General features: G+C 42.2%; 1 protein-coding gene and 1 pseudogene across 6 annotated transcripts; both read right to left on the reverse strand.

Annotated features, from left to right (window-relative positions):
- Positions 1 to 56060: 56060 nt before the first annotated feature.
- Positions 56061 to 202000, reverse strand: PRKCQ (protein kinase C theta). 6 transcript variants are annotated; one of them, XM_012443410.2, is made up of 18 exons: positions 201983 to 202000; positions 141671 to 141797; positions 137659 to 137858; positions 133965 to 134025; positions 125501 to 125663; positions 124338 to 124369; positions 124156 to 124241; positions 120433 to 120562; positions 117228 to 117337; positions 116341 to 116458; positions 114599 to 114759; positions 109880 to 110053; positions 91155 to 91246; positions 88160 to 88222; positions 83988 to 84126; positions 69619 to 69807; positions 60703 to 60831; positions 56061 to 57272 (listed from the first exon to the last, which is right to left on the reverse strand). In XM_012443410.2, the coding sequence occupies exons 2-18, from the start codon at positions 141786 to 141788 to the stop codon at positions 57117 to 57119; spliced, it is 2121 nt and encodes a 706-aa protein (XP_012298833.2). In that variant the 5' UTR covers positions 141789 to 141797; positions 201983 to 202000; the 3' UTR covers positions 56061 to 57116. The 6 variants fall into 6 exon arrangements, with proteins under 6 accessions (XP_012298833.2, XP_064225142.1, XP_021526275.2 ...); XM_064369072.1 differs by lacking the exon at positions 201983 to 202000 and adding an exon at positions 201712 to 201856; XM_021670600.2 differs by lacking the exon at positions 201983 to 202000 and adding an exon at positions 201465 to 201526.
- A 1964-nt stretch (positions 202001 to 203964) lies between these two features.
- LOC105710845 (F-box and leucine-rich repeat protein 13-like) lies at positions 203965 to 226263 on the reverse strand (annotated as a pseudogene).
- Between the last annotated feature and the right edge of the window lie 62095 nt (positions 226264 to 288358).

Consider the following 288358-nt stretch of genomic DNA (forward strand, 5'->3'; position numbering starts at 1 on the left):
ATCTCAAATAGTGGATAAGAGGACATCATCAGAGTGGCAAATCCTAATGAAATGGCCAAATAGAAATGGACCTCGTTAGATTGTGGCTTTTTATAGCAATTCAAATATATTCACCTTTCAAATCATGTCTTTTCCAGGTATTATAACCATTTAGGGGAAAGCCAGGTTAGCCCATGTTTTCGAGGATGGTCCTTTTCTGGATACCCAGGCTATGAATTTGTCCTACGGCAGAGGTTAGTGTATACACTCTTGGCCCTTCAAAGGATGTGGTGTTTTGGTGTTGACCTTCAAATCAACCCTGATGTTCCATAATACGTAGTTATTTTAAATTTTGCAGAGGTACAAACTCAAGGGCCATCTGGGATGAGATATTTAGCTCATGAGAAGGCGAGGGGGTTAACAAACCCTGTAAAGCTCTTCAGGGATGAAACATTGTTAAAAGTATAGATAGCAATTTGGTAAGAGACAAAAACTTAATGAAATTTGAAAAGACAATTACCTTGTGGGATGGAGATATTTATAGGAATGGCGACCCCATGGGCAGAGGCTAGTGGGGAAAGCCAGGAACCTGTAGAATCCTTAGGATCCAGTCATTCGGAGCTCCCTCCAGGTCTGGGAAGACATTATTTCCCAGTTCCCAAGGGCCGTTGCACTCTGATTTGGAAAAAAATAATTTAGGACGAGTATAAAAATGATAAAACTTGTGTTCGCTTCAGCAGCACATACACTAAAAAGTGATGAAATTTGCTCATCAACGTGACATTTTAGGCATATCTAAATATTACCACGTACCATATTATACTGTCATAATTTCCCACCACTTTTTGTTCCTTGGAATAAGGCAACATATAAATATTCTATATTATGTTTTTTTGTTTTTGTTTTTGTTTTTTGAGACAGGGTCTCGCTGTCACCCAGGCTGGAATGCAGTGGTGCAATCATGGCTCACTGCAGCCTTGACCTCCTGGGCTCAAGTGATCCTCCCACCTCAGCCTTCCAAGTAGCTGGGACTACAGGCATGCACCACCATGCCCAGCTAATTTTAAAAATTATTCTGTAGAGACAGGATCTTGCTATGTTGCCCAGACTTGTTTCCAACTCCTAGCCTCAAGTGATCCTCCCCCATCAGCCTCCCAAGGCATGGGTTACTGGCATGAGCCACTGCACCGGCCTATATTGTGTATTTTTTGCTGCTTCTGTTGGGGAAGAATTTGGCGTTTTATCTGAGAGAGGTGACAGGAACCTTGGCCAGATGCCACCCCCAGAAGTCGGTGTCCTGTTGGTGCCTGCTTGCCTTGTAGCTGCCTATATTAGAGCAGAGTTGCTCATTTGCTTCTCTAGGCACATCTTGTGTGGAATCTCAGGCCCCAGACAGCAGGGCTGCAAATTACACAGTCAGCTGCAAGGCAGCAGTGATCTATGGAAGAGATTCAAATCCAGAGAAAAAAACGGGAGCTTCTAACTGCATCTGAAAATCAGCGAGGAAGAACCAGAGTCCTGTGAAACAGTGCAGCGGTCCCTTCAGCATTGGCTCTTTTTGCTCAAACCTGTCACCACTCACACGGGAGTGGTCATTGAAACGAGGGATTTCTCCTCAGGTGAATGACAAAGAAACAGACTTGGATTTGCCCAGGTGTCTGGAGAGGAGGGTGCCCTCCCCGCTTTTATTTTTTGAGATGGAGATTTGCTCTTGTTGCCCAGGCTGGAGTGCAATAGCGCTATCTTGGCCCACTGCAACCTCTGCCTCCAGGGTTCAAGTGATTCTCCTGCCTCATACTCCTGAGTAGCTCGGATTACAGGTGCGTGCCACCATGCCCAGCTAATTTTGTGATTTTAGTAGAGACAGAGTTTCTCCATGTTGGTCAGACTGGTCTTGAACTCCTGACCTCAGGTGATCTGCCTGCCTCGGCCTCCCAAAGTGCTGGGATTACAGGCGTGAGCCACTGAGCTCGGCCGGAGGGTGCACCTTGATTCCGCCCTCCACTGTGCAGAAAGGGGGTGCCTGGAACATTGTCACCACAGCAAGAGTCTTCACCTACCATCCCCCAGCCCCATCCTTTTCTGCCACCTCTGCAACTTTTCCAGTTAAATTTAAAAAAAAGTAAAAGTGGGGACAAGAATGATCTGCCTGCCTGTGTTTGGCCCTTTTTCCGAGTTTTTGTGTTCTGTTTGAAATCAAACTTATGTTTTCTTCTGAAATGAATGACAGGGAGAGGAAAAAGCAAAAGCCACCCAGGCTTGAAAAGTGGTAGCTTCATGCCGCCGACTTCCTGCCGGTGCCAAGCCAGGGGGAGCTCCGCATGTCCTCAGCTCACCCTCGCCGGGCCACGCTGCATGCAAATAAGAAGCTGTTTCAGTGTCTGCCCATCTGAGACGCTGACATGAAAAAGGAAGAAAGAAAGGAAAAAACCACCATCACCACCAATAAAAAACCCCAAGCCTGATGAATTCTCTTAGATTGCAGCAAAGCAGGGGGCCTGGTGGAGACACATCCTGTTTTGCTATTTAGGTTGCCCCCAAGCCAATAAGCTCCCTTGTGAACGGCACCAGCTGTGAGGGGTGACAAAGAATTCAAAGCACTCACAGGACAATTTTCCTAACCCTGGGTCTCTCGGAATGCTATTTTTTAGGCTAATTGGTTTTGATGGGAAAACTATGCCTGCTAGGCCTATTTTTAAGCTGGATTTGAAGTCAGTGCAGTTGGTATTTGATCTTGCACAAACTATGATGTCACCAGCAGCTTTGCCATTTAAGAGCTGTGGGTTGGTGGGATGTTGACCTGCAGCCAGGGCTCCAGCACAACAAGTATCTCTGTTGTTATTTGTGTCTGTTGTTTTGTTTTTTTGAGACAGAGTCTTGCTCTGTTGCCCAGGCTGGAGTGCAGTGGTGTGATCTCAGCTCATGCAACCTCCGACTCCCAGGTTCAAGTGATTCTCCTGCCTCAGGCTTCCGAGTAGCTGGGATGACAGGTGCCTGCCACCACGCCCAGCTAATTTTTGTATGTTTAGTAGAGATGGGGTTTCACCATGTTGGCCAGGGTGGTCTCAATCTCTTGACCTCATGATCCGCCTACATTGGCCTCCCAAAGGGCTGGGATTACAGGCATAAGCCACTGTGCCCCAGCAGGGGTTGGCTTGGGCAATGAGAAAATGGTGTTGCTTTTGTGCCCACTCTGTCCTGGGCACAAATTCACCACATTTACCAATCCTCAGTGCTCTGAGACAACATAGGATTCCCTAGCAGGATGTCCAGTCTTTTCCTGGAACCGCCATCCATTTACCTCCTTGAGTCGTCTGGGCAGTGAAAGGTGGCCTCCTGCGCAGTCACTGCAGAGTTATCCCCCTGCTGTGTCATGCATGGCTTCTGCCCTCTTCCCTGGCACCTCCGCCACCCCAGGTTATGCCTGTGCTGCTGCCCCTTCTATGCCCACCTGGAAAGCCTGAAACCTTCTCGTGCCTTCTACTCCAGCTGGGGAGCTTCTTACCATGTCTCATAGCCAGCTTCTCCAGAGGGGACTCTCAGAGCTGACTGTACTTTCCTACCCCAGCCTCTTCTTCCTGGGATGGGGTCAAAATATGAACAGTCACAGCTTCATGCTTTCAGGAAACCACCTTCTCTTCCATCTTCTCCTTTGGCCTGCTCAGACAGCCAGACTTCTTAAAAATATTTTCCTACAGGCTCATGCAAATAGGGGATGTGGCTGAGCATCTGTTTCCAAGTCCTAAAACAGATTATGAAAGCCCAGAATCATGCTGCCCTGGTAGAAGATTCGTTTAGCCAGAACACACCGAGAGGAACTTCTCATGATGGTGTGGCTGAATTCCACATGCTTCTAACAATGTCTTGCCCTGACCCGACTCAAGTACTGATTCCCAGGGAGGGCATAATAGAGAGCCCATCTTGGGGGCGGATGATGACTTGTGCAAACGAGTCAAATTCAGATTGTGTGTTGTGGGTATAGAAATGGCAATGCCCAGTCGTCTGTTAGGTATACAGGTCTGCTGTACAGGAGAAAAATCAGAACAGAATTTCTATTTGGAGTATTTCTTTTAGAGGCTGGGGAACTGAAACCGCTGGCAAGTAGGAATGTATAAGGAACCAGACATTCTTCATGAAACAGCTGCTCCAGATTGGTGTCAGGAGCTGTACAAGGGGATCCAAGAATGTCTTGTCATATAAGCGATTGTCATATAAACAAAAAGCCATGGTGTACTGGCCCTCATGGAGTTTTGATTCTAGCAGATATAGACATTAATCAAATAATTCCCAGAGCAAAAATGTCAACTATGGTAAGTATAGAGAAGGGAAAAATATACAGAACTTTTAACAGCTAAGATCTGAGAAAGCTGATCAGTCTGCAAAAAGGGACAGCTTGCCTAGGGAAGTGACTTTGGAGCTGTGATGATGGATGACTCAGAGTTAACCAAGTTATGGGAGGAGGGAGGAGACGGGGAAGACTTGTTGGGCAGAAGCCAGAGCATGTGCAAAGATCCGGTGGCAAGAAGCAGCCTGGTGCAGGGGAGGAACGGAGAGACACACAGGCTGACTGGAGTGCAGAGAGGGAGATGGGCAGGGAGGTGGTTGGACAGGGAAGCAGGGATCAGATCATGAGGCCTTGGAGAAGCAGGAAGGCATCATGGTGACTAATGTCAGAGGCAGGGGAGGACAAGCAGGGATAGACAGGGACGCAGAGCTGGGAAGATGCTAAAATGCAACAGTTCGTGCTTGGAAAGATCGTGGCCTGGTTCTTCCACTGCAGTGATTGGTTGTTTCTCTCTCCTATTGTTTTTCTAGTTTGTCTTGACTAATGGGGAAGATCAGGAGCTCAAAAGATAGAGGTTGTTTACAGCACTCAGTTTGGCTGCTGTAGGTTAATGGGTTTAGACTCTTTAAGGGGATTAGGCTTTTCTCAGAGACCAGTGGAGTATTCTAGACAGCCTATCTTGTGAAGGTGGTACATAAAAAAGTAGGTTTGTCTGACTTATCAAATTAAAATGTGGTACATCAAGTTAAATTTGAATTTCAGATAAATAACAACTAATTTTAGATGTGTCAGATAAAGAATGAATATGTTTTTAGTACAATATGGGATTATAATATTTTCAGATAAATAGATGCCCTGTATTCTGTGTAGCAAGCATAACTAGAGAATCAGTGTTAGTGCTCAAACTAAGAAGACTTTTGAAAAATTATCAGCGGTAAATACAAATATACATTTCTATCCATCCATCCATCCATCCATCCATCCATCCATCCCTGTTGAGATCCAACTATGTGTCAGACACTTTTTGGGGTTTGAGGGTATCGTAATCAATAAGACAGACAAACTCCCTGCCCTCATAGTGTTTACATTCTAGGAGAAAAATGTTCATCTTAGAGAGATTATAACAAACAAATCTTCAGAAATAACTGTTACATCCAAAATAGAGGAATGTATAAATAAATAATAATATGATGGACTAAGTCGCAGCCATTATAAAAATCCTGTTTTGAAGGCTATTAAATGTTACGGTGAATTGATTCCAATATAAAACCAAATAAAATCAAAGCTGTGCAAAACTACGCATCAGGTATCATGTAAATTTTATAAACCACAATTACAAGACCGCCTCAATATCTAGAAAAATATACCAATGGTGGCTGTATCTGAGTGCTAGAATTATTCATAACATTTTATTATTTACATTTATATTTTCTTTTTCACACTTTCTATAAGGAATTATGAATGATTTTTATATTTAGAAAACCTTTTTTATTCTCTTCTTCTTTTTCTGAGACAGAGTCTTGCTCTGTGCCCCAGGCTGGAGTGCAGTGGTGCAATCTTAGCTCACTGCAACCTTCACTTCCCGGGTTCAAGCAATTCTCCTGCCTCAGCCTCCTGAGTAGCTAGGATTATAGGCGTGCGCCACCAGGCCCAGCTAATTTTTGTATTTTTAGTAGAGATGGGGTTTCCTCATGTTGGCCAGGCTGATCTCGAACTCTTGACCTTGTGATCCACCTGCCTCGGTATCCTAAACTGCTAGGATTACAGAATGTGAGCCACTGTGCCTGGCTGAAAACCTTTTTATATTTGTAGACATGTATTACCTGTGGGCTCCACAGCAGCATGGAAAAGACTAAAGATTTGTGTCAGCTTTGACTTTGCCATTAATTATCAGGACTAATCTACAGCAAGTCATGTCACTTACCTGGGCCTCACTTTCTTTGGATTTAATTATGGACTAAGCCGTGATTTTTTGTGTAATTAAGAACCAAACTAAATTGAAAAAAAAAATATGCCTTTGTTTTATAGAAGAGTCCAGAGACAACATCATTATACTCTGTGTATCTTTGTAAAACCCATATACCATATTCTTTTGTTTTATCTAACTGTTATATTATCTATAACTTACTTTTAAATATTTTAGTATAGACAGTGTGTGTGTGTTCTTAATCCTCTATAAGGTTGTAGCTAAAATTTAAAATACCTTAATTGGACACACATCTTTTAGGATGGTTGGTAGGATCTGAAGGACTACTATAAGGCTTTAATTTCTTGAGAGTTCTAGAGGGTTCCCTAATTAACCTAATAAATATAAGAAGTTATTTTGTGCTGGGAAATTAAGGAGTGTTGAAGATATGTGAGTTGGGTAGAGCTATTTAAAGACACCCCTGTCCTTGCATGAATAGGGTTTAGAAATCTAGTAATCCTGGATTAGAAACTTAGTTTGGAGTGATGCCTAAACCAGGTATGCCAATCTGTCTTGTGTCCAAATACTAACAGAGGGTTCTAGCAACTTGATTCCATTAGCGTGTCAGCTGAAGACTACTGCTAGAATGCTGTTATGTTTGTTTTGAGTTAATATTTCATGGAAATTTCTGAGACCTGGTACTGTATTTAAACTCACAGAAATGGCTGTGTGCCTGTTTGCTAATAAATATTTCTCCGTGTGGTAGAATTTGGTCTGGGGTTTGCTGTCTAGCTGTCTAAATCACACATCTCTTAGTATCACAGTAATGAGTGAGGAGATACGTAGTTCTTCTCACCTTTAATTGTTGGATGTGTGAAGAACCTGGTAATTTTGAATGACTGAATGGATTGAGGTCATTTGGCATATTAACAATAAACTTTATTTTACAGAAATATTTTACTTGAGCTTTTAAAATTGTTATAAAACTAAAAACATATAAATTATCTCCCCAAACCAACACAGATTCCTACTACTTAGATGTATTATGTCTCCATGACGTATCTTTGATTTTTAGAATAGAGCTCTGTTACACAACCTCTCATTTTGGGGTTATAGGTGCAATAATTCATTAAAAATGAATGCTGGGTTTGAAAAGTATCACCTGAATGCTAAATATTCAACAGGCAGCCTAGTTCTGGCTCTCTGGAGAGAGTAAAGGGAGGCTTTGGCAAAAAGTCTTGGAAATAACCAGCTGATCTTACTGCCTTCATTTTGATGAGATGATTTGTGTTTATGCACATATTGAATTATGCTTAAATACATGGAAATTTTAAAACGCCAAAGGAAGGGGAAAAATGCTACATAGCACACATTTTTAAGTGTTTTTGTTTTTTCTGCTAAACTCAAACCACTTGAAAGCTAGGAAGAGTCACTGCTGGAAGATCCAGTGCTGAAATTGACAATAGATGCTTGTAGTCATTATGGGAGCTAAGCTCTATAATTGTATCCAGCCCTGGACCTGTGCATAAACTGGCTCCTACAAAGGTGGTGATGTGAAGTGAATGCTTGGGAGCTGGGACTGGGATTTAATTCCCCGTTTGCCAGGGGCCAGCTCTGGGACCTCAGGTGAATGCAACCTCTCTGGGTAGCCAAGTCATCACCTACAGAATGCAGGGTGTGTCAAACGACTTCAGCTGATGCACAATAAGCGAAAAAGCAGCAAACTCTTTCAGGGGACTTTGTAAAAACACAGGTAATTTGGGGAGGTAATGTGGCAGAGTGAGCATTTGGTAAGAACGAGTGTGACCTTGGGCAAGTCATTTACTTTCTAAGCCTTCGAACTCAGTAGAACTGAACTAAGAAAGAATGAATTACTTGGCAAGGTTGCTGTGAACATTGTAAGTATACAATCAATTCACTCATTTATTCAGGGTGATAATTCTGAGCAGAGTAGACCTGGAGATGCATGAGACACGATTTCTATCTTTGAGGAGTTTATAGCAGAAAATGTAAATAAGCAAACACAATAAAATGTGATAAGTCCTCCCCTAGTCAGCCTAGAAAAGAGGAGGTGAAGCAGGAGCTGACTCTTTTTTTTTTTTTTTTTTTTTTTTTTTTTTGAGACAGAGTTTTGCTCCTGTTACCCAGGCTGCAGTGCAGTGGCGCGATCTCGGCTCACCGCAACCTCCGCGTCCTGGGTTCAAGAGGAGCTGATTCTTGAAGGTTCCGTGTCCGGTGGACAACAGGGCAAGGAAAACGCAGGTGTGAGGGTATGTATGCATGCGTATTACAGAACTCCTCGGCAGTATTATTGTTATTACTGTTGGTGCTATTGTTCTTGCCTTTGAGGGCTTATAACACCATTGGGAAAATGTGATGATTAAATCTAGAAAATGCCACAGAAACAGCAACAACTCCGAGCTGTGCACTTGAGGGCTAGGGGCCTGTTAGAGAAATAATAACGAAACAACAGATAACGTTTTCTGAACATTTACTGTGTGTGGTGGAATATAATATCTTCAACAGATTTTTTTGAGGAGTGTTTTTATAGGTAAGCTGATTCCTCAGCCTGAACCTTATTTGCAATTAAGGCTACCCCGTGCAATTAAGGCTACCCCGTGCAGTAGAGTTGGGAAGGTGGGGAATTAGATGCAGGTGAAATCTTAGTCCTAAAGAAAGGGGAGGTAAAAGAGAAAAGCTGGACTTTTTCTGTGCCTGGATATATTATAGTATCAGGAGTAGGATAGGATGAAGGCAGAGTGAGCAGGTAAGAGATATTTAATTCATTTATATTTAGTGAGCTAATATTTAGTTCTACCATCCAATTTTATGCTCTTTAATTGTCCTGAAATTTCTATATCTTTTTTGTTATTTTTAAGGGGAAGGATTAGTTTTTCTTCTCATTCTACTTTTTTCTCTTCCAGTAGTTAAAAAGTTATATATTTCTATTCACTTACTGCTTACACTAGAAATTATAATACACTGAATATATCAAAGTCTAACAGTTAATCAATGTCTTTGTTCTCTGGTGTACCAGATTATTATTATTATTATTTGTAATTCTTAGGATTTGTCAGACATACTGAATCTGTAGATTTCTATCATCATGACAAAAGATTCAGAGACAGTCTTTTTAAATGCCTGTGTGATATTTTCTCTCTTTCTCCGGTTGACTCTGTTCAATTCTTTTCGAACTGTGATTAAATTAATGCTTTATTTTTTTTATTTGACACTTACTCTCTTTTTTTCCCCACTATCCAGTAATGGCTATAAGCAAATTTACTCTCTTTTTCACATTTTTATCCCCTTTAATTCTCTGGGTTATCTTCTGCATAATTTCTTCAGATAAACTCTCCAATTTATTCTCTTTTTAGCAGCTGTGTCCAACTTGCTATTAAAACTTGTTTATTCACTTTGCTTTAAAATATTTTAGTTTTTGTTTGTAGAAATTTCTTCCCCCATAGGTTCATGTTGGTTTTGTGTCCTGCAACTTTACTGAATTCATTTATTAATTAGTTCTAATAGTTTTTTGGTGGCGTCTCTAGGGTTTTCTATATATAAGCTCATGCTGTTCTGAAAATAGGGGCAATTTAACTTCTTTTCCAAATTGCATAACTTTTATTTTTTTCTCTTACATAATTGCTCTGGCTAGGACTTTCAATGCTGTGTTGAACAGAACAGGGCTTGCTCTTGACTTGTTCTAGATCTTATAGGAAAAGTTTTCAACTTTCCCCCATTGGGTGTGATGTTAGCTGTGGGTTTTTCATATATGGACTTGATTGTGTACATTCCTTCTATGACTAATTTGTTGAACATTTATATTATTACAGAATGTTGAATTTTGTCAATTTTTTGTGCATCTATTGAAATGATTAATTTCATTGATTAATTAGCTTATGTTGAACCATCCTTACACATATGCAATGAATCTCATTTGATCATAGTGAATGATTTTAATTTGCTGTTGAATTTGATTTTGTTGAGAATTTTTATATGTATGTTTAGAGATATTGGCCTATAGTTTTAAATATTTGGTAGTGTCTTTGTCTGGCTCTGGTATTGGGATAATGCTGCCCTTGTAAAATGAGTTTGGAAGTATGCCCTCCTCTTCAATTTTTGGAGGAGTTTGAGAAAAATTGATATCCTTCTTTAAAAGTTTGGTAGAATTCAGCAGTGAAGCCAGTAGGTCCTGGGTCTTTTTTCCTAAGTTATTCAATTTGTTAGTATATCATTGTTCATAGTAGTCTCTTGTGATCTTTTGTGTTTCTATTACGTCTGTTGTAATGTTTTCTTTTTTTTCTGATTTTGTTTTTTCTCTTTTTTTCTTAGTCGAACTAAAGGTTTGTTGATTTGTGTTTATCTTTTGAAAAAGCCAGCTCATAGTTTCATTGATCTTATTCCTGCTCTGATATTTGTATCTGTTTCTGTTTTTTTAGTTTATTGAGGCGAGTTGTTTGTTTGAGATCTGTTTTGACAGAGACCTTTATTGCTATAAATTTCCCTCTTAGAATTGCTTTTGTTGTATTACATAAGTTTTGGTATATTGTATTTCAATTTTCATTTGTCTCAAAAAAACTTTTAAATTTTTTTTCATTGTTCCATTTGTTCTTCAGGAGCATGTTGTTTAATTTCCATGTATTTGTGAATTTTCCAAAGTTCCTCCTGTTATTGATTTCTAGTTCTATACCACTGTGGTCATAAGAGATACTGGATATAATTTCAGTCTTCTTAAATTTGTTAAGACTTGTTTTGTGGCCTAACATATAATCTCTCCTGGAGAATGTTCCATGTGTAGTTGAGAAGAATGTGTATTATGTAGCTGTTTAATGGAATGTTTTCTATATGTCTGTTACGTCCAATTGATCTAGAGTATACTTTAAATTCAGTATTTCGTCATTAATTTTCTTTCTTTCCATTGCTGACAGTGGGGTGTTGTCCTCTAATATTATTGCATTGAAATTTATCAAAATGAGTTTGTAAGTATTGTCTTCTATTCTTCTTTAAAGGTTTCTTAGAAGTCAGCAGTGAAGCCAGTAGGTCCTGGGCCTGGCCTATTGGGCGCAGTGGCTCATGCCTGTAATCCCATCACTTTGGGAGGCCACTGAGGGCAGTCTGGATCACAGGGCCACCGAAGTTGGCTTGCCATGTGTCCTGCCTGGTGCCTGGGTGGGTATAAAGGCTCAGTCTGCAGGTACCAGTCTAGGATCTGGGGCTAATTCTGAGTTTTATTGTGGCAGGCCCAGTGTTGGGGACCAAGGCAAAGTCCTATACTCACTTTTCTCTCTTTTTACCAAATGAATGACATCTCTCTCCATACTGTGCTGCCTGAGTTTGGGGACGGAATGATGTGGGAAATGTAAAGCTCTCCTTCCTACCCCCTTTAGTACTTTTTTTTTCTTATTATTGTGCTACGCCAGGTGTTGCAATCTCTCACCTGGTTTCCTCAGCTCTTGTAAAATTATTTTTGTGTGTGAATAGTTTTCAAATTGATGTTTCTGCAGAGAGATAATCACTGGAGAGTTTTCTTCCACCATCTGGCTCTGTCTCTCTCTTCTTAACAGAGATATTTCTAATGGAAGCTTTTAGGAAATTTATAACAAGGAACACAAAACTGATGTTCCAGAGGAAATCAGGCTTAATTGCCTCCAGGGTAAATGGATCAATATCCTACTCTAGGCCTAGAGTCTGGAAGTACAAACCAGAGGAACATTAGTCTTTTTACAATATCTACACTTTCTTGGATTTTCCCAGAGTATTAACTTTAGAAAGTTTATACTCAAGAGAAAATAGGCTGACTCCAGGAAACTCCAGGCTAGACCACTACTTGAATAAGGCTTTGTCTCCCTTAATGGGCTAAATAAGTTCAAGTGTGCACATCCATCCCAACCTTCAGAGACTGCCTGTCTCTGACTGTGTAGTGAGAGGAATAAGAGAGAATGGAAGAACCTTTTATAAGACATAGAGGCCATTTTAGAAAATAAGCATTTTGGATGGCAGAGAATCAAATCAGACAAATTAGAAATGAAGTAAGAGGACATAGAGTACTAGGCTAATATTTGTATGAGCTTAAGATGATAATAGTTCAGGTCCTCTTAGTACAACATTTTACCTCTTCCCTCCTTATGATACTTTGACTTTCTACTTGTATCATAATTTTATATCAATTTTTCTCTCTCATTAGGTTCTAAGTACCTCAGAGGTAAAATAAACATAATTACAGTGTTAAATTCAAATGGACATTCATGCTACCGTTTATTAACACACACAAAATATATAGCCAACAGGTTTACTTGTTAATATTCGTGGTCTGGTAACTGCTGTTGAGGACTCAGTAATTTAAAAAAAGGGCTTAAGGACCAAACTCTTATGAAAATGTCTGAAATGATTCCCGTGGAGAAGGAATTGAAGTGGATAAGGGTTATTTTGGGGCAAACCGACCAATGAAATTCAATTGATTTCAATTTAACAATCATATTATGTACAAAGAAACACAGTGTAAAAACATATGTCCAGCAGTGTTGGAAGATAGTTTTAAAGGACTACTTTTGGCACACAGTTGGTGTTCTTAAGAAATCATGCCAGGGGAGCAACAACAGAGTAGCACCTCAACTCTTCTTGGGTTGTGCAGCTGATTCCAGGAGACTTCAGGCCGTTGGCAGCTGTTCTACTTCCTGTTTGAGGTCACTCTGAACTCTAGAAGGGTCTTGGTCTTAAACTTTCTCACTTCAAGCACTGTTTTCACCTTTCATTCAAAGTGATACTATCAGGGGAATATGTAGCAGCCAGTTAAAATTAATTTATCCATGTTAAAAGGATATTTGTTTGGAAGAAAGCTACGGACTAATTTTCTGCCAGTTGCATCTTATCCGTTGCTGAAACAAACCAGAAATCTTCACACTCTCCTCAAAAACATCCATCTTTTTTCTTTTTTTTGACTGTCAACTTTATTTGCAAAATGCCTGTCATGTCTGTGTCCACGTATCTGTTTTTTGCTGCCACTATTTATTTCAAACCTTTGTCATCCCTTACATGGACTCTTGCAGAAAACATCTGCAGGCTATCCCTTCCTTTAATTCATGTGCTGCGCTTAACCATAGCTTGTGTCAGATCACAACCCCAAGGAATACCTTCAACGGTTGCCCAGAGGATCAAGCCTAAGTGTCTTACTATGATTTTCAAGGCCTTGAGCAATATGAGACCAATGTACTTTGCTGACTTCTCCTCCTGGGAGGCCCGAATGACCTGATGTCCTGGTCACACTTGATATTGTACCAATTCCTTCCTATTTCACGTACATTCATGCTTCTGTGACTTTGTTCAACCTGTTTCCTCCACCCAGATTATTGTTCTCATTCTCCACGCCTGGTGGAAGTCCATTCATCCTTTAAGACCCGGCCAGGTGGAATGGAACTTGCACAAGCTCCCTTATCTAACATGGTAGACACCAGCAATCAGCTGATTAATCAAAAGTCAGTCAGTTAAAGAAGGAAATAAAAAATTAAATAAAACCAACAGAGTAAAATGTTCTCACTTAAAACATAAGAATATCCATTTGTTGACTTTTTGGTGGAAGACTTTTTGACTGTGGTTTTTCTGATTGAAGTTCTTCATTGACTTTCTTCATAGAGTGCAGCCAGAATGTTTATTTCCTTTTCCAGTTTGGGTTCCTTATAAAGGAGTGAGAATTTAAAGGTGCTTGAAAAGCAATCCAAATGCCGAGTTTTAGGCTTTTATGATTTCATCCTTCATCTTTTACAATGGTCTCATTTACCTCTAATTAAACAGCATTAAAAAATCAATTTTGCACACCAGTGAAAGTACTTACTACCTTGAACTGCATACTTAAACATCGTTAAGATGGTGTCTTGGTCAGCTCTGGCTGCCATAACAAAATAGCACAGACTGGGTGACCTTAAACAATAGACATTTATTTTCTCACAGTCCTGGAGGCTAGAAGTCACACATTGAGGGGCAGCTCAAGTCAAATTCAGGTGAGGCCTCTTTTTGGCTTGCAGATAGTTCCTTCTCTCTGTGTTCTCACATGGCAGTGTGGAGTTGGGAGTGCTCTCAGATGTCACTTCTCATAAGGACACTAATCCGATTGGATCAGGGCCCCACCCTTAGGACCTCATTGAACCTTAATTACTTCCTTAGAGGTCCCAGCTTTAAATACAGGGCTTTTGGAAGAACACAAACATGCAGTTCATAACAGATGATAAATTTTATATTATATGTATTTTACCACCATTAAAAAAAAATGAAGCTGCCAATTGTTTCCAAAATAAAAAAATATATATCACTTTACCTAATTGGGTTGTTTCAAAGCACTCAGCTTAGTTTTCATGGAAATAACCCTCTTTTGTGCCCATATTTCATTCATCATGGAATGTTTTGCTAAAATAGCCTGCATAGGTTGGAGAACCACTGTCATTGACTCTGGTAGGGATAGCACCCCAGTGTGTACCTCTGAAGATGAGCTTCTTGGCAGTGAACTGCCAGCATGCTTTGGGCACGACTGAGTCTATTTTACAGAGGCCATGGAGAGCTGTTATTAATCTGTGAGTCCATGAAGCGGAGGCCACTTGACGGTTTCTGTTGAGACGCTTCCAATGCCCTCAGCATGTGCCTGATCCACAAATGCCTGCAGTCAGTGCTTTCCCGACGAGGGATGACTTTGCATTGCAGTCTCATGTGCGTGTGCTTGACATCCTTAAGATACTGTGACTTCTTGGAGGAAAGTCTAATTTTAAAGGTTGTGTTAGGTTTTGGCTGTATTGATGTTACACAACAAATGACTGACATCTCAGAGGCTTTTAATATTAGTCATTTATTTCACACTCGTCGGTCAGCTGCTCATTACTTCGCTGCCCATGGAACCAGAACAAAGCCGAATGGGTGCTCTCCAGGGGTGCTCTTTTTAGGCCACAGTGGGAGCTCAGCCAATGTGCTTCAGCGATTGGAAGAAATTCCTCCCCTAGATCCCATGCTGTTCTATCCTGAACAGCTTTGGATGTTTATTCTCTGATTCTAATCTCTATTAGCTCTCTTCTGTTGACACATTCCTAACATGAAGACATTATAGCCCTGGCAGGGAGAGCAAACATTTTCCATTCCACACTCTGAGGTTCAGTGACTTGGGCCCAAGACTCAAACTGATAAAAGGCAGATAAACAAGAGGAAAAAAATTTTTAAATTATGCATGTGTACACAGGAGCTTACCAAGAAAAACAGGGCTCAAGGAGGCGGCCAGTTGATTGAGGCTTATGTATCATCTCAGGATAAACACAGTAAAAAGGAATCTTCTGGGTGGGGAGGCAAGTTATGAGACGGGAAGGGGAGGAGATGTATGAGAAATAAGTTGGTCTTGTTATGCAGGTAAGACTCTCGGGTGATAAGAGTTGTTGTCTTGGAGAGTAGCTCTCTTCCTGATGTGGGGACATCTTTACAAGTGGAAATTTCCATTACATATGTAAATTTCCTTTACAGAAGGGGACATTTGTATACTCCAGTTTTAGGAAGTAAGGGGAGAGGTAAAGACCTTGTCTTGGAATTGATATGGCTGTTTTAGCTCAAAACAATCCATATGCCCTGTTAAAGCAAACTAAATATGACCTGAGAAGGATTCCATACCTCTATACTTGAGTCCTTGTGGATGAACTGTAACCTAGCTTAATAGACAAAATGGAAAACCTAACAGTATGCACCTGTAATAATGGCTGAGTGTTGGCCAATCCCAGCGGCCATGCTTCAACCACTCAGATTGCTCAATGTTCAAACTGTGTTCAAATCAGGCAAACGCTGAGCTGTAACCAATCTCACTGTTTCTGTACCTCACTTCTGATTCCTGTACATCTCTTTCCCTCTTTTGTCTATAAATTTGTTTTGACCACGAGGCACCCGTGGAGTCTCTGTGAATCTGCTGTGATTCTGGGGGCTGCTCAATCCTCGAATTGTTCATTCATCAATTGAACTCCTTTAAATTTAATTCGGCTGAAGTTTTCCTTTTATCGTGCCAAAGAGGCCTAATTTCCCATGGCATTTCCCGTGCCCTTCTCCTTCTGCATAAGGTGCAATGTGATGTGCACAAGGCTGACAGAATTCCTTCTTTCTTGAGTGCTGTCTCTGCCAATGCATCATGTGCTTCTTATGTCTGTAGCATAGAGTGAGGGGCTGCTCATCGGTCTCTGCAGTGATGCACCGAAAAAGGCACATCTCATAGAAAAAAGAGTTAAGCTGGGCGCGGTGGCTCACACTTGTAATCCCAGCACTTCAGGAGGCCGAGGCGGGTGGATCACGAGGTCAAGAGATCGAGACCATCCTGGTCAACATGGTGAAACCCCGTCTCTACTAAAAATACAAAAAATTAGCTGGGCATGGTGGCGTGTGCCTGTAATCCCAGCTACTCAGGAGGCTGAGGCAGGAGAATTGCCTGAACCCAGGAGGCGGAGGTTGCGGTGAGCCGAGATCGCTCCATTGCACTCCAGCCTGGGTAACAAGAGCAAAACTCCATCTCAAAGAAAAAGAAAAACAAGAGTTAAATAAGAGAGAGAAGTAATTCTTTACCACGCCCCTACAACCTGTCTAAAATGAACACCTCCCTTTTCATACATGTGACTAAATGTAAATGCCTTAGGAGAGGTTACACACTGATTTAAATTCACTCTAAAATATAAGTAATATGTTTCAGATTTTCATTTTGATGAGTGTGTTAGTGCATTCTCACATTGCTATTAAAAACAAATCTGAGACCGGGTAATTTATAAGAAAAGAAGTTTAATTGGCTCACGGTTCTGCAGGCTATGTTTCCTGTATAGCCTGCAGCAGCACCAGCATCTGCTCGGCTTCTGGGGAGGCCTCAGGAAGCTACAATCCTGGCAGAAGGCAAAGGGAAGCAGGCACATCACATAAAGCAGGAGCAGGAGAGAGGGTGAAGGTGCCACACACCTTTAACAACCAGGTCTTTTGAGAACTCACTATCACGAGAATAGCACCAAGAGGGTGGTGCTAGACCGTTCCTGAGAAATCCACCCTCATGGTCCAATCACCTTTCACCAGGCCCCACCTTCAGCATTGGGGGTTACATTTTGACATGAGATTTTGGCGGGGAGAACATCTAAACTATCTCAATCAGTAACTGTGATTGGAGAATGACCTGTTAGGACACTCAAAGATGAAAAGGAGTAACTTGTTGGAAGTGGCACACTGGCCACTGAGCTCTTACTAAGTGCAGGCATGGGCGGGGGTCCCATAAGAGAAGGTGGGCCGTAAGGGAGAAGAGCAGGGTGCAGGATTGAGCAGCTGTGGCTCCTAAATTGCCATCATCATTTTCATAGCTGTGGTAATGACCAACCCTGTTGAATAAAAGCCATCTTGTCCAAGAGGTATATAGTCCAAGCAATACAAAGAACCCGAGACAGTGAGCATTATGGTCTTCACTAATTTCAAGTGCTCCATTCCCCAACCATACCCCACTTCTTCAGGTCAGTTCAGTAAATAGTTATTGATCACTTATTCAGCAGAAAAGCACGTACCGGATACTGTGTGTACAGAGAGAAGACAGCCCAGCATTCTTTCTCTACAGAACATTATACTTCGGCAGGAAGACAAGTGACACAGTTAAGCCCCAGTCAGTTCATTAAGTGTTTATTATCGCAACAAAACTTTCACAACTCCCAAAATGGCCACGTGCGGCAAAAAAATCAGGTGTCTGGAAACATATTAGGCCAGAAATAAGCTGTAGCTGTCTGTGTAGTTTATGAGACACTTCTCGGAAGTGCAGCTGAAAATGATGTGTGTGTGTGTTTTAAATCCGAAGGCCCTTGGGAATAGTATGTACACAAATGTCGGTGTTTGTGGGCGTGAAAGGGAAGGAAACCAGACATGGGGCCGGGGGAGAAGGCTAAACAGCTGCAGCTGGTGTGCTCCTGCCTTGTCTTTGATCCTTTCGATTCCTATTTGGCTTTGGTTCCATGTTTTGGGCTGTGACTAAGGTGGTCACAGCCCAAAGACATAGGTCTTTGGGGACTAAGTAGACTTCAAAAGATGAAGATGCTGCTCACCGTGCAGATGGCTTTGTCCGCAGTGCCACTGAAGAAGACAGGCTGGCATCGGGTTGGTGCTTCTCTGCTTCCATTTAAACAGGAGAGGATTTGCTCAAACTTGGGACAAGGGGCTGTTTTGGACAAATGGTTTACGGAAGGTGAGGCTGTGCATTCTAAGAAGGGAGGTGAGAAGTGAGAGACCTGGAATCTGGTCCTTGTAATCAGTCATCGTGCAACATGGACTTGACTGTCATGGAAATGGTCTGCACCTCGGTTTCCTTTTTGCCACAAGCCCCTTCCCTCCATCTCTGTTGACACATTTCTCTCCTCTTGCTCCAGTCTCTGCTTGTTTCAGTAGCTCAGTTTTCTCAGGATGGCCCCATGAAACTTCCTTGCCGCAGAACCCTTCTCTGGATGATGTGTCAATCATCTACATGTTAGTATGAATTTAGCTAATATGCTACCTCCATACGTGACTCTACACTCAAAGTATCCAAGCAGGGGCACTCTCCCAGGTGCAGCAAGATGAAACAGCCAGTTTCGGGGTCTCTTATCATATCCCTATGTAAACACAGTTGTGGGAGGGAAATATTTTGAGATGACCGCATGGAACTCTATATTCCTTTTCCATATAATGAGTCTATTATTCTCCAACTTCTCTCCATTGCTCAAAAACACTAATATCTCCTCTCTTGAAAAATTGACAGTGTGAGGACTGGGAAGCTGAAATTTTAGCTCTGAAGTCTACAACTAGAACCAAGTTTCTAAAAATGTGCCATGTTATATAATCCAGGAGGAGGCAATGGAAAAGTAGCAGCTGGTGTGGGACGGGAGGCTTTCCTGCCTCTGACTCACTCAGGCGAAAGGTCTTGAATTAAGATGCATCTCAGAAAAGCCAAACAAAACCCATTCATTCTTCAAGGCTTCACATTCATTGTGGGAGAGTCGAAATGTAACCATGGGACTGAGACGGCCTGGGCACAGTTGGGAAGGTTCACAGAGTTTGTTCTTGTGCCTCTCGAGGCCAGCTTCCAGGGCCTCCCCACTCCCTTCCAGATGCCCGATGCCATCCTGCTGTATCTATGGCACCACAGACAGAGCTATCGGGAAGACGGCCACCAATGTCCCAAATGGCTTTTCCCGTTAATACTTGACTTCTCTGTCCTGTGGCCTCAGACCCTGCTCTGGGTTGAAAAGTATTGTTCTTAATTAAACAGTTAGATGGATCCTTGCTGCGGCATTGGCTAACTGAATAGAGCACCTTTGAAAAAATAATATCACAGGCCAACCACGGTGGCTCACGTCTATAATCCTAGCACCTTGGGAAGCTGATGGGGGAGGGCAGTTTGAGCCCAGGAGTTTAAGACCAGCATGGGCAACATAGCAAGCCCTTGTCTCTACAAAAAATTTCTAAAAATTAGCCATGTATGGTGGTGCCTGCCTGAGGTCCCAGCTACTCAGGAGGCTGAGGTGGGAGGATTGCTTAAGCCCAGGGGTTTGAGGTTATAGTGAGCTGTGTTTGCACCACTGCACTCCAGCCTGGGTGACAGTGAGACCCTGCCTCAAAAACAAAACAAAAAACAAAACATAATGTCTTAACTTAAAAGAGAGCATGGCCACTTGTACAGTGACAAAATTGGCTGGCACATCAGGAATGATGACCCTGGCCGGGAAAGATGTTTGGGACAGATGGAGCCTTTGGATATGGAGTCCCTGGAATCACACTAGAATCCGGCTGCCTTCTCCACGAGGAGATTTCTCTGTGGGAAGGTCCTGGCGTCTGTATTTTGCAGCTCCCCAGAAGGTTTCGAGGCCTGTGGGGAATGACGGGGAACTGCAGCCCATCTGTGCCATGAGGTTGGGAGAACAGCCAGTGTTCCCGCAGGACAGATGCTTTATGGACTTGCAGATGACTACTCATTCCTAGGCTTTATCTCCTCTCGTTTCTCTCTTCATTTTGGGTCTTTTTGGCCACAGTTGACATCTGTGTGCTGTCGTCTTCAGGACCCCAACACTCCACAACGCTCTTGCGTGGCAGGAAAAAGGAGACGAGTCCTTAGGAGTTGTGTGTGGCGAAGTGTGCTGTAAAGGTTTCTGCACCTGAGTCGCGGCTGCTCCCCAGCACGTGCTCAGGTAGTAACTTGTTTTCCGTCCAGTCACCCACACTGTTTTTATGACATCATTACTTTATTGAAAGATTCAGAAAATGACATTTCCTGAGCCGACTAGATGAATGGGTTCCCTGAATCAGTGCACGTTTATTTTAGGAGGTGTATTGTCCTCAGGGTTCATCAGACCCTGTGACGAATTGTTGCTAAATGTTGCCTTTGCCGATATTTGTCCAGAGAGGGGCAGGTAGTCTTATAGAATAGAATCTCAGAGCTGGAAGGGAGTGAGGAGGTCGTGTGGTGGAATGCCTTCTTTTTCATACAAGGAAACGGGTTTGGAGAAGAGAATCAATGGCTAAGGTTGTACACAGAGTAAGTGGCAGAGACCAGACTCCAACCCAGGTCTTCTGGTTTGCAGGCGATGCTATTTGTGCTACAGTAAGTAGCATTCTGCTTTTCAGTTAACCATCCTGCCCAATCCCCTCACACACCCTGCCACTGTGATTCCTGACTAAGCCAGGCATATTTTCTGGCCCCAAAGACACCCACAACTTCTGGCCTTTACTTCCTGTTCCTTTCTTCACTTGCGCTAATCATGACAAGCATATGAGTGAAGGATTTAGAATCCTGCTCATTACAAATGAAATGTAATGTGCTCAGACAGTGCATACAGTTAAGAATCATCTATCCATTGTAAGACGCTGTACATAGAACAAATGTGCTATAGTTAAGAAAAATTGGCCGAATGCCATGGCTCATGCCTGTAATTTCAGCAATTTGGGAGGCCAAGGTAGGCGTATCATCTGAGGTCAGGAGTTCGAGACTAGCTTGCACAATATGGTGAAACCCTGTCTCTACAAAAAATACAAAAATTAGCCAGGCATGATGGCACATGCCTGTAATCCCAGCTACTTGGAAGTCTGAGGCAGAAGAATCGCTTGAACCCATGAGGTAGAAGTTGCAGTGAGCTGAGATCGTGCTACTGCACTTCAGCCTGGGTGGCAGAGTGAGACTCTGTCTCAGAAAACAAACAGCCGGGCGTGGTGGCTCACATCTAATACCAGCACTTTGGGAGCTTGAGGCAGGTGACAAGGTCAAGAGATCAAGAGCATCCTGGCCAACATGGTGAAATGCAGTCTCTACTAAAAATACAAAAGTTAGCCGGATGTGGTGGCACACACCTGTAATCCCAGCTCCACAGGGGCTAAGACAGGAGAATCGCTTGAACCCAGGAGGAAGAGGTTATAATGAGCAGAGATCATGCCATTGCACTCCGTCCTGGGTGACAGAGCAAGACTCCATCTAAAAAAAAGAAAAAAAGAAAAAAAGAAACGAAGTGGTGAGCACCACACCTCTCAGTTTTGAACTTGAAGGGCTCTAGATTTTTGAAAGTCGGAGTAATGACCTTTGAAAGTAAAGAGATTTCTTCTGCTTAGTGGCAGTGAAATAGAATCACAGGAAGCCAGCATTGTGGGGTTCTAATCCAACACCCTTGTTTTACAGAGGGACACTGAGAACTCTGAGCGGGGGGCTGGTACACCCCACGTCACTTGAGGTTAGTGTCTGAGCAGGGACTAGGAGCCAACAATCCTGACTTCTGGTCTACATTCCCCCCAGTACCACAGCCTCCCTAATATCCAAATCCTTATGTAACTTTGTACAGTAAAGCATATCGAACTTTACATAGCATTGCCCAGGCTGTGCACATTGAGGTATTTCAAAGCAAAAAGCATTATAAAGTCTTGTGACCATCCCTCAACAAGAATGTCAGGGCTTTGGGAACAGGGTAGGAACCAGTTACCGTGGCATACCTTAGTGCTGTGACCATTGCAATCATACTTTGTAAAGCTGCACATAGAAAGCTATGCACATGCTTCACCTGGTTTCTTTTGACATGGTGATGGGATATGTGAATACTGTGGTTTTCTTTATCTTTTAAATGACCCAACTCTGCCACCATGGTAGAAGCAGCCATAGACCAACCATACCTAAGTGCATGACCGTGGCTGTTTTCCAATAAAACTTTATTTATGAAAACGGGCAGCAGGCTGGATTGGTGTACATGGGCTGTAGTTTGCAAACTCCTGACTTAGAAGGTCCTTCATAGAAGATCAATCCATTAATCTGAAAATGCAGGAGGAAATGTATGTTTTTAGTCAATTGTCTTAGAGACATTTCACAGAATCTGAGGTCTGAAAGTTTTGGTGGGGGGAGTGGCTTATTGTCCCACAGTTTGACCACAGTGTATTTTAAATTGTAATGCACACTGCATCTTACTATGTGTATTTGTGTTCATGTCTGCCTCCATCTTCGATTGTAAAATCTTAGGTCTATGGTAGGGTCTGAGCTTTACTTATGCTTGTAACTTTCTTGGCACACTCTCTGTCATGGGATAGGTAATCAATGCATGTGAAGTCAGTACATGAAGAGGCAGGAAGAAATGATTTCTTAGAATACATGTGAAAAGGAAGCTGCCGCTGCCATTTGTGTATGATGTTAAATACTGGTTAGTTTACCTATGATATCTATGTCTTTTCATTCATTATCTTTGGCGATAAGCAGGGTGTGGCACTGGCCTTGTGATTGTGACTTTGACACACTCTGGGTCCTTCCCCATCTGCCTTTATTGTCTGATCTCCAGAGACAGGACACCTGGCATCTCCGCAGTCTGCTTGGGTATTCACAGCGCACACAGCACCCCACCAATGGTTGGGTTCTTGAACGAGGTCCGTCATTTTTCCAATCTGCCGCTTGTCTCTTGGAGTAGAAGGGGGAAGAAATAAAACAGAAACATCTGTAATCCCAGCACTTTGGGAGGCCGAGGCGGGTGGATCACGAGGTCAAGAAATCGAGACCATCCTGGTCAACATGGTGAAACCCCGTCTCTACTAAAAATACAAAAAATTAGCTGGGCATGGTGGCGCGTGCCTGTAATCCCAGCTACTCAGGAGACTGAGGCAGGAGAATTGCCTGAATCCAGGAGGCGGAGGTTGCGGTGAGCCGAGATTGCACCATTGCCCTCCAGCCTGGGTAACAAGAGCGAAACTCCGTCTCAAAAAAACAAAAACAGAAACATCTAAAATTGTAAGAGAGACCAAAAAACAAAACAAAAAACAGCTTTCTGACTGTCAGCTTCACTGAGCAGCGCCATTGCTTTTTCTGACCTTAAGCACCATTTGGGAATGGATAGTGTTAGGTGCCAGGGGCACCGGCTTTCTCAGATACGTGTTGTAAGTACATATGCCAAATTGTTAGACCTGCAGTCCGCGCTGGGCAAGCTGTTGAATCGATGGATTCAACCCCAGCAGCCGACTGGGAAAAGAGCAAGTTACAGTTGGAAACCCAGGAGGAGAAAGAAAGTCCACGCTGCTCCCAAGAAGCAGGGCAATTTTATGATCTGTTTTCTCAAAAACAAACAGTGATTGTGTCAAATAAGAAAGGCTGAGAGGAAGAGCTTGAGATTTTTTTTTCCAGACGTACATTGTTCATGCCTTCTCTTCATGACTCTTTCCTGAAGGTCTTCCTTGTGGTAGAACAGGGCTACCCTTGCTGTTACTGTAACCACCCAATGGGTTCACCTTACCTGCTGCCTAGATAGAGCCAATTTATCAAAACAGGGAAATTGCAATAGAGAAAAATTGATTTACATAGAGCCAGCTGTGCAGGAGACTGGAATTTTATTATTACTCAAACCGGTCTCCCTGAGCATTTGGGGATCAGAGTTTTTAAGGATAATTTCGTAAGTCGAGGAAGGCTAGTGAGACAACAGTGTGGATTGGTTGGATCAGAGATGAAATCACAGGGAGAAAGAGCTGTCCTCTTGCAGTTAGCCAGTTTCTGGGAGGGGCCATAAGATCAGATGAGCCAGTTTATCCATCTGGGTGGTGCCACCTGATCCATCAGGTACAGGGTCTGTAAAATATCTCAAGCACGGATCTTGGGAGCAGTTTAGGGAGGGTCAGAATCTTGTAGCCTCCAACTACATGACTCCTAAGCCATAATTTCTCATCTTGTGGCTGATTTCTTAGTTCTGCAAAGGCAGTCTAGTCCGCAGGCAAGAAGGAGGTTTGTTTTAGGAAAGGGCTATTACCCTCTTTATTTTAAACTATAACCTATAAACTAAGTTACTCCCAAAGTTAGTTCAGCCAGCGAATGAACAAAGTTTGGAAGTTAGAAGCAAGATGAAGTTGGTTAGGTTAACTCTCTTTCACTGTCTCAGTCATTATTTTGCAATGGTGGTTTCATTATCAACATCACTGAGGTCCTGACCGTCAGTGCCTGGTACCGAGTACGTTTTTCAGAGGTCAGCCTTTTCCTTCACTGCTCCCACTCTATCTAGCTCTCATGACAGGTCTGAAGAAACCATTGTAGTGTTTCCTCAATTTCCCCATCAGTCAGCTGCAGGTGGACTTAATGGAATCCTCAAGAGGTGAGACCGACTAGCTTCAGGGACCAAAAAACATGAGTAGATATTAATACTTCCCAGTAGCAAATGGCTATTGATAAGGATATCATCTCTGTCCTGAGAACTTAGATGCTACTATTATCATAGTCAAATGGATAATAAATGTAAAAAGTCACCTCTAAGCACTAGACTCCAGCATTTAATTCCCCTTGTCATTAGCTAGACATTAGAAACTTGGCTAAAACTAAGCCTTTTTTTGCCCTCAAGAATTAATTTTTTTCTAAAACGAGTTTTATTGAGATACAATACAATTCACATAGCTAAACATTTACCCTTTTAAAATATACAATTCAGTGCTTCTCATGTATTTATAGAGTTGTGTAACTACCATCACAATCAGATTTCAAGACATTTTCATTACTCCCCAAAGAGGCTCTGTATCCTTAGATGGTCACCCCTCAGTCTCCCCATGCCAACCCCAAGGCAACCACTAATTTACTATCTGTCTCAACAGATTTGCTTCCATTAGCTATTTCATATGAGTGGAATCATATACTACGTGGTTCTTTGAGACTTGCTTCTTCCATTTAGCTTAATGTTCTTGAGGCTGTTTTTTTTTTTTTTTTTTTTTTTTTTTTTGAGGTAGAATCTCACTCCATCACCAGGCTGGAGTGCAGTGGTGCGATCTTGGCTCATTGCAACCTCTGCCTCCTGGGTTCAAGCAATTCTGCTGCCTCAACCTCCTGAGTAGCTGGGACTACAGGTACATGCTGCCACACCCGGCTAAGTTATACATTTTTAGTAGAGATGAGGTTTTACCATATTGGCCAGGCTGGTCTCGAACCCCTGACCTTGTGATTTGCCCACCTCGGCCTCCCAAAGTGCTGGGATTACCAGCGTGAGCCACCACGGCTGGCTGAGGCCGATTTATATTGTACCTCTTCATTCCTTTTTACTGCTGAATAACATTCTGTTGTGTGAGTATGGCACCACGTTTGTCTATCCATTTGTCAGTTGAGGCACATTTGGGTTGCTCATACTTTTTGGCTATTACAAATTATGTTGCAGCGAAGCTTGGTGCACACGTCTTTGACTAGGACATCTGTTTTCACTTCTCTTGGATATACAACTAGGAGAGGAACTGCTAGGTCATATGGTAACGATGTGTTGAAAATTTAACTGCCAAACCATTTTTCAAACTCATTGCAACATTTTACATTCCCAGCAGCACTGTATGTTGGTTAATTTCCCCACATCCTTGTCAACACATGCAATTGCCCATCTTGTTGATTGTAGCCATCCTAGGGAGTGAAGTGACAACTCATTGTGGTTTTATTTGCATTTCTCTAATGATTAATGATATTGAACAACGTTATGTGTGTTTAATGGCCATTTGCATATGTTCTTCAGAGAAATGTCTATTCAAATTCTTTGCCTATTTTTTTTTTTTTGAGTCTCGCTTTGTTGCCCAGGCTGGAGTGCCGTGGCTCAGTCTCGTCTCACTACTTCTGCCTCCCGGGTCCAAGCGATTCTCTTGCCTCAGTCTCCTGAGTAGCTGGGATTACAGGCGTGTGCCAGCTCGCCCAGCTAATTTTGTATTTTTAGTAGAGACAGGGTTTCACTATGTTGGTCAGGCTGGTCTCGAACTCCTGACCTCAGGAAATCCACCCTCCTCGGCCTCCCAAAGCGGTGGGATTATAGGCCTGAGCCATCGTGTCTGACCCCTTTGCCTATTTTTAAATTGAGTTTTTGTCATTTTATTGTAAAGTCGTATTATTTACATATTTTGTATACTATCACCTTATCAGGTATATTATTTGCAAATATTTCCTCCTACTCCCTGGGCTGTCTCTTCACTTTCTTGATGGTGCTGTTTGAAGCGCAAACATTGTTTGTTTTGATGAGGTATGGTTTATCAACTTTTACTTTTAGCTTCTACATTTGTGATATTGCATCCAAGATATCCTTGCTGGCCAGGCGCTGGCTCATGCCTGTAATCCCAGCACTTTGGGAGGGCAAGGCGGGTGGATGACCTGAGGTCAGGAGTTCAAGACCAGCCTGGCCAACATGGTGAACCCTCGTCTCTACTAAAAGCACAAAAAATTGGCCAGATATGGTGGCAGGCACCTGTAATCCCAGCTACTCAGGAGGCTTAGGCAGGAGAATCGCTTGAACCTGGGAGGCGGAGGTTGCGGTGAGCTGAGATCATGCTATTGCACTGCAGCCTGGGCAACAAGAGCGAGACTCCATCTAAAAAAAAAAAAAGAAATCCTTGCCTAACCCAAAGTCAAGAAGATTTATCCCTATATTTTATTTTAAGAGTTTCATAAGTGTTACTTCTTACATTTAAGTCTATAATCCATTTTGAGCTGATTTCTGTGTATGGTGTGAGATTGGGGTTCAAGTTCATTATTTTGAATGTAGATATTCAGTTGTTCTTAGCATCATTTGTTGAAAAGCCTGTTTTTTCTCCTTTGCACCTTTGTTGAAAGTCAATGGCCATAAATGTACAGGCTTATTTATGTATGAACTCTGTATTCTATTCCGTTGATTTTCATGTCTGGTGTTATGCCAGTACCACAATGTCTTGATTGCTGTCACTGTGTAGTAAGTTTTGAAATTAAGAACTATAAGTCCTCCAACTTAGTTCTTCAAAAGATGATGCTTATTTTAAAATAAAGGCTTGCTTGTCATATAATTTGATTGTGTGTTGGAAAATAGTTTTAGATTTTGGGAGGTTTGCATAAGTTAGTCAATATTCTTTCATGGAGGGCGAAAGCTTTATGTGCCCAGCTGTTCAACAACTATATATATATATACACATACACAAATAAATATATTTGTATATATATATTCTCTATATAAATTCTATATATGAATATATATATTTATATATACAAATATATGTATAAAATTTCCTGAAAGCCTAAATTATATATAAACATATATATGTAAATACATGTATACAAATTCTATAATAAGTCTTCTCATTCATTTGGAGTGGGCATGTGAGTCAGCCTTTGGCTGGTTGTTGAACCTTCTTGAAGAGCCTTATTTCAGAAGTTTGATTTGCTCAATGGGTTTGCCCATCACTTCCTTCATGTCATGGCCTGTGCTAGCTGCTGGGAGAGAGAGATAAAGGAGATAGAATTGCTTTCAGGACGCTCACTATAGAGCAAGGAATGAGTCACAAAGTTAGAGCTGAATTTTTCTTTGTTTTTCTTTTTTGAGACAGGGTCTGGCTCTGTCGTTTAGGCTGGAGTGCAGTGGCGTGATTACAACTCACTGCAACCTCCACCTCCTGGGCTCAAGCCATCCTCCCACCTCAGCCTCTCGAGTAGCTAGGACCACAGGCACATGCTATCACACCCAGCTAATTAAAAAAAAAAATTTTTATAGAGTTTTCAGTAGGATTTCACCATGTTGTCCAGGCTGGTCTTGAACTCCTGAGCTCAAGCAATCTGCCTACTTCAGCCTCCCAAAGTGCTGGAATTACAGGTGTATCAGTACAATGATACAGTGGCTGAACCACTGCACCCAGCCATTAGAGCTGAATTTCTGGAGACTGTCAATGTAAACTCCCTTGCTTTGTAGATATAAAAAGGAAGCCTAGAGAAGGACAGCTTTGGGTGAAAGCCATAGTGTCCACACAAGTAAATAATGGTGAGCATAGTGCCTTGCATATAGTAGGTCCTCAATAAATATTCAGCATGATTTACTTACTAGATGGTGTGTAGGCAAGTGGCTGGAATATTTAACCATGAACACACAGACTCAGAATGTTGAGAATGTGCTCAGTTCCTTTCTGCAGTGAGTTTTAAAGATTCCTTTGTGCTCCCTGCCTAGCCTGGGGCTATTGCTGGGCTCTTGGCAACATCCACCTGGCTCAGCCCAGCAGCCCTTGCCCTGGAGACAGAAATTGCCCTTTTTTCCCCTTCTTTTTTTAATTTTTGGCACAGGGTGTCTTGAGACAGGTTGAATAGCCACCCTGGAGTTTTGCCAGAGTCACAAGATGAGGAAGGTCAAGAGGCAGAAGCGAGCAGGGTGAGGAGATGGGGAGGAAGTTTGACATCATGTGGTTTGAATGGCTCAAAATGCTGAAATGCCAGCTTTAGTTCAAGAAATTTAGACTTTCAGGAAGTCTGGCGTTTCCCCCTAGAGTCATTTGTTTAGTCCTGTCTGGTGGGCTTGGCTGGCCGATTCCACAGACTCGTGATCAAAACGTCCTCTAGGCAGAACAGAGACGTGGCCTCCATGCCTGCTGGGTAGACAAGCAATTCTAGGGCCTCAGTGTCTCCTGTGAACCCAGCGTCGCCCAGATCAAGTCCCCAGGGTGGCAGATGTCTGGCATCAATCGTGGGTGGGACGCGGCGGCAGGATGCTGAGTTCAGTTCAAGGAAGTATTGCCAGGTTTTGTGTGCTCTTCTGCGCCACTAACAGAAAATGAATTTGAATATGGAGCATGGTTCGGTGCACATCAGACCTGAAAGAGAAGGTAGAGTCCAGGTGAAAAGCAGGAATGGGGCCACATTGCCTGAGTTAGAATGGGGCTCTGCTACTAGCCAGCTGGAGATGTCAGCTGCTGACATGGTATTCTCTACCTGAGTTTCCTCATTCAACACTGAATCCCCCAGCTCTGCCCTTCTTTCATCTGTAGCCCCAGTACCTTTCAGCAAATTGTGTAATGTACTTATCTGTTATGTTTGTGACTTACTGTCTTCCTCATCTCCTGCTCTGAAAGGACAGACATCTTGCTTTTTGTGTTTCGATGCATTCCAAGATTCTGGAAGACTTGGAAGACAGCAGGTGGTCCATACACATTTGTTGAATATGAGTAGTCACAGTGCCAATTTCACTGTGTTGTTATTTGGACAAAATGACTTTCTATTGTCGTATGCTTGGGGCAGTGCCAGCCCTGAGCAGCGTGCCCTGAACCGCATTTCAGCACACAGAGAGGGCTGGATCTGTCGAGCAATCCCACGTCCTGTGTCTGGGCAGGCCCAGGACAGCTCTGCCTTTAACCTGTTTACTGGAATAATTGCTAACAGTGCTTTCTTTCAGTTAAAAAAAAAAATTGCTCATTTTAGCTAGTAAATTATATGGTTTTGCTACATGTAAGTGTTTTTACTCATTCATTTAAGAAACTAAAAAAAAAATCTGCCATGTGGCGTGCACCTGTAATCCCTGCTGCTCGGCAGGCTGAGGTGGGATGATGCTTGAGCCCGGGAGTTCAAATCCAGCCTGGGCAACGTAGAAAGACCCTAACTCTACAAAAAGCAGAAAAAAGAAGAAGAAAAAAATATACTGATTAGGTATCATGCTAAGAGCAACGGCCATAGTGCCTTTCCTTTTAGAGCTTGCTGTCTTCAGACTTTCTCACTGGAGAACTTGCAAAATTAAATAATTTAAATTTAAAACTGTCGGAACTTTAAATTATCTGAGCCTTGAGAGAAATGTGGCTATCTGGGTTAAGTCACATAGCATGCAGTTACAACTTCTGCTTTTTTTCCTGTAAATGATTGCGAATGACTGAATGACACCAGAAATAAACCCCCCTGCATGGCGACCCCTCAGAACGTTATTCTTGTACTCACAGAATGTTAAAGCCGTCTTCCATGGAAGGGAGCAAGCCGCCCTGATCAAATCGCTGTAACATGTACACCAGTCTTGTATGGAAAATGTTGCAACCTTGCTAAAACTGTCTGCCTGCGGTAAGCACAACCTTAGCTTCTCCGCTTTAGAGCAGGGACCCTGTCCTTTTCGGGTCTGTGTTTTCCTGGTGACCGTTCTCAAGCTCTGTACTCAAATAAATAAACCCGATACTTCATCATATTTTCTGTTTCACCTTATTTAAGGTCAACAAACTTTAAGAACATAATTAAGTAGACAACCTCATGACCTGCACACACGATTAATAATAATAATTGTATTGACATCCATATGGTTCCCCACTGTTTTAGGAGAGGTTTTTTTTTTTTATTTTTTAAAATATTGATCCATTTTCATGCTTTGTATAGTAATGCAATGAGGTAAAGTGACGACCGTCACCCTTTTACTGATTGCAACAGCTGGGGTCTAAGCGCCAGCCACTTGGTGAGGGTTGCGGAGCCAGGGCGCTCTGGTCCCAAAGCCCGGATTCCCGAGGGCTTTCCTGCTGAGTCACACTGTCTGCTGGGAGCTGTTGACCCGCCGTCTCTTTCTCTGACTTCTACCCAATAATTCTACATTGCTCAGGAATAAGCAGCTTTTTTCTTATTATTTCCTACACATACATAGGTTACACTCCAATTAAAGGCAGGATACACACCTTGAATTAAGGGGAAGGCTGAAGCCTAGACCTTCCGATCTCTAGTCCTGCCTGGTCAATGAAGTTCCTGAGTCCTCAGTTCAGGTCTGAGTCAGCCCTGCAGAGCAGGGACAAAAATGGCAGCTTTTTCACGTTCCTCTGCCTCCCTCTAGTGACTCAAGTCCAAAATAGTGCGGCTGGGAACTATTGCAAGAACAGGGCCCCTGCAAAATGCTGAGCTTCCTCTATTCCTTCTGCCCTTTCCTCCCTCACGCCTACCATGTGTGAAGCACTGTACCCCACGTGAAGGACGCATAAAGAAAAGCCTGACTCGGCATCTCCCTGCTCGGGTTGCCTTGGCAACTTCTCCGTGTACCCAAAGAAGCAAAGAGGACTTAACAGTTTCAAAGAAGAGTGGCAGTAACTGCTTTTTCTTTTCTGAGCTTTCTTGTGTGAAGTGCAGCACTGTGTGGCCTTTAAGAGTTCCATTAAGGGCCGTGCACGGCGGCTGACACCAGCAAATCTCAGCAATTTGGGAGGCTGAAGTGCGTGGATCTCTTGAGGTCAGGTGTTCGAGACCAGCCTGGCCAACATGGTGAAACCTTGTCTCTACTAAAAATGCCAAAATTATCCAAGTGTGGTGGTAGGCACCTGTAGTCCCAGCTACTTGGGAGGCTGATACAGGAGAATCACTTGAACCTGGGAGGCGGAGGTTGCAGTGAGCTGAGACTGTGCCACTGCACTCCAGCCTGGGTGACAGAATGAGACTCTGTCTCAAAACCAAAAAGAGTTCCATTAAGGGAAGCAGGACCACTTTGAAATGCAGTGTCAGCGCACACCCTCCTGACTTCCTGGCTGCTGCTTTTCCTCCCTACTTCCTGTCCTCCCTTCCTCTCTCCCTTCCTCTCTCCCTTGCTCTACTCTTTCCCTGGTGCTCTTTTTGTGTGTTTTTCTCCTCTGCCGATCAACATGCAGGGTAATGAAACCAGGCCTAGCAGCAGGCACTGCCCACCCTGCTGGTCGCTCTCACACCTGAAGAGCTTGTTTACCTCTGTGCTGAAACATGTAGTTTCCAGCAATGCGTAGATGGTGAACACTCAGAGTCAGGCTTCTCAAGGACACCGTAGTCCCACAAACACTAAGGAGTTCGCTGCCAGCGTCTTAGTCAGAGCGAGGCAAGGCTATGGAGTAGGGTCCCTTCGCCGGCGTCTTAGAACAAGGCAAGGCTATGGTATAGGGTCCATTCTACTTGGAATGGAGAAAAGGGCTTCTGATGTTCTTTTATTTATTTATGTTTTGAAATAGAGTCTTGCTCTTGTTGCCCAGGCTGGAGTGCGATGGCACGATCTTGGCTCATCACAACCTCCGCCTCCTGGGTTTAATCGATTCTGCTACCTCAGCCTCCCAAGTACAGGCACGGGCCACCACGCCCAACTCATTTTTGTATTTCTAGTAGAGATGGGGTTTTGCCATGTTGGCCAGGCTGGTCTCAAATTCCTGACCTTGCGGTCTGCCCACCTTGGCTTCCCAAAGTGCTGGGATTACAGGCGTGAGCCACCGCATCCGGCCTGATGTTCTTTTTCTACAAGGATCCAAGCACCTTGGTTTGGCCATCAAAACCTGCAGAGCCTAGCTCAGCATTCGTGTCTTCATTCCCCTCTGCTGTCCCTGGGGCATATCCAGGGTCCCTGGACCATGAGTTCCCAGCTCACTCTCAGGTTCCTGCCAACTTCGGTGGACCTCAGATGAGACCTCTGCTAACCACAGAAACAAAGCTTCTCCCATGCTCATGGCCTGAGGAAACTCCAGAAAGGTGTTAGATGGATGCTTCATACACTGTGTCAGACCATTTTCATCTATGCACCTCGTATTACTGTGTCTGAGCACAGCGGATTGCAGTCCAGTGTCTATCTCTCCTACTGAAATGGAGACAGCTAGAGGGTCGGCATGACGCGAGTTGATTTTTGTATTCCCAGTGTCTGAGACATGGTTGGTGCTCAATAATTGCTTGTTTCAGGGATAAATGAATGAAAAAAAAAAAACTTGAATGAGTGATCATTAGCCTCAGCGAAACCTTGTTCCCAAAGTCACACACACACTCATTTATTTCCTCCGAAGGACAGACGCTAGGCCAACATGTCTTCATGATTTTATAATCTCCATGGCGACAGATAAGACATTAGGGTGCATGTGAAGAAAAGATAGAAGATAGCAGGCTACAAAGGCCAAAAAGAGCGGGAGAGGAAACTGATAGAAAGTGCCTACTGATTCTAATCACTGAGAGACGGTTTTCAGGATTATGGTCATAGTTTTAGTAGCAAGAATAAAAAAATGCACAGAATTCTGCCCTTTCCTTGCCAAGGTTAGATAAGGGCAAAAATCCTTTAATGGCATAAAAGAGAAAGAGAGAGAAAAGAAAAAACAGAGAGAGAGAATGAGAGCATAGAAACTGTGGCCAGAGGACTAACTCGAATACTTGCAATATTCAGATAAAAAGCCCTCTTTCATGCCGGACTCTGACAATTGGTTCTTTTTTCTTTTCTTTTCTCTTTTCTTTCTTTTCTTTTCCTTTCTTCCTTCCTTTCTTTCTTTTTCTTTCTTTCTTTCTCTCTCTCTCCCTCCTTCCCTTCCTTCTCCCTCCCTCCCTCCCTCCCTCCCTCCTTCCTTCCTTCCTTCCTTCCTTCCTTCTTTCCCTTTCTTTCTTTTTGAGATGTGGTCTCACTCTGTTGCCTAGGCTGAAGTGCCATGGCGCAATCTTGGCTCACTGCAACCTCCACCTCCCAGGTTCAAGTGATCATTGTACCTCAGCCTCCCAAATAGCTGGATCCATAGGTGGGTGCCACCACACTCAGCTATTTTTTGTAGTTTTGGTAGAGACAGGGTTTTACCATGTTGGCCAGGCTGGTCTCAAATTCCCGAGCTCAAGCAATCTGCCCACTCAGCTCCCAGAGTGTCAGGATTACAGGCATGAGCCACCACTCCCAGCTGGATTCTGTGTTTCCTAGTGAGAGCTTTGTAACAAACAGATGTGCTTTTCTGGGCAGCAGTGTTCCTTCAGGCAGATCTGTGCATTGGGCAGCTCTCTGTTTGCCATCCTCTCACCTTGACTTCCGTAACCTCTCTCCTTTTGTGCTCCAGACCCCACCCAGGGCACTGCCTGCTGCCTTGCTGGCAGTTTTACAAATCACATATGACAGTAACTTATGTGTTTATTACCCAGTGCTATTGGCATTTTCACTGGGGAACCCCAGAGCCCCGCAAGTCTTTCTGAACTCAAGAATAAGATTTTTTTTTTTTTTTTTTTCAGATGGAGTCTCACTCTGTCGCCCAGACTGGAGTGTGGTGATGGTATCTCAGCTCACTCCAACCTCTGCCTCCTGGGTTCCGGCGATTCTCCTGCCTCACCCTCCTGAGTAGCTGGGACCACAGGTGCACGCCACCATGCCCAGCTAATTTTTGTATTTTTAGGAGAGATGGGGTTTCACCATGTTGGCCAGGATGGTCTCACTCTCTTGACCTCATGATCTGCCCACCTCAGCCTCCCAAAGTGCTGAAAGAATAAGATTTCTAATAGCAAGGGTTAAGTGCGGTGGAGTGGGGAGGTGGATCTTTTGAAGAGGGAATTAGCCTCACGTCTTCCCAACAGTGAGCCAGGGCCCACTAGATGGCCCAAGTTCTTTATCCTGCTCTGTCCAAATGGGCTGTCACATGATTCTAGGTCTAGAGGATGCTAATTGCTGCTGCTGGAAGTGTCAGGCTTTGAAGGACAAGTGCGGGAGTGCTGGCTACTTTATGGGGCTGTATCACTGGTGCATGCCTGTGCCCATGGGGGACAATGACAGCTCCAAAATCTCACAGGTTGGCACCTATTACCACTGTTGTCCTGTTTCCATGCAGCTGGGAGACCTCGGTGGGAATGATGATTTCTTCTTGGTTTAATCTCAAGTCAGCCATGTTGCTACCAAGAGCTTGTACATTCAGAGGGCCCATCCTGGGGGACATTTGGGCCACTTGTTTTGGGCCATTGTTGCAACTAATACTTTTCATATTTTACCAACATGGAGAAAAAGCATTATGATAATGATGCCCTTTGGAATTGCGATAGTTTATAAGGAGCAAAATCTAAAGCATTGTGTAGATTTAAAATGTACAACATTTGGCTGGGCACGGTGGCCCATGCCTATAATCCTAGCACTTTGGGAGGCCGAGGCAGGCGGATCTCCTGAGGTCAGGAGTTCGAGACCAGCTTGACCAACATGGAGAAACCCTGTCTCTACTAAAAATACAAAATTAGCTGGGTATGGTGGCACATGCCTGTAATCCCAGATACTCAGGAGGCTGAGGCAGGAGAATCGCTTGAACCCTGGAGGCGGAGATTGCAGTGAGCCAAGATCGCACCATTGCGCTCCAGCCTGAGCAACAAGAGTGAAACTCTGTCTCAGTATATATAGGGTATGTGTGTATATAGCATATATATATATACACACACACTATATATATATAGCTTATATATATACATTCTATATATGTATATATATATACACATCATATACTGTATATATAGTGTGTGTGTATATGTATATATATATAAAAGAAATATCCTTGGGTTAGAGTTAACTTATGTTCACTGGAGATGACTTAGAGTGCCTATATCATCCTAAAATTGTTCTTTTAAAATTCAGAACTGTGTTCCAGGACCAACTAGCCAAGCTACTTTTATTTTTTCATGACTAAAAGGAAAAATTTGCACAATGGGGCCCGTGTTCTTTTGAGCTCTAACCTGTGGTTCCAGAACTTGGCTGTAAAATATTGTTAGCTGAAGTCGCTCCCCAGTGGCTAAAATGGTGATTGCAGGTTATACCAATGCAGAATTTGTAGTATGGTACTGAGTAATTTTAAATTATAATTTTAAAATTAATTTCCCAGTTTATTTTAATGTTTCAATAAAGTTTTTTTTTTTTTTTGAAAAAGGAGAGAGTCACTTTCTAGTCAATGTGTCATGTTTAAGCAGAAGGCTTTTATCATTTTTATAGTCACAAAACAGTTAAGAATAATGCTATGAGACGAATATGTCTTCGTGCAGGTCTTAGGATAACATGTTCATTCTGAAATAAGACGTGCCTCCTGATGCACTCAAAGAATGGGTCATCGTGGGCTGGGCGCGGTGGCTGATGCTTGTAATCCCAGCACTTTGGGAGGCCAAGGTGGGTGGATCACCTGAGGTCAGAAGTTCGAGACCAGCCTGGCCAACATGGCGAAACCCCGTCTCTACTAAAAATACAAAAATTAGCTGGGTGTGGTGGCGCATGCCTGTAATCCTAGCTACTCAGGAGACTGAGGCAGGAGAATTGCTTGAACCCAGGAGGCAGAGATTGCAGTGAGCTGAGATGGTGACACTCACTCCAGGCTGGGCGACGAGAGCGATACTCTGTCTTAAAAAGAAAAGAGGCATCTGGAGGGGGTGATATTGGAGCAGAAATCAGGAGGAGGCGTGTGGGAAGTAGAAAAGTTCCTCTTTAAAGTTTCCTTTCTTGTTAAAGAATAAATCGTAAGTGTGCTAATAACTTTGTTAAGCCCTATCCTACGTAGCTGTTACACATGCCATGGTTACAGGCACGTACTACACTCTGTGTCCTTGTACTTTAACCGAGATATCTGTGCTGAATGTGCTCGCAGGTGTGTCCCAGCTAGCCATTGCTTTTACCTGTTTAGAAAAGTTTTAAGTTGTTAGCCTATCTGGTTTCAGTTTAGATTGTGAGGTTTGGCTCCAACCAATGGAGATTAGACACAGCAGTAAGGATGACCCCAAATGCATAAGGAATAACTATGTCTGCTTTTCCTTTGTTTATTGTACCCTCCTGGCAAGATAGCTAATGAGAGTGCCCTTCCTGCAGTCCAGGAAGCAAAAAAGTAAGAATTGCTTTTCTGAGAGATCCGTTGTCTCAGTGCTAATTTTTCTTTGCAGTACCGAGCATCTGTTTCCAGCAAGGGCGCTGAGGTGAGGGGAATGACTTCCAGGCAGTGGCTTGTATTGAGCCCAGAAGAAAGCATGTGGTGTGTTTGGAAAGCTACACGAGTGTGCACGTGTGTGTGTGTGTGTGCTGTGCATGTATGGTGTGCATAAGTGTGTGCATGGTGTGTGTATGATGTGTGTGTGGTTTATGCGTGTATGGTGTTTGTGTCATGTGTATGGTGTGTTCGTGTGTGTATGGCATATTTATATGTGTGTATGGTGTTACGTGTATGCTGTGTTCGTGTGTGTATGGTGTGTTCATATGTGTGCATGGTGTTTGTGTCATGTGTATGGTGTATTCATGTGTGTGTATGGTGTGTTCGTGTGTGTGGTGTGTGAATGTGCTTGCATATGTGTATTGTGTATATGTGTGGCATTGTGTGTATGATGTGTGTATGGCATGTGTATAGGGTGTGTGCATGTGTGATTACATGTGTGCGCTATGAGCATGGGATATGCACGTGTGGTGTTTGTGTATATGGAGTGTATGTGAATACATGTGATATGTGCATGTGACATGTACAAGTATGTGGTGTGTGTGTGTTTACATAGCAGACAGAATAGTGTAATGAATCTCTGTGAACTCATTATCTAGATTCAATTCATGACCAATCTTATTTCACTCGTATTCCCACTAACTCATTCTCCCTAGTATTATGTTCAAGCAAATTCCATATATCGTATCATTTTCTCTGTAAAAACCTTATATGTATTTGTAAAAAGTATAAAATGATATATCTATATTGAAACACCTCTAAAAATGTTTTTTTTTTTTAACATAACCACAATACCATCATTACACCAAGAAAATTAACATTAATGTTTAGTATCATCAAGTCCTTAGTCAGTTGTTCAAATTTCCAGTGGTCTTGTGCCAGTTTTTTTTTTTTTTAATCAGGATCCAGATAAGGGCCATACACTGAGATTCGTTGATATCTTTTAAGTTGTCTTAGATCTATAGTTTTATGTTTCCCCACTTTTCCTTGCAATTTATTTATTGACACTTACAGAATTGCCCAGTTCAGATTTTGCTGATTACATCTCCAGGGTGTACTTTGACACATTATTCTGTGTTCTGTATTTCTTATAAATTAGTACTTGCACATAGACGTTTGACCAAACTCAGATTGATGGATTTAGTTTTTTGGCGAGACTATTTTTATTTATTTATTTATTTATTTTGAGATGGAGTCTCACTCTTGTTGCCCAGGCTGGAATGCAGTGGCTAGATCTCAGCTCACTACAACCTCCGCCTCCTGGCATCAAGTGATTCTCCCACCTCAACCTCCCATGTAGTTGGGATTACAGGTGCCCACTGTCACACCCAGCTAATTTTTGTATTTTTAGTAGAGATGGGGTTTCACCATGTTGGCCAGGTTGGTCTCGAACTCCTGACCTCAGGTGATCTGCCTGCCTCAGCCTCCCAAAGTGCTGGGATTCCAGGCGTGCGCCATTGTGCCTGACCTTGGCAAGACTACCTTAGAGAAAGTATTCTGTTTTTCATGAGATAAACATTTCTTGATATCCAGTTGTCTTTCTTTTGGAGATGTTAATAGCTGTTTATGAACTCATTAGGTGATACTATTTATTCAAACATTTATGGGATTTAGGTTGTTTATAGGTTTTTGCTATTATGAGCAATGCTGCTCTACATATTCTTACGCTGCCTCCTGGTAATAGCTTGAATGTGAACTTCCTCAGAAGTGGAACAGTGGTCGTAGAGTATGTTGAGATTCAGTTTTACTAGTCAATGCCAAATTGTTTTCCAAAGTGATTGTTGTAGTTTACACGCTCATCAGCAGGGGATTCATGAAGTGAATCTTGTGACCATGAAGTTTGCTTCCTGGTCTCACTTTTCAAGTTTTGCCAATCTTATGAATATGTAATGGTTTTCATTTTCACCATGAGAGAGAGGGGAAAGGAAATTACTGTAAAGGTTTTAAGTGACCAAGGATGTTTGTCACCATCCACTACTAGTGGCCCAAAGAGGACAGTGGAAGAAAGAATGAAACCTGGATGTATGCTGCTTGTGACCTCATAGAACAGGCATTAATATGAGTGTTCACCTTAGCCAGAAGTTGAAGTATCTATTTCTTTTCCTTTTTTTCTTTTTTCTTTCTTTTTTTTGAGATGGAGTCTTGCTCTCTCTCCCAGGCTGGAGTGCAGTGGCACAATCTTGGCTCACTAAAACCTCTGCCTCCCAGGTTCAAGCAATTATCCTGCCTCAGCCTCCAGAGTAGCTGGGACTATAGGCATGCACCACCACGCCCAGCTAACTTTTCTATTTTTAGTTGAGATGGGGTTTCACTATGTTGACCAGGCTGGTCTGGAACTCCTGACCTCAAGTGATCCTCCTTTCTTGGCCTCCCAAAGTGCTGGAATTACAGGCGTGAGCCACCACGCCCGACCTCTTTTTCATTTCCCATACACTTTCTGGAATTTCCAATTGGAATTTCATTTCAGCTAATCCTGAAAGAACTTTCAAATGACACAGTTTTGCTAATATGTTTTATTACATTTAGATTAAATGTAGGTAACTCTACAGAAGGTTTTTTTTAATAGCTTGGAGGAGATAATGTATCATAAATATCAATATATTGGAAAGCTATCATTTTCATGGAATGGGGAAAATTAAGATAGCAAACTGAGATGAAGTCTCTCTGTTCATGCAGTTACTCCAATGGCAAAATTACAAGTCTTGTAATGTGGGAAGGTCAGTTCATCATGCCTTGGTGAAATTGTTAAAAAGCTGTTTGATGCCACGACAAACACAAAGTTTAAGAGCCCTGCTCAACTTCTCCACTGGAAGAAGACGGGTGGAAGCTCATACACTATGAGAGGAAAGGGGTACAAGTCAGCCTTTTACACCTGGGCTACTCACTGCTCAATCAGCGTCTCCATGCTCCTCCTGTTGCGTTCAACAGCCATTACTTATCACGAACAAGAAATACTAGACTTCCTTGGATGAGGTGAAACGCTGTTACCCAGCTGTTCTCAGACCTTTCTTATTTCCTGCTTTGGTCTGATGATCTGTTGTTTCATTTTGAGATGATTTGCAATTTGCTCTTCTTAAGGGACATTTGTGGGATCATTTCAAGTGTTACTTACTTGACAAGATGTGTGCTTTTAAAGTGATGTAAATCCTTAAGTGAACAAAGCTCCTTAATTGGAATTGGAAGTGCCAGAGATCACAGTTGGTTTTCTGTTTGGAACACTCCATCATACTGAGTGAAGCTGCTGCCTTCTGGGGAGGAAATTTAGGGCAGAAGGTGGGGCTTTATTTCTAGGTCAGCAGCTGTTGAGGTTGACCCAAAACAATGACATCACCCAGGGCTCTAAGTAGCAGTGGTGTTTGGAAATGCATAGGGGTATTTTAAATAGCCTGGGGGAGTTGGTGGTGGGAATGATTGGCATTTAGTGCTTGGGAGCCAGGTAGGCAAAATGTCTTACAATGAGTTGAGCAATTCCACCCAGCAAACAGTCCTGCCTCCTGGTAGGGTGCAGTGGCTTATGCCCGGAATCCCAGCACTTTGGGAGGCCAAGGCGGGTGGATCACTTGAGGTCAGGAGTTTCAGACCAGCCTGGCCAACATAGTGAAATCCTGTCTCTACTAAAAATACAAAAATTAGCCAGATGTGGTGGTGCACATCTGTTATCCTAACTACTCAGGAGGCTGAGGCAGGAGAATTGCTTAAACCCAGAAGATAAAGGTTTCAGTGAGCTGAGATTGTGCCATTGCACTCCAGCCTGGGTGACAGAGTGAGATCCCCTCTCAAAAAAAAAAAAAAAAAAAAGAATAGTCCTGTCCAATATGTCAGTCATTCCTGTTGAGAAACATGGCAGACTATTAGAGCTACCACACTGATCTTTGAGTTTTATGGAAAATTCAGTGGTTCTTAGGCAATTTGTATATTTTTCAGCTTCTAGCTTATAATGAGAGAGGAGTCTACATAGTTCATAGACCAACTCAATTATCTGATAGGACTTAGGCTTTCCATTCTTTAAGCTCTTTGTCAGTTAGGTGAGGACAATCATAGCCCCTATATTTTATAGTCATGATGGAGATTAAATGAGTTAATGTATTTAAAGCACTTAGAAAGTTCCCTGGCACATAGTAGGCCCTCAGAAAATATTAGTTATGTTTATTTTTTCATCATGCCCCTGTGGAAAACTTGGAATTGCTTGACAGTTTCCAGAAACATCACTCTAGCCTTGGAAATCTCCAAAAGGGTGATATTTTCCATAGGAGGAGACAGATTCCTATGATGGCAAGTGATTGAAAAGAGGGATCATAATAACGCAATAGAAGGACATCAAAAGCAAATGTAAACGACTTCCTGATTTTGTCTAGAGATAGGCAAATTTAGCCCTGTTTTGTAAGTAAAGTTTTATTGGAACACTCATTTGTTTCTGTATTGGCTACGACTGTTTTTCTACAGCAGAGTTGAATAGTTGCAACACAGACTGTATGGCCATCAAAACCTAAAATATTTGCTAAATTGTTCTTTACGGAAATGTTTGCTGACCCTGGTACGTAGTTTACATTATGAGCTGGCTACTCATCACTGCCACCCGAGGGCCACATCTTATCAAAGCTCAGAAAGATAAACACGAAGGGTTTAGGATGGAGCGTTTTACAGTGATAGGAATACTGTACAATGATGATGATGGATAACACTTGTTTACTAAGGTTACACACAGTTCTAAGTACTTTGTAGATAATAAGTCTTTTTAATAAACACAAAAATGCCCTGCATCTCAGTACTCCCTCAAGTTTATTTAGTCACTGGCAAAATTAGCCTATGAACCCAGATAATAGCTGAAAGTTCAGGAGAGACTTAGTTTTTTAAGAGATGGTGTCTTGCTCTGTTGCCCAGGTTGGAGTGAAGTGGCTCCATCATAGCTCACTGCAGCTTCAAACTACTCCACTCAAGAGATTCTTCCACCTCAGCCTCTGAGTAGCTAGGACTACAGGCATGTGCCATCATGCTTGGTAAAAGAGGAGTGACTTTTAAATGTGATGGATTTATGGTAAGAAGACTTACCCAAATATAACTTTAAAGTTATTTTTGGGCAAAGGAATGTTTAGTTATCTTGGAATTTGCTTTAAGATGTAAAATAAAGTTATTATCCTCAAATTAGTTTGGAGATTCAATGCAATTCCAGGAAAAATATCAAAAGGGAGTTTTAAAAGTGAAATTGAAGCTAACTTTAAAGTTCATTTGTAATAGCACATGTATATATATATATAAGAAAAAATTTGAAAGAATTGCCTAGCAAAGATATCAAAACATGCTATAAAGCGATAATAACCAAAACAGTTGGTTCTTGATGGAAGAATAGCTAAACAGCTCAATAGATTCTAATAGATAATATCCGAAGATATGAAAATAAATGTATGATAAAATAATTCACAACAAAGATAGATTTTTAAATCAGTGGGGGAAGGACAGAGCCATTCAGAAAACAGCATTGGGTCACTTCATTATCCATTTGGAAAATCAATCAGGTTAGATCCCTATCTCACATATATATTAAAGAAATTCATGATGGATTAGATCAGAACTTCCTGACCAATGTGCACCCTGGTATAGCATAAGTGGGTTACAAGTGACTTGAGTTATTGTTCCATCAACGGGTGTCTAGGTACAGCCTGGTATTGTCAGAACTCGTAGGCTGGTTGCTGTCTTCCACAATCATTTATGACCACAGTTGCTCATGTACTCTAGTTTTCTGTACAAATGTTGCAATTTTCTATGTGCTCAACCTCTCTAAAAAGGTTAGGGTTAGTTTAAACAGCAAAAACAAATGAAATATAAATATTAAAACTTCTCATCAATGTCACCAACAAAAACAGTATCTCCCTACATTGTTGCTCTTCTGCAACAATTTATTCTTCAATACAAATATTTTTAATCCTTAGTTAGATGTAGACCTGAGAAGACAAAAATTATGCCACATATACATACACACTTTAGGAAGCACTGGATTAAATAGCTAAAAGAAAAATATTTGAGCTTTCCACTGCTGGAAGAGTTCCCTGAATTGTGTAGGTAGAACAGAGAATCCAGAGGGCTCACAGGGCAGCAACTGGAGAAAGAGAACTCCGATGTCTGCAGGGGATCTCAAGCAGTGGGAAAAACTACCCTTAAACATTTTGTTGATGTTTTCCAATAAAATTCAAAGCAAGATCTGAAAGAACCAAACAATTTCCAAGTAACTATCACATCACAGAACAAAGCTCAAAACTGTTTTTAAGAATACAGAAATGTCCAGGTGTCTCCAAGGAAAAAGTGACAACATTCAGCATTAATAACAGATGACCAGACACACACAGAAGCAGAAAAATAAATCAGGAGGGGACAAATCAACAAATCAAACTGACCCTAAAATGACACAGATAATGAAATTAATAGACGAGGACATGCAATGTATTTTTATAACTGCACTCTACTTTCAAAAACTAGAAGTATTGAACACATTAAGTATAGACGTAAAACATATTTTAAAAACTGACATTCTAGAGGTGAAAACGGTAATGTCTGAGATAATCAATACATTGATTAGGATTAATGGGAGACTAGATATTACAGAAGAAAATATTGGTACAGAAGTAAAGATTTGTACATCTGAAAACATAGCAATGTGTTTGTTTCCAAGACCCTGAGATAAAAGTGATAAAGAAGACAAAAAAAAAAAAGAAAAAAAGAAAAAAAGAAAGAAAACCCCTAGCGAACTATGAGATAACTTCAAGTGGCCACATATATATGCACTTGGAGACCCAAAGAAGGGGGAGACAGAAAATATATTAAAGAAATAATAGCCTCCAACTTTCCAAGCGTGATGAATACTTAATTTTTTGAATTTTAATTAATTTTTTTTTTTGAGACAGAGTCTCACTCTGTTGCCCAGGCTGGAGTGCAGTAGTGCAGTCTCTGCTCATTGCAACCTCTTTCTCCTGGGTTCAAGCAATTCTCCAGCTTCAGCTTCCCAAGTAGCTGGGACTACAGTTGTGAGCCACCGTGCCCAGCTAATTTTTGTATATTTTAGTAGAGATGGGGTTTTGCCATGTTGACCAGGCTGGTCTCAAACTCCTGAGTGCAAGTGATTCACCTGTCTTGGCCTCCCAAAGTGCTGGAATTACAGGCATGAGCCACTGTGCCCAGCCTGATGAAGACTTTAAATCCACAGACCCAATAAGCTGAATGAACTCCAAGCACAAGAAACACGAAGAAAACTGCACCAACACATATTTTAATCAAATTTCTTAAACCTAGTGATAAAGAGAAAATATTAATCCCAAGAAAATACATATATACACACCTCAAAAAAAATTTTTTCCCCTCTCACCCTCCCCCTACACCTCAAAATTTACAGGAAATTTCAGCTCATTCATGAACCTCAGGCTGAGAACCTTCTAATTTAGCTTATGGAGGTGAAGGCAATGAGAACAAGCTTGTGTGTGGTAACAGGGAGGGACCAAGTCATACTGCACACCAGTGGTTAAAGTTTGGTCACTGCTATTGTGGAATTCCTTCTGTGCTGAGAACCCCAGAACTGTATGTTTCTGTCTTCTATTCTGGGATTGTTGGGGTCAAGTTACAAATGCAGCCCCGTTGTTGACAGTTGCTTCTAATGTTTTTCTCTGTCTCTCTCTCTTTTTTTTCTTTTTTTTGAAACAGAGTCTCTCGCTGTGTCACCCAGGTTGGTGTGTGGCTGGTCTTGAATTCCTGACCTCAGGTGATCCGCCCGCCTTGACCTCCCAAAGTGTTGGGATTACAGGCATGAGCCACCATGTCTGGCCTGTTTTTCTCTTTTGAGAAATGACTGGACCAGTTTATAGAATACTTGGCAAATAAGCCGGTGAGAATCAAATATTTATTAGGGTATAGCCATGTGAATTCTTGATATGATTGACCAGATATACAATAAGTGCAAAATACAAAGAGTCCTCTTTTTTTAAAATTTAATTTTTTATTTCAGTAGGTTTTTGGGGTTACAGGTGGTTTTTGGTTACATGGATAAGCTCTTTAGTGGTGATTTCTGAGACTGTGTGCCCCCATCACCGAGAAGTGTACATTGCACTCATTGTGTGGTCTTCCGTTTCTCACGCCCCCCCACCCTTCCCCTTGAGTCCCTAAAGTCCATTATATCATTCTTTTTTTTTGAGACAGAGTCTTGTGCTCTGTCACCCATGCTGGACTGCAGTGGTACGATCTCAGCTCACTGCAACCTCCACCTCCTGGGTTCAAGCGATTCTCCTGCCTCAACCTCTGGAGTAGTTGGGACTACAGGCACGTGCCACCATGCCCGGCTAATTTTTTGTATTTTTAGTAGAGATGTGGTTTCACCGTGTTAACCAAGATGGTCTAGATGTCCTGACCTCGTGATCCACCTGCCTCAGCACCCCAAAGTGCTGTGATTACAGGTGTGAGGCACTGCACTGGCCCACTATATCATTCTTACGCCTTCGCATCCTCATAGCTTAGCTCCCACTTATAAGTGCAAACATATGATGTTTGGTTTTCCATTCCTGAGTTACCTCACTTATAATAATGGCCTCCAGCTCCATCTAAGTTGCTGTGAAAGACATTATTTAATTCCTTTTTATGGCTGAGTAGTGTGCCATGGTGTATACACACCACATTTTCTTTATCCACTCGCTGGGTGATGGGCACTTAGGTTGGTTTCATATTTTTGCAGTTGTGAATTGTGCTGCTATAAGCAGCATGTGCATGTGTCTTTTTCATATAATGACTTTTTTTCCCTTTGGGTAGATACCCAGTAGTGGGATTGCTGGATTGAATGGTGGTTCTGCTTTTGGCTCTTCAAGGAATCTGCACACTGTTTTCCATAGTGGTTGTACTAGTTTACCTTCTCCCCACCAGCAGTGTAAAAGCGTTGTCTTTTCATGACATCTGTGCCAACATCTATTCTTTTTTGACTTTTAAATTATCATTCTTGCAGGAATAAGGTGGTAAGATGATTCTTCTTAGTTTGCTCTGGGATTTGGTTATTTTGCAGCCCAACCTGGTCAGCAGGTTCAGATTTCCTCTTGATAAATTCACTATCACAGACACCACCGCTGTAACATATTCTTAAAGGAAATACAAGGTTGGGACACTAGAGGTCTCCCCCTTACCATATAACAAATGTTATCCAAGGAACTGTTAAAAGCACAATTTCCATGGCAACGTGAAATGGGTGTGTTGTCTTTAAGTGGGAGGAGGAGAGGGTTAAAGAGGAAAACTGAGTAACAGCAGGGGCAGTTAAAAGTGGGCAGTTTCCCGTTTCTGTTAGTTGGATGTCACTGGTTGTTATTTGAAATACAGACTGAAATTTGAGTAGGCTTTGCCAGAGTTAGATTTTCCACTTGTTTTTCAGATTTGTGTCTTTGGTTGGACACCCAAAGTTTCTTAAAGCCTGCAGCACTGGAAAAAAAACAAAACATACCAAAACCAAAAAGACAGTAACTGTGGTGCACATGCACCTGCAGAGAAATTCTCCTCTTCTCTAGATTTTACTTTGAAAATCCACATTCAAGTTGAATTTCAGTCAAACCCCAAGTTAGAATTGAAGTAACTGTTCTGATGTCCAGAATGCATGCAATCTAAAACGATGCTAGTGTGATGCTCAGCGTCTGCTGACCTATCCATGCTTGTGCTGGCATCTTCCCCGACGGTGGATGCCTTAGACGCTGAGCTCCCAACGTTGTCTCAGTTGGACGATAGAGTGGGCACGTGCACATTCAGGTGAGAATCCAGGTGTGCAGCCAGGTGAGCGGACAGGACATGTGCTGGGAGGAGGGAAGCAGTGAGTTCTGTTAGTTGGAGTCCTTCCTCTCACTCCGTGGCCCTTGGATCTCCAGTGGCTGAAGTAACTTTAGATTTTTAATGTCATTCCTACGTCTCCGGCTTCTCTACACTGCTTGCTCCTAGCAAAAGTCCCTTCACTTCCACCATCTCCCAGATGCTCATCTCCTTCCACCATCTCCCAGATGCGTGCCTTTTTCCAACTCCCAGACTCTTGCCTTCTTCCACCCTCTCCCAGAGGCAAGTCTTCTGTCACCATCTCCCAGGTGCGCATCATCTTGTCTTATGAGCCTCCCCAGGTGCCTCCAAAACTCGTTTCTTCTGAAAGCATATTCGACAGCAAGAGTTCTGACTGACTTTTTCCAAATAACAACATCCTTGTTTTAAAATTCAGTACATGTTGCTGTTTGTATTTTAAAATATCACCTGTGAAGTTACAGAAACTTTGAATTTATTGAAAGGAAAAGAGGCATCTCTAAAACCTGAGGCTTGGAGAAAGTTCTTAGGTCACTAAACTTTCTTGACATTCGTCTCTTGCCAGAGGATGCTGACGAATGACAAAGAGCTGACAGGGAAGGCTGAGGACACTGGTGAGAATGGGTGCTCCTTCATGGCAGAGGTCAGCCTGGGCCAGCTCTGATGTCCCCAGGAGGCAGGAAGCAAGGCAAAATCTGGTTCCTTCTTTGTTTCCATCCTTTCTTTTCTTCCTTTCTTCCCCGTCATGTGTTACTACAGGAAAGGGGGAGGAAAACCTGCCCACCATGGCTTTAGAGACTTTCCCAATTCTCACCTGACCTCTGGCATTCAGCTCAGGAGCCCTCAATGCTCGCTCCTCTGTCCACCCAACCTCCTGTGGCTAATTACAGGACCATAGAGTCAGAGGGAGGCCTGGCGACTGATCTATCATAACTGAAACCTCAGCTTCAAAAACCCTTTAACTGTGTCTGATAAAGTTTTATTTCCTATGCTTTTCCAGTCCCAGCTCAAGGAACTGTCAGCCTTCCAGGGAGGCAGCCGGTCTGTCTCTGTCTATCAATCATCTATCTGTCTATCTACCTACCTATCAATCAATCATCCATCTATCTACCTATATATCATCTATGTATTCTGTCAATCATCTGTCTCCATATTATCTGTGTATCCATCATTCATCCATCCATCTATCTGTCCATCCATTTATCCCATCTCTATATCTATCTTATCTAGCACCTATCTGTCATCTACCTATCAATCTATCATCCATCTATCTATATCTATGTATCATCTATTCTATCAATCATCTATCTCTGTATGATTTTTCTACCTATCTATATTTATCTCTTATATCTTCTCTATATCTTATTATCTATCTGTCTATTTCTGTCTTTATATTTACCATCAAATCTATTTATATGTGTGTGTACATTTGTGTATATGTATGTGTACCTACATATTGTTTGTGTATTTGAAGTAATAAATACACATAATTAAAAAACCCTTTAGCTGTTTCTCCTTACTATATCTTAGGTAGATTTGGGTATTGCTCTTTCCTCACGTTTAAATTTCTTTTTCTTTTTGTGTCGTGTTTCCTCATGTTTAAATTTTGAGCTGATGTTTGGACTTCCTGTTGAGGAAGATGACAGTTTATTTAATCAATTCCCTATACACATACCCTTCATGCTCCCTCGTTCTCTCAGTCAGGTTATAACTCTCAGTTTGATTAATTTGGCATTTATATCATCATTACTCACAGTGGATCCATTTAATGTATGATAATTATCTTTGCATTTTTGAACAAATTATTTTATATAGAATTAATAAAATAGTTATTAATATGCTTGGGATTCTGTTTATCACCCACTCTCAAATCTCTGACAGAACCAAAATTTCCTTTTTTTTTTTTTTTTCTGAAATGGAGTTTTGTTCTGTCACCCAGCCTGGAGTGCAGTGGTACCACCTTGGCTCATTGCAACCTCTGCCTCCTGAGTTCAAGTGATTCTCCTCTATCATCCTCCTGAGTGGCTGCGATTACAGGTGCACACCACCATGCGCAGTTAATTTTTGTATTTTTAGTAGAGATGGGGTTTCACCACGTTGGCTGGGCTGGTCTTGAACTCCTAATCTCAGGTGATCTGGCCTCTGAAAGTGATGGGATCACAGGTTTGAGCCACTGTGTCCAGTTGAAATCTCCTTTTGCTACACTAAAACATACCACACCTTTGAATCTGTGAGTTGGGTTTCTTCCCTGAGGGAGTATTATGTGGACCCTGGAGGCAGGGTCTCACTTTGTTACCCAGGCTGGTCTCAAATTCTTGGGCTCAAGGGATCCTCGCACCTTAGCCTCCCAAAGTGCTGGGATTACAGGCATGAGCTACCATTCCCAGGCTACAATTATTATCTTCAGAAACACTAAGGAAGTATTATATTCACATTACATCCACGAACTAGTCCAGATGCTCTAAAAACTCAGCACCTGACTGGCTTGCTGTCTGACTGGTTTTTCTCTAGACTTTACCACCATGGCATGGCTGCTGGCATTAACTTCTTCTCATAATCATTGCATAAACTTCCTTTGTTTCAGTCACTCTTCCATGGGTCCTTGGTCCCCAGGTTCCCATGTCTTTGTCTCCCTTGCTTTGGTTCCCTCCCCTGAGATGACCTATTTCCTCACTCCCACATTTTTTGGTGAAATACATCCTCTCAATAACAGTTACATGGAGGATAATTTTGAGAACTTGGTTGTCTGAAAATGTCTCTATTATATTCTAACATTTGAATCATAGATTCAATCATGGATTGAATTGATCATAAATCTAGTTATAGAATTGTGTGTTCAAATTTATTTTCTATTGGCATTTCGAAGATGTTGTTCCAGTGTCTTGTAACTTCTGTGTTACTGTGAGTAGTCCAATACCATTCCAATTCCTGATCCACTGTGTGTGGCCTCTCTTGTTTTTTTATGGGAGGTTTTTGGATCAACTTCTCTCTCTCTCATCACTAGTGTTCTGACATTTTTTTAAAATTATGTGCTTTGGGGTAGATCTTTTCTTCATTTGTTTTATTGGACACCAAAATAGCCTGTTCACACTGAAAAACCTATGTATTTCAGTTCTGGGAAGTTTTCTTGTACTATGTCTTTCATGACTTCCTCCCCTCTGATCTGTTTTTTTCTCCATAATTATTATTATTTAGACATGGACCTTGGAATTGAAACTTATTTATCTATTTTCCCACCATTTTTAAGCTCTCCTTTTGGTTCTATTTTTTGGGAAGTTTCTTTAATGTTCTAAGTTCTTACAGCACCTGGTCTGGTTCATGGATGTAATGTGAGTGTAATACTTCCTTAATGTTTCTGAAGATAATAATTGCTGTAGCCTGGGCATGGCAGCTCATGCCTATAATCCCAGCACTTTGGGAGGCTGAGGAAGGAGGATCCCTTGAGCCCAAGAATTTGAGACCAGCCTGGGTAACAAAGTGAGACCCTGTCTCCACAAAAACTCAAAAGAGTAATCAGGCATGGTGGTGCACACCTGTGGTCCCAGCTACTTGGGAGGCTGAGGTGGGAGGATCACCTGAGCCCAGGAGGTGCAGGCTGCACTGAGCTCTATTTGTTACCCTACACTCCATCCTGGTGACGGAGTGAGATCCTGTCTCAAAAAAGAAAAAAATTCAATGTTTTAGTCTCAGCTACCTTTCAAGCCCGCAATAGCCCCATGTGGCTACCATACTGCGCAGTGCAGATGTGGTACATTTTCATCACAGCAGAAAGTTCTGTTAGATCGTGTCAGAATTCAGAGTTTGTGGTGCATTTTGTTCATGACTTTATTTCCACCAATGCTATTAATTTGTCACGTGTCATAAGGAAAAACCTAGGTGCACTTAAGCGTTTTTGACAAATGAAGGCTGAATGACATAGGAAATGCTGCACAGTTGGTTCTTCCTTGATCGTTCCAGTAGAGGAACGTGCATAGATCGAGTCACCGTACCGTGTGTGCTCATCCAGCCATGCTAAAGTCAGAAGAAACCGCACCATGGTAGTTAAGACACATTGACGTGGAAGGTCTATTGTCAGCCTCATAATGTCATCATCACATAAAATCAATCTTGTTGAGTCAGTGTTATTACTTTTGTAGTTTTCTTTGTATTAACTTTGTATCTTGCTTTTATAGCTGTATAAGAACAATAAAGTAGAACTTTATATTTTTTACTTCTTCATATTTACGTTCGATACATCCTCCCTTTGTGATCAATCGGATACAATTACTTTTCCTATGAAGGAGGTCTCTAAATGATTTATGTTGGGATCCGTCAGTAAAATAGCAATACTGACATGTTAGCGGGTGCCTGTTCCACATTAGGCACTTCCACGTGCTTCACACAGATGATGTCACTCACTTCTTGTATGGCCGGCGAGGCCAGCACTATCACTTTCCTCATTTTATTTTATTTTTTGTCTTTTTTTTGTCCTCATTTTAGAAAGGAGGAGACTGAGGCTCAGAGTGTTTAAGTGACTTGTCCAAGGTTATGTACCGAGGGGGTGAAGCTGGGTGTGACCTGAGCAGTCGGACTCCAGAATCCACTTGCTCTCCCTCCCCTTATGGCGATAGAGGACATGAGCTTTGTTATCAAACGGGCTTGGGTTCTAGTTCCAGCTCTTCTCTATGATTCTGGGCAAGATATGTAGCCTTTCCAAACCTCAGTGTCCTAACTGATAAAATGGGGACAATGATGCCATCCTCACAGATTGTTTGCTGGGGGTTAAGTGAGATAATATACATAAAGCACCTCACCCAGTACCGGGTCGTTGCAAGAGTTTTCCAGAAGGAAAATGGAACTCTCCTCCTGCCATCTGGGAGTAGGGCAGTTGGTGCATTTCAACAGTGTATTTTATAGTTAAAGCTTCATCTGCAGTAGAGTGAAGAAATAACATGGAAGGCAGAAGCCTGGGGGCAGAAAGCAGGTCCCCTGGCTGGGCATTTCCTCCTTCTCCTCATGGTGAGACATCATTGATCACTGTGGTCACTGTGCCTCTCAGATGACCCCTGTGGGAGTTGCTGCCAACCTCTGGGGGTCCCTCTCAGACAATGAGTTGGGAGCTGCACAGAAACAACGTTGGTGGCGCCCACTTCATTTCCAAACATCTCTGGGCTCTGGGAATTTGGCCCAGCTCGTGACTATGGTTATTTTAGAGGACAGGTAGAGGTGAGGGGCATCGCTGGGCAGCAGCATCTGGTGTGGTCAGCAAAGGCCTTGTGCAGGAGGCTGGCACTGTGGCTGGGCCTGGGAGTGGGTCGGCTTTGGGGTTGTTTATGAGATGTGCTGGCCCTTTTAGGCTGGCAGGAGAGAATGAGTGAAAGTTCTAGAGCAGGAGCAGACATCAGGCACATAGGGAACATGAGTCAGCCAGCCTGGTGCTCACAGCGGTGTGGTATCTTGCTCTGATATACACATACGCTGGCACACACATGCCCCAGGGACACACTCAGTCTCTTTGGGTTCAGGACTTACATAGGACACAGGGAGAAACAAGGAAATGGGGGCTCCACCCTCAGACCCTCCAGGAGACTGAGCAGATAAGATTGAGGGACGAGGAGCAGCCAATCCTGCTGTCAGCTGGGGGCTGCTCCCCATCATGCTGGTTCCCTGAGTCAGAGAGAGGAACAACACAGGAGTGATTGGAGGGCTGCCGGCAAGACTCCCAGTGCCTTGGGAACCCCTCAGTAACTCCGAGAAGTGAGAGCAACTTACCAGAAGTTGCTGGTCTTAACCCTCCTTGAGTCGCCCATACTGGGGTGTCAGGGCAACCCTGTGTCTCTGCTGCTGTGACCGCCCCTCCCTCCTGGCTTCTGCTGCCCATCCCTTTGTCTGCCTTGTGGCCTTTACCAAATGCTGTTTCTCTTGGCCAATTGGTGTCTGCCTCTGTCTAAAATTCTTCAGGAGAGAGGCCCTGATACCCAAGTCCAGTTAATCCGATAGAGCCTGTAGGACGAAGCACTTTTCACCAGCCTTCTTGTGCGCCAGGCCCCACACAGACAGAGGATTGTAGAGAGGTGCTCACCCACATCCTATTCACCCACTCACTCAACAAATGCACATGATGGCAGAGTGCCTGCTGGGTGGTGGGCACGGTGGTAGAGAGCATGGTCCTCTACGTGCAAGGAATCTCCCACGTAGCTGTGGCACCAACAGCAACATCACTGTGGCTCTAGGGCTTGTCTGTAAACAAGTAAAATTCTCAGAGCAAAACCAAACCAAACCAACATCTTGATTATTTGCACCCAGCGTCCACTCATACCTGCTCTGTGGGGCTCATTCTTCCAAACTTTGACAGAAATCTCAGAGGTTCCATGACTTTTCTGGTGACATTAGACATGTCCTTCAGTTGCTCCCTCAAGGCTCATGCAACTTAAACGTGCAGTGCCATGAATCATCGAAAACCCATTTAAAGTTGACCCTGCCTTCTCATCTAGTTCAAGTGGGCAGTGCTGGTGGCTTACGGTGGGGAAGGCACGTGGTCAGCGTCTTCACATTTCCCACCCTCCCATGCTCAGTCCTCTCCTCCCACATCTGATGACCATGGTTTCTGCTCCATCTTCTCCCAGGTTGTGGGAGGACAGAGAAAGAGGATAGAGGTGGCGAGAGACGTCTTCCTTGGTTTGCACTGTTGTGAGTGGGTTCTGGGATGTTCTGGGTCTGTGGGTGTTTAAGGCTGATGCTTCCTGCCCTGGGCATCCTTGATGGGTCCATCAGAGATAGAGGCTCCGAGAGCTCAGACCCCACCTGCAGTTTTGTGATGTAACAAAGGCATTTCTTCTTCTCTGGCTGGTTTGTGACTTCTTCCTCTCTCCCCAAGCCTGGTCTTGCTGGATGGCATCTGAGAAGAGCCTGGTCAGTGCTCTCTCTGTGGCTGGCCTCTTGTGCACAGGGAGCTCTCAGGCCTCATTTGTCAGCATTTGCAGAAGTGGTAAAGGATCTATCTAAAGAGCCAAACTCTCAGTCCGTGTCTTCCAAAAAGAAGCACTGATCTCTCTTTTTCTAAAACCTCTTTTCTTTTCCCTTTTTTTTTTTTTTTTTTTTTGAGACAGAGTCTCGCCCTGTCACCCAGGCTGGAGTGCAGTGGCACGATCTCAGCTTACTGCAAACTTTGCCTCCCAGGTTCAAATGATACTCCTGCCTCAGCCTCCCGAGTAGCTGGGATTACAGGTGCTCACCACCATGCCCAGCTAATTTTTGTGCTTTTAGTAGAGATAGGTTTTCACCATGTTGGCCGGGCTGGTCTGAAACTCCTGACCTCATGATCTGCCTGCCTCGGCCTCCCAAAGTGCTGGGATTACAGACATGAGCCACCGTGCCCAGCCTTACCGAAACATTTAACTATGCCCCAAGGTGAAGTTCTCATTACTATTGGCAGGGTTGAGTCTAGGCTAAAGTACAATGTGGAAGGGAACTGGGAGTGGTGGTGAGAGACCGGCCTCAAAGAGACTGCCAGTTTCCCTAGAAGCGGAACAGGAAGTCAGGTGTGGCCCTGAACTAGGGGCATCCACTTAAGGCTCTAGTGAACAATCATTAGACACTGATGGACGGATGTCGCTGAAACCTTGCACTCTGGAATGAAGCAGGATCTGATGCTAAGAGTTCTGGGTTCAAGTCTCCGCTGTCACCTTCTAGTGTAACCTTCCTGGTCTCCCTGGGTCTCAGGTCTCTCCTATTAAATAGGGATCTTAATAAGCAATTTCAGAGGACTCCTGAAAGAATAGAAGGAAGTAGTACTTTGCACACTCAGAGATACGAAGCAGATAGTAACCTTCTTAGTCAGCTGACACATTCACACAGGTGACATTTATTAAAAGCAAATGATGAGGTCTGTAATCCCAGCACTCTGGGAGACTGAGGCAGGAGGATCACTTGAGTCCAGGAGTTCAAGACCAGCCTAGGAAATGTAGAGAGACCCTGTCTCTAATTAAAAAAATAATAGAGAACAAACAAAACCAAATGATGAATAGACATGATTTTGGTCTAGTGGAGGGGATAAAAGTTGGGTTGGTTCCTATTTCTAAGGGCCAACAGTCTTTGCTTGTTTCCTGGTGGGGGTCCCGTTGGGGTCTCTGAGTGTCAGGAGGATGCTGGGTGCTGGGGCAGGGGTATGTGGGAGCCCAGAGCGAGGAGAGGATGGCTGGAAGGAAAATGGGGTAGAGCTGCCCCCAGGCCTGCAGCGAGTGGAATCCATGAGTGTCTGTGGTGTGGAAAGTGTTGCTCACTGACCTTTCAGCTTAGCAGGATCTTGATTCAGATTAGAACCAGAAAGTGCTCTAGTGAGAAGGGACTTTAGATAGCATCTTCACCCACCCCATTACTTGGAGTCCCCCAAAGATGAAATGACTTGTTCAGGGCTTCCCAGCAAATGCAAAGCAGAGCAGCGATCAGAACAGAGCAGGGGGCTCCCTGCCCTCCACTGGCCCCTCCAGGACCTCGAAGGACCCTCTCCCTCCTTCAAGCAGGCAAATTTGATAAACATGTGTGAGCATTTTCATTTGGAGCAAGGCGGGGACAAGTACCGCCTTCCCACGTAACTAGAGGTCTATAGTCATGCTGCTGTTTTCAGAACAAAGGGCCCAGACACCTGAACGGATGCATCTGAAGATAGGTGTCCATCACCACCTCCTTAAATGAGGTTCTTTGTGTTCATTTTAGGGGAGTGTCTATTAAAAAAAATCACAAGAGCACTATATAGTTATGAAAATGTCCCAGCACACTTTCAGACTGTCCACAGTCTGCTTTTATTATTCTATTTTAAATATAATATCTAAAGGTATTTCCAGTCGTGTGATGAGCTAGGCTAGTGACTCTGAATATTATGCAGACTTGCTTTTCTTACAATTGCATGAAGGTCACCTGACTTCCTCACCCTTTGGCTTCCTGTACTCCTGACTCAGCCTCCTGAGTCGCTGGGATTACAGGCACCCGCCACCATGCCTGGCTAATTTTTATATTTTTAGTAGAGATGGGGTTTCACCATATTGGGCAGGCTGGTCTCGAACACCTGACCTCAGCTGATCTGCCTACCTTGGCCTCCCAAAGTGCTGGGATCATAGGCGTGAGCCACCGTGCCCGGCCAATCCCCCAGTTGTAAAACATCATCTCAGTGCTAGCTACATTTTGAGGATTGATATGGCAGAACCAAGTTCTTGTGGGGGACAAGCAGGGAAGTAAATGATTAACAGGATTCTGTTTTTTGATTTTTTTTTAATTCCATTTTTTACACATCCACCTCTTTGTCATGAAGTCACAACATTTTATCAAAATATACACACAGCACAAATACTTTTAAAATGTATGGTTGGAATTCTAATTAAACTCAATTGACTGCTGCAAACAGCATGCAATGGGTCACTGATCCTGAATGATGCCCCCGGAGGGGCTTATGAGTCATGAAATCACCAGTAATGGCAGGAGCAGGGGTTGAGGTTCTTTTCTCAGGAGAATTACGCACTTCATTTCTTTTCTGGTTATGTGAGGATGGCAGTGAATGACTGCACTGATACTGGAATCTGCTGAGAGTGGATGGATGGAAAGGTTTTATTGGCAAGGGCCAAATGATACTAACTTGTGGAGCTCTAAATATCATTTCTGTCTTGACAAGATAGCGAGTGCAGGTGTTCTAGCAAACCTTCCCTCTCACTTTCCACCTGTCCTCTTGCCCATGGATTTCATGGTGAATCAGAATGAATGAACTTGTAGATCTCAAGTTACAAGCTTGTTCATTGTAAAGAATTCCCATAAAAGCCTATGCAGGGCTGTCCCCCCAGCCATTTATATGTCCACAGATAGGAACAGGATAAAACGGGTTAGTAGTTACTTGTCTGCGGCTGAGTAAGATCCTCTACTAGACCAGGCAATGGGGCCATTTTGGTCTTGAGATGTCTGTACTCCATTTGCCCCCTGATTCAATGAGCATTTCACTGATCAGCAGTGAGTGAAGAGCCATCATTTATTGCAGTATCAAGCTTTGAAACCTTTCTCAGGGCAGAGACCCATCTTTCAAGTAAATAACTACGGTTAGTAATGACCTAACTTCAGGAGTGTCTGTGAGACACGTCAGGAGTCAAGACCCAGAGCATCGTCATTAGTGAAATAGACTTGGTTTCTGCTACAGATAAAAGTCACGTGGGGTAGAACGGGCCTCAGCCTTTATTGTTGAGTGTTTCTTTTCTTTTCCAAGTTGAAAAAGGAACCCAGGCAGTGTCGCTTGAACCAGTTCCCAGGGAGAGGGCAAATTCCTTCGTGTCTCTGGAGGGGCAAGATTCAGGATATCAGCCGCTCCATCCCGGGGTTAACGAAGGAAAAGTTCCTGAACATGTTCTGGTCCATGCTGTTGATGAGCGCTCTGTCGGCGAATGACAGCCGGGGCTTCTCGTTCAAGAATTCTTTGTCGAAATTGCTGCAGTCGTATGGGGATTTCTTGGTCAGAGTTTAAGGGAAGAAAGAAAGAGAAGAAAAATTAGCCGTTGAGGTCATTATCTTCATTTTTGTTATCTAGGCTGTAATCTCTGTCTGGCAAAGTTGGCGTTTGCAATACTCCAAATGGAGGCAATGCCTATCTATTATCACGCACAGCTTTCATTGAACATTGCTACAATCGTGGGTCCTCAGCTTAATAATAATATAATAATATAAATAATAATAATATAAATTCATAAATTCACAGAAGGACTACCATTGTAGAGATTCAAATGGGATCTAATGTTTCTAATTGATGGTTTACACGAAGCAGGGTTGCCAAACTTTGAAAAAGTGATCCACCCAAATTTGACCTCTGTCTGTTTAGTCTTCATGGAATAGAAGGTGGGATAAGGGAGGGTGGCGGGGAGAGGGAGCGAGGGGGTGCGAACAGAGAGATGGGAAGAGAGAAGGAATTTCATATTCCTGTTCTTTTATCCACATTCTTGGCTGTTGTCAGTCCCCTGCCCTTGTTAATTTTATTAGTAAATATCTTGGGCTGTCTTTCTTAGACAACACAGACTGGGACAGACTCCTTTCAGACGCCTTGGTCCACTGGTTTTCACGGCAAACAAAACGACAGAGAAAGGGAAAACAAACATCGATTTCATACATGCTATTCAGTATGGTGTTCAATCCAGTGTCCCAAGATTGAGAACAACTATTACCTGTCAACAGAAAGTCCTAGGAGCACAGAGCAGCGAAATGAAGAGTCAGGCCCCACCCACCCTCCAAGGGGCCCTGGGGCTGTGAGGTCAATGGCCTGTGGCGGCTCAGACCACAGGTCAGGGAACGTTTCCTACTGGCAGAACTGGGAATGTCCTTTAGGGCAAGCTTAGATCAAAGTTTTGATTTTTATGTGCAAAATATTAAGTAAATTTTAATCTGCAGTGGAAGGCGAGACATGCTTTAAGAGTTCTGATAGCTAAAAAGATGGTAAAATTTTTATTTTATCACAAATAATTAACCCATGCGTTAGATGTGGTACTGTCACAAATAGAGTGCTTGAGACCGACCCATTGGCCCCTCGGAAGGTCCCTGGAGCTTGGGACAGATGTTGAGAACAACTATTCTTGCCCTGGGAATGAGGTGCACCTGCTTCTTCCGGCCGTTCGCTATCACGACTAACAGCTTGTGTGTTCTCTGGGGTGGACTCTGTTGTGAAGTCTGTGAGCTGGCGCTCTTGGTCCATGTCCACCCAGGCAATCACTCTGGTACTGCCAGCAATCACAAGGAATTGTTAAGGCTGGCAAACCTACCATTTTGCTCTACTCTTTTAAAGATTATTATTTTTGCTGGGCGTGGTGGCTCAAGCCTGTAATCCCAGCACTTTGGAAGGCCAAGGTGGGTGGATCACAGGGTCAGGAGTTCAAGAACAGCCTGGCCAAGAAACCTACTCTCTACTAAAAATACAAAAATTAGCTGGGTGTGGTGGTACACACCTGTAGTCCCAGCTACTTGGGAGGCTGAAGCAGAAGAATCACTTGAACCTGGGAGGTAGAGGTTGCAGTGAGCCAAGGTCACACCACTGCACTCAGCCTGGGCAACAGAGTGAGACTCAATCTCAAAAAAAAGTATTATTTTTAAAAACTGTGTGGTGGCTCACGCCTGTAATTCCAGCACTTTGGGAGGCTGAGGCGGGTGGATCACGAGGTCAAGAGATTGAGACCATTCTGGTCAACATGGTGAAACCCCGTCTCTACTAAAGATACAAAAAATTAGCTGGGCATGGTGGCGCGTGCCTGTAATCCCAGCTACTCAGGAGGCTGAGGCAGGAGAATTGCCTGAACCTAGGAGGCGGAGGTTGCGGTGAGCTGAGATCGCGCCATTGCACTCCAGCCTGGGTAACAAGAGCGAAACTCCGTCTCAAAAAAAAAACAACAACAACAACAAAAACAGCAACAACAACAACAAAAACCTGTGATATACATAACACAAAATTTACTTTCTTAACAACGGTTTTTTCTTTTTAAATTTGATTTTTAGAGACAGCGTCTCACTCTGCCACCAGGCTGGAGTGCAGTGGTGTGATCACAGCTCACTGCATCCTCTGGGGCTCAAGTGATCCTGCTGTCGAGGCCTATTGAGTAGTCTGAACTGCAGGCATGCACCACTAAGCCCACTTAATTTTGTAGTTTTTGTAGAGGTGGGGTTTAACTGCATTGCCTGTGCTAGTCTCAAACTTTTGGGTTCAGGCAATCCTCCCACCTCAGCCTCCCGAGTAGCTGGGACTACAGGCGTGCACCACCAAAACCACCTAATTTTTGTATTTTTTTTTTGTAGAAATGGAGTCTCACTATGTTGCCCAGGCTAGTCTCAAACTCCTGGACTCAAGCAGTCCTCCCACTTCGGCCTCCTGAGTAGCTGGGACTACAGGTGTGCACTACAGTGCCTGGCCTTAACCACTTTTAAGCGTGCAGTTCAGTGGCAGGAGCACATTCGTGTTGTTGTACGACCATCTCTGCCATTCATCTCCAGAGCTCTCTTCATCTTGACCTGACTTTATTTTTATTTATTTATTTTTTTGAGATGAGGTTTTTGCTCTCTTGCCCAGGCTGGAGTACAATGCTGTGATCTTGGCTCACTGCAACTTCCACCTCCTGGGTTCAAATGATTCTCCTGCCTCCTGAGTAGCTGGGATTACAGGCACTTGCCACCATGCCCAGCTATTTTTTGTATTTTTAGTAGAGACAGGGTTTTACCATGTTGGTCAGACTGGTCTCAAACTCCTGACCTCAGATGATCCACCTGCCTCCACCTCCCAAAGTGCTGGGATTACAGGGGTGAGCCACCACACCTGGCCCAACCTTGCTTTATTTTTGCCTTCACTTTATGGGGGCCCATCTGGCAGGTGAGCCAGATCGTTCTGCCTTTGCCGATGTAGCTCAGTGACTTTTGCCAGTGAGGACATACACGGAAATGTACAGATCTATCTTTTTTAAGCACTGATTTACTTAGTTTTTCCCTTAAACCAAAGAACACCTAACAGTTGCCATTAGGAAATGTAGTTACGTGAGCACTTTACAGACACTTCAATAGACATCAGGAAAAAGCAGCTCCAAAATTCCTGATGGAGGATGCAGGGTTGACGTCCAAGTTTGGGTTACCCAGACTGGACCATTAAGTATGTATGTGTCATGTGCAAAACCTCCAGCTTGTTTAATAGTCACGCTCACAAATTCATATTCAGCCTAAGGCATGGGCTCACAGCAATGCATTCTTCATGCAGGTGCATCTTGACTACAGAGGTTAAATTTTGCAAACAGGTGGTAAAGAAGTGCATTCCTCTTGGGGAGTGGGGTGGGTGGGGAGTCGGGGCTCCGGCAGGGGTGAGCAGCTGCTGAGTGGAGGGAGAGGGGCTGACACCAACGGCCCCTGGGCGAGTCCTTACCACTTTCGGCCGGAACGGCGGGTCAATCTCCTTCCGTTCAAGTTCCTCCCAGTTGATCTCCCGAAACAAAGGGTGCTGGCGGATGTCTCCCCTCACACCTAGCCTCTTCTCTGGTTCTCGCACAAAGAGCTGAAAGGGAGCAGAGGGGGAGCGCTGAGGTCTCCAGGGATGAGCCTTTTGCATCAGGAGGGCGTGGTGCTTCCCAGTGCACCAGCCCCTTCTTTTCTAACCTCACTTTTCTACTCACCTTCATCAGGACTGACTAAAATCAACCTGGTCCTGAAACTCTCCCTTGAAGGACCCTTTCTAAATTTGCTGGAGTCTGACTCGCTATTTTCCGAGGCACACAGACCTGATTTGAAACTTTGTCCTGTGTTACTGATGGGACCTCAGGCAACTGACAGGCCTGAGTCAGTTTCCTCACCTGTAAACTGAGCCAAGTGCCCTCCTCACAAGGTGGATATGAAGATTAATGAGACAGCAACATACACATACACATGCACACACATGTACATATGTGAGCACAAATACACATGCACATACATGAACATGGACATATATGATGGCACACACACAGATATGAACACACACTGGCACATGCATATGGATACACATACACGTGCATACACATGTACATATGTGAGCACAAATACACATGCACATACATGAACAGACATGACGGCATACACAGAGATATGAACACACACTGGCACATGCACATAAATGTGAGCACATGCACACGGATACACATGCACACACACGTGCATACACATGCACACAGGTGTATATATATATACACACAGACATGAACACATACACACATGTGCACACACTGACATAAAAATGTGACACATGCAGGCAGGCATATGCATGCATATACACACGTACATGAACACATGCACACAGACACACATTTGTGCACTATAACTCCTGGTCTATTAAATCCAACAGTATAGAGTGAGGGATCAATTTGTTTGTCATTTGATCAATTATCCATCAATTAAGTCTGATTTCTTACAAAGCTGCATTCTTAGGATGATTCCAGCATTGTGGGGACTCAGGTATAACAGAAACTAGTCCCAGACAGTCAGCTTTGGACTCTACAAGGCATCTGAGTAAAGAGAATTACTCTCGACTCCTGCAAACCTGCTGGAGGAGTAATATTTAATTCAAGGTCCATCTAATAATTTCTGAGCTGGCACATATGTACGTTCTGCTTTGCACTGTTCCTTCTCCTGTTCTTTCCCCGTAAGAGGTCAAAATGAACACTGGCAAGACAGGAAAGGAACTTGGATATTTTTCAAACTTAAATAAAACCTGTCAAGGGCATTAAGAAACAGGAGAGTCTAAACATTAACTTAGAAACCTAACAGGTCCCCTGGGTGTCTGGAGTAGTTACCGGTTATTCTTACATCAGCTAGATGTTTATTTATGGAGCAACCATGAGTTATAGAGCGTTTTAAGGAGCCTAAAGTTCTTTAAAACAGAAAACGGTGGAATGCGGTGATTTTCCAGGAGGCTTTCACAGGGGCTCGACCTCCATTTGCACCTAAATTGCAAGGGTCTCTTGTTTTTACTGCTCATAAACATAGCCGGCCTGCATGTTCTGAAATAGCGAGATATATGTGTATCTCAACCAAACAACACACTATTGTAAAGTGGAGTTTTTTTCCCCCTTTTTAAAAAAAGTAGAAGAATCTCTTTGAAGTTCCAGGTGAAATGTTTGTGCAACCACCCAGTGTATTTGACTGGCAAATTCTTGGCACAGTCTCAACTTCCTCTCTCTCCCTTACCACAGGGGGGCCACCGAGGACTCTTTAGAGAAACTTGGGGTTCCAAAGTACCCAACTAGAAAGCCCCTGCATGGTGGAAAGAACATGACAGCCATCCAAGAGACTGGCTACCCATGTGGCCTCAGGTCAGTTTTCTGAGTCTCAGTTTCCTCATGTGTAAATGAAGGGCTAGACAAGGTGATCTCTAAGGCCTGGTGAGTTCTGACATCCTCAGGCCCTTGGCTGGCATTCCAGGCTCTCTGGAGTCTGATGCTGACTCACAGGGCCTTCCATTCCCATTAGAACCCCCTCCTGTACAAACGTTTCTGCTCACTGAAAACACCACCTGCCTTCCTGTCTCTGTCCCTCACTAATGGTATTTCTATCTTGCAGTGAGATACCCTCCCCCAGTCCACTCCCATTTCTTGCCTCCCATCTTTAAATTCCACCTTATCTTTCAGGGCTCAGCTTTCACCCCTGTTTCCTTGTGAAACTTTCTCTAATGACCTCCTCTGGCAGGGAGCCCTTTCTCCTCTGTTCAAGTCATATTCAGGACCTATCACACCATCATACGTCATACATCATTCATGATTCTTAGGATTGATACAGCATTCACTCCTACCAATGTTCTTTGAGAGCCAGGCACTGTGCTAGATGCCTCAGTGATTTTGAAACAAATTCTAAGAGTAAGTGTTATTATCCCCTTTGTCAGCTGAAGAAGCTGTGCCTCAGAGTAGCTATGCACTTTGATGACAAGTGGCCTCTTTCCCACTTGTCCTGATGGATAATCTCTCATCTGTGCACCACAAAACATCTTCCCTCTACTGGAGAATTAGTATATTGTATCTTTTTTCCAAGGTTGTCTTCTTTCCTACTAGACTGTAAGCTCTGAAGGCTGGGTCTATTCCTTTCAGAAGCTAGCATGGTGCCGGGCACAACACAGGTGCTCAGTAGATGCATGCTGAGTAAGTGAATAAGCTGTCTTTCCACTTTGTTTATCTGCAGATCACGCATTTTCTAGCCTCATTTTTTCTTGGTCACCTGTTTACAGCATAGAAAAGAAGCACCAAGTTCACAGTAAGACGTATTTTTCTGTAGGCTCAGAAAATGGAGTGGATACTAAAAGCCCTGCTTCACCACTGTGCAATCCATGCATGTAACAAAATTACACTTGCGCCCCATGCATTCATACAAACTATTAAACAGTAGGAGTCATCACATGGAAAAGCAGATTGGTGTTTTATAAGCAGAGATAGGCTGGGCATGGTGGCTCATGCCTGTAATCCCAGCATTTTGGGAGGCTGAGGTGGGCAGATCACTTGAGGTCAGGAGTTTGAGACCAGCCTGGCCAATATGGTGAAACCCCATCTCTACTAAACATATAAAAATTAGTTGGGTGTGGTGGTGGACACCTGTAATCCCAGAGACATGGGAGGCTGAGGTAGGGGAGTTGCTTAAACCTGGGAGGCAGAGGTTGCAGTGAGCTGAGATTGTACCACTGCACTCAAGCCTGGGCAACAGAGCAAGATTCCTTCTAAAAATAATAATAATAAAAAGCAAAAGGAGTAAGTGACTTGCCCTATGTCCCTTCTCTTGAAACAATGATACTAAATGATTGACCTCCACTTCTTAAGGACATTTGGATGAAACAAGATTAGATAGATGGTGTAAGTGTCTTAGGAATAGGTCAAAACCTAGCTCGTGTTCTAATGCGATGCTTCAGCAAATTAGGCCACAGGTAACTGCCCTGGGCCGTGTGTGCTGCATGCTTGGTTTTCTATTCTATTCCTTCCGGTGAACATGTGGCATTTGTACCAAGAGGATCATGCCAATGAACCTTCTGAGCTTGGATGTGTACCTGCAAAATGAAAAAATACATGAAAAATATAAAATGTGTAATGAGAAGAGCATATGGTTTCCAGCTCTGAGCTTCAATATTCTTTCCAGTTCTGCACAGAACAGAAAATTAGTGTATTTTCTGCCCTGCAGCCACTCAACCCGCTGAGGTCCTGAGGATGATGGGAGACCTCACGGGGGACCCAGGCTGGAAGCTCCACCCCTGGAAAGCTGCACGGATGGAATAAAATTCCTGAAGACTTGATTTTGTCTGTAAAAGCTGTCAGGATGGAGGTTTACATTGATGGGAAAAAGTAGGATGTAGTTGGAATTTGTTTAAGTTTATTGAACAGTCTGGGCAAGAAAGCAGCTCCGGGCTGTGGACAGCGAGCAGCAGTGCTGACAGATTGTACCTGGAGCCTGCCTTCCCTCTTCATCCCTCCTCAGATATGTCTTTCTATGAAAAGAAGAGGTATTTATGTTCTGGATCATTAATTTCCCATCATTTTCAAACAAATGGACAGGACATCCTGGATGGATAAACGAGGACGTAAAGGGTGTTTCTTTGGCAATCGTCAACTGGACAGCGGTGTCCCCACTGGAATTCTAGCCGGAGCACAGCCTCTTCCAGTGTCCACTTGCTCACTGCACAACACGCATCCATGCCCTGGGGGGCGACGGTGACAGGTCTGGTTCTGCTGCTGTCACAGATGCCACACAGCATTGCACTCCTCAGCTTTTCCAGAGGACCTATGACTTCTGGGTTTCATAACATTTTGTCAAATTCCCTTGAGGAAATTTCTGAGAAACAGCATTACCTTTTATTTTTGCAGCAAATGGGGCTCAAGAATGTGGGGGCTGTTGGATCCAAGCAAATGAGGAATAGAAATAAGGCTGGAAGCCAGTTTATGGGCAGCAGATTGCATAATGGAAATTAGTTTTATCAGCCCAACTGCAAGAATATGTGTGAGAGAAAGTTCATGGAATTTTTACTAACTCACATGGGAAATAACAAGTCCAAACGCTTCTATGTAAACTTACTTAGAACAGGGGTGTCCAATCTTTTAGCTTCCCTGGGCCACATTGGAAGAAGAATTGTCTTGGGCCACACATAAAATACATTAACACTAACAATAGCTGATGAGCTAAAAAAAATCACAAAAAAAGTCATAATGTCTTAAGAAAGTTTATGAATTTGTGTTGGGCTACTTTCAAAACCATCCTGGGCTATATATGCAGGGCATGGGTTGAACAAGCTTCATTTAGAACCTCTTGAATAGGAATGGTGACTCATGCCTATAATCCCAGCACTTTGGGAGGCTGAGGTGGGCAGATTGCTTTGAGCTCTGGAATTTGAGACCAGCTTGGGCAACATGGCAAAACCCCATCTCTACAAAAAATACAAAAATCAGCTGGGCGTTGGTGGCACACACCTGTAGTCCCAGCTTTATGGAAGGCTGGGGCTGGAGAATCACTTGAGCCTGGGAAGTGTAGGCTGCAGTGTGCCAAGATTGTGCCACCGCACTCCAGCCTGGGTGACAGAGCGAGACTCTGTCTTTAAAAAGAAAAGAAAAAAAATCACCCACCAGTCCTCTTGTCTTCTTTATCCCTTAGTATCTTAGTTTCTATTCTATTCAATCAAATTCATTTTCTTCCCTTGGGACAAATCTTTCTCTTGCCCCTGAAACTCTGCAGATGACTGTTATTTTGGTGTTTGCAAGGCATTTAGCCTTAGATTTAGTTATTTTATTTGAGACAGAGTCTCACCCTGTCACCAAGGCTGGAGTGCAGTGGCAGAATTGAACAGCAGTAGCTCTGACAGATTATTCACTGCAACTCCAACCTCCTGGGTTAAAATAATTCTCCTGCCTCAGCTTCCCGAGTAGCTGGGGTTAACAGATGCCTGCCACCATGCCCAGCTAATTATTGTAGTTTTAGTAGAGGTGGGGTTTCACTGTGTTGGCCAGGCTGGTCTCAAACTCCGCCCACCTCGGCCTCCCAAAGTGCTGGGATTACAGGTGTGAGCCACTGCGCCTGGCCCTAGTTTTGTTTTAAAACTTTATTTTGAAGTAATTATAGATTCACAGGATGTTGATAAGATAGTACAGAGATGTCCTGTGTGCCCTTCACCCTATTTCTCCCAATGATTCCATCTCACGTAATGACAGCATAAGGTAAGGAGCTGGTTCTCGTACCATGTGAATATACTACTTACGCCAGTTTATCACACGTGCAGATATGGGCAACTTCCACACCAAGCAAGATTTGAACCACAAAGATCTGCCTGTGCTGCACCCTGAGAGTCATGCCCATCCTCCTGTCCCCAGCACCCTAACCCCAGGCAACCACTAATCTGACTTCCATTTCTATGGTGTTGTCATTTCAATGAAGTGATATTAATGGGCTCAGAGAGTGTGAGCTTTTGAAATTGACCTTTTGCATTCAACATTAATGCCTTGCATTGTTTTATATGGATCAATAGTTTGTTCCTTTTCATTGCTGAGTAGGATTCCAGGACACGGCTTTTCACCTTTTCTCCTCCCAATCCTTTTCTCCCACCCAATCTTTCTCTCCTTGGAATCATCACTTCCAACTTCTCTCCATGGAGTTACTCCTGGTTACCTCTGCCCCTCCTTCACCCTCCACCCTGGCCTGAAGCATCGCAGATCCTCAGGGTGGGCTGGGTTTGGGAAGCACAGGGTGGAAAGCTGGCATTTATGAGGCATGATGGGTGTTGGGGGATTGCGACTCTCCCTCCAGGGCCTCCACCTTGGGACTCACTTGGAGATAGCCCCTGAGTCTGGAGATGCTCTCATGCCTCGGGTTGTACAGACCAAGCTTTGTGTTCATTTTTTTTTTCCAGTGGGTTTTGCTGGCCTAGGCTTCACAGTGCAGCCTCATGCTATGGACTGAATGGCGTCCCCTCAAAATGTTGATGCCCCAATCCACAATGTGACTGTAGGTAGGGCCTTTATGCAGATAATTAGGGTTAAATGTGGTCGTGGGGTAAGGTCCTGATCCAACAGGTGTACAGGTCGCATATGAGAGACCAGAATTTCTCTTTCTCTCTGCTGTGAAGACAACCAGAAGGTGGCTGTCTACCAGTCAGGAGGAGCGTCCTCATCAGGAACTGGCCCTGCTGGACCTTAATCTTGGACTTTCAGCCTCCAAAACTGTGAGAAAGAAATGTCTGTTGTTTAACTCACTCAGTCTGTGGTACCTTGTTAGGGAGCCCAAGCTGACACATTTCACAGGAGTTCATTGTTACAATTGCTACATTTATTGCTACAAATGTAGCAATTGTAGCAATGTGTGAGCTCGCCTTTACATAAAATAGAAACTATATATCCAGATCCCACTAACTTATTTTTACTGTTGTCATCCTTTTTTCTTTTTAAATTGGTTAATTTTGAAATTAGCTTTCATTTCATCTGTGTTTGGTCATTAAAAGTACCTCTAATTGGTTGTTGAGGGAATTTTCTAAGCAACTGCTTGTTTGGATCACAGTCAGAAAGTGAAAGCTGGATGGAACTGGCTCGCATTTTTAAACACCTTGTTTCTTTACCATTGGCTGGGGATCCTGTGAGGGCTTTGTCAGCACTTCTCAGATTCAAGGTCTTGACTTTCCAAAGGAGTGCTCTGGAGTTGCCTCCAAGTTTCTAATGCCCAAGACAGGTTGTCACTTTTTTAGAGAGGTGGAAGTGTATTCCCTTTACATTTAATTCTAACTACTTCAAGAGCAAGAAAGTAGATGAGTGAAAAAAGATGAGCCTGCTAATATTTTTCTAGTTTTAAATTAAAAACCCCTAGATAGCTTCCAATGTTGAAGGATCTTATCCTATTCCCATTTTCAATATAGCAAGCATAAGGCTAAAAATTATTTCCCTAAATGATGATTATTTTGTAACCAGCTGACATATGAGATGCCAGAAATCAAAACAATGTTTCTTCCAAAACACCTGCATTCTTGGTCCACTTCTTTTAGATTTGCTAGATTCTTTTTTTATTGGGGGTGGTGGTGGCAGAAACAGAGTCATGGCTCATTGCAACCTCTACCGTGTGGGCTCAAGCAATCCTCCAACCTCAGCTGCCTGAATAGCTGAGACTATAGGTGTTAGCCACCACAGCTGGCTAATTTTATATTTTTTGTAGAGATGGGGTCTCGCCATGTTGCCCAGGCTGGTCTCGAATTTCGGATTGCTCAAGCAATCCTCCCACCTTGGCCTTTCTTTCTTTCTTTTTTTAAAGACGGGGTTTCACCATGTTGGTCAGGCTGGTCTTGAACTCCCGACCTCAGGTGATCCGCCCGCCTTGGCCTCCAAAGTGCTTGGATTACAGGCATGAGCCACCGTGCCCGGCCCCACCTTGGCCTTTCAAAGTGCTAGGGTTATAGGTGTGACCTGAGGTAGGTGCATCACCTGAGGTCAGGAGTTCGAGACCAGCCTGGCCAACATGGTGAAACCCTGTCTCTACTAAAAAAACAAAAATTTAGTTGGGTGTGGTTGTGCACCTGTAATCCCAGCTACTTCGGAGGCTGAGGCAGGAGAATCACTTTAACCTGGGAAACGGAGGTTGCAATGAGCCAAGATTGTGCCACTGCACTGCAGCCTGGGTGAGGGAGTGAGATTCTGTCTCAAAACAAAAAAATGTGATGAATAATACCTTGGACTGGATGGTTTTAATTTTTCCACTGAGACAGTGTTTCATAGCTTCAGAGTGACAATAGGTTGTCTTTTATCTAAGAGCAGGCTGAAAAGTCATACATCCTGCACACATTTTCAACCAGAGGTAGGGGAGGATGAACTGGATTGAATATTTCTAAAAAAGAACTATGGGAAATGAGATCGAGTTAAAAAAAAAAACCTCTATATAACATAAATGCCCTTTTTCTCTTTATTGTTTTGGAGACAAGGGTCTCACTACATTGCCCAGACTGACCTCAAACTCCTAACTTCAAACAGTCCTCCTGCTTCAACCTCCCAAGTAGCTAGATTGAGTTTTAAGCCACACACTGTGCTTGCTGAAGACCAGCTACATCTCTGGGTGAGGGTATTCAAGGGTAATGGAACTGGTTCCCAGGCATTTATTTTGTAACAGGTGCACAGGAGGGTTTATCTTACACTCCTTTTGATATTTAATGCTTATAAGATTGGTGCCTCTATTAAAACACAGGTGGTGTGTATCCCATTTAAACCCAGTTCGATATAATCATTGTTTGCCATGTGCAAGTTGGAATCTAAGACAAACAGAAAACTGACCAGAAGACCTAATACTCTTCTTATGAGACGCTCTTGGCTTCGCTTCTTACCTTCACCAGCAGGTCCTTTGCCTCCTTCTCCAGCCACCGTGGGTAAAAGGGATTGTCCATGCGGATAGAGTGGAAGAGCTCCTCCTCATCCTGCCCGTGGAAAGGTGACTGACCGATCAGCATCTCATAAAGGAGAACCCCGAAGGACCACCAGTCTACAGAGTGGTTGTATTTCTGACCCAGCAAGATCTGCGCAACCAAAAGGCAGACACGAAATTAACAGGAATGAGGCTGAGGAGTGACAACTCTTCCTGAGCGTCTCAAGCCACTCAGTAAATGGTCAAGGGGAAAGATGTGTGAGGCTGCCCCAAAGATCACCCCGAAAACTATCTCTCGAGAAGCCGATCTCTAAACAATGCTGAAATGTTTGAGGTTGAGTCTGAGCAAACACTTGTCAGTTTCCATTTGTACTTCTCCTCTGGGTTTAAAGAAACAATGAAACTGTGCCATTAGTTTTTGTTTTCTCATCAGTGACATGAGAACTTAGGTGGCAGATATCGGACCTACGAAAGCTGGCATATGTCTAAGTTCTCCAGAAGCTCTGGTGTGAGCCTTGAAACCAAGCCCACATGCTTTGCTGACTTGTACTGTCCTGAGTCTTTGCATAAACTCTCTGTAGTAATAAAGCATCCAAAGAGGCCATCTGGACAATTCCCTTCCTTAAAGCCTCACTATCTACGGCTGTTTGTTCAGGAGGCACAACTGTAATCACTGATATGCAGACTCAAATTGTGTCCTGTGCCAGGAAACAGAGCCTAAGATAACAAAGACCTCAAATCTAGGCCAGGTGTGGTGGCTCAAGCCTGTAATCCCAGCACTTTGGGAGGCTGAGGTGGGTGGATCACCTGAGGTCAGGAGTTCGAGACCAGCCTGGCCAGCATGGTGAAACCCCATCTCTACTAAAAATACAAAAATTAGCCAGGTATGGTGGCAGGTGCTTATAATTCCAGCTACTTGCCAGGCTGAGGCAAGAGAATCGCTTGAACCTGGGAGGCAAAAATTGCAGTGAGCTAAGATCGCACCACTGCCCTCCAGCCTGGGCAACAAGAGAGAAACTCCATCTCAAAACCAAAAACACCCCAAAGTGCTCAAATCTAGAAATCAGAGATCTCTAAGAGCTACCTACAGCTGGTTGCAGAATCTGAGTTTATCTGCTAGGGAGGAGGATTCAAAGTCTGGAAGCCGACCTAACATTTTGAAAGATTCCTAGCCTTTCACCAACCCACTCTTAGCAAAAAAGCTTTGTATGTTGATCTTTCAATGAATTCCTTTTTGGATGTTGGAAGGTAGAGGGCACGTGCCACTCTGCTCAGTGTCTGACATCCCAAAAAACTGTGTCTGACCTTCTCTGAGATGGTACATGGTAGGACCCATCCATGGATGAAGAAATGAGGAAAATGTGCTGGTGGGTATATAACCAACGGAAATAAAATCAGTATGTTGAGACAGCTGGACTCGCTTGCTCATTGCAGCATCATTCACAATACCCAAGATATGGAATCTAAGTGTCCATCAGTGGATAAAGAAATTGTGCTATATATACACAGTGGGGTGTCAGCCCTGAAAAAGGAGAAACTCTCCATTTGCAATAACACGGATGAACCTGGAAAACATGTTGAGTGAAGCAAGCCAGGCACAGAGAAACAAATACTGCAAAATCTCACTTATATGTGAAATCTAAACACGTTGAACTCGTAGGTCAGAGTGGCGGTTGCCAGGGGCTGGTCAGAGGGTGGGGAGGAGGGATTGGGAAGGCATTGAAAAAATTGTGGTACATCCACACAGTGGAATATTATTCAGCCTTGAAGGTAAGAGAAACCTGTCACATGCTATGTGAGTGAACCTCGATAACATTATGCTAAGTGAAATAAGCCAGGCAGGGGAAGACAAATATTGAATGATTCTACTTACATATGGTACCTAAAGTATTAATTGAGGTTTTTGCCTTTATTTTCAGTGACAAAAACTGCAATTACTTTTGCAGCAACCTAATAGTTAAATTCTGGAGACAGGAAGTGGAATGGTGGCTGGCAGGGGCTGGGGGAGGGGGAATGGGGAGCTAGTGTTGAATGTGGATAGAGTTTTGGTTTTCTGAGATGAAAAACTTCTGGAGATTGGTTGTAAAACTGTACAATACACTTAATTTTATTTATTTATTTTTGAGATGGAATCTCACTCTGTCACCTAGTCTGGAGTGCAGTGGCACAATCTCAGCTCACCGCAACTTCTACTTCCTGGGTTCAAGCGATTCTCTTGCCTCAGCCTCCTGAGTAGCTGGGATTACAGGAGTGTGCCACCATGCCCAACTAATTTTTGTATTTTTAGTAGAGACAGGATTTCACCACGTTGGTCAGGATGGTCTCAAACTCTTGACCTCAAGTGATCCACCCACTTCAGCCTCCCAAAGTGCCCAGCACTATATTTAGCATTACTGAACTGTACGCAAAAGTAGTTCAGATGGTAAATTTCATGTTATGTGTATTTTCCCATAATTAAAAACAAAACCCTAGGACATAGCGGCACATAAAAATTTTTTAATGGAAAAGAGGGAAGAAATCTCCGTCAGTTCATGACTGCTGCTCCAAGGATGAGTTGCAGGCAAGTTGCTTTGTTACCCAAAACAAAATGAAGAAGGAATAACAGGATCGAGGCACTAAACTTAAAAGCAAGACAGTCGGAGTCTTTTGGGGATGAACATCTGTTCCATCTTGTGAGGTGTTCAGGCTTAGCTAGGTACATCTGTGAACACACACACAAATACACACTCACAAAAGGTATTTTGTTATTGGCACTACTCATATAAGATGGAATTTTCTCTTCCCTCTTTAATGCGTCTTTGGAATGAGTGACAGAATTGCAACACTGATGGCTTTGGGAAAGAAAATGACCAATTCCAGTCACCCTCCCAGCACTTTGGGAGGCCGAGGCGGGCAGATCACCTAAGGTCAGGAGTTTGAGACTGGCCTGGCCAATGTGGCGAAACCCTGTCTCTACTAAGAGCACAGAAATTAGCTGGGTATGTTGGCGCATGCCTCTAATCCCAGCTACTTGAGAGGCTGAGGCAGGAGAATCTCTTGAATCTGGGATGTGGAAGCTGTAGTGAGCAGAGACTGCACCTCTGTGTTCCAGCCTGGGTGACAGAGCAAGCCTCTGTCTCAAAAAAGAAGTCTAGAGATTCCAGTATTTTCTAGGAAAGCTGCATGTTTTGATGTTGGTGAGCTTTTTCAGATGGAGCAGACTGATGTGCATGGCAACCCCTCCCTGACCTTCTGCCACCTGGGCCCACTCCTGGGGGATGGATCGGCACTGAGTGAGGCCCAGGGGTACCATGAGGCATCTCTAACGTAGGCTTGCTAAACAAACAAAAGGACAATATCAACAGCAGCACAACAGTTTTTCTGGCCATATAAAATGTCACAGGCTCTACTTTTGGCTTAATCCCTTATTGCACAGTTTTGGGAGGACCTTTTAACCCTCCTCAACCTCCTTGTGAAAAACGGGAATCATATCTGGCCAGCTTTTTACAAGCTTCTTGTGAGGATCCAGTGAAAAGTGGCAAAGTCAAGGTGATTCGTCTTATGGGACGACTATGAATACTATGATAAATAACTGTTCTGATGACGAGCTTGTCCTCATTTCTGAAAATGAAGACCAAGTTGCAAACAATTTTGCAATCTGTTACTAACTTCCAATGTAAAAAAGCTACCCACTACTCTTACCTCAATATTTACATACTAACGTTTACGTTATAATTTAGAAAAAATAGGCCTTGCCTTGAGGAGTCATCTAAAAGTATATCTAGTGAGAATGATAAGGAAATTTAAGATGCACCCAGCACAATCTTGCCTCAATTTGTTGGGCCAGGGATAGATGCAATTTCTGAGATGTGCCACAAGGCGGTGCCAAAGCAACAAGAAAGGTCTCTGAGCCACCCATCTTTGTAAACAACTTCATTTTGGCAGGACAAACAAAAAGAAAATTTGGAAGGACAGGAGACAGCTGTGTGCAAATTAAGCCTTCTAAGCTTGGCGATGTTAGTAAAAAATTTGTTTTACTTTAGGGGGAAGAAGCAAAATGCAAACTCACAACAGAATGTCTGCTTCAGGAACACTGACACGTGTTAGGAGTTCGACAAACGTTTTGTCTTATTGATAAGAATCCACTTGAGCTAGGCACGCACAGGTCTCTGTCTCCTATAGCAGGTGATGATTGGGCTTAGAAAGGCGAAAGGTCTTATTTAAAGTCTCCTAGTTAGTGAGCTGAAAGCAATGTTCTGAATTCTGGTCTTTTAGGATTTTACTATGTGATTTTCCTTCCATATCATAATGTGCCTCTTGTTTTTTTTTTTTTTTTTTAATACTGCATTTTAGGTTTTGGGGTACATGCAAAGAACATGCAAGATTGTTGCAGAGGTATATACATGGCAATGTGGTTTGCTGCCTTCCTCCCCATCTCCTATATCTGGCATTTCTCCCCATGTTATCCCTTCCCAACCTCCCGACCTCCTGCTGTCCCTCCCCTAGTTCTCCCACCACAGACCCCAGTATGTGATGCTCCCCTCCCTGTGTCCATGTGTTCTCATTGTTCAACACCTGCCTATGAGTGAGAACATGTGGTGTTTTTCTGTTCTTCTGTCAGTTTGCTGAGAATGGTTTCCAGATTCATCCATGTCCCTGCAAAGGACACAAACTCATCGTTTTTTAGGGCTGCATAGTATTCCATTGTGTATATGTGCCGCATTTTCCCTGTCCAGTCTACCATCAATGGGCATTTGGGTTGGTTCCAAGTCTTTGCTATTGTAAACAGTGCCACAATGAACATCCGTGTGCATGTGACCTTATAACAGAACGATTTATAATCCTTTGGATATATACCTAGTAATGGGATTCCTGGGTCAAATGGAATTTCTATTTCTAGGTCCTTGAGGAATCGCCACACTGTCTTCCACAATGGTTGAACTAATTTACACTCCCACCAACAGTGTAAAAGTGTTCTTATTTCTCCACATCCTCTCCAGCATCTGTTGTCTCCAGATTTTTTAATGATCGCCATTCTAACTGGCGTGAGATGGTATCTCAATGTAGTTTTGATTTGCATTTCTCTAATGACCAGTGATGAGCATTTTTTCATATGTTTGTTGGCTTCATATATGTCTTCTTTTGCAAAGTGTCTGTTCATATCCTTTGCCAACTTTTGAATACGCTTTTTTTCTTGTAAATCTGTTTTAGTTCTTTGTAGATTCTGGATATTAGCCCCTTGTCAGATGGGTAGATTGCAAAAACTTTTTCCCATTCTCTTGGTTGCTGATTCACTCTAATGATTGTTTTAGGTCCCATTTGTCTATTTTGGCTTTTGTTGCTAATGCTTTTGGTGTTTTAGTTATGAAGTCCTTGCCTATGCCTATGTCCTGAATGGTTTTGCCTAGGTTTTCTTCTAGGGTTTTTATGGTGTTAGGTCTTATGTTTAAGTCTTTAATCCATCTGGAGTTAATTTTAGTGTAAGGTATCAGGAAGGGGTCCAGTTTCTGCTTTCTGCACATGGCTAGCCAGTTTTCCCAACACTATTTATTAAACAGGGAATCCTTTCCCCATTGCTTGTTTTTGTGAGGTTTGTCAAAGATCAGATGGTTGTAGATGTGTGGCATTGCCTCCAAGGCCTCTGTTCTGTTCCATTGGTCAATATCTCTGTTTTGGTACCAGTACCATGCTGTTATGATTACTGTAGCCTTGTAGTATAGTTTGAAGTCAGGTAGTGTGATGCCTCCAGCTTTGTTCTTTTTGCTTAGAATTGACTTGGCTACACGGGCTTTCTTTTGGTTCCATATGAAGTTTAAGGTAGTTTTTTCCAGTTTTGTGAAGAAGGTCAGTAGCTTGATGGGATACTGTTAAACCTGTAAATTACTTTGGGCAGTATGGCCATTTTCATGATATTGATTCTTCCTAACCATGAACATGGAATGTTTCTCCATCTGTTTGTGTCCTCTCTTATTTCGTTGAGCAGTGGTTTGTAGTTCTCCTTGAAGAGGTCCTTTACGTTCCTTGTTAGTTGTATTCCTAGGTATTTTATTCTCTTTGTAGCAATTGTGAATGACAGTTTGTTCTTGATTTGGCTCTCTTTAAGTCTGTTATTAGTGTATAGGAATGCTTGTGACTTTTGCACATCGATTTTGTATCCTGAGACTTTGCTGAAGTTGCTTATCAGTTTCAGGAGATTTTAGGCTGAGACAATGGGGTCTTCTAAATATACAATCATGTCTTCTGCAAATAGAGACAATTTGACTTCCTCCTTTCCTAACTGAATACACTTTCTTTTTCTTGCCTGATTGCTCTGGCTAGAACTTCCAATACTATACTGAATAGGAGTGGTGAGAGGGGGCATCCTTGTCTAGTGCCCGATTTCAAAGGGAATGCTTCCAGTTTTTGCCCATTCAGTATTATATTGGCTGTGGGTTTGTCATAAATAGCTTTTATTATTTTGAGATAGGTTCCATCAATACCTAGTTTATTCAGAATTTTTAGCATAAAGGACAGTTGAATTTTGTCAAAGGCCTTCTCTGCATCTATCGAGATAATCATGTGGTTTCTGTCTTTGGTTCTGTTTATGTGGTGGATTATGTTTATAGACTTGCTTATGTTGAACCAGCCTTGCATCTCTGGGATGAAGCCTGCTTGATCATGATGGATAAGCTTTTTGATGTGCTGTTGCAATCGGCTTGCCAGTATTTTATTGAAGATTTCTGCATCTATGTTCATCACAGATATTGGCCTGAAGTTTTCTTTTCTTGTTGAGTCTCTGCCGGGTTTTGGTATCAGGATTATGTTGGTCTCATAAAATGATTTGGGAAAGATTCCCTCTTTTTGGATTGTTTAGAATAGTTTCAGAAGGAGTGGTACCAGCTCCTCTTTGTATGTCTGGTAGAATTCAGCTGTGAACCCATCTGGACCTGGGCTTTTTTTTGGTTGGTAGGCTATTAATTGCTGCCTCAACTTCAGCCCTTGTTATTGGTCTATTCAGGGTTTTGACTTCTTCCTGGTTTAGGCTTGGGAGGATGCAAGTGTCCAGGAATTTATCCATTTCTTCCAGGTTTACTGGTTAGAGTCGTTTGTAGTAATCTCTGATGATGGTATTTCTGTGGAATCTGTGGTGATATCCCCTTGATCGTTTTTTATTGCATCTATTTGATTATTTTTTCTTTTTTATTAATCTGATTAGTGGTCTATTTTGTTGATCTTTTCAGAAAACCAGCTCCTGGATTTATTGATTTTTTGAAGGTTTTTTTTTGTGTCTCTATCTCCTTCAGTTCTGCTCTGATCTTAGTTATTTCTTGTCTTCTGCTAGGTTTTGAGTTTTTTTTGATCTTGCTCCTCTAGCTCTTTCAATTTTGACAATAGGGTGTTGATTTTAGATCTTTCCTTGCTTCTCATATGGACATTTATTGCTATAAATTTCCCTCTAGACACTGCTTTAAATTTGTCCCAGAGATTCTGGTATGTTGTGTCTTTGTTCTTGTTGGTTTCAAAGAACATCTTTATTTCTGCCTTCATTTCATTGTTTATCCAGTCAACATTCAAGAGCTAGTTGTTCAGTTTCTATGAAGCTGTGTGGTTCTGAGCTAGTTCCTGAATTCTAACTTGATTGCACTGTGGTCTGAGAGACTGTTATGATTTCCGTTCTTTTGCATTTGCTGAGGAGTGATTTACTTCCAATTATGTGGTCAATTTTAGAGTAGGTGTGATGTGGTGCTGAGAAGAATGTATATTCTGTGGATTTGGGGTGGAGAGTTCTGTAAATGTCTATTAGGTTTGCTTGATCCAGGTCTGAGTTCAAGTTCTGGATATCCTTGTTAATTTTCTGTCTCGTTGATCTGTCTAATATTGGGATGCCCTGCCCAGTGAGGAAGCAGCCTAGTCAGTCTGCCAGCAGAGGCTTTGCTGAGCTGTTGTGGGCTCCACCCAGCACTGTGTGAACTTCCCTGCAGTCATGTTTATAGGCATGTAGTTAGAACTGCCTCGGCAATGGTGGACTCTCTCTGTAATGGCGGGCCACCTCAGTAATGGCAGACCGCCTCAGCAATGCTGGACTGCCTCAGTAATGGTGGATGCCCCTCCCCGACAGAGCTGGACCATCCTGGGTTCAGCTGTGCTTGCTGTGAAACTCTCAGTCCAGAGCGTTTCAGATTGCTGGTCTTTGTGGCGTGGAACTGGCCATGCCTGATCACCTAGCTCCCTGCCTCAGACCCCTTTTTCTTCAATTGAACAGGCGACTCTGTGGCTCAGGCATTCCAGTCACCAGTTGAAATGGCACCCAGACTGCACTAGGGGCTTGTGGCACTTTTTCACCGGGGAATCTCCTGGCCTGGCTCCCTGTTTCAGTCCCCTTTTTTTCAGTTGAACAGGCACCCGGATTTGTGTGAGATTTTGTGTGTAGACTCGCTGCTCTGGCTGAAACAGCCGTGCTACAGACTCGTGCTTTTTCACCCCAGAATCTCCTGGCCTGGCTCCCTGTTTCAGTCCCCTTTTTATCAGTTGAACGAGTGACTCTGTCTCCCAGGTGCACCAGTCACCGGCTGAAATGGCGCCTGGACCCGTGTGAGTTTTTGTGCGGAGAGCACAAAGGCCAAAACAGTCCGCTGGAGACCCGTGGCACTCCTCCACCTGGGAATCTGGTCTGTGGGCAATAAACATCTGTCTGGAAATGCAGCAATCACTCACCCTCCATGCTCTTGCTGGGAGCTGCAATCCAGAGCTGCTCTTACTCAGCCATCTTGGATCCAGACCGCCTCTTGGTTTTAAACTTCAAGCTGACATGCTCACACCATGCTCAATTTTTTTTTTTTTTTTTTTGAGACAGACAGAGTCTCACTCTGTGGCCCAGGCTGGAGTGCAGTGGCATGATCTCAGCTCACTGCAACCTCCATCTCCTGGGTTCAAGCGATTCTCCTACTTCAGTCTCCTGAGGAGCTGGGATTAACAGGTGTGTACCACCACACCCAGCTAATTTTTGTATTTTTAGCTGGTTTCACCATGTTGGCCAGGCTGATCTCAAACTCCTGACCTCAGGTGATCCCCCCACTTGGCCTCCCACAGTGCTGGGATTACAGGCGTCAGCCACGGCACCCCGTCCATGCTTGCTTTTTAAAGAAACTGGTGGAGAAACACCAGCAAGCGTGGCCCGTTTCTCTCTCAGCACAGGGACCTTGCCTCACTATGGCCTCTTCTTCTTCCTTCCTCACTTTGACCCAAAGAATCGGAGGCACAGCTCAAAATGCACAATGAAACCTGAGAAAGCAGCAAGAGATAAATAGTGGTTTCACTATACGACGCCAGAGCGAGCCACATCTGTGCTCCTTCAGCCTCAGGAGCTGGGAAGTTGGGTCTGGACTGGCGAGGCTCTGCCACCTTGACGTGCAACTGGGCAAGTGCTGCCCCAGAACTCAGTGACCTTCTGGGGCCAATACCAGTTTGGTTTCCAGGGAACTCTGACTTTCTCCAGGGAGCTGCTTCCATGCATTGCAATCCCATCTGGATTTACTGAGTGTCTAGGGTGCTATAGAAAGTACAATGTTTCCAGCTAGGTGTGGTGGCTCACACCTGTAATGCCAGCACTTTGGGAAGATGAGGGGGGCGGATCAAGATCAAGAGGTAAGACCATCCTGGCCAACGTGGTGAAACCCTTTCTCCACTAAAATTACAAAAATTAGCTGGGCATGGTGGTGTGCACTTGTAGTCCCAGCTACTTGGGAGGCTGAGGCAGGAGAATTGCTTGAATTGAACCTGGGAGGTGGAGGTTGCAGTGAGCTGAGATTGCACCACTGTATTCTGGCCTGGCAATAGAGCAAGACCCCATCTCAAAAAAAAAAAAAAAAGAGAAAAGAAAAGAAAGTAAGTACGATGTTTCCCTGTTTAACTGCCTTCCTATTCTTTGTCAAAATGAGTTTGAACCTCCAAAGAGACATCAGCCTCTCTTTTCCCCTATTATAGGAAGACAGCAGGGGGAGGGGAGGCCAGGGGCTTTTGAGAGGCGCTTTAGGTCTCAGGAGGAGTGGCCTAGTGAGACGGTCCCCAGTCACTGGAGCACAGGTCTGTTTTTCCTCTGTGGCTCCTGACACTGCTCTGAAATGCATGCACTTCTGAGATTTGAGTTCTCCTGACAGGAACTATCAGTGCCTGCCAGATGGACTCTATGGCCTCTATCCCAGTTGTTGTGTGTTCCTGGGTTTTAATTTTTTGCCTCACCTAGTCGGCTTTCCCCCGGCCACAGAGTCCCCTCCTTGAAGGCGCTTACAGACATGTTCATAGGAGAGACAGCAATGGAACACGCATAAAGACCACGCAGGGCAGCATCAACTTCGAACCGCACAAGAGAGGTGGGCAGTTCCCTAAGGCGCAGAGGCAGGAGAACACAGCTCCAGTTTTGTTTGGATTTTGAGGGAAAAAGGGGCAATGGGGAACTGAGTGAGATGAGGGAAAACGTTACTAAGTGGATGGGGGACAGAAACCTCAGACCAGGGGCAGGATTTTTCCAGGCAGAGAAGGGGAAAGCTGGGGAGGGTTATTTAACAAAAGATACCCAGAGGTGAGGAATCCAGGACCCGTTTAGAGATGAACTTTTAGGGTGCTTGACTTAGTGTGGTCGTTTATTTGGAAAACAGCTGATGGCTGCTGCTCCAGCCTGTGGGTGGATGAGCCATGGTCCCTGATGGGGACAAGCTCAGTGGATTGGTCAGGTGGATGCGGAGGTTCTGTGGTCACACAGGGAAGGGAACAGCTGGCTATCCCTAAAGCCAGTGGCAACTTTAGGGAGAAGGTGACTGTGGTCCGGGGAGGACCGTAGACCAAGGATGTGCAGTGGCAGGAACAGTGTGGCCTGGCCAGGCAGGTAGCACTTTAACGTGGCAGCACATGTTCTTAGGGACCTACATTCAGGACAGCGACTGACACCCACTGGGAATGGGGACTCCTTGAGGATATTGACGCTGGGCTGGGGCAAGTCTGCACAGCACGGAGGAGAATGTGGATCAAGGTCCACATTGAGCAGTGGCCTCCGGGGGTGCAGTGACCCAGGGGTGGCCCCAATCATCCCAGACTCCACAAGAAAACCTGAATTTGCATTTGTAATACAGCCATTAAAAAAATCTAAAATGAGGAAGAATTGAGGCTTCATGACTACTTACCATCCAGAGTGACACATTGAGAATCTTAGGAAGTGAAGACTCCTCGGGGGAGGAGGGAAGCTGCATCTCAGAAGGAGCTTAGCGGAGACTCGGCCTATCCACTTATTTTCCATGTGTTGTAAGTTGTGCTATCATTTTGGGTTCTAGTTAATTTTTTTTTTTTTGAGAGAAAGGATCTTGCTCTGTCACCCAGGCTGGAGCACAGTGGTGCAACCTCTGCCTCGTGGGTTCAAACAGTTCTCATGCCTCAGTCTCCCATATAGCTGGGACTATAGGTATCCACCACCATGCCCAGCTAATTTTTGTATTTTTAGTAGAGACAAGGTTTCACCATGTTGGCCAGGCTGGTCTCGAACTCCTGACCTCAGTGATCCACCTGCTTCAGCCTCCCAAAGTGCTGGGATTACAGGTGCCTACCACCGCACCCGACTATTTTTTGTATTTTTAGTAGAGACAGCATTTTGCTGTCTTGTCCAAGCTGGTCTTGAACTCCTGGGCTCAAGTGATCCACCCGCCTCAGCCTCTCAAAGTGCTGGGATTACAGGTGTGAGCCATTGCACTTGCCTGAGTGCTGTAATTTTTTTTACCAAAAAATTAAGGTCTTAATCTGCAAAGAGGCTTGGGCTGAAGGTAACACTGCAATAGCAATGCAAACATAACATTTGGATGAAGATAATACTGCACTAAAATAATGCTTTCTTAAGAAGAACATAAGAAAATGGCAACACTGATGTTTTTATTTCTCCCAGGGCAAGCTCTCTGTCAACCAACAGAAGATTGGTTAAAAAATGAAATATATCAAAAACACTGCTTTTAATTATGGACTGAAATGTACTCTTGTCAGTGACGTGCCTTGCCTTAGTGCATGTCGTAAAGTCTGTTTATATTACACCTTTGGGAAGTATCTTTTCCAGCTATGACAGCCATGAAAACCCAGAATGGAAATAAGTAAATCAGACCTTTCTATCCTAGAGTCCTAAAGTGTGAAACCAAGATTTTAAAAAAGTTATTTAATCTCATTATTTTAATGAAGCATAGATATTTTTGTACTATTAGTAAATAGAATACAATTTCATTATTTTAAACTATGTATTATTGTTAGTTTAAGCTATATATTATTGTTAGTTTAGGCACATTTGATGACACACAGACTATCTTAGTTGGTGACAATGTATATGATTCATATTTAAATAGACAGATCTTGGGGATGCTTTTCTAACTGATCAAAAGCATGAAGATATGTAAAGAGCACGCCCTGGTGATGGATGATAAGAGGGAAATCCAGATGGAAGGGGGTCACCAAGAGCCAGGCAAGAGATGCTCATGTTCTTCCTAGGGTAACAGCAGCGAGGGCGGGAGGACGTGGAGAGTTGAGGGGAGCTGAATGAAGGGGATTTGTTTGACCTTGAAGAAGGAATCGAGGGAGAGTCTGAATTCAGTCACAAGTTTAAAGGAGTGAATGGACATGAGAGGTCCAATTTTAGAAGGTCTTGGTGTTTGGGTGGATTTGAGGGGTAAGAAAGAAGGTGGAAATTTGGCTAATTCCTAGTTTTTCTCTCTAGAAGACTGGATGGATGACACGTAATTCACCAAGGAAGAAAAAGAAGGAAAGAGGGAAGTAGGAAGCAAGTTCAACAGAGAGTTTTGGACCTGCTCTCTTTGAAGGACGCATGCATTTACTTGGAGGTCTCAAGCAGGAAAGTGGACATATGGTCTGTGGCAGGAGGAAGTGCACGGGGGCCATATTCACTCCAGAGTGAAAACTGCAGGAGTCAATACAGTCACCCGTGGAGGATGTGGAGTAAGAAGAGAAGAGCCCCAAGCACTGAATCACGTGGAGACAAGCACACGTGAGAGATCAGAGGGAGTGAAGCAAGCTGTGGAAGCCGGATTCTGCAAGAAGCAGACAGAAATCAGGAAGGAAGGTTCACTGTGGAAAGGGCCCGGCAGCCAACATCCGTAGACAGAAATGCATCAGAGTAAGGCAGCCACCCCAAGGTGCTGTGAGGTGAAGAGGAAAGAAATTGAGGTGGCTCACGGAGTGACAAGGAGACCATTGCTGGGGATGGCAGTGGGTGCTCTGAGCAGAGCGCATGTGGGCATATCTCAAAATTATGAGGAAGGGGAATTCAGTAATTGAGTTGTCTCTCCTCTCAGGTCCCCTTCACTCGTGCTTTGATGAGCTTTGGCTTCACTTCAAATGAAAAATGGTTTATGGCATCAATACCTGTATCTGTGCTAACCTGAATGAAACAGATTTCTATGATCAGAAAGTTACTTAGTCAATGAGCCTCACTGTGAGTTCAACAATGCCATGTAAGCTAAAAGCCAGCATTCCTCATGGAACAGAGGCCAGGTTAAATTAAAATTACATATCACCCCACCACAGGGCAAAGCTACATAGTTTTAGGACTCAGGTGGCTACAACTCCTTTGGCAACGACAGGAACTTGCTCTTAAGGAGCTTCCCGTCTACTGGTGCAGGGAAGCATTTACGAAATCAGAATGTGGTAAGAACAGCTGAAGACTATTAACTCATCCACATATAAAGAGCTCTTACAGACCAGGCGAGGTGGCTCATGGCTATAATCCCAGCACTTTGGGAGGCTGTGATGCACAGATCAGGAGGTCAAGAGATCGAGACCATCCTGGCCAACATGGTGAAACCCCGTCTCTGCTAAAAATACAAAAATTAGCTGGGCGTGGTGGCTCGCACCTGTAGTCCCAGCTACTTGGGAGGCTGAGGCAGAAGAATTGTTTGAACCCAGGAGGCCGAGGTTGCAGTGAGCTGAGATGGCACCACTGCAGCACTCCAGCCTGGCGACAGAGCAAGACTCCATCTCAAAAAAACACACACACACACACAAAAACAAAAAAAACCTCTTACAGGCTGGACTCAGTGGCTCACACTGTAATCTCAGCACTTTGGGAGGCTGAGGTGAGCAGATCACTTGAGGTCAGGAGTTCAAGACCAACCTGGCTGACATGGTAAAATCCCATTTCTACTAAAAATACAAAAAAATTAGCTGGATGTGGTGGTAGATACCTGTATTCCTGGCTACTCAGGAGGCTGAGGCAGGAGAATCTTTTGAACCTGGAAGGTGGAGGTCGCAGTGAGCCGAGATCAGGGCGGAAGAAGCAATGGTGTGTGGCCGCGGGCATGCCAAGGTGGGAGCAGCCTGCCACTGCGTTCCTACCTCCGGGGCGATGTAGTCGGGTGTCCCGCAGAAGGTATTCGTCTTGGCATCTCCTAGCATGTTCTCCTTGCACATTCCAAAATCCGCGATCTTGATATGTCCGTCTTTGTCTAACAGGATGTTATCTAGCTTCAGGTCCCTGAAAAACAAAAGCAAAGCAAATCTCATATGAATAAATATAATTTGGTTAACTTAAAATTCATGCCAACAAATTTCTCTTTCCTTGGAGAACAGTAGTCTCTTAAAAGATCCCATTCCATTCTTAGGGAAATGTAACTAATAACTTCCCCTTTTTCTTTTTTTTTTGAGACAAATTGTCACTCTGTTGCCAGGCTGGAGTGCAGTGATCTCAGTTCACTGCAACCTCTGCCTCCTGGGTTCAAGCAATTCTCTATCTCAGCCTCCCAAGTAGCTGGGATTACAGGAACCCACTACCATGCCCAGCTAATTTATATATTATATATTATATATATATTACATATAATTTATAATGTATAAATATATTTATATTTTATATAAATATATATTTATATATATAAATTATATTAATATATATATTTATATATATAAATTATATATTATATAAATAAAATAAATTTATATATAAATTATATATTATATATCATATATAAATAAAATATATAAAAATTATATATATTTATATATTAATATATAATTTATATATAATATATAAAATATATGATATATATTATATATATAAATATATATAATTTATATATATACATAAAAATACATACACATATATATATGTATTTTTTTTAGTAGAGACGGGGTTTTACCATCTTGGCCAGGCTGGTTTTGAACTCCTGACCTCTTGATCCACTTGCCTCAGCCTCCCAAAGTATTGGGATTACAGGCGTGAGCCACCTCACCCAGCCCTGATAACATTTTTTAAAAAACCACCAAACTTTGCTTCCCTGTGATGTCACCTATTGGTCTAAGGGAACTTTCTACTGTTATCATGTGTGATACCCTGAATATTTGAAAAAAAATGACATCAAGTTTTCTTTTCCCTCACCAAGTTCAGGGACTTTGCTCCTGACGATATGGTTTTCAGACCCTTTGACCTTGTACTACGGCTGAGGGAGACGTGGCCACTGGGGGAGACTGGAGGAAGGGCACACATTCTGGCCTCCACCTTCCAAGTATCTTGAATTCATCAGTTTTCATCTTGAAACATGGTGCTCAGAATGAAGCCAGCACCCTCCAGAGAGAATCCGATTGCTGCAGGTTATACCATCCTCTTGCCTTTTGCCACAGTGAACTAAGATCCTGCACCATATTTTTTCATAGCTTCATCACAATAATGCCTAATATGGAGTTTATTGTAAATTAAAACCTTCAGGTGTTTTTTTTTTTTTTTTTTTTTTTTTCCCCAAAGAAACCCCAGAAAGTGGCTTATCAGGTTTCTGGGGGTTGAGACTTCTATATATTTAGTACCCACTGCCGTGCTTGACAAAGACCTGCACATCTAGAGCACACGTGGTCTGTGACACCAGCTGCTGTGGGTGGAATGGTGGCCCTGGAAGATATGGCCATGTATGTTCATGTCCTAACCCCCAGAACTTTGTGGATATGCCCTTATTTGGAAAAAGCGCCTTTGCATATGTAATTAAGTTAAAGTTATCAAGGTGAGATTATCCTTGATTATCCAGGTGGGCCCCAAATCCATCAAGTGTTCTTAGAAAAGACAGATGGGCCAAGAGTGGGCCATGGAAAGACAGAGGCAGAGACTGGGTGGTGCAGCCACAGAGGCTGGCAGAGCTGGGGCTTGGTGGGGGCGCGGCCCTGCCCACATCTTGCTTCCAAATGTCTGGCCTCCAGAATGTGATAGAATAAATTTCTATTTTTTTAAGCCACCAAATTTGGGATAATTTCTTATGGCAGCCCTTCAAAACTAATACAACAGTTTTATGAACAAATTTAGAAAATTATCCTATGAGGTCAAAAGAAAGAAATGAATTGAATCCTTTTGTTAATTCAGTTGCCAAATTAAAAGTTAAGTCAAATTACACAATTGAATAATTTCTTACTATTCAACTTATAATAAGTAACAATAATTTCTTACTATTCAACTTATTTCTTATTATGCAGCAGGCCAATCTTAAAGCCAACATACTTGTCTGGTGACCTATCCTCAGTTTCAACTCTCTGATGATGACTTTCAAGGGTCTCCTGCAATCTAATAAGCACAAAAGATAAACCCACGTTTTTTTCTTGTTGGTGCATAAGAAGACTTAAAGAACATAACTTCCATGCATGGGCAGGGTAAGACTCAAAAATGGGTATAATTTGTTGTGATAGTAAAGCTACTTATGGACACCTATTGCTTTTTTTGTTCTGAGTGTAATTTACATGGTGACATGATAGGAAGAAGCATTGTGACACAGGGTGGGTTTAGGGTTCACGGGGTCCCTTCCGGTCTAAGATCTCTGTCTCTCTCTCTCAAGCCCTTCCTAATTTTTATTCCTCCTTTCCATTTTATTTTTAAAAAATTTTTGAGATGGATTGTTGCTCTATTGCCCAGGCCGAAGTGCAGTGGCGTGATCTCAGATCACTGCAATCGCCACCTCCCGGGTTCAAGCCATTCTCTTGCCTCAGCCTCCAGAGTAGCTGGGACTACAGGCATGCACCACCACACCCAGCTAATTTTTGTATTTTTAGTAGAGACTGGATTTTGTCATGTTGACCAGGCTGGTCTCCGACTTCTAACCTCAGGTGATCCACCAGCCTTGGCTTCCCAAAGTGCTGGGATTTACAGGCATGAGCCACCACACCCAGCCCCTTTCATTTATTTATCTGCCCATCCATCACCATTCATACATCTATCCCATCCAACTATCTGTTCATTTACCCATCATCTATCCATCCACACCCATCCACCCATCCATCCACACCCATCCACCCATCCATCTGTTCATCCATTGTCTATCCAGCCATCCACCCATGCATCCATCCATCTGTATATCCAAACACCTGTTTATCCATTCATCAATCATCCATCATTTGCCCACCCATCCAACCATCTGTACCCATCCATCCATCTATCCATCCATCCCATACAATTTAGTCAGTGCCTAGGTACAGAAATATTTTAGATATATTGCAGGCCTTACATATATAAAATTTCTTTAAAATAAAATTCTGATAAGGGTTTTAAAACAATATTCTGGTATTTCTCAATTTCCTGAAGATTAAAAAAGATATAAAACAGCTTCTTAATCTATGATTTTATAGATAGACCAAAAAATTATATTCAAAGAGGCTGCTTAAGAAGACTGACTTCCCAAACCTTTCTTAAGCCTTTAGTTCTGTGACTCTGAACAGGGCAACCCCCACTTGGCTCTCCTCAGAAAATGGAGAGATTCTTCCCCTCTAAGTGAATTCTGCACTCTGTAAGCACCAAAGCTTCAATACTAATCATCTGGTCTCCAGCAGCTCAGCCACCCTCCTCACTAGCTCCTTTCTTTTCTATTTTTCCTTCTAATCTGCAGTGAGTTGGAAGTCTGACAGCTAAGCTTGTAAAGGTTTGTGTGTTAAATAAGTGCCAACTATATTTTGAGAAAAGAAGTAGGGAGACTGAGGTACAATAGCTTTGGTCTAAGGGCTTGGAGAGAAGAAGGTGAAATGACGTCATACAGCAGAGTTCTGTATTCATGAAAGAGGACACAGGTGTTCTGTGCGCTTCTCCAAAGTGTGGAATCATGGGTTTTCACAAGTGTATGTCAGTGTTCAGGGAAGGGCTCTCCTGCCTCAAAAGGAGACAATTCCATAAGCATTTCTAGGTGGCCCAAAGCAAAGACAAGCAAACATAAGAGGTACAAAGGGGACAAAAGAGAAAGGTAGCATTAGACAAGGTAACAAAGAGAAAGCAGGGCAGTGACAATGGGGGAAGGAGGAGAAAGGAGGAATTCAAGTGAGAATCAGTGTAAGGCACAGAATGAGCTCAGCACTTTCCTGCTTTTGAGCCTAGAATGTCTTCTTTGGTTGTAAGTCACCATCCATGTAATCACTGTGGGCAGGAAGCCTATGTGTGGAGCTTCCTCCCAGGAAATCACATGGGCTGTCTCGCAGCACTTGGAGCAATGATTCAATTAACCGAGCCAGGAAAGCCAGTATGTCAGCATTTCTTTCCACAAAGCAAAATTTACCTGTAGACTATTCCTTTGGAATGAAGGAACTGCAGACCGAGAATTATTTCAGCAGCATAAAACCTGGGGGAAAGAGAACCAAGGCTCAACGTGAATGTAGTCACAGAACAAAATCCCCAAACCCAGACTGACCTTTTATGACATGCTGTGTGTGGCTAAATGGCATACACACATAACTCTTTAATCCTAACAAGGAAGATGTTGCCCATTCATTCTACACATAAGAAAGTGGAGGCTCAGACACCTTCAGACTCAGCCCTAACAGCAAACAGAGCTGACTTCTGAAGTGAGTCCTGCCTGTATCTAGTACTTGTTCTTATATTTTAAACAACAATGCTCACATTGTCATCTTTTGTTTTTGCTAATAAAACATACAGACATTAAAAGTAATAGTACAGGCCAGGCACAGTGGTTGTAATCCTAGCACTTTGGGAGGCACAGGCAGGTGGATCACTTGAGGTCAGGAGTTCGAGACCAGCCTGGCCAACATGGTGAAATCCCATATATACAAAAATTAGCAGGGCATGGTGGCAGGTGCCTGTAGTCCCAGCTACTTGGGAGGCTGAGGCTTGATAACCACTTGAACCTGGGAGGCAGAGATCGCAGTGAGCTGAGATCACACCACTGCACTCCAGCCAGGGTGATAGAGACTCTGACACCCCGTCCAAAGAAAAAGTAATAGTATAGATAATAGTCAAATAATTTTTCCCTTTATTTTGAACTCTGCTTGGCACCCATAGATCTGTATGCCCCATTTTAAATAGAAGTGGCTGGTTTATTTTTGTACTGAGAACCTTTAGCCTGAGCAACACTTACAGCCCCAGAGGTGGAAGAAAGGATATTAGCAGATGCAAGATGGTAAGTTACTCTTTATCTTCAACAGTGACAAGCTTAAAGAGAATGAGTTTACATGATCACTGGTGGGATTAGGTTGGACATGAGAGAGAGCTTCCTGGAGGGGAAGTTTGCTGGATCTTGTGGAAGAATGCAAACTTCTTCTTCCTGGAAGGCATTTAGGACAGGATGGATAGCATGGGTCCGAACTGGCTGGAGATGACAGTGGACTAAGTGAATCCTTTTCAGCATGAAAAATGCCCGATTATTTCTCTGCTACAAAAATCCAGTAAAATTACCTTTGGGTACATTGCTGAGGTTTCCCAGAGGCAGTGAGCTCAGCAGAGTGCTACCCACTAGATGTGATAAACAACCATTCCAGCCAGGGTTTTTTTTTTTTTTGAGATGGAGTTTCGTTCTTGTTACCCAGGCTGGAGTGCAATGGCGCGATCTCGGCTCACTGCAACCTTCGCCTCCTGGGTTCAGGCAATTCTCCTGCCTCAGCCTCCCGAGTAGCTGGGACTACAGGCACGCGCCACTGTGCCCAGCTATTTTTTTGTATTTTTAGTAGAGACGGGGTTTCACCATGTTGACCAGGATGGTCTCGATCTCTTGACCTCGTGATCCACCCTCCTCGGCCTCCCAAAGTGCTGGGATTACAGGCGTGAGCCACCGTGCCCGGCGCCAGCCAGGGATTTTATAGGAGCTGGCAGGCCAAATCCATTTCTCAACCCACTTCAACCTAAAGCACTCAAAGTGTTCATGCAGATGGGAGGGAGGGATGATTGAGCATTGAGCAAAGCAAGCTAGCCCACCCTCATCATCTTCTAAGGATCCCAGAGGCAGAGATTTCCTTTGCTTGCATGTCTCAGGGAGCAGGAAGTAGGACCCAAGGGGAACAGCATGGGCAGGAGGGCAGTCAGTGCTGTGGCCTCAGGGGCAATAAAATTCCCTCTGGGTGCCTTGCTGAGGTTTCCCAGAGGCCATGAGCTCAGCAGAGCGCTACCCACTAGATGTGACAAAGGGCCATTCCAGCCAGGGTTTTTACAGGAGAAAATTTTTACATTTTTCATGCTGGAAAGGATTCATCTAGTCCACTGTCATCTCCAGCCAGCTCGGACCCATCCTGTCCTAAATGCCTTCCAGGTAGACACAGCAACCAGGTACACACAGCCTGCCCATCTCCGTGTGTCTCAGGCTGCCTGGCACTAGGCAGGTGAAGCTTTATTCTCAGATAGAGTAAGTGCCTCTTCCTCTTCCTAAAGCTTTATGCCTCCACATCAGGCTTTCCATGAGGGCTTAGCTACAAGCTCCACCCTTGGGGACCACCCTTGAGGTCTGTGGTCCATTTCACTGCTTCCTTTTCAAAGGGCACATATTTGCTTCTGTGCTTAGTTAGTTAGAAGCATAATGAATTGGGATGGTCCTCTCAGAAACTAGGCTGGGTGTGGTGGCTCACACCTGTAATCCCAGCACTTTGGGAGGCTGAGGCTGGCAGATCACGAGATCAGGAGTTCAAGACCAGACTGGCCAAGATGGTGAAACCTCATCTCTAATAAAAATACAAAAATTAGCTGGGCGTGGTGGCAGGCATCTGTAATCCCAGCTACTCGGGCGGCTGAGGCAGGAGAATTGCTTGAACCCAGGATGCAGAGGTTGTAGTGAGCCGAAATTGCACCACTGCACTCCAGCTTGGACAACAGAGTATTTTTCAGTTTCTGGTTAGTATTTCTCAATTTCCTGAAGATTAAAAAACTAATATAAAACAGCTTCTTAATCTATGATTTTGTAGATAGACCAAAAAATTATATTCTAAGAGGCTGCTTACGAAGACTGACTTTCCAAACTTCCCCTAAGCCTTTAGTTCTGTGCCTTCCAAAGTGCTAGCATTACAGACATGAGCCACCGTGCCTGGTGTATGCTCCGCCTCAAAACAAATCAAATCAAAACAAAGAAGTTAGTTTCAAATCACAGAGAAATGAAACCAAACTGACATGAATTTCGGTTTTACAACCTGGGAAAACTGTTGCCTTGTTTGGTGTATTCCCCAGGGTTTACCTGGCCCTGGGAGTTAGGCATGCCAAGTGGCAAAGAAGAAAAAAAAATCATATGGGAACTGACAAGGACAATGGAAAACCCCCAAACCCTTAAAGGCTCTTACGTGGCTCTGGAAAGATCGAACTTGTGGCAGCTTTGGATGTGGTACATTAAGTCCCCTCCGTTGAGGTACTCCATCACAAAAAACAGGTTTTCCTGTGGGAAAACAAAACAATTCCAACAGTCATTCATTCATTCACTCACTCACTCTGAGACAGAGTCTCACTCTGTCTCCCCAGCTGGAGTTCTGTGGCTTGATCTTGGCTCACTGCAAGCTCTGCCTCCCGGCTTCAAGTGATTCTGCCCCCTCAGCCTCCCTAGTAGCTGGGACAACAGGGGTTCACCACCATGCCCAGCTAATTTTTGTATTTTTAGCAGAGACAGGGTTTTTCCATGTTGGCCAGGCTGGTCTCCAACTCCTGACCTCAGGTGAACGGTCCACCTCGGCCTCCCAAAGTGCTGGGATTATAGGCTTGAGCCACTGCACCCAGCCACAATTCCAACTTTTAGCTCCTTAGAGAAAATACAAGGAGGACTCCTTTTGAAATGGATTAGATCATTTCAGGGGAACCCATTCTGTCATGAAATCACTTATAAGAAGACCATCAAAACCACTTAGCCAATCTATAGTTTTGAGCCACAGGCAGCCTGGGGAGTCTAGGTGGGATGCCGTGTGACATCTGCTAGATGCTTGTGTGTTACAACTGGCAGAAGAGCTGGGGTGCAAGGGAGAGTCCAGTGGACCTGCCAGCCAGTGATGCCAGGCGCTTAGTGCATGCCAGTCACATGCTATGGAAACTGACAGTGTGCATGGTGATAAGGAGAATATGTCTTGGTCTCTGACTCCCAGAGCAGAGCTTGAAAACATCCATTCATTCAACACTCAGTAATTAGCTACTGAGCATGTTCTCTGGGCATGGCGTGGTGGGGATGGGCATGTCAGTCATTCCTGCCTGGAGCTTGCAATCAAGTTTAACCTTAGTTTTCTCCAGTCCTGTCTTAAGTCATGGCAGAGGCCAGCCACAGTATATGACAGAGTTCTTCTGGCAGAAGACACGATGCATGTTAGTGGAGCTGAAGCCCACGAGTGACCACAGTCAGAAGCAGGGCTGGGTGGTCTTCAGGCTGTGGTGGGCGTATCAGAGGCAGCCAGGATTGTAACCAGCCTCAGATCCTCAATAAGGTGAGATGATGGTTTTTTTTTTTTTTTTCAAGTAAACATATTCATAACACTTTAGGGCAACCTGATTTTTAAAGGGTTGTTATACATCACAGAATAAGTAATCCATAAAGAACTCTGGTGTGTCTGGGCATGAATTTGCACCTGGAATTCTCACCTGGGTGGTTTCTTAATAGAATTAACCTTTACATTTTGATGTGAACCTAACCGAGGCCATGGGGCATAGGAGGCAATGGTAGCAGCATGGATCTGGTCTGACAGTGACACTCTTTGCCTGGCTGCGACAGAATGGGGAAACCAAGTATTGTGGCGATTATCTCAAAAAACCAGGTCAAGGTAAGCGTCTGCCTGTTTTTAAAGTTAGTTTCTGATCTGATTTACTAATTCCAAATATCTTTTCTTTTTTTTTTTTTGAGACAAAGTCGCACTCTGCCACCAGGCTGGAGTGCAGTGTTGCAATCTCAGCTCACTGCAACCTCCACCTCCCAGGTTCAAGCAATTCCCCTGCCTCCACCTCCTGAGTAGCTAGAGCTACAGGCATGCACCACCACATCTGGCTTTTTTTTTTTTTTTTTTTTGTATTTTAGTAGAGATGGGGGTTTCACCATGTTGGTCAGGATGGTCTCGATCTCCGGACCTCATGATCCACCTGCTTTGGCCTCCCAAAGTGCCGGGGTTAAGGGCGTGAGCCACCACGCCCAAACTAATCTCACACGTCTTTAACTGGAGCCCACCTTTTTCTCTTCAAGACCCAAATTCTCAGCTGACATAAATCATGACAACACTGAGATTTCAAACCCAATTTGAGAGTTATCATTGGCCTCACCTGCACACAGCCTGCTTTCTCACGCTACCTCTTGCTCTCATCAGCAGCATATGAAGAGCTCCTGTTCTGACCTCACACTTTTGCTCAAAACTATAACGACCCCATCCAAGCCACTAGAATCTTCTCTTAAGTACTTCGGAGAGGGAAGGGTATGAAAGCGGAACAGCAGAACCATTTCTAACAGTGCTTGAGTAACGGTTTCTTCTGAGTGGCTGGATGGTTACAAATTCCTAGACAGGCTGACATTTCAGAATTTAACACTGTCGACTTAGACCTGGAGAAAGTGGTGGGAGGGGACCGGAGGCAAACGTTTAGCCCCACTCCCATGAATTCCGCACACCTTCCCACCTGTTCTCGGGTCCAAATCAGAGACCACACTGGTGGTGAGCACTGGGGGCTTGAATCGCTGTTCAAGTCTAAGAGCTCACAGGGCGCAGACAGTGTTTACTACCATGGGGGTGACAGGCAGACTACGCTGCTAGTGATTATTAAACAGCAATGGAGATTGATAGCATGTTGGATGCCCCACATTTACTCCTCCCAAGAGAGCTGCAGGCTCCACAATAAATCTATCAAAAATCTGTTCTGGTTCTCATCTTTATATTATGCCAGCAGCATGGGAAAATCACGCTGACTGCTTTTTGCCCTTTGTGATGGCATTTTGCATCAGTTTAACCCTCTGGTTTGGATGAATGCCTAGTCACATGTGAGTTTCTTGAAGGGGAGCAGGGGGCAGGACACAGCTGGAAGTCCAGCTTGGGCGATCCGGCCTGGAGGACCTGCTAGCTCTCTAGAGGAGGCCCCTCTGTTTGGAAAGCCTGGGAGTCAACTCACTGATGGTATCTTGGGCCCACTCTGGGCCACAGAGATGGCTCTGTGATAAAATGAGCACAAATGTATACACATACAAACCATACAGTCCTAAGGTTTGAATTTTGAGGATCATGTTTTGAGGGATGGATAATCCTTTTAAAAGCTGAATCCAAAATCATATCATAAAAGGTAAATACAAATACAGTGGGCTCAAACTTTCATAAACAGCTGGAGAAGGAGAGCTCAGAGTTGAAGGCGACCCCCAGCTGACTTGAACCTCTGCAGAACCACAAGCAAAAAGAAGCATCTCCCTGCTGGAAACACTGCGGACTGGCTTAGATAGAACCAAACCAAGAAGAATGAGACTCAGAGTAATCACAGAGAACATGGGCTTCATCCTTACTCAGCCCTGGGTTCGAATCTCCTCTATAACTCTGGAGACATGACTTAACCTCTCCCGAAGCTCATTTTATTCGTGAAATGGAGTAATAATACTCTTACCTCCTAGGGTTGCTGTGGGTATTCAACAAGATAGTGTGTCTGGAAGCTCTGCATTGGCCCTCAGCAGGCAATTGATAACCAAAGGCAGCTGTCCTTCCAGGAAGCAATTTAAAAGCCAGGAAAGACAAACCCAAAACCAAACCAAAAACCAGCAGATACTTCCCAGAAGCAGCAAATGAACGGTTCTCGGGCAACGGCTCTTGAAACAAACAAACAAACAAACAAACAAACAGAAACAGATTCTCTCCTGGGCTGCCCCTTAGGTTCTGGCCACCTGCTGAGAGAGAATACAAAGCAGGCTGGAGAAAGAGCGGGGGGAGAGAGAGAGAGGGGAGAGAGAGAGAGAGAGACAGAGAGAGGGGGAGAGAGAGAGAGAGGGGAGAGAAAGAGAGGGGGAGAGAGAGAGAGAGGGGAGAGAGAGAGGGGGGAGAGAGAGAGGGGGAGAGGGGGGGAGAGAGAGGGGGAGAGAGAGGGTAGAGAGAGAGAGAGGGAGAGAGAGGGGGAGAGAGAGAGGGGAGAGAGAGAGAGGTAGAGAGAGGGAGGGGAGAGGGGGGAGAGAGGGGGGAGAGGGGGGGAGAGAGAGGGGGAGAGAGAGAGGGGAGAGAGAGAGAGGGAGAGGGAGAGAGTGGGGAGAGAGAGAGAGGGGGGAGAGAGAGAGGTAGAGAGAGAGGGGAGAGAGAGGGGGGGAGAGAGGGGGAGAGAGAGAGGGGCAGGGGGGAGAGAGGGGGGAAGAGAGAGACAGAGAGAGGGGAGACAGAGGGAGAGAGAGAGAGAGGGGGGGAGAGAGAGGGGAGGGGGGAGAGAGAGGGGAGGGGGGAGAGAGAGAGACAGAGACAGAGAGAGGGGGGAGAGAGAGACAGGGAGAGAGAGAGGGGGTGGGAGGGGGAGAGAGAGAGAGAGCGAGTGAGCGAGCGAGCCAGTAAGAGTGAGAGCAAGAGAGATGGTGGAGAGAGAGGGAGGGAGAGAATGTGGCCTGTGTTGGGTTAATTTTAAATGGCACTTACTAGTCTAGACCTCATGTCTTTATGGCGGGTAATACATTAACCTACATTAACCGATGCAAATGATTCTTTCCGGTGGGTGAGAATTGAAGCTGTGATGGATTGGGGGATGGGACATGCCAAACACATCCCAGTCTTGGAGACTGTCAACAACTCCTGGCACAGCATCTGTCAAATGGAAATTCTAGGCTGTGAGAAATGAGACTGTCACTAATCAGCTGCGTGACAAGTAAATCCCACCATCCCAGGTTTCCTCCTCTGAAAAGCAAACCCGTACAGGAGACCCTTGGCTGCATTCCCCGTTACTGCCCTAAAGACCCCCTGAGCTACATCGTACTCTTCATGCTTTTTTCCCTCCTTTTTCTGGAGGAGTGGGAAATAAAATTAATAAACTGTGACTATTAAGCACATTACATCAAGACCCATGTGGTGCTTCCCAGGTAAAAAAGTAAACATTGGTGAGAGAGAGGATGCTATATTGCAAAATTCTAAGGGTGATTGTCCAGAAATAACGCATATTTGAAGAATCACTGGAGAATTGAGAGGAGCCTCTCTTTGAACCTTTCTCTAGGTAGGTAGTAAATACGGCCGGGTTCATGACAGTCAGCCATGAGCTCCCCCCAGAAGGTGACAGAACAAAGGTCACAGGGCTTCCTTACTGGTCCCGCTCCAGAGACAGGCTATGGGTGGGAGGCAAATCCCTGTGTCTCCACAGGTGTTTAAGGTCCCAGGGGTCTTGGGAGGCTTGAACATTTGAACTGGTTCCACTGTAGGGTAAAGGCTGAAAGCAGAATGGGTGAAAACAGAATTGACTCAGCATTGTTTTGAGTAGACAGCAGGGTGGCAGAAGAACTGCTTTTTTATTGGTCTTTGTATTTTGTTTCTTTTTCTTTTTTTTTTTTTTTTTTTGAGATGGAGTCTTGCTCTGTCACCCAGGCTGGAATGCAGTGGTGCGATCTCAGCTTACTGCAGCCTCCATCTCCTGGTTTCAAGTGATTCTTATGCCTTAGCGTCCAGAGTAGCTGGGATTACAGGCACTGCCACCACGCCGGCTAATTTTTGTATTTTTAGTAGAGACAGAGTTTTGCAATGTTGGCCAGGCTGATCTGGAACTCCTGACCTCAAGTGATCCACCTGCCTTAGCCTCCCAAAGTGCTGGGATTACAGGTGTGAGCCCCCATGCCCAGACTGTATTTTATTTCTGAAACCTGCATCTCATTCTCTTAGAAAGCAAGCAAGTCCACTGGAGAAGGGAATTATCACTGATTCTGGGAAAGAACAAAACAAGGAGAAGAACTTGATGATCTCTGGGATTCTCGCCTCAGCCCAAACGTCCCATGAGTTTTTTCACTTTGCTTGTTTAGGTGGCAAAAACAGCATTTTGTCAAGTGGTTCCTTGGAAAAGTACATTTTTTATATATTTTTTAAGGTGGAGTCTCACTCTGTTGCCCAGGCTGGAGTGCAGTGGCATGATCTCGGCTCACTGCAACCTCTGCCTCCTGGGTTCAAGCAATTCTTGTGCCTCAATCTCCCAAGTAACTGGGATTATAGGCATGCACCACCACGCTCAGCTAATTTTTGTATTTTTAGTAGAGACAGGGTTTTGCCATGTTGGCCAGACTGGTCTTGAACTCCTGACCTCAGGTGATCCACCCACCTTGGCCTCCCAAAGTGCTGTGATCACAGGTGTGAGCCATCACGTCTGGCAAGAAAAGTGAATTTTCTAACAGGAAGGTTGCCTTATGCCACCAGGCCCTGCAGGAGGAAACAGGCTAAGGTCCTTGGAACTTCTGTCTGTGGCAAGTCAGCCGACTGACTGGTAAAGTGAGCATTCCCAGAAGGGTTCCTCCCAGCACAGCTCACAGGGTCAGGAGTGCTCTGAGTCCTCCACAGGTTTGATGATGAGACAAGGACACCGAGCATGTCCATCCTGTTGATGAAGTCAGTTTCAGCTGGGATTGGACAGTTAACATCAGTCAGGGCCACGGGAAGAAGTGATTCATTGAATAGCTCTGAAGTGCCCCGGGTAACAGAGCATTTGAGGGCCATTCAATAGTATGTATTTATTTATCCACTTTCCGGATTACAAATATACCCATGGTGTGATGAGGCTCTGGATGCCAGGCCATGAAAATGATAGTCACTGTTACGTACAGCTTTGCTGTGATTTCCAGACAACAGAAGGCAATAAACAATGTTGACATTCTGTAGATAGGTGGGTAATCAAAGCTTTATGACTCTTTTATGTTTGTGTTATTGATGCTTTAAAAAAATGGTATTTAAGTTGGGTGCAGAGGTGCATGCCTGTAATCTCAGCTACTCATGAAGCTGTGGCAGGAGGATCACTTGAGCCTAGGAGTTCAAAGCCAGCCTGGATAACAGAGTGAGACCCCGTCTTTTAAAAAAAAACAAAAACAAGATCAAAGTGATAGATTTAACAAAATCAGTTGTATAATTTTCATAGGACTGCGTTTGCATACATGAATATCATTTGGAGGAGTTAAAGGTCCTAGAGCTGTCAAAATATATCACCATTTAAAACATAAGATAATTCTTTAGAGGGAGGCATAGGACATTTTGAGAATATTCTAGAATTAGTAAAGGGTGAATTATAAAAGTGGCCTCAAAAGTCATATAATACAACCTAGCTTCTACACTGCTTTCTTCTTACACTGATTACATTTATCAAATGAGAGAATGAGAATAAAGAGAATGGAAAGTGTTTGGTCGTGACGACTATTCAACACAGCTAGTCAAATATTGAGTAAATAAGGAAATGACTGCCAAATGTGCACGTATTATAGGATGAATGACAGGTTTATAGCATTAAAGAAATTAACTAATGACTTTTATCAAAATAATAACAGCTAATTTTGTAAATGCACTGATAACTTGGCAAATATCATGCAAATAAGCTCAGGAATACAGAATCTCTCTCCAGAAAAATAAGATGGGAAAAGAAGGAAAAGAATAATTATAGTCATTTTTTCGAGATATCTTTTTTCTCCAAAGGCTAGTAAACCAACGTAATAACTTTTACATAAAAGAATATTTGCAATCGCTGCAAAATAAGTAAAATTAAGATCAAAGTATTTATAACAACATGTCTAAGTTTCCCATCATAACTTTTAAAGTATCATATGCTAAGCACATTTAACACATGCTGTAACAGCGAAGACTGTAGTATAACAATATGGAAACCAGAGGCAGAAGTCAACTCTACTTTGAAACATCTCCTATGACAGCCAATAGAAAGAGTTGGGAGTTCTGCTCTGAAGAAGAAAGGGGAGCCATCGTTCATAGTCAAAATCAAATGAAAGAATCCATACAGAGAGTTTAGCCCTGTGCCCGGCATATAGCAAGAACTCCTTACGTATTAACTTTATCACATATATTGTTATTATTTTATCACACAGGGAAGAAAAGCATTAAGTTGCATTATAATCAGAACAAGGACAGTCCCACCCTTTGCAAGATTTGGAGTGAGATGCAAAGGGGAGCCCCACACCATGGGTTCCCAGGTTTAAATGTTATTAATCAAGCTCCCCAACAATTCAATTAAATATGCGCTACCTTCCTATACGTTCTCTTTGTCTCTTGGGAAATATAACTTCATAATGACCAAGAAGGCTAGTGACAAATTCAGGATCCCTCAAAATTCTGCATCAGTTAATTGGCCACGTGGCCACAGGGGAAAGTCCTCTCCTGCCCCTTCCAAGGACAGAAACTAGGGAGACGTCTACGCAGGATTGAGGCTGTTTAGGTACGGAATTGAGATCCTGGGGAGATGACTTCTTGGCTTCATAGGAAGGAGTGTGGTTTGAGAAAGGCCAAAGGGAAGATTCTAAGTCGGGGGCTGGGCAGAACCCCTCTTGCTTGGGTCTAAGGTTTAGGACATGGAATGTATAATTCTCTAGTTAAGTAAGTTGTGAGTTAGATTTGTATTTAGGTATCATGAAGTCTCAACTTTACTAATAATTTTGGACTGACAACAGAAAAGAGCACTCTACTGTGACCAGCTAGGCTTATCCTCTCTGGAGCTCCATTTCATTTACTGCAAAATGAGGGGATCTGACCTGATAACCTCTCCTACCCCTCCCTACTCTAAAATTCTTGATCTATGGAGTCTGTCATTGTAAGAAAAACAAAAGAACATAACAAATCATTAGTTGTTAGTTCTGAGCAACCAAGATGCATCTCAACAGGTGAATGGATAAATGATGGTACATCCATACAATGGAATATTACTCAGCAATGAAAAATGAGCTCTCAAGCCACAGAAAGAAAAGAACAACCCTGAAATGCATATTCCTAAGTGAAAGAAGCCTATCTGAAAAGGCTACAACTTGGATAGCCTCCCTCTTGTCTGGTTTCTTCATTTCTGGCTCAAGCATTTCCCATGATTCTCATCCCTTACACTCTGCAGTCATCACGAGCTTCCATCTTCTGAAAACTCTTTCTGGAAGGTTTCTGTATCCCCACTGAATCTGCCCACCAACCACTCACTCCTTCCCTTTTTATTGTCTGTTCCTCCTGAATGACACACTCCACACGCTTTTTTGATTGTCAACTCTTCAGCACATTAAATATATGATCCTATCTCTTCCTTGAAATTCTTTCTTATCTTCCAGTACTCCTAACTCCTCTGTTCCTCCTCTCACCAACCAGTGGGATCCTCCCTATCACTTCCCCCCTCCTCTTCCTCCTACTTCGTAAAAGCAGGCTTTTCTGTGGGTTGGCACTTGAATCTCTGCAACAGATTTATTCCAACTCTCATATATTCCCACAGTTTCCACGGAAGAGTCCCAGTGTGTCACCTCAGGATGGGAACTGTAATCACCTCAAATACAACGTAATGTTGGGTCTAATAAGGAACCTCAATTCTGCCCCATTTTAGGAAGAAATCATCGCTAGGAACAACACATATTAAACTGTTCTGTGCTATTTATCAGATATTTTCTCTAAGACTGGTAGAGGAGAAGAGGACCCTGAAGTGACAGAAGTTTTAAGAGGGACAGAAGTGACAGAAGTTTTAAGAGGGACAGACAAGGAGATGGGGAAGAATAATTTTTCTATCAAGGATCAAGGCAGAGGCCGGGCACAGTGGCTCACGCCTGTAATCCTAGCACTTTGGGAGGTGGAGGTGGGTGGATCACCTGAGGTCAGGAGTTCAAGACCAACCTGGCCAATATGATGAAATCCCATCTCTACTAAAAATACAAAAATTAGCTGGGCAAGATGGCACATGCCTGTAATCCCAGCTACTTGGGAGGCTGAGGCAGGAGAGTCGCTTGAATCCAGGAGGTGGAGGTTGCAGTGAGCTGCCTGGGCAACAGAGCAAGACTCTGTCTTGAAAATAGAAAAAAATGAAGAATCAAGGCATAGACCAGATAGCTACAGTGGGTACAAGATCATGTGAACTCTGGGATAAAGGGGAAAATAATAAAACAGAAGGTAAGAGATGACTGGGAAGACAGACGACCTCTCCTCTGCACTTCTATTCAGGACCAGCCTTCCTGACACCTGAGTCAGCCAGTGTCATCTACGGTCAGACCATTTGTCTTTCTTTTTCTCTCCCACCCCCGCCAAGCCCCAGCCCCTGAACATTATCTAGCATTCTACGGGCACATGAAACAAAAGAGAAGAGTGAAACATGCATATTGGTAACAAGGAATGTATTATTTAAGTAGAGAGGGTATTATTTAAACAGAACAAGTGCATATGAAAGAAGTCACAGAAGACACCCAGCAGTACAGGAGCAAAATCATCTTTGTGGGTCAAGTAAGCTGAGAAGCCTGCGGGTCTGAAAGACAAGCAGGATTTAGTGTACTTGATTGAGAGTGACTTATAGAGCAGGTAGTTTTTGAGCAAGATTTTGAAGGAGGGAGAGTAGGCCAGACGTGTGGGTCACGCCTATAATTCCAGCATTTTGGGAGGCTGAGGTGGGCGGACCACTTGAGGTCAGGAATTTGAGACCAGCCTGGCTAACATGGTGAAACCCCATCTCTACTAAAACAGAAAAAAAAAAAAACTAGCTGGGGATGGTGGTGCATAGCTGTAATCCCAGCTACTTGGGAGGCTGAGGCAGGAGAATCACTTGAACCCAGGAGATAGAGGTTGCAGTGAGCCAAGATCATTCCACTGCACTCCAGTCTGGGAGGCAGAATGAGACTCCTCCTCAACAAAAACAAAACACCAAACAAACAAAACAACAACAACGAAACCCAAAGGAGGAATAGTAGATTCCCAGAAGGCAGGCATTTTCCTGCAGCACTCTCTTGAAGGAGATACCAAATGCTCATGACTTCTGGGAAGCTGGTGACAACACTCTGGGGGCTTTGTGAGAACAGCTGACAAAGGAATGGAGAGACAATATGGACCATGAGCCTGGAAGAAATGTTAGAGTCACATAAAGATGAGAACGTATCTGTGAGTGTAAAAAGCGGGCGTGTAGGAAAGGCGCGCCATTTCAGATGCACCGAGTGTCTCGTTCTTTCAGTCCGAGAATTCCTGAATATGTGTTCACTCATTGCCTATTGTGTATTTGGATGAGAAAACCTTAAGCAAACGTTGTGAGTGCAACATTAATTTCCCATAAATGACTGTGTGAAAATAAATAACATTTAAAAGCTGTTGGAATTCCTAAAATGCATTTTACGCCTTGAGAGAGATGTGACTGTGATCTGTCACATATGGTTACAACTTCTGTTTCTCAGATTAGACATTAACTTGCTTTCTTATTTTTCTTGTTCTGTACAATGACTAGAGAGAATTAAACAATGTCAGGGACAAATACTTCCTTTTTTTTTTCTTTTCTGAGATGGAGTTTCACTCTTTTGCCTAGGCTGGAGTGTGCAGTGACGCAATCTTGGCTCACTGCAACCTACCCCCACCTTGGATTCAAGTGATTCTCCTGCCTCAGCCTCCTGAGTAGCTGGGATTATAGGCAACTGCCACCATGCCCAGCTAATTTTTTTTTTTTTTTGAGATGGAGACTCACTTTGTTGCCCAGGCTGGAATGCAGTGGCGCAACCTCAGCTCACCACAACCTCTGCCTGCCAGGTTCAAGCGATTCTCCTGCCTCAGCTTCCCAAGTAGCTGGAATTACAGGCACACACCACCACGCCCAGCTCATTTTTGTGCTTTTAGTAGTGATGAGGTTTCACCATGTTAGTCAGGCTGGTCTCAAACTCCTGACCTCAGGTGATCCACCCGCCTCAGCCTTCCAAAGTGCTGGGATTACAGGCATGAGCCACAGTGCCTGGCTGCCTCCTGCCTTCTTAATTAATGAACCTTGTTAAAGATTACCTTCCCTTTTTTTGCCCTATTTTCCTTAGACCAGATGACAGAAAACTCATGACTGTTGCACCCTCTGTAAAAGATGTTACATGTCCTTTTCCCTAAAATAAGCACTGCCTATAACCAAGTTCCTGGAACTATGCACCAATCTTGTATGGACAATGTAATCCTGCTAAAAACGCCTCTGTGTCTGCCTATGGAAATAAACGTCTAAACTTCCCTCCTTTGCAACTCTGACTCCATTCTTTTGGGATGTTTCCAGGTGGGCCATCCTGAAACTTTGAGTGTGAATAAATGCTCTTTAAATGAGATTCTGGCCTTTTTGATTATTTCAGCTTGACAACTGTAAATCGACTAATTTTGGTAAATTTGCTGTAAATCTAACATTTGCTGTATCAGTTTGATTGCGTAACAGGGGAATCTGTAGAATGTCTAAGTGACCCCCAGCTTCTGAAATAACAACTTGTAAGCATCTCAGGACGAGAACGCTGCCAGAGGACTTTAAAGAAAAGCGGCTTATCTGTCACTGAAGATGGGGGCAGCTATAAAAAGTTAATTCTTGTCTTAGAGCAGGGACACGTCTTTTGGAGGATGTGGTTATGTGGGTTTTCTTTTCCTTGCTACAGTTGTGATAATTTCCAGGGCTCCTAACTCAACTGAAGGTTCATGGATTGAAGCATTTTTGAGAGCTTCAGATGAAGCCATTTCTGAACAAAATGCTTGAAATTAAAAACTTTCTTAGATGCATTTTGCCTTAAAACTATGGAAATATCAGGATGACATACTTTTTAAAAACTATCAAGTTAAAGGAGTTTTTCTTTTTAATTTTAAATAGTATCTTGTAGTTAGTATGGTACTTTCTCCGAAAAAGATCCAAACTTCTCTGCAAGTGCTATTATTATTATTATTATTATTATTATTATTATTTTACATTATCCTTTGGGAAGCAAAAAAGGGGAACCAGTGTCACAAAGAAATGTTAGGTGCCCTGTTCAGAGTAACTCACAAACTCATGCCCTGAAGCCATAACCGGAAGTAGAGCTTTGTGTGTTCTATGAATAGAAAGTGAAACTCAGTTTCCTTTTTCATAAAACAAAAATTTCAGAGTAATACTGACCAAGAATGTTCACCTGGTGCAGACTGGGAGTGTGGGAGTCAAGGGCAGTGATTTGAATCCAGGAACACTAGCATTCTGCCTCCTGGCGTCACCCTGGGAGACCGCTCTTCAGAGACCTGCGAAACCACAGCTGCCTGCCCTCAGATCCAATCTGAGGAAGGACCTGGAGACAGAGATGTCCCCGCAGAATCTAGAGCTACTTAAGTGTGAAACAGTAACACTTCTTAAATGTCAGTTTTAGACTTGAATACAGATCGGCCTTTCAGAATTCAAAAGAGACACAAAGGAAGATAGACCTTAGTTCACTTTTAATTTCTAAGGGAAAATTATTTCCTTGAAATTAAAAACAAATGGCATCCTTACAGTGTTAGATGCATCTTTCCTTTCCAAACAAGTTTTCGAAGTAAAGCTTCTTATTGCTCCACCGTTTATCAGATATAGAGCACAGAAACTTTACATAATTGATTTATTAATCTTTCTTTTGCTGTAATATAATTAAAAAAGAAGGGAATTGTTTTTTCAGTGTTTATTTTTCCCTGTGAGTGTTTCAAAGTTTTATAGTTAATTTTCTTTTTTATATGGAGTCTTGCTCTGTTGCCCAGGCTGGAGTGCAATGGCTCAGTCTCGGTTCACTGCAAATTTCACCTCCTGGATTCAAGTGATTCCCCTGCCTCAGCCTCTCAAGTAGCTGGAATTGCAGGTGCCCCCCACCACGCCCGGCAATTTTTTGTATTTTTAGTAGAGGCGTGGTTTCACCATGTTGGCCAGGCTGGTCTTGAACTACTGACCTCGTGATCTGCCTGCTTCAACCTCCCAAAGTGCTGGCATTACAGGCATGGGCCACCGTGCCCAGTTGGTTAATTATTTTTGTCTAATTGTTTTAAATCTACTTGTAAGTGAATAAAGTTGTGAGACTTATGACAACTATTCTTGCAGACAAATTTTATTGTGGATTTTCCTATTTTTTTATTTTTATTTTTTTACTTTTAAAATGTAAGTAATGGAAAACAGTAAAAATCTAAGTTGGAAATCTGTAGTGCAGAAGTTGGCTGGCATCTGAACCAAATGGGGGACTGAGAAGGGATCGTGCAATTTCAAGCCCTGTAGATGTTCGTGTAAGACAGAAAATGTAAATATTAATAACAAAGAAATGTTAGAAAAAAAGTGAAAGAATAGCAAGCCCTTCTTTCCTCTTGCCAAGAGAGCAGCATCTTGGAATGCTGATCTGTGTTAGACCCTGAGCCAGTGATTTATGTCAGAGCCTGAATGATGTGCAAAGTCCTCTTGATCTAGCACACAGAAAATTAATTTTGAAGATTCTTTTGATTTGAGCTTCATTCAGATTCAGGTTCAGATTCCATGAATTATTCTGTACATCTGTGTCCCCAGACGGTGTCATCCCATTAGGACCCCTGGTTTTACATCTCCCAGCCCCTCTGCCTGTAACTCTAACTCTGTCCTGGGCAAGGGTGAAGTGGGTGCCTCAGAGCTCTGCAAATACATGGCAGAGCTGGGCTTGAACTTCAGAATCCAAATCCACAGGAATTTTCACAATTCTTAGCTTCCTAAATGGCCGTACCATATTTTCACCCTTCCATAGGTGATATATCCCTCATCTGTGCACTTTAAAAACTTTTAACCATTTAATCCAAATGCCCCTGATTTATAACAAGTGAATAGCTGTCCTCAGAATCTCCTGAACAATCTGATTTCAACAGGCACACTATTTGGAGGCAGAAAGCAGATGAATAACTTCCTTTAAAAAATAGCAATGTCCTGGAGAAGTACATAATTTATCTTATCTGATGCCTTCACTAGTATACACAAGTAACTGTCCTCTCAAGAGCGGTCATGCCCAACATGTTCCCAGAACAAAGCATCATCCATATCCCATATCGGTTGTTGCCTTTTGCATTCACTTATGGTATTTAATCAGTTACTTTGACATGTGAGGTTTGAATAATAAATTAAGACATACCAAAAACAACAACTCGGGGTGTTGGGAAAGGGTGATGCAAGCTTCTTCCTTTCTTTCCTCCCTCTCTTTCTAAAAGGACTCGGTTCCTTGAAATTTGAGTCCTGAGCCAGATTTACATTTCAGGTGCACATTCTCTCTCAAAGTTTTTTTTTCTCTCCTGGCACCGATGTTGTGGATGCACTTGTTGCTCAGGTCTTGGTAAAGCATCCCAGCTGCACAGAACTCATTTATGCCTAGTGTTCCATTATTGGAACGGTAAGCATATGGGAGTTGTTTATATCCTACTGTTCAAGGTCATTGCCAAGGTCCGATTTCAAAATTCAAAAAATTGCAACCTCAGGCATAAATGGGCTAAGGGGATCTCTCATAAGAGGGAAAGAAATTTTGCCTGAAGCTGTGATGGACAGGCAAGAGAAGGGAGCATACCTATCTTCTACAAAGTGGGATTCCCAACAGCCTTCCCCATAAGACATGAAAACTGTCATACATGCAAATCTAAAAAAAAGAAAAAAGCCGGGAGAAGGCACCAAGAGAAACACAACTGTCTAAGTGCCCAGAAGCCCAGTCTAAAGTGTGCTTCTAGTAACATACACAGAAAAATATAACAAAAATAAAATCATTTACAATCCTATTAGCAACTGTTAGTTTTTCATTTTTCATGCTTATACATGCGTATGTTCTTACTTAAAAGGAAATATTATATATTCCCACTTATGATTTCATAAACATCATTTCATATTAGTATTTAAGCATTTATACCATCATTTAAAACGGTTATATGGTATTATTTTCTCTGACCATATAATAATTTGTTCAATAAATCTATCATTGGGCATTTGTGTTTCCAATTTTTCACTATTATGAAAGTTTCAGAATAAAAATCTTTATTTATAGTAAAAAAATAATAAAGTGTGTTTAGCAGCTTGCTACAAGCCCCAAAATACCACAAGAGGAAAAGATTACAGGGAGCCCCAAGGTGTGGAGAAAATCTAGACAACAGCATGGAGAGGGTGGCAGAATTTGTCGCTTTGCCTGTAGGTGACATAACTTCACCCTCCCAGGCCAATGGGTATCTAGCATCTCCAGGAGGGAGTTTCTAGTACAAAATCTCTCTAGCCTTCAGCATGGGAAGTTCAGCCTGCTCCCTGCGGCAGGAAGTGGGCCTGCACTCTCCTCAACAGCTGATCAGGACACCCCAGTCCTTTCTACTTCCTCTCCTGAGGCCACATCATTCATGCCCAAGGTCCCTTCTGCCATTCAAACTCCCGTTTCTAGTTTCTCTCAGCTCTGGTACTTTGTGTCTGCCTTCTAATCTAATATTCCTCATACTGTTAGAAATGCTGTTATTTGAGTGTGAAGTTCTCGAGGTTGGGAGCTGTATTATATATTTCTGTGTCCTCCACAGAGCTTTGAGCACAGCATGTGCTCAATAAGTGATTTGCCATGATCTGATTTCTCTTTATCTTACGTAAGTTCATTTATTCATTGATTTGGTCACTGGACATTTGCTGAGAATCTACTGGGAACTGCAGAGGTGGTGATGGACGCCCCAGTTGCCATCCACTTTCTTCATTCATTCCCTGGTTCCCTCATTAATTCTCTCTTCATTCATTCTCTGGTTCCCTCATTAATTCTCTCTTCATTCATTCTCTGGTTCCCTCATTATTTCAAGTCACTTTAGAAGTTTTCTCTCATTCACTCTCCAGTCGTCATGACTTGAGATAGAAAACAGGAAAAGGGCCGGATGCAGTGGCTCATTCCTGGAATCTCAGCACTTTGGGAGGCCAAGGTGAGTGGATCACCTGAGGCCAGGAGTTCGAGACCAGCCTTCCCAACATGGTGAAACCCCATCTCTACTAAAAATACAAAAATTAGCTGAGTGTGGTGGTGCACACCTGTAATCTCAGCTACTTGGGAGGCTGAGGCAGAATAATTGCTTGAATCCAGGAGGCAGAGGTTGCAGTGAGCTGAGATTGTGCCACTACATTCCAGCCTGGTGACAGAGTGAGACTCCATCTCAAAAACAAAAAACAAAGCAAAACAAACAAAATAAAACAAACAAACGGAAAAGCCTCCACCCCTTGGGTTCTTTGGGCCTTTTTTTTTTTTTTTTTTTTTTTTTTTTTAAGAATTTGCTAATGTTTATTGAAGAGTCCAGGCAATTACCGCCAGGTATTCAAAGCTGAAATGATGGTACTAATTTGATTGAGAGTAGTTTTCATCATCTTAAAAAAAAAATTAAAAAACACAATTCCCATAGAACTAACCACTCTAGAACCCAGGAAATTAACTGGCATAGAAATGAGAAAGGTAGCCTAAAGCCTTTATAGTGTTTCCTGCACAGTATAATTATAATTCAACCTCACCTAGCTTTACTTTCCCTTTATAAATTAACATTTTCATCTCACTTGTCAATTCCCCTACTTACATCAACTAGAAAATCAAGAACTATTACTTATAAACACCTAATTTATTTAACATAAAAAATTAGCAAGTCAGGCACCAGCGGCTCCTCTTTTGAGAAGCTGGACCTGGAGGGCGAGGGGCCCTTGGGGGAGCCACAGCTGGACCCTGAGACTGAGCCCCTGGGGATTACCAAGTGGCCCTGGGAGCCCAGTACCCCTGAGAAGGGCAAGGAGTAACCTGTGGCCTGCACCCTCCTGCAGTGCCATTGCTGAGGAACTGAGCAGACTCTCCAGCCCTCTTCCTCCTTCCCCTGGGGGAGGAGGGGTTCCTGAGGGACCTGACCTCCCCTGCACCAGGCCTCTTGCTAAGCCTTCTCCTCACTGCTCTTTTGGCTCTCAGGGCCAAAAAAGTTAGGGACTGTTTTCTGCACCAGCCCCCAGGGCTGCCACCCCTGTTGTGTCTTTTTTTCAGACTCATATTGGGGCTTCCAGGACCCAGAATAAAGCCAATGATTTACTTGTTTCACCTAAAAAAAAAAAAAAACCTGGGGCTGCTAATTAGCGCAGGTGGTAGACAGCCGAGATGAGGTGGCGGAGAGGGGACAAACAAGGAGAGAAGAATCACAGTGTGTGTGCGTGAAAACTAATCTTCAAGGATGTCCACTTTAGTGTTATTTAAATCAGAACAAAAAATTAGAGATGTTCTAGCTAAATTACATTGTAGAATATCCAAAGATGTGAGAATACATATAACAGAATGTAACAAATGCAGATGACAGAATGGGAGGTTTTTACAGTGGGTTGCTATCTTTCTTTTTAAAAGTCCACTGTGGAGACAATCTATAGGAGAAACTTCGAAGTATTAACGGTGAGTGTATCTCAGTGCTGGGATTATACATGATTTTCTTCTTTGAGTTTACAAACATTTTCTGCAATGATCCTGAACTTCTGATTCAGGTAAGAAAAGGAGATATATATATATATATATATATGTGTGTGTGTGTGTGTGTGTGTATATACGTATATATATACACACACATATACATATATATACACACACACATATATATATACATATATATAAAGGAAAAAGGAGACCAGGATGCAAGTCCTCCTAGAACGGCAGAGCCTTCTGGCAAATTCAGCACAAGGAAAGGGTCCCAATGCTGAGTGGGAATGCAGACACATCCAATCTCCACCTCCCAGCTCAGGGGCTTGCTCACTGATGGAACCCTCTCTAAGGCTGCTTTTTCTCCCAGCCTTGAAGAGAAAAATAGTAGTGTATATACATTTTGATCTATTTTCCAATTTTTATCTCTTCAAATACATTCAGGATAGATGAACAAACAGTTGTCACGTTCTCCCCCAAGTCACAGTCTGCTGAGAAGCCTGGTTGTTATGCTAAATGAAACCAACTTCTAAAAACCAGGAAAACAGACAAACAAATCTAGGAGTAAAGATCTTTCCCAACTGACGACATTAAAACATTCTAAGTAATACTTCCACGGCGTGTAGAGGGACGAACCTTGTTTGGATGGATGGCAGGTACACCGAAATGTAAGATAAATATGGAGACTAATGACCCGCGTCTCCTAATGAGGGCACCATTGGAGGTACCACACTGAGACAGGTTAGAGGCGAGGTGGGGTTGCCGGAGCAGAAGCCATACCTTAGTCTGGAACGTACAAAACATGTGCGTCAGAAACGGATGCTCCCAGGCCAATGAAAGAACTCTCTTCTCTACCATCGTGCACTCGACATCATCGTCCATCAAGACCACATCTTTCTTTAAGGCCTTTATTGCGAAAAATTGATTGGTTTTCTTGAATTCTGCCAGGAAGACCTAGAAGGAAGGGGAAGAAGTAACTTTATTTTAGAATTTGGATTCTCACTTCTTAAAAAAGAGACAAAGTCTTGAGAGAGACCTGTGTTGGATGAGAAAAGGGGTTTCTTCTCCAACCCCATCCATCCTGGATAAGCTATTCCTGAGACAAAAGGGAGCACTTCACTGGCCTCAGATGTTACAGCACTGTTCATGCTATCTTTGTACTCTTTCTGAGGGTTTCACAAAATTATTAAGCAATCGAATGGGTTTTTAAAAGTGTGCCCTGCCTGCTCAGGGACCCGAGTGAGAGTATAATAAAAATCCAGAGAGACAAAATGCACAGTGAAGAAAGAAGAGTTGAGTAGCAGAGAGGAGATATCGTACTTGAAACATCACTGCAAGTGCACATGAAACCTAGCTTTATGTTTTACTGTTTTTCCAGGCCAAAAGAAGAATGGAGGGATATGGTTCTCCTTGTGGACTTCAAAAATCAACACCGGCCTGGTGTGGTGGCTCATGCCTGTACTCCCAGGATTTTAGGAGGCCAAGGTAGGTGGATCACCTGAGGTCAGGAGTTCGAGACCAGCCTGGTCAACATGGTAAAATCCTGTCTCTACTGAAAAAAAAAAAATACATAAATTAGCCAGGCATGGTGGTGGGTGCCTGTAGTCTCGGCTACTTGGGAGGCTGAGGCGGGGAATTGCTTGAACGTGGGAGGTGGAGGTTGTGGTGAGCTGAGATCGCACCATTGCGCTCCAGTCCAGGCGACAGAGAGAGACTCTGTCTCAAAAGGAAAAAAAAAAAAAAAAAAAACCCACCATTTTCTCTGACAGCATAGCAAAGAATTATTCGTAGCCAAATGTATGGCACAGAGTAGGTCCTAAAATGTGAATGACACCGGGTTCAAAGAATGACTTGCTCAGATTCTCAGAGCTACCAGGGAAGGATTTAACTCCAAAGTTTTCTTTTCCCACTTGATTCCATGGCCCTTATATCAAAGGACACCAAAATGTGAATGACATATTTTAGGATCTACTATGCATCATGCATTCTGCTACCTACTTTACATTTTCGACCTAATTTTATTATCTAATTGAATTCTTAGCTTGTCATGCTCTGCAGGACAGAAGTTAACAACAACAACAACAACAAAATACTGAGTTCAAAGAATAACGTGCTCAGATTCAGATTCTTGGAGCTACTAGGGGAAGATTTAACTCCAAAATTTACTTTTCCCGCTTGATTTCGTGGCTCGTATATCAAAGGACACCAGATGGCATATGATGGAGGGTTTCAACAATTTTAGTTTTTGCAAATGATACAGTAACACACTGTTGGCAATTGTAAGGGCATGGCATTTGGATACAGAAAATTCTAGCTCCAGTTTTACTTCACAGACATTTACTAGCTGTGGAAATGTGGGCAGACCGATGAGGCCCCCTGGGCTTCAGTTTCCAATTACTGCATTCTCTAACTGACGGGACTATTGTGAAAGTCAGATGAGATCAGATCTGGGAAAGTGAGCTCTAAAGTGATCTCTGAATCACAGTTGTTAAAATTCAGTCATTTGTCATTTGTTTCTTTTGTTGACTTTTGGGAAAGGCTGAAGTCAGTGATGCTACACCAGTCCTGGACATGTGAGTGTCTAAGTTTAAAACGCAGTAGTGCAGATTTGTGGATTGGTGGTAGCTGGCTTGATATAAGGGATGAAACGTAGATGAGAACTCAGGCAAATGAATGATGCTCACATCCCCAGAAAACACACAATTTGGGCCAGGCATGGTGGCTCATGCCTATAATCCCAGCACTTTGGGAGGCTGAGATGGGCGGATCACAAAGTCAGGAGTTCAAGACCAGCCTGGCCAACATGGTGAAACCCTGTCTCTACTAAAAATACAAAAAAATTAGTCAGGCATGGTGGCAGGTGCCTATAATCCCAGCTACTTGGGAGGCTGGGGCACAATCCTTTGAACCTGGGAGGCAGAGGTTGCAGTGAGCTGAGATAGCGCCACAGCATTCCAGCCTGAGCAACAGAGCAAGATTGCATCTAAAAAGAAAAAAAGAAAAAGGGAAAACACAAAGTTTGTTTTCCTGGGCTTAAAAGTAGATTGAGAACAAGGGTGTAGAGGCCTTGGTGAGGAAACATACTTTCCATATAAAGCCAGAAGAGAGAGAAAAGACAAGTTTTGGAGTGTTCTCAGTGTAGTGAGAAAGAGCAACATGGCTGTCCCATCTTGCTCTGATGCCTCGCCCCACTCCTCTCCTCTCCAAGGTCCATAGGGACCCAAGGTCCTGATGAAAAGGAGTGGATGGCTTTGGACATGGAGTAGGGAAACCTGGGGCTCCCAGCTGCGCCTTGGGATACTGACCAAGGCTTGAAGGTTTAACTAAATGTCTTTCTTATTAACCTTCTTCAAATGTAGAAATCCACATGGGAACAAAGAAAGATAAACATTTCATGAACAATTAAAAGTACTCTTTTAGTAATTGCTTCTTTCAGTAAAACATCCTAAAACCAGCCATAAACTAAGAAGCCGAAAAGACAATTTCCATCTATATAATGTGCTTTCAATTTTTGGTAACAGGTTATAATTACACATTAATTGATGCTAAATTACAATGAAGACTGGCTGTAAAATTGTCTATTATGCTCAGATTAGCACCAAATGAGCCTGCTGTGATTCATATTATTGTGGAAATGAACAAAAAGAATTCATGAATATCAGCTACCATGTGCAAGAGAGTAGATGTTGCTGAAAGGCAAGTCACCAGTGTTTAAATCCAAACCCCAACTGGAGCACAATATTATTCAGCTGTGGCGACTGCTCAGTTGCATTTTAGTTTGTTTAATATTAAATAAACTGGGTAAGATTTCCTGCCACAGTCTGGTGAGCAGGTGTGGTGCATAATGCTGCCTTTGGCTGCACAGATTCATGGAATAGTCGTCTCTGATTAAAATGTTCGTAGGGGTCCCATCCAAGAATTTAAAACAAATAGGAGCCCTGTTAATACATGAGATATCCTTAATATCAAAAATTACCTAAAAGCCTACATTCCATGTCATCCCTCCTTAAATCACTAGCTGGAAGATTTCCTGCAGTCACTGATAGTTGGTTATAATTTCTTAAATTGTCTCTTCTTCCTTCTCCTCACCTCCCTTTTCCTTCTTGTCCTCTTTTCCTCTTTCCTTTCTCTCTTTGTCATCTGTGAGTGACAGAGATAACCCTCCACCTGCATGCATGGCAGGAAGAATTTAGAGGAGGGACTTTCTCCACAAATTTTTTCCAGGATTCTCAAGCTACAATTTTGTTATGGGCTTAATTGTGTCTATGGTGAAGTCCCAATCCCCAGTACCTCGGAATGTGACCATATTTGGAGACAGGACCTTCAAAGAGGTAATTAAGGTTTAATGAGGTTATTAAGGAAGGTTCTAATCCAATATGACTGGTGTTTTCATAAGAAGAGAAAATTTAAGCCAGGTGTGGTGGCACAACTGTAATCCTAGCTACTAGGGAAGTTGAGACGGGAGGATCACTTGAGTTTGAGAGGTCAAGACCAGCCTGGGCAACGTAGTGAGACCTATCTCAAAAAAAGGAGGACATTTAGATGCAGACATTCACAGCAGGAAGATGGTATGAAGGCACAGAGAGAGGGTGACCATTACAAAGCAAGGAGAGGGGCCTGGGAAGAAACAACCCAGGTGACACCTTGATGGTGAACTTCCATCCTCCAGACCTGTGAGAACATGAATTTCTGTTAAGCCAGCCAGTATGTGAGATTTTGTTATAGCAGCCTGTATTAGTCTGTTCTCGCTCTGCTAATAAAGATATACTGGAGAGTGGATAATTTATAAGAGAAAGAGGTTTAATGGACTCACAGTTCCACATGGCTGGGGAGGCCTCACAATCATGGCGGAAGACACAGGAGGGGCAAAGGGATGTCTTACATGGCGGCAGGCAAGAAAGAGCATGTGCAGAGAACGCCCATTGGTAAAACCGTCAGCTCGCATGAGACTTATTCACTATCACAAGAACAGCATGGGAAAACCAGTCCCCATGATTCGATCACCTTCCACTGGGTCCCTCCCGTGACGTGGGGATTATTACAATTCAAGGTGAGATTTGGGTGGGGACACAGAGCCAAGCCCTGTCACAGTCTAAGCAAACTTATGCAAGTCTGAAGACATTTAATAGAGAGAGAAAAACAAAAAATCACGTATAAAGCAAAACAACACTGTAGGCTTGAGAAGGAAGCAAAAGAAGAAAAAACAAAACGAAACAATCACAAACACCGTGTGAAACAGGAAGTGGCTGAGGCATCTTTCTATTTCTTTGGTGCCCAAAGACATCAAGCTCATAGGCATGTGGGGTGTATACTTTACAAGTAAAGTAGCTTTGGAGACTACAATGGGCCTAGAGTCCTTGGGGGCTTCTATTTATTTAGAGATGTCTCAGGAAAGCTCCGACACTAACACACAGTCCTGGTGGCCCCACAAGTTTAGTCTCATTAACCAGAAGCTTGGCTCATCAGTTCCTGGAGCTGGTCTCCTGTGCAGTAGCTTACCTTGCCAAAACTTCCTTTCCCCAACATCTTGTGCAAGATAAAATCCTCGATTTTCAGTTTCATCTGCAGAGACGGTTTTTCTATGTTCAGTTCAGGTTCTGGAAGATGGCACATTTTATCCACTTCATCCAATGGAGACTCCCAGGAGATTCCCTGGGGCTCTGAAAATGGCAAGCTGGTGGTTAAAAATGAACGTGGAGTAATGGAGGTCATTCTAGTTACTTAGAGCACATGCTTTCTCTTCTGCTTCCCATGCTGAGGCTCCATCATAGTAATCGGAGGTGTTTAGAGGGTCTCCTGCAGTTCAGGCAGCTTTAATACTTCTCCATCTGTCTGTGAGGGCAGCACCCCCTGTCTGTGAACCCAGCACTTGGAATTTGGAGTGTGGACTGTGTATCTTTCTCCAATAGATTGGGAAATAGTTCAACTTAAGAAACACATTCCAATCAGCAAAAGACCGTATGTGCAAAATGCACAAGCACTGTTAATAATGTCAAATCAAGGACAACTAGGGATTTTGACCAAATTTCAGGAAAAAAAAAGATTTTCAATTGTTTGCATGGCTCACAAGCACAGTGGCATCAATTTCTACAAATTACAATGTGAGGACAAGGAAATGAAATCTAGCTGGTATTTAAAGATCTGAACCGCATCATTCATCACAGAATTCAAGTCAAGATGGCTGGGCATGGTGGCTCACGCTGTAATCCAATAACTTTGGGAGGCTAAGGCGGGCGGAGTGCCTGAGCTCAGGTGTTCAATACCAGTCTGGGTGACGTGGTGAAACCCCATCTCTACTAACATACAAAAAATTAGCTGGGTGTGGTTGTGCACACCTGTGATCCCAGCTACTCTGGAGGCTAAGGCAGGGGAATCCCTTGAACCCAGGAGGCAGAGGTTGCAGTGAGCTGAGATTGTGCCACTGCACTCCAGCCTGGGCCACAGAGTGAGACTCTGTCTTAAAACAAAACAAAACAAAACAAAACAAAAAAAGATACTGCCTATGTTGATGGTTGCTGAGATGGTCTCCTTTACTGCCTGGCAACCCCTCCTGGCAACCCCTCCTAAATGTAACCCAAACCTTTTTTTACATTTTTAAGTTGATTTTAAGTCAGAGAAAACAAAAGAAAACTGTTTTGGAATTTCTCCCTGCCCACAATATTCCCTTTATTTTTAGATCCCCAGGTTTATCTTTCACACTCTTGATTAAGTCCAAGGACAAAAGTAGTTTATAATGTATGCTGAAACTACTCAGGTCTCAGAAACACGGGGTCATATCCACTCAGGCTCTACCTTCAAACAGTAGGCTGGAAAACCTGCCATAATGTCATGAAGGTGGCCTTGAGTCCTCCTCTTTCCTACCCTTAAATCTGAGTCTCAACGGTGCGGAGTAAGAACGTCTTCTGTGGCCTTCCCACCGTCACGTTTTAAGATAGATTTATTTCTGTAAAACCATTTGACCTTGACAGAACGTAACACACTGAAATTCTAAGAAAACATTTGCAGTTGTTCCCTCCAGATCTATCCCAATTTTCTAACCCCCACCTTCTGCCCCTTACAAAGGTAGCTTAATGTGGCTTATTTTGGTTTCTTTTCTAAGAAGTGGGAGCCTCTTAGTTGGTAGCTGGAGGTGGATCACCTATCAGACTAGGTAAGCTGATAACGTAAATCCAAGGGCAGCAGGTTAGGGCCAATGGAGACTAATGACTGACATTGATTAGACTGCCAACCAGGACAGCTACCTCTTTTTCCCGGTGTTGGTAAACATGGCGGCCTTGCTTCATTTTTGATGGGGCACGGGAGACCAATTTCAACTGGACCTTCTCTGAAGATCTGTTCAGTATCTCTTAAGCAGCGAGCCTAGATGACAAATGGAGAATCAGACCACCCACTCATCGACCACTGATGGAACAGCTTAGCCTGCTAACCACAGGGACAAAAGCCATTTAAAATTCCTAAATGCATAGGGTCACCAAAGCTCTTCTTTTCCTCAACATTCTTTTAGAATCCCATATTCTGGGAGAGCCTATCTATTGTATTTTATGCATTGGTACAACACATTTGCCTCCTTTACACTTTTCTGGGGCTGACAGGATTCTCCCATGCTGTCTACGTCATTCCATCACAAATAAGGACAGTGGGTCAATGGATGGGAAAACAGCTGATTCGGGTAATGCCAAGTCTTACAGAGGGTTTATCCTTGGATGTGGGAATTCAGCAAATGCCAAGGCAGTAAATAGCAGGGCAAAAGTTGCCCTGGACTCAGTGTTCTGTGAGGATTCTGGGGATGATACTGGCACATAAGTGTTTTCCCCCAGGCTATTCTATAACCCAAATATATTCACATAAAGCTGTCAATGAATCCTCAATAATTTGAATGAATTTGTTTCTGCATTGCTCATGCTATGAAGAAGTTAAGATTTTATAAAGATCTGCATAATACAAATGCATTAAATAAATATCTCAAAGAGGTGGGTATGGGCATGGAGATGAAGGCCAAGGGCAAGGCTGGTACTGAGAAATACATCCCAGCATTTCCTGTAGCGCTGCTACAGGTGGAGGAGCGGGAGGGCATGGACATCCTTGTTGAGCAGCATGGTGGGAATGTGTTCACGGCTTGTGCTTCTACCTGTTGGGTGCTCTCAATCATGGCCAGCGCTTCAGCCATTAGCTTCTGGTTTATGCCACAAAGGTTGGCCACCTTCATCTGGCATCTGTGATGTACGTTCATGCCACATGCTGGAAAGAAGAAGGTGGATGGTGAGCAGGAGTGGAAGAACCCCCTGGTGCTGGGCAGTGACTCTCTCTAGAGCTAAGACAGAGCCTTGTGGATAGGGAGGGAAGTCTAAGATGCCATGGCTGGAGGCATTTGACCCTGACTCTCCCCGGTAATGATCCACATGTGGGAAGGGAAAGTGAGGTAGGAGGTGAGACTCAACTCTGGAGGAGCTGGGGTTCAGACACAGACCAAATTGAAGACTAGCTAAAACAGGGACAAGGCAGAAGCAGCTTTCCAGAAGATGCCCACCTGTGTGCCGTGTCAGTTTACTGTTGCCATGGCAACACCCAGAAGTTACCACCCTTTTTCTAGGAACTTAATGTGCATGTAGTTAAAAGTGGGTATAAATGTAATCGCTTAATTTTTCACAGAGATGGGGGGCTCACTTTGTCGCCCAGGCTGGTCTCAAACTCCTGGGCTCAAGCCATCCTTCCACACTGGCCTCCCAAAGTGCTGGGATTACAAGTATGTTATTGTGCCCGACCTCAAATCTTTACTATAGAAAGGAATTTTTTATGATTGTGCTCCAAATTCCACATTGTCAGCATGACTCACATTGGCCTTATTTAGAAGGTGTTAGGTTTTAACTTGGGTAGCCCAAGCTCCATTTTCTTACGCATCACTGTAACACGAAGTGATGTTGTCAGCCAGGATGGAACATATGGGGATGGGATTTTACTTTGCTCCTTAAAACTGTAGCCACATCTAGGCTTGTCTGTGACTTGCATAGCCGTGAACAAAGGCCACCATCATCTCCACGACAAGGTTGTAAGTCTTTGTTACTAACCTACCAGGCCGTAACTCAATTTCTGGGCGGGCAAACAGTCCCTTTGGATGACAATTTTCATGGGAATTATTGTGAGGAGAGAGAGAAGGCAGGGTAAAAGGCTAAAGGAGACCCTACTAAAGAAGACGGCTTGTAAGGAGGCAGAATGAGAGGGAGGCAGAGGGGGAAGGAAGAGAGCTGGAGAAGAGGGCGAGGAGAGTCCAGAGAGGAGAATGCGGGCATGCAGGGTGAGCAGAGTGGAGGGGCAGGGACTGGGGGTGTCAGAAGCAAAAATGGGAAACCAGGGCAGGGGAGGAAGGGGAGGAGAGAGGGAAGAGGAGAGGGGAGAAAAGAAAACGGCGAGGGGAACACTTGAAATGAAGGTGGTAGGAGAGAGCAGGGAAGAGAATGGAAGGGCAAGAATATTCAAGGAAAGAAATGAAAGCAGGCACGAGAGCCGTGAAACAACGCCCAGGAATCCCTGCAAGTTCTAAGCTGGGCAGCGGTGCTGCTGGGACCAGCTCTTGCACATGGGCGTTCAGGCTCCCAGGACATATAACCTGACCTGAGACCATCAGAGAACCAAGAGGTGAGAATTTCACTATTCCTGTTTCTGAGGATATGGCCAGGGTACTGGAACACTGTGTTTTGCCTCTGTACTCTTAATGAACTCTTAATGCCCTGCCTCTCCATGTCTTCTTCAACAAGGGTGTACAGAAAAATGTGTCAGCATCCTTTGGGGCCAGGAAGGGATTCTCAAGGCTAATGTTGGCTTCCTGTGATGTCTGCTTTAGGTAATGACTTGAAAACCCACCCCTCCTGCCTCCACTGAGAGATCGCTCTGGGTTCCACCAGACATGTGAGCATGATCGGGATGAAGAAGGAGAGAATGTGGAAGATGCTGTGTTGCCTTCCATCACGTACCTCATCACTCAAAAGAGAGGACATACATTAGTCAGTAGCACTGATCAAAACAGGGCTGCCAAGAAAAAATAAAGTGGCTTATGAATTTCATGGTTCATCATAAGAAAAGCTCTGTGCTCACCAGTCATGATGACTCACTCCTATAATCCCAGTACTTTTGGAGGCTGAGGAGACAGAGTTGCTTGATCCTAGGAGTTTGGGATCAGCCTGGGCAATATAGCAAGACCCTATCTCTAAAAAAAAAAAAAAAAAAAAAAAAAAAAGACAGACATGGTAGCACATGCCTGTGGTCCCAGCTAGTTGGGAGGCTGAGATGGGAGGATCGCTTGAGCTCAGGAATCAAGGCTGCAGTGAGCTGTAATCGAGCCACTGCATTTCAGCCTGGGCAACAAAGTCAGACCCTGTCTCAAAAAAAATAAAAAATAAAAAATAAAAAAAGGAGAAGAAAAGAAAAAAGTAAAAGAAGAAACAGTTTATACGCATCAAGTGGCTCTCCTTTAGCGGCACTGTTCTCTGGGCCCTGTCCCTGTCTCATCCCAACCAGAAAGCAGAGTGCTTTGTCGGTTCTTATGGGTTTTTCTTTTTCCTTCCCTGGTCCTTAATGCTAGTGTAACAGCATCTCAGCTTCTAAATGTTATTGCCTTAGCAACTTGGAGTTTCACAGCAAGAAAGCCTTGCCTTGTTTATTTTGATGATAGGTCTGAGAAACTCCATCAGTAATGAATGGCGGGTTAGACTCTGCTGTGATTCTGGCCTTTGAGGAAAGACCAGAAAACAGGCAATGGTGGTCAGAGCTGGGCCAGCCTCTTACTGGGCACTTGGAGTCCACAGCAATAGTTTAGGGATAGATGCCCAAGTGAATGTCACAGAATTTCTGTGCAGGACCATGCGTCAGCAAAATGAATGTGCTGGGCTTGCTCCTTGATGAGATGACAGAGAGAATCTTACTGGCAGGTGAAGAGGAGGAGGGTTGGGTACCACATGGCTACACCTGTTGAAATTAGGAAGGAGCAGCTCAGAACCCACTGAGGAAACTTGGTAGAAAGACCAGTGAGCGGAGAAATGCTGTCTTTGTTTCCTCCAGGGCTATGGTATGACAGAAGGTGATGATGGGCTAGGAGCTTTGACCTTGAACCTGAACTGCTGTGCACTTTTCTGGGATGCGAGGGTGAGGGCATTGCATGTGCAAGGAAAGGAACGTAGTGGCTTATTGCTGCAGAAGACTATACTTACAATCACGACTTTTCTGGGCTGGGTGTGGAAGTCTTCCCCCTCCATCCTCCCTCCGGTTCCCCAGAAAGCCTCACTCTATCCATCCTGCAGGGGGTCCAGGTCAGGCCATGCTCACCCCCCCACTGGACTCACCGTCACACTTGAGCCCTTGCCGTGCCAGTCCCCACAGCAGGGTCCCACAGTGCTCACAGAAGGTCGGGCTCTTGTAATTGTAGACTTTAAATCTATGTGGCATGTCAATTTTGAATCTCTCCTTGTGGAACTGAAAGAAAGGCAGAAGGTGAGACCGTATGTGTGTCCCCGGAGCCCCGACTTTTGGTGTCCTTGCAGATACCTTAGCAGAACTAACAGACATTGTAATGAAAACGCTGGCATCGTGTACGTTTTAAACCATCACTGTCACTTGTGAAGCCCTACAGTCATGCCTGAAGAAGGCAGGCAGCCCCCAGCAGCTGGAGGTGAGGGAGGGGCATGCTTGCCTTCTGCAAGTAGCAAGCACCCTGCAGACAGCTGAAGTCTGAGGCACCCGCACAGACAGGCCAACAGCTCAGGAAGAGGGCACAAGAGTTATTCAAATGAGTGCTAAGGAAGCACTGCTCCCACTTAAATAGATGAAGCTTCCCTTCCTGTTTTAATATAAAACTTCCTTTTCTCTTTCAGTCCAGAATGAGTGCTTTTAACCTCTGGAAGATGTAAAAAAAAAAAAAAAAAAACCACTTTTTTTTTTTTTTTTAAAAGATGGAGTCTCACTCTGTTGCCAGGCTGGAGTGCAGTGGCGAGATCTCAGCTCACTGCAATCTCTGCCTCCTGGGTTCAAGCAATTTTCCAGCCTCAACCTCCTGAGTAGCTGGGATTACAGGCGCACAGCACCACACCCAGCTAATTTCTGTATTTCAGTAGAGACAGGGTTTCACCATGTTGCCAGGATGGTCTCAATCTCCTGACCTCATGATCTACCCACCTTGGCTTCCCAAAGTTCTGGGATTACAGGCGTGAGCCACCATACCCGGCCAAAAAAATGCCTTCTTTAAAAGAAACATCTCTATGGGTATATTAGTATTATAGCCTAATGCGAGATGAATTTTCACACCTATTATTCATGAATTGAGGTGGTAAGAGGAGGGAGCAGTTCCTGCCAGGTGCGGTTAACAAATATGTCACATGTATCATCTATTACACAGGTGACATCTCACGTAATCTCAAAATACCCCATTTGAAGTAGCTTCTATTACTATCCTCCTTTGACAGATAAGGAGATGAAGCACAGAGAAGGTCAGAAACTTGCCCAGGTCACACAGCTCTAGTTGGGATATCTACAAGTTTGGCAATCAGAATCAGAGCCCAGCCATTCTCTTTTCTGTCTTAAAATAAATGTGAAGGCTTAGGGGGATGGGGAGAGGTGCGTGGGAGAGGCATGCTAGTGACAGATATATTACAGATTTTTTTTTTTGAGATGGAGTTTCGCTCTTGTTACCCAGGCTGGAGTGTAATAGCGCGATCTCGGCTCACCACAACCTCTGCCTCCTGGGTTCAGGCAATTCTCCTGCCTCAGCCTCCTGAGTAGCTGGGATTACAGGCACGCGCCACCATGCCCAGCTAATTTTTTGTATTTTTAGTAGAGAAGGGGTTTCACCATGTTGACCAGGATGGTCTCGATCTCTTGACCTCGTGATCCACCTGCCTCGGCCTCCCAAAGTGCTAGGATTACAGGCGTGAGCCACTGCGCCTGGCCTATAGAATTTTTTAAAAAGCAGTTTTCCAGGCCTGGCATGTTGGCTCATGCCTGAAATCTCAGCACTTTGAGAGGCTGAGGCAGGTGGATCACGAGGTCAGGAGATCGAGACCATCTTGGCCAACATGGTGAAACCCTGTCTCTCCTAAAAATACAAAAATTAGTCAGGTGTGATGGCATGCACCTGTAGTCTCAGCTACTTGGGAGGCTGAGGCAGGAGAATCCCTTGAACCCTGGAGTCAGAGGTTGCAGTGAGCCAAGATCACACCACTGCACTCCAGCCTGGCGATAGAGCGAGATTCTGTCTCAAACAAAAACAAAAAGTTTTCCAGAGTTCAAATGAAACTTACGGCATGAACAACAACAAAACACTTGGGTAGTTGGATTCCTGGTAAGAATGTCAATATTCTTGTGCAGGATAAAATGCTTTATTTTCTAAAGGCTTATCATCTCTGCAGAAGTTTCTAATTCAACCGCTCCTTTGGGAAGGTGTACAGCAAAGAAGCCTTACTCACCAGCACAGCAATAATCTAGCCTTCCCGCCAGGGGTACTGGTCAGCATTGATTCTTTAGAATGGCTGTTTAGAATTGATTAAAAAGTGCTCAGCACTTACGATAGCCATGTTCAAATGAGAACAAAATAATTTTCAGGACTCACTTATATTCCACAGTTTAAATATGAACAATTAATAGGTCAAGGTCTAGGCTGGAAGGTGACCACTTCAAATCGTGAATGCAGGCCCAAGTGGCTCAAGACACCATGGCTGATGAAGACTCTGTACACGCTTTCCAATACGAAAACCAATCAGCTACATGGGGCTGGCAAACACTTGAAAGGTGGTAAGTTAGAACTGAGATGTGCTGGATGTGTAAAATAATACACACTGGAGTTTGAAGACTTTTGTATAAAAAATTATGTAAGATACATGAATTTTCAAATGTTGATTATATATTGTGTTATGCAGTCATCAGAAGAGCACAGCATCTTCCATGAATCAGATACCCAGTGAGGATTTGTGGAATGAAGAAGGAAAGGGTGGGAAAGGAAGTCAAAAGATTTCATAACGACTTACAGAGTAACAGGTACTGGGGACTACAGGTGGGAGGATGGGAGGCAGCGAGGGTTGAAAATTACCTATCGGCTGTAATATTCACTCTGTGGGTGATGGGTTCACCAGAAGCCCAGACCTCCCTACTAGGTAACATATGCATATAAGAAATCTGCACTGGTTGGCCAGGAGCGGTGACTCACACCTGTAATCCCAGCACTAATCCCGGGAGGCTGAGGCCGGTGAATCACCTGAGGTCAGGAGTTTGAGATCAGCCTGGCCAACGTGGTGAAACCCTGTCGCCACTAAAAATGCAAAAATTAGCCGGGCATGGTGGCATATGCCTGTAATCCCAGCTACTCGGGAGGCTGAGGCAGGAGACTCTCTCGAACCCGGGAGGTGGAGGTTGCAGTAAACCAAGATCACACCACTGCACTCCAGCCTGGGTGACAGAGTGAGATTCTATCTCAAAAAAAACAAAAAACAAAAAACAAAAAGACAAAAAGAAATCTGCACTTGTACCTCCTATATACACACATTTTAAAAAATCTAAAATTCATGATAGGCTGCCCACACGCTAGCCCAGTTTCCCTCCTCCATTACATAAAATATAATTTGTCTTCAGATTATACCTCGAAGTTCATTCTAAAAGGAATATTTGCTTCTCAACATAACAATTGTCCCTGTTATTATCTCTAACCTTGTAAATGCCATGTTGCTGTATCTCATCATCATTTGCCTTTATTTGCTCTTTTGCTGCCACTTCTAGCTGGGGGTGTCACAAGGATTGCTCTCATATAATTAACCTAAACTATGCTCTCTGGCCACTTTGTATGGCATTTTTCTGGAAAAGCAGAGCCAGGAGAATTCTTCCTGGTGCTTTTCTAACTCATCCTCTGGTTTGGGTAGCTGGGTAAGAATCCTTATTGAAGATAAAAGAGTATTAGGGAGATGTATGTTCAGTGATAAATGGAAGGAGTCAAGTTCTGGTATTATTCAGAAGAGGTCATGGTCTGTAACATTCAACGTTCTGGTAAAAATCGCTGCACATCAAAGAGGACTGTAAATACGCACCATGGTTTCTCGGCTATTGATAGCTGATCCTGTGCACTTTGCTATAACTTTATCAATACACTTCTTGTGAATTGCTGCATTGCATTCTGAAAAGAAAAAAATTGCAGCTTAAGATTTTCATAACCTAAAATATAACTAAGTAAAAAGAATGATGGTAATACAACTGAAACCCTCTTACTTACGTCGGCACTGGTATCCCTGCTTGTTCAGGCCCCTGTAATAAAGCACACGCTGATTTATTTCCATGTTGGCATCAACATCAGCACCAACAGCTTTTAAGAGGTGAGTGAGATCTCATAACCCCCTAAGATCGCAGAGCAGTTTCTGATCAGCAGCCCCGGTGTATCATTTGCCAAGAGTGTTAACAGAGTGTTTTTCATTTTAAGGTGCTTTTTAAAAAGGTTGATAGCTAAATAAATGAGAAGCAGCTGATTTCCTTTTCATTGTTGTATTTTCCAAACAAACATATATTGAGAAAAAATGCATGAATGAAAATACATGCATCACGGATCTTTGTAGCACATTTCCCTGTGCTAGATTTAAAAATTCATGGCCGCACTGAGCTCACGACAGATGAACAAAGACATCTGTAGCATTTTATTTCCTCTTTCTGAGCATCTGAGAATATTTGCAACTGACAAAGTCTCACATGTAGGAGCGATTCCTGAGTGACATTTATGATTAGAGAGAAAGGAGGTTCAAGTGATTAGATGAAAGCAGGTTGATGAAAACCTGCCAAGTCTATTTGGCCTGTGGATACCCTGGTTAAGTGGGAGCTATGTATTACCAGATTCTGCAGAAGCCTAAAGGGAAGAGTATCCCTTGATAGGCCAGGATGCTGAGAGCCAGAAACAGGAGTCATTTCAAGTCTCCACTCCGTCATAGCCTTAGCCTTTGCTATGTGGTTACTGAGGCTTAAACCGATCTGTGTGATGGCTGTTAAGATACCCAAGAGCCTTATAAACATTTAAACCATTAGCTACAATGGCAAAGTGCTGTCTGTTGCAAAAAGTAGTACCAGCACAGTTGGGTCATTAGGTGGGGGAAGTTTTGACTATAAAACTGGAAAACTGTGCTTGTAACAAAGATACCTTCCACTTCTGTTCCTTCCGACTTACCCCCAGTCGCCTCCCATTGAGGCAGAAACTAAAATTCCATGGGCATTCTTCCTGACTAGACCTGGCTTCCTTATGAACCTTCTCAGTTCAGGCAAGGTTCCTGACGACGTTTAGGTAGCACTTACTCCAGCTCACCCCCCATGGTGGAGCATGCCAGCCTAGAGGATTAAGAAGATGCAACAAAATCCATAACCCGAAGTTTGGAGAGAGATGCCAAGTTACTGTACCAGACAAACTCGTGGCAAACAGAGCAAAACGTGGGCTGTGGGAAGAAGGTGGCAGTGAACTCGTGGCACTTGACATGGTGGACCTTTGCCTGCTTGATGGCACCCCGGCGCTGATGCAAAGCAAAGAAGCCTTCCGTCTCAAATTCACTCGTGTCCTTTGTGTCTACAGGAAGAGAATGGGGAAGAAAGTGAAGTTCTGCTACAGGACTATTCCTATTCCAGCTGGGTCAGGAGGGGAGGGAGATGGGCAAGGGACCCAGGAGGACCAGCACTGAGCACCTGCAGTAACATTCCAGGTACCCATATGGTGGGCACCACACTCAGCATCTTTCCTTAATTCTAAAACACAGATTTGTCATAGCGTATATTATTAGAGGATGAAAGCCATGAAGTTGGATTGCTGTCTCAATCCTTTGCTCCTCTCTGAGTGGGCTGAGCTATCATCTTCAAGTTTCAAAACCAGAGGTTAGAACTTTCAAGGTATCTATCAACCTCTCTTCATCATTGTCAATGATGACTCAGCCCGAAAAGGCAGGAAGTGGCAAAGGCTTTCCTGTCTGTAATTCTAAAGAATCACATAGTTATTGACAGCTTCTTGGGAACAGCATTTCAGAGGTGCCAGGATGCTTTACAGCTGGTTGTTGTAGACAGGCTGGGTAGACAGGAGGGAGCTAACCAGAATTTTGTGTGAGGGCAAAGGAACTTTGGGATGTCGTGTCCTGGTTCCTGATGTCCACAGTGATCAGACACACCAGCTACCAACCATATTTACCAATGTGGAAAAGGCCAGAAAATTAATAGCTCATTGAAGTTTTGTAGTGTCTAGCTAATCCTGTGCATTATCTAGTCATCAGCATCAAAGCATCAGATCCAATGATCACCCTGGGTTCGTGAATATTGGTGAAAGTGCTCTGGATAGTCACTGTTTACACTGCCCTATACCTGGATGACGTCCTTCCAAAAGGTTGAAAAACTAAGAAAGTCAAATTTTGAGAATACTCATGATGCCCTTGCTCAAGCCCAGGTCCTCAGGAAACATTAAATCACAAGGTAGTCATGGTTAAATAGCATGATGGACACTCCAGCAGGTGAGAGAGAATAACACAGGAAACAGTAAAGAAATAAAAATAACCATGCTATAGCAAAAATAATACACAAATAAATGTATGAATAAATAAACAAGGATAATGAATTAAAATCCTAGTTATGATTTTATAATAGCTTGCAGATTCTTGCATTATTTCTTCTATTTTGTTACAAATACAAAAAATTGAGGTTTAGTTTAAATAGCAGGCTCATTCTATTTCACAAAGAGTGAATAATATTCAAACTAAATTACTTCTCTTCTGGCTAAGCAGTGGGAGTAGCCTGACAATGCATTTGAGGAAAATTCTCTTCCAAGGTACCTTATTGTCCAATCCCTAACAGTGGCTAGGCTACAAACACTCTAAGTAGACAGAGGAGGAACCGTACAGGTAGAAACCTTCCCCAGGAATCCAGCCACATCCCAGGACACATTGTAGGACTCAAGCCTTCTCTACAGTGGTCCATAGATCTGTTTTATGGCAACCCCAGACAAAAAGAATTTCCAGAAACCGTCTAACAGTTCCACAGATGGGACATAGTACTTTGCCTAATACTTTAAGGGTAGGCAATTTAGGTCTTTTTACCTGGAACTAGGCTGGAAATAATAAATTATGCTTGGTAAATGAGGGGTTAAATTAAGGGTCACTGAGTTAATCACCTTCTTTCACAAGTTCTGGTATAAATGTGCAGATCTATTTACAACTCGTGACTGGTATAGTAGGTCATTTATTTATAACATGTGACTTGCTTCTATTTTGGTCCAGATGCAATAAAATAAAAATAAATATAAAAATACTTTTAAATGCAGGGAATGGAAGCGAATTATTCTGGGGACCCTACATAGTTTTTTTACTGTAAAAAATATATATGTTTATATGTATATTAAACATATTTTATGAACATATATCTAAACATATGTTTAGATGTATATTCAACATATTTTATACATATATAGCTAAACATGTATGCTTATAAACTATAAATATATAGCTTATACATATAATTTGTACATTAGACTATAATACTATATATTTTTTAAATATCAGGAATTTCCATCAATGAATTTATACGCTGCTCTTTTCTGTGACTTCCTTTATCCTCTGTTTCAATCGTTATACAAAAATAAATGTAAAAACATAGAATTCTTTAATTCTTTTGGTATTGACTTATTTATTTCTCTATTTACTGGTTTGAATGAGCTCATTGTTACAATTTTTTTTCTTTTATGCTAATGGATTCTCATATATTTATGTCATCTAACCTATCCTTTGTTTGTAGTCACTCAAATCACAAGTGACTACAAACAGCTTTGAGTAAACTGCTTTGCCGAATGTGCTAAAGAAACATGAGATGATTCCTCACCCTGCGTGGCTAACAGTCATGTTAGGGAGATGTGGACAGGCAACAGCTAACCTTAAAAGGCAACATATGATGGTGTGGAACAGACTCAGAGAGATGTGTACCCATATTTTTTAGGAGGTAGGAAAAGAAATGGCAAAGGAGACCAAGAAGAGGCAGCTGAAAAATTAAGATGAAACCTCGGACAATATCACATCAGGCAAGCCAAAAAAGAATGGGGTTTCCAGTATTGTCTGACAGAGAAGTATCAAGGAGATTGAAGACTAAGAAGCAGGAACTGCTTGTGAGAACTCATAATCTTGGAGAAAGCCATTTTAGCAGATTGGTTGAATTATAAGCCAGAGTCTTAGGGTCTAAGAATAGAAATAGAAGGGAAGAAACAGAAAGTGATAAATACAAAATGCTTTTTAAAGGACTATGTCAGGGAAAGGAAAAAAAACACTCATGGAGGTAAAAAGGTGAAGAAAAGAAGAGACGGTGTTCAAGATTGGGGAAGATGGATAATACAGCATGTCTTGGCAATGAGGAGGAAACTGCAGAGAGAAGGGAGAGTTGAGGATGTCAGAGGCAAAGTATATTGAAGAGCAGGACTGCTGGGATGAGAGGTGTGCAACCAAGAACGGGAGCAGCTGCCTCCGAGGCAGAGGAGCAGGAGGAGAAGGCTGGAGGAAGCAGCTGCATCCTGAAGCGCAGAGACGGGCAGAAGATGGGGTCTCCACCAATTGTATCGGAGGCAAGGTCAACCTCCCAGAATCAGAGGGGAATCAGGCACCCCCAGAAACCATGGAGGATGGGAATGGTAGTAACAGCCATTGTGTGGAAATCAAAAAGAAAAGAAGGAAATTTTTAAGTGCCAAGGTGAGTCCAGCTGAACAGTTCAACGAGCATTCGTTGCATACTTCCTGCATGCCTCATCCGAAACCTGGCGACGAAGTTAAAGGAATTAATGAGATGTGTTTTGACAGTGGCTGTCCTGCAAGGAGTTAAGAGTCAGAAGGAAAGACAATCGATGTGGCAAATGTCAGAACAGAGATATTCACAGGATGCTATGGGACCATGGAAATGAGGAAACTATACCAGCTAAGGCAGGTGGAGGTAGGTGAAGGTGAGAAAGAGGGAAGGTGGACAAGGAAGGTCCTGGCAGAGATGTTTCTGTGCTGAATTCTGAAGGATAGATAACTCCTACTACTGTGTGGAAGAAGGTATGGTTGGGAAAAGCCAAAGGTGCTCTCTCTGGGTGGAAGGGAATGAGCAAAGCTATGGAGCTAAGGTTCCTCAGGGTGTGTGTGTGTGCGGTGGGGGGTGGGGGTCCAGAACTAGCTGGGCATTGCCAGAGTGCAGAGGGTGAAGCAGAAAACGTCAGCAGTCACTTCCAGAAGATGTGTAGGTTTCAGATCAGTTTGAACATTTTCCTGCAGACGATTTGCCAATGCTGGAATGCTGCAGCAAGGGCAGAGGCTTGATGTGGTTGGATTGGAGCTTGGCATCATTCCTTCTAGGACCACCATAGGAGAATGGATGGGATATGGTAGGAGGTAGTAAGGATGTAATTAGATAATGAAATGGAAAAAAATATTCACTAGACAACATGAACACAAACGATTGACTGATGCATTCATGGAAGGTGAAGGAAAAGGAGACAATAAAAATTACTTCCAGGTTTTGTGGAGTAAGTTATTATATAATTAAGAGATAGTGAGTTACAAAATAAATAGGTTACTCCTAAACATGGTAAATGTAATTTTTGATACTTTTTAATTTGGCCCCTTCAAATGTGTAAGTACAGGAAATCTAGTTGGAGAGGTCTGCTAAGATGCCAGACATAGAGTCTGAACCATAGGAATGTCATCTAATAGCATCTGTTTGTAATGCACTCAGCTGAATGACTTTTTCTAGCAAAGCCATGGAGAATGAGAGGGGAGAATGCAAGGTTTGGAGATCAGAACATCCATGGCAAAGAGGGAACTAATGAGAGAAGGGTGCTGACAAAGGCTTATCATGGGAAGTGAGGTAGGGAGTTAATGCCAGAAATGGGCTAATAAATGGGGTAAAAGAGAAACTAGACTAAAGGCTAGTACTTACTGGTTGAGAAGAAGGGCAGAATTGACAAGGGAGGAGGATGAGCTCTGGGAAAGCAAGTTCTGAGTGTGAGCCCCTGGAGGTGGAGAATTCCAAGTGATGATATATGGGGTGAAGGTTGGTTACTGAATGGATAGAGAAGCGTAGGAAGGTATGAAATAGAAGTGGGGGCATGAGACAGCCATGGAGAATTCTGAAGCCACAAGAGTAATAATAGGAGAACAGAGGAAGAAGAGAAAAACTGATCCCTGCTCAAAAACCCAACACATGGGGATTTCAAAGAGAAAGAACAAAGTAGTCTCTTATGGGAAGCTGAGCCTTTACTTCCTGGTGAGAGAGAGGAGTTAAGGCTTCCATGGAAGAGAAACATGGGAGACATGATATTATCTTGTGTTTTCCAAATTTGAATTCCTGATCCCCCATTCATTTTCCTCTTCTTTCCATATCTGCCACCACTGCCACTCCTACCAAACTTCCCAGTCTAGCTATTTTAAGAGATTCTCAACATTTTTTTCCCTTCTTTCAACTTACATATTTAAGGAGTAATTACTATTATTATTATTATTTGGAGACAGGGTCTTGTTCCATTGCCTAGGCTGGAGCGCGGTGGCACTATCTTGGTTCACTATATCTGTGAAGTCATGGGCTCAAGTGATCCTCCTGTCTCAGCCTCCCAAGTAGCTGGGACTACAGGCATGTGTTACCACACACAGGTAATTTTAATTTTTTTTGTAGAGACAGGGTCACTCTACATTGCCCAGGCTGGTCTCAAACTCCTGGGCTCAAGTGATCCTCCTGCCTTGGCCTCCCAAAGTGCTGGGATTACAGACATTAGCCATTGCTCTAAGCCTCATTTTTAAAGAATTATAAAACATCTCAACTGTGTACATGTAACAGGCATTCTGTAGATGTTTCACCTGCACTACTGTGAAATCTTCCTATGGCTGTATTTTCTTATAGACCCTTCCTTTTATTTTATTCCTGTAGCCACGCCCCTAGACCATATTTTTATCACCTTTCCATAACATAAGTGAAATTTTGTAGACTAACACTGTGTAATTCCTTGAGTAAGAGAAAGCACATTCTTCCCATTAGTGCAAAGCACAACCTAAGACTACACACTCCTCTGGCCCTCCAACATCTGTCTCTGACTCTTCATTCTGGCTTCAGCAGGAGCCTGCTGGTCTACCTACGCTGTTCTCCCCAAGGCCCTCACCCATGGCATATTCTTGCTCAAGCCTTCACTATTTCCTCCTGCAAGGCCATCCCTCTTCTTTAGAAAACTCAACTCTCCTACCCTTTAATGCGTGCACTGTGGAACTTTCTGAAATGAAGGCAACACACACAGATCTCTGGATTAATCAGTATTTGTGTGGTTTAGGTTATAATTTTATCTAATGGTTTAATCTGTACCACCTCTTCAATCTGGGTTCATGCTCCCTGAGTAGAAGAACACGTTTTGCTTTTCTGAATCCTTCAGAAGATGATTTTTTTATACTAATAATAAGCATTTTTTTTTGAACGCATGACCCTAATTTTTATTTTTTATGATTTTATTTTTATTTTTATTTTTTATCACATTTTAGGTTTTGGGGTGCATGGGAAGAACACGCAAGACTGTTGATAAGCATTCTTAAAAGGAAGTGGCATCCTGTACTCCCCACTCGTCATCAACAAGACATTTTCTAGCTAGGTTATTCCGTAACTTTGATTTTTAAATTAGATTTTTTTAATATATATATAAAAATTTAGAGATGGAGTGTCAATTTGGATCCAGATATTGAAAGTATTAAATATTACAAAGTTTTATTTTTAAAATATTTCCTAGGCTTTTGTCATTATTGTTTGTGAAATATCATTGTTTTTGCCCAACTGAATTTGCTCTCTCATTCTAATAAAGTATTATTTAAGTTCCACAGGAATAGGAGGAACATCCATGGAATTGTTTTACAAAGCAGGGATCTTAAAATCATTTATCAAAAATACCTGCATTCTGATGAAGGACCCTTTTTCTTTTTTTTCTTTCCTTTTCTTTTCTCTCTCTCCCTCCTTCCCTCCCTTCCTCGCTTTTTCTCTCTTCTTCCTTCCTTCCCTCTCTCCCTCCCTCCTTCCCTCCCTTCCTCGCTTTTTCTCTCTCTTCTTCCTTCCTTCCCTCTCTCCCTCCCTTCCTCTTTGCTTTTTCTCTTTATTTTCTTCTTTCTGTCTTTTCCTCTTTCTCTCCTCCCTTCCTTCCCTTCTTTTTTGACAGAGTTTCACTCTATCATCCAGGCTGCAGTGCAAAATCACTGCTCACTGCAACCTCGACCCCCTGGGCTCAGGCGCTCCTTCCACCTCAGCCTCACAAGTAGCTGGGACTACAGGTATGCACCACCAACTCTGGCCAGTTTTTGAATTTTTTGTAGAGACTGGGTTTTGCCATGTTGCCTAGGCTGGTCTGGAACTCCTGAGCTCAAGTGATCTGTTTGCCTCGACGTCTGAAAGTACTGGGATTACAAGCATGAACTGCCATGACCAGACAGAACCCTTTTTTCAACTTAATATTGGGTCATGCTTTAAACTAATGGGAGGAATATATTTCTTTATTCAAGGAATTAAACATCACTGGCATTATTATTTAGGTCAGTACTTTCACTTTTTATGCAAATCTGGTTATTCAACTATCCTGCAATCATTCTATCTCAGCCAACTCAAAAGTTATACTGTATGTACTATATATCTACAACTTCCAAGAAGAAAAAGAAATAAAATTTCAGAGTACATTTTTCCATTCTCAGTAATTCTTTCTTTTTAAAAATTTTATTATAGAACATCTCAAATATATATAAAAGTTGAGCAAATACTATAATCAATTTTCAAGTATCAATCGTTGAGTTTCAGCAATTATTAATTGATGGCCATTCTCTTTCAATATACTCTGTCCATCTTACACCCCATGCCACTGGATTATTTTGAAGCAAAGCCATGGTATCATATTATTTTATCTAAAATATTTTAGTATACATCTGTAAAAGATTAGCACACCTTTTAAAAAATCACCACAATATTGTTATCACACCTAAAAGATGAATCACCACACCTCAGTATCATCAAGTATCTGGTGAGTGTTCAAGTTTTCCATGATTAGCTCATAATATTGTTTTCTCTGATGTATTTGTTTGAATTTAGACCCTGAGGAATTATATATGGTAAGCCAAAACTCAGAAAGCACCATACATGTATGAAGTCGAACTAACTTATTCTTGGTAATAACACTAATTTAGGAAAAAATGAAATCAGTTTACCATCAGTAAGTTTACACGTCCATACTGTGACTTAGGATTTTATAAGTAGGGGGATTTGATTCACACGCACCGCCCTGACAGCCTGTCTCAGCACAATGTACCAGGAAATTTAACTTCTGTGGCCAAAGTCCATATGTAACATGGAACCAAAAATCTTTAGTGATGTGTTTTCTCACCTTTTCTTGTTCCAAAAAGGACTTGAGGTGACTAACTTTAAGTACTAGCATTTTGTTACTAGTTTTATGGAACATATTTATCAACTTCTTACTTATTTTGTATTCTATTGATAGTACAGTAGCTTGTTATAGCACATCATTTAAACATAGGTAATGTGTACACACATCACCACACATGAACAGTCTTTTGTATTTAGACTGACTTTCCAAACTAAAATAAAGACAGATGCTAAGAGCATTGGGCATATGGATTCACATCACTTAAAAACAAGCGCTGTACATGTTTTATATTTCTATGTTTTTCTGGCCCAGATAGTGTCTTTTCAAGTCATGCCTGAGCACCTCTGAGAATTTTAAGACAATTCCGCGCTTCTCTTCTCTCCTGATTCTTTTCTACAATAATTGCAAAAGTAAAATAAGCTGCATTTGAGGAGAAGGCCATCCCCTCCTCAACCCCAAACAGAAAGAAGAAATGTCACTTGCCACTCATTTCCAGAAAGTATCTTGCATTCATTAGCATTCGGCCTTGAGGTTTCAGCTCTAACTGGTTGGGAGAAGGAGAGAAACATCAGTCAGAATGTGAAACAAGCCCTGAGTTCAATGACATCACTGGCTACTGACGATGGCGGGAGATTTCCAACACAGAATACAATCATTGTTACTTTCCACTGTATTCACACTCATTGTCATCGGAAGACTGTAGCAACCGTGACAGTCACTTTTCTTTTCTTAAAACGTCCCAGCAATTCATTCATTTTTATTTGGAGATAAAAACTTGCATAAGGAAGAAATAAATCCTAAAACAGATTCTATTTGGTTTTCTTGCCCTGTGTTGTTGCTTATCTGAAGAACTGTCACAGGGTAGACCCAGATCTTCATCATGACAAAAGAATCACAGGCACGGGGACTGGCTTCCTTGGGGAAAAAGTTCTTCTTTTGGAGGGAAAGATAAATCCTGCCTCTTTGAGGCTGCCTTCAGACCCCTGTCTTTCTTTCTACCTGGGATGCATGTCTAAGTTAATCAGGGCATTCAATGGGGGTAGCTTTTCTCTTTCACAAAGAGAGACTGTATGTATAGGAAAGTCTTGGATGGTCCACTAAAGAAAATTTTAATTACATTGGTCTGGGAAGGAATTTATATATGTATATAAATAGATACTTCAGTGCTGTATTATTATGTAGAAGAGACCAGAACAAAGTGTCATTTTAAGGGTTGATGTAGGATCTCCCATAAAGTGACATAAGGAGAAGAAAAGACAAATCCAAGTCCAAGACAACCTAAGCACTGTCATTAATCTATTAAACCATCCCACTATGCCACTGACAGGCCAACAAGAATAAGAAGGAAGATGACTTGAAAGTCATTATTGGTCATTATGTCCATCCGTTAGCCAGGTTAGTCAGAATAACTAAGAAATAGCAAGTAATGTCCTGTGGAACTCAGGACTGAATTTGAATCATGGCTAAATAATTTTCTGGTTATGTGACCTTGTATAAATCACTAAGTTTTGGGAAACGTCTGAAAAATGGACACAATAGCAACGCCTATGTCATAGCATTACTGCTATGAGAACTTTATGATAAAATAAGCTTGTACTGCTGTGACAACTATAAATTTTCATGAGTTTCAACAGATTAATGAAAAGAAACACCATGTTGACCAGGATAGTCTCGATCTCTTGACCTCGTGATCCACCCGCCTCGGCCTCCCAAAGTTCTGGGATTACAGGCGTGAGCCACTGCTCCCGGCCTTGAAAAGAAACGTGCTTTTGACATAGCGTGTATGCACCATTGTTCTCTGGCTTGTGGAATAAGGAGTAAAGATGAAGGCAAAAATGGAGATGGAAAAGCTAGGGGCAAGGGGCCCATTTCCAAATGGAATGATGAGAATTGGCACCAGGTGACCACAGAGTTGGCAATATTCGGTATTTAGTAGTGATGAAGGAAATTAAACTAGTTAGCTCCTGGAAAAACAGCATCCATAGAAAGTCACATTCTAATACATTCTGGGAGTGAATGGGAGACAACCATAAAAACTGTCAGGCTTTTGGGAAAACAAAAGGTGTGTCTCAACATGGCATTTAGAAACACGAAAGGCAAATTTGAGAAAATCATTTTCTTTAAAGAAATTAGTGTTAGAAAAGCAGAATCCAATGGAAGTAAGGGAAAATGTAAGTCCCAAACAACCTGCTGGCCCTTAAAATAAAATACAAGTAAATTAAGAAATAGCCTTAGGAAAAAAAAAAAAACCAAAACACCAAAGCTTAAAAATGCAAAAAGTGTGCTAGTTGGTTAAATGAGCATCTGAATATCACCATGGACTTATGTCTAAATAATCTTAGAATGCAAAGAAAAGTCTGGTAAGAATGAAATTAGCAAAATTCTAGGCAAGAAATCATACGCAACTTGAAGAGATATAACTAGAACAGCAAGCTGCCTATCAGTGAAGACTACTTAACAAAAAGATACCCGTCCCCGACTTATCTTTCACTAATTGAGAAGGAAATATGAATAGAATAATATTTTTAAAATTGGGGGATTGATGACCCTTTTTAAAAAAAATTAGGTAGGCCAAATAAACTGGTCTTCCTCAGTTTCCCCCATTCCTACTTCTGTCTAATAAAATGATTAGGTTCACTACCACCTCCGCCTCCCAGGTTCAAGTGATTCTCCTGTCTCAGCCTCCCAAGTAGCTGGGATTACAGGCACCCGCCACCATGCCTGGCTAATTTTTGTATTTTTAGTAGAGATGGGGTTTCGCCATGACGGCCAGGCTGGTCTTGAACTCCTGACCTCAGGTGAACTGCCCGCCTCGGCCTTCCAAAGTGCAGGGATTACAGGCGTGAGCCATCACGCCTGGCCCCAGGAACCCTTTCCCTAAGCCTACACACAAGTGCTGAGTAGATACTGCTCAACCAAATTACCTGGATAGATCTAAGCATGGGCATGGGCACCTTTGAAAAAAAAATCTTGGCATGTATTTGTCTCTAAAAATTAGTGACATAGAAGAGTTTTATACTTTCTTAAAAAGCACTAAATTTTTTAGGTCAAAAATACAGAACTGACACAAAAACCTAGTTTTTAGGCTTACATCATTCCCATTTGAAACCTGTGACTTGAAAATCTGGGAGGATTTCTTAAAATCTGAGTTCTTGAAAATATTTTCGGTGGATTTCTTAAAATCTGAGTTGAAAGTCTTTTGGGTGGATTTCTTAAAATCTGAGTTACAGAAAGTAAGGAGCAAAAGTCAGGATTCTCTCTTTTGGCATAGATGATATAAATATTTGAAAACATTTTCTGGATTTCGGATCATGTACAAGCAGTTTCTTACTATTTTCCTTTATTTTGTTTCCCAGACATTTTCATTAGAATTTTTTTAATGCTTTCATTCTTTTAATCTTCCTTTTAACATTTGTAAATATTTGCTACCATAATCTAGGTTTTTAACAACTTGGAGTGCTGACATGAATTGTGTATGATGTACTTCCTAGTCAAAATAAGCTAAGTGATTTTATGACAGCTGAAAAGAATTATAGAAACTGTCAAAGTATGGGGAGACAAGACTAAACATTGAATGGATCTTTGTTCTATCTTCTCACATTCTGATAGCTTTTTACTCTAAAAATGTATGGACGAAGTTTAATAAAATTAAGATTTTGATATCTCAACATGTTCTGAATCTACTGGATTAAACGAGCAATTTCTAAGTTTAAAAGCATTACTTCTGGCAGTTCTGCTGAAAAGAAAAAAACAAATAAAATAAAAGCATTAGAATTGTCATTTGATAAATCTTGATTAAGTCTTATATACATTCTTCCAAAACTGAAAAAGTGAATGAAACTGACGACTGGATTGATAGACAAAAACTCATCCCCCAATCAAGGGGAATTTGTGATAGTTCCAAGCCTGTTTTAACAGTTTTAAATAAATAACAATTTATCATAGCCTAAGAGACTTTATACATCTGTTAGATGTAGGCATCAAAGAGATCTGAAGATGTCACTGAATTCTACAGCCCATAAAGGATAACCATTGCCATTATCAAATCACCAGTAAGGAAGTGGCAGGGAGCCTGGTGACCCGAGGCCAGGGTAACCACACACCTTTAGATTGACATGGGAGTTCTGAGCCAGTCATCTGCTACCTGCTTAGGTACATACACTTTACACAACATTACCCATATTTCTGTCTTCCCGTTGTTCTTCCTGCACCGCTCAGCCAGCGAGTAGAGCTCCACAGTGGTTTCGGAGATGAGGTCTACGTTTTTGCCTTTCACAATGATCTGCATGACTCTTCCCCTGTTGATGTGGGCATCAAAAGTGCTATCCCAGGGTGGGTACATGGTAGGCTTTTTCTGGATATACATCTGCCCATTCTCTAGGAACAGAAAGGTATGTTCTCATTATTCCTTCAGCCAGGCCTGGAAAATAATTCAGTTCAATTCAACAGTAGCAGCTGCTCCCTCTGTCCTATAGAATTCTGCTGGGAAGACAGTAGCACGTAAACAATCAGACAATATGGGACAGAATGAGACAGTCCCCAGGTCTAGATGCAAGGTGATGCCTTGAGCCTTATAGGTCCAATGTAGATAATTCAGACATCAATCTGCTCATGCCGTGGACTGGAAATTGTTACCGAAACACCAGGTGTTTGGGCTAGGTTCTGCTCCTCACTGCACAGAAAGCCAATGACTGAGATGACGAGAATTGCCAAGGAAGAAGGCTTTAATAGGGTGCTTGACGAGAATTGCCAAGGAAGAAGGCTTTAATAGGGTGCTGCAACTGAGGAGATGAGAGCTCGGTCTGAAATCCATCTTCCTGACCGACTAAAATTAGGGATTTATATAGCAGGGAAGAAATGTAACTTTGTATGGGAAAACAGGAACAGGAGGGGTAAGGAAGCAATCATGATGAGCCAGGGACTGGCGCTTCAGTCTCTGGATGACATGATCTAGTGAGTTTCAGTTCCCTAATATTTTTTGAGAGGCGTGGGGATCCTTTCCTGAGGAAGAAACTCAGATAAAACAAATGTAAGTTTTAAGCTTTAAGACCAGAAGGGTCCTTTTCTATAATTATTCAAAAACAACTGTCTATGGGACTATTGGTTTGCTTTCCAAATGTTCTTTTCCTATTCAACAGTTAGTTGCTTTACTTTGGGTGTAAACACCTGAGCAGCAAACTTTAAAAAAATCTGTTATGCCTTTGAGATCCTCCTTTGTTAATCTACAAAGTGTTGATCCTACGACTGATTTACTTCACTGGCCCTGGGTAAAACATAGTCAATACAAAACTACGGTGTGTTCATCTGAAAGACATAGTGGCATAATTTAAGCACCTAATGAATGCTCCTTTAAGAAATATTTAAATATTTTTCCATTGGACATAAATACACTAAGAGGCAATAATCTTTAAAGCATAATGAGCCATTATTTCCTTCTCTAATTCTTGGATGAAGACACATTTTACATGTACCATGCACCTTCAGCAAAAGCCGATGGACAACTCAGAGAGGTGGTGCTGGTCTTCACCCACGGAGCCAGCGAGGCTGAAGCAGAGTGCAAGCCTGCAAGTGAGGAAAGGCAGGCAGGCAGGCAGAAGCCCTGGAAATGCTAAGAATCTGCAGACGGGAAGGTCGGTTTAGGGGAAACCTCCCTAAAGCCACTCAGTGATTGGCAAAGAGTTTACTAATTAATGAGTTTTTCCTGTCTTTCATGCACATTGGATTTTCTCTGGTATTTATTCTTTAATCATTTCAGAAGCAGAAACCTACATTTGAGTGTTTGTTTCTTGTGATATAAGCACATTAAATGGCAGATTTAACAGTTCAGAGATGTTGATTAAGCACAAGGGGAAAATCTGCTTAAAGCCAGGAAATAAAGCCTTTCTAACTTTCAAGGGCCCCTGTATCCAACATACAAAGCTAAACAGAGCAGGCGTTTAGCATTTGTTAAATTAATATTTATTTTGGGGGTATACAAGGAGTTGAATAAGCTTGAAACTCAAATGTTAGGTAAACTCGGCTAGGAAAGATATAAACCATGAGACTGCAAGGTGGAATAGAAAGGGGAAATTTTTTATGGGTTGGTTAAAAAAAATTTGGACTGGCGATCGGGCTTTTTAGAAACCAGTGGCAATACCAATGATCACGGTCACATTTTACTTCCACAGACCTGAAGCTTCCCTTTCGGATAATTCCTTTTGACTATAACCATTCTCTGTGCCTGGAGAAAAGGGCCAAAGATCCCCAGAGAAGGGGCAAAAATCCGTGAAGCAAGGTATTTTTTACATTTTCATTCACCAGGTTTGTAATCACCTACTCAGAGGATCCCATCTATCTAGAATGTTACCATTTTCAATGACTCACAGCCCCACAACCTTGTGTGGAAAATGCAGCCTTACACCCCAAGAAATGAAACGTGTTTAAATTCTGTAGAAGTAAATACTGTGTGATAATATTCAGAGTGACTTCTTCTCAGAACAAATCCCAAAGAAAATAAAAACCAAAAATCTCTAAACTCCCTCCAACTCCACAGGCTAATTATTTAGGAAAACCAGTTTCCTTCTTTGACAAGGTCTCTTGATCCACATGGCTGATTAGACCAAGTTCAAAGGCAAGGGCAAAAGCAAAAGAATGGGGGAGAAAAGGCCCTCAGGAGGCAAATGTCAGGGAGACCTGAGATGGTAAAGAGAACTGGATCCAGGAGACCCATTAAGTCAAAAGCGGCTTTGAAAAACTCAGACATTTTACACTTCAAAGATGTCTGTGACATTTGAAAGGTTTTAGGTTGGGAGCAAGTGGCATTCACACTTTTAACTAAACAGGAGAGAACTCTGGGCAGAAAGGAAATAGAGATGATTCAGACAGTCTCCCGGCTTTGATGTGTTCCGAGTGGCTGGAAGGATGAAGTCAGCTGTGAAGCAAAAAGTCTTCTGTTGGGGGGTGCAAAGTAGTAGGTTTGGGAACCCCAGTATCTGAACTGTGAGCATCTAGCAGGAAGTTCCCAACATCTGCGTCAGTTTCTTCTTGCATCTGCAAATGTCCCTGTTCACAGGCCTTTGCAGGACAACCCTTTATAAAATAACACACTTCTCTGCCCACAGGCCCTCTCTTTCCGTTACACTGCTTTTTGTTCCTTCATTGCCTGCTGTTTATATTTTTGTTTACTGCCACTTTCTTCTGCAAGAATAGATGCTCTAAAGGGAACACAGCCTTCCTGAGTTCCTTCAGCTTATTTGGCTGACTTTTTTCCCCTCTATGCTCCGGCCCCAGCACTCTTGCAGTGGTCTCCGCATAAACACTTTTGTGTAAGTGAAGTGTGATGGCTTCCATAATTACTGCAAACCTGCATCCACCATCATTATTCTCTACAAAGTGTCTGCTAAAGTCAAAATGCACGTAGGAAACCAAGAAAAGGTGTGCAGCCAGGAGCTGTGGGATATCACCTCCCTCCTACTTTTCCTTTGGAAATCCGTGACAAACTTACAATGCAGAGGTGAGGATCTCAGAGAGTGGAAGCTGGTTGTCGTGACCACAGAGAGATTCCCTACACGTAAGAGTGTTGGAACGGAACATTCTGAACCCACAAATGGGATGTTGGGTGGCTGTCCCACTTTCCCCCCTGGCTCAAGCTGCCTGTAAATATTTTAAACTTGATGAAACATCACTATTCTGTTATTTAGCCAAGACCTTAGTAAGTGCAAAAGTACGTGTTCTGAAATTTGGACTCTAACGGCTAATTATAGATGCTTTGTAATATCCACTGCAGCTTTGTCAAAGCAGCAGTAAGCAGACTTTAGAGTTGGTTGGAAGATTATGCAGTCTTAATCTACCTAGACTTATTTAATGTAACCAGGCTTAACCACATAGGGCCATGTTCTACTTCAGCTCATTAGAGTTCCTTCCTATTAACTCCTTACGTAATTTCCTCAACCCGATTTTCTCTTTGTATAAGCGGGAAAAATGACACAGTGAAATGGAGCCACCGGTGGATCATCGGGTCCTGGTTTAGAGTCCATCATGAAATGTGTGTCCTCAAGGAAGTCCTTGGCTTTGTTGGGCCTCAGTGTCCTAAACGGTAGGATTTAGTTCAACCAGATGATATCAAATGTCCTGGAAGACTTTGCTTCATACATAGTTCATAGCAAGATTCTCCTCCTCCTCCCCTGCTTCAAAAACCCACTCAAGCTTACCTGATTCGACATACTCTTTGACGAGCACAGCACAGTAAGGGTTAACAGCCTCGCCCTGACAAGACTGGCAGGACCCGCAGTCAAAGTTGGACAAGCCAATCCGAAGAAATGGCGACATGGTTGCACCCTGGAAAACGACAAAAGACAAACGCTGCTTGGGGGCTATGAAAGAGAATATTTTTGGTGCCCCATGCCCACTTAGCCAATGCTTTATCGCGGACAGCTGGAACCTCGAATGGGTCCACTATCCATCTGAACGAATGCTTTCACTTCCCCTTCTGCAGAGGACACTGCTGGACTCACCCCAAACCACACACTGACTTGCCGAGGGAAGCGGCTTTCTGGAAGTCTGCACTCAACCTCGTTAGTGAGAACGAACTCAAGAGTTAATTCTACTCAACCTAATGGAGTGAGGCCTAGTCGTGGCAGAGTGAGGCAAACGTTTTCCAACGTTTTATGTCTTCTGTTATTCAAGTAGGTGCCCAGGAAACAGCACACAGTGATCAGAAAATGAGTTTATAAAGAGCGAGTCTATTTTAGTCACACTAGTTAAATATGACACCGTAAAATTCTTACATGGTCTATTTATGTGTGTAATGGGATTGGCCCGAGGCATTCAGCAGCTGATCCTTATTTACTCTGGACATTTTCTAAAAAGTCTGCTTTCTTCACAGTTACACACACGCACACACACAGCCTTTGAACATAACAAACCACACAGAAAACTCCAAACTCATTGACTACTATAGAATAGGGCTTTATCATCTAAGGATGAACAAAATACTTGATAAAAGCCCCAAAATCAGTAAGTATGTTTTTCAAGAGGTTTAGATGAAAGTTACCAAAGTGCTGGCTACAAATCCAGAGATCTAGTGTAATTCTTCATCTGTTGTTCCATTGTTGAATGTCCTGGCCACTTACGTGAACTAAATACCTCTTCTCTTTTACCTACTTTCCCGAGGTCCCATTAATCTGAAATTGTCATCTGATATTCAGTGAAAAAGTTACTTCCTTGCTCCCTCTCTCTTCTTGACCATTTTATACTCACATTTTTTTCCAAGCTTTCATAAGTAAGCCAAAGAAACAAAGCATTGGTTGTCTTTTCTGCCTTTGTATAAAGAAAGAAAACGATTTGAAATGATAAAAACCTGGAAGTGAGAATGAGTAACATAACTGGAAACCCTGGACCTGCAATACCCCTTCCAGCGAAGCCGTAAGGGATCTCCAGTATGCTAAATGCCAGTGTTCTTTGGCTCTACAAGAGAGACAAATTAGGAGCTTTTGACAGGTGCTGTTAATTTCACAGATATTAATGAAGTCCTAGTTTCCTGCAGAGTTTGGAAAGTTTATCTAAAGGAGACGGTTGTGTAAACATCATGATTTGTTGGGTTCTGTATCTATCATGCTGCTGAATTAGCAGGTAGATGACGTAAACATTTGTCTTTAAGGGGCCCCCTTGGCCCTATGAGTTTAGAATTCCCAGGCAGGAGCGGGGCTAACAGCTGTGAGTTCTCTGGAGAGAGTTTCTTTGAGAATCCCTTCTTTCCTGGGCCACTTGGGTCTTTTAGACAAAACTTCATTTCTCCACAAATCAGGAAAAAGTCACTGAGAATCATCTTCAGTTATGGAAGTTTTTGCCATGTAGGGACTTTTTGAAGATTTCCTTAATTCTTTTTGAGTCTGGAGAGATCACTGACTCATCAACCCTGGGTTGAAGCACTCTGGCCTTTCCTGGTGTCGCTCCGCTATTTCCAGGTTGGCTTTCTAATCAGGCAGCAGCAGCCCAGCAGGTATCTGGGAAATGCTGTCTCAGGAAGAGATGGAAACCTCCGGGGTGACCAGGCTTTCATTACAGCAAGGAAGAGAGCTGGGGGCAAAACCCTCTCTCCTCCTGAAGGTCTTGCCTAGACAATGATTTCTTACTTAATCAGCAATGCAGATGATATGGCCATTTCACCAGATTCACTTGCAGTATTCTGTTACTTCTAAGCATTTTGATTATTTGTCCAATACATGTACGTTCTGTTTGACAACCAAGTCAGTATCCCTCTTTCTAAAGATCTGGTCACAGTGACATGATCTGACATATACTTGACATCTAGAAGACAGAACTGGTATTTGTGGGGTAAGCTTCACACATCATTGAATAGAACCTCAAGCTCAGGAGTGAGTTTTTCAGGCAGATGGCAGCATTTTACACCTGAACTGCACAGAGTGCTTTTCTCCATGTAGTTCAGAGTGCTTTTTAGGTGATCATAATGAAAAATGAAGAAGACACACAAAGTTAGTAAAAAGCCCCTCAATATTTCCACCAATTAACAAAAAGTTATTATTTTGATCTATTTTCCCTCATCTTTTTAAATTAGCAAGTTTTGTGTTTTTCTCTACATGCTATGATCATCCCGTGCGTATGGAATTATACTTGGCTTTTTAATTTAACATTTTACTATAAAAATTTTTCAAGTTTCTTTGACATCTTTGCAGGCATTCTTGTCATTCTTGCATGACATTCTACTGTCCGTAGCTCTACGATCTGCTTTCCTAAAGTCTATAGCTACGTATTTAGTCTGTTTCCAACTCCTATGCACTAGAAATAATGCATCTTTAAGATAGCATTTTTTTTTTTTTTACAATCTTTCCCAGATTTAGGGATACTGCATCAGACTGCATCACCAGAGTATCACAATATTATTAATCAAGTGTTATTCCTATTGGTAAGGTCATATACATTTAAGGAAAATAACCAAACTTAAAGATAAAGACCTACCCAGGGAAATAGCAATGGTTGGTGCAACAGAAATAAGTTAACGTCATTCTTACATAATAAGGGCATACAAATTTGTAAGAAAAGCACTGTTTATGACCCAAGAAAAGAAATTGCAAAGGCACAAACTATACAAGATACAAAAAAACATAGTTGCAACTAATTGTGGAAAAATGTTCAGCCATGTGAGCAATGTAAGACATTCAAAATAAGATACTATGTAATCGCATTTATAGGATATTCTTGAAAAGCCAAAACAATATGAAGAAAAACATCAGTGGTTGCCAGGAGTTGGAGCCGGGAGGATCAGAATGAGCAAATGTTGGGTGAAGACAGAACTGTTCTTCAGCTTGATTGTTCTAGTAGTCACAGAAGTCTAGACTTAAATTCATGGAACTGTACACCAAAGTCAAAAGTGAACTTTACTATATAATTTAAAAACCAAAAGAAAAGAAATACATGCAATTGGCATTTTAAGGCATGGATTATAAATACAGAGATTATAAAGTAAAAAGAATATATATGAAAAAGCTGCATATTAAATTAAAATCTTAATCAAAAGTGGCCTCAAATTACTAAAGGGAAATGATCAGATCCTTTAAAAAATTAAAATAGCTTTGGCTCTGTGGTATTTAAGCTCTTTTGAATATTTACAGTTAGGCAAACACAGCTGTGAAAAAATAACATTAGAAATTAATAATGCATTTTCTTTGAGGCTAAATTAACATCTAAGTCTTAATTTAAATGTAAAAAGTGTTATAATATTTAAAATATATAATAAAATAAGCTGGGCATCTGGCTTATGCCTGTAATCCCAGAACTTTGGGAGGCTGAGGTGAGCAAATTACTCGAAGTCAGGAGTTCGACACCATCCTGGCCAACATGGTGAAACCCTCTCTCTACAAAAAAACAAAAATTAGCTGGGTGTGGTGGGGGGCATCTGTAATCCCAGCCACTCTGGAGGCTGAGGTAGGATAATCGCTTAAACCTGGGAGGCAGAGGTTGCAGGGAGCCAAGATCACACCACTGCACTCCAGCCTGGGTGACAGAGCAAGACTCGGTCTCAAAAAAAAAAAAAAAAAAGAAAAAATATATAATAAAAACAATAATATGTTTTTGCCTATGCAATTATCAAATTTTTGAAATGCTCTTACTTAATGTTGGTAAGGACAAAATGAGTCATACACTTTCATACAATGCTGCTGGGTATGTAAATTATCAGAATCCATTTAACAGACACACATATATGTGTGTGTATGTGTAAGTACATATTTGTGTGTGTATATGTATGTATCCGTGTGTGTAAAAATATGGGTATCTATCTTTCTATATTAAGAGCCAAGAAGATGTGTAATGTATATACAAGAAAGAAATTAACATAAATGATTTTTGTGGGTTGCCTTTTTGTGTTCACAGTGGATGGCAGGAGAAGGGGGATTTCCCTGGGTATTAGAATAGAAAGGAGAGTTTCTGTATACAAAAATACAAGTGCTGGAATAGCATGCCTCAAGACTAAGCTTGTGTGATCTGTCCTCTGTGCTCTGCAAATTTTAGTTGGTCTCATCTTCACTCTCCATCCCACATGTGATCTGAGAGACCAAGACAGTTGCCCCTTCGTCAACTAAGATGAACTCTAAGGTTCAAGAAACAAAAGTTACCCAGGGGTCGAGGGTTCAGGGCTTGGCTGTCATCATAACCTCCTAAATTCCCACAGCTACAGGAAAAAACACACCCTTGTTAGTCTCGCTAATAATAGGAGTAATCAGGTGAAGTGTGAGACCCTTTCTAACTGATTTACAACCCAGACCCCTGCAACTCTTATTGGACAGGGGACCATCCTTCCAGGCATTCTTTCCTAATAAGCAACAGCAGATCTCAAGCAAGTTTCAGCAGCTTACAGACGCTGCATACAAAATGTCACTGTGTGCAACAATTTACCTTTTGACATAAAGAGCCAAATTTAGCACCTCATTTTAATGTTAAAACTCTGCCCAAAGTGAACATGGGATGTATGTTACATTTATGTTTACGCATGGCACGTGCACTTAACTCCCCTCACAAATATGTTTGGCTTTTCCCTAAAACTTTCTGAACATATCTGACTCTATTGTGTAATATGGACCCTGGGAGGCAGAAAACCAGCCTGCACTTTCCCTCTCTGAAGAGAGAGCACCTTTGGTACACTCTTCCCAGTTTGCAAACTGATAGCCAATAAAGCTCTTTTCCACTGTTCAGCCGTCCTGGTGGTCTTTGTGTAATACATGGCAGTCTCATACTTGATGACAACAATCTGTGTCACACATTTGTCTCCCTCCTGGATATCTCCAAGGGGACCCCCAACTCACCAGGTCCCATGCGTAACTCCCTACCTTTCCTTTCAGACTTGCCTCTTCTTTCATTTTGCCAGCTCAGTGCTTCATGCTATGATGCTCAGCCTCGCCCGCTGCTTCGACTTCACCCTTCCCCTCACGTCCCACACGCACCTGCTTCATCTCCTGCTCCACCCATTCTGCATCACCTCTCTTGTGACTCACGGCAGCATCTTACCCTGCCTCCTCTGTTCAGCCTTGGTCACCTCTCCATCTCCATCAAATCTCCACGCTCTAGCCTGAGTGACCTTAGGGTCTTGCAAAACTGCTGCTGTTTCTCCAATGTGCCATGTGTTTCTCGGCTTCAGACTTCTAGTAAAGCTGCATCCTCTCCCTGGAATGCCTCCCTATTTCACTCCATCGTCCCCGCCTCCCGCTTCCTCATATTTCAAGTTCCTGTTCGGTCTCTAGCTCCTCTTTGAAGCCTTCCTTTCCCCCCCTCGATGGCCCTCTCATCCACACATCTCAATGGGAAGTTCTCGGCCCCGGCTCCTGCAGTTCCTCGAGTGTGCTGCTGGACAGCACCTGTCATACTGATTTGCGTCACGCCTGCCATTTCTCAAGTCCGAGTGGGGTTGATCCTGTGACTCCAGCTCTCAGCCCTCTAACATGCGGACTTAGTAGAGCCCCACTAGGGTGTCCCCTGCTTAATTCTTGAGATGTTATATACTCTCAGAAGAGTGGTTCAACTCCAACTACAGAAGTCTCTCTGCTCTCATCTGCAATACATTTAGCAAGAACTCCTCAGAACAAGTGCATGTGGATGCCTTACTTCCCTCATCCCCAATGATGATAAATGATATCCCTCTGTGATCACATTCCTTTGGAGACGCGATCAGCTTGTGGGATAGGGGAAGAAACCTAGCTCCAGTGCCCACACTACCGTATTTCCCTAGAATGTGCAATTGGGTTTACGGGTCCACATCTGTTTTCCTCAACATTCCAAGGGAAGGGGCTATGTCTTCATCATCTATGTTCCTCCAGAGCTAATCCTCCTTTCTGATACATGCTAGAGACTCTGCATTTTTGCTTAGGGAGTTCATTTTCAAAAGCAACATTTTGCCAGATCTCTTCATCTCATGCATTTGTTTTACCTGCAAGGGTATACTATGGTCATATTAAGTGACAGACAATTACAGAGGGAGTCAAGAGCAAAGGAAGCAGCCCAGCACGTGTTATAGGCAGGAGATCAATGCCCTCCTGCGCAGAACTGCTGGAGTTATTTAAACTCTCTAAGCCTGCTTTCTCATCTGGAAATCACTAATGCTACCATTACTCATCTCAAAGGGCCATGAGGATTAAATGGGCAAATATACACAAGGTGCTTAGAATGGGGCTGGCTCAAAGTAAACGCTCAATAAATGTTAGTTATTATTATTATAATTCTGATATATTTTCTAATGGGCCTTCTTGACTTTATTGGTGTGTACCAAAAAGAGCAGGAGGAAAGCAAAAATAGTCTTCTGGAGCATATCTGGGCTAAATGATGTGACCTTCCTCTGCACTCTGCGACGGAGCTCCCATAAAACCCTCCATCTATCTCCTGCAGAGCACTTACTGCCCGCTGAGGTCCTCATCTGGACGTGTCCATTATCATGATGGATATCAGGTATGTTCATCCAACCTTCCACGCTTTTGCTATCCCAGCTGCAAAACACCATCATGATATGTACTTTATTTATTATTTTTGAGACAGCGTTTTGCTCTGTTGCCCAGGCTGGAGTGCAATAGTGTGATCTCAGCTCACTCCAAACTCTGCCTCCTGGGTTCAAGTGATTCTCCTGCCTCAGCCTCCCAAGTAGCTGGGATTACAGACACGTGCCACTATACCCAGCTAATTTTTAGTAGAGACAGCGTTTCACCATGTTGCCAGGCTGGTCCTAAACTCCTGACCTCAGGTGATCTGCCCTCCTCAGCCTCTCAAAGTGCTGGGATTACAAAGTGTTTCACCATGTTGCCAGGCTGGTCCTAAACTCCTGACCTCAGGTGATCCGCCCTCCTCAGCCTCTCAAAGTGCTGGGATTACAAAGTGTTTCACCATGTTGCCAGGCTGGTCTTCAACTCCTGACCTCAGGTGATCTGCCCACCTCAGCCTCCCAAAGTGCTGGGATTACAGGCAGGAGCCACCGTGCCTGGTCGATACGTACTTTAAATCAGCAAAGGATTTTTACTCTTACAGGCTCACTATTTGTGTCATCTCATTTGTCTTTGGTAAGTAGCTTTGATGCAGGTACATGATTGAGTCTAATTGCTTAGTGCTTTAGGTCACACGCTATTGAGTACTGAAATGAGATTTCTGATATTTTGATTCTCTGGGCACTGACTCACCTATTTAGCTAGGCTGATTCGCCCTCCACAATTCAAACCCCCAGAATGCTTTTAGAGTGGTGCTGAGGATGTCCACATAACTGAACCTGATGGGGACAAATTCCATAGAAATAGAAAGCTATAGAAGTATAATATACTCTCATCAACTGAAAAAATATCAATAGCAAATTTGGGAATGAGAAACAAACAGTAAATATGGGCCAGGCACAGTGGCTCATGCTTGTAATCCCAGAACTTTGGGAGATTGAGGCGGGAGGATCACTTGAGCCTAGGAGTTTGAGACCAGCCTCAGCAACAAAATAAGCCCCATCTCTAGTTTTTTTTTTTTTTAATAAATTAAATTAGCTGGGCATGGTGGCACACACCTATAGTTCCAGCTACTTGGGAGGCTGAGGTGGAAGGATCGTTTGAGCCCAGGGGGTCGAGGCTGCAGTGAGTTGTGATCGCACCACTGCACACCAGCCTGGGTGACAGAGCAAGACTCTTCCCAAAATGATGATGATAATAACAATAATAAAGCATGAATTGAAGATAATATTTTTAAATAACCCCTACAATACACAATGACAAAGGAAACCCAAGCCTAACAGTCAACCGTCAGTCAGAACTAGATATGAAGGGGGCTTCCCTCCTGTCTGCCAGCATTAACAATACTCCCTACTTTCCCCCCAAAATCAACAATAATGCTGAAGAAACCTTGAAATATAGACAATAAAGCATCTGGGATGACATTATGAATCTGCTGACACCAATTTTAACAGGTTACATGAATAGACAGTCCCAATGAGGCATAGCCATGGTCAAGTTACACAATTACTCAAGAAAGCTGTCCCAGTCTTTGTTGAGTTAAAGCCTAATTCTTAACCTGTTATTTAAAAGCCTCTATGTATTGGGTTCAAGTTGCCTTCACACAGCACGAGTCTCAGTGGAGTCCCAGCCTGCCTGGTCTGCTCTTGCTTTGCTGAAGGCTCCCTAAATATCTGTCTCCATGGCTCTGTTCACACCGTTCCTCTGCTTCTAAGCTTTGCCATCTCCATCTGAGCACAACTGCCATCTTTCAAAATCTTTCTCGTCCTTCATGAGATCCTTAAAAAAGCCTATGAGATAGAGTGGGTATTACTACTCACCTGATAATGTTAAAAATAATCATCACATTAATTATCGTAACAAACTCTTACAGACGCTTTGACTTATGTTACCTCTGCAAACCCTTCCAGTGGTTGTCAGGTGGACAGGACAATTATGGTAGTTATCTCCATCGTATTAATTTATAGATTTTACAGCTGGGGCTTGGCAAGTTTAGGTGACTCATCTATGGTTACAAAGCGCTTGGTGGACCTAAATTCAAACACAGGGCTCAGATTTCAGTCCCTTTCTGTAGCATCCTACCACCTGCCAGATCCAGCGTCTTTAGCAATATTCCAAGCACATGTCTGCCATGCTTCCTCCTTATCTACTTTTCACTTTTGTTTTTCTTCTTCCAGAACCCATAGAATTAATTCGATTAGATGGGGACAGGTGCAGGTAGACTTTCTTCCAGATGGGAAGGGTCTCCTCTTATAGGACAGACCTCCCACCAAAGTGACATACAAATAAAACGCCCTCCAATGTTGAATATGAATGTTTCCCCTCAGCTCAGGGTGCTGTCACCAGTACTGAAGTGAAGAAGGGAGAAAGTGGGTCAGGAGGGAGGAGGGTGGTGGGGCAGGTGTGTGAGTGTCACCGAGTCTGGACCCTCGGTCCCCAGCTGGCCCTCCTCCCTCTGTACTTCCAGTCCCTGTGAGGTGCCTCCTGGCTGTGATGGGCTCTCACTCATGTAGGACACAGCCTTGCCGTTCACCATGGAGTTCAGCCAGTCATAGAAACAGTGTTTGAAAGGGGGTTAGGCTTTCCATCAACTTTTAGCCCACGTTACAGCTGCACTCTCAGCATGGGCTGGATGACTGTTGCCTGCCGTGGAAATCTGTCATGCATAATAGTGTTCCTACATTTTCAGAGTCCCAATAACTCATAAATTTAAAATTCTTCAAGTAACTTTTGAAACAACTATGCATTTTTTTAAGGTTTTTTTTTTTTTTTGAGGGAAAGAGTAGGAGAAGTTCCAATTGTGATAAAAACAATAGCAACAATAATTATTATATTAAAACTCATCAAAAATTCTATTAAATTAGAGTGAAAGTAATTGCAGTTTTTGCCATTAAAAGTAATGGCCAAAAAATAAAAATAAAAATAAAAAAATAAAAGGCTGGGTGTGGTGGCTCATGCCTGTAATCCCAGAACTTTGGGAGGCCGAGAGGGGCAGATCACCTGAGGTCAGGCTTTAAAACCAGCCTGACCAACATGGTGAAACCCTGCCTCTACTAAAAATACACACACAAAAATTTTTTTTTTAATTCACCATTAAAAGTATTGGCAAAAACCGCAATTACTTTTGCACCAACCTAATAATTCCATTTCATCGTTCTCTCCTGTGTATTTTACGTTGCCTTAGTGCTCTCTGTGGGGCAATTACACTTGTAGTGGTTCAGGCAACTGCCTTACAACTAATTCTGATTTCTGAACAAATCCTTAGCAGGTGTCTTGATCACTGAAGATGTCAAAAGGAACAATGGAAACAGTGTGAACTTGGATGTCCCAGACACTCTGGCTCTAAGTCCACGAGCAGGAAACAGGAAGAGGCTCACTTGCCTCTTTCCTCCTTGATCTCCACACAGAGGGTCATCCCGGGTTGGTTTCCCTGAGGGGGATCTGCTGGAGGCCGAGAAGTATCATTTTGGAGACGCTCTTCTTCCAAGGTTCCTTCAATCAAAATGCTGGTTTGGGGGTGGGGGTGGGGGTGGGGTCAGGCTTGGTTCCTTTCCTGCTCCCAACTCCTCATTTCTAGACCTCAGCTCTCCCACAAGCAGCTGCCCTGGGGAAGAATCCTTGCGAATGTTGTAATCACCCACAATCTGCGGGTATTATTTTGGGAACTGAATGAGATAAGGTATAAGAAAACTCCATAAACCCCTACGTGCATGGCACAGATTAAATGAGTTAATATGTATAAAGCAGAACAATACCCAGCACAGAGTAAGCATTCTATATGTGTTTATTTTCATATGTGAAATGCTAAACAATGTTCCAAGATTGGAAAAATGGCTGTCCAATTATAGATACTCTTTCTCCTTTCTCGGGTGCTTAGTATTTATTACCTAATGTTCTATGACTACAGTGTCTACGATTTCTGATTATAGTGACTATGCATCCATTCACTCATTCATTCATTCATTCAACAAACAGTTGCTAGAGCTACTAGGCACTAAATGTCACGGGACACTGTAGTCAGCCAAAGAAACAAAAACCTATCCTTTGTGCAGGGGTCCAGATGCACGAGAGACAAGAAAGCAGATAAATGTAATATGAAATACACCAGGTGACTCTCATGAAAAACGCTAAGCAGAGAAGAGAGGTGGGGAGTGCTGGGTGGGGTGGCAGGGAGGGCTTCGCTGGTCCCGAAGGGTCTCCGTGAAACAATGTTGAGTAAAGACCTGCAGGAGGAGAGGAGTGAGCCACGGAGACAACGGCAGGTGAGTGTTCCCAGCTGAAACATGAGCGTGAGGTCGGAGCTGCCAGTCATGTTCTGGGGAGGCGGGTGGGCTGCATGGAGTGAGCAAGGGGTAGAGCAGACAGGTGAGGTGGGCATGCCCCGGGGGCTGTTCACAGGCCATGGTAAGAACATGGAGTTCAGATACGACACCACCTGAAGGGTCTGCGTGCCATCTTCAGCTTTGAGTGCAGAGTGGACGTATTTACACCTAGAATGGGGGTGTCCGGGTCCCTGTGTTAAGTGGACTGTGAGGAGCATGTGCAGAAGAAGAGAGACTACTGGGGGTGACTTCACTCTTCCAGTTGATGGGTGGGGGCACCAGCAGAGGGACCCTGGCAGAGTGCAGGGATTCCGATGTCTCTTGACGGGATGTGCCAAGCGACTGAAGATGAGGGGAGGGAAAAGGAAGAGCAGGGCAGCCTCAAGATTTGGGGCCCCAGCCCATGGTAGGAGGCCGTCCCCATTTAAAAGATAGGAAGACTGTGGGAAGAGCTAGATGGCACGGGAAGATGAGACATTTGATTTTGGACATGTTAACTTTCAGATGTGGAGAACAGAGTTGATATCTTTCCTGAATAAAGAATTAAGATACATGAACTAAGGATGTAAAAGTTGTATTTTCAGCAGCCAAGTGCTGAAATATCTTCGGCACGTGGATATTTATTGGGAATATGGGACTAGCTATTTGAAGTCTGGGTGACATAATTTCCGTATCTAGAAAACAGCAGGCAGAAAAAATATAAAACCTGAAATGAGGATGATGTTGGTTATGATGACACCACTGGTCACTTATGGAGCAGTTGTTAATCACAGTCATTAGTAGGAAGCTCCGATTTCCCCTCCTTGTGTTTTCAAACAGAGAAGCTTGCCTGGGTCCGGGCCTCTCCTTCTAACCTATCCTCACTCCCTGTCCCCACACCTTCGGAAGAGTGATTGATCTGATGCATAAGTTTGTAAAAGAAAATAAAATACTGGGCCCCCCAGACTCGTTATGCCGAGGGGAGAGGTAAGCCTGGAAGCTGAGTCCTGCCGCCCTGTCATTCTTCTCCCCAGCAGACAGTGGTCACATCACAACCCTGTGTCACAGCATTCTACGTAAGCCAGGCGCTCATCACCAAAATGACAAAAGGCCTCATGCTTCTCCAGATGGCCACCCTCACAAACTGCTCACAAGGAAATTCCTTTCTGGCCCCTAAATCCTCGCCGATTGCAGCCCTAGGACTGCAACCTAAGCTTTACTTCTAAAACTGAGTTCAGTTTTAGGAACTCAACTGACCATGTTGATTTCCAGCTCATCTTCCCAGGTACAGAAGAAGGACCCGCTGAGATCAGTTACTCTTCCCCCCACCCTGAGGCAGGTGAATGATGATTTGTTCCTCTGCTCCCTGTTGTCACGCATTTACCTTATCTTACATAAAACATGGATTTACTGAGTGCTAATTAGAGCCTCACTGCCTCCCTCCTCCCTCTTCCCTCCTGCCTACCCCCTCTCCTAGCACTGAGTTCCTAAAACCCTCTTTGGAAAGCAGAGGTCACATGTGCTTCTGTGGCTGGTGTTTTCCCCGGGTGTGTCCTCAAACTTTGGCTCAATAAGCCTCAGCTGATAGAGACACTTGCCTCAGTCACTCACTTTTTGGTCAGCAGGTTCTAGATGAATAAACCGTCCCTGCCCATCTCCAGCCTCCTCCTCTCATTTTACAGGATCTGCTGACTCACAGAACCATTTCTGCACCGTTCTTGGCCATGCTGTAGGCTGGGGTAGGGGGGAGGGCACCTCCTCGGTTGGGAGGGGTCGGGTGGGGGGTCCCTGCCACAGTCCAGCATTGCCTGGGACGCTGTGAACTGAGACAATCAACTTCTTTGCCTGAATGCTTTAGCCATCTCCATGGATCCGGCCTTTGTCATATCCAGGTGGACATGCTTCTCCATCTCCCTGATGCCTGATCTGCAAGAGGGCCTATGTATTGCATCCCCCACAACCCACAAAACTGTGCAAAGGACTACATAGTGAGTCAGCAACAGCACTTGGACCCAGCCTTGGTGGCAAGTGTCTCCACCCAGACTGACATATTATTTCATGTCAGCAAATGTCTTTGAAGTTTAGGTCAGGGAGGACGTAAATGCACGGGGGTTTCGCCGTTGACTGTTTCTGTCTGCCCCCACCCATCCCTACTTACAAAGGACGTGTTATGACTGTAGGGGAAGCTTTCCCGGCAACTTGCTTGATTATCTTAAACACTAATAGGATGTTTCTCTTTGTCTGTGTACCTGGAGCTTAACAATCTTTCTACTCCATGGCTGTGATTTGAAGAGTGAAGAAGGGGGTGGTGTAAACAGAGATGGAGTTTCTCGGAATACCCTAAGTCCCTTCTGGATGTCAGGGTGCCTCTGTCTACTTGGGTAATTTTCTCAGCACATCATAAACCTGTGCAATTCCCCCCAAGCTTCTGCCAGTCATGCCTTTCGAGGTGGCTGATTGGGATCAATGAGGATTTCTATGGCCAAAGTCTAGAAAGAATCTAACCTCATTGGATAAAGTCGGGAGGAACTTGGCCTCCCTGGCATCATTTTCTGAACGTGGTTAGGATAATCACTCACGGGACACAAAGATGCTGCCTTTTATAGAAGGAAATGGAAATGTATAACTCTGCTCCTTGGGTCAAAATTTACTCTGAAAAGACAATCTTCTGGCTCTACCATCCTGTGACCCAGTAGCTCTAACTGGGGTGCTGGATGCCTTGCAATTCTCATGACGCTTCTTCCTGCCATGTAGGTGCTCAGTGAGGACGAGCACACTGCCCGAAACAGGGGCATCAAGTCAGGGCCAGGGACTTGGGTGCTCTGGTCAAGGGGTGCCTTGACTGAGACGGAGAGCTGAAGTCCCTGGGCACGGGGCTCTGCTCTTCTCGAGCCTTTGTATGGCAGAGTTCAAAAAGGCCCAAAGACCCGGAAAGAGTGAACACATGAAGGAGGCTGCAGGTTTGTAAATGACGGTGTCATGGAGTTTAGGCCAGCTCTATCACTTATCAAGCTGTATGGTCTTGGACAGGTGACTTAATCTCTCTGCGACATTACTATTTCGGTAAAACAAGGTATGTAATGGACCCACTTCATCGAGGTCTATGAAGAACTGGGTCTATGTCTATGTTGTAATGATTTAATGAATTAATCCATGGAAAATGCTTATGACCATGTTTGGTGGAAAAGATGGCTATGATAATCACACCACACTTTTCTAAAACATGCTTAGAATTCTCCCTCATGAAAATACCATGGGAATTTGTTTCATGTGTCATCTGACATGGCCCAGGATACCCCTGAACCACTTGCCAAGGGGATGAAGTGACACATACATTTGTTTTTTGCTGTTAGTCACTAAGCATTTGGTATACCTGCCTATCATATTGCAAAGTACTGCATTGGATACGCAAATGAGATGGGGTCCCTGTTCTCAATACATTATGGGGTAGTTATGGGGTAAACCTATCCTCCTAGAGTGCCATCAGAGAAGGAGGCTTCAAGAGCCCGGACTCCACTTTCTTACTCTTTGATTTAATTAATAGAGATGTGGCTGGTTCCCATGAACTTCGCGTCAGAGACACAACAAGATATGGCAAAGTGAGCTCTCACCCCTGGGTACATCAGCATCAAAAACACCCATCCTCCTATGCTGCTGTGACACCACACCCCACTTCCTCCTGTGGGTGTGTGACACTTTTCAAAGAAAATACAGTATTTGGTAGTATCAACACAGCAAGCGGAAGTAGCGGTGTTCAGTCCACAGTGAGCTAACAGTTTTGTAGAGAATACTCTGCGGAATCCTCCATGTGCCAGCTATGCCCGGCAACGGAGGACTGGGTTATCACAGATAAAGGGACAGGGTGGACCCAGGAAAGGCACCAGAAGAAGGGAAAGAAAGAGCAGAAAGAGAGAGCTGGGTCATTCTGGGTGAATGTATGCGTTTAGGGCAATGTGAATTGCTCACATCCAGTTGCAGTCAGAAATGCCACCAGCTTACAAATGTAAGTGTCATAAAAACCTTGTTTCCGTTGTTTGGAGCTTAGAATCCATTGAAACTTTAAAATTAGGTAATACTTAGGTTCTTAGACCAGCCCCTTCACTGACCATTCATCTGCTAATTCAGAAAGAAGCCAAAATTAATACATAAAACTCATCACCCATTGGCATTGTTCTAGCTTATAGGAGTCTCGATTTGTTTTTCTACCTGTGACATTTCAGATTTATTGTGGGCTGGGTATCCACTGGGGGCCTAATTTCTGAATTTAAAAAACTATTAAGTTATTTTATGATGTGAGAAGAGGACATCTGTACTCTCACCTGTCAGTAGGATGGAGCCCGCATGGTTCTCAGAGATGGTCCTGGAGAAACAGCAACATCAGCATCCCTGAGACCTCTTTAAAAATGCAAATCTTGCAGCCCCACCCAGAGCTGCTTGGTGAGAAACTCTTCGGTGGGGACTGAGCCTTAGCAAGGCTGCCAGGGAACGGGTGTCCATGAAGGTGGCACAGCATCTCTGGAGTCAGCTCTGCCCGGCCAGGCCTGCAGCGTTCTCATTTCTGTTTGCTCAGAATCCACACAGTGCCCGGTGGCTCTAAATCAGTGGCTCTCAGTGGGTGATGCTGCTCCCGGGGGACATTTGGCAATGTCTGGAGACAGGTATTTTTGGTTGTCACAAATGGTGGGAGGGTGTGCTCCTGGCATCTAGTAGGTTGAGGTCAGAGATACAACAACCTATAATGGCAGCCTAGTCCCCCACTAGCCCCACCAAAACCAAGAGTGCTGGGGTTGAGAAACCCTGTTCTAAGTAAATGCATTGAGTGTGACAATGCCAAGAATATCCCCCAACCCTTTCCTCACCACTTCTCGTCACCTCCTCAAGTTCAGTGAATTGTGGACCCACCTGGAGGAGGGAAGAAGGTGGATTGAGCGACCCTATCTCTCTTTCCCCTATTCCCCTCTCAATTAGGGACCACATGAGGCACAGGAATTGACCACATAAGATGTTCATAATAAGCGTCTTTGGAATAAGTAAATGGATGAATCAATTATGATAAGGCAGGAAATAAATCAGTTAGTGGATCTGTTTTTTGTTTCTTTAATGTTGAAAGCTGAAAGTGCCCTTATTGATCTAGTGGTCTGCCTTCTGATGTAACAGAAGAGAGAGTTGACCCTCAGAAAATTAAGGCAAGTGGTCAAAGCTATCTACCTAGTTAGCCACAGGGGGGGATTAAGAGCCAGCTCTCCCAGTGCCTCCCTCCGTCTTCTTTCCACTGGGCCAGTGTTTGACTGTTCTGGGCATCACTCAGTGAGGATCCGATTTAAAGAGGTGATTGAATTTGCTCCTGCACGGAGTATTAATATGACACGCGCTGAAGGATTGTTTAAACGGTCAGATATCGGACCCTGTCAGGCTTAATGCTTGTGACTTGTACTGATTTCTGAGCGTTCAGTGCAGTAGCTGGCATTTAATTAGCCAGTGGCTGGGTGAACCACTCATTCTTCATACTATAGAAAGGGCTTTTCTATATTCATCATGTGCATATAATGTGAAGAGATTAAAAACTTAGCTTCTTTAAGAAAAATATGGTCTAAAAAGAGTACTAGGTTATGGAATATATAGCCTGCAAATGTCAAGCTTCTACTTTACTTGGTGAATTTGTCCTGAGCCATTCAGATTACTTTGTGATGAGAGAGACATTACTTCAGTCTAGAGTCATCCCACATCAAATGCGCTCAATCTTGTCTGAAATGTACTTCAGCCTGTTCTTATAAGACACCAATCTCTTAAGAGAACATGATAGCATTTTATAACTGCAATTTCATTATTCTCCAGAGTAGAAGGTAGACGGAGTGAATAACTACCTTCGTTTTTAAAAGGAGTCCATTATAGATTAGTGGCAAACAACTAATATGCACAGAGCACTTTACAGTTTACAAATAGCTTTTCGAAGATGAGAATAATTAAGAGGCTGCTTAATCTAAGAGATATTGATAATTTATTTCTTCATTGGCCTTTTACCACAGATTAAAGAAGCATCATTCTGTGGTATCCTGTTTTACTGCAATACTTGCTAAACTGCAATCTATTCTAATTTTCTTTTCTTCATATTCCCCCTTGAATCTAAGCTCTATGACTTCAAAAGCAATGTTTAGATTTTGTTTTTGGAAAAATAGGTTTTACTTTTTAGAACAGTTTTTGGTTCACACTAAAATAAGAAGGTACAGAGAGTTCCCACTTAGCCCTTGTGCCTGCAGACACAGAGCTCCTCCCACTACCAACATCCCCCACCAGAGCTGGGGATGGACTTACATTTGCACGTTATCATCACCCATAGTCCATAATTTACCTTAGGTTCACTCTTTTTTTTTTCTTTTTTGAGATGGAGTCTCGCTCAGCCTCCCAGGCTGGAGTGTAGTCGCACTATCTTGGTTCACTGCAACCTCCAACTTCCAGGTTCAAGCGATTCTCCTGTCTCAGCCTCCCAGGTAGCTGGGATTACAGGCACCCACCATTATCCCCAGCTATTTTTTGTATTTTAGTAGAGACAGGGTTTCACCATGTTGGCCATGCTGGTTTTGAACTCCTGACCTCAGGTAATCCGCTCACCTCAGCCTCCCAAAGTGCTAGGATTACAGGCTTGAGCTATTGTGCCGGCCTCAGTTCACTCTGGATGCTATACATTATGTGGATAATGAGATGGATCCACTGTTATAGTGGATCATAAGAATAGTTTCACTGCCCTAAAAATGTCCTCTGTCTTTTCATCCTTCCTTCCCACAGCCCTAATAGGTATTAAAATAAAACTATTTTAATGGGAATAATGTGGTTTTGGCAGCAAGAGATGGACAGGTTACCAGAAAAAAACAGAGTGTCCAGGGACAGATCCAAGTATATATAAAAGTTTTGTGCTTTTGTAAAGAAGGTGGTATTTAAACTCAATGGGAAAGGGAAAAATTGCTTAATGGGACTGTGTCTACCAGCTATAACCTACATTAAAGCTAACATAATACTAAATTCAGATAGATTGAAGATATTAATGCAGAAATAAAACTGCTAAACCACTAAAAGTACTAGATAATATAAATCAATTATACCCTTTTGGAATTAGAAATGGCTTCTTAGATATGACCCCACAGACAAGTCCCACAAAGGTAAACATTTCCAAACTATTTTACATAAAACTGTGTGTTATTAACACATGTGTGAAAAATAAACTGGGAGACATAATTGCAAAATATGTGGCAAAATCTTTAATTATTTAAATATCATTAAAAAGGGCAAATCCCCTAATCAAAGAATGGGCAAAGACTAAAAACAGGCAATTTACAAAAGAAAAGTTATAAAGGGCCAATAAAACAAGTTCAATTTTACTAGAAATAAATGATATGTAAATTATCCAGGTCTTTAATCCCTTCTCTGCAATTCCAAATGCCAAAAAGCTCTAAAAATAGAAAAAAATTATTTTGTAATATAAACTAATTTTGTAGCAAAATCCAAAATCTGACATGAAGCTCTTAATAGTCTATTCATTCTACTGAACATAACTCTTAAAATCCTTCCCCAATACACAGCTTTTTGGGAAAATTTTATAATATACAGCATATAACTTTACTACCTTTATAAAACAAATTATGAAGCAGATCTGACCATAGTAATTTGGATAAGAGACCCGTACAAGCTTTATAGAAGAAATTGTGGGAAAAAACCACCTTAAACTTCATATGGAACCAAAAGAGAGCCCACATAGCCAAGTCAATTCTAAGCAAAAAGAACAAAGCTGGAGGCATCACACTACCTGACTTCAAACTATACTACAAGGCTACAGTAATCAAAACAGCATGGTACTGGTACCAAAACAGAGATATTGACCAATGGAACAGAACAGAGGCCTTGGAGGCAATGCCACACATCTACAACCATCTGATCTTTGACAAACCTCACAAAAACAAGCAATGGGGAAAGGGTTCCCTGTTTAATAAATGGTGTTGGGAAAACTGGCTAGCCATGTGCAGAAAGCAGAAACTGGACCCCTTCCTGACACCTTACACTAAAATTAACTCCAGATGGATTAAAGACTTAAACATAAGACCTAACACCATAAAAACCCTAGAAGAAAACCTAGGCAAAACCATTCAGGACATAGGCATAGGCAAGGACTTCATGATTAAAACACCAAAAGCATTGACAACAAAAGCCAAAATAGACAAATGGGACCTAATTAAACTCCAGAGCTTCTGCAGAGCAAAATAAACAATCATTAGAGTAAACCAGCAACCGAGAAAATGGGGAAAAATTTTGCAATCTATCCATCTGACAGGGGCTAACATCCAGAATCTACAAAGAACTAAAACAGATTTACAAGAAAAAAACAAACAAGCCCATTCAAAAGTGGGCAAAGGATATGAACAGATACTTTACAAAAGAAGACATATATGAGGCCAACAAACATATGAAAAATGCTCATCATCACTGGTCATTAGAGAAATGCAAATCAAAACTACATTGAGATACCATCTCACACCTGTTAGAATGGTGATCATTAAAAAATCTGGAGACAACAGATGCTGGAGAGGATGTGGAGAAATAGGAACAATTTTACACTGTTAGTGGGAGTGTAAATTAGTTCAACCATTGTGGAAGACAGTGTGGTGATTCCTCAAGGACCTGGAAATAGAAATTCCATTTGACCCAGCAATCTCATTACTAGGTATATACCCAAAGGACTATAAATCGTTCTATTATAAGGACACATGCACACAAATGTTCACTGCAGCACTGTTTACAATAGCAAAGACTTGGAACCAACCCAAATGCCCATCAATGATAGACTGTACAGGGAAAATGTGGCACATATACGCCATGGAATACTATGAAGTCATAAAAAACGATGAGTTTGTGTCCTTTGTAGGGACATGGATGAACCTGGAAATCATCATTCTCAGCAAACTGACACAAGAACAGAAAATCAAACACATGTTCTCACTCAGGCGGGTGTTGAACAATGGGAACACATGGACACAGGGAGGGGAGCATCACACAGTGGGGTCTGTTGGGGGGAACTAAGGGAAGGACAGTGGGGGGTGGGGAGTTGGGGAAGGATAACATGGGGAGAAATGCCAGATATAGGTGATGGGGAGGAAGGCAGCAAACCACATTGTCATGTATGTACCTATGCAACAATATTGCATGTTCTTCACATGTACCCCAAAACCTAAAACACAGAAGTACGTATTAAATGACTTTAAAGTGACAAGGCAAGTGTAAGAAAATATACTTGTAAGACTGTTAATTGCAGCATTGTTTAATAATAATAAAACTAGAAACAGCCTGAAGATTCAAAAGTAAGGTTTTGTTTAAACATGTAATGGCATGTAACTATAATGGAATATTTTATAACCAGTAGCTTATTATTGATTCAGAGAAAGATATTTACAGTATATACTTAAAAGTTAAATAGAAATGTACTAAACAGACACAGATATATATATATATAATATAAACTCATTCAAAGATAAAAATATCAGTGGGAAAAAATTTGGAGCAACATGTTATCTCAGTATACGGGGTATTAGGTGATTTTAAATAGTTCTTTTTGGAATTTGCAATGAAAATTAAAAAAAATAATTCTGTATAAGAAAAAGGAAAAATGTTTTGCATATGTTTATTCATTTTGAAGTCCTAACAATTTCATAAAGTAGGACAAATTGTCCCCATTATAAAGATGGGGAAATGGATGTATGCAGAAATGACGACTTTCTCCCAGGCTGCACAGTTTGTGAGTAACCTGGCCCACTTCCGCTGACCCTCACTCTAGTTTCTTTTTGCTGCAAGACCTCGGTTCACTTGGCCCCAGGTATCACCTGGAACCATTCAGATGCCCAGTTTTGATAACATTTGGTAATTTAACAAGTCTCTCTTTCACCCAATACCAACTTATCAGGAGTTGCATATGTGAAAAGCACTGCGGGCATCTAAACCACAGTTCCTGTTTTATGGAATTTTCCAGTCCTCATAATGGGAGATTCCCAATTTAAGAAACAGTGAAAATTTATAACTTTACTAATAGGTTATTTGTTTAGATCAGGGAATATACATTATTTTCCATAGAAATGTTACACATGTTAAATCCACATATGTAGTAATACTTTTTTTCCAGTATCAAATGGTGCTATGAAAATGTGGAAGTTACCAATATCAAAATGGAGTCACTTATGTCAAACCCCAGGTAAAAGGAACTGGCAGTCTACGAAGGAAGTAGGCAAGGAATTCCCCAAAACCAAAGTATTGCTCACAAGCTGCTGGCCTGACACGACTGTCTCCAGCCATATGCCAAGGCCATCCACTGACTGAGTCCTGTTTCAAAACAGCTCATGTCCACCTCCCCTCTTGGTCATATATATATAATATATATATAAAATATATAAATATAAATATATAATATATAAATATAAATATATAATAAATATAAATATATAAGTATATATAATATATAGTTTTTTTGAGACGGAGTCTTACCCTGTTGCCCAGGCTGGAGCACAATGGCGCCATCTGGGCTCACTGCAACCTCCACCTCCCAGGTTCAAGTGATTCTCTTGCCTCAGTCTCCCAAGTAGGTGGGATTATAGGCACACACCCAAATTAGCTGGCCACGACCAGCTAATTTTTTGTATCTTTAGTGGAGATGGGGTTTCACCAGGTTGGGTAGGCTGGTCTTGAACTCTTGATCTTGTGATCCATCTGACTTGGACTCCCAAAATGCTGGAATTACAGGTGGGAGCCACCGCGCCTGGCCCCCTCTTGGTCTTTTAAAGTCTCCCCTCACCCTGCCTCTTTGGATGCATCTGCGATCCATCAAAGTGCATGGACCCCGACTGCAGTCCTGCTCTTCCCAAATAAGCTCTATGCTTTGGAAAGTCGGTCTGTCTGTCACTCATCTTAAGTTGATGAAACCAACTGCCATGGATTTACCATACTCTATGAGGAAATGCCCCCAGCCTCCCAGGTGGAGTTCTAGGAGCAGCGCCCTAGGGCAGCCACGGCAGTGGAGTCAGGCCCTCTTCCTTCCCACTGAGCAGTGCAGTCAGGCCCTTCCCCTGGCTCTAGGTCACTCCTGGGGACCCAAGAAAAGTGGGAAGGAAGGGAGACCCCAGGGAAGCAGGTGTGAGTGGAGAGGTCTGCGTGCATGCGTGGAAATGAGGAAGACAAGGAGAAGAAAAGGAATGTGTGAAACTGATGGTAATCAGTGAGGAAATCTGAAGGTCTGGACAGCCCATGGCTCTAACCCCCAATCTGCACTGAGCCCGGGTGGTCCCAGACACCGATCCCTTTAACGTCCCTTTGCTGAGGAGTATGACCCCCAGGGTGGGCCCAGCCACTTGCCACTGGCTGGGACATGGATGTGATGGTGTCGAATCACCTTGGCAGTGACCTTGGTGATGGCTTTGGGTATACCCTCGACTGCCTGAGCCTGGGCTCTGACGTGGGAGGGACGTCCACTGTCTTCTTTTGGCCACTGTTGCTTGGGAGCCCTACGACAGCAGTTAACTTGTAGACTAATGAATACCACACCTCATAAGACTAGTGAGAAGCAGGTAAGACTGTAACTGAAAACATGTTCTGGAAGGTAAGGAATTATTGTGATAGTAAAATACAGTCATTATGCTCTAAACAGCCCTTCCCCTCCTTCCCCTCCTTCCCCTCCCTGCCTCCTCTACCTCCAGCCACTTCTCCCTGTTCTTCTCCCAGGCAAAAGTGGGATGAAGAGTGATACCCAAATGGGGCACTGGGCTTCAGAGTCCTGTCCCAGCCCCACAGCTGACGGCACGAAACAACCCCAAACCGTCTTCCGGGCACAACGCTTTCCTGAGGTGTGAAAATTTGAAATTCAAATAGGTTTTCTGGGTAAGAACCCTGGGAGAGAAAGCAGAAGGAAAAACAGGCAGAGCGTCTCCTCCATCTGTGTGTGCTTGCGAGCTGTAAGAGGAAGGAGAGCCCTGGAGGCACCACCTTCCCTCCTAGAAACAAAACCAGACCTACAGGATGTTTGGAAGAATACCCTTCCCCATCCCAGTCCTCAGTCTCCCAAGCCAGGGGCTCAGAGCAGCCTGAGCTCCGGTGAGGCTGACGCCGGAACAACCTGACAAGCATCAGGGACAGCAAGATGGGGCACAGTGGGGGTGTCGGGGCGTGGCTGGTGGGAGATGCAGACGACGGGGTTTGACTACTCTCGTCGGTTTCGTACTATGAGCGTTTGTTGAATGTTTGCAGGGACGTTGGCAATTCTTTTTGCTTTTTATTTCTCACTTTGTTTTTTAAAATAAATTTCATCTTGTTCTAAAAGTACGGAAACCAATAAGCCATTTTGTTAATCTGTACCTCAGTTTGCCTCTTAATAAATGAGGAGGAAGACTAAGAAAATCCAATGTTTATTCAAAGTGCTTTCACATTCCGTCTCTCCATTTTAATGTCACCATCTTGTGACATATCCAAGTTGGTCTCTTGTCCTAACTTTACAGATGTGGAAATGGGCTCTGAGAGGTGAAGACATTTGCCCAAGGCGGCACAGCTTGTCCCAGCCCAGTGGGAACGGGAACTCGGGTGTCGCAGAAGCTAACCTGAGGACGCTGCACTGCACAGGTCCTCTTCCTTTCTTGGGGTCTATTCTGAAAGCACACACAGGTCTTTGATCTCCTGTAAGGTAAGTGCTATTCTGTGAGTATGTTTGTTTGTTTTTTTCTTTTTTCTGAGATGTAGTTCTTGCTCTGTCGCTCAGGCTAGAGTGCAGTGGCGCGATCTTAGCTCACTACAACGTCTGCCTTCCAGGTTCAAGAGATTCTCCTGCCTCAGCCTCCCGAGTAGCTGGGACTACAGGCGTGTGCCACCACGCCCGGCTAACTTTTTGTATTTTTAAAGATGGGGTTTCACTGTGTTAGTCAGGAAGGTCTTGATCTCCTGACCTCGAGATCTGCCTTCCTTGGCCTCCCAAAGTGTTGAGATTACAGGCGTGAGCCACCATGCCCAGCCTGTTCTGTGAGTATTTTTAATGGCACCTGGCTGAGTCGATTATGGTGAGATCTTTGTCAGGAGACCTTTGGCTCCCACTGAGCTCTCTTTGCTGGTCCTTGCTGCAGAGACATGATGATTGACAGGTCTTATCCATCTGACACTTCTCTGAGGCTCTCAAAGATACCTTCACCTCAGTTGCTCCAAGAAAGGAAGCCACACGTCTTGACTTTGATATTTGCCAACAAGGCTAGGGAGGGCAAGCTAACTTTTCTCTTTTCTGGTTCCTCTTCCACAGCACCCCCGTTCCCTGCACTTCCTCTTCTGAGGCCTCTGCAGTTTAGTGCTTCTGCGCTGGGGATGCTTTGGAAATAAAAGGCAAATGGCATGAAAAGAACATCTGGCCTCCCGCAAAACAGGAAGGAAAATAAGGAGGGAGGGGAATTGTTGTCTCTGGGATGAATTTGCTCACTGCCTCCAGGAGCAGGGAGAGCGGGGCCAAGGCTCCTGCTGGCTTCCCCAAGGATGCGCCTTCTGTTCCTGCTGAAACACCCCTCATCGTGCCTTACTGCATGGGCTCAGAAACAGGAGTAGCTGCTCTTGGGGAGGCCCACGGTGCTATGTTCCAGTGGCCCAACCCCCAGCACTGCCAGGACTGGAGCCTGGAGGTGGTTGAGCTTGGAGGCGGCATTGTCAGGAGAGGGGTATGCAAGCCTGGGCCAACCTGTCCGTAACCAATTCCAGGTCTTTCCTCTCTGGGCCTCAGGGAAGCTAAAGAAGCCAGGCTGCTTTTGGATTGGAGGCATTCTAGGCAGAAATGACTTCTTAGCAGAGAGACAGGAAACATTTTACAGAAGCTGTTCCATTGGGAAATGTCAAGACAAAAGCTGCATTTCAAATCTATCATAGGCATGGCTAGGCATGAAGGACATGGGGAAAAGCTTTTTAAAACCAAGATACCCCTCCCTGGTCCTTCCTGCCTTCAGAACATCCAGCCAGCACTAAGATAATAGGGGTCTGTCCTTGCTTAGCTGTGACATCACACTGATGTCACTAAGGTGATGCAGGTCGGAGGGAGTCGTCCTGGTACCAGCTAGTCATGGACTCTGGAGAGTCGGATTTGGAATAAGACTGAAGCTCCTAGCTCAGATTTTAGACTGTCAACTTTTACCTATTTCCAAACTACCTAGAAAGGAAGGACTTTGAATTTGTTTTTGATAATTGAAAATGATGTGACAAAGCATTAAGTGGTGGTTCTCTGGCACAAGGGTAGAAACCGTGGTGACTGTAACCCCTGGAGCCCTACTTTCCTTTCTGCTGGCGCTAACACTCTGCCTCTTTTCATTTATTTTCAGGACTCAGTAAATTGGAGACTGTATCTGAGAACTTGGAGGATGCTGACTTTTCTAAATTTACCCACGTTGACCCTTTAGAGCAGAGGTCCCCAGCCCCCAGACTATGGACCAGTAGTGGTCCAACTGATCCAGCAGGAGGTGAGTGGCAGGTGAATAAGCATTCCTGCCTGAGCCCCGCCTCCTGTCAGATCAGCGGCAGCATTAGATTTCCATAGGAGTGAAAACCCTATCGTGAACTGCAGAAGCAAGAGATCTAGGCTGCCTATTCCTTATGAGAATCTAATGCCTGACGATCTGTCACTGTCTCCCATCACCCCTAGATGGGACCATCCAGTTGCAGGAAAACAGGCTCAGGGCTCCCACTGATTCTACATTATGGTGAGTCGTAGAATTATTTCATTATATAGTACCATGTAATAATAGAAATAGAGTATGCAATAAACGTAATGTGCTTCAATCATCCTGAAACCATTCCTCCACCCCAGTCTGTGGAAAAATAGCCTTCTACAAAACTGGTCCTGGTGCTGAAAAGGTTGGGGATCGTTGCTTTAGAGAACTCATCAGCACAGCACTCCGCATCACAAATTGCATAAAATTTCTTTCTTGAGAATACTGTGAACACTCATTGTGCATTTAGCAATGCCTCTCCCACTCTGTCTCCCATGCTGGAGTACAGTGGCGCAATCTTGGCTCACTGCAACCTCCAACTCCTGGGTTCAAATGATTCTCTTTCCTCAGCCTCCTGAGCAGCTGGGATTACAGGTGCCTGCCACTGCCTGGCTATTTTTTCTGTATTTTCAGTAGAGACGGCATTCGCCATGTTGCACAGGCTGTTCTCCAACTCCTGACCTCAGGTGATCACAGGTGTGAGCCACTGTGCCCAGTCCCCTCCTTCTTTTTAAAATGTAGTTCTAATCGGTTAAAAGCTCTTTCCTGCACTGAATTTTACCTCCTTGGATATAATTTCTCCCATTGGTCCTGATTCTGCCGTGTGGCTACTCTGAAAAAGTGGAATTGATGTCCTGCCTCTGCCACAGGAAATTCTTTCAGCTCGTTAAGTGTGGCCAACACACTCCTCTGCCTGTTCTTCTTGACAGTAAATGATACTAAATTCCTTTAGTTATTTTCTCTTTGTCACAGTTTCTAGACCTATGGTCTTGATCATCTTTGCAAAGGCACACAAAGTTTGTCAGTTTGCATCTGTAGTAGTTCCTGTTGCCAAGATACTTAGTCTACATTTAATAACCTTTTTATTGTGGTAAAATACATACAATATAAAATTTATTTGGGTGATAAATTTTATGCCTGTAATCCTAGCAGTTTAGGAGGCTGAGGCGGGTGGATCACGAGATCAAGGGATCGAGACCATCCTGGCCAACATGGTGAAACCCCATCTCTACTAAAAATACAAAAATTGGATTCATCCCGGGGATGCAAGCCTGGTTCAACATACGCAAATCTATAAATATAATTCACCACATAAACAGAACCAAAGACAAAAACCACATAATTATCTCAATTGATGCAAAGAAGGCCTTTGACAAAATTCAACAGCCCTTTATGCTAAAAACCCTCAATAAACTAGTTATCGATGGAACATATCTCAAAATAATAAAAGCTATTTATGACAAACCAACAGCCAATATCATACTGAATGGGCAAAAACTAGAAGCATTCCCTTTGAAATCTGGCACTAGACAAGGATGCCCTCTCTAACCACTCCTATTCAATATAGTATTGGAAGTTCTAGCCAGAGCAATCAGGCAAGAAAAAGAAATAAAGGGTATTCAATTAGGAAAGGAGGAAGTCAAATTGTCTCTATTTGCAGACGACGTGATTGTATATCTAGAAGACCCCATCATCTCAGCCCAAAATCTCCTGAAACTGATAAGCAACTTCAGCAAAGTCTCAGGATACAAAATCAATGTGCAAAAATCACAAGCATTCCTATACACCAATAACAGACTTAAAGAGAACCAAATCAAGAATGAACTGCCATTCACAATTGCTACAAAGAGAATAAAATACCTAGGAATACAACTAACAAGGAATGTAAAGGACCTCTTCAAGGAGAACTACAAACCACTGCTCAACGAAATAAGAGAGGACACAAACAGATGGAGAAACATTCCATGCTCACGGTTAGGAAGAATCAATATCGTGAAAATGGCCATACTGCCCAAAGCAATTTACAGATTCAACACTATCCCCATCAAGCTACCAATGACCTTCTTCACAGAACTGGAAAAAACCACCTTAAACTTCATATGGAACCAAAAGAGAGCCTGCATAGCCAAGTCAATTCTAAGCAAAAAGAACAAAGCAGGAGGCATCACACTACCGGACATCAAACTATACTACAAGGCTACAGTAATCAAAACAGCATGGTACTGGTACCAAAACAGAGATATAGACCAATGGAACAGAACAGAGGCCTCGGAGGCAACACAACATATCTACAACCATCCAATCTTTGACAAACCTGATAAAAACAAGCAATGTGGAAAGGATTCCCTGTTTAATAAGTGGTGTTGGGAAAACTGGCTAGCCATATGCAGAAAGCAGAAACTGGACCCCTTCCTGACACCTTACACTAAAATTGACTCCAGATGGATTAAAGACTTAAACATAAGACCTAACACCATAAAAACCCTAGAAGAAAACCTAGGCAAAACCATTCAGGACATAGGCGTAGGCAAGGACTTCATGACGAAAACACCAAAAGCATTGGCAACAAAAGCCAAAATAGACAAATGGGACCTAATCAAACTCCACAGCTTCTGCACAGCAAAAGAAACAGTCAATAGAGTGAATCGGCAACCAACAGAATGGGAAAAAATTTTTGCAGCCTACCCATCTGACAAAGGGCTGATATCCAGAATTTACAACGAACTAAAACAGATTTACAAGAAAAAAAAACAAACAAGCCCATTCAAAAATGGGCAAAGGATATGAACAGATACTTTACAAAAGAAGACATACATGAGGCCAACAAGCATATGAAAAAATGCTCATCATCACTGGTCATTAGAGAAATGCAAATCAAAACTACATTGAGATACCATCTCATGCCAGTTAGAACGGCGATCATTAAAAAATCTGGAGACAACAGATGCTGGAGAGGATGTGGAGAAATAGGAACACTTTTACACTGTTGGTGGGAGTGTAAATTAGTTTAACCATTGTGGAAGACAGTGTGGCGATTCCTCAAGGACCTAGAAATAGAAATTCCATTTGACCCAGCAATCCCATTACTGGGTGTATAGCCAAAGGATTATAAATTGTTCTACTATAAGGACACATGCACACGAATGTTCATTGCAGCACAGTTTACAATAGCAAAGACCTGGAACCAACCCAAATGCCCATCAATGATAGACTGGACAGGGAAAATGTGGCACATATACACCATGGAATATTATGCAGCCATCAAAAACAATGAGTTCGCGTCCTTTGTAGGGACATGGATGAACCTGGAAATCATCATTCTCAGCAAACTGACACAAGAACACAAAATCAAACACCGCATGTTCTCACTCATAGACGGGTGTTGAACAATGGGAACACATGGACACAGGGAGGGGAGCACTATACACTGGGGTCTGTTGGGGGGGAGTGAGGGGGGACAGTGAGGGGTGGGGAGTTGGGGAGAGATAGCCTGGGGAGAAATGCCACATATAGGTGAAGGGGAGGAAGGCAGCAAATTACACTGCCACGTATGCACCTATGCAACAATCTTGCATGTTTTTCACATGTACCCCAAAACCTAAAATGCAATTTAAAAAATACAAAAATTACCCAGGCGTGGTGGCACACGCCTGCGGTCCCAGCTACTCGGGAGGCTGAGGCAGAAGAATCGCTTGAACTCAGAAGGCAGAGGTTGCAGTGAGCCGAGATTGGTATGAAACCATCACCACCATCCATCTCCGGAAATATTTTATCTTCCCAAACTCAAACTCTCCCATTCCTCCCACTCCCCAGCCCCTGATAACTGCTCGTCTACTTTCTGTGCCTATAAATTTGATTACTTTAGGAACCTCATGTAAATGGAGTCTTAGAATATTTGTTCTTTGTGTCTGGATTATCTAACTTAGCATCACGTTTTTGAAGTTCACCCATGTTGTAGCAGGTGTCAGTTTTATTTTTATTATATTTTTTGAGACGGAGTTTTGCTTTTGTTGCCCAAGCTGGAGTGCAATGGCGTGGTCTCGACTCACTGCAGTCTCTGCCTCCCGGGTGCGAGTGCTTCTCCTTTCTCAGCCTCCTGAGTAGCTGGGGTTACAGGAAACCACCACTATGCCCAGCTAATTTTTGTATTTTTAGTAGAGACGTGGTTTCACTATGTTGGCCAGGCTGGTCTTAACTCCTGACCTCAGGTGATCCACCCACCTCAGCCTCCCAAAGTGCTGGGATTACAGGCATAAGCCACCGCCCCGGCCAAGTTTCATTTCTTTTAAAGGATGAGTGATATTCCATTGTATGAATATGCCCCATTTTGTTAGTTTGTTCCTCTGCTGATGAACATGTGGGCTGTTTCTGGTTTTTGGCCATGGTGAATAGTGCTGCCATGGACTTTGGTGTACAAGTATCTGAGTCCTTGTTTTCAATTCTTTTGAGAATACCCAGGAATGGAATTGCTAGATCATGTGGTAACTCTGTTTAACTTTTTGAGGAATCACCATACTGCTTTCCACGAAGCCTGTACCATTTCACATGTCCAACAGCAATTCATGAAGGTCTCGCATCTCCACAGCCTCACCAACCCCTCCTTCCCTTTTTTTGGTAATAGCCATCCTAACAGGTGTGACGCAGAGCTCATTGATTTGTGTTGCATTTCCCTGATGAGGAAGGATGTTGGGCATGTTTTCATGTGTCTCAATATGGTTACAATGCATATCCAGAATAATCAGTATTACCAGATACTATCTGATCAACAGAAAATAAAAGTTCTAGATCCACTGAAGGTCCATCAGCGCAGACCATGAATGAGTTTACTCTCTTGCAGAAGCTACCCTCTCCTGTCAACTCAGATAGAAATGTCAATTAACTAAAACCCCTGAGTCCTGTTCATCATAATGTTCTAAAGTCACATTTTCCCCACCTGGCCCTGGACCAGTTAAGCTGTTGAAACTACATAAAGGCTTTTGCCAAAGTCAGATCTGAATTTTTGCCTTGGTCTAGCTTTTCGGTCTATGTTACGTGATCATTTTGATTCTGTATTCTACCGATGCTTTGAGTTTTGTGTGGTCTGCTATAAATTTGGCCTGATTTCTAAATCATCACCATGGACATTTATTTCTAGTAATGCTGATGACAAGGGCAGAATCCAGAACCAAATTGTATGACCTCCCTCTGAAGTCCCCCTTTTCCTGGATCTGAAGGAACTGTTGCCTGTAGGAGCCCGCTGGGTATTTTTCACATTTCTAATAGGAGTGTTATGAGCCATTTTGTTAAATATCTCATTGAAATAAAAATGTTCTCTCCCTGGTCTAATAATTCATTAGTCTGATGACTCTACAAAAACGGAAACTAGGTGAATTTGGCATGAATTTAGTAAGTCCACGTTGAGTACTACTGTTTGTTACTTTTTATCTTTTTTAAACAACTAAACAGAAATTCTCCTGCTATAATTCAAGCCCATTTCTCTTTGACTGAAGACTTAAAAACTGTTAGATAGCATTCTCTTTGCATTGATTCTTACTGATGCTGCATATTAAAGCCACCTCCAAGCCTCCTGTTTGAAGTCATATCTACTCTTTACTCTTTCTCTAAAAAATATTCATATGCACATTTCAAATGATTTTTTTTTCTTCTCTGTGGATAACATCTAATTTTTGTGTGATGGGATTAAAATGCTGAGCCCAAAGCAATTCTGTGCTATTTAAGTTTAAAGTCAAGGAAAGCAACCATACTTTCTCAACACATTACTTGACTGTCAGAGGCAGGATCCTGGGTTGCACACATGGACCCCGGCTCTAACTGTGTGGCCAGTTCTTGTGTTTTCACTGAGCAACTAGGCCAATATAAAGCTCAACGAGGAACAGAGTAAACATAGGGAAACTGCTTACCCTCTGTGGGATTCAGCTTCTTTGCCTATAAAATGTGGGCATGGAGATTACTCTCTCCAGTCTATTTTCAGCCCAACACCCTGGAGTGGTGCTGACCTGCCAGGCTCAGTAGCTGCACCCACCACTATGCTCAGGTGAATGCATTTGCAGACAGAAGCCTGTTCTCTTGGAGAAATATCCTTGCATTCTGATGTCATAGGAAGAACATATAAGTCCTCTCCTCAGTAATAACCTGCATAAAATAAATTCTCATTAAGCATGGATTTTAGGCAAGGGCTGGTGGGAGAACATGAATTTCATCCTTGAAATACTTGCATTTTAGCAGAAACAATAAAACATGAACTCAACAGCATTGATAGAAACCAGAGACTTTAACAACCTACAACACAGCATCCACAGCTTCAGAGTGAACCGTTCTCTCTCGGGGACAGCATCAGACTTGTGTAGTTCAATGACTGGATTGCCAGGTGCCCGTCACCCCCCATGTCTCAGTGTTAGATTTTAGCACCCAGGGGTACGTCCTGGGCCATCAGAAGATCAGCTTGACATTGAATTTGACGTTACAAGTTCTCTTGCCTGCTTTGTGCTTCTAACTCATTACCTAAAAAGAGCGAAGGTGATAAAAGCGACCCACATCCTAGCTTTCTTAGGTACTGCTAGGAATATGCCGGGAAAAGAGAGTTGCAAAGTCAAGGTCACATTCTTTTCATTACATTCAATTAAAAAGTATTATGAAGGGTTTCTTTTTCTGCTTGTGTTCAGGAGGCCTCAAAGCAAGAGGGAATCCCCACTGCCAACGTGTTCTTTCCCTAGCAGAGTCCTTCCACAGGGCTCTGAGAAAGTCACAGGTTGGGAAGTCACTATTTTGGTGGAGTCTGCGGGCGGGCCCTGCCCTCCCCGGAGAGCTCAGCCCTTTAAAGCCTGGTAGGGAGGCAGGGGCTCCTCACTGCTCCCCTTTGAAGTCATGTTCGTTAGCCCAGCAGTTCCTGTATTTCTGTGTGCTCAGTAATTGGTGAGCACACATCCTGCCACGTTTACTTTTAAAAAGAAAGGAAGACAAAGTCACACAGGTGGAGACCGGGGATCTGAAAACAAAATACGCAGGCTTCCCCTAGCTTTCAGCTGAGCCCTACCTGGCCTCTCTCAATCTCCAGACAGAGGAAAACAAAAACAAAAGCAAAAACACAACCCCATGGGGAAAGGGGGCGCCGGGGAAAAAAGAAGGGACGAAAAAGTCAGAGATGTGTCTGTCATGACTAAAGTAACCACATCCATTGTCAGAAGAGTTCAGGCATCACTTTAAGGCCAGTGGCAGCTTCTGTCATCCTTACCAATTAGAGAGAAGCTAACCGCTATTTTGTGGTTACCTAAGGAAAGCAAACACACACCTCCAGACGCTAAAACGCTGTCCTCGATGATCAAACACACACCCCGACTCACACAGCAGGTTGCCGACAAGACCCACGGGGCTATTTTCCAGAGGGGCTGAATTGCAGGTGCTGGGAGGAACCCTAGACTGGGGACAAGGACTGGAGGACACTGGGGAGTCGGCCATACTCCTTCCACAAATGTCCTGCCACTCTGCCACTCCCGCTCACCACGCATCCTTCCTGGCTGAGACGACACGCTTGGTTTTGCTGATGTTTGAGCAGGCAGTTATCAGGACCAAAACGGCAGAAGGTACCAGTCCTTCCTGTTGTGAAAAGGAAAGGCACGCTCTCCAGCCCCACGACACCGAGAGGGCCATCTCTTTCTCAGATGGTGTGCATACTTCTTCAAAACAGGTTACCACGGCCCTTTTCCCCTCAGCGAGGTCAAGTTCATCACATCATGTTACTACAGTACGTTTACAGTCTTTTGAGACGCTCTCAGGAAACATGTTGGGGGACAACGATGTTGGAAGAATGAAAGGATTATGTGGAATATTCATGGCAATTTTACCAGTGGGGAAAAGCAGTGTGAAAGAAATTAAACTGCTTGTGAGTCACCACGTTGAGATTGATTCCTGCCAACTGACACCCATCCTGGAAAGGATGGTTTGTGGATGGCTTTATGTTTCCACCAAAATCAATGTCGTTCAAGGTTTTTTCATTGGGTAGATTTGTCTGCTCAATGACCTGGTCACACTGTAAAATAAAGAACCAATTTGGCCATTCTAATAAGCCAATGACCACAGAATATATTGTCAACAGCAAAGAGAAACACTATAATTAACTCCACAATGATTAACTCTAATTGACTTAGGCCAAGGACACTGACATATTGAGATGACTGGAAACTGGGTCTTCACTTGTTGGTTCAATTCATTCACCTGCCCTCAGAATCTGAATTTGTCTGAGTGTTTAACCTCCTCTCTCACCTAAGCAGTTGGAGATCTCAACGCACAATGTCTTAAGTCAACTTTTGCTCTTCCTGAGCGACAGTCTGCTATTATTTCCCCCGCCACCTTTTTTTTTTTAATCTATACAGGAAAAACAGTGGTAAAATATGAATGAAACATTATTATTTTTATAATACTGGGGCTCTGGGAGTCGATCTCTAATTTGCTAAATAAGATTATCCAATTCAGTTAAAAATAAAATATTAATTACTGGGCTGGGTGTGGTGGCTTACGCCTGTAATCCCAGCACTTTGGGAGGCCAAGCCGGGCAAATCACAAGGTCAGGAGTTCAAGACCAGCCTGGCCAACATGGTGAAACCTCATCTCTACTAAAAATACAAAAAGTTAGCTGGGCATGGTGGTGAGCACCTGTGGTCCCAGCAACTTGGGAGACTGAGGAAGGAGAATTGCTTGAACCCAGAAGGCGGAGGTTGTGGTGAGCCGAGATCACACCACTGCACTCCAGCCTGGTGACAGAGTGAGACTCCATCTCAAAAAATAATAATATTATTATTAATTGCTGAGCACTTACAAATGTGTGACCTAAGGAACCATGGGCGTGAGAAAGGCATTTTTCTTGCCCATGGTCCTCAAGAAACTTATAATTTAGAAAGGGAAGAGAGGGAGACTAAGTTAATTTCTATCATGGCTCCAAGCACTGCGCTGAGCACTGTCTGTTTCTTTTCCTGATTTCATTAAATCTTTACAACAACCTTTGAAAAATGGCCTACTGATCTGATTTTACACAAGAGGCAATGGAAGCTTTCAACGGTTAAACTGGGATATTCTTGAGGCCGGAAAATGAAGGACATGCTGATAACTGCTACAACATGGAGGAACGCTGGGGAGGTTATGCTCAGTGAAAGAACCCAGACACCGTTCAGAGGAACGTTGATCCATGCACGATCCATTTATCCATTCATTCACCAGTCTTATTGTGTGACAGCCATATGCCAAAGCTCTGAAGCAGGCATGCATAAGCCATGATGTGTTATTATGGCCTCTTCCAAGGGCTTGTATTCTAATGAGAGCAATTGAATAGCTCTGAAAACTTAAGAAGCAGTACATGGGGCCATATGAGTAATGGACATCTAGTTGTACACAAAGTCAGTGTCCTGGGTCCTTAAGGCAAGAGGAATGCAAGTGCTCCGAGTTGGCTCCTGACTGTATCACGGAGAAAGCAGTATGGTGTTGGGCATCCTGCAATGGGATTCTTTAGAGTTCCCTTGGGTAGAAGTTGGGTAGATGGGGAGGAAATAGAGGACACTCTGGAAGGGCAGAATGCTTCATATGAGCCAATGTCAAAGACTGGACTAAAGCCTGGGCAAGATACTCACTTGGGAAATTCAGAAACAGTCAACTCATTTTTATGATAACTGGAGTGAGGGCAGGGAATCAGAAAATCCCCAGGTCATATAAAGTTTTGTTATAGCGACTATTAGGTTGGTGCAAAAGTAATTGCCGTTAAAAGTAATGACAAAAACTGCAATTACATAGCTTTTCTTATCGTGGTAAAAAGCACGTAACATGAATTCACGATCTTAATCATTTTCAGTGTGTAGTCCAGCAGTGTTCTGTGTATTCACATCATCGGGTACTCATCTCCAGAACTTTTGCATCTTGCAAGTCTGAAATTCTGCACCCATTAAGCAATGACTCCCCATTCTCCCTTTCTGTAACCCCTGCAATCACTGTTCTACTTCCTGTTTCTATGAATTTGACTACCTGAGATACTTCACATGCAATATTTGTTTTTTTTAGTATCTGGCTTATTTCACCTAATTTCCTGAGAGTTCATCCACATAACAGCATGTGAAGGAATTTCTTTCCTTTTTAAGGCAAATACTCTAATATTCCATTGCACTTTTTTTTTGAGATGGAGTCTCACTCTGTCACCTAGCCTGGAGTGTGACTCACTGTGGCCTCCACCTCCTGGGTTCAAACTATTCTCAGGCCTCAGCCACCTGAGTAACTGGGATTACAGGCATGTGCCATCATGCCTGGCTAATTTTTATATTTTTAGTAGAAATGGGGTTCTGCCATATTGGCCAGTCTGGTCTCCAGCTCCTGGCCTCAGGTGATTGGCCTGCCTCGGCCTCCCAAAGTGCTGGGATCAGAGGCGTGAGCCACTGCGCCGAGCTTCCACTGCATGTTTATACCGGATTTTGTTCATCCATTCCTCTGTCAATGGCTATGTGGGTTGTCTCAACCTCTTGGCTATTGAGAATACTGCTGCTAATGAATGTGAGTGTGTAAATAGCTCTTTAAGACCCTGCTTTCAATTCCTTTGGATATACACTCAGGGTAGAATTGTTGGATCATGTAGTTATTCTAAGTGTTTGAGGAACCACCACACTGATTCCCATAGCAGCTATACCATTTTACACTTCCAGCAACAGTAGAAAAAGGCTCCAATTCTCCATATCTTCACCAATACTTCTTATTTTCTGTTTTTTTTTTTTTAGTAGCCATCCTTATGGGTTTGAGGCAGTTATCTCCTTTGATTTGCATTTCTCCAATGGAACTATAATTTGTATTTTTTCTTTTCTTTTTTACCTATACTTTAAGTTACGGGATACATGTGCAGAATGTGCAAGTTTGTTACGTAGATTTACATGTGCCATGGTGTAAACCTATGTTGTATTTCTCCTAATGCTATCCCTCCCCTAGTCCTCACCCCCCAACAGGCCCTGGTGTGTGATGTTACCCTGTGTCCATGTGTTCTCATTTTTCAACTCCCACTTATGAGTGAGAACATGCAGTGTTTGGTTTTCTGTTCCTGTGTTAGTTTGCTGAGAATGATAGTTTCCAGTTTCATCCATGTCCCTGCAAAGGACATGAACCCATCCTTTTTTATGACTGCATAGTATTCCATGGTGCATATGTGCCACATTTTCTTTATCCTGTCTATCATTGATGGGCATTTGGGTTGGTTCCAAGTCTTTGCTATTGTGAACAGTGCTGCAAAAAACATATGCATGTATGTGTCTTTATAGTAGAATTCTTTGGGTATATACCCAGTAATGGGATTGCTGAGTCAAATGGTATTTCTGGTTCTAGATCCTTGAGGAGTCACCACACTGTCTTCTACAATGGCTGAACTAATTTATGCTTTCACCAACAGTGTAAAAGCGTTCCTATTTCTCCACATCCTCTGTAGCATCTGTTATTTCCTGACTTTTTAATGATCGCCATTCCAACTGGCATGAGATGGTACTGTATTGTGGTTTTGATTCTCATTTCTCTAATGACCAGTGATGATGAACTTTTTTTCATGTGTTTGTCGGCTGCATAAGTGGATGTCTTCTTTTGAGAAGTGTCTGTTCATATCCTTTGCCCACACTTTGCTGGGGTTGTTTTTTTCTTGTAAATTTGTTTAAGCTCTTGTAGATTCTGGATATTAGCTTTTCGTCAGATGAATAGATTGCAAAAATTTTCTCCCATTCTGTAGGTTGCCTGTTCACTCTGATGATAGTTTCTTTTGCTGTGCAGAAGTTCTTTAGTTTAATTAGATCCCATTTGTCAATTTTGGCTTTTGTTGCCATTGCTTTTAGTGTCTTAGTCATGAAGTCTTTGCCCATGCCTATGTCCTGAATGGTATGGCCTAGGTTTTCTTCTAGGGTTTTTATGGCTTTAGGTCCCATGTGTTTAAATCTTCAATCCATCTTGGGTTAATTTTTGTATAAGGTGTAAGGAAGGGGTCCTGTTTTAGTTTTCTGCATATGGCCAGCCAGTTTTCCTAAGATCATTTATTAAATAGAGAATCCTTTCCTCATTGCTTGTTTTTGTCATGTTCGTCAAAGATCAGATGGTTGGAGATGTGTGGTGTTTATGATCTGTGTTTTCTAGTGGTTAGTGATGTTGAGCATCTTTGGGCATGTACCCAATAATGGGATTGCTGGGTCGAATAGTAGCTCTGTTGTTAGCTCTTTGAGGAATCACCATACTGCTTTCCGCAATGGTTGAACTAATTTACACTCCCACCAACAGTGTATAAGCATTCCCTTTTCTCCACAACCTTGCCAGCACCTCTTATTCTTTGACTTTTTACTAATAGCCATTCTGACTGGTGTGAGATTGTATCTCTTGCATTTCTCTAATGATCACTGATATTGAACTTTTTTCATATGCTTGTTGGCTGTCTGTTTATCTTCCTGGAGGAAATGTCTACTCAAGTCTTTTGCTCATTTTCTATTTTTTCTGTGTATGTGTGGTTGTTGAGCTGTATATTGATATTTATAGTTTTTCAAGTGTATTATAAATTGTTTCAGACATATACAAATATAAAAATAACTTATTATACATGTTTTATATACCATATACTCCTAACATTCTGCATGCAGCAGAATGTTTGAGCCCAGAAGTTGGAGGCTACAGTGAGCTGTAATTGCACCACTGCCCTCCAGCCTGGTCAACAAAGCAAGACCCTGTCTTAGAAAAAAAAAAGGCAATGCATAATATGAGCTACCTGGAAGAGGAAAATTCATAGAGACAAAGAGTCGAAGGGTGTGGCCTGGGACTGAAAGGAGAGGGAAATGGACAGTTATTGCTTATTGGGTACAGAGCTTCTGCTTGGGTGATGAAATGATTCTAGAAACAGTGCTGATGATTTCATGTCATGAATCTAATTAATGCCACTGCACTGTACACTTGAAGTGGTTAAAATGATAAATTTTATGTTATGTTTATTTTTACCACAATAAAAAACAATGAATTATGTAAGCATTTGATTTATTGCTGAATTTGCCAACAATCTTGGCTTTATTTCTTACCTTATTCCTGGACTGTTTCTTTTCCCACTTCCTAAATGGGCTGTCCCACACTTGTTCCCCTTATGTCTCCAAAACTGAGACTCTATCTTTCCTACCTCAGCAGATGAGCTTGTTAATGTTAAGGAAAAACTGGAAGCCACAAGATGTAAGAGACTTAACTTCCTTTCCTCTGGTTCAACTTACCTCAGTCTCCATCTGTTCTTCCCTGAATGCCCCATGCATATATGATCCTAACCATGCACACACCACCCCAGAATGGTACTTTTCTTTAATCCCATGTCATTTTTGTGATTTCTGCCTCTCTCCCACTCCCGCTTACAAACACCCTCCTGTTTTCCATCCTCTAACAACTTCTGCTGTGGCTTCTCCTGCAGCTGTGGCTTTACCTCCCTTCTTTCACCGACAGGCTTCCTGAATCATCTTTGCTTCCTCCCCTTCCATTTGCTCCTCTGCCCTCTGCCATATGGCTTCCTCTAGCCAGCACTCTGAGGATCTGTCTTGCTCCCCACAAGAGCACCGATAACTTGGTCATTTCCAGATCCTGCAGCTGGAAATGGTCTTCTTCTTCTTCACCCAGAGACCTTCTTCCTTTTGTTCCAGAGACCGTTCTCCATACCAAATATAATTCTGTATTATCAATTGTATTGTAGTTCAGTTTCTTGGTCTTGTTCCTGGACACTGCACAGAACACTGTCAACTCCCTTCTCCTCCCTTGCTTCTTCTCTCAGCTCACGTTTCAGCTTATTCTATTGGTTTCACTTCTTTACCTAAATATTTTGGAATACATTTTGACTTTCCTGTCTTTTATTTTTAAATCAACCTTTCTGGTCAATCTCATCCATTTTGACAGCTCCTATGATCCACTACACAGTGGTAACCTCAAAAATAATATTTTTCTTGAACTATACATTCACTTCCTTCAGTTCCCATTATTTAACTCCATATTGGACCTTTCCAGGTGATGTTCCACCAGCCCCTCAACTGAAATAAACGTGAATTCTACCTTTTCCAGTGTCTGGGCTTCTCCTTTCTCTCCTGTCTTAATCAATGGAATTACCACCTGTTTAGTCTTCCAAGCTAGAAATATTGGAATCAACTGTGAGTTCTCCTTCATCTTCATCTCCTCCACCCATCTATGCAACAAGTCCCATGGATTTTTCTGGTTATTTTTGTTGTATTTGATCACTGCTCTTCAGTCTTTTAGCTTGAGAACTTCAGACATTTCTCTTAATAATTGCATGATTGCAATAGATGTTTAATTACTCATCCCCTTGGTCTTTCATGCTGCCCTTTCCTCCCTCATATGGACCACATGAGCTGTCTTTTAAAAAATCTCTTGCTTGGAAACATGAAGCAGATTCTCTTTGCCTGAACTATAAAGTCCTGACTCATGACCCACACAACCTCCTTATTACAGACAAACTTCAAAATTTTAAGGGGATTCAGTTGTGGTTAAAGACATATATTAAGCAAGACATTTTAAAAAGATGTTTTGGTTTCTTAAAATGTATTCTTCTGAATAGCCTTGAAATTGTTTAAAAGAACCCTAAGAAAAACAATCTTCCCTCATACACTAGTAAAGACGTAAACAGACATACAGCACTAGGTCCTTTTTTTTTTTTTAAAGGCCTAGTAAACACAAAGAGGAGTTATATACAGAAACCCACAGCTGATTTAATTTGCAAAACCACAGCGTTAGCTCAACTAAAGCAAAGATGACATAGATAAAATGCAACCAGAAAACTGAGATAAAACATACAACAAATAACTTAAGCTGATGGTTTAGCAAGCAAACATCACGGGTATAACATGAAGATCCGAGAAGTCACTTTGGTCCAGGAACCTCACTCCACAGAGTCCTAGGAGCGTCAGGTTTTTAGGAGAATCACAACATGCTGGAATATTGTCACCTATTCTCGCACGTGTGAGGGCCTGGTCACTGTGATGCAGGAAGAGAAGTAAGATTTTAAAGTTGAAGTTGAGGGGTCTAATTCCTTATTTTACTCTTTTTATCTCTATGTTGGGAAGATTTCGGGGAAATTCTCAGAGTCAGTTTTTATCCTTAGGGTATAAGAGAAGGGGGCGATGAGAAACTTCATTTGGAACTTAACTAGGGCTATTGATTCTCCGGTGAGACATTTATAGAGTCCCAAGTGCAGAGTCACACGCAGCGAGGCACATCCCTTCAGTGGTGACACGCACAGCAGTCAAAAGCAGGGCAGGAGGTGAGAGCTTTGCCCTGGGCTGGCTGCATGAGTGGGAATTAATTAGGCAATTCTTGAGGTTCTTTCTACTCACTGGCCTATCTGCTAACATTTCAGCAATAGGCAATAAAAAGTTAAGGCTTAAAAAGAAAAGTTATATAACCTCATTATGAATATAAATTATCACGGTCAGATTCCTTATACTGTGTTCACTAGGAACAAATATTCATTAGTCACTGATTAAGTGCTGGGAAAAGAACTAGCAAAGGAACCTCTGGGTAGTAAAAGAACTGGCTGGGGCAGACAAGAGCTATGCATTGTTTGGGTCAGGGAAGGAGGGACATGCCTTTCTCTAGATCACCTAATGGCTCATATATATATATATATATATATATATATATATATATATATATATTTTTTTTTTTTTTTTTTGAGGCAAAGTCTCACTCTGCCACCCAGTCTGGAATGCAGTGGCATAATTTCAGCTCACTTTTACCTCCACCTCCTGGGTTCAAGCGATGCTCCTGCCTCAGCCTCCTGAGTAGCTGGGATTACAGGCACCCATGACCACACCTGGCTAATTTTTGTATTTTTAGTAGAGATGGAATTTCACCAAATTGGCCAGGCTGGTAACGAACTCCTGGCCTCAGGTGATTTGTCTGTCTCGGCCTCCCAAAGTGCTGGGATTACAGGTGTGAGCCACCGTGCCCAGCCTGTATCTTTTTTAGTTAACCATGATTTTGTGGCAGTGAGTACAATATCAGATATTTTTCTTCACTCTCCATAAAAAAAGGAAACATTTAATAATCTAAATACAGGCCAGGTTCTAGAAATTCTCCTTACTTCTTCACCCTCCTTATTTTATGGTTTAGTTTGGTGCGTGTGTTTGCTTTTATTGAAACATCACATTGTGCACATTTATGGGGCACATGTGGTATTTTGTTACATGCACAGAATGTGTAGTGGTCAAGTCACTGCGTCTGAGGTGCCTGACTACCTTGTCTATGTATTATTTACTTTGTTATTGTCTTTCTACTCCAAAAGAAAGCAGGTGCAGGCTTGACAAGGGTACCATCTCTCTCTCTTCTCCCCTGTATTTTAAACACCCAGAACAAGGCCTGACATGTTAGGTGCTTGATCAATCAACATTTAGTGACCGAATAAAACCCAACTTTCCACTCCTCTATGAAAATACCCACTTTCTCTTTGTTACTGCCTAAGCCACTCTAATGGGTGCAGGGAATCTCAGTGGTGCTTGCATTTTTAAGAGGATCTGTGTTCCTTAAGAGTCTAGCTGGCAGCATTTCAGGTGCTGAAAAGAATAAGGTGTAGGGAGAACTTTCTCGAGTACTTTGAGATTAGGTGGGGAGTGGCATCTAAAGGCAGTCATCTTGATTTGTTGGGAAGACGACTCCAAGGAAAGATAAATCCCTCCGTGCTGATTTTGGTTTCCACAGCTGCTTCTTCCACTCCATGACTGAATCTAAAAACCTTCTGCAAACACTGGCTGAGGGGCGGCACGTCATGGAATGATTAGGACAAAATGAAGCTGTAGAAAGTCTGGAGAGTTTGTCTCCGCCCCTGAGATGGTGTATCATGGATATGCTGCACATTTGGGCCACTCTGATTTTTCTCCTTATTCATTTTCAGGGTGAACGCTTACATACTCAGTGAATTGTTCAGCCTCTGAAGATGTGTCTGTTTGATCAACTATAAGGAATTCATTTATTTTTTATTTTAGAAATCAAGTCAAAACAATAAAGTATAGGTTTCTTGAAATTTTAAAAATTATTCTCTTGAAATTGTTGACTAAAAAATGCTTCCTTGAGGCTGGACATGGTGGCTCACGCCTGTAATCCTAGCACTATGGGAAGCCAAGATGGGAGGATTGCTTGAGTCTAAGGATTTGAGACTAACCTGGGCAACATAGCGAAACCGTGTGTCTACTAAAAATACAAAAAGTTAGCCGGGTGTGGTGGTGTGCACCTGTAATCTTAGCTACTTGGGAGGTGAGGTGGGAGGATCACCTGGGCCTAGGAGGTGGAGCCTGCAATGAGCTGAGATTGTGCTGCACTCCAGCCTGGACATCCAGAGTGAGACCTGTCTCAGAAAGAAAAAGAAAAAGAAAAAAAAAAAGAAATGTTTCCTTGAATGAGGGTATCTTTTTGAACATTTTGGAATCTTGTGCTTCAGAACCAACCCTGTCAAATATTACTAAACAATAGACATTGAGACAATGAGAAACTCTATGTGAACCTACAATTGATTCACACGCACAAAAACACACTGACTCAAAAGCCAATTAAAAACTTACAAAGGCTTATGCCAAAAAATAATGTATGTAGATCTCACAGTATGGTAGAACGTATTACTTTTTAAAATTCTCAGAACAGCTCTATAAAGTTAAAAGTTGAAGTTCAAACCTCCGAGTTATGACTCAAGAATGTTAATCTGGCCACCATTCTGGCTGCTTTTTAATTAAACAAACTCCCTTCTTAACAGCTCTTTGCAAGTGATGGTCATCAGTACATACGTGTGTGGGTGTGTGCATGTATGTTGATATGATGACCTTGCCGTTTTTAATCTGCTTAGTATGTCAGTAAAGACAGCAGGAAAAACACGAAAGAGTTGAGGAAAGCATGAAGGAGGGAGGGAAGTTCAAGGAAAAGGAATGGGGGTTGGAGATCTAAGGTGAATAAAAGTCTGAAAAAGAAGATTAGGGTTCTTGGCCGGGCACGGTGGCTCACACCTGTAATCCCAGCACTTTGGGAGGCCAAGGTGGGTGGATCACGAGGTCAGGAGTTCAAGACCAGCCTGGCCAACATGGTGAAACCCCGTCTCTACTAAAAATACAAAAATTAGCCACGCAGTGATGGGTGCCTATAGTCCCAGCTACTCAGGAGGCTGAGGCAGGAGAATCGCTTGAACCTGGGAGGCAGAGGTTACAGTGAGCTGAGATGGCGCCACTGCACTCTAGCCTGAGTGACAGAGCAAGACTCCATCTCAAAAAAAAAAAGAAGGTCTGAAAAAGCAGATTAGGATTCTAAACGGCACTTTTAAGGTTTACTTAAAGTATAGTTTTAAATTTACAACACTGTAGGTTTGAAATAATGCTGGTAAAAAGGAAATACATTGAGCATTGACCTGGCACCTGGAGATGCTGGGAAGGAAAGGCGGAGAGATTGCGATGGACGCTCGTCGGGGAGGAGGAACAAAGGAGAAGCCCACTCAGCCTTGTCTATGAGCCCATCTCTGTGGTTCTCCTGCAGGGGAACCTCATAAATGCCCCGGTCAGCGCTGGACCCCAATGAAAACCAGTGCCACCATCTCCCGTCTCCCTTGTAAATTTTCTCTGAAAAGACAACGACTTCCAGAATTCCATGTGGTTTTTCAGCCTTTTCCAAATCTCTCTAAACACCCAAGGAAGGTTCAGATGCTTGAGCAGAAGAGAGACCCACACTCCAGCAACCAGCAGACAATGTGTGGAGAAGGAGCCAGCAGAGTCATCCGGGTCTAAGCAGAGCTATGGTGCTCATCCAGAGCGAGTGCTCTATTACTAAAATGAGTAATATATTGGACAGCAAAACAAGGAAATAGCCCCAAACAGTAATTGAGATATAAAGAGAGAAAGAAGTCTCAAAACTCACTTCTCAGAATTAACTCCTGCGTCAGGTAGCATTTTTAAACATATGTCAGTAGATAAGGTATATTGCCAAAACAAACCCTGGTCTGTGTTCTTAACACTCCATGTAGGTAAACCTGCGTTCAAATTCTAGCTCTGCTGTGTGGTAGCTCTGTGGCTTTAAATGAGCTATTTAACCTCAGTTTCCTTGTCTGAAAAATGAGGATCATAATAGGATTAAATGGGTTAATGGATGCAGAGTGATCAGAATATTTACTATAGGAAAGAAAAAGTTCAATCTATGATAGTTATGATTATTACATACTCATAGTCAAAGAACACTCACCGTGTTTTCTTCCAAGATTTAGCACTAAAAGATTTTCTCAGTGATTACTTTTAAGTTATTTTGTTGAAAGAAGGCTACGGGTTCTTTCAAAGTGGGCTTCCTTGGTTGGCTCTCAGCTGCCACCGCCCCTCCTCCAACAAAACAATATCCCCTGTCCCTTGTCAGCTAGAGCCCAGCGCACACAGTTTCACTTTAGAGTCATGCCATCACTTCGGCTCGAGAGTGAAGATATTCGGTTGAAAGTGAAGTTAAGTGACAGCTGGGATTTCAGAGCGAGAGTCCCACGGCTCCCAGAGTCCTGGAAGCAGCAACTTCCCTTTGCCCAGCCGTCTCTCCTCCTCTTCTTGGTGACAGGGAGGTTACCGGCTGAGCCCAAGGCATGTCTGGAGGTACATATTCTGCATATTTGGAGTCTGGGTGTCCTGCCATCTGAGTCTGGGTCAGGGATACCCCCGCGGGGACACGTCTCCATGACCTGTTATCTCCTACCTTGCTGCTGCCTCTTCCCTCTAAGCCTCTCACGGTGGCACATGCCTTGATTTCTCTTACCTCGAATCAGATTCTCTTTACCTCTATGCTTGGTTTGCGTCTCTCTTCTACCTGGAGTGCTGTCAGTCTCCACCTGGCAGTCTCAACCCACCGCTTTGTTCCTCCTGCTGCTGCCTCCCCAGGCTCCAACACTTCATGCATCACACCTGCCTTCTTCCTGCATGGGGTTTTCTGGTCTTTCCCCGCCCGGACCCTCTTCCACTCTGGCATTTGCCTATACTGAGCAGACATTCCATCAAAATTTACTGAGTACTTGCTATATGTGGGACTTTCTGCTAAAGTCGAGGGCTAGACAGACAAAGAGATGCCAAGCCTGCCCTTGGGAGCTCACAGTGCAACTGGGGAGGAAGGGTATGTTACTGCTGCCAGGCTGTCCATGTGCACAGGATGCCAGAGCACGCAGAGGAGAGATACCTGACAGCCTGGGAGTCTTCACAGAGGAGGTGACACTTCAGAGGTTAGCAAAGTAATGATTCAGATGTGAGGAAGTGCACCCCAGGCCTGTGATGGGGTACAGAGCTGTAAAATGCAAGGGGTTTCTGGGGAGCTATGCAGTGCTCAAGGACCCAAGGGAGATCTGAGTCTGACAGGCAGGGACAGCCCAGGAAGAACTCGTGAGCCCCGCGAAGATTCGGGATTCTATTTTGCAGGTGATGTGGAGTAACCAAGGAGCTTTACAGCGGAGCGCAGCAATCACTCTTTCAGCAAGATCCTCTGTCAGCTGTGTGAAGAGTGAGACTAGAGGCTCAATCGCAGAAAATAAAGGAGGTCCTCTTTAGGAAATACGATGGTATAAATGGCTGAAATACTATTGCTCGATGGTGTTTTCAATGATGCCTGCTACGGCCTGTCCCCTCCCACCTGTCCTTCTGCAGTGCCACTGTGCTGCTCGCTCAGGAGTGCTCTCTGCTGCCCCTCCTTGATCTTGCCTGCCCCGTGACCTGTTTTTGGCCTAAAGACCAAGGCAAAAGGAACTTCCTAGCTTGGGGCCCCCTACGGAGAAAAACAAGGGGTGGGGGTTTTTCAACCTCCTAGCTGCATCCACCCAGGGACCATGTACGGGAGGGACCCCATCTCAGATCTGACTGCAACCTTATGAGAGGGCCCTAGGGATGCTGTGAAGAGCAGAATGGCCAAGCCAGAGCCAGCCCAAATCCCTAGCCCACAGAATCAACAGCAAATACAGTGGTGCTGTTTTTTAAACCACTAAGATTGGAAGCAGTTTGTTCCATAGCAATTGATATCTCCAAAGCAATGCTCTGGGTCAAATAAACACATGTCTAATAAGGAATAAACTGCTTGCTGACAATTTCAGGACAATAGCATGGGTCCACTGTCAGTATATACCAACTTGTACTTCATCCTTAATTACTTGCTACCAAATCCCATTTCAAGGCTTTGTCACACTTAACTGATTAGGGCTTAAGCTTTTTAAAAAGGAGTTTTCAGAAAATGTAATCCTCTGATTCTATCTTGCAAAAGACTAAAAAAAAGTGGCGTGTGGATTAAAATTCCCTGGAATTTCATCTGAATTTTCCTATGGGTAGTGTTTAGATGAACATTCAAGCAAAAGGACGTTTGACTTTTTGAACCCAAGGAAATGTTTGATGCTTCTTTATCATGCGCATTCTTAGCGGCACGGCTGGGTGTCTTGAGATAGCACAGTACTTGAAGAAATAGTGTGATCTCTCTTTATGTTTACATATTTAGACCCGGAGGTCTAGTCTATTTTTCCATGATAAAATATCTATAATATTTTCCTGGAGAAAATTAATTTTATTTCAATAGACACATACGCTCTCTGTTCTGAACGCTTTAAGGCTGTTCTCTCAAGAGAAGGGGTTTGCTTGCTGGTTTGCTTCTCCATGAAAATAACAAAATTCCAACATGATATTATGTGTTAACATTTCCCTCTGCCAGCTCCAGCTGTGGGAAATTGCTAATGGTTGAGTTTTATTTCATTAATTTCTTAAAGGAAGTGCTAATTTACACTTAGCAACGTTCATCTTTTTTTGGCGAAAGAAATTGCATTTATCTTAAAAAGAAACAAAAAGCCCCTTCCTTTTGTTGCGATGCTCTGCTCTCCTAAAGCACTTTTAGTCACAGATCTCAAGTGTACTGTAAATATTAACAAATCTCCTCGTCCAGGAACTAGGAAAGAATCCCGGGAGGAAAGTCCTTTTCATTGTAATGGCAAATACTTCAGCTGTCTCTGCTTCAGAACTTGAATCATGCAAGTTACTTCTCACTGAATTATGTTCATCAAAAGTAATTGCAAAAACACAATTACTTTGGCACCAAACTAATACTTACAAAATAGAGTAATTCACATTCTTCTTATGCAAGAGTTATTTATGTCTACTGTTCATATTACCCCTCTAAATGTGGCCCCAGTAAAATGTATCTATTTTTATTGAATGACTAATGCACATGAACTAAAGCGTTCCCATTCTTAGAGGACAGATTTCCTCTATTATCCACCATTACCTTATATTCCAGAAACATAGCCCACTGAGGAAATCTACTTGACCTTTTTAGAGAAACTTGGTTATCATAACCTTCCTTGTGTTACCATCCCCACTAACATAGTACAATGAATCATGTTTTGCTGTTGCTGTGGTATTACATGTTAATTCCTCCTGTCCTCACAAAGCTAATTATAGCTGAATGACTTCCATGTTTGTGTGGCTGCGCTTCAGTTTATTGATAAAGGGTTCTCTGACCTACACTGGCTGTTCTGCAGTGGTTAAGAGATGACACATCAACTGCAGCTCTAGGCGCTTGATTATGTACCCACTTCTTTCCCACCCCAGCTATCCAGGTGACATCCTTGTCTGGCTGGAACAGGTGGATGCCAAAAGGACCCCCCTCCAAAATAGCTATAAAGTATTCGAATCAGGAGGAATCCTAGACATCTCCCGAATCCACTCAACCTTGTCTCCCAATTCCCACTTCTGGGACTTTTCAGTCCCCCTTCACTGTTGCATGGGTCTGGAAGATGAGCATGACCCTGGCAGAGCAGGACTAGGTAGGGTGAATGATGCAGTGAGATTCAGTGGCCTCTCTCCAGTTTTTTCTCCTATAAGGGACAACCTAATGGGTTCATAATATCCTTGTGTGCCAGCAACCACCTGTCCCCGATTACTGCAAGGAAACTGAAGAGCAGAGACAGAAAGAGAACTGGGGAAGGGAGGAACACAGCTGATGGCCAGGCAGATGACATTGGCCGGGAAGAAGGCAGTGTGCTCAAGGCATTCTATGGAGCTGGCCCAGATCACTTCTCAGTCAGATCCCCTAAAACTTACCTTCAGATATGAACCCAAATCAGAGTGCTTAGGGCTCTTAGTATTAATGATCAGAGCCTAAAATATGATATTAATGTTTGGAAACCTTCATACTGGTAACTGGAGGGAAATAAAATATATTTGCTAGCTACAGAAGGCTTCACAAACTTCCTCAATTCAAGGTACCATCTGAGCTCTGTGCTGAGAGTTAAAGAGAGAAAAAGAGAAGACTCAGTACATGCTCCCAGGCAAGCTTCCTCAGGAGACAATAATTGAATTAAAATGTCATTAGGGAGCTCTAGTAATGAGAAGGATAGAAGCCTGAAGTCCCCAGTGACATAGGAAGCAGAGAGAAGGTCCACACATCACAGGCGACTCAGAAAAGGTCTAACACAATAGGACACTTAAAAACATTTTCAATTATTCAGTAGGGGCAAATAGTGCTTCATTAAAAGGGCATAGGGATTCTGTTTGGGCAGAGGCATCCATGAACAAAGGCAGGGATACACTTGGCACTAAAGGGCCTGCCATGTCTTCCCATTTCTGAAAGGATAGCAGAACACAACCGGTGCAGACGCAGTTTGGAGCCGGAATGCACAAGGTGCCAAGTCCTGCACAGGAAGATGCGTTGGTGGCTCACGCCTGTAATCCCAGCACTTTGGGAGGCCAAGGTGGGTGGATCATGAGGTCAGGAGTTTGAGACCAGCCTAACTAACACAGTGAAACCCCGTCTCTACTAAAAATACAAAAATTAGCTGGGCATGGTGGCGGGCACCTGTAATTCCAGCTACTCAGGAGGCTGAGGCAGGAGAATCGCTTGAATTGGGAGGCAGAGGTTGCAGTGAGCCGAGATAGCACCACTGCACTCCAGACTGGGTGACAGAGGGAGACTCTGTCTCAAAAAAAAAAAAAAAAAAAGACCCGAATTCTGAAGACAAAGATGAGCATAACTCTCTTCTCTGCCCTTACATGACCCTGGGCTTACATTCCCCAGGAGGGAAATGTCTCAGTAAGCCCTGTTTTCCCTCTATGATATCCCTGAGGTCACTAAGGCCTTGTTGGAACAAGCCAGAAACCTCGGCACTGGCTTTAACTTTGTTTCAGCTGAGGTTTGGCTTTTGTTAGAAACCCATACATGTGAGTGCCCATTTTATTTTACTGTTGCTGGGATTTGTTTCTAATCTTCTTTAAAAGATTACATTTTTCTTTGGTTTCATAATGTTGGCTTAGTCTACTTTTAAGTGAGTTCCCTAAATAGTTTACTACTCTCTCCTTCTATGATAAACATTCTTTTTTCGGTGAATGCTTTATTTTGTTTTGGGCATACCTCTGTAATCCTAATTCTTGATAGTCTTACACCTTTCTTACTCACAACTATTTTAGTACATTTAAAAATGATTATAGGCCGGGCGTGGTGGCTCATGCCTGTAATCCCAGCACTCTGGGAGGCCGAGGCGGGCGGATCATCTGAGGTCAGGAGTTAGAGACCAGCCTGGCCAACATGGTGAAACCCTGTCTCTACTAAAAATACAAAAATTAGCCAGGCATGGTGGTGTGTGCTCCTCAGGTGAGACAGGAGAATCGCCTGAACCCAGGAGGTGGAGGTTGCAGTGAGCTGTGATCACGCCACTGCATTCCAGCCGGAGTGACAGAGGGAGACTGCCTCCAAAAAAAAAAAAAAAAAAGTCCCACAAAAAACAACAAAAATTATGATTTTGCTCTGAAGAATCCTTAAAATCTTTTGTCATTTAATTTAAACAAAATGTTATCTCTTTTATCCTTCACTATTTTCTCTTTATTAAAATCACTTATCAGTTCTTGGCATGTCTACATTTTGTTTACCTGTTGCCTCATTCTTTTGCTTATAGAATATTTTTGAATATTTAAATATTATCTTTTATTTTCTGATCACTCTTAATCTTTTTTTTTTATTGACATCATAATGGTCCACAAAGCAGGATGCCAAGGGGATGATAAAGGGAAAAATCACACCGTAGACAAAAGGAGATGGAATCTTTCTCACAGCAAGTCGCCTCCCAGAATTTCCCACCGCCTTCAGCTATGATTTTGGGTAGAATTTATCTAGATAACTCCAGAGGCCCACAGGCAAACCTTCCAAGACAATGGTAATTCTGTTGTGCAGACACTGAAGTCACCAGATTGGGATTCTTTTCCTCTAACACTTAGCACACGTCCTTTGGGCATTACTGATTCTAAAATGTAGGACTCATTTATTTATTCCACTAATATTTACTGAGCACCTACTATGTGTCAGATATAATGGCAAATGCTAGGAATGCAGCGAAGAGCAAGAGACAGTATGGGGGAACCTGTCCTCAGGGGGTGCACGATGTGGAAGGAAGCCAAGTCCTGACATGGAGGATCAGGAAGAGCTTTCCAGAGGACAAGCTGTCTCGGGAGGCAGGGGGAGCTAATGATGTATAGGAAGTAGCTCTGAGATTGGGCAGATGCCCATGAGATGAAGGATGCAGGGACCTCTGAGGAGCTTAAAGAGGCTCAGACTTGGAGGGACCAGATGTGAGGACTGGAGAGGAAAGGATGAGAATCTTCGAATCCACTTCAGGGAGCCTGGGCTTTATCCTGGGGGCAGGGGGTAGCCATTGGAGAACTCAGAGCAGGGAGTGGCACACTGGGTTCTGGAAGGCAGCCCATGGTCATCGCAGCTAGGGAGGAGGCTCTATATTAACCCAGAAGCAAAATGGTAATGGCTATAACTAGACAAAAGTGGTGGGAGTGTGACAGGGTGGAGGGAACACAGAGGAATCAGGGTGAGAGAATAGAATTGGTTTGGGGCAAGCTATGGAGATGAGGAGACAGAGTCAAGGAAAGACACACAGATTTCAGGTCGTGCAGCAGGTGATGTCTATGCCGGCTGCAGAAAAGAGCAGGAGGGGAAAACGTGTCAAAAGAGGAAGGGGAAGGTGGTGTATTCAGTCTGGGGTATGCGGTATCCAATGTGCCCAAGGAACTACCTGGGGAAGAAGAACAGCAAGGCTCTGGGGCGGTCATGGCTGCGTCACGGCAAGCAAGGAGACAGGCATGGAGAGCGATGAGGGATGAGGATGCTCACAGGGAGAGAAAACTGAGCAACATCAGTCACCCAGCTTGATCAAAGAAGAGAAGCTTGCAAAGGAGAAGAGAGGAGGGAGGGAAACACGGGCGGGGGGGTCGTGGGAGACGCAGAGGGCCAATGTCCCAGGATGCGTGTGTGCTCACAGCACAGCTGGCTGCAGGAAGTCAGGTAAGAGCAGGGTAGAACTCCTCGGAATCAGCCATGAGGAGATCATTTCCAAGGGGTGCAAGAGGCAAGGCCAGGCATCTGTAGTTCAAGACGTGGGGTGAGGCTGCAGAGGCAGCAAGTGCAGACAATTAAGGAGTGTGACTGTGAAGAGGAGAGAGACAGGGAAGCAGCTGGAGGAAGGTATAAAAGGATAAGTGTATTTTTTTTTTCAGAGAAGGAAGAGATTTAAGCTCCCTTAATACAAGGAGAATGGGGCCAGAAATGAGGGTGAGAAAGAAAATGCAGGTGACAGGGAAGGTAAGGGATTGAGATTTGCAAGAACAAGGAAGAAATGGATTCCGAGGCCCCAGGGGAGGTGAGCCTCTGACAGGAACTGAGCAGTTTTTTTGTTTTGTTTTGTTTTTGTTTTTTGTCTGAGATGAAGTTTTGCTCTGTCGCCCAGGCTGGAGTGCAATGGTGCAATCTTGGCTCACTGCAACCTCTGCCTCCCAGGTTCAAGCGATTCTCCTGCCTCAACCTCCTGAGTAGCTGGGATTACACGTATGTGCCACCACACCTGGCTAATTTTTGTATTTTTAGTAGAGATGGGGCTTCAGTATGTTGGCCAGGCTGGTCTCGAACTCCTGGCCTCAAGTGATCCACCCACCTAGGCCTTCCAAAGTGCTGGGATTGCAGATGTGAGCCACTGTGCCTGGCCAGAACTGAAGGTTTTATTTTGTTGTGAAAGAAAAGAGGGATGAGAGGGTGGATCCAGATTAAGTGAGGCGTGCAACCCTACAATGCCAGGGTGGGGGCAGTTCCGATTCAGGAAACTTCCACCTCCTCCAGGAAGCAAGAGGCAAGGCGGCTGCTGAGTGTGAGGGGATGGCAGAGGCAGGAACAGCTGTGGAAGCTGCTGTGGAAAGCAAGATCGCTGGCCAGGGAAATGTCTGGGAGTTGCGGAAGTCAGAGATCCTAGTGGAAGTGGGAAGTCAAGGAGCTATGGCATCCTGAATTTGCAGATGGCATATTTTCCAGGAGATTTCCATGTGTAAGTGTTTCAGTGGGGACACGCATGGTGTTATCTGCGTAGCTAGATTTGCATGCTTTCCAGGAGATTTCCATGCAGATTTGGCATGTTTTCCAGCAGAACTCATCAGCCTATGTGTAGATGCTGGAAAAAGCAGACAGTTGGATTCAGCTGTGATCCCAGTGACCACAGATGCGGCAGGGAAAGTGCATCATCTCACACCACATCACCGTGCAGTCCTTCCCCAGCAGCAAGGGATACGCTCTGGTGGAGGGACAGTGACCAAGTTTATCTTTGTCAATGTCACGCTGAAAGATCTCTGATCTGCATAATAAACACTATTTCTTCCTAACCTATCTAGTTCTTTATGAAGCTGATGGGTATATTTCAAAGTTTACATCCTTCCTAACAAACCAGGGACATGGTTATTACATACTCCCCCTGAGAAAATGTCTTCCCCGATAGGCGCAACAGCTCACACCTGTAATCCCAGCACTTTGGGAGGCCGAACCAGGTGAATCACTTGAGGCCAGGATTTCGAGACCAGTCTGGCCAACATGGCGAAACCCTGTCTCTACTAAAAATACAAAAATTAACCAGGTGTGGTGGTGCGTGCCTGTAGTCCCAGCTACTCAAGAGGCTTAGCCACAATAATTGCCCGAGCCTGGGAGGTGGAGGCTGCAGTGAGCCGAGATTGAGCCACAGTACTCCAACCTGGGCAACAGAACAAGACCCTGCCTCAAAAAGAAAAAAAAAGGAAAATGCCTTTCTTAAACAGCCACTTAACTAACAAACTTCAGGAACACAGCCCCTGGAGGCATGGATAGAATACCTCATCAGAAGCCAAGAGATCAGGGGTCAGTGCTAGTAATTTGATGTGTGACCCATGATCACGTTTCTTAACTTCTGCCCACCTCTGCATGTCTCAGCTGGCTTCTCGCAAGCTATGAGATCCACCCAGCATAGGGGGCTTTCTGAATGACGGATTCCCAGGATCCAGGCACAGGGCATGACCAGCGACTTCCTTCCCATCGTTCCCTTTTCCTTCCAGCCCCTAAGCTCATCTGATTCTATGACTTAAAGGGACGGGATAGAAAACTAAATGCCACAGGTATGCAATTTTCTTTTTTTAATTTTTAAGTTCCGGGGTACATGTGCAGGGCATGCAGGTTTGTTCCATAGGTAAACGTGTGCCATGGTGGTTTGCTGCACCTATCAACACGTCACCTAGGTATTAAGCCCCACATGAATTAGCTATTTTTCCTAATGTTCTCCCTCCCCCAGCGTCACCTCCTGACAGGCCCCAGTGTGTGTGGTTCCCCTCCCTGTGTCCATGTGTTCTCATTGTTCAGGTCTCACTTATAAGTGAGAACACACGGTGTCTGGTTTTCTGTTTCTGTATTAGTTTGCTGAGGATAATGACTTCCAGCTCTACCCATGTCCCTGCAAAGGACATGATCTCATTCCTTTTCATGTCTGCATAGTATTCCATGGTGTATATGTACCTCATCCTACAAACATTCTTCCTGCCTCCTCTGTCCAGCTTACTGCCACTTCCCTTTCAGGCCTCAGCCGAGCCGTCACTGATAGCTCTGAGGCACCCCAAATCTAGCTTCGCACATACACCATGTGTGCCCCCACTGAAACACTTACACAATCATTCTGCACATATTTGTTCAGCACTTGGTGTGTGCCAGGCCCTGTTAGAGTGGCTGGGGACACAGCTAGGGACAAAATGCCAGCCCTCATGGAGTTACATGCTAGAGGAAAAAAGAGACAGGAGGGAAGCAAACACATATGTAATAGACTTGCATGACATTATCAACTGATACATAATAGTACAGACAGCTCATGATATTTATCACGCTTCATGATAATTTCCTATTTGCCTGACCCTATCTCCCTGCAAGTTTTGCAGCATGGCTTGTGATCTGAGGCTCGCAACAAAGGCCTGGTGAATTCTTCAATAGCAGATTCCCTTTCCATTCTCTCCCTTGTCCTGGGAACTTGTCCTGCTGTGATAACATACAAAAGATAATTTTATCTGTAACTAACCTCCTACAGTGCATCTGACTTTATTCTCAACAACCACTCATTTCTGAATCGTCAGGTTCCTCATGGAGGTGGAGACAACCCTACCAACAGGGACATTTGATTGTTTTAGCAACTGTCCTGTCCATGACTTCCCTTGTCTGTCAGGTGCTGTGTGAGTTGTATTTCCTCTATGAATTCTACACTAGAAAAAGTTATATAGGCTCAAGCTGGGATAGGGAATAAATAATGAACTCAGGAGTAGCATCGGCCCCGAGATCCCAGTCACTGGGCACCCAGTGATTGGGTAAAAAGTTAACTGGTCAGCACCTTACACCTATTAGAAAGGCTACTATAACAAAGATTTTTTTAAAAGGCCAGGCACGGTGGCTTGTGCCTGCAATCCCAGCACTTTTGGAAGCCGAGGAGGGAGGATCAGGAGGTCAAGAGATCAAGACCATCCTGGCCAACATGGTGAAACCCTGTCTCTACTAAAAATACAAAAATTAGCCGGGCGTGGTGGTGTGCGCCTATAGTCCCAGCTACTCAGGAGGCTGAGGCAGGAGAATTGCTTGAACCCGGCAGGTAGAGGTTGCTGTGAGCCGAGATCACACCACTGCACTCCAGCCTGGGCGACAGAGCAACACATTGTCTCAAAACAAACAACCAACCAACCAACCAACCAACCAAACAAACAACCAACCAGTATTGCTGAGGATGTGGAGTAATTGGGACCCTTGTCCACCATTGGTAGGAATGTAAAATGGTCCAGCCACTGTGGAAAACAGTATGGCAGTTCCTCAAAAAATTAAACATAGAATTAAGCTATGAAGCCACAATTCTACTTCTGGGTATATAACCCAAAGAATTGAAAGCAGATCTCAGACAGATATTTGCATGTTCTTCTTCACGGCAGCATTATTCACGATAGTCAAAAGATAGAAGCAACCATCAAGAGATGGAAGGATGAGCAAAATGTGGTATATCTGTAAATGGAATATTATTCAGACTTAAAAAGGAAGGATGTCCTGTCCCCTGCTGTCACATGGCTACAACTTGAGGACACTATGCTAAGTGAAACAAGACAGTGATAAAATGATGGATATGATATTATGCTTATGTGAGGTCCCTACAGTAGTCAAAATCAGAGACAGGAAGTAGAAGGGTGGCTGCCAGGGGCTGAGGGGAGAGAGGAATGAGGAGCTAGTGTTTCATGGGGACAGAGTTTCAGTTTTAGAAGATGAAAAGAGTTCTGTGGATGGATGATGGCAATGGTCTCACAACAATGTGAATATACTTAATGTCACTGAACTGTACACTAAAAAATAAGAAGGTAAATTTTAAGTTATGTGTATTTTACCACAATAGAAAAAGTTAATTGATAGGTCACCTGGGACTGTGGTTTAAAGGAAATGCTTGATGGTTAGACTAATCTGGATGGTCCAGCTAACCTGACTCTACCACTTAACAGTTATAAGACCTGGACAAGGGGCTCTACCCCTTAAGCCTCGGTCTCCTCATCTGAAAAATTAGAATAATAATATCTAATTTATAAAGGCTTTTGGAAGTTAAATGAAGTAGTAATGCCTGCCACATATAAATAAATTTCTGAGTATAATATATAGCACATAAATTCTAAATAATGACGACTCAATAAAAGCGTATTTTATTGGTTTCATTAGTGCTGATTATTATCATGATTAATACGATTAGGTTAATTCGAAAGGTAACATCAACCTACAGCAACCTGCAGAGAGACGACCTGCCAAATATCTGCTCATTTCAACCAGGAGCAAAAATCTATGATTCTGGACTTGAGTGAGCTTTCCTCATTTCTAAAACTCTGATGCTCATTTTATCCCCAAGAATGTGTTTAGATGACAGAGCAATCAGAATTTGACGTGTATAAATGCCTGGCATGCTAAAATAATGAAAGATATTTTCATCATGTAAGAAAATACATTTTAATTCATCTCTTTGGTTCAGCATCATGTTTTTCTATAGTTTCTCATGATTTCTTCCTTAACAACTGGAATAGGTATGGAAAAGCTAAGCTGAACACATAGCTGCTTATAAATGAGCTACTTAAAGTGTTAAAATAACAGAAACAGCACGCATGAGTTTATGCTATATATGCCACCACAATGCTAATTTCCCTAAAGTACAGAATGTATGTATACACACACGCACGCACATACACACACATATTTACACACAAAATCACATCTATGTTGCTGGGATTTTTCATTATATAACAATGTATCATTTTAGATGATTTGAGGCAAATTATTTAAAAAAATAAAAGACTGAACTCCATAAAAAGGAAATCACCTGAAATCAAATATAACCTTGTTAACAAACTGTCACATTAGCAACATTTTTAGGGGCAACAACATAACCAGGAACTCTGAGACATCAAATGCATTAAAAACAGGAAGTACTAAACTCTAATTCCTAATTTCAAGAAAGGCAAATCTAACATAATTTAAAAAACACATTATAATGAGATTCGTCTGTAGAGGGCTACTTCTGAATCCCCAAAGTTACAGACTTGTACCCCAAACCCAAACTCTTGAAAGAAAATTCTGAACCCAGTCCACAAGGAATTTTGGTTAAAACATGCAATTCATTACACAGAAGAGTTTCATCTACCCACAGAAGAGACAGCCTGTGTTAGAATGAGGATCCTTTACAGAAATGACCAATGACAAGCCGGCTATGTAAGCAGGCCTCCGATGCCTGGTGTTAACAAGAGACATAGAGTTTATTGTTGAAAGGGATCTTTGAGATTATAGAAAGAGCTGAGGTGTGAATAATCGAACAATATCTCCTTAATGCCTGAAGGAGAAGTGAGGCAGCTAAGCGAATCACGGTTCCAGGAGTCGCACCGTGTATGCTCAGCACAGACGCAGGGAGGACATTTCTGCAGGAGGACAGAGGTAGAACTTTGCTTAAGTGAGAGTTGCCATCCTGAGGCGTCACAGCACAAGACAGTAGCGGAAATGAACATGACAATGCCGATGGTGGGTGACAAGAGCCTTCCCTGGACACTGACATTTTTACAGTGTAGAAGAAAATTGCAGGTCAGTGAAACAAAGACTGACGGTGCCCAGTAGGTTACTCTTGAAATCAGAAACAGAAGTTTGTGAGAGACAAGAAGACAGAAAGCAAACAAAAACGTACAGTGGATCGCTAACTTGCAGGAGCTGTGCCCTGAGGCTTTGCAGGTTTTAGACACTCTCCCTACCCTACGTCTTTAAATATATGTATGTTCAATCAGCAGGAGGAAGGGACTAAGAGCCTTCTGTGGCAAGACACCTGCATCAGATAATGGCACTGATCTCAGAGGGATTTTAAACAGCTGTGCATAAACTTCAAAAGTAATTTGCAACCAAATTAGTAAATGTCACTCTTCTTCCCGCTAGATACAGCATTTTTAAGAGATGAAGCATCCACAATAAGCCTGCCATTTTACAAGAGTTACCAGAGGTATAAGTTAGGGAAAAAATGAAGATGATGATTCACAAGGTCGGGGTGTGGGGTGGGGGCCCGAGGGCCCCAGGGCCCCAGGAATAGGGCTTGTCTATTACACAGCCTCTGGCAGGAAAGGCCCAGTGGGACCACGGCTTCTAGGGCGCAAACCAGGGGAAAAGAACAAGGGAGTGGACCCACCAGGCTTCTTGCATCTCTCAAGGAGCCTCCCGAATCCGACGCTTTAGCATTTTCTTTGGCAAAAGAAAAGGACAAAGAGGCTGCAGTTGGCGGAAAGCATGGGCGGACTCCTCAGATCTTGTAGGTGGTTCTTAAAAGAATTCAACAGGTTTGGGGTGTGCTGTCAGAGGGCGGCTGGAACGTCAAGGACTTGGACACCAGGCACAGGTGGTTCCTTCCCCACCCCCCACACGCACACACACAGGGAGAGGGCACGGAGCGCGCTCTCTCCCCTCCACCTCCTCCAGCCTCGTCCCCCTCAGCCTGTACCACTCCTGAATCATCTTTTATTAGCACCACATCCACTCCGCACAGGGGCAGGACGGCCGAGGGAAGAGGCAGTTGCAGAAATGACCTCTCCTTGCAGAGATGACCAGAGTCTCCCAATCCAGCCAGCCTGGGGACTTGTCTTCATGCCCACGGGGAGCGCCCACGCCCGTGGCATTCAACAGTCAGTCTCCCAGGGATAACGGTGGCTTTCAAAAATCCGATACCACAAATATTTTATTGCACAAACTGCTTTGTTAACCTGGCCCTCAACGCTGGGGAATAACCTCACTTGATGCTACAGGAATGAGCACCCAGATGTTGTGTGTGTGTGTGTGTGTGTGTCTTTCAAAGACCTGCCTCCTCCTCCCCCAGGCCCTTGACAAGAAACTTGGCTTGTTTAGAAGCCGAGCGATGGCAGCCCTGTCCGTGCTCCAATACATTCCCAGAAAACGGGGTGTGCGCCCTGTGGACAGCATGCCGTCTCCAGAAAACCTCTTTCCGCACACATTTTTGCCAAGAATATAAAAACTTTCCACCTTCTTCCCTCCCCGCAGGCCCCCTTTCTTTCAGGTGAGAGGGAAAAGGGAGAAGGGAGGAGGCGCCCCCAGGCCGGCGGCCCCCACCCGGCCAAGGCCTTCAGCCTCCAGCGCGACCCGCGCCCCAGACACTCAGAGGGGAAAAGCCCCCCGGTGCGCTCTCGCGCCCGCTCGGTTCCATTTCCTACTCCGCCTGCTCCCCCGGCAACGCTCACCCCTTCCCGGAGGCGCCCCGAGGGGCCCGGGTGGCCTTTCCTGCCGTGGGTCTCGACCGCTCCAGCCCGCTCCCTCCCGGCGGCGGCGCGGGGCGCGGGGTCCTACCTGGAGCGAGTTCGGCGCCGCTGCTGCCCGGTGGCGCGGGGACTGCGCGGGGACTGGCGGGGCTGGCGGGCTAGGCGCACTGCGGGTGCGCCCCGAAGGCGGTGTCGGCCAGGGGGCGCTCGCCACCCTCCCCGGCGGCCCGGCCTCCCGGGACCCGGGACCCGGGACCCCTGGCCGGGACGCGAGCTCGATCCCCAGCCGAGCGCCCCCGGCCCCGCGCCTCGGCTCCCACCCCCGGCCTCCTTACCGGCCACCTGTCGTCCGGCTGCAACCTGGAGCGGGGAAGCGGCAACCGGGAGCCCAGGACAGACCCGGGAGGGCGGCGAGGCCCAGCAGGAGCGCCCCGGCCCCAGCCACATTCTCAGCGCCAGGGAAACGGGCGAGAGGCCACAGGTGTCCCTCGCCAAACTAAAAACGAAACCGCGCTCCAGCAGATTGGGTGGAAACAGCTGTGTCTGTTTTCTCTGTTTTTAGGCTGGAAAGGGCTTGTAAGCATGGTTCCTTTTAAAATGACCTACCCCGGGAGGGTTGGGCACAGTTCTGTCGTGCGATCATCTTTTCTAGGGGTCCTCTGACCTGGGACTTCGATCTCCTGTATCTCCACATTATCGTTTTATACACAATGCCAAAGTTGAACTGCTTTCAACTTCCCCGTGCTTGAAACTGCGAAGGTGTTGTTGCCAACGGCGCGTGTCATTTTAGGACTTTTTATCCCTTGCAGGGAATACTAATGATGATAACCAATGATGCCAACGAGGATAATTGGGGTGGTTTCTTTTTCCATACTCCATGGAACAAATTTAAATTTTTCATTCAGGTTAGAAAATTGTATGTCTGGTTACTAATACTCTTACTGAATGGTTTCCTTGCAATGATGATACTAATTAAAATGTACTTGATGAAGACTTTCATTGCTGTAGTGTACTAAGATCAGATTAATCCGAGAAATAAAACAGTATTTTTTTGGTTCTTTTTTTCTTTCTTTCTTGTTTCGAGAGACATTAAAAAGAATAAAAGCCAGGCCAGGTGCAGTGGCTCATGCCTGTAATGCCAGCACTTTGGGAGGCTGAGGCAGGTGGATCACTTCAGACCACCTGAGACCATCCTGGCCATCAGGGCAAAACCCTGCCTCTCCTACAAATGGAAAAAAATTAGCTGGGTGTTGTGGCTTGTACCTGTAATCCTAGTTACTTAGGAGGCTGAGGCATGAGAATTGTTTGAACCTGGTAGGAGGAGGTTGCAGTAAGCCGAGATGGCACCATTGCACCCCAGTCTGGGTGACAGAGCAAGACTCTGTCTCAAAATAAATAAATAAATAAAAATTAAATTAAAAAAAGGTTTAACAAAAGCTGAATGTTGAATTAGCAGCCTTGTGATCATGGGAGTATAGAATGTCAGCTAAAAAGGACCTCAGCATATATCAAGACAGATGAAAAACAGCTGCAGAAGTGTTTCATGACTTGACGAAATCACTCAGGTCTGCACTGGGAAACCAGCTATAATGATGCTCCTAATCTATATGAACCCAATAAACCCAGCGTGCACACACACACACACACACACACACCCACACCCACACCCACACCCACACACACACACACACACATCCCTTTTAAGGATAAAACCATATTCTATTAAAATTAGCCCCACATTTGTCAATATCTAGCAGCACTGGACTGATCCTCAGGCCAGAGGCTGTAGCTCTTGGAAGATTCTAGCCAGGAGGTTTGAGAGTGGCCAGTATCTCAGAAATGTTGGCTCACCCTGACATCACCAGACTCTGGCACGTAGTAGGTGCTCATTGGGTATTTGCTATGGAAATTTGGCAGGAAAGTGCATCTGTGTCTGGAAATAAGGAGGCAGAGCTGGAACAGTAATCCCCACACAGATTCTCTCTTCAAACTACAAAACAGAAACTTCCCTAGTTCAGAGTGCCATCCACCTGGCTGTTTCTCTGATTATTTTTCAATGGATCCTGTTACACTGTGAAGAAGAAATGGCAAACTGATAACAGCTACTGTGCTTAAAAGATGGTGAATTCCTCACACTGCACATCTGGGTTTCTCATTGACAATTAGGCAATAGAAGGAAGTTCAGCTGTCCTGTTAATTTAATCAGTAGTTAGTGGCTTTAGAAAAAGTTTCATATATATACCAGGTATGATAAGGACTTTATTTTTTTCTTTTTGAGACAGGGTCTTGCTGTGTTGCTCAGGCTGGAGTGCAGTGGGACTATCCTATTTCACTGCAGCCTTGATCCCCCAGGACTCAAGTAGTACTCTCACCTCAGCCTCCCAAATAGCTGGGACTACAGGCACACACAACCATGTCCTAGCTAATATTTAATTTTTTTTTTTGTTTTTAGACACAGGGTCTCGCTAGTTGCCCAGTCTGGTCTCAAACTCCTGGGCTCAAGTGAGGCTCCTACCTTAGCTTTCCAAAGTACTGGGATTACAGGGGTGAACTACCATGCCCTGCCTGTGATGGCTTTGACACACTACTCATATAATATTCACAGTCTTACCTGTATCATCATCATCATCATCATCATCATCATCATCATCATCATCTCTCCTTAACAGATGAGAGTAATGAAGCTTAGAAAGATTATGCACCTCGCTTAAGTTCCCACAATTAATAAAATACCAGAGCCAAGATTTAAACCCAAGCAAGGCTAGAGCTGCCCTCTCAAGAGCTGCTGAATAATTAATTTTCCTTTTTTTTTTTTGAGACGGAGTCATGCTCTGCCGCCCAGGCTGGAGTGCAGTGGCACGGTCTCTGCTCACTGCAACCTCTACCTCCTGGGTTCAAGTGATTCTTCCTGCCTCAGCCTCCTGAGTAGCTGGGATTACAGGCATGTGTCACCATGACCAGCTAAATTTTGTATTTTTAGTAGAGATGGGGTTTTACCATTTTGGCCAGGCTGGTCTCAAACTCCTGACCTCAGGTGATCCACCCACCTCTGCCTACTAAAGTGCTGGGATTACAGGCATGAGCCACTGCGCCCGGCCAATTCTCCATTCTTACATCATGCACTCAGCTTTCTCTTTCTTTAGCTTTTGGACAACTGGTCTTTGAGGACTCTTGGCTACTCAATTGTGCTATAATCATATAGTCCTATGATAGGAAACCTGTTAACCTGAAGACTGGATCTTTTAAAACAACATCCATTATATGTCTTAAAAATTGGGATTTTTTTAAATCTTAAAATTTCATCTAAAACAAAAAATTCGCATCTTTTCTGGGTATCCATTAGGTGTAGTGGACACCTCTAGGTTTTCCTGATGCCAGCATCCTGTAGACCCGGCATTTCCTTTCCCAGGCCACGGGGTGTTTCTGTTTTCTGTCAGACACCGACTCTGTTTTATAAACACGGCTGCTCTCAAAAGTTCTCCACATCTTTGTTTCCTGGAAGAGGAAAGGGCATTTCCTGGAGGGGATGACACGTGGGCTGTGAGGTTCCACTCATTACGTGAAACGCACCCCAACTTTCAGCCATGTACTTCTTTTCCTCCTTCTGGTTCTGCCCTGATGGTTCCTGGAATAATGCTGAGGACTGCCTGTGGGGTAGCTGCTTCATTCAGTTCGCTTCATCTGGGAAAGACCTGAGCCCTGCCTTGGATCCAGCAGCCCTCCTGAGAGCTGAGAAGGAGGGACCCCTATGCATCTGCTCCCTGGAGCTGCCACAACCCATCTTCCTGCAACTCGGAACTTGGCAAAAGGAACCCAGTACACCACTTTGCTTTTCTTCTGGACCTAGTTGTTGGTTATACTCTCTCTCCCGTGGAGACCACCTCTTGCATCATCCTTCCTTCTATATGGAATTTAGGATAGAAATTAAAAAGATAACATCTTATTTTGAGTCTTGATTTGGAGAAGGATAGTATTCGGGGGGAAGGAGGCTATGGTACACACAGAAAATTTGAAGACAGTGTCGCTTAACAAGGACATTTCTGTCTCTGCAGAAGTCACAGCTTGGAGGAAATGAGTTTGCGCTGTCTGATGAAGAATTTGGCCAGCAAATCACTGACACTTTCCCAAAGGTTTGGCAGAAATTGTTTTTCAAGTAGCTCACCTGAGTCCCTAGAAGAATCAGCATGGAATTAGAGGACAGTGACCTACCCTAACCGAGAGGACTTGGGTGACGTGTGAAGTCTAGTGTTAATTTATTAGAAAATATCAAAACTATTCTGGGAGCTATGGGTCAAAGTTGATAGGCACAAACAGACAAACACAACAGGTATTTTAAATTCACAGCTTGGATAAGAAAAAGGGAGATGTGGTCGTTTCTCTTCTTCAATCCAATTTTAGATTTTCCAGTCAGAAAAAGGATAATTAGAAGTAATTGTTATTGCCAGAAAAGAGCTCTAAACTCTGAAAAAACAAAACAAAACAAAAACAACCTGCCCCTCCCTTTAAGGAGTAAATGAATCTCAATTACTGTTGATAGTAAAACTGATATCAACTCTTCCAAACCAGTGAGAGGTAAATGCAAGCCTTAGCTGGGTTAAGATTTGAAAAACATTTATAATATATATTTGAAAGTTCTATTATTATTTTTTATTTATTTATTTATTTATTTATTTTTTTGAGACGGTGTTTCGCCCTTGATACCCAGGCTGGAGCGCAATGGCGCGATCTCGGCTCACCGCAATCTCCGCCTCCTGGGTTCAGGCAATTCTCCTGCCTCAGCCTCCTGAGTAGCTGGGATTACAGGCACGCGCCACCGTGCCCAGCTAATTTTTTTGTATTAGTAGAGACGGGGTTTCACCATGTTGACCAGGATGGTCTCGATCTCTTGACCTCGTGATCCACCCGCCTCGGCCTCCCAAAGTGCTGGGATTACAGGCTTGAGCCACCGCGCCCGGCCGAAAGTTCCATTATTTAAAATATTTATTAGACATGCTTTGTGATGTTAAGCTACTTTAAAAATCTTACACAAGGGAGGGAAAGTAGGTATTATTTCTTCATTTAAGAAGGAGATATGTGTGGATATTAGCTAATATTTATCATACAGTTACTACTTGTGTCGAGGCATAGTGAAATAAACACTTTATTTCAGTTATTTAATTTGATTCTTACAACGAATTCCCTGAGATGGATAATATCCTCTTCATTTTACAAATGAAACATTTGAGACTTAGAGGTTAAACAAATGATTTTCTAAGCTCATTCAGCCAATACATGCTAGGGAACGGCTTGACATCCAGTCCGATTGATCCTCAAATCCATGATTCCTGCCATCATAGTCACAGAAACAAGACAAGAGCTGAAATTATAGCCTGACTCTTGAAACAGTTAAAGAATTGTGTATGTTTATGAAAGTTCTGATTAATAAGATATTCTGAGGGCAAAAGACAAGGTGTGGAGAGATTGGCAGTGTGCGGATTAGGACGTATCACAATGCTCACTTAATAATAAAATCACAGAAAATAAAAATTTAATCCTTAATGTATAGAACATTTAGAGTAGATTCTTTTTTTCCTGAGTATCAATTACTGTTACACTATAAAAGAATGGAATTGAACAATAAACAGTTCCTTTGGTATTTTATTTTTTTAAAGGTGAGAGTTATAAAAACAATATTTGCCTTCTGGTTTTAGTTACAGCTTCAGAAATTCTATGGGTACAATTTGTTTTAGTTATTTTGTTATCACGACCAATAAAGAGACTCTAATTGTAACACTAGTATCTAAATCAGATAGTGAATAATTACATTTTCAATGCTGTCTTGACATAGATACAAGTTAACAGGATATGCTTCTGGTGTGTTCTGGATCCTAAGGGTAGAACCAGCATGGAACTAGTCACTCCAACTTTCCTAAAGATCCACAGACACAGTTATCCTGGATTTGGGAAGCCCAGAGATTTATCTTATTTTATTTTATTTTTTTATTGCATTTTAGGTTTTGGGGTACATGCGAAGAACATGCAATGAATATGACCAAGTGGGTATAAAATTTTGTCTGAAATTAAAGAGATATTGATTAGATAATCCACAGAGACCACTTTTTAGGGATTATCTTCTACCAGGGTAAAAGCAATAGCAACCTGAAAACCCAAAAGACCATACATTTTAATGGCAAGTCCTCCCCAGGAAGGATTAATAAATCTGAGAGTTAATCTCTAAATCCAGGAGGAAGAAATCAAGATGAAACCTTCTATCATATTTATACATTTCATTGTTGCAATTTTATAGTTTGACATAGTGCAATAGCTTTAGATTTGAAAGGGACTTTACTTTCAAGTAAGTCACTTTATCTCTTTCGATTTGAAAGGCATGCTACTTTAGAGTAAGTCACTCAATCTCTTTTTTGAAAAGGCAAATGGCACACCTGACCCTCATCACTCCCTTCCCCTTTGCCCATCGCCTAGCTTTATTCTGTGCATGCACACACACGCACACACACACACGCACACACGCACACACAGTAGGAAGAGGATTTTTCATTTTACAGAATGTATGTTGGGCTACACAGGATTTTCTATCAAGTTTCTTCCAGCTATAAAATTCTGAGACTAAATATCAAATTAAAGAAAGTACTAATTGTCAGTGATGGGGAATGTAGTACAGTTTGCCTCTACCGGCACTCACTGCTAATTTCATATATTCACTGGCTTAAAAAAATTTCTAACACCCTCAGAAAAGTCTATACTGGTGGTACCAGGAAAACACTGAAAATTGTTACTCTCTGTGTTGTGTCTAGGTTTCTTGGCTACATCGTCACTTTGACCATTCACTTTTACTTTTGTGGAGCAAAAATGTAAAGATTGTTTTCTGTTGGTGGCTTAGTACAGTGGCCTAATGTGGCTGACCATGTGTGCCTGTTGTGTGAGTCACTTAGATGTGCTTCGTTTCTTGGTCACAGTTTATCCCTCAACTCAAGTGTCTCACCATCAAAATGTTTCTTTTGGGCCCCAAGTGGCAAACTTTGAGACTGATTATTTCTTTCAACTTGGATTGCCTCATCTGCTGTGAGTAGAGCTAAGCTGACATTTTCTTTCCTTTCTCTTCTTTCTTTCCTTTTTGTCTGTCTATTACTAGGTAGAGGCAGCACATAAGAGAGGAAAGCCATGCTCATGGAGTCCAGCACATCATCCAGAAGGCAGATGTTCTATCTCCGTTTTGCTCATTAAAACAAACAAAACCACACCTGGATTGCCCGTACTTAAGTAAAATGGACTATGATGATTGAAGAAAAATCTCTTATATTTAAGGAATAATCTTAATAGGTTACATTTGTATTTCTATTAGTTTACATTTCTATTTTTGATATTTGTATAATATTTAAAAATTTTTTAATGAACTAATCTTTTTATATCTCTTATGAGAACTTGATGGAGATACAATGTTTGAAGTTCAAAGACGCATGGTATTTGAAATCAGAAAATGTGTTTATTTTTCTACACAGGTTACAAATGTCATGCATTATTTCACAAACTCTTCTCAAAGTGTTGGTTTTTAAATTACTAAAAGGAAGATATATTCATATCACATTCTGGAAGTTTTATAGGGAAGATTGAGTAGCTATAACCTCTAAAGTGCTTTGATCCCTTTAAGCCTCAAGAAGAGAATGGTGCACTTTGAATTAATATCTATCCCTTATAGAGCATTTGTATCATAGTATTTTCCATGTATGATCTTATTTAACCCTCCAGCAATCCTATAATATGGGGATTATGCGCACATTACAGATGAGAACTTGAGGCTTGGAGAAAGCAACTTCCACAAGACCACAAGGCAAGTCAGTGGCAGAGCCAGGATCAGAAACCAGGCAGGCTTCATTTGGAGCCATGCTGAACTCTGGCTAGAGAATTCTGGCCACCGACTGCAGAGCTAAGAGGAGGGGTCATACTCCACATGTAGATTTTGAGAAATGTTTGTTATTTTTCTTATAATAAAGGTTATGCATTCACACACACACACACACACACATACACAACTGGAAATTAGAGAAAACAAAAAAATTAGCCATAATGTCACCACCCAAAGACAGGTAATATTTTGGTATTTTCAAATATTCTCTTATCTTTTCCTTTTTGAATTATTGTATTTTAAAAATAACTTTTACTGGTTGCCTGATTATGAAGTAATAAATGTTCACCATAAATATTTTGAAAAATACAAAATTGTCTATAAAAGAAAGTTGAAATCACTGCTAATCTCAAAATATAAAGATACCTGTCAACACTTTGGCATTTTATCCTCCTTGTGGCTGAGATCACATATCTTGAGACCGAAGTCCACATTTTCTATACCATACAGTTTATAGTTTAGGCCACAACATCAATTTTTAAAATTATTTCTTTGGTTTTTACTTGATTTGCTGATGTTTTATTTTTAGAAAATTGCAGATATGATTTTTAGGCAGCTGATTGGAATATTCTGGCTGCTCTGAATAGGACTAGCTACTTTGCTTTTTACTGAAGGACAAATATTATTCCCACACTGGAAAAAACCTCAAAGAATGAGTAATGATACTGTTTAAATCTGCCCTTATCACTCCAAAGAATGACTTTTCTTTCTTCCAAAGCAACTTTTAAAAGCGTTTCTACTGCACAGTGAAAGAAAACCACAAACTCCTTATTTAATAACTGGGATCATGTGCTTTTAACAAGAGGAAAAGGTCAAGACTGAAGCAATTGATATGGAACTGTCATATTAGGTACATGGATTTAGGACTTACATAAATTTGAGAGGGCTGCAGAAATATGGATTGAATTTTAATCACACTAAGAAAGTTTCTCTGGAGCAAAAGACGTGATGTTTGTTCCCCAGAACCTTTCTATCCTGTCCCTTCTATCCTGCCAAGGGAACTAGAAAAGACATAAACATTTAAGAACCTAAAAGTCTTCTGGATAAAGCTCAGCTTGATGCAACACATTCTAGCTATCACAGCTTTACTCCCAGGCTTCCACCTTCCCTAGGAATGTAGTAAAAATCTGAGCTAACGAAACCAAACAGTAAAAGAACTGACAGTCTTTAAACCTGAGTTCTTGAGGTGATAGTCTTTGTACCCTCCATAGAGTCAAAGCCTTAAAAAGATTGGTAAAAAAACAAAACTCTGGTACCTGTGTTTATTTCCCCAAACCTCTCTACATTTACTCACCTTCTGAAGATGCACGCTTTCTCTTTTCCTTGTGATTGGGTTTGCATAGAATGAAGATCTCTCCCACAGTTCTCATCTTAAATTCCTTCTTTTATTTCTTAGCTATGGAAGAAAATTCAAAAAATTCCATGCTCTATTTTGTAACTCCCTGGACATAGTGAGTCCATTATGTACATCATGGGGAGGGAGTGGAGAAAGTGGAATTCTTATGTAAATTCATACAAGTTTGGAAAAACCGTTTAGCAGTACCTACGAAAGCTGAGCATATGCAAAACCAGTGACCCAGGCATGCCACGGGTACATAACCTACACAAATGTAGACATGGGTGCTAAAAGACATGCACATGTTCACTGCAGCCCAGTTTGTAATCACCCCGAAGTGGAAACAAGCGAAGTCCCCACAACTGTAGACTGCACAATACAATTGTACTTTCATCAGCGGAAACATGCCGCAGCTTTAACAAGTGCCGCAAACATAAGGTCAAGTGAAACAAGCCAGGTCCCCCTCCTCCAAAAAAAGACATACTGTATGATTTTATTTACATTAACTTCAAAAACAGGCAAAATTAATTCATGCAATGAAAAGTCATGATAGTAGCTGCCGCATCTCAGGAGGCGGGTGGTGGCGTGTCAGGGAAGGAGCCCCAGGATGGTTTGTGGTGCTATTTTATGACTCGATGCAGGGGTAGGTAATAGGCATGTCCACCTTGTAAAAGTTCATCTAGCTGAGCATTTGTGACTTGCATTCTTTTCTGCACGTGTCAACTCTAGTAGAAAGATTATTTGAAAATGAAATATAACATTATTATATGTACAAAGTCCTTTCTATATAGCCAGAAACAGCGCTGGTTTCCCAGGTGACTGAGAGATCGTCAGGAGCTTACTGAGCGGAGGGCAGGGGACAGGTGTGTTCATGCTCTCTCCCTCTCTCTTTGTTATTCTGCATGGCAACAAGTTAGGCTTAATGATACTGTAATTTTGAATAAGTCATGCATACTTTCTGAATCCTTTTTTCTTATTTGATGAGTGAAGTGTTAGTTAAAATGGTGTCTCCATTCCTTTCCCACCCTTACTGCTATGATTCAAGCCCTCTCCTTCTCTGTAAGACTTCTGCTGCCCTCTCGATTTCACAATCACCTTTCTCTCTTCCTGTCTCCCTCTTCCTCCCTTTCCACCCCCATCTCTGTCCCCCAAGACTTGAGCTTGTTTTATATCTCTTTTAGTATGTCCTCTGGTTTCCTGGCACCATGCCTTGCACAGAGCAAATAATAATGCAAAAAAAAGCAAAGAATAAAAAATTTTCTATAAAGGAAAAAGTTCAGTAAAGTGTGAATTTCACATTGTATTAAGTGGTTAAATGCCTGAAACATTTAAAAAGTAGAATTTATGTCAACTTGGGCAAAAGGTCATGCCAATTTCTAAATGGAATCCATAGCAAGAATGCACCAAGAGCAAGCAGGAGTGGTGAGAATTTCCTCACTCTGTCCCTCAGAGGTGGTGCGTCTCATCTATGAGATAAAAGTGTCATCATGTCACTGAACCTTAGGTATAAGTAAAGGGAACATATTCATCTGGGAAATTTTAATCTGAGTTAGTAAGAGAGAAGATTTTAAGGTTAAAAGTCCTTGGGATTGACAAAGAATGTTTAAAAGGAGGGTTCATGGATAAAGAAACTGTGCAGTGGCTTACACCTGTAATCTCAGCACTTTGGGAGGTCGAGATGGGTGGATTGCCTGAGGTCAGGAGTTTGAGACCAGCCTGGGCAGCATAGTGAAACCTCGTCTCTACTAAAAATACAAACAAGTAGCTGAGTGTGGTGGCAGGCTCCTATAATCCCGGCTACTATAGAGGCTGAGGCAGGAAAATTGTTTGAACCCAGGAGATGGAGGTTGCAGTGAGCCAAAATTGTGCCATTGCACTCCAGCCTGGGCAACAAGAGCAAAACTCTGTCTCAGAAACAAAACAAAACAAAGAAATGGTGGTATATCTATATGATGGAAGACTACTCAGTCATAAAAAGGAATGAATTAACATCATTTGCAGTGACCTGGATGAGACTGGAGACTATTATTCTAAGTGGAGTAACTCAGGAATGGAAAACCAAACATTGTATGTTCTCACTGATATGTGGGAGCTAAGCTATGAGGAGGCAAAGGCATAAGAATGACACAATGGACTTTGGGGACCTGCGGGGGAAGGGTGGGAGGTGGCGATGGATAAAAGACTACAAATTGAGTGCAGTGTATACTGCTCAGGTGATGGGTGCACCAAAATCTCACAAATCACCACTAAAGAACTTACTCCTGTAACCAAACACCACCTGTACCCCAAAAACATGGAAAAATTAAAAAATAAATAAAAGGAGGGTTGGAGGATAAGAATTTCTCATCTTGTTTTCTGAATTGTTCAATTGTACTTCTTTCCTTAAGGAGCCGAACATATTTCTATGCCGCAGGAGGATGCGCCTCTATTAGCTTGAGACAAATATCCTCGATTGTTTCTTCACATTTATCTTTGCTCATGGAGAACCATTTTGATCCGTGGTTTAGCCTCCCAGGTGACTGAACAATACCGGTGACCTTCTGAGGCAGACCCTCTGTGATGGATAACAGATGAGTCTCTTGCATTTTTGCATCATGTACTGAATACCCAGAGAAAACTGAGTTTCTAAAACTGCTAAATCCAGGATCAAGTGGATTGGAGTCGTTCAAGGAGGAGGCGTCTAGTGGGGCTCAGCCCTCAGTAGCCAGCTGTGCCCAGAACAGAGAGGGGCACAGGGTGACAGAGTGAGGCAGGCAGAGGAAGCCACATGTGGCCAGGTGGGAATGGACATCAGGCTCCTGGCTGCTCTCCTCACCCAGCTGCACCTTCAGCTTTTCACTGGCAGACACCCATGGCTGCTGAGATACCTTCCCCTCCAGCGAGTCGACTGGCAATTACCTTATGGTCTTAAGGATATTTCTGATGTTGCTGAGAAAGTCAGAGAAATAGAGGAAAATGTCAAGTGATGCTTTTAGAAAAGCGTAGATGTTAACTTGTTTGACTTCTGACTCTCAGTCTTAAAGAAACATGATCCCCTTCTTTCTCACCTATAACGGTAACAAATCCTAGTAACAAATGTCTCCCATTGATACTTAAAGAAACTGCTCACATAGCAGGTGCTGGCTAGTTTGGACAACATGCCTCTGCTTGTATTTACCTACCTTACAGGTGAGAATGAGTTTAAATAAAACATGGACGTTCCTAGGAAACACTCAATAGTGCCCCTCCCTGCCTTTTTTCTGCTGTTATCTGCTATGTTAGCAGGGAACAAGGCAGCGTGCTGTGGTGGCAGTTGGTGGACTTTTGAGTCCTAGAACTCCAGACTCATGATCATGACATGTCTGGGCTCCACCCCTGACAAGCCATGAGAATTTGGGGAGTCCCATCATCTCTCCAGGCCTCAGTTTCCTCTGCTGTAAAACAAAGCAATGGACTTGATAACATTTCTTTCCATTTGACAAATCCATAAAGTATGAAATAACCTAACTCTGAAAAATATTTGTATAATATTTTTACTCCAGATCAGGATGCACAATTTATATTCAGCTGAGATGGATTGACTACAAATTACATCTTCAACTCACTCGAATTTACTGCCTTAGAAGAAGGAATAAGTAAGATAGCTCCATTTCGAGTGACAGGTGTCTGGTACTTTGAAATCTTCCATTTCATTACTCACCCTAATGTTTTCACTAAAACACATGTGGTTTTCAAACACAGGAAGGAAAACATGGTAACCTGTGGTCACAATTTCCACTAGAAAATAGAAAAGGTGTAGTTTAGAAAGAATGTTTGTGGGGTGTTCCTTTTTACTTTAAACACGAAAACCTATGTCAGAAGAGTTTTCTCTTGAGAAGGACACTATTAATTGTTGCAATTTTCAAAAGTTGTTGAAAATGGGACCCAATGGCATCTGTGGTTGGAATCGGAGCAGTCCTGTTTGAAGAACAGCGAAGGCTTTAGTGCCAGGGACATTCCCAATATTCCATGGTGTCTTCAAGCAGCCTTTCTCTTCTTTTTTCATGCAAATTCTGGGAAGCCTAAAGAAAATGTCTTTTCAGGCAGTCCTTCTCATACCCAACTAGCTCCAAGAATCCCTTTTCAGATCCCATCTTGAAGCAAATTAGCCTGTTCAAATAGCTCTTCCTCTGTAGCAATTACCTTCACAGCTATTTTCAACAACTGGTTCTGTAGTTTGCTGTGATCAGTTGAATTTACCTTATACCTAAAATTAATTAATTCTTCAATAAATATTTAGAGAGCACGAACTAGGTTCACGACATGAGCACACATCTGAGTTAATCAGTAAGAATTGCAAAACACAAATGAAAAAGTCCTTGGAATGTTCTAAACTGTAAACATCTATGACTATTAGAAATATAGAGTAAGTTTTAAGTAAATTCTATTTTCCTACAAGACTGCTATTGGAACATTGGAAGTCCTCTTTCCAGATGGTCGGGGTACCTAGCAGGAGGGGATGGGAAATCACTCCAATAAATCTTATACATTGGTTCAAGAAACCAGCTGTCCAACCTGCAAGAGAAAAATATGTTAACGGAGTAATACACATATAGTAGTTTAGATTTTTTTTCTTTTGACTGCTTTACTGATGACAATCAAATAAGGATGTGAGTAAAGCTCTTCAGTGTATCAAGAAAAACAGATGCAAGTGATTTTCACATGCAAGTTCATTTTTAGAGGGGAGACCTGCAGCATACATAGTGAAAGCTGGAGTGAGCCATTCTGTATCAAGCTCTTATCTGCCAGACAGCAAGATCTTATCATGCGTGTTTATACACAAGCACAGATGTGCATGGTGAAGCAAGCACTCGTATCAATACAGGATGGCACTGGGGACGAATCCTGATGGGTGGGAGGACTCCTCCAGTACTTGTTCCACTGCAGCCTTCCCTCAGCACCACAGCCAGAAAGAGTCCCTAAGAGCAGAGTCACACCTGCCACTCTGCCCCAGCCCCCAGGGCTTCCTTCTGCCTACAGGACCTGCCCAGCCCTCACACCCCAGATCCCTCTCTGACTCATCTTCCCTACCCAGCTCCAGCTGCATCAGCACCTTTTTGCTTCATAATATGTTGGCAGTTTGCAGCCAAGAGCACAAGACCTACTTCAGGTTTGGCCTGAACATCAGTTTCTCCAGGATGATTTCCCTGATGACTCTATTTCAAATTTCAGCCCCTCTGAACCCCTGCCCACATATACACACTAGAGCCTATGCTCCCCTTCTCTATCTCCCTCCCTATCCCTCCTCCCAGTTGGCTTCACCTTTCTGGAATAGAAACTCTATGCAGGCAGAGATTTTTCCCCCTATATCATTTATTATTGTATTCCAACAACTAGAGAGTACTTGGCACATAGTAGGTGTTCAAACAACGTTTGTTAAATGAATGCATGAATTAAATGTAATCACAATACATTTACAGATATATGAAATTATTCACTTACTTATGCAGAAGAATTGAGCAGCTATGGATTTAATCAGACCTCCACATCTTAAGAAGTATTTAATTCATTTACAAATAAAAACAAAAGGCAAATTCTTTACCTTAAATGGAATATCCTCTTTCAGACAGTTGGACTCAAATTGCCTCCATGAAAATTAGTCATAAGACAATGGACATCTTTCTTTATTCATTGGTCAGCATTCTAGCAGTGAGGAGTCAGAGTTGAGGAGTCCCTGTATTAATTTTCTGCAGCTGTGGTAACAAACCACTACAAACTAAGTAGCTTAGAACAAAAACGTACTGCTGCACAGTTCTACAGGTGAGAAGTCTAGGTTGACTCAGTTGACTTCTTCAGGTTTCACAAGGCAGACATCAGGTTGCTGGCTGACCTGGGCTCCTACTGGGAGGCTCCAGCAAGGTGGGACAAAGGGGTCCCTTCACTGTCCTGAGCAGCACGGCAGCTGCCTCCCTCCCTTGGCCAGAGAAGAAAAGTTTTAAGAACTGACACACATGGCACTGGTGCCTTATGGATAACTCCTACCAGTCTGGAGGGTGGCTTTGGTGCTGCCGCTGCAGACATCTCATGTAAAGGAATGGCTGAGGAAGAACCCCTTCCACATGGCGCTGAGTGAGAGCAGCTGGCCACAGAAGAAGAGCACAGACCCTGTGATTCCATTGCCTCAAATACTAGAGCAGGCAGGACCTATCTGTAGTGGTTGAAATTAATTAGTGCATTCCAGGATCAGAGGCTGAGGGACAGAGGTTGACTACACAGGGACATAAGACACTTTTCTGGCAAGATAAAAATGTTCTATATCTTTTTTAAAAGAAGTTATTCATTTATTTAAATTAATTAATTTTAATACAATTATATATATTTATGGTGTACAACACATTCGAAATTGTGTACCTTGTGGCATGGCTAAATCAAGCTAACTAACACATTAGTTACCTTACATACTTATGGTTGATTTGTGGTGAGAACACTTAAAATCTATTCTTGGCAATTTCAAGTAGAAACAATACATTGTTATTAACTAGAGTCACTATGTTGTACAATGGATCCCTTAAAGAAGTCCTCCTCTCTACCTGAAATTTTGTGTCCTTTGACCAAGATCTCCCTGTCTTACCCTCTCCCACCACACACCACCCCCAGTTTTCTATATCTTGATTGGGGTGATGGTTACATGATACATGTTTGGAAAAAAATCATTGACTTGTACAATTAAAATGTATGAATTATATTGTAGGTAAATTATTCCTTAACACAATTGGCAAAAATAGTAAAATTCATGAAATCGTGTAAATAATACACCTAATTTTAAACAGAGAAAAAGATGAGAGACATCATTCCAACATATTTTAGGAGGCCATTTAACATGAGATCTATCTTTATGACAAATTTCTAAGTGCACAGCTCGGTGTGGCTACCTACAGGCACAATGTTTGGTGGTGGATCTCCAGAACGTAATCTGATTTCCTTGACCTCCATGGTCCATCCGATACAAGGGAGTTCTCTGTAGAGCTATTTACCTTGCTTATTTGGTTGGTAAATTACCAGCTGTTCCTGCTGATGGGTTTGCAGAGAAATTCACAGATGTTGCTGAAATGTTCAGCTTAGCCTGTTGGTTTTGAACAGTGACTGGTTTTGCCTTTTGCAAAGAAAACACTTGCTCGCACAGCATCCTTTGAAGGAGACACTGTACAGTCAAACGACTTTTGCTGGCTGCCTCAAGCTACTGAGTGAAATCACATTTCACTGTATACTTCTGTCTTCCTTTCTAACTGATAGAGACATAACCACTGTGGGCAAATGGTAAATATGTCAGATTTTCTTCCATTTTCAGACAGAAACAGCTCTTGAACGAAGGCTATTATGTTTCTGATGTGCTTTTTTAGTTGTCATTTTTATATAGGTAAAAAAAAAAAAGACATTTGATAATGTCACAAGTATTTTTCTAACCTGTACAAAGCTTTTGGTGAAATAGAAACATCATACATTATCAAAGACAATGGGCTTATTAATGAGTGTCAGAGATTTTCATTAATTTTTGGAGTTTTTATCAGTTGTATGATCTCTGCCTTAAAAATCTAATTTAGTATTAAAATGTTTTCTTTTTCAATAATTAGTTGCAGAAAATTTAGACTGGTGAGTTTGTATTTTTTTTTTTTCTCTCTCAGTACTATGATTCTGGAGTTTGTGTTGTAACAGAATCATAATGATAATTTACTAAAAACTTAAATTGCTGAGTCTTAAAGAATTAAACTCTCAGTTGAATGGGAAAATCAAAATGAAAGTTATTGTGTATTTCAACATTACTTGAGAGACTTTTTAAATAAGAAGCTAGAAAGCAGATATTTCAAGTGATTCAAGTAGAATTATGTGAAACATACATAACTTTCAGTATACCATTTCTTTTCAAGTCAAAGAAGCAGTGAAACTAAATCCACGGACATTGGATAGGCTATCTTTAAATGACAAGTCAGAATTTATGTTTCCTACAAAAATTTAAAGACTTAATAGAGATATTTAAATTTCAACTAAAATTATTTCTGTAAGCAGAGCCTACGACAATTGCTGAAATTATAGCTAGGAAATTAGCAAATACGCAATTATATAGTAATTTGTCTTTCTTTTTTTAATGGAAAATGAAACTTTTTCATCTTTGCTTCCATTAATTAGTTGCATATTATAGAAATTTTATAGGTATGATTCTTACAATAGACTATGAGGTAGATATTATATCTTCATTTTACAGAAAAGAAGATGAGGATCAGAAAGTACACACAATTTACAAAAATCATGGGTGAGTATATGGCAGAGTATAGATCTGAAAGGAATGTTGACTTTAAGCCTGTGCTTCTGGTAACCTTCCCATGATACATAGTCACCATTCAAAGAATATTTGTTGAGTGAGTGGTTTTTTAAAACAGAAATTTAAAATACAAAATAAGAAGAGGTATGAGGCAGCTATCTGAATCCATCCTTCCACTACAGATTTTAAAGCCTTTTTCCTTTTCCATCTTGCCTAATTATTTTATCATTTTAACACATTGATATACTCAATGGCTAATCCTTTACTGTCTTGTAAATATGTTAGAAGCATTTTCTAAGTCCTAGAATTGAAAAATAATGATTACTTAAAAAAAATCAGTGACTTTGTTCAGGAAAATTCACTGGTATCCAGGCTGGTGGATTCAGGCTCAGCAGTAAGCTCTTGACTTTTGTCTTTGCTTTCTTCTCTAAAACATTTTTTCAAATTGAGAAATTTTTAAAATGGCACCTATTCATGGTGCACAATATGATGTTTTGAAATATGTGTACATTGTGGAATGGCTACATCAAGCTAATTAACATATGTATTACCTCACATGATTTCCATCTGTTTGTAGTGAGAATACTTAAAATCTACTCTGAGAAATTTTCAAGTATACAAACGTTGTTGTTAACTAGAGTCACCATGTTGTAGAATGGATATATCGCGCTTGTTCCTCCTGTCTAACTGAACTTGTGTATGCTTTGACCAACAATTCCCCATTTTCCCCCAACCCCCAGTCCCTGGTAACCATTCTACTCTCTGCATCTATGAGTTTGGTGTCTTTCTGCTTCTACATCATGAGATGGTTTGAGATGATGTGGCATCGTTCTTTCTCTGCCTGGCTTATTCCATTTAGCATAATGTCCTCCAGCTTTATTCATGGTGTCAAGAATGATAGTATTTTTTTCTTTTCTTTAAGGCTTTACATATACTACATTTTCTTTATCATTCATCCCTTGATGGACACAGGTTATTCCATATCTTGGCTATTGTGACTATTACTATAGTGAGCTCTCTCTCTCTCTCTCTGTATATATATATATATATATATCCCACTGGATCCCTCCCACAACAAGTGGGAATTATGAGAGCTACAGTTCAAGATGAGATTTGGGTGGTGACACAGGGACAAACCATATCCAGGACCATCTGAGGAATGGTGTAGAATGTTCCTCCGCGTCGTCCACCCAAGACATAGAAATAGAGAATTTCCTGTTGGCTCCCAACCCACTGCTTAAGGTCTGCCCCAGCAATTAGTCCACTGGCACTATGGCTGGGCTGGTTCCTACAGAGATTCCTCACCACAGGGGCAGGACTGCCCCTGGAGAGAAGGCAGAGACACCAAGAAGCTGCAGTGAGGGGTTGTGAGGTTCACTGTGCACAGGTGGTTGCTGTAGCAGTGGCTGGAGCAAGACTGATGGGGCATAAATGCTGCCTGACACAATGTGCTTTCCCATTGAGCTCATATAGGATCTCAGAATCCTTCTCAATGCAGTGATCCTAGGACCTATTATGAGTTCATTGCAGTTGGTGTATGAAATCAAGCAAACAAACAATTGCCAGCTCTAGAACAAATGATGAAAAACAGTACTGGAGCAATTTCTTGCATAAACATATGTGAAAATTGCCAAGCATGGTTGATTGAATGGGTACTTTAAAACTTGTGGATTTCCTATTTGGGTAGTCATAGGTGTCAGCACTAACTCTGGGAAGGTAGCAAAACACTGCTGTCTTTATAGGACCAGGTGATGAAGCCAGGCTAGGGAGGTGAGCTTGCTAGGCAGACAGGTGCCATTCACCAAGGAGGCTGCTGGTGCCTCAGGAGTCCCCTGCTGGATTATCCAGAGCAATTATCCAGTTGATAAATAGTATATGTGAGAGATGTAAAAGAGAAACAGATGAATAACAAAATTGATTATCCAGGATAACTAACATCTGTCCTCAAAAAAAGTAAAGATGCATGATGATATATCCTTTAAATCAGTAATCTCCAACCTTTTCAGCACGAGACTAGTTTCATGGCAAATAATTTTTCCATGGTTGGGGTGGAGAGAGGGGATGATTTCAGGATGATTCAAGTGCATTACATTTATTGTGCACTTTATTTATATTATTAATACATTGTTAATATAATAAAATAATGATATAACTCACTGTAAAGTAGAATCAGTGGAGCCCTGAGCTTGTTTTCCTACAACTAGACGATCCCATCTGGGGGTGATGGGAGACAGTGACAGATCATCAGGCATTAGATTCTCATGAGCATGCAACCTGGATCCCTCTCATGTGCATTTCACAATAGGGTTCACACTCCTGTGAGAATCTAATGCCACTGCTGATCTGATAGGAGGCAAAGTTCAGATGGTAATGTGAGTCATGGAGAGCAGCTGTGAATACAGATGAAGCGTGGCTTGCTGGCCCGCCACTCACCTTCTACTGTGAGGCCTGGTTCCTACCAGGCCAGGGACTGCTACATGCCCGTGGGCCAGGGCTTAGGGATCCCTGCTGTAAATGATCATCAATGAGGTGTTTCAAAGAGAACTCGTCTCTGGAATTGTGTATTGGTAACTAACATAAGAAGGCATGCTGGTAGATTACAGATTAGTCAATAGCACAGCACAGAAGAAGGAAGCCTTTAATTGGAGATGGAGATGTATTCCGCCACCTGTGTTGATCTGACTGCCTAGGGAAAGCTCGTGGCAGTCACAAAATGTTGAAGACCCAGAGGCTGTTGTGATGTGTGGCTACATCTGCAAACTTGAGAGAAAACTTGAATATTTTTTCTTTCTTTTTTTTCCCCTGAATTATCCACATTGGTTTTTACAAATGCCCACAGGTTTTTACAAACCCTTTCAAAGGTTTACTGTGAAAGCATAATTTGGCTTCCAGGTTAAATAATTAGGAAGAAAGGGTGTTTTTTAAACCTTGGTTTGAGTTTGGGGGCTTAGAGATAGCATCTCTTTTAAGATACAAACCTCCAAAATACCTCCAAATAAGAGCAAACTAGTATTTCTTCCTGTGAGTTGAAAAAAAATCTGGTGGGTTTACAGAGGAGGAAATGATTTCTGGCTGCATGGGGTGTAGGAAGTGTGAAGACCTCTTCTGTACCCCATTACTGCTATGATGAAATAATGGCCTTTCTCTGCTTGGTTTTAAGATTTGGAGGTGATTTGATGATTTCAGTAGAAAAACAGTACATAGTTTAAAAATGCTTATGAGAAAGTGGAAAAAGGTGTAGAGAAAGCAAGAACAGTCTTAGTCACTAGATAATCTGTGCAAACACGAGCTGCTTGGGGCTTCTCGGAGATGGCTATTTTGTATCAATCACAAGGCGCCATATGCTCCATTTGTCAAAAACTCACTCATTCCCAGACTCATTCACACAGGCACATCCCAGTTTCAATGATTTATTACTTCGTTTCATGTTAAATAATTATTCTGCACAAGTTCTCTCAGGGTTTAATTGTATACAATTCTAGGAATTAAAGGTAGACATAAATAAGGGTAAAATCCCTTGATCTGCAAGTGTTAATTAATTTTGCACAACTAAGCATTGTCATGTGAAGATGGATGGAAGTTTCATAGACCAGACATTTTTCATGCAGCTGTGATCAGTGAGTTTCTGGAGTAGCAAAGACAAACACAATTTGCGTATGCAAACCAGTACAGCTAACAATGTCTTAATTGTTGTTATTTAAATGAGGAGCAATTAATTAGCATTCATGTGGCATACTAGCTTTCACTTAATTAATTGTATAGATCCAATTTCCAAAATAAAAACAATGCATATGTGGCTCTCCTTTGCCAAATTCAACATAGGCTGAGAATTTGTAAATTGAGAAGCTTGTTAGAGGGAATTCCCCTCTGGCGGGAACAATTCCTCTCTCACTAGTTAGTTCTCCTGTTGGAGACCTTGACTACAGTGTAGAAATATTTTTTCCCCATTTCTGAAATAAAATTGGATAACTTTAAAAAAATAAAAGTAACTATGAAGAAAAATCCAACACACCAAAAGGTAACAATGGGGCGTAATTCCGAGTTCAAATTCCCGATCTGCACAATGTCTGAGCTGAATTTGAATTGCCTCCCTCACTTGCAGAACAACTGGTCCTGCCTTCTCAGGGCTCTGACTCCCAGCTCATCTGCCAAGTAGTCTCTGGCATGTCCCGAGCTCCCGAATGCAGCTGTCGGGCTTGGGTCCCTCGTTGAACGATTTTCCAGATAGTTCCCTCCTTGGTGGTACTTTCTTGAGGAATCCCCAAGGGAGTGGCCAGTCACTGCGGATTAGTTTCAACTGCTTCCTTAGAGTAGAGGCTGGAATATTAAAAATGACATCTCCTAGATTCCCTTAGAGTTTGGGATATGATTTGGGTTCTGTGAGCAGAAACATTTGCGCAGAACTTGAATTTGAGGTGGGCAATGAACCTCCTTTCCACTGAAAGGGATCCTAGTGAGCCGGCGTGGCACGGAGACCCCTGTGTGCAGAGGCAGGTTTCATCCCTCAAGCAGCATATTCCCCATGCCCGACTGGGGCAAAAGCAAACATTCTCTTGTCTGCCAGAGACTGCAGTATAATTTGAATGTTATTCCTAAAAGCACAGCCCAGAGTTTGTTTCTGCAGCCTTCCCAAAGGTATTTCCTAGCCTGTGATGAGAATCTCTTCTTACATAAACTAGCCGGAATGGAGTCTGTTCTTTGCCAGTAAACTTTTACCCTAACTTGTATGACTATTCTCAAGAAAACGGGCAATCTGGATTGTCAATCTTATCAGATTAAGTGTGAAAGCAACAAGGATACTCTACGTTCAGAATATGGGTTACCTGTTTTTAACTGTGCCAGAAAGCTTAACAGCACTTCTCTGCATATGTTCATGTCTTGTAGCCTTGGGGCTGATGCAGCTATCAGCCAGGCATGGTCTGTCCTCGAAGGCTGCTGAATTACAGCACAGGTTGTGTCTTTCCAGCTTTCCCATTTGTGTGTGTGTGTGTGTGTGTGTGTGTGTGTGTGTGTGTGAGAGAGAGAGAGAGAGAGAGAGAGAGAGAGAGAGAAATGGGACAATTCTGGCAAAGAAAGGATTGGAGAGAGGACGTTTGAGCAGATTCAAACCCCAAAGAGGCTTTGTCACCTACAGAAGCAAGTCTTCCTCTCACCTGGGTGATTTCTTTCTTTCTTTCTTTTTTTTTTTTTGAGACAGAATCTTGCTCTGTCACTCAGACTGGAGTGCAGTTGCATGATCTCGGCTCACTGCAACTTCCGCCTCCCAGGTTCAAATGATTCTCCTGCCTTAGCTTCCTGAGTAGCTGGGATTATAGGCACCTGCCACCACAAACAGCTAATTTTTGTATTTTTAGTGGAGATGACATTTCACCATGTTGGCCAGGCTGGTCTTGAACTCCTGACCTCATGATCTGCCAGCCTCAGCGTCCCAAAGTGCTGGGATTACAGGCGTGAGCCACTACGCCCTGCCCTCACCTGGGTGATTTCTAACAGGGATCATGCTTCTCATACAGGACCATTCTCTTATTGCCTCTACACTCCTGATTTCTCTATCTCTCATAACTCCAGAGCCATATCCCAGCAGGGCTCCGGGGTAAATACAGTCCTACATGGGAGTAGAAGCTTACAGACTCAATGAATTGTAAGATATTGCCAATGAATATCAGCAGAAACCAGAGAAGCATGGGTGAGAATGAATTTTTAACGTCTTAAACCAGGAAGAAAGGAACACAATTTTAGATGAGGCTGAATTTTTCAAATTAGGGGCACTTACCGGAGATTCTGGATTCAATGTGCCAGCTCAAATAACAGAGAATGATTCTTTTTGTTTGTTTGTTTTTTTTTTGGTGGCTAATATTTTAAGGTTTATAATTATTTTATCAACTTTTTATTACTACAAACACAATAAATTAGTTAAAAATGGGAGACTAAGCACATGTTCAGTTTCTCTCTTCTGCCCAAAATCCAAGAATGAATTTTTTTTTTCAAAAATGTAAAACATGCCTGGAAGACAAAGCAAGGATGGCCTTGGTGGATCAGAAACGAATAGTTCCTAAAACTCCAAAGGCAAACGTGACCAGACTGAATGAGGAACGTGCAGGACACAGCTGCTGTAAAAGTGAAAACAACATTATAGCCATACAGGATGTATCCCAGAAATTAAAAGATGTATTAACATTATTCTCATTAAAAATATAAAAAAGGAGCAATGAGCAACACTCCTGCATTTCCCCACTACTTTTCAACATTGCAAAAAAGGTCCTAAGCAAAGTAATAAAATGAGAAAAAGAAAAAAGATATAAGAATAGGCAGAAATGGAAATAAAATGGTCAATATTCTCAGATATGACAGTCTACCTAGAAAATCCAAGAGACTGGCCAGGCACGGTGGCTCACGCCTGTAATCCCAGCACTTTGGGAGGCCTAGGTGGGCAGATCATGATATCAGGAGCTCAAGACCAGCCTCACCAACATGGTGAAACCTCGTCTCCACAAAAAATACAAAAATTAGCTGGGCATGGTGGTAGGCACCCATAATCCCAGCTACTTGGGAGGCTGAGTTAGGAGAAGAGTTTGAATCCAAGAGACGGAGGTTGTGATGAGCCGAGATCACGCCATTGCACTCCAGTCTAGGCAACAAGAGCAAAACTTGGCAGATCTGAAAGTTTTGGGTCAGAGAAGACAACCACGGAAATTCAAACGCAGCACATTTAAACGCCACCTTTGCAAGGTAGACACTATATATTTATCCGGAATCACATGTTTCACTGTGGAAAAATCAATAGCATTCCACAGTGAGCTTAGCTGTGTCATCAACATCCAGGCATGATTAACTTGACCACATATTATAACATCTTTTAAACTGAGGTAGAAGAAAATCTATAATATTGCTCTTTCAGGTAACTGTGAAATGTCACATTCTAGAGTCTCATCTACAAGACAGACTTCAGAAGAACTTTGTTCAGGAAAATCGGATTTTTCTGCAGAAGCTCCTTTGAGTAGTAACCTCTCTCTCCATTTTGTCAACTGAAGCTCATGTTTTAATATCAGCTCATCTTCTTTCTTTTTATTCTTATATCTTGCTCTATTCTGCCATTTTCTTAGAATAATGGTTAGCTTGTGACAACAGGTGATCTGTTGTACCCGCAATGCCATATTTTTAAGTTTTTCTTTCTGGTCTTCCGTATAAGAGTGCCAGTGATGACATACAGATTTTTGAAGTCTGAAGTTGTAACATATCACTGCTCCGTTCATTTTTTCAGCCAGGACAACATTTTCATTCGTATGAGTGAAGTCTCTCCAAGTGCAAAAATGAGTCTTTACTAAATGTCCAGTATAAAAGCTACATGCTTTTATCATCAATTCTGGAGTCATCAAAGAAGATTCTGAAGACCACTTTTGATTGTAACCATGATCGTTCCCTCTAAAAACCTCAGTGGATCCTCAGGACATGTAACAGGTATACCACGTAATGTAGTTCTTGAAGTAGTTCCTCAGCCTCGGGTTGGCATTGCGTAGCAAGACCTTGGTCCGAGGCCTGACGGAGAAGCTCATCTCCTCCCCGCGTGGGAACTAGGGGGCCTGGCATGAGGGGTGTTGTCCCGACAACCAGGGGACAGGGTGGGACTGCCCCGCCTTACCTGAGTAAAGCCTCCTGAGAATGATTCTAAACATTTGGTGGGAGGGTCGGCGGAAGCTCCCCCTCAGGAAGTAGCTGTGCAGACTTAAGGACTCTGAGACTCCAGAGTGCCTCACCTTAAGGCAGAGGAGGGGACTAAAATATTTCAGGAGCTGGGAGGGCTGGAGTGGATGGTTCATATGGAAATGGCTCATTCACCCCATTAGGTTCCCAGTGCTGCTGAAACAAAGTCACAAACTTAGTGGCCTAAGACAACACACATTTACTATGTGTCAGTTCTGGAGGTCGGAAGTCCTAAAATCAAGGTGTGGGCTGGGCTACATTCCTCCTGGGTGCCCTGGGTTGCGGGCAGGTGGGGGCATCTGTATCTATTTCTTGCCTTTTCCTGCTTTCTTTGACTTGTGTTGACTTCCCCACCTTCAAAGCCAGCAGCGTAGCATTTTCGAGTCTCTCCCTCTCTCCCATCTCTGCTCATCCTGCCACATCTTCTCTAACTCTGATGCCCATTTCCTTCTTGTACATTGGACCCGCCCCAGTCATCCAGGATAATCTCCCCATCTCCAGGCCCTTAACTTAATGACACCTGCAAAGACCCTTTTGCCGTATAAAATACATATCCACAGGTTCTGGGATTACAATGACATCTTTGGGGGACAATTATTTTTTCTATGACATCCTCTAATGATGTCCCCTGAGAGGGGTCAGATGGTCACTCCTTCATTAAGACGTTGAGAAATCTGCCAACAGCAGGACGGGGAGGGTCTTTATAGAGTGCTGAGGGGTCCGTCTCTGCACTGAGGGACTGAGGTGGGAATACTGCGGCTCAGAAGGGCTCCCAGAGTCCTGGAGTGGCAGAGCTAGAGACAGAACCAAGGTGGGTGTGGCCACCAGGAGTTTTTGAGGAACCAGAGTTTCCTGGGCAAAAGCCTATTTTCATAGATGAGCATAAGGCACATGGATATGATCTAGATCTCAGCAATACGCTCAAGAGACAAAACTACCCGTGGCTGTTGGGAGATGGAGAGGCAAAGTTCTGTTAGACTTGTTTCCCAGCCTAAATTCCACGAGTGCTCAGAACAAAAGGGACTGAAAATAAACAACTGTGATCAAAATCAGCAACCAAAAGAAGGAGATAATGACTTTGAGAGGTTTTCTGCTTTGCTTTGATTTTTGTTTTTTGGTTTTTTTTGTTTTACTTTTGGGAAATGCAAACAAGTCCGGGAATTTGGGAAAAGTGAAAAAGGAGCATTGGTTCTCCTGACTTAGAGGCTGGCTACGGTGGCCAAAGGCAGCAGAGCACCAGGGCTGTGGCCTCTGTGTCCTTGCCATGACATGGTTGGGTTTAGGGGCATAATCAGCGGCAGTTACAGGAGACGACAAAATACCCTCCAAAGACTTACAGGATAGGTATGGGGGATGTATATTTTTAGGAGGACAGAGATTATGCAAAAAAGGGAAAATATTATCTTCAGAAAAATGCTAATACTATTAACTAACATTTATCACTTTTTATATGCCAGCCTTGTGCTCAGCACTTTACTTGTATTTTATAATTTCATCATTATTTTCTCAATTTGTGGGAAAGAGGTAAGGGAGGCTTAGGAAAGTTAGGTAATCTGCCTGGTTATCTTTAGGGGGGAAGTAGGGGCACAGAGACCACCGCTGGGTCCTTCTGTACAAAGTTTGACAAAATGTGCCACATGGCTCCTCTGTGACTTGTAAGGCTTCTGAAAACGAAGTTACACTCCACATGGAAACTGAGGCTTGCTAAGGTGAAATAACTTACCAGAGGTCACATGGGTTCTTATTTCAGAACTGGGACAAGAATCTAGGTTTCTAGCTTCCAGCTCAGTGTTGTTTTGGTGACAATACACTGTCTGATTGTAGAATCACTCAAGAGGGGAACAAAGCTCAGGAAATGAGATCAGCCCAGTCTCCATGTGATGTTTAAGCAGACCACAGATCCTCCCCGGATACACGTTTACCCCAAGATGAGAGCAGCCTAAGAGCTAAGAGTGATGTGCCCCTTCACACCCTCCTACCAGTCTCACATAGCACACAAAGCACTTCTCCAACCAGCTTCTGTCACATTCGACATCCACCCTGGGGACCTGATAGCCACCAAAAGGAATGAATGAAACAGAGCAACAAATATTCATGTGGGTAAATTTCACAACGTAATATTGAGAAGACACTCGTAAGTTAAGGTGAATGTGTACAACTTGATAAATATAAAAATATATAAAGTTTAAGAAATGTTAAACGATGCTCTAAGCCTTCTCCTCCCATGTAAGACTGTATTTACCCCTGAGCCTTGCTGGAATATGGCTCTGGAGTTATGAGAGACAGAGAAATCCTGGAACCTGTGGATATGTATTTTATATGGCAAAAGTTTTAAGGATATATGCATTATATGCATATATCCTTAAAAGTATAAAAGACGTGGAACAATGCTAACCTTCAAATTGAGGGAGTGACTTCTTGGATGGAAATTGGGAGTGGCGAGTGGAAGCACAGAAGGATGAGGGGTATATGACGACACCACCTTGAACTCATGATGAAGAGCTTGGCTCTTTCCAGGCAGTTGTATTCAATGCTCCAAAGGCCATTTTCGGTGTTGGGAGCATTATGAGTAAGGAGAAGGGTGGAAAATCTTGGCCTTAGCCCAGCTATGTCTAGATAAACTGGAAATTTGCCCTGACAGTTTTTTTCCTCTATTGTGCAAGGCAGGGCCAAGTGATGTCATTGGGACATGCAGATGTCTCTGTCGTCTTCTTTGACTAGTGCCAAGAAAAGTGATCTTTGCAATCAAGTGATGCTCCTTCCCCCAACTCAGACTCAGTTACCATTTCTAAATCTGTGGCCACAGGCTAGATTCCTGGAAACTCATGATTTCCTTGAGGGAAATCATGCCCGGCTGCTTTCAGCTTTAAAAGAGAGTTCTGGCTTAACTCCAGGATAGTGGAAAAGCTGTTTGCATCTCAGTTCTGTTACAAGGGAGCACACACGAAAAGCAAACTAATTGATTCCTTTCTACCTTCTTTTGTTTATTTATGTATTCATTCATTTAAGGAAAGAATACTGATTCAACATCTGCTCAAGGACTGCAAAAGAGAGATTACTGCCCTAAAGGTTAAGTATTGGCAACAGAGGAGACAAACTTGGGAGCAGGCAGCCATGGCACCATGTGGTGCTTCATAGCGAGAAGAGGAGACGAAGACAGGAGGCTCAGGGAGGATCACCTAACACAACCTGTAGAAGAGCTGATGGGGAAAGCCTTAGAAAAAGGGTCACATGAGATAAGTCTTTAAGAATAAGTGGCAGTTGACCAGATGGAAAATGGGCAGCAGCAATTTTGGACAGAGCAGCAGGTAGAAAGTCAAGGGGCCATGAGAAAACAGGATGCCTGTGGGAACTGCTGGAGATGGATGGTGGTGAGTGGACGAGACTCTAATCAGGACCATGTTTATCCTCAATTTCTCCAGAGTAGCATGCACACAACAGCAAACACTCCTATGTATTCCACACTGGGCACTGTACTAGGAGTTTTGTACATATGATCACATTTTATCTTCATTCTACAGCCAAGGAAGTGTTCTAGGCAAGACTTGACCCTGAGTTGCCATCTTCTACTATTTGCCCTTGACACTGTTGCTACACAGGATTATAAGACCCACTCTACTTACCACACAGCTGTTGTGATGGTTAAATGATGCGAAGTATGTGAAAGCACTCACAGAACTATAAAATGCTTCATATGTAAAATCTTGTTTTAACAATACAGATCTTTTAGTGGAAAACTAGAATCAACAATGACGTATTGATAATTTTTACTGTATTTCTAGTTGCTGTAAGGTCAGGGATCTGAGGTAGCAGAGAAAGAAGGGAGGCAGTTTACAACCAGGGAGTATATTTTTAAATGTCCTCTTGCATATAAGCCATTTAGATATGAGCAAGATCATCTTTAGCAGATTTATTAGTTTGTGGTCATTATTTTGGGAAATTCAAATTATAGTAAATTCCCACCCATGCTTATTATGTAGCAGAAATGGTGCACATCAGCAAGGACAGGGGAGAGAATCTCAGGAACTGGGAAGGGTGATTGGATATAGTACCTTCTGAACTCATATTAATAAAATAAGTTTATCAAATGAAGCCTAGGGTTGGGAAGGACTTATATGTGGAAATTCTTTTTAGCATAATATGGCTCAGAACTTAGACTATGAGTAAGACTAGCTCCATTTCCAGAGTCTAGTCCAAAATGAACGTGTAGGATCCCTTAATCAGAAATCTGTCAGTTTCACGATGTCAACAGCAGAACCTCATATCAAGTGTGTTGCCCTTCTGGGCACAGGGCTCTTTGTGGCTACATGGGTTGTATGCCTATGATGCTGGCCCCTACTATAAGTTAGGAATCTTCCACGTAATCTGGTGAAAGGTATTGGCAGAGACTTATCCTTGCAGTGAAAAATGATTTGTTTGAAGATACTTGGGAACAGCTAGTGAAAAACATGAACACACAAAAAAGGAAATTCTAAGTCAATTTGAAAGACCACTATCCTTATTCCTTCCTAATGGGGAAGTTTGGAACTTGAAGGTGGAAGAGAGGAATTAGGAACATGTAACATCTGAATATGTATGTTACCTACCTGTTGTTGATCTATTCAAATGACACGTAACTTTTATTGGGATTTCCTTCTGCTGGTGAAACTAGACCACTTCTACTGCAACAGAAGCTCACCCTTTTTGCTGAGGATTTTGCTGAGGATTTTCAGGGGAAATCAAACAATGTAACTCTGGTCTGGGTGCACCATGGTTACCATAAGGGCAAGAAAAATATTCTCTCTACTGGGTTTCTTAAATGTTTACCCCCACTTCTTGACTTCACTGCACGGCTTCATGGGCATGCAACCCATGTAACCACAAAGAGCCCTGTGCTCAGAAGGGCAACATACTTGATGTAAGGTTCTGCTGTCGCCATCCTGAAATTAATAGATTTCTGATTAAGGGATCCTGCATGTTTATTTTGGACTAGATTCTGCAAATAGTATAGCTAGTCTTACTCATAATCTAAGTTTTGAGCCATATTGTGCTTAGTCTGCAAAGTGTTCATAATCTGAACCACTTATACCTGTTTTTCAGTTCTTCCAAATACCTATTATCTGTTTTTATTTTACAGATGATTATGATCCATTTCCTGACATGTTCTTTATTTTAATTTTTTCAACTAAAATTTTTTTTAATGTAACTCTGGTCTGGGTACACCAGGAGGGCAAGAAAAATATTCTCTCCACTAGGTTTCTCAAATGTTCACCCCCACTTCTTGACTGAACACCCAACGCAAAGAGAATCTCTTTTGCAGTTGAATGTGGTACCCCTGACAACACAGTGGGCTGCTTCAGTAGCATCCATTCACCATATATTTATTCAGCATTACCAAATATCAGGGGCTATGAAGGATGTTATGTATAAAATAATACACAAGGTAAGTATGGGGCTTACATTCTATTGATGGAGACAGACATAAACAATTGTCACATGAATAAATATACAATAAATATATAAATGCAATGATGGAAAAGAGAAAAACTGTTATACACAAGAGTTGGTTACTTCTTTAATTGCATGGTTAAGGATTCCCTCTCTGTGGAAGAGATAGTTTAACTGAGACTTGAAGATGAGAAGGAACCAGCCAGGCCAAGAGCTGGTATAGGTGTGGGGTAGAGTGGTCCAGTGAAATGTGATAATCCTAAGGCCAGAAATCATTTTGGGGATCTGAGGATTTGAAAGAATTTTAAAATGGTCAATGCATTGTGAGTTAGGGATCAAGGCTAAAGAGGCAGGTAGGGTCCAGAGCATACAGGCAGCAACAACAGGAAGTATGGATGCTGAGTAATCAAAAGGATGGACTGAGCTGGTTACTAAGCTATTGCTTCTCAGCTTCAAAGCTGCCCTTACACACTCATTTCTTCTGGATGCTGAGATGGAGACTCTATAAAACCACAGTTCTGCATTATTAGCTCCCAACCTGCTAAGCTCTGCTGAAGGAAGACACTGAAGGGATACTCAAAGGCTGGAGGCATAGGAAGAGACCTGCTCCTTCCTTTTTTGCTTCCAGTTCCTGTTGGCAATGTTCTAGCAAAGATGCTACTAATACACTTTGGCTGCGACAATAGATTTCAGTTTGCAGTTTTCCTAATACTCCCAGGTTCAGCTTCATTTCCATCCCAAACCCACCCTGAAACAGGAACAGATGGCTGGATAACCTTCCTTAGATGTCTAACCTTCTTTAGAGGTCTAACACATGGACTGTTTCCTCCAGGTGTCTCATAATCCTAAGCTCTTAATAATTTCAACCTTGTCTCTGTATTTCCCCAAGACTTAAGGCAGGTAGCTTTTCCCTGCATTTAATACTTTTATGATACCTTATTGTTTTCTTTTTGACTTTTTGCATTCTCTAACATCAGTTGAAATTATTTGTATAAATTCTTTTTGTTAAAATAACTAGTGTGGTTTCTCTCTTTTGACTAGATCTCAGTTGATACAGGTGATGTTAGGAAATTGAGATAAAAGCTCCCCTTTTCAAGTTTCTAGCTAAGTTGGGTATATGCCCAACTTACCTAATACAATTTTCATGGGAAGCCTTGAATAAGAAAACTTTGCTATATCACATAAGCAAAAGTTTAGTTTTGGACATGTAAGGTATGAAATGCCTTAAATGAGACATTTAAATAGAGATGCTGCAGAAGTAGTCAGATAGACAAATTTAGGTCTCAGAGATATGGCTGGTACAAGTAGGCAAAACTATACAGGAGATGGAAAGATTGAATAAAGCCCAGAAAAGTTCTGTGGTCTGGAAGCCAAGAGAAGAGTTTTTCAAGAAGAGGATGTGTGGTACTGCATAAAAATAGACATATAAATCAATTGAGTCGAATTGAGAACACAGAAATAATCCCTCATATTTATGGTCGACTGATTTTTAGCAAGGTTGCCAAAACAATCAATAAAAAAGATTTTTTTTTTTTTTTAACAAATGGTGCAGGAACAACTGGATGTCTACATTTAAAAGAAAGTAGTTGGACCCCTGACTCACACCATATGCAATAATTAACTCAAAATGGATCAAACAACTAAACATAAGAGTTAAAACTGTGAAAATCTTAGAAGGAAACATAGGGGTAAATCTTTGGGATTTTGGATTAGGCAATGGTTTCTTAAATACAATGCCAAAAGCACACACACAAAAAGGAAAAATAATGAACTTCACAAATGAAAAACTTTTGCTTCAAAGGACATCATCCAGAAAGAGGAAATCAACCCAAAGACTTGAAGAATATATTTGCAAATTATATATCTGATAAGGGACTTGTGTCTAGAATATATAAATAACATAACTCACTAATTTAAAAAAAAACAAGTCAACCATTTTTAAAAAAATGGGAAAAGGATCTAAATACACATTTTTCCAATGTAGATATAAAAATAACCTATACATACATGAAAAGATGCTCAACCTCATTAGTCATCAGAAAAATGCCAGCAAAAACCACAACCACATCACACCCACTAGTATGGCTGTAATTAAAAAAAAAAAAAAAAAAAACAGACATAACAAGTGTTGATGAGAATGTGGAGAAATTAGAACTTTTATTCATTGCTTATGGGAATGTAAGAATGGTTTAGTCACTTTGAAAAACAGTCTGGCAGTCCCTCAAAAGGTTAAACATAGAGTTAACACATGACCCAGCACTTCTATCCTAGGCATAGACTCAAAAGAAATGAAACATATGTGCACAAGACAACGTGTACATTAATGATCAGAGCAGCATTATTCACAATAGCTAAAAACTTGAAATAATCCAAATGCCCACCATGTGATTAATAGATGAGCAAAATACGGTAGAGTTATACAGTGGAATATTATTTGGCAATAAAAAAGGAATGGAATACTGATATGTGCTACAACATGGATAAACTTTGCAAACATTCTATTTGAAAGAAGCCAGTCACAAAAGATCACATGCTACATAATTCCATTTATATGAAATATCCATAATAGATAAATCTCTAGAGACAAAAAGTAGATTATTGGTTTCCTAGGGCCGAAAGGAGGGCTGGGGGGATTAGGGAGTGATGGCTAGTGGGTACAGGTTTCTTTTTGGGGTGATGGAATATTCTAAAACAGATTATGTTAAAAAAAACCCATCACATTATATACTTAAAATGAATTATTCACATGGTACATAAATCATATCTCAATAAAGTTGTACAATAGATGAATATTCTTGTAGAAAAAATTAAAAGATGAGATAGTGAAATGCACAAAATGCTACTAAATGGCGCTGTCAAATCAGGATAAAAATATCCAACATATTTGGTAACATGCAAGAGAGTGGTCATTTTGATAAGAGCTGGTAGAGTGAGCTTACCTGAAAAGTCTCTCAGAGTTTCCAGGCCATGAAGAGTGTTTATTGGAGATTATCAACATGTGTTCAAAATGAGATCAATCTGTGAACTAGAGCAGACCCCAAATATTGATCTGGGTGAAAAAAATGACAAAAATAAGGAATTGGACTTGCCTAAGGTTACTTTCGCTAGGTTTTACTATGTCCTCAGCAAGAAAGTAAAGGAAACTTTTAAAACATAAACATTTTGTAACTGGGTAAGGGATTATTGTTCTCTGGTCCCTTACCTGTTCCTCCTGTAGATGAATCCAGGATTCAGTGATGCCTAATCCTTTAGTGTGAAGGATCCTCCAGGTGAGAGAAGCCTTTATTCCCTCTGAAATGGTTCTTCTGTGTCCCCACCCAAATCTCATATTGTATTGTAGATCCCATAATTTTCACATGCTGTGGGAGGAACCCAGTGGGAGATAATTGAATCAGGGGAAGTTCTGTGGTAATGAATAAGTTCTTGTAGTAATAAATAAGTCTCATGAGATTTGATGATTTTATAAGGGGTTTCCTTTTTTGCTTGGCTCTCTCATTCTCTCTTGTCTGCCACCATATAAGATGTGCCTTTTGCCCTCCACCATGATTGTGAGGCCTCCCCAGCCACATGGAACTGTGAGTCCATTAAACCTCTTTTTCCTTTATAAATTACCCATTTTTGGGGTATGTCTTTATCGGCAGCATGAAAACAGACTAATACACCTTCTTTGGGTTTGGTGGGTGGGGATAGGGAGATGTGGAGATAACCTGCCTCACTGAGACCTAGCATCTGGGTTCCAAGTGCATAATTCCTTGCTGGCCCCAGATACTGAACCAGCTTCTCCTGTGTTTAATTTCTTGCCTTCCTTTGTGTCTACTCAAAGTTTCATGGCATCAGATGAGTCGCTTCCCCAGTGTGGTCATATGAATTTCTTCTTGAACACTCAAATGCATAGGGCAATGAGAGATTGGAGGATCAGCAGGCTGACATCTGTTCTTTAAAAACTCTTTAGCATAAATAGTCAGACATAAATGTGCATGCTCATTTAAGCTATGCTCTAAGACGTGGTTTCTCTAATGGTACCTTGTGAGATGTCATGGTTTCTCTAATGGTATCTTGTGAGATGTCACTACCAGCTCTTATCAAAGTGTGAATGAAAAAGTAAACCCTAATTAAAAATTTTTTTCTCATAAGTTATTGGGGTACAGGTGGTGTTTGGTTATGTAAGTTCTTTAGTGGTGATTTGCGAGGTTTTGATGCACCCATCACCCGAGCAGTATACATTACACCCATTTGTAGTCTTTTATCCCTCGACCTCTCCCACCCTCTCCCCCAAGTTCCCAAAATCCATTGTATATGCCTTTGCATCCTCATAGCTTAGTTATCAGTGAGAACATACGATGTTTGGTTTTCCATTTCTGAGTTACTCCACTTAGAATAATAGTCTCCAGTCTCATCTGGATCACTGCAAATGCCATTAATTCATTCCTTTTGATGGCTGAGCAGTATTTCATTGTATATTTATACCACAGTTTTTTAATCCACTCATTGATTGATAGGCATTTGGGTTGGTCCCATGATTTTGGGATTGCGAATCATGCTGCTGTAATCTGCAAGTATCTTTCTCATATAATGACTTTTTGTATATATTTGCAAGTATCTTTTTTGCATAATGACTTCTTTTCCTTTGGGTAGATACCTAGTAGTGGGATTGCTGGATCAAATGGTAGTTCTACTTTTAGTTCTTTAAGAGATTTCCACACTGTTTTCCATAGAGGCTATACTAGTTTACATTCCCACCAGAAGTGTAGAAGTGTTCCCTGATCACTACTGCATCCATGCCAACCTCTACTTTTTTTTTTTTATTATTATTTTTTGATTATGGCCATTCTTGCAGGAGTAAGGTAGCATTGCAATTGTATTGGGGGTAAACCCTAATTTTTGAACCTCACATACTGTACAATGCTAGTGACCCAGCAGCCCTGTCAGGATTTTTTTTAGGGAAACTTGAGCCTTGTTATGTTGCTGTAAACAGGACTGTGTTTATTTGTGGGAGTCCATTCTCAGTCTAATGTGCAAACTGGGGAAGGCTTTTGATAATTGGTGGATGCTATAGTGTCCCTGGAAAGAGTCCAGGCTGAAGATACTAGCCTCTCCCTCCCAAGATCACCTTCCCTACTAACGTTCTCACACTCCTGACAGATACAAGGGAGCAAGCAAGTTGCACCCAGCCTAATAGTAAATTGCAGGGACATTTCCATTCTAAGGAAGAAAATTCTTTTTGTGTGTTGCAACTCAGCTTCTGCTCTGGCATTTTGCTGTTGTAAGCATTGCAAGGCAAGGTTTATATAGGTTAGAAGAAGATTTCATTGTGACATTTTCATTTTTTTTTGCAATTTCTGTTCAAGTATTTATTATGCTGTGTTATCATTTATGAGTATTTATGTTGCAATCATGTTGGAGAGTCCATGTGGTGATTTCTGAAAATGAGATGTGAGAAGGAAGAGGAGAATTTAAGTCTAGACCTACGGACTGTGCTAAGGTGATAATGTGACGAAGAGCTACACTCTTCTGAGTTGTTTCGTTGTATAAGTGCAATAAAGGGCACATAAGAAATTTGTATGTTCATGTTTACAATGGAAACTGCTTATCAATGAATTTCACGGGGCATTCGTGTCTTGCCTGATTTTGTGTCTTTCCTGGCAAACAACTTGCGACCATAGCGATGGCTCCAGCAGAATAGAAAAGACCCTTTACCTCACAACTGAGGAGTCAAGGTGCTGATTATTTGAGATCGCCATTGGAATCTCAAAAGAGTGTAAAGCCTTTGCTAAAAAGAGTCACTTTCTGAGAAATGACTCAGAATTCAACTTATTAGCAGAACTTATTGCCCAAAAAAGTAAAGGCCACACCTTTGATGAGAATTTAATAACCCCACTAGCATGTAAAATTTATACTGAGTTAAAGGCTAGGCTCATTTTTAGCATAAGAAATTGAAAAACAAAATCCACTCTCAAATGAGAATATCTCAATCAGTATCTCAAATTGAGATATTGCTGAAAAGTCTCTTGACCCTGAAAACGTTTGGAATAATAAACTGATAAAAGCAGCAGCATCATCTAACTTGACACCAGTCATGTCATTTGTAAGTCAGATTGGAAAATAATAATGAAATTCAAGCAATATTTTCAGCTAGGAAAAGCTGCTCAAACCAAGCACAGGTCAAGACCTACTTTAAATTTTGTCTACCTATTTTGAAACAAGGCATCTGTGTTAGGGACATTGTGTTAGTATCTGTACTGGTAACACAGAGTTGGCTCGATAAGAGGCTTCACGTCTTTTGTAAAATAAGAAAATCCTGACATTGTCACAACACACTGATTTGTTCATGCAGTAGTGCTGGTGTCAAAAACTCTTGGAGTGACCAGGCACAATGGCTCACACCTGTAATCCCTGCACTTTGGGAGGCCAAGGTGGGTGGATCACTTGAGGTAAGGAGTTCGAGATCAGCCTGGCCAATATGGTGAAACCCTCTCTCTACTAAAAATACAAAAATTAGGTGTGGTGGTGGGTGCCTGTAGTCCCAAGTACTTGGGAGGCTGAGGCACAAGAATGACTTAAAACCAGGAGGCAGAGGTTGCAGTGAGTTGAGATTTCGCCACTGCACTCCAGCCTGGACAACAGAGCAAGACTGAAAAAAGAAAGAAAGAAGAAAGAAAGAAAGACAGAAAGAAAGAAAGAAAAGAAAGAAAGAAAGGAAGGAAGGAGGGAAGAAAGGTAATAAAAGGTTTGAATTCTGCTGTAAATATAGTTAGCTTTATTAAACAGAGATAAGTTCGATTGAGATTTTTTAAAATTTCGTGAAAAGTCAGATAAAAAAACATCATCTCCTCCAAACAGAAATGTCATGCCTGTGTTTGAGGGATACTTTCAAGATGATACAAGACCAGGACTTTGGGAGTGCTTTGAAGATAGAGAATGGCTTGTTAACACTAGTCACATTGGTAGATGTTTTTTATAACGTTAACTGGTTGAATAAGCCTCTGAAAAGCCCTGGAGAAAATGTTTTCACCACAAATGTCAAGATTTTTTAGATTTAAAAGAAAACAAGTTTTTGGAAAAACCATGCTGCAGAATAAATCCTCGAGCTGTTTCCGTTGTTGCTTGAGCCTGGGGCCATTAGTAAGTCAATTCTTACTGAGTGGAACCTGGCAGAACCGCAGAATGAAATGGAACCATATTTTCCCTCTCTGTAAACACAAATGCATGACCAGGAGAAGGAGCGTTTCTCTGAATCTTTGACGTAGCCTGAGAACAGAGTCTGGAGAGAAAAGGAAGAATCCTGCACCCCATGCAACCCCATACTCTCTAGATGGGACTCACACATCTCTCTGGAGACCAGTCCTGGGTTTCTGGGTAAGTTAGTGCTCTGCCAGCCTCAGGGAAATGATGAACACTTCACCGCAGTTGCAAATTTCTCACATGCAGGAGCAAATTTTCTGTTATTTCATAAACACCAAGAGCAAGGGAGAAAGTCATGGTCCTTCAGTTGAAAATGACATCTGTGTGTACCTCAAGATTGACTCAGAATTGAATTTTTAGGCAGTACTAAGTAGGCACGTGTTTCACATTAAAGAAGGTTAAGTTGATCACCAATGGCCAATGGTTTAATCAGTCATGCCTGTGTAATGAAGCCTTCATAAACATTAAAAAGGACAGAGTTCAGAGAGTTTACAGTTAGTGGAACACATGGAGGGGCCTGGAGGGCGTCGTGCACAGGACACGAAAGCTCTGCACCCCTTCCCATGTATCCCACCATATGCATCTCTTCATCTGTGTCCTTTGCAACATTCTTTAGAATAAACCAGTAAACATGTTTCCCTGAGTCCTGTGGGCTACTCTTGCAAATTAATCAGCCCCAGAGAGAATCATGGAAACCCCAACTTGACGTCAGTTGGTCAGAGTTCGGGAAGCTTGGACTTGTGACTGGGAGGAGGGAGGGGGTTGGGGACTGAGCCTTCAACCTGTGGGATCCGCCACTGTCTCCAGGTAGATAGAGTTGGAATTGAATTGGAGGACACCCAGCTGGTGTCCACTGCTTGGTGGGGAGAAGAAACCCCCACACCTTTGGTCACAGAAGTCTTCTGTGTTTATTGTTCTAGTGTGAGAAGAGAGGAGAAACCTGGTTTGAGCGACATTCTCCCAAGGCAAAAGGGAAGAGGTTAATTTCAAATGGTAAACTAAGTTAGCTATGTTTTTTTCTAGGAAACACTGATTGCTTAATAAGATATGATTACTTTTACACAGGAAACAAATTTCCACTTGCGTATACCATATGTCACACATCTTTAACCCTTTGTATCCTGAACATCATTTAAAACTTCCCTCCAGATTAAAAAAATCGAGAAGTCTGCTCACTGGAGCCTTTAGCTGCTGTCTTAGAAATTCACTCTCAGAGTGTCAGAAAGTCCATCCTCCATAGGCATTTACCATAAGGAATTTAATTCCTTCTATCCCTGATCAACTCCAAGCTTTTTAAAAAAGTAGCATAATAAATATTGAGTGCATTTTTTGTGTGTGAATTTTGAGACTCATTAATTAACACAATTGTTGGATTTTTCTTTTTCTTTTTTTTTTCTTTTTGGAGACAGAGTCTTACTTCGTTTCCCAGGCTGGCGTGCAGTGGCATGATCTCGGCTCACTGCAATCTCCACCTCCTGGGTTCAAGTGATTCTCCTGCCTCATCCTCCTGAGTTGCTGGGATTACTGGCATGCACCACCATGCCTGGCTAATTTTGGTATTTTTAGTAGATAAGGGGTTTCACCATGTTGGTTAAGCAGGTATCAGACTCCTGACCTCGTGATCCACCCACCTTGGCCTCTCAGAGTGCTGGGATTACAAAAATTAGTGGTAGCGAAGATGTATGGGTGGCATAAAATATTTTAGAGCCATTACTTACACTTAGAAGAGCAAATTACATCCCTATCTGGGCCTGTGTTTAGAATGGGTGAGAGTTTTTTTGTTGCCTGATGGCAGGCGTTGGGGTCACAGAGTCCTCTTTCTGCAATGTTGTGTATGTCCCAGTGACTCTCTGGCAAGATGTGGACAAATTTCTAAAAGGTCAGGGAGCTCAGACTCCAGGAAGCTTGCAGAACCCTCCCCATCTGCCTGCTAATAAATGATTACATACAAAATATCTAAATACACAGTGGTGTTGAATCTGTGGCTTGATTTTATCAGAACCAGGTGGCAGATTTGTGAGAACATAGCCCACCCTCACTCACTTTGAACTTTCTGTACTACTGCTTTCTTTTCCAAAAGAACCAAGAATTTTTCCTGGTCAAGTACAAGTGGTCACAGCTGTCGGTTTGCAACAGCCAGGTTTATCAATGGACGGTGTTTTGCCAGGAGTGGGATCCAGAATAAAAGGGGCATGAGATCTGAAGGACGAGCAACGGGAGTGGTTGCACTATTGATCTATAGAATATTGATCCTCCTAAATTGACTTAGGTGGAATATAGTCATGAGGGTGGTTAAATGATGAGAACATATGACAGAGTCTTATGACTGATATGAAGGAAGAATTTTTGCCATGTTCTTTTTAATGCTTTTCTTCTTCCCCTCTAAAAATAAGATTTTAGTAGTGTGACCACAATTTAAACTTTAATGACACCTTAAATAAAGAGACTGGCCCCTCAGGGAATCCTTTGTTATTTGGTATGGTAACTTGCTTCTTGATTTTACAAATATAAATTCTTTTGAAGAGAAATTTTAATCCAAGGCCAGCTTTTCCCTTAATGGTTCCTTTTTGTCCATTAAGAGATGGTAACTATTAAGTGCACACAAAGATATTAGCAGCACTTTTCATAAAATAAAATTTGATATAGAAATTTGCTGCAAAATTAACTGCAGAACGTTTTATATGGAAATGAATTTTGGGTTAACCACTATTTTATTTTACGTTGAACATGAAAATTCACTGAGCTTATTGACTTTATTATTCCACTGTGTTCTTTCAATGTAATTTGCTAGTCTATTAAACTTCTGCCCAGCAAAACAAACTTAAAAATAACCTTATTGCTCATTTCAAGAATATCTTGAAAGACCCACCATCTCACCATTAGAAAACATGAAACGACAGATTGTATCTGAAGATTGTGTGAATCTCTTACCTGGAAGCCCTTACAATTGCTTTATCCACCAATCCTAAACTATTATATCTTGATCTTTACTTAATCCTAATTACATGCCCACCTTGAAAGACCTGTCTTAATTCAGACTTCAAAATCTTTCTAATGTCCAAGTCTCCCCTTTGAAAGGCTACTAAGACAGCAGTAAGAATATGTATAAGTATAAACGTATTTATATTAGTTTTTTAAAAGCAACAGTGTCATCCTCTTTGTGAAACCATATGCTAACATTTGCTGAGCATTAGTAAGCACTGGTGCTGCGCCCTTTGTCACATTGAGTTCTCAAGACAACCGCACGTGAAACGTGCTATCATTATTCCCATTTTACAAAATGGGAAAATGAGGCTTAAAAATGTCAAATGTAGTAATTTCCCTATGGTTCCACAACTAGAAAGAAGAGGAGCCAGGAGCCCTGGTGATTTATCCTCAGAGCCCACCATTGGAACCAGTGTTAATCTCTCTTCCAATTCTTCTAGATAAGAATGGTTCTTAATCATGTGCTGTATGTTTCATTGAGTTTTCTTCATATCCCCTCTTCTAGTCAAAACCAGAAGACCCAGTGTAATATCGAGTGTTCCCACCCAGCCCAAATGCTCAATGCTGTAAAGCTGAAAATGGATCCAATGCTGTTGCAGATAGTGAATTTCCAAGAGTTAGGAGTCATCTGTTCCCCTTTCAGAACGTTCAATGACTGCGAGGAAAAGAGAGATGCTAACGTCTAAAGTAATTCAGTCTATCAATAAGGTATGAACTGCTTTGCTTTAAAGTGATCTACAAAAGGATTTGTACACCTCATCTCTCTTGTTTCACCAAGGTCTTGACTCATTGCTGCAGGTTATATAATTAGTTTCATTAATCTAGCAAATGATGGCAAAATGCTTGGTAATGATGTCTAACTGGGGCATTTCCAAAGAACCTTTGTTGTTTAATTAGGAGATAATGGATGAGCTTGTAGAGAGACCAGGGTTATAAAAGGCAGTTGCATGTCAATGTGCTCAAGGCTAGTTCAACAGGATGGCTTTTTAAGCCAACTGTTCAAATAAATTGGCATCATTATGGTACATGAATTTAAAAGGGGTCATTATTCTCTAACTAACTTAACATTTACTTAGAAGTAACCAATTACTACTGGGGATAATAAACAGTGCCCAGATGAACAACCACATGGAGTACAAAGGATGGTGTCTGAGAACACTCCTGGGCCCTACTTAGCCACCATCTTTCCATATGGAGTCATAGGTTTGGAGATCTATCCCTTCTTATGGATGAAACATCAAACTATTAAACTGCAAAAACATTCTGTACTTATCCTTTCTAGTTGCAGTTTTCTTGACAATAAATGAAGAGCTTGTCCTCTGATTATGTTTGTTTTGTTCTCTTATTTACTCCAAAAAGATGATATTAAAATTTACATTTCAGTTTGGATGCTTTTAGTTGTAAGTAACAGAAAAGCAAACTCAGACTGTCTTAAACAAAAAGGGAGATCTAGTGGCTAGAGGCAGAGCAGGCTTAGCTCGAATCAGAGCCCTGGTTTTAGTCTTAGATGTTTCTCTCCACTCTGCCCTTCTCTGGCACTCGGATTTTATGGATGCTACACGTAGAGGGAGGGAGCATGGAAGATGTGGAAACAACTACTATGTCTACTTATGTGTACACCAGTAACCTCATCACCATGTTGGGAGAAGCCACATATGATACTTTCAGGAGAACCGAGCTCTGGATCTGGGTGGTCAATCTTCCTATAATCAAATCACAGGTTCACTTGATCACCACCTGCAGAGTCCAGTTAGCAAGAGCTAAGTCTAGTACAAAGAAAGTGACATTTTATTTTATTTTTAAATAACTTTTTAAAATAAAATAAATTACTTAATTATAATTAATTAATTTAGATGGACTCTTGCTCTGTCGCCCAGGCTGGAGTGCAGTGGCGTGATCACAGCTCACTGCAACTTCCACCTCTGGGGCTCAAGTGATTCTCCATTTTCAGCCTCCCGATAGCTGGAATTACAGGCAAGCACCACCATGCTCAGCTAATTTTTGTATTTTCAGTAGAGATGGGATTTTGTCATGTTGGCCAGGCTGGTCTCCAACTCCTGACTTTAGGTGATCCACCTGCCTCGGCCTCCCCAAGTGCTGGGATTATGGGCATGAGCCACTGCGCCCAGTCAAGAAAGTGACATCTTATTCCAAAGCTTGCTTCCTGTCTTAAGGGTATTACTTCACTTGTGGAGCAGAGATTGGGCACTTTTAAAAGGGGGCCTGGCATGAGTGGCGTGCAGGGGAGGGAGTGAGCAGCTGGTGGGGGTCCATGTGACTTGCTTCGGTGCTCTATCTACTAGATGGTCAAGCCGGCACCATCACAGGCAGAGCCAGGTTGCAAAGCAGACTTGTCTCAGGACATGCTCCAGGTGGGAGAGAGTTTCATGGTGGGAATACTTTGGGTTGTAAATTGACTGTTGTCTCTTGAGGCAATCTCCTGGGGGAAAGGTTTCTGCTCTGGAGCCTCTAAGTAAGTATGCAGTTTCATAAGCTTGTAAAGAACATCTGGAGAAGGTAGAATGTTATCATTGCCTTTCTAAAGAGCTAAGTAGGAAGAGAGGAACAGGGGAAAAGGAGAAAACAAGGAAATAATAATTAAAAAATAACTCATTCTCTTTCTCTTAGAAAAATGTCCTCTGTAGGGACATGGATGAACCTGGAAACCATCATTCTCAGCAAACTGACACAAGAACAGAAAATCAAACACTGCATGTTCTCACTCATAGGCGGGTGTTGAACAATGAGAACGCATGGACACAGGGAGGGGAGCATCACACACTGAGGTCTATTGGGGGGAAATAGGGGAGGGACAGCGGGGGGTGGGGAGTTGGGGAGAAATAGCATGGGGAGAAATGCCAGATATAGGTGAAGGGGAGGAAGGCAGCAAATCACACTGCCACGTGTGTACCTATGCAACAATATTGCATGTTCTTCACATGTACCCCAAAACCTAAAATGCAATTAAAAAAAAGAAAAATGGGGGTACTCGGTTATATTCCCACTGACAAAGACTCTCTTCTTGATCAAGCCCAGGCTCCTCTGAGCCTTGACCTTGGCCCATGAGGATGGCAGACGCTCAGCATAGACAATTTTTTCTACCCATCCCCACACTAAGAGACCCCAACAAGTACTATCATTGTAACTGAACTCAGGTCTGGCCTACTCATTGCTTGAAAACCAAAAATCTCAAGAGAACTTTGGTGAAAAGCAAGTTAGCTTCATTCAAGAAGCCAGCAACCCAGAGGAGGGAGTGAACTAGCGCTCGGAGACCACCTCTCTGAGCTTTGCCTCTGGATCTTGATCCCGGGGGGGTTTTCAAGGGAAATTAGGGGAAATGATGACCAAAACATTTCTGTGAAATGTGCACAGTCACATGCAGCCAGTTAATCATTGCTTTCTGGGTCAGTGTGTCGTGACCTTCTGCAGACAAGGTCACCCTATTCTTTTTTGTTGTTGTTGTTGAGACAGAGTCTCACTCTGTCGCCAGGTGCCAGGCTGGAGTGCAGTGGCACAATCTTGGCTCACTGCAACCTCCACCTCCCAGGTTCAAGCAATTCTCCTGCCTCAGCCTCCTGAGTAGCTGGGAGTACAGGCGCATGCCACCACGCCCAGCTAATTTTTGTATTTTTAGTGGAGATGGGTTTTCACCATGTTGGCCAGGATGGTCTCGATCTCTTGACCTCATGATCTGCCTGCCTCAGCCTCCCAAAGTGCTGGGGTTATAGGCTTGAGCCACCATGCCCAGCCTACAGTCACCCTATTCTTATCAGGCTCCTCAGCCCATTTCCAGAGCTGTTGGCTGGCAAATTTTCTTTTATCTCTGTTGAAGATCTTGTTTGTCTGAAGCTGTTTTTAGTAAATAATGTACAAACTCAAGTGAAGCAATAATTATATTAAAGCAAGCTTTTCTCTAACAAGGAGTCAGCGCTGTCAGAGCACAGTTCCTAACAGCTCAAGGTTGAACTGTTAGGGTGAGGATTCCAGACTCCGTAAGTTCCTGCCTGGGAAAACCCAAGGCTGCCAGGATAATTTACTTTCTGTTCCAGCCAACCCCTGAAGATAGGGCAGCTGCCTTCCAGTCTCCATGGGAGGACAGGAACATAACTTGGTTAAGCGCCAGTTAACACACAGACAGACTAATCACATAAACCAACCACCCGCTTCCCGCTTCTTTTAAGTTTCTGCTTCCGCGACTCTACTGAGCCTCTGTTCCATCCCTTCCCCTACTTTCTCATTCTTTCCTTGAAACACCCGGTCACATCTGCACAGAAAAAAGATGAGCTCAGTGTATGCTGGACACTTCCCCATTGCGATAGAGGGAATAAAATCTGTTCTCATCAACTTTAACTAGTGTCCAGCATTGGCACCATGTTCATTAAGAACAACTTCCAAGTTCCGACTCCCTCCCAGGCCTCTTCACTGTGGTTTCTTTGTGTTTGTAGAACACACAGTTAAAGTAAGACCCACTATTGTTACGGACCACAGGTTCTTAGGTTCCTATGCAATAGAAATTGACATGAAGCCAAGCATGTTTCCCAGACAGGGCTTTATTGAGGGCTTCTGCTTAAGCACAAGGGAGACAGCACAGGAGGAAGGGTTCTCCCGCTGGCTGCCTGAGAAGAGCTGCTTGGGATCTTTCATATGGGAAAGAAAAGGGGTCAACATTAAAGAAAAGGTATGACCAATCCTGGTTATTGTTGCTTGAGCCTGGGGCCATCAGTAAGTGCCTTTTCCTTCCTTCCAGCCAGCAGAATCACGGGTACTGTTGTTTCTTTTCTCTATAAGGACCTGCCTGGCTAGATCAGATCCACCCACGATGATCTCCCTTATGGTGAACTCAAGGTCAGCTGATTTGCTACCCAATCACGGCCATATCTGCTCATATTCACAGTTCACACTCACATTCTAGGGAAGGAGAATGACACATGGGGTGGGAATCTTGGAGATGCTGTTAGAATTCTCCCTACCACAATCCACTCTCTGGCCCTCGATGATTTATTTATCCCAAATGCAAAATACATCAACCTCTCCAAAAGTCACAAATCTTATTCTGCTACAGCAATAGTTCAAAGTCTAAAATCTCATCTACATGTTATCAGCTCAAATCTAAATCAGTACCAAATGGAAATGAGGCTGTTAGCTGTAATCCATTGAGTGCAGCTACTGGGGCACCACTTCTCTTCATTTGCTGATACGTGAAACTAAAACTATTAATTATTTGCTCCCTATACGCAGTGGTGGGATCGGCATAGAATAACAGCTGCAGACTTTGTGTTCAAAAAATGGGCAAATGAAAGGTAAAAGCCACCTGCTCAAGGCAATTCCAAAACACATATAAGCCAACAGAAATTCCTTGATTAGATTTCAAGATTGGAGAATAAGCTGGGTGCGGTGGCTCACGCCTGTAATCCCAGCACTTTGGGAGCCCGAGGCAGGTGGATCACGAGGTCAAGAGATCGAGACCATCCTGGTCAACATGGTGAAACCCCGTCTCTACTAAAAATACAAAAAAAAAAAAAAAAAATTAGCTGGGCATGGTGGCGCGTGCCTGTAATCCCAGCTACTCAGGAGGCTGAGGCAGGAGAATTGCCTGAACCCAGGAGGCGGAGGTTGTGGTGAGATGAGATCGTGCCATTGCACTCCAGCCTGGGTAACAAGAGCAAAACTCCGTCTCAAAAAAAAAAAAAAAAAAAGATTGGAGAATAAATTTCCCGGGCTCTTGGATATACTCTCTGGGGTTGTGGATCTTTTCAAGATAATCAGTTCACAGTCTTTGGCTTCAGTGGAAATGGCTGAAGGATACCCTAATACTCCCTAGAGGCCCTTCAGTTTGATTGAAGCATACCTTTACTCTCTTAAAAGGCCTTTTGTTTAACTGAATACACTGGCTTTTTAATCTTCCTGAAGTTTATCTACTCATCAGTTGATGGATGTTTCTGTTTTTCCAATTTTGGGCTATTATAAAGAAAGCTGCTGTAAATACTTGTTCACAAGTCTTTGTGTGGGCATCTATTTTTATTTCTCTTAGGTAATTACTTAAGAGTGCAGTTTCTGGGTCATGGGGAAACATATAGGAAACTGTTAATGTTTTTCCAAAATTGTTATACCACTTTACATTCCTACCAGCAACATATGCCACTTCTGACTGCTCAATATTTTAAGTTTTAGCAATTTTAGTGGCTCTATAGTGACATCTCTTCATGATTTTAATTTTCATTTCCCTGATAATGACAACACAGTGGGTATTTATGTGCTTATTGACTATTAATACAAATTTACTTGTGAAGCGTCTGTTCAGGTTGTTTTGCCCATGTTTTTAATGGGTTGTCTTTTTATCATTAAGTTGAGGAGAGTCTTTATATATTCTGGATACAAGTTCTGTTTTAGATTTAGGTATTGCAAATAGTTTTGCTCAGTCTGTGGCTTACCCTTTAATTTTCTTAACAGTGTCTTTTGCTGAGAAATTTTTTATTTTGATGAAGAGTAGCCAATCAATATTTTCTTTTATAGTTAGTGATTTCTGGATCCTGTCTAATAAATATTTGTCTGCTAGGTCATGAAGATATTCTCCTATGTTTTTCCTGGAAGTTTTATAGTGTTAATTTTTACATTTAGGCCTATAATGCACCATGAATTTACTTTTACATGCAGTGTGAGATATACATCAAGGTACGTTTTGTTCTGTATGTATATCTAACTGTTCTATCACCATTTACTTAATGACTTACACTGTCCCATTTAATTCCTTTGGTGTCTCAGTTGAAAATAAATCAACCATATAAATTTAGACCTATTTCCGGACTCTCTATTCTGTTCTATTGACTCATTTTTCTATATTTATGCCAATACCATGCTAACTTTTCAGTTGTAGCTTTATAGAAAGTATTACAGTAAGGTAGGTAGGCTCTTCAGCTTTATTATTTTTTTCTAGATTATTTTGGCAACTGTAAATCCTTTCAATTTCCATATACATCTTAGAATCTGTCAATTCCTACCAAAAATGCCATAATTTTTATAAGGATTGCATGAAATTTATAAATCAATTTGGGGAAAATAGACATTTTTACGGGAGAAAATATTCCAAGCCATGAACATGGTATATTTTGTCTTTTATTTAGGCTTTCTTTTTCTCAGCAATATTATGCAGTTTTTACTGTATTGCACACTTTTCAGTATATTACTTTACAGTTTGTGCACATTTTTGTTAAATTTATTCCTAAACATTTTATATTTTTAATGCTAATGCAAGGATTGTTTTAAATTGTTCATTTCTGATGGTATAAATAAATAAAACTAATTTTTGTTTACTGACCTGTGTCCTGTAGCCTTGCTGAACTCATTTATTAGTTCTAGTAGTTGCTTCAAAGAGTCCTTAGAATTTTCAACGAAATAATTTTGTCTACAGATAAGAACAGTTACCCCATCCAGTATTTATAACTTTCATTTCTATTGCTTTCCTTACTGCATTGTCTAGGAACGCCAGTATCTTGTTAAATAGAAGTGGTGGGAGTTGATATCCTTGCTTTTTGCTTCATTTTAGGCAGGTGTTCAATACTTCACTATCAAATATCTCATCTACAGAATCTTCACAGGAGTATTTTATCCTTACACAATATATTGTATTTTTTCAGTATTTTTTAATGCTTGAGGGTCTAATTCATAGCAGAAGCAGAAAGCCTGATCTCTACCTGTTGTTCCTGTTTGAACTCCATAGTAATGCTTTCTTGGCCTGTAATTAAACTTTGTCAACCTTATTTGTTTTTGACCATCTTTCCCCTCCCTTTACACTTTTAATCACCCAGGTACTTACCTTCACAGCATCTCTGACTCTCTGTGCTGGGCCTTTCTCTGTCTATTGCCCACAGATCCGCTCCTGCCCTGCTCTGTATACAGGACGTGCTTCCCAGGCTCCCAGGTCAACTGGCTTTCCGCTGGGTTCAGCTAATTTACTAGAGACTGGAGGGCTGGGAGGGAGTGCGTGGGCATTGCCTTCCTCTCCCATAGCCTTATGTGGCGTGTCTGTTAGCAGCTGCACCCCATTGTGAATCCTGCTCTGGCCAGACAGACGCACCTGAGGTGGTCCCAGCTTCCATTAGATGGAGCTGTTTCGGGTCCCAGGTGGCCTTACTTCCTTCTTTTGCCCCCAGCCTAAGGGCAGCGGTAGTTTCCTGCTCTTGCAAATCCCGGAGTTATCTGCTGCCTCAGTGTGGCTTCTGGTTCCTTCTGCGCCCATGGGACCCTCTCCCTGCGGTGAGTTTCATTTGTGTAAATGCTTGAAGAGTTTTTAGTTTTCCTGGTTAAATGCTAACATACACTGTCTCTTACAAACTGTCCTATTCTCAGATTGTCATAATAGTATCAATGATTTATGATTATGATTCTTAATGAGGGGTCAGCAACCAATAAAATATGCAAGCTTTTCATTTAGTTGTTACATAAAATGAGATTCAACGCCATATATGTTTTATGTATAGCAAGAGCTACTTACCTGTAATTTAATAAGTAGGTTATTATTATGAGACAGGGTCTTGCTCTGTCCCCCAGGCTGGAGTGCAGTGACGCAATCACAGTTCACGGCAACCTCGACCTCCCAGGCTCGGAGTCCTCCCGTGTCGGCCTCTTGAGTAGCTGGGACTACAGGGTGAGTGCTACCAGGCCCAGCTAACAATAAGTGGATTATTAAGGGTTATTAACGTTTATTATACATACAGCAAAAATTCTTTTAACAGCATTGCTGAAGGGAAACATTTCTAAATATTATAGTTACTCAGCTGTCAGCCTCGATATGTTAGTTTATCAATATAATTATTTGGAATAATTTTATTGTTTCCCTGACCAGTTTGTGGACTTCAAGTCTTACACATACTGAAATCATGTTTAAAGCTTTTGGAAAATACAGGTTCCTGGAACCTAACCCAGACTGACAGTATCTGACTCAGGAGAAAGGAGGCCAGGGTGACACCTTGGCATTTAGCTTCTCAACCTCATGAGGGGTGTTTGGGAAAACAACATGACAAGTGGAAGGTAAGCACAAGCACTATTTCCAAGGTCCCATTGGGCTATTGGATTATTGTCTTTTTACCTCTGAGAAACTTACAAGGACTGTCATAATTGCTGGACCTGATAAAATAAAAGTATTCACATCCACATAAGGCATTTGTGGTACAAGAGGTGCCCCAGTCACTTCCTTGAAGCCTTCATTTGAGGTTTACTACAAAAACACTTAGTCATTTTCTGAGGTGTGACTATTTCTGTCTGATGGACAGGAAGGGGGGAAAGTTTTACTCATATCAATCAATAAAGAAGTTCTGGAAAGGTCTTGTATTTCCAGAAAATAAGTCAACCTAGTAACACCACGAGCCCTGTTTGTACTTGTTTTGAACTGCCTGTAACTCAGATTTGGTCTGGGTGAGAAACAGGGTCACAAACAGTATTTTCTGAATGTGAATCCATTTTCAAAGTTCCTGAAAGCTCTTCCTGTGAGCCCATGGGGCATTTTATACCTGCTCACTGTGGGAGAGATTTCCAGTTGCCCTTCAATGATTCTTTTTTCCCTCATCTTCCTTGGTATTAAGACTTTTTTTTTTTCTGAATCTCACTCTGTTGCCCACTCTGGAGTACAGTGACACGATCTTGGCTCACTGCAACCTCTGCCACTAGGGTTCAAGCAATTCTCCTGCCTCAGCCTCCCGAGTAGCTAGGATTACAGGCGCATGTGACCATGCCTGGCTAATTTTTGTGTTTTTAGTGGAGACAGAGTTTCACCATCTTGGCCAGGCTGGTCTTGAACTCCTGACCTCATGATCCACCCGCCTCAGCCTCCCAAAGTGCTAGGATTACAAGTGTGAGCCACTGCGCCCAGCCGGTATTAAGACTTTTAGGTAAATACACAGCTCCCAGAATAACCTGTCAATGCATGAAGGTGTGTCCAAGCTGTGCATGTCAACTATTGCATGTGCTCCCAAGGAAACATGGTGGAAAGCCTTAATGTGGGACACAGAAAAAAGATAAAATTTAATCTCTTTGATGTCTTAAGAGAAGCCAGAGAAATATCTAAAGGTAAACAGTTTTAGAAAAAAATTTATCTATCATATCTATCAGTTAATCTTCCTCTCTACCTAATTCCTAAAGCATTCAAGGTGACTGAGTAGACACTGTCATTTATTAGAAATACTGACAAGGTATTGACTCTTTAAACAAAACAATTTACAGTAATACTTGGCTAGTCTCAGATGAGCATGTGAGGTAAAGTTCAAGATAGGCTTCTAATCATAGGTGTCCAGTGCAGTGATTATTTTTCCAAACACACACCTACATGCACAATTAAAATTGACCTACATAATCAGTTTGATCTTGCTTTTGGGTCAGTTAACATCATATTGTGAGCATTTTGTAATTCTTCTGAAATTCTTCAAACTGATTCCATTGAAAAACAAAGACCGTGTGTTTGACTTCCCCTTTACTGTTGAATATGTCTGTTATTCTCACTCTTTATTATTAGAAAGCATGCTGCGAAGGGAGAGTATCAGTCACCATCTTCCTGGCTGGTTCATGCAGGTTGAGAAGGCAGCAGACGTGGGAAGGGCAGGAAAGGGTGTCAAGAAATGCCATTAAGGATCAAGTCACAGATCTGAGAGCAGCCTCAATGGCTGCCGCAGAGAGCAAACACAAGCACTACCTACCTCAAGTCCTATTAGTTTGTCTTTTTTTTTTTTTTCAGACAGAGTTTCACTCTTTGTTGCCCAGGCTGGAGTGCAATGGCGCAATCTCAGCTCACTGCAACCTCCGCCTTCTGGGTTCTAGAGATTCTCCTGTTTCAGCCTCCTGAGTAGCTGGGATTACAGGTATACACCACCATGCCTGGCTAATTTTGTATTTTTCGTAGAGATGGGGTTTCTCCATGTTGGTCAGGCTGGTCTCGAACTCCTGACCTCAGGTAATCCATCTGCCTTGGCCTCCCGAAGTTCTGGGATTACAGGTGTGAGCCACCACACCTGGCCCTTGTCTTGTTTTAATTTGCAACCAAATTGCAATTCATCATCATTTCATTCCAAATTACTGGAATCCCAGAAGCACCTCCTGACTCTTACCTGTTGAGTTCTTGGTTAGAACCTCGATTACACATAACAGCAATTTATTTTGCTAGATATGATAGTGAATATTACATATATTACATTAATGTTACAGACAACCCCATGGCATTTTGATAATTATTCCTATTTTACAGAGATGAAAATGAAGGGTCACTGCCCAGTGTCTCAGCTTGTAGGTCAGGCAAGCAAGCATCTGACCCTGAACCTCTGCCCTTGGCACCATGCCACCACCGTGCTGGTAGTGTTACTGATGCTGGATGGGGGCTGAAATCAATTGACTGGTAAGCTGAGCCTAAAGGACACCAGGCCCATCAGAGAGCCAAGCTGAGAGTCAAGCTAGAAATAAGTCTGTGCCGGCCAATTTACTACAAGCTCCACTGAATGATGACAACATGAGTTCAGGGACAAATAGTGGTGGCGGCCCACTTCTGGTTCTTCAGGACGGGCTTTCTCTACTCTGCCTGCATGTCTGGGTCACTATGGAAGCTTAAAGAAGTTTCCTCTGCATGTTGTACACAGAGGTAGTCAGTTTTGATAGAGCTGGAGCATCGACAACTTTGACAAGCTCCCTGGGTGATTTCAATATGCCCCCAGGGTTGAGAACCACTTTTTAGGGACTTCTGAGACTCTGAACTAGTGGTTGATGAAAGTGCTAATGTGTCCTGTAGAAAAACACTTTTCAGCAGGGCATGGTGGCCCATGCCTGTAATCCCAGCACTTTGGGAGGCTGAGGTGAGTGGATTGCTTGAGGTCAATAGTTCAAGACCAGCCTGGCCAACATGGTGAAACCCCATCTCTGCTGAAAATGCAAAAAAATTAGCCTGGCATGGTGGCACATGCCTGTAATCCCAGCTACTCAGGAGGCTGAGGCAGGAGAATCACTTGAACCTGGGAGGTGAAGTTTGCAGTGAGCTGAGATCATACCACTGCACTCCAGCCAGGATAACAAGCAGGACTTCGACTCAAAAAGAAAAAAAGAAAAAGAAAAGCACTTTTCATTACTTAATCTTATTACTTTAACAAGGGTCCCAGAAAGATGTAGCAGTGGTTAAACAAGTGATATATAGAGGAATTCCAGTATCTATTTTTCTGTTGTGAAGTCAGAGGGACAGGAACCTAGTGCTTATATGCACAGCAATGTGGGAGGCAGATGTGAGGGAAAGTCTGGGATTCATAGATTGTCATTTCAGCTTAGAAGTTCCTTAGCAGTAAAGTTGTCAGTCAGTCTGCCCAGTGCGAAATCTTGTAAGTCATGAAATCACTCACTGCCACCTGGTGTTATTTTTTTTCCTCCTCTCCCTCCCTCCCTCCCTCCCTCCCTCCCTCCCTCCCTCCCTCCTTCCTTCCTCCCTTTCTTCCTTTCTTCCTTCCTCCTTCTCTCTTTTCTTTCTCTCTTTGTTTCCTTCCTCCTTCCTTCCCCCTCCCTCCCTCCTTCTTTCCTTCCTCCCTCCCTCTCTCCCTCTCTCTTCTTTCTTCGCTCTCTTTCCTTCCTTCCTTCCTTCCCTCCCTCCCTCCCTCTTTCCTCTCTCTTTCCTCCCTCCCTTCTTTCCTTCCTTCCTTCTTCAAAGTCTATAATTTAAATGTTAATTGCATTACAGAAACATCAGCACTGTTGGTAGGCCAAATATCTGGGCACTATAGCCTCCCTAGTTCCTCACGGAGGTATAAGTAACGTTCAGGGGTCAGTGCCTCTGGCCCAGTGAGGGTGGTCCAGGTGAGAAGGGCCCTGCAGTGCTCTACTAATGAGGCAGCCCCACCGTGTGTGTACGTACAGGCTTTTAAGTCAGTTTTTAAATGGTGTGATCAGACCCATGGCAGTTCTAGCCCTGGAATAATTAAGAATGCTGAAAGCTAGAGGGAAATGAAAATGATAATGGGAGACTAGGGGACAGTATTTCAATCAAATATAAGTAAAATCAGCTTCTTCCTTGGACTTTTTTTTTCCTTCATTCTTTTTACTTTTAGAGATAATTTTTTTTTTTTCAAATAGGGAAGTTCAATTCTAGTAGACCTCTGAGAGCCGCAGCTCGGGGCCCTGCGGGCTGGGCAGTATCCTGTCTCCAGCCTCGGGGTGTGCAGGCTGGCCTGGCCATCGCCACCAGCGCAGTACCCAGTGGGGGATCGGGTCAGATCCTACCTCCCGGGCCTATAAGCAGAAAATGTGGCTCATAGAAAACCAAAGTGAAGCTGAGCCCCTTCCCGGGAGCTTCCCCTGCCCAGTGGTTGCACTCTGGGGACTGGGACGCACGCTGTGGGTCCATGCAGGAGACACAAGCAAGGTCCCTGGGGATGGGGGTGCTCCCTAGTGGTAGAAGTGGGAACTACACCCAGAATTCTACCTGGTTAACTGGAAGAGAAGCCCCAGGCAAGCAAATCCGCGTTTTTTGTTTGTTTGCTTGTTTGTTTTGTTGTTTTCCTCACAAAGCGTTATTGGGTTTATTATGGTGAGGATACAGTGAATTTTTAAATATCTGACCAGCTTTCAGTGGTAGTGTGTGGGTTTGGGGGAGAGGGAAAGGAAAGCAACCCTCTTGAGGCTGGGCTGCTGAAGAATAAGGGAAAATTACTTTTCCTGCTTTTCCTGAATAGTCCACACTAGCTTAAAAAAGGATAAATTTATTTTTCAGTAACTTAATTTAATAAAGATAGAACTGAACTGAAGCAGTATATTGGCATTTCTGCTATAAGATCATAAAACACTTTACCTATTGCAAAATCATGTGCTAAAACATAACAAGCCTGTGGGAAAGAGAATGTTGCAAATTTTTAGCCACAGCACTGAGAAAACCATGAGCAACCCTAGAAAGAAGAATCACAGTTAAAACGACGGTTTTAATCCCTGAAAACCAAAACAAAATTGTAGGTCGCTGTGTTAGTCCATCGTCACGCTGCTATGAAGGAATACTAGAGACTGGGTAATTTATAAAGGAAAGAGGTTTAATTCCACAGTTCCGCAGTGCTGGGGAGGCCTCAGGAAACTTACAGTCGTGACAGAAGGAGAAACAAACACATCCTTCTTCACATGCCAGCAGCAAGGAGAAGTGCAGAGTGAAGGGAGAAAAAGCCCCTTATAAAACCATCAGATCTCATGAGAGCTCACTACCAGGAGAACAGCATGGGGGTAACCGTCCCCATGATTCAGTTACCTCCCCCCAGCTCCCTCCCATGACACGTGGGGATTGTGGAAACTACAATTCAAGATGAGATTTGAGTGGGGGCACAGCCAAACCATATCAGTAGCTTAACAGAAGTGGGATAGCCATGTACTAAGCAGGTCCAAGAAAGAACAGGTGGTAAAAGTGAGTTGAGTATCAGAAAGTGCCATGAATGAATGTTGAAGGTACCAGGCTTTTCAAACTCTAATATGCATATGAATAACCTAGCGGTGCTGTTCAAATGCAGATTTTGATTCAGTCAGCCTGGAGTAGGGCCTGGGATTCCGCATTTCCAACAAGCTCCCCTCAGGTGCTCCAACTGTGAGCTTTTGGAGCGTACTTGAGTCACCTGAGCATGCAGTGCCCTGTTGAATCCTCTATGCCTGGCTGTGTTCAGCTGGGCTGGTGGACTTTCCATGAAGCTATTGCTATTTGGAGGCACAAAACCTTACCTGCTGATAAAAACTGTGAATCAGCATGGCTTTTCTCCCATTCAGATATTCCTCAAATCATCAGTCATGGATGAGTTAATTTAAATTGCAGAAACAGACTCTATTTGGGCCTAGGAACTTCTTAAATTTCCTTAGAGATAGATCTCTACTCTGCTAGTTCTTAGAATTAAGAAACGTTAGGGCGGAAAAGAGACATGAAAAGCAGCCTGTTGAACACTTTCATTTTATAGGTGATAAAAATGAATGAAGTCCCTGGGTCACCCAGCTGGGTGAAGGCCCAGGTGGGACTGACCCATTTCACCTGTTGCCTTTCCACTCCATCTATTGAGCATGGCTATTTCTTAGGAAGGAGATAGGTTTATTTTAGAGGTAATTTTTATGTATTCTCCAGTTCTATAATTATTCCCACTGATTCCATTTCTTTTAGAGTTGGTTGTTAAACATTTACCAAGCACAAAACTGTTCATAATCTAGTGTGAAAGAAAAACACGTGAAAATCAGGCAATGACACAGTGACTATTCTTCCTGCATCCTCAAATGAAGCTTCTGTGTCAGTCAGGGATGTGTGTCTCTTTAGAAAATTCCCCTGTCATATATTGAAATGTGCCAGAGTTCTCTTGACTGCTGAGGCTTGCAGGTGTAAGAGGATTTCTGTGGGAAAAATCACAGAGGAACAATGGAAGAGATGGAATGGTGATTTGGAGAGGAGAAATCTCCTCTTGCTTCTCGGTTCTTGGTGATAAGCTTTCTATACTGAATTTCCCTAGGCACGTTGTGCTTTTGTGATTTGCAGCTTCAATACTTTCTCCATTTCAGAGACATTCCCTTCTATCTTTTAATACATCTTTTTGTCAATCTGTTGGATTTTCTGCTATAGGTACAATAATATTCTCATGTGTTTTTTATTTATTACTTTTTCTCTAATTTTTTTTTCTATTTATATTGGAGTATTTCTTTTATGTCATTAATTTGTTTTTCAGAGATGTCTATTGTGTTCCCAGCTTTTTCTAATTAATTACTTCCAAAGGGATGTAGTTGTAGTTGACAATTTAATTTCCCTCATTTCCGATCTCCCTCTTGTTTCATCATTTTATCTTCAGGATGCTGTTTTACTGAATCAATACTGTTTTAAAGTGATTTGGTAGCAGAAACCAACTGTGAAGAATCAGTTTATAACTTCTCCTAGGTTAGGACCCTAATTTTCCATTGCTGTGGGTTGTATGTGTGTGTTTTTAACTGTGTGATGTCAACATTATATAACGTATCTTTTCTTTCTGTCTTATATATGATTAGACACGCTAACCATATATAAGTTAAGATTATTTCCAGGCATGAAATTTGCTCACAAAGGTAGTTGATAAATAACTATTTGACTCTCTTCCCACTTTACCTGACACCAGCTTCTTTTTATTTCTTTTCCACGAGTACACATAAAGGAAATGTTATGTTCTACTGACTTTTGTATAGTCAAGGAGGATGGGTTTGGGAGAAGGAATGGATTCAGGTGAGTAAGTACAGAGAATTGGTAAGGATACTCCGGCTCTACACTCTCTTCGGAGACGTTTCAATGGTAGCCGGCCTCCAAGATGACTCAAATGGCCCTCAACTCCCAGTATTCACACCTAGCATTAGTCTGTTCCTAGTGTGAGGGTTCTGTGTGACCAGCAGCACGTGGAAGACTCAGGACGATCTCCTGCACGTGGATTATACAAGCTACTGCAGGTGGATCGATTGGAAACCATTCCTGTGAAGAGAGGCTGTCCTGAGTTTGAATCATTTCTTCAAATCAGTGTGTTTCCCTGGGCCTTCACTCCTGTTAGGAAGAGTTCGTCTCCATTATTTACTCTGAGGAATAGGGAAGAAGAAGGTGCACAAGACTCGGGAATGTGGATTTCTTTCTCCATTTTGTCCGTTTCCCTAGATAGAGGTTGCCATCATTCTTTGGTTAATATATTAGTCCACCAGGGCTGTGATATGGTTTGAATGTTTGTCCCCTCGAAATCTCATGCTGAAATGAAATCCCCAGTGTTGGAGGTGGGGCCTGGTGAGAGGTGTTTGGGTCATGGGGGTGGAGTCCTCGTGAATGGCTTGAGCCGTCCGCACTGTAATGGGTGAGTTCTTGCTCTGTTAGTTCATGTGCGATCTGGTTGTTGCAAAGAGCCTGGCATCTCCCCCCACCCCTTGCTCCCGATCTTGCCATGTGACTCATCAGCTCTCCCTCTGCCTTCTGTCATGACTGGAAGCTTTCGGGGCCTCAGCAGGAAGAGATGCTGGTGCCGTGGTTCCTGGACAGCCTGCAGAACGGCGAGTCCATGAAAACTCTTTTCTTTATAAATTACCCTGTCTCAGATATTTCTTTATAGCTGTGCAAACATGGACAAATGCAGACCTGCCATAACAGAGTACCACATGCTGGATGGCTTACACAACCGACGTTTATTTTCTCTCTGTTCTAGAGTCTGGAAGTTCAAGATCGAGATGCTGGCAGGGTTGGTTTCTCCTGAAACCTCTCTTCTTGGCTTGCAGGTGGCCACCTTCTCACGGCACCCTCATGGGGTCTTTTCTCTATGTGCATTTCTGGCATCGCCCTGTGCATCCTGATCTGCTTTCTTTATAAAGACACAAGTCATATTGGATCAGGCCACATCCCAGCTGGCCTCGTTTGGACTTAATCACCTCTTTAAAGGTGCTATCTCCAAATACTGAGGTACTGGGGGTTAGGACTTCAACATATGAATTTTGGGGGGACACAGTTCAGCATTCATCAGTTAAAATAGTAGATGACACAAACACACATTGATATGATGCTTTTCAGATTTGGGAGTTACAGTAAAATACCGCAATAACACAATAAAATTAGTGATTGGGTCTGTTCTTTGCCAAGCCCCCATTCTTAAACAGGGAGAATAATTCTGAAAATTCTTATCTTCTGGCCTGGGAGGGGAATGTGGAGGGAAGGATGAAACAGACAAGCCCATCTTGGAAAGAGGGTGGGAGGAGGCTGTGTCCCCCCAGCCTCAATAGTCTCCTGGCCCAATCTTCTCAGGGTGCAGATGAACAGGAGATCCCTGGAGCTGCTAAGTGAAGGAGCGGAGCCCAGAATCATCTCCATCAGTATTTAAGCAGGAGGAGGTAACTCTCACCATGTGATGCCAAACCACAGCTGGGATTTGGCTTGGACAGGTCAAAACCCTTAGTGGAACGCTCTGAAGGTGACCTTGCATTTTATGTGAGTAAACTTGGTGGCTTCTATGTACCACAGTAGGTTTTACTGGGAAGGCTTTACAGTATTTGTAAGTTTTGAGGGGGATTTTGTAGACTTCTGGACAGAGAAGGGAAGGGATTAGGAGATGATCTTTGTGGTGACTCTCTGCCAAACTCCAGGGATAACTTCAGGACAAAACTCGAGGGATAAAGATAACTCTGTGTTTTTGTAGGTTGCACACAAAGAGAAATTTGTGGGCAGAAATTAAGTGCAAGATCTATTAATTTACCGTTATGTATCATTTGAAGGATCTTTCCTGTGTGTAATTTCCTCAGGAATCCTCAGGAGTCTAGTATAAATATTGTCCACACTTTACATATGAGGAAATGAGGCTCAGAAACATGGGTCGCTTACCCTCAGTTATATAAATTAGTGAATGACTTCAACCAGGTTTTAGGACTCAAATCCTGTGCCCTTTGCACAACACCATACCACCTCCCCACCTTACATTTCTCACTGGCGACTTGTACACCTTGTCCGTCTTTTAACCCTCCTGCTGAATCCATTTACTCAAACATGAAAACTCAGCTTCCAGATCTCTTTCATCCTTTTACTAATTGCTGTGCTGTCACTTGTCTTCAGCCCATTCAGAAAGCAGAATGTTTATTCCTTCGGCCAGTCCTCTTCTTCTCTCCATTCTTTTCCTTTCATGGTGGTCCTTCTGCAGAATCTGAGATGCCTGCTCTGAACTTGACTGGCATTTAATTGTAGAACATTAGACCTCTGAGAAAGGAACACAGAGGTCAACTGATCAAGCCCTTCATGTTGGAAACGAGGCATCTGGTTCCCATGGAAATAAAGATATGAAGCCTGGGTTTTTATAAAGTCAGAGAAAAACCCCAGGACAAGATCGCAGCTCTTCTGAATCCATTCTGTTTTCTTCATCAACTTCTGCTTATCAGTCCAAAACACTTGATGTTCTTTTTATAGTCAGTGACTTCCCCTCATCAAACCAAAATACTTCATTTCCTTTTGAAATCCAGGGACCTTTTGCTCAGTAGAATGGGTGTTGCATCTGACGATGAACACTGACTATAGTCTTGAGCCTGTGTGAGAAAATTTCCCTAGGTATCAAAATATTAAGCCAATGACCCAGTCCAAGTACCGTTTGAGAATTTTAGAAAAACCCACCAAAATAATCAAATTAATTAACATATTTATTCTATTTAAACATACAGTCATCCTCCATATCTGTGGATCTCACATTTGTGGATTCAACCAAATATGGATTAAAAATGTTTGGAAAATATTACTCAGCCTCACAATCCTACTCTGAAAATTCACCTGGCTATAGTTTCTATCTATTTCCAAAATTTTCACTTAGGGAAAATATCTGTTAATTCAGAAGAATGCTTTTCCCCTGTGTCCTCAATTCATTTGTGTAGTTCACTATTCATCCGCCCAGTCTATGAGTTACTAGCTATTCTTGCATTGGTTGTAGTGGCTTGTGAACACCGATCGTATTCTCATTTAAATTAAAAGTGAATGATTTTCTCATATTGCCTATATTAACAAGAACTATGAGGAAAGTGGTGATTTGTTCGTGGTGTCAGTATGAGCATAATATTAATGATTACTACAATAGTTAGCATTTATGAAGGAGCGCTGTGTTCATGGCAGTAGCCTAAGCGAATTACGTGTGTGAATTCCAGTCCTCTAAGGGGATCTCACTATTATCCATATATTATAAACAAAGAAGGTAAACACTGAGGGCTTGAGTAACATTGTAAAACAGAAATGACAAGTCCACACTGGTAAAGTTTCTGCATTATGCCATTCTTCTTCCTGTACCATTATGGTAGAAGCTTGTATATATGGCAGAGATGGAATCAAATGATCCGATGAGAGGTAATTTCTGTAAAGGTGCGTACAGGTTTTATTATATGTCATCAGCATCTTATAGAATACATGGGTATATCACCTAATCTACAAAAATGGTATAAATATCTCTATTTTGTATCATTGTCTCCAGCTCAAAAGGAAACAGCATATCATCTGTTTGGTTTGTTAGTTGAATTTTGCTAGCAAAGACACCTTTGCAAGTTCCACATGACATAGTAGTTAAAAGTTTGGATTCTGGAGCCAGAGCGTCTAGGTTTGAATCCCAATTTTATCACTTACTACTTTTGTGACTTGGCATAAATTGCCTAATCTCTAGAGCCTCCATTTTGGTATCTGTTGAATAGAGAAGATTGCAGTAGCCCCACAGCCATCCCCCACAAAGGATGTAATTCAGTGGTTTTTAGTATATTCACACAGGTGTGAACTATAGGCCTTAACGAATTCAGAATAAGCTCATTATCCCAAAAGAAACCTCACATCTTCTAGTAGTCATTCCATACTCCCTGCTTTGCCTCAGTTCCTGGCAACCAGTAATCTATGTTTCTATGGATTTTCCTATTCTGGACATTTCATATAAATAGAAGCATACAGTATGTGGCCTCTTGTGTCTGACTTTTTTCACTCAGCACAATGTTTTCAAAGTTCATCCACATTGTAGCATGTATTAGTATTTCATTTCTTTTTATGGTTGAATTCTATTCCACAGTATGAATATACAACATTTTGTGTATATATTCATTAGTTGATAAACTTTTGGATTTTTTTCCACTATTCAGCTATTACCAACAATTCTGCTATGAACATTGTATACAAGTTTTTATACAGACATTGTATGTGAGTTTTTATGTTGTGGATTCTTTGGGATTTTTTTATATGCAAGATCATGTCATCTTCAAATAGAGGCAGTGTTACTGCTTTCTTTTCAGTTCTCTTGGGGATATACCTATCAGTGGCTTGTGGGTCTCAACCTATGCTTAAGTTTTCAAGAAACTGCTGGGCTGTTTTCCAAAGTGGAAAACAGTCTTTCTCTTATAGCTATCCTAGTGAGTGTGAAGTGTTTTGTTGTGATTTTAATTTGCTTTTTCCTAATAACCAATTGTGAGACCATCTTTTTATGTGTTTATCGTCCGTTTGTATGTTTTCTTTGGAGAAATGTCCAATCACATCCTTTGCCCATTCTTAAAATGGGTTATTTGTCTATTGTTGCACTGTAAAGGTTCTTTATATCAATACTAGACCCTTATCAATCTGTAATTGGAAGTATTTACTCCCATTCTTTGGGTTGCCTTTATGTTTAATCTTGACACTGTTCTTTGAAGCACAGATGTTTTTAATTTTGATAAAGTTTAATTTTTTTTGTTGTTGCTTTGCGTTTGGTATCACATCTAGGAAACGATCTCCTAATCCAAGGTCATGTGGATTATCATCTATGTTTTTCCCTGAAACCTTTACAGCTTTAGCTATCACTCTTGATCAATTTTAAGTTAATTTTTTGTTTATGTTTAGGTATCAAATTTCATTGTTTTACACGTGGATATCTAGTTGTTTCAACATTATTTGTTAAAAAGACTATTCTTTCGTCATTGAATTGGCACTCTTGTAGACAACTGATAATAAATGGCTTATTTCTAGACTCCATTTTATTTTATTCTGTTTGCTCTGTATGTCTATACGCATGCTAGCACCATACTGTCTTGGTTGTTGTAGCTATGTCGTGAGTTTTGACGTAGGGAACTCTGTCTCCCAACTGTTATTCTTTCTCCAGATTGTTTTGGCTGCTCTGCGTCTATAGCATTTTCATACACATTTTATTATCAGCTTACCTTTTTCTGCCAAAAAATGACAGCTGAGATTTTGGTGGAGACTACATTGAATCTATAGATCAATTTGGGAGATATTGCCATTTTTACAGTATTAAGTATTCCAAAATGCAGAATGTCTTTGTATTTGTCTAGGTTTTATTATTGTCATTATTAATTTTGGAGAGAGAGATAGTCTCTTGCTATGTTGCCCAGGCTGGATGGACTTGAACTGGTGGGCTCAAGCAATCCTTCCACTTCAGCCTCGCATGTAGCCAGGATTACATGTGTGTGGCACCATATTTGGCTGTCTAGGTAGTCTTTAGTTTATTTAACAATGTTTTGTAGCCTTCAGTGTATACGTATTAAAATTATTTTTGTTAAATTTGTCCGTCAGCATTTTATTATTTGTGATAGTATTGTAAAATAAATTATTTTCTTAATTTTATATTTTGTATTGTTGATTGTTAGGGTATAAATACAATTGATTTTGATGTTGTATTCTGAATTGATATTGTGTTCTGAAATCTTGCTGAAATTGCTTATTAGATCTAATCGTTTTAGTTCTTGGATTCTTTGGGATTTTTTATATACAAGATGATGTCATTGTCAAATAGAGGCAGTGTTTCTGCTTCCATTTCAATATGGACGCCCTTTGTTGGTTTGTTTGTTTATTTCTTTCTTTTTTCCCTCGTTGCTTTGGCTAGAAATCTAGTACAGTGCTGACTAGAAATAGGTAGAGAAGACATTCTTGTCTTGTTCCTAATCTTAATGGGAAAGCTCCCAGTCTTTCACCAAAATAAGTATGATGTTAACTATGGATTTTGTAGATGTTCTCTAGGAGGTTGAAGGAGTTCCCTACTATTCCTAGTTTGTTTAGTGTTTTTAATCAAGAAAGGGTGTTGACATTTGTCAAACGCTTTTTGTGTACCTATATTTTAATTTTTGAAAAAAGAGTAATCAAGTGCTGCAGTGAGAAAGGGGGAAAGAATAGAACAAGGAATTTTATCTGTAACTGATTGTGAACACTCAGTTGAGATAACTCACTACCTTTGGACTAGCCTTATGCATCTGTTGTGATGCTCGTGTGGTTTTTGCATTTTATTCTATTAATACAGTCTGTTGCATTGATGTATTTTCATATGTTGAACAAACTGCATTTCTAGGAAAAATACATTTAGTCATTTTTAAATCTTTTTAATATGCTAATGGATTCGGTTAGTAGTTGTTGAGGATATTTTTGTCATATTTATAAGAGATTATTGATCTGTAGTTTTCTTTTTTGTGATATTTTTGTCTGGTTTTTTCTCAGGATAGCACGAGTTGTTCCCTTTTCCATTTTTTCACAAGAGTTTTGTAGCATTGGCACTCCTTCCTCCTTAGACAATTATGGGATTCACCAGTGACTTTATCTGGGCCTAGGCTTGCTTTTTGTGGGAGTCTTTCAATCATTAATTCAATTTCTATACTTATTGTAACTCTAGTCAGATTTTTTTACTTTCTTGAGTCAGTTTCATTAGTTTGTGTCTTTCTAGGATTTTGTCAGTTTCATCTAGGTTATGTGATTTGTTGACAAAATTGTGCATAGTATGTTTCTTATTATAATCTTTTTCTTTCTCTAAGGTCAGTAGTGCTGTCCCATCTTTAATTCCTGATTTGAATGCTGTGAATCTTCGCTCTTTTTTCTTGGTTAGTCTAGCTAAAGGCCAAAGGTTTATCGACTTTGTTGACATTTTCCAGCATTTGATTTGTTGACTTTCTCTATTATTTTTCCATTCCCTATACTATATGTTTCTGCCCTAATCATTATTATTTCCTTTATTAAATTTGCTTTCGGTTTAGTTCGCTCTTCTTTTTCTACTTCCTTGAGGTGTTAGGTTAGGTTATTGTTTTGAACTCTTTCTTCTTTTTTAATGGAGGTATTTACAGCTACAAATTTCCCTCTGAACACTGGTTTCATCACATCCTGTAAGTTTTGATATATTGCGTTTTCATTTTTATTCATTTCAAAGTATTTTCTGACTTCTCTTTTGATGTCGTCTTTTACATATTGGTTATTTAAAAGTATGCTTTTAAATTTACACATATTTGTGAGTTTCAAAAATTTCTTCTGTTATTGATTTCCAATTTTATTCCACCGTGGTCAGACGACATACTTCATATAATTTCCATTCTTTTCTATTTATTGAGACTTTTTGGTCTAATATATGGTTTATCTTTAATAAGGTCCAATGTATACTACAGAAGAATGTATATGCTACTATTTTGGGATGTTAAGTCTAGTTGCTCATATTGCTTTTCAAGTCTTCTGTTTATTTTCTTACTGACCTGTATCTAGTTGTTCTGTTTATTATTGAAAGTGGAGTATTGACGTTTCCAACTATTTTTGTTTAGTGTTCTACTTCTCCCTTCAATTCTGTCGGTTTTGTTTCATGTATTTAATTCTATTGGCTTTGTCTCATGTATTTTGAGACTCTGCTGTTGGATTATTATATGCTTGTAATCATTAGATCATTTCTTAATGATTATTTTTCTGATATTAGTATAGCCGCATCAGTTCTCTTTTGGTGACTGTGTGCTAGATCTTTTTAAAATCTTTTTAACTTCAGTCTATTTTTGTCTTTGAATATAAACTGTGTCAACCCCTTCAAGAGGAAGTTTCCAGGAAACTTCTAGGCAAATGTGCAATATTTTGATTTTTTTTTTTTAAGAGATGCACCACCGAGCCTGGCTAATGTTTCATATTTTGACTTGGGTGTTGGTTACACTCCATGCTTAAATTTGCTAAAACATATCAAACTGAAGACTCAACAGCTATGCATTTCATTATATATAATCTTTTGTGTCATAAAATCTTCCCTGTATCTCTGTGAAATGTTTGATATATGCAAAAACTGAGACTCAGCATATTGAAATGACATTTTAGGGTCATATAATAACTTTGTGTTGGATCCAGAATAAGAGTGGGGTCTTTGGACTCCTATTTAATGACTCAGTCTCCCCAATTATATTGCCGAATTTCTTTTCCATGAAATTGAAGGTAGTTCTGTATAAGCATCTACTAAATAAACTCTATTATAACTGAAGTGATTACATTGCTGACTGAGGAATAAGAATATTGGCAATTTGGAAAGGAATTCTGTACACTTATGAATGCATGTTATGCCAAAGATTAATGTTAATCATCCCAAGGAACAATTAGCAAATCCATTTATTAGCCCTTTATTTGCATATCATATATCAATTTTTAATATTTATTTGTTTAAGCGTAGTTTCTTATTTATTACTACCTTTCTTTAGTGATTACGTGCCTACATCTCCATGTTTACCTTTTAATCTTACCTACTGCTATAGAGGATCCTTCAAAACAATTATTACTTTGCTCTTGTTATCAAGCTAATAGATTATTCTTAAGATAACAAGTGGCTATGATTTAGAATAAAAATATACATAGGAACACAGCGCCCATAATGTTGACAGAGTAAGGAAAATTTTGAAGAAATTAGCAAGTAACAATATAGCTAATATTTTCCTTTAAAAAAATGCTTGCAGCATATGTCTTAATCATTATTTTTACAGATGTGTAAATATTATGAATCCGTGTGTTATTTAATACTTTTAAGTATGCTTTTGTTATTACAAATTTTTTCAGAGGAAAGATCAAGTTAAATTCAATTCAAATATTTCAGATAATTCAAAATATATTTGGATGATAACTGTATATCAGCTGGATACCTAATAAACTTAATACAAACTCATGTAAAACATTATAGCCTTGATACACTTATACATACTTTGGTAAAAATGAAAGAAAACATTTTGGTGTAATTTAAAGGAACATTTAAATATGAAGTTATTTTATTCCTGCTTAAGAAAATAGAGAAAAATCATTAGTGATGTTTTGAGATTTTGACTTTAAAGATAAAAGACAGACTGAGAAAGTCAGCGGTAACAATTCCTGACATTTGTGGTTATGCACACACTCCACACAATTATCTGCTGGGCTGATGAGTCTCTTCCTTGGGATATTAGGTCTGAAGCTGAGAGTCTGTTTGGTATCTGTTTAGTGCCTGAAGCAGTTAAATGGAAAGCATAAGAGATGCTGTTATCCATGTTTCCTGCCATGTGGTTCTGCAGAACAAGAGAAAAAACCAAGTCAGGTGTGCAGATATGAGCAGAGGGCAGAGACAGGAGACAGAGCAAAGTGCACACCTTATTTGGGTTCCTGGTTTTAGTTTTTTATAAGGTTCAATTGCATTCTCATTCTCAGGTTCTCAGTGACATATTCCCATTCTCATAATAAATTATTTTTCTCTAAGCCAGTGTAGATGGCTTAAAGGATAGAATGATTTTTTGAAATAAAAATTTAAAAAATATGTTTGGATATATTTTAGTATATCTAGAATACATGCTCCCATGGGAAGACTTAAAGACCTGCCTAGGTCAGCCCATTCTTTAGGTGATGAATTTGCAACACAAATATAAAGTTACCCTATATCTGATAAACCCAATAAGCAGCAAATTCATTAGAGGCGCTTGTGAGAGCTTGGTTTTGAAAGAAAGAAGATAGAAAACAGACAAAGGCAGTTAAGACACTTCTCAAATGGTCGAGAGATTTTCTTCCATGTGGCATTTTCAAAGAAAGCCAATAAAGTAGATGCCTGACATTTGGGAGGAAAAATTTACAATTTACAAGAGATGTATCTAGAAATCATTGAGATACTCCATTTCTAACCCACCATGGCAGAATACTTTTCTCAGCTTCTTCATCAGTGCAATGGGGTTAACAATACCTACTCACTGAATTTACTGCATAGCCACAGTGAGATTGTGTTACGATTGGGATGCAATGCAGCCTAGTTGTATAGAGTCCCTGAAGACCCCAGGGTCTGACTCCTGTCTCCAAATCAAGCCTCCACAAAAGGACACATAAAATACCCTTCATGTATAACTCACAAATAGCTGAAGCACGAATGTTAGCTCCATCATGTCAAATCTGTCTTGTGGTTGTAGAATTCAAAAAGCCTCTAAATGTTTCTAAATGTATAGTAATGATATATTTGATTCTGCATAATTCCTCTATCTAAGCAGACAACTTCCCATATGCAGGGCCTTATGTACAAAAGTCAGATGAACTCAGCACATTTTTTCCCCCCGAGGGCCAGACATTGGTATATTGGACAGAGGCACTATTCATTAGGGACACCAGACCATCACTCAGGGAACTGCAGTGCAGTTTACCAAATGAGACTATCGTGGTCATATGGATGGCTGGGAGACTCTGTCTTATTATGGGCCTTTGCTATCTTTATTCATCAACATGTAACTGGACATCCCCTCCTCCATTGCAGTTCAGGAGTCTGAGATGGAAAAGTCATCTGGTGTTCACTCATATCACAGCTCTAAGTCACTTGTATGTATTGAAAGTGCATTTCAAATGATCCCATAAATGTATTTAGATATGCCCATTGCCTTGAAAATTATGTAGTGCAGTTTTGGGTATACTTTGTGTAATAACCTGATGCTTATTTGCTATAAAAAATCCATCAGGTTTTTTTTTCTTCTATGATATCTAAGATTAAGGGTGTCATAAGAGTTTTATTTATTTTGCTATAACTATAGGATAGTTGTATTATTTTGATGCCTTAATCCAGCCACAGTTGTGCAATATCCGATTTCCAGTAGGGAAAGAGTCAGACTCAATGTCAGAGGATCGTAGCTCCCCCTCCTGGCCCTGTGAGATTTGTAAATTCTGCTTTTTTCAATTCTTTGCTTACCTACTTTAGTCTTAACCCCTTGTAGTCATAAAGGGAAAACCATCTGAGGATTCTCAATCTTCATTCTGTGGGCCATTGATTATGAACTTGTCAGAGCCAAGACCCTTTCTGTGAAATGAAGTTGTCCAGATCAGCACCTTAGAACTTTCCGTGATGATAGAAATGTTCTATATCTCGTTACCCACTATGGTAGCCATGGGCGCCTTTGGCTAATGTAACTGAGCAATGGAATTTTTAGTTTTACTTAATTTTAATAAGTTGAAAATTAATAAGCCCATGTGTTTAGTGAATACCGTATTACAGAGTGCAGTATAGACACTATACTGGATTCTCTCTATAAATGTCTCATTCTGCTGGGGTGTTGCCACTTCAATCAAACCTACCAAGTTTCCCCAATCTAGAGAGGGAAAGGACAGTCGCACCACACTGTGCCCAAAGTGCCCTTTATTCTTCCTTCTGGAACACTTCCCAACACTTGCTTCTTCCGGGAGCAAGGCCTGGCTATGAGGCATGTGCAGTTTATAGTAATTGTCTGTGTTGTGGTACAGCGTTGCCCCAGCATCCTTCAAGTAACAAAGCCAGGTCTGAATGTTTCAGATGTAGTAATCTGCACAAAGGTGCTGGCATTGGCTAGGGTGACACATTTAGTCACAAAAGAGCCAGAGAAAAGGAAGAGTTGGACATGTGAAGGTGGGCATCTTGACTTACTACAGTCCTACCTATTTTTGTAGAAGAAATGAGAGATATTTCAGGGTAATCCTAGTGGTAGTGCCAAGGGGGTTTCTCCCTGAAACCACCCTGGAGAAACACACCATCTAAGAAAAAACAGTGTCCCAGTTTACCCACAGGCCTCTTCAAATAAAAAATTCTAGATCTTCCTCAAGAAAACTTGATCCTCATAAGAAGTGAATTTGTATGCAATTAAAACTGAGGAGTCTTCATTTATTTTAGAAAAATAATTCACCAAAGGTTTTCTTTACATAGAAAGTCCTTCTAAGCCATTTAATAATGCAATAAATAGCATGACTTTTTGGAGACATCATGTGAAAAGCAAAGATTGCCCTGTATTTTATAAACCAGCGACTAATGCTCTGAAATAGCCCCAAAGCCCATCACGGCTCAGCGTTCCTTCAGGTTTCTTCAGGGAGCTGCCTATAACTTGGTAACAGTATTACTTAAGACTGAAAATTATTTTGAGGCAGTTTTTATGGAAGACATGAGACAAAGAAGGTTTACTGTGTTGTGTTGTATTGATTTAATCTCATTCTACCACACACTGAAATTGTTGCTTTTAAGGAAATAGATACACTTTACTGAGGGTTTCAAGAGAGCTGAGATGTATTTTGCTAACAGATCAAATTTTCAACTTCAGCCTTTTCCTTCATTCAGATAGAGAAGAAATGGAATCATTTATAAGACAAATAAAAGGGAGACATAAAGGAGGTAGAAGTCAATGTACACCTCTCACAATTGTCATTACCAGTCTCCGACACAAGAGGGAAGCAGAAATTAACTCAAGAAGACGTCTCCCTATTTGTAATTCAAGTCATCCACAAATAGTCCATCATATGGTAAAATGGACAAGCATTTAAAGAAAATAGTTTAATGCTCTCATTATGGAACAGTTTATTGTTATTTTAATATTGGAAAGAACTCCCAATACCTGTTTTGCTGCCAGAGGGAGTTTATGGAAAACCATGCACATAGGATTTAAGAGATTAGAATTGGAAGTAAAACAAATTTGGAGTCAAGTTGGGGTCAAGTTCATACTGACTGGGTAACCTTGGACAAACCACTTAGCCTCTTTGAGTCTCTGAAACAGGATGATAATATCTGCCTATATCCCATAATTATTGCAAGAATTACATGAGTTAACATGTGTAGAGGCCACATATCTCCAACACAGGTGAAGTGCCCCATAACTGGTAGCTGCTACAATTCCTTTTTGAAAATCCTTGAGATAAATTGTTTGCCACTCTTGTTTTTGTGAGAATTTTTACAAGCGCTGTTGAGATACACTCAACAAATACAAATGGTATAGATTGAGGGTTTACAATGGGATGTTTTGATATATGTGTACATTGTAAAATGATTACCACAATCAAGCTAATTAACATATACATCAGCTCACATAGTTACAATATTCTTCTGTGTATGGTGAGAACACAAGAAAATCTCTAAGCCAAGTTCTAGGATACAATACAGTATTATTAGCCCTAGTCACCATACTGTGCATTAGATCTCCAGGATTTATTAATCCTGCATCACTGAAACCTTATCCCCTTTAACCACCATCGCCCTACATCCCTCTACCCCAGCTCCTATCAAACACTTTTCAACTGTCTGCTTTAATGAATGACTTTTTTAGATTCTACATATAGGTAAGATCTATATATTCTACGTATAGGTAAGATCTCATATAGGTGATATCTTGCAGTATTTGTCTTTTTGTGTCTGGCTTATTTTACTTAGCATAGTGCCCTCCACGTTCATCCATATTATTGCAAATGGCAGAATTTTCTTCATTTTTAAGGCTGAATAATATTTCAATGTGTGTGTGTGTGTGTGTGTGTGTGTGTGTGTGACATTTTCTTTATCCATTCACATTCATTTGTCTATGGACCCAAGTTTTTATTTTACATATCTTGGCTACTGTGAGTAATTCTGCAATTAATGTGGTAATGCACGTCAACCTCCTTGACATACTAATTCCATTTCCTTTGAATATATATCCAGGAGTGAGATTGCTAAAGGTTATGGTAGTAGAGGTTTTAATTTTTTTGGGAACTGCCATATTGTTTTCCATAATGACTGTGCTAATTTCCATTCCAACAGTGTACAAGAGTTCTCTTTTCTCCACATCTTCACCAACATTAGTTATTTTTGTCTTTGATAGTAGCCATTCTAACAGGTAGGAGATAATACTTTATTGTGGTTTTTGGTTTTCAGTTCCCTGATTATCAGTGACATTGGGCATCTTTTCATATGCCTGTTGGCCATTTTTATGTTTTCTTTTTAGAAATATCTATTCAGGCCCTTTGTCCATTTTTAAAATTGGGTTATTTGTTTTCTTGCTATTGATTTGTTTGAGTTCCTTATATATTTTTGATATTAACTCCTTATCGGATGAGTGGGTTGCAAATATTTTCTACCATTCCGTAGGTCGTCTCTTCACTCTGTTGTTTCCTTTGCTTTGCAGAGGTTTTTAGTTTGATGCAATTTCATTTTGATACATTTCTATTTTTGTTTTTGTTGCCTGTTCTTTTGAGTGATATTCCCACCCCCCCAAAAAAAAATTTATTGCCAAGACCAATGTCAAAAAGCTTTTCCCCTATTTGTTCTAGTAGGTTTATAGTTTCAGGCTTATGTTTAAGTTCTTAATTAATTTCGAATTGATTTTTGTAATATGAGGTGAGATAAGAATGCAATTTCATTCTTCTGCATGTGGATATTCAGTTTTTTCTCAAGACAATTTACTGAAGAGACTATCCTTTTTCCCTTTTGTGTGTTTATTCTATATTTGATTTGAGTTCTATCTTTATTATTTTCTTTCTTCTGCTAACTCTGGGGTTAGTTTGTTTTTTTTCCTAGTTTCTCGAGGTATTAAGTTAGATAGTTTATTTGAGATCTTTCTTCTTTTATAATGTAGGCATTTATTTCTATAAACTTCCTTCTTAGTATGGCTTTTACCGTATTCTGTAAGTTTTGGAATGTGGTATTTTCATTTGTATGTGTCTTCAGATTTTTTTACATTTATTCTTGCATTTCTTTTTGACTCAATAATTATTCAAGAGTGTGTTTTTTAACATATGTATAGTTTATGCATTTTGTTACGGTTTTGATTTCTGATTTCAATCCACTGTGGTCAGAAAAGATATTTGATATAATTTTGATTTTCTAGTATTTGTTATGACTTGTTTGATTACCTGAGATGTAATTTATACTGAACAATGTTCCACGTGTACTAGAGAAGAATGTGTATTCTTTTGCAGTTGAGTGGAAAGTTCTGTATATGTTTGATAGATTCATTTGGTCTACAGTGCTGTTCAGTTTTGCGATTTCCTTATCAATTTCCATCTGATCAATCTACCCCTTGTTGAAAGTGAGGTATTCAAGTTTCCTATTGTTACTGTGTTGCCATCTACTTTTCTCTTAGGAGTTTTCAATGTTTGTTCTATATATTTAGGGACTTTGATGTTGGCTGCCTATATATTTGTAATTGTTACACTTTCCTATTGAGTTGACCCCTTTTGCCTTATATACCAACTTTATTTGTTCCCTTGTGATAGTTTTTGACTTAGTCTATTTTGTCTGGTATAAATGCAGCCATCCCAACTCTCTTTCGGTTACTGTTTGCATAAAATATCTTCTCATCCCTTCATTTTCAACCTATGTGTCCATAAAGCTAAAGTGAATCTCTTATAGGCAGCATATAGTTGTATCTTGTTTTTTGTATCCATTCACTCTATATCTTTTGGTTGGATAATTTAATTCATTTAAAGTAATTATTGATAAGTAAGAGCTTACTCTTGTCACTTTATTGTTTTCTGACTGTTTTGTGTTCCTTTGTTTTATTCTTTCTCTCTTGATGTCTTCCTTTGCAATTTGCTGATTTCTTTTGTAGTGGTGTGTTTTGATTCCTTTCTCTTTCTCTTTTGTGTATCTACTACACGATTTTCTTTGTGGTTGCATAAAACACCTTATAGTTACAGAAGTCTATTTTAAGCTGATAACAACTTAACTTCAATCATATACAAAAGTCTAAATGTTTATTTCCCCTACCCCCACATATGATGCTATTGCTGTCACAATTTATGCCTTTTTTATGTTATATATGTATTAACAAATAATTATATCTTTGGTTACTTTTAATATTTTTGACTTTTAATTTTTACACTAGAGTCAAAAGTGATTTATGTACTACCATTATAGTATTAGATATTCTGAATTTGACTATATACTTACCTTTTTCAGTGAATTTTATACTTTCATACGTTTTCTTCTTCTTCTTCTATTTTTTTTTTTTTTTGAGATGGAATCTCAATCTGTCTCCCAGGCTGGAGTGCAGCGGCGTGATCTTGGCTTACTGCAACCTCCGCCTCCAGGTTCAAGCGATTCTCCTACCTCAGTCTTCCAAGTAGCTGGTATTACAGGTGCTCACCACCACACTCGTATGGTTTTTGTATTTTTAGTAGAGATGAGGTTTGGCCATGTTGGCCAGGCTGGTCTTGAACTCCTGACCTCAGGTGATCCACCTGCCTTGGCCTCCCAAAGTGCTGGTCTTACAGACGTCAGCCACCGCGCCCAGCCTCATATGTTTTCTTGTTACTAATTAGTATCTTTTTATTTCAACTTGGAGAACTTCCCTTAGCATTTCTTGTAAGGTGGTTCTAGTGGTGATGAATTTTATCAGCTTTTGTTCATCTGAGAAAGTCTTTCCTCTTCTTCACTTCACTGTGAAGAACTATCTTGCAGTTGTAATATTCTTAGTTGGCAGGTTTTTTTGTTTGTTTGTTTGTTTCTTTTTTCCATTCAGCACTTTGAATATGTCATCCCATTCTCTCCTGGACTGCAAAGCTTCTGTTGAGAAATCTACTGATAGCTTCACAAAGCTTCCTTTGTATGTAATGAGTCACTTTTCTCTTGCCACTTTCAAAATTGTTTCTTTGCCTTTTGAAAATTTAATTATAATGTGCCTCAGTATAATCTACTTTGGGTTGATCCTCCTTAGGGATCTCTGAGTGCCATGAATCTGTATTCTAAACCCTTCCCAAGATTTGGTAAGTTTTCAACCATTATTTTAAAAAGTAAGCTCTCTGCCCATTTCTCTTTCTTTGATCATTCTGGAATTCCCATGATGCATATATTGGTTCACCTGATGGTGTTCAATAATCCCATTGGCTTTCTTTCTGTTTACTTTTTTTATCCTCCAACTGATTAATTTCATATGACCTGTCTTTCAGTTCCCAAATTCTTTTTCCTGCTTGATTGAGTCTGCTATTGCATTTTCTTGATTGCATTTTCATTCATTCATTGTATTCTTTAACTTCAAAATTTTTGTTTGTCTCTTTTTAATGGTCTCTGTCTCTTTGTTGAGTATCTTGTTTTGTTCATGTTTTGCGTTTCTGATTTTGTTGAGTTGTCTATCTGTGTTCTCTCATAACTCACTGACCTTTCTTAAAATAATTATTTTGAAATCTTTTTCAAGCAATTCATAGCTCTCCATGTCTTGAATGGTTACCGGAGCTTTATTAGTTTCCTTTGGTTGTGTTATATTTGCCCGATTCTTTGTGATTCATGTATTTTTGTATTGATGTTTGTGTATTTGACAGAGCAAACACCTCTTGTCTTTAAGGACTGGTTTGGAAGGTATAGACTTCCACCTGTCAGAGACTCAGATTGATGCAGTTATCTCTGGGATTGCAGTTGAGTGATGACGGAGCTGGGTACATGTGCCTGCTACTGGGTCCATAGTCAGATCGTTGGTTAGCAGGCCTGTTACCAGGATGCATATTGGTGTGGTTCCTGCCAGATCCCCAGATGGATGGGAATGCCATTGAGACCACAGTCAAGCAGTACTGAAGCAGGTCATGGTGCAACTTCTGGTCCACAGTCAAGTCCATGGATGTAGGCCTTTATCAGGAACATGGATGAGTGTGGCTCCCCCTGTGCCTCTGAGGAGGCTCCTACTGGATTTCTGAGCTGAACGGACTGCTTCTGGGACAATGCTAGAGCAGGGCTGGAGCTGGATCACAGAGCTGCTTTATGATCTGCAATCAGGGCCAAACTCAGGGGGCCTGCCACTGGGAGCTTGGACAGGTGTGTCTCCCACTAGGTCCCTGGGTAGGCAGGATTGCCCACGGAGTGTGGAAGAATGGGTCTGGAATTGAGTCAGAGGGTCAAGTCAGGATCCACAGCTGGAGCTGAGATCAGTAGGACTGCTACCAGAGACATGGACAGGTGTTGCTGTGTTCCTGGGTGGCCAGAGCTGACTCTGGACCATGGTAGGGCAGGGATGGAGCCAGGTCACAGGGTTTCTTCAGTATGTGTGTCTGGGTCTGAGGTCCAGAGTCTTGCTCTGTCGCCTGGAGTGCAGTGGTGCGATTTCACCTCACTGCAACTTCTGCCTCCCAGGTTCAAGCTATTCTCATGCCTAGTCCCTGGAGTAGCTGGGATGGGATTACAGGCATGAGCCACAATGCCCAGCTAATTTTTGTATTTTTAGAAAGGAGGTTTTGCCATGTTGGCAAGGCTAGTCTCGAACTCCTCAAGTAATCCACCCACCTTGGCCTCCCAAAGTCCTGGGATTACGGGCGTGAGCCACTGCTCCCAGACCGTGAGTGTTTTTCTAGGGCTAGATGCCAGGAAGCAATGCTGGACATGATCATGTCGTCACTTTGGAGCCTACACCAGCTTTCTACTGAAACTTCCAGAAGATAGATATTTTTCTTTTTAAAATCATCTGTGTCCTCTTAAACATCTCTGTACATGCCTATTCCTGGTTTATGTTTTTTTTCTAATGCCCAGTTCATTGGAAGAGCAAAGACTGTTGACGTTGCCAGAGTCTGGGAAATAGTCCATCCCTCCCTGGCTTTGGTTATCACCAATTATTTCGGTTCTCCTCCCTCAATATTTAGTTTTCCTTACCCTTGGGGCAGTGGTTCTTATACAATTTTGAAACACTTCAAATATATAGAGACATTAGCAGTCAAAATTTCCATCAAAGGGAGAAAATAAAACCACCTTTTTTTTTTTCACTCAGTCAAACTCAACATTGTCACCCAGTCTAGAAAATATGCTGTCCCTGCAGTTCTTGCTGATTACATTTTACTGCTGCTGCCTTCTCTTCTAAAGAAGAGAAGAGAAATATTCTGGAAACTATAATTGGATGGTATAATCAGTTATTATTTCCAAGGGAGGTCAAAGGTAGTCATTAGTTTTTGCCAACTAGTGGTTCAATAAAACTTACCTGTGCCAATGCACTAGGAAGCCGTCTTTTTTAGTGGACAAAATTATTTCATACTCAATCTTTGTTCTCTCTCCAAATATCATGTCAATGGAAATAAAAACATATTTATGAAATAAATGGTGGTTTTATCAAGACTTTGTCTTGAGATACATATAATTCTCACCTTGCTTGGTTTAAATAATAAGCCCTACGGAGGCAAAATGGTGTGGTTGACATACAATTAGAACTTAAATGGCAAAAAACCTGAGCCTTGCACCATTTAAAGGCTTGTTCCAAAACCATCAGATACTCAGAGAATAGACATACTTCAAACTCCCTTTTTTTCTGTGAGTACCATTGACATTCATGATTATTCTAGCTTAGATGTCAGAAAACAGTCAATAATTATTTTGCATTTCAGAAAGAAAAATAGCATAGAATTATTAGAGGTATGGTAGGCTTGGGGTTTTCTGCCTTTTGAAGTGGGCTGAACATGAAACAACAAAAAAGCAAGAACTATAAACATTTAGCAGGAAATCTCACCAATTTTTGCAAGAGAAATATAATAAAAGTTTTAAAGGGTTATTTGTTTAGAAACAATAGTGAGCCTGAAAACACAGCTCGATCTACCAAAGCAGCCACCTGGTGGATCCTCACAGAGAGCCCATATCTGACAGCTCAGAATCAACTGGATCAGTCCACTGATTTTGAATCTATCTAAAAAAGATTACAGAGTAAACAATTCTTCAAACCACAGGATCTTATGGTGGGTATTTTGTGTTTCGTTTCTGTCCTTAAAAAGTGATTTATAAAAACAAAACAAAACCCCGTCTCTCCTTTTTTCTTTTTCTATTCCTTATTTCTGAGCAACATCCACTTCCTTTTCTGCTCTTATCTACCTTTGCAATTTCTGGCACATATGTGCTATGCTGAATGCCAGGTTTAGGTCAACAGATGCTGTCATGAAAAACAGGAACTAGAAAATTAGATCTCAGTGCTTTGCAATGCTTATTAGCACAAAAGTGCAGCAATATGCTTTATATTTTTTAGTAGAAGGCTCTTGGGGGCAAGTCTACTCATTGGCTTATGGAATTATTTTTACTACGAGGTGGATCATTCTATATAGACCTGTACAATTGATTAAGAGATGAGTTTATAGGACTTAAAAATGATGATTCCTGGTGTATTGTCAAAAAAACCCCAAACAAATAAAAACAAAACAAACAAACAAAAAATAAGAATTTAGGGAATGGTAGGAATCAAGATTCATCTGGTATGTAGTTTCAATTCCCTTTCCATGTAGAAATTCTCCCAGCAACATCACATAGTCCCTGAGTTTTGGAGTTGGCAAGGACCTTAGAGAGATAACAGTGCAACTCCTGGAACCTACAATCTCACACGAAAATTCTCTGCAGAACGCCCTAGCTGGATGGATGCTTAGCAGCAGCTTAGCAAACTTCCCAGCATGGAAACCTGTGCAAGACACACCATCATATTTTAAGAAATCTCAATATTTAGAAACAAATTAATTTTAGAGAATTGTTCTGAATTGAACTGAATTGTATTTCAATAGAAACAAAAACATATTTCTGAAACAAATGGTGACTTTATCAATACTTTTGTCTTGAAATATGTATAATTCTCACTTTGCTTGGTTGGCATAATAAGCTCTATTGAGGCAAAATGGTGTGTGTAGTTGAGATAGAATCAGAACTGAAATGACAACATACCTGAGTCTTGCACCGTTTATAGGCTTGTTTCAAAAACAAATGAATTGTTCTGTTCCGAGAGCTGATTTCTAGCCTCTTGGTGAATCCAAGCATGGGTTCCGCCTCTGCCTTCTGGAGCCTCACAGAAAAAGCCTCGTGTCCCTTTAATGTGCCTGGTTTTCAGACAGCTGAGGTCTCTTGGAGCAGCCTCCACAGAGTTTTCTCCATTTCCAAGTCATCTGAGTTTTTTTGTTCCCCATTTCTGGATAAGGGTTCTTCTTACTGTCCCTCTTCATCATCATGCTGACTGTCTTCCTGGGTGAGCCACAGCTTGACTGTGCTCTTCCTAAAATGACGTGTAGGTGTGACCACCCTGCAGGGATGACCTGATTTATAAAATGCATCCTTTCTACGGCACCCTTTTGTTACATTAAATTAACAACATCCTTCTTATATGACAGTTAACATTCTGTCTAAGAATATTTTCAGCAAGGAAACGCTTTATGAATTAATCTGTGCCTCTTAGCTTATGGTAAACCGTTCTGCTTTTTAATTCTCAATTCCCTTCGAGCCACTTCATGTAAGTTATTTGACTTCTTAAAGAGAGAGACCAGTTTCTGAAGTAGTGCCCTGAAACATCTGCCGTCCCAGAGAATCAAATCTAACAGTAAGGAAAAAAAGAAGAGACTGGATAAAAAGAAATGATTGTGTGAACAGAAACACACTCTTTTTAATTTAACTTAATTTAATTTTACTTTAAGTTCTGGGGTATATCTGTTACATAGGTATACATGTGCCATGGTGGTTCGCTGCACCCATCAACCCATCATTTAGGTTTTAAGCCCCACATGCATTAGGTATTTTTCCTAATGCTCTCCCTCACCTTGCTCCCAACACCCTGACAGGCCCCAGTGTGTGATGTTCCCTTCCTTTTGTCCATGTGTTCTCATTGTTCAAGAAACACTCATTTTAAAAGTCAGTTGTAAGGAGCTTGGAGCAAAAGGTGCAAAAACATAGATATATTAGGTCAGCCAGTGGTGGTACTTAAAGACAGTGAAGCGGTAGAGATTTGAGGTGTTGTTCCAGATAACACAAGCACCTCCCACTGATTAACAGCTTGTTCTACAGTTCTGTTTTAAAATTCTTTTATGACAATTTTAGACAAATAGTGGAGGTTGAAGAATTGTTTTTTTAAAAAGACCCCTAAAGAAAATATAACTAAATGTTGATAATGATTGTTATAAATAACATTTTTCTGACTTTTATGGTTCTACATTTTTAAACTTTTTTGAGCATGTGTTATTTTTGTAATGGAAAAAATGGACAGTGTGATAGCCTTTTTATTCACTTCTCTTTAGCCTAGTATATGTGGAGAAGAATGAGTCTGCTTATACAATGTGTAGAAAAACTTTGGGTACTAACAAATAAAACTTTCAGAGAAAACAAGTTTTTGAAAATGATTTAACTCTGAGGTTTTAAACACACTTTAAACTTTTCCTTTGCTAAAAAAAATCATTGAAAACAAGCTAATGGTCTCAAGAACTGTTCAGTTTAAACATTTATAGAAAAAAAAATTGGGTCCTCTTTTAAAACTATTCCCTTATAGATAAATGTCTGAAATATTTTGGAATCCAGATTCAGACACATTCAAAAGCGTGTTTGATTAGTTGGCTTGGTAAAGGAAGAACTGGAGCCGTGAAAGAAACCTTGCTTTAGAAAGCTATGAAGTTGTCCCTCCCTACATCAAATTTCTAAAAGGAAGATGCTTACCATGAAATATACATGGTTTTCAATTTGAGGCTGAAGTTATACAGAACAATCCTGCAAGTAGACTACTCTAACTTCAAGGTCAGCAAAATTAACATCCAGCTTGCACAGCCAAAACTGGCCTCCCCATGGTCATCAGTGCCCATCATGTGCCTGCTTCTGGCTCCATTACCACATTCTCATTTGTTCCTGTTGCATTGAAATGAAGGGAAAACGGGCTTCTGGACGTGGGAAAATCTTCCTTAGTTCCTTTATCTGCACAATGAGGAATTCAGACCAAATCTTTCCCAACACCCCTGCCATATACAAAATTCTAGCTTCTTAGGTTGCAACGTAGAATTTTGGAATTGCTCATAGACACAAATGCCTCAGGAACTTGCAGCAAAACTCTGGAACAAAAAAGTATGTGAAAATATGTGGTTTTTATCTTTGGCATTTTGAATGTGCATAATCATAATAATAATTAGTCATAATTGTTCTGTTTCTTCAACTCTGTTCCGTACAGATAGGGGACCACACTCTTTCAGATTTCAGAGGCAACTTTACAACTATCCTCTCTTTCATCCTTAACATTTCTTTCTCTTTTATTCTTCCACATTTTATACTCTTTATCCTATCTCTTTCCTTTTTCATTCTTTGTTCTCTTGTTTTTTTTCTCTCTTCTTTATTCCTACCTTAGGTTTTATGAAATTGTTGTGCCTTGGGTGCAATAAAGACCATAAAAGCATTGGCCTTCTTGAGTTAAAAGAAAAGATATTATTTTTCACAGCCCGAAATTACAACCACTTAAATGTTTGGCAAATGGGTACCATCTCCTGGCCACTTAATTAAAGTGTTATCTGAACTATGTCTGTCCCACCACGCTTTCTTTCCTTGCCAGTCATCTGAGTGTTCATTTTGCTGTATTTCCCCCTAAAACCTCCTCCCATAAATAGATCTGACATTTTGTGAGCATCTCATTCTGTTTAGGGCCTGATATTTACACTATGGAAGTGTGGCTTGGAGGAAAGCTTTCTGGATTTTCTACTTGTTTTATTTATATAATCAAATCAAGATACCATAAGGAAGAGTCACATGGCTAGTCCTGAATTAGGGAAGCATATGACCCTTCTCTGTTCCATCTGCTTCCACACATCTAGAGAATTATTGGGCCGTTAAGATGGGTTTACGCTTCTGGAATATCCACCTGTTTAGTGAATCAGAAATGTGGGCATGGCCGAGGGGACGGTATGGTCTAAAAGCCTTCTAGGTGATGGGAGAAAACAGCTTGAGCAGAAACAATAACAATTGAGCTCTCTGAAAAGTTCAGTAGCTGATTCTGTAAGTCTCGTGGGTCCTGCCGTCAAAAGAAAACAAAAAAATAGAAAAATGATTGGGAGATGACAAATTTGAAGACCTTATTATCTTTGCTCCACAGAAAATACAGGATAGCAGTATGTATATAGGTTAATTTCATCAAAAAAAGATGGCAAGATGGCTTGAAATTCAAAAAGAAGCTTATAGTCTTCTAGAATAATCTAGAATTCACATCACATACACCTCTTCTTCTACACAAGCTTCATTACTGAAAATAATTGCTAAGTTAGACATTCTTCGGACTATTTCTCAGAAATATTCTTGATAGAGGAAGGGATAGATGAATAAATTGTGTGTGTGTGCGTGTGAAAGAGAGAGAGAGAATGGTAGAGAGAGAGAGAGTGAAAGTCTAATGACAAATACATTCGTCTGGCTCTTTCTTTTAAAGAACACGTTTTTACCTTTAACCTGCCAAGAAAATGTTCTAACTCCTGGGGGCTCAGTGGTTACTTTTGTTTTTAAATGTCAAATTCCACATGTGCTTTTCATGATTTATATCTAAAGTCTGGTGCCATGATCACATTGAGACAGAAAAAGAATTACCTTTGAAATAACAAGTTTTAAGGTGTCCCATGCCACCAGACCCCCCGTTGTGAAACTCTCCATTGCTTCAGAAAGCTGAGGTTTCTGGCAGAAAAGACATACTATTTTCTGGAGAAGTACCCACTTACAGTTTATCCATGAATACAAAGCATTTTTTTCATAGTTGATATGTAGATATTACATAAATTTAATGGGTCCTGAAACAACAGGAAATCTTCAGGTCACATTGACTGATTGGGTGATTTCTGGCTCCTTGGCTTGCAAATCTCAGAAACTGTTTTAACAGTGGACACTTGTGGCTTGTTTTGTGCTAAACCACCCCAACAGCAATTTAGTTGTTATTCAGCTACTAAAGATCTTGCTTTATGGCTTTGAAAAACCTGGCTTTCCCTGTCCCATTATCTACTGAGATAAAATGCTGTTGGAAGGTTATGACAGATGACAGAATTGTTTCTTTTCCCATCTTTTCTAGCCTCCCCATACGTTGGTCAACATGTGCCTTTTCTCTGCACTGAATGTTTTTAGAATGCTTTGCCTGCCTGCAGGCATTTTATGCTTATGAATTTCACATCATTTCTTAACCATCCCTGCATCTGCTTTCATTCTCCGAAGGAGGCTAGAACTCTAGGTCCTCAGAGTTTACAGCTTCATTGCAGTAAAGAGGATGAGGGTGGGCGGGAGAGAGTGCCTCTGGGGGGATTCTAATGTTCACATCCAATCTTGAATTGAGAGCAGTTGCCTGGGAAACAAAACCTCAAAAAAAATCTCATTTTCACATGCATCTTCAAATCTTCAAATGGCAGGACGTGCTTCAGTGTTCAAAGGAAGTCCTCGAAGTCTAAGGGTCCAGCAAGTCGAGATTTATTATGTGCCCAACTCAACTTGGGAATCTATGGATATTTTCTATCACACTGGTAATCAAATAGAAGAACATACATATATTAGAAAGAGATACAAATGAAAAAGGTTAAACTGGTTTTCTCTGGTTGTGTGAGTTGAGAGGCACCAGGGAATAGCAGAGAGGATTCTGCAATGCAGTCAGAAGACTCATTTTCCAAACATACCTCTAATTGGTAACTTAAATGTTAATTTGCAGTGGGAGCTTGGGCTGTGTGTCACAAATAAACCTCCCAGGCCCTGTTTCTTCATTGGTAAAGAGAAGTTTGGTATGGTCTCAAGATACTCCACTCCCCACCCAACATCTTAGATCTAATAATTATCTGATCTTTTGGGATTACCTAAAGGCTGTTGACATCTGTCTACAAACATTTATTGGATATTCATGATGTTGCCGTGTAGTAGAGGAGAAAATTTCTTTCTATCCTCTTAGGTTCTGTAACTGGAGCTTGCAAATCAAACTGATAAAAAGATTAAGAGGAAAACTGTTTTATTCCAAATGCATGTGGCAGCTTTGCAGAAAAGAAGTGAAATCCCAAAGAAGTGGTTAAGTTTGAGAGCTTATATACTATTTAAACAAAGGGTGATACATTGTGAAGAAGTGATGAAAAGGGGGTTTTAGGTGTGATAAAGTGTGGAGCTATATGTAAAGACAAGGGTTATTTAGTAAGGTTTTTTTTTTTTTTTTTTTTTAATGCAAACTCAAGTCTCCAGTGACAAGTGTTATGTTCCATGATAAAGAGTAATTCTCCTCTTCCTGGTACAGGAGAGGGAGGCATCTTTACAAATAAAAATGTATGCCCTGTTTTTGACGCAGAAAGGGGAAGGACAGAGAATTCTTCCTGCATCTGCTGTTTCTCCAGTACCTTCAGCTCAAATAATTTTTATGTCAAAGTGGCATATTTAAGGGTGGCATATTCTGATCCTTTTTATTAGCATAGTTCTGTGTTTTTCTTTTTTGGCCCTTTCGTGTTTAGGCTAACTTCTTGGTTCATTATTTGATTCATCAAGGGCATTAACTATAAAAGATGTTTTGCATGTAAAACATTAAAGAAAGGCATAATTTTTCAGAGATTATACCAATTCAAGTGTATTTATTAGGATTTTTTTTTCCATCAGAAATACATTCAATAGCAATGTTGATTATTCTAGAGATAATTGTCCTAATGAGTGTGTGTGTCTGCCACACAAAACCAATGTTTGGAATGGAAATTATGCTTTCTTTCTAAAGGGCAGTATTATGTATTTTGTTCTTCAAAAATGTAATCTAGTAAAAAGAAACCTTCATTCTCAGCCTGTGGGAGGGAAGGGCAATGAACTGGCTGGTTCCATGTTACCACACAACAATTTATTCTAAGCTATACAAACAAAAGACATTTTTCTCAGAGATAGCCTTATTAATCAGTTTATTATTAAATGGGTCAGAATTTGCATTTTCATGAGTAGTATCATTTTTTCTCTTCATGTTGCCAAAGTTGTAGTCACATTACGAGAGAGCTGTAAATTAACAGCACAGGCATGCAGTTTCTTCAGGAGTAGGTAACTTTATTCAGATGAATTCTGCTTCCTCTGCCTTGCCTTGCTTTACCTCTTATCTCCACACGTCCAAATTCAACCTATCCCTTAAGACCAGTGTCAAATGCTCTCTGCCCATCACCTCCTTTGAAGCTTCTCTTCCCTCTTTAAACCGCCAGACGAACAATTTTTTCTATATCTCTCTTACAGAACGTATCACTTTGACCATGTGTGCTGTTACTTAGCTGTGTGACTTACATTGTCTACCAAAGTGAAAGTTTCCGAAGATACTATCACAGACACCAGCACAGTGCCTCACCCAACATGGTCTCAGTAAATAGCTCAAGAATAAATGAAAAGGGGGAGGATGACACCGTGAGTTTGACAATCCTTGGATGGGTTACGCACCCTGTTGATTATGTTTGAAAATGTCTTCCTCACTTATTTTCAGTGGGCAGATGCTCATGGGACATGAATTACTGTCAACAACAACTCAAGTAAAATTTAAAATGCAGAACAGTAAACCTTAGGTAACACAGTAAATGGCAAAACCAAATGCATAATTTAGTCCAATGTGAGATATAAATAGTTTAGAGGCCATACTTTCATTTTTGGATTATTTATTTGACTGATCTCCCTATTAGCCTGAGGGATAGAAGTCAACTCTTTGTTTATAATGTACAGCTGTGTTGGGGGTGGGGAACGGCTACGGAATGAATGGTGTCCTCTCCAAAAATTCATATGTTGAAGCCCCAGAAGGATAGTCTTCAGAAGGTACCTAAAGTTAAATGAAATCGGAAGGATAGGGACCTAACTTGATAGAATTGTGTCCTGATAAACAGAGCTCTTCCATGCAGGGACACAGTGAGAACACAGTCAACTGTAAGCCAGGATTGGAGCCTTCACCAGAGACCAAATCAGCTGGCACCTTGTTCTTGGACTTCCCAAACTTGTGTAAGCTGCCCAGTCAGTTACGTTTTGTTGTGGCAGCCAGAGAAGACTGAGATAGGACTTAAACAGATGAAACCTTTTCACTGGGAACCAGGTGCAATGATGTGCCCCTGCAATCCCAGTGACTCAGAAGGCTGAGGCAGGAGAATTGCTTGAGGACTGGAGTTTGGGGCTGCAATGAGCTATGATCATGCTACTGCACTCCAGCTTGTGTGACAAAATGAGACTCCATTTAAAAACAAAAACAAAAGCGAAAAATAACTTTTCACATGACTGCTTGAATTCACTTGATAAAATGTTTTTGACTATGAACACCAATAGTATAATCAGGGATTACTTCAAATGGATCCTTTGTACAGGGAGGGCCAGGAGAAAGAAGGCTATGGAAGGGTAGTTGATTATCTGGGTATTTTCACAAATAAACTCTTGAGTTTCCAAAAAATTACTGCAGGGAGCATTGCCGAAATTCAGGGAATTCAAGCCTTCCTATGGCTGTGAACAGAAAGGATCAATTTCATTATCATCTTACAGTTGCCAAGAGAAATAAGTCATTCAGATGTCATGGTATGCTATAGAGGAAACATTGACAAATGTAAACTCTTGGATCACGGCAACCCAAAATAAAATCTGGCTGGGTGTGGTGGCTCACTCTTGTAATCCTAGCACTTTGGGAGGCTGAGGCGGGTGGATTGCCTGAGGTCAGGAGTTTGAGACCAGCCCGGGCAGCATGGCAAAACCCCGTCTCTACTAAAAATGCAAAAAAAGAAAATCTATTAAAATAATAAATACTGCTAAGCACATTAATAGGGAAAAAATGTGGAGAACCAACATATTCCATAGAAAGATGTTTACTCTGTATTTAAATAGGGTGGCAATTACCTTGTATGACACCCAAAGTTTTATTGCTTTTGTCAGTCAAAAAGAGTAACCAGAATGTGGACTTTACAAGTTCCCTACAGATCAGGAAAGCTTTTCTTGTAATAAAGATTCTGGCCCTCAGAAGTTGAAATTTCAGAAAACTGCAAATGTGCTGGTCCTGATGTTGGAGACTTCAGTAATTAAAGAGAGGGTGCTCCTAAACCCAGTGCCCTTTCTGCTGCAGAACAGATGGGTCAACACAATACTGTCTTCTTGCCAGTGTGAAATAATCAAGCTGCCAATTCTACCTCTAGATAGGCTTTTGATTTCTAATATATTAATATTCTTTTATTAAAAGTAATAAATACCGCTCTTCCTAATCTACTTTTTAAGATTTTTTAATTTTTTTTTTTTTTTTTTTGAAATGGAGTCTCACTCCATCATCCAGGCTGGAGTGCAGTGGCATGATCCTGGCTCACTGAAACCTCTGACTCCCAGACTCAAGCAATTCTACCACCTCAGCCTCCCCAGTAGCTGGGACTACAGGTGTGTGCACACCATGCTTGGCCAATTTTCACATTTTTAGTAGAGAGAGGATTTTGCCATGTTGGCCACACTGGTCTCGAACTCCTGACCTCAAATGATCTGCCTGCCTCGGCCTTCCAAAGTGCTGGGATTACATGCATGAGCCACCCCACCTGGCCTAAGATTTTTATTCAATGAATCAATTTTTTTTAAGAGATGAAATCTCTCTCCCTATGTTACCCATAAAAGACTCGAGCTCCCAGGCTGAAGTGATCTTCCCACCTCAGCCTCCTGAATAGCTGGGGCTATGAGCATGCACCATCATGCCTGGCTAATATGTTGCTACGTTTAGTTGTTACGATGTACAACAAGATTATCTTTATAGTGGGTTCCATAACTCTATAAGCAAGTCTTGTCTTCTCAAGGGTTGATCTTCTAGTTCCAGATCATTTTCCTATTTTAAAAGAAATGCCTTTGCTATGTCTAGGTTTTAGCCTATGATCTTCAACATTTCCAAGACCGGAACTAAGAGGCTCTAGGAGATTCTATCATCATTTGGAATGTGAGTGAGACACAAAAACCAAAGTAAAATGGTCACATCTAGACTTGAGACATGCTCCTTCTATTTTTTTTTCAAAGCCTAAACAATTTATTTTAAAAAGTACTGTATGAAGACATTTATATAAATAACTTTTTTTTTTTTTAGAAACAATTCTTT

This window comes from Aotus nancymaae, unplaced genomic scaffold (genome assembly GCF_030222135.1).
Source record: "Aotus nancymaae isolate 86718 unplaced genomic scaffold, 86718_ANA_hifiasm-v0.15.2.pri h1tg000083l, whole genome shotgun sequence".
Taxonomy (NCBI): Eukaryota; Metazoa; Chordata; class Mammalia; order Primates; family Aotidae; genus Aotus; species Aotus nancymaae.

What these genes read in the sequence shown, in the direction of transcription:
- PRKCQ (XM_012443410.2), bottom strand. Translation starts at nt 141,788, where the DNA reads ATGTCGCCATTTCTTCGGATTGGCTTGTCCAACTTTGACTGCGGGTCC. An exon ending in ACCAACACCGGGAAAAAGAG is followed by an intron (nt 114,760 to 116,340) that starts GTAGCTGTCCTG and finishes TGCCATTTTCAG; the next exon opens with AGCCCCAGGGAATCTCCTGG. An exon ending in CCGACTACATCGCCCCGGAG is followed by an intron (nt 69,808 to 83,987) that starts GTAGGAACGCAG and finishes TTGGTTGCGCAG; the next exon opens with ATCTTGCTGGGTCAGAAATA.